At 48.0% G+C, this 280724-nt stretch overlaps 4 protein-coding genes and 3 long non-coding RNA genes across 17 annotated transcripts; 6 read left to right on the top strand and 1 right to left on the bottom strand.

Moving 5' to 3' along the window:
* The first annotated feature begins 861 nt into the window (after positions 1-861).
* UBR4 (ubiquitin protein ligase E3 component n-recognin 4) lies at positions 862-140624 on the top strand. Of its 8 annotated transcripts, none has more exons than XM_082229601.1 (107): positions 862-1097; positions 10459-10556; positions 10818-10921; positions 12145-12274; positions 12620-12756; positions 13249-13351; positions 13823-13964; positions 14162-14286; positions 15024-15148; positions 15320-15379; positions 16076-16266; positions 16385-16484; positions 16579-16716; positions 17162-17276; positions 17413-17600; positions 18285-18444; positions 19227-19315; positions 19994-20163; positions 20539-20821; positions 21043-21175; positions 21682-21761; positions 22758-22886; positions 23576-23758; positions 26498-26620; positions 27384-27613; positions 28999-29123; positions 29385-29482; positions 31211-31368; positions 31953-32162; positions 33548-33649; positions 34987-35087; positions 36077-36275; positions 37096-37284; positions 37807-37870; positions 38635-38826; positions 39391-39461; positions 39666-39813; positions 39945-40175; positions 41433-41603; positions 42400-42582; positions 43795-43953; positions 44676-44828; positions 45278-45505; positions 46958-47115; positions 48155-48326; positions 49448-49649; positions 52296-52459; positions 53455-53671; positions 54648-54864; positions 57457-57489; positions 61680-61743; positions 63259-63393; positions 65258-65432; positions 66366-66506; positions 67334-67455; positions 68489-68600; positions 69778-69908; positions 70946-71123; positions 72023-72127; positions 72642-72779; positions 74454-74628; positions 75808-75904; positions 76774-76881; positions 78220-78336; positions 80605-80814; positions 83171-83320; positions 85377-85604; positions 85781-85859; positions 86535-86777; positions 89562-89733; positions 90838-90982; positions 91615-91700; positions 92233-92320; positions 93648-93841; positions 96430-96669; positions 97418-97556; positions 97646-97771; positions 97998-98126; positions 99927-100270; positions 101317-101407; positions 102722-102806; positions 106235-106362; positions 107587-107716; positions 109173-109330; positions 110042-110151; positions 111129-111270; positions 112028-112109; positions 112261-112434; positions 113109-113230; positions 114097-114294; positions 114635-114715; positions 120208-120295; positions 121357-121484; positions 123749-123856; positions 124113-124232; positions 127596-127786; positions 128643-128816; positions 129451-129550; positions 131141-131359; positions 131977-132090; positions 133241-133383; positions 133689-133814; positions 134074-134268; positions 136831-137055; positions 139024-139114; positions 139749-139911; positions 140440-140624. In XM_082229601.1, exons 1-107 carry the CDS (start codon positions 937-939, stop codon positions 140502-140504), a joined length of 15564 nt encoding a protein of 5187 aa, XP_082085727.1. In that variant the 5' UTR covers positions 862-936; the 3' UTR covers positions 140505-140624. The 8 variants fall into 8 exon arrangements, with proteins under 8 accessions (XP_082085727.1, XP_082085725.1, XP_082085724.1 ...); XM_082229599.1 differs by having other exon boundaries at positions 121339-121484; XM_082229598.1 differs by having other exon boundaries at positions 49448-49664; positions 72648-72779; positions 121339-121484.
* Positions 137062-137353, top strand: LOC309536581. Its single transcript, XR_014221644.1, has 2 exons — positions 137062-137243; positions 137295-137353. It is a non-coding gene; the product is annotated as an uncharacterized lncRNA (long non-coding RNA).
* A 7691-nt stretch (positions 140625-148315) lies between the features above and the next one.
* Positions 148316-151675, top strand: LOC309536572. The gene is made up of 2 exons (XR_014221634.1): positions 148316-149047; positions 149239-151675. It is a non-coding gene; the product is annotated as an uncharacterized lncRNA (long non-coding RNA).
* A 279-nt stretch (positions 151676-151954) lies between these two features.
* LOC309536502 lies at positions 151955-167163 on the bottom strand. 3 transcript variants are annotated; one of them, XR_014221531.1, is made up of 4 exons: positions 166407-167163; positions 155592-155832; positions 153845-154694; positions 151955-153120 (listed from the first exon to the last, which is right to left on the bottom strand). It is a non-coding gene; the product is annotated as an uncharacterized lncRNA (long non-coding RNA). The 3 variants fall into 3 exon arrangements; XR_014221532.1 differs by lacking the exon at positions 151955-153120 and adding an exon at positions 164683-164798 and having other exon boundaries at positions 154544-154694; XR_014221533.1 differs by lacking the exon at positions 151955-153120 and having other exon boundaries at positions 154544-154694; positions 166491-167163.
* A 6-nt stretch (positions 167164-167169) lies between these two features.
* IFFO2 (intermediate filament family orphan 2) lies at positions 167170-206897 on the top strand. Of its 2 annotated transcripts, none has more exons than XM_082230161.1 (9): positions 167170-168068; positions 192124-192184; positions 193286-193381; positions 195700-195840; positions 197191-197333; positions 200969-201089; positions 205042-205134; positions 205837-205967; positions 206462-206897. In XM_082230161.1, the coding sequence occupies exons 1-9, from the start codon at positions 167335-167337 to the stop codon at positions 206565-206567; spliced, it is 1626 nt and encodes a 541-aa protein (XP_082086287.1). In that variant the 5' UTR covers positions 167170-167334; the 3' UTR covers positions 206568-206897. The 2 variants fall into 2 exon arrangements, with proteins under 2 accessions (XP_082086287.1, XP_082086286.1); XM_082230160.1 differs by having other exon boundaries at positions 206459-206897.
* Positions 206898-219773: 12876 nt separating this feature from the next.
* Positions 219774-249377, top strand: ALDH4A1 (aldehyde dehydrogenase 4 family member A1). Its single transcript, XM_082230147.1, has 15 exons — positions 219774-219927; positions 223303-223396; positions 224168-224260; positions 225929-225976; positions 226321-226476; positions 227850-227999; positions 229346-229420; positions 230957-231144; positions 232768-232841; positions 234367-234563; positions 236837-236881; positions 244823-244975; positions 246028-246149; positions 246584-246702; positions 248250-249377. Exons 1-15 carry the CDS (start codon positions 219887-219889, stop codon positions 248360-248362), a joined length of 1668 nt encoding a protein of 555 aa, XP_082086273.1. The 5' UTR covers positions 219774-219886; the 3' UTR covers positions 248363-249377.
* A 9788-nt stretch (positions 249378-259165) lies between these two features.
* TAS1R2 (taste 1 receptor member 2) lies at positions 259166-272533 on the top strand. Its single transcript, XM_082230003.1, has 5 exons — positions 259166-259436; positions 260869-261645; positions 263456-263668; positions 268161-268281; positions 270900-272533. The coding sequence occupies exons 1-5, from the start codon at positions 259176-259178 to the stop codon at positions 271826-271828; spliced, it is 2301 nt and encodes a 766-aa protein (XP_082086129.1). The 5' UTR covers positions 259166-259175; the 3' UTR covers positions 271829-272533.
* The last annotated feature ends 8191 nt before the right edge of the window (positions 272534-280724 follow it).

Below are 280724 nucleotides of genomic sequence, written 5' to 3'. Positions count from 1 at the left end.
TGGAAGCTGTACGCCGGCTCCCTCCCAATAAAGCGAGATGAGTGCCGCAACCCCAGAGTCGGTCACAACTGGACCTAATGGTCAGGGGTCCCTTTACCTTTATGTATTCAATAATTATTAACATTAATATGTAATAAACACAACCATATTTGCAAGTAAGCAATACAGTTCTACCAGATACTGATCCTTACCCCATTATTCTAGTTACTTTATAGTGTAATGCTATCCATGTCTCTTCAAAAATCATTTCCATTAAGTTCTATTGGTAAGAATTGGAGCATTTGTCGAGCCTTTTCAGAGTCCCATCTTAGGCTTTAAAGGCTGCAAACTTATGCATAATCGGCCAGGAATAAGCTGCACTGCACTGCACTCAGCTGGGAACAAAAATAGGAACGTGCTGTCAAGTCACTAGTCCGTACGTAAAGCGTCTTGTACTTGGCGCACGCGCACGCCGCCATCGAGAGCGAAACTCGCTGACTCACGTTTCTGCGCATGCGTCCTTCCCAGGCGCCAGGAAAGCAAAGAGCTAAGAGAAAGCATGTGAATGACCGCGCCTACAGTCACTACCGGTATTCGTTCGGTCAACTTGGAAACCATGCTGTGTTAGATTTGCTCCTCGGAAATAGGAGGAGGGATTTGAAGCAGCTCTAGCGGCTCGGCAATCTCTACAAACAACCGCCACATACTTTGCCTCGCCTGTCAGAAAGCAGAGAACTTCCGTGGGACCTTCTAGCCACTCAGCATCGAAAAGAACGGAAGTTTATTCGAAACACGCCGCAGCGCCTATCTCTAAGGCGAAGCTGCGTCTCTAAGCGGGGATTGGTCGCCGCCGCACCGCTACTCGTCACTTCCGTCCTGGCCCGGAAGCGGTCTCCTTTCCTCGCCTCAGCAACTCAAACGCTTCTGGAACCTGAGCTGAGGAGAGTCGTCGTCAAGATGGCGGCGTCGGGGGGAGGTGGTAGCGCCGGTTCTTCCCCGACGGCAACGGCGGAGCGGGAGCCCGGCTGGGAGGTGGCGGTGCGACCGCTCCTCTCCGCCTCCTACTCGGCCTTCGAGATGCGGGAGTTGCCGCAGCTGTTGGCCTCCGTCATTGAGAGGTAGGCGGGGCGTGGGCGGGGCTTCGGTCGGTGGTGGGCGTGGTCCGGCCAACACCTGTTCCCGCCCCTTTGGCGCTGAGCGGGAGTCATGGCACGTGGAGAGTGACTTGCTGCTATAAAATGGGGTTGAAATTTACAGCTCTGGCAACCGATATTTCCATTTCCAGTTATGTCTCCTACCCATTGATATTGATGGACCCAGGCGGGTTGGTCACGTGCATTGAGATAATAATAATAATAATAATTTATTATTTATACCCCGCCCATCTGGCTGGGCCTCCCCAGCCACTCTGGGCAGCTTCCATAAAAACCAAAAATACAATAAAATATCACACATTAAAAACTTCCCTGAACAGGGCTGCCGTAAGATGTCTCCTGAATGTCAGGTAGTTGTTTATCGCTTTGACATCTGCTGGAAGGGCGTTCCACAGGGCGGGCGCCACTACCAAGAAGGCCCTCTGCCTGGTTCCCTGTAGCTTTGCTTCTCGCAATGAGGGAACCACCAGAAGGCCCTCGGCGCTGGACCTCAGCGTCCGGGCAGAATGATGGGGGTGGAGACGCTCCTTCAGGTATACTGGACCGAGGCCGTTTAGGGCTTTAAAGGTCAGCACCAACACTTTGAATTGTGCTCGGAAACGTACTGGGAGCCAATGCAGGTCTTTCAAGACCGGTGTTATATGGTCTTGGCGGCCGCTCCCAGTCACCAGTCTAGCTGCCGCATTCTGGATTAATTGTAGTTTCCGAGTCACCTTCAAAGGTAGCCCCACGTAGAGTGCATTGCAGTAGTCCAAGCGGGAGATAACCAGAGCATGCACCACTCTGGCGAGACAGTCCGCAGGCAGATAGGGTCTCAGCCTACGTACCAGATGGAGCTGGTAAACAGCTGCCCTGGACACAGATTTGACCTGTGCCTCCATGGACAGCTGTGAGTCCAAAATGACTCCCAGGCTGCGCACCTGGTCCTTCAGGGGCACAGTTACCCCATTCAGGACCAGGGAATCCTCCACACCTGCCCGCCTCCTGTCCCCCAAAAACAGTACTTCTGTCTTGTCAGGATTCAACCTCAATCTGTTAGCCGCCATCCATCCTCCAACCGCCTCCAGACACTCACACAGGATCCACTCAGTGGATCAACTCTGAGCAGGCCTGACACTCGACGATTTGATTCTTTTTTTTGGGGGGGGAGGAGATATTTATTCTATTGGGTTTTTTTAATAAATATCTACCCCTGCAAAGGATTTATTATATTATTACTTTTTATGAGGGACGCTGGTGGCGCTGTGGGTTAAACCACAGAGCCTAGGACTTGCCGATCAGAAGGTTGGCAGTTCGAATCCCTGTGATCAGGTGAGCTCCCGTTGCTCGGTCCCTGTTCCTGCCGACCTAGCAGTTTGAAAGCTTGTCAAAGTGCAAGTAGATAAATAGGTACTGCTCCGCCGGGAATGTAAATGGCGTTTCCGTGCGCTGCTCTGGTTCACCAGAAGCGGCATAGTCATGCTGGCCACATGACCCGGAAGCTGTACGCCGGCTCCCTCGGCCAATAAAGCAAGATGAGCGCCACAACCCCAGATTTGGCCACGACTGGACCGAATGGTCGGCGGTCCCTTTACCTTTACTTTTTTATATACTGTCCTTCAAGAGACAACAGGATAGCTTACCACATAATACCAAAAATGCATGAAGTAATAATAATAAAATAGGGGGGAAAGAAAAAAGGCAAATGCTAGCATAGAATAAATGCTGATTTACTAGCATATATTATACCTGCATTTTTCATTATTGGGTGAGGGGAGAGTCAGCAGGGTGTAGTTGTTAGTGAGTATCTGACTGGGGAGCTGGGAGAGGCAAATTCAGATTATTATTATTATAGCTTATTACCTGCTCTTCACTCTAAGGTCCCATGGGGGGGTTAAAACAATTTAATATTAAAACGTATTTAATTCCCCCACTTATACACATGAAGCTTTCAGTGGCTAGCTTCGGCCAGCACCTGTCTTCACTACTTCACAGGATTGTTGTGTGGCTGAAATGGAGATGGGAGACTGAAGAAAGAAACATAGGATTCACAACTGAGTTCCTCACAGGACAGTTGGCATATACCGTATTTTTTGCTCTATAACACACACTTTTTCCCTCCTAAAAAGTAAGGGGAAATGTGTGTGCGTCTTATGGAGTGAATGCAGGCTGCGCAGCTATCCCAAAAGCCAGAACAGCAAGAAGGATTGCTGCTTTCGCTGCACAGCGATCCCTCTTGTTGTTCTGGCTTCTCAGATTCAGAATATTTTTTTCCTTGTTTTCCTCCTCTAAAAACTAGGTGTGTCTTAATGGTCTGGTGCATCTTATAGAGCGAAAAATACGGTAATTATAAGATATAAGTAAATTTATAATCTATTATTTTGTGGTGCTTGGGGGCTAATTAAATTATGGGAAGCTGATTCCCATCAGCCCCAGCAGTGGTGGTCAAACAATGTGTGAGTTCTAGTCCAACAGCAGCTTTGATGGCTACCTCTCTAGTAAACAATTGTTTTAATACTTTGCTTTATTGTAGGTATTTTAATGGAGGCCTTTAGTTCTGTAATTCCCATGGTGGTTTTACAAGAAAGCTTGTTATCAGAAAGGTAGCTGTGTTTGTGTTTTGTAGCACCAATTCAGGATTGCCCTTCGTGCCTCATAGGCAGAGAGGGGCTGTTGCTCCCCTAAATCAATAAAAATCAATACAAAAACATAGCTAACTGAGGTTCAGCCCCCCCTCAACAAAGGGCCTGTCCCCCAAACCAAAATCTTGGCTATGCCCATTCTCAGAGGGGTTGTGGTACCTGAAGGTTTTACGCCATAATGAGCACCCTTAAAGTGCCTAAGGGGTCTTTTTGTTGTTACTTATGATTGCTTTCAACTCAGTTTTATTCCTGTTAGACCCAGTGAAGTTACTGGACCAAAGTTAGTCATGTCCATTAATTTCAGTGCATTCATCCTGAGTAGGACTAACATTAGATATAACCCTGTTTAATATTAAATATACATTAACAATTGTCTGCCTCCAAAGCACTTGTCAGATTAAAAATGCAGAAGCGCAACAATAGTAAAATAACGTACAATTTACGTTATTAAAGCAGCTTCAGGAGAGGAACATGAAACTGCTTGGTCAATTTCAGAAGAACAGCAAGACGTTAAAATTTTAAAATTCAATGCTTTAGGTTTTTTTGGGTTTTTTGTTTAAGTCTTGGTTGCTTTCCTAAAATATGAGAGAGAATGGGGACCACTTGAACCTCTGTCCAGGGGGAATTCAATAATCTGGGTACTGCTGTTGGATTAGCCTTGTTGTAGATAAATTTGCTGTATGTTTTTAATTTACCGTATTTTTCGCCCTATAGGACGCACTTTTACCCCTCCAAAAATGAAGGGGAAATGTGTGTGCGTCCTATGGGGCGAATGCAGGCTTTCGCTGAAGCCTGGAGAGCGAGAGGGGTCGGTGCGCACCGACCCCTCTTGCTCTCCAGGCTTCAGGAAGCTCTGCGCAGCCCTCGGGAGCCCGGCGCGAAGTCGTGCTGGGCTCCCGACTGCTGTGCGGAGCTGCCTGCAGCCCCGGGCTCCGCGCAGCTCCGCGCAGCCATCCGGAGCCTGGCGCGAAGTCGCGCCGGGCTCCCCACGGCTGCGCGGAGCTGCCTGCATTCCGAATCCTGCCACGCGCTAAAGAGCGCGTCCGGACTTCGTGCACCTCTCCGCAAGCCAGGGGAGACCGGCGCGACTTCCCACCAGGCTCCCTAGGCTTGCGGATAGCAGGCTGTTCTGGGGGCTGGGGTTGGGGGAAGCTCGGGCTTCCCCCGCGCCAGCCCCGCGTCTGGGGGGGAAATTTTTTTTTTTATTTCCCCCCCAAAAAACCTAGGTGTGTCCTATGGGGCGGTGCGCCCTATGGGGTGAAAAATACGGTAGTTGCATGTTACATAAAATAGGATATGCTAACAAAAACAGCAGGACCATAACACAACAGTACATATCAGTTGGTCAAAGATGTGTAAGGAGCTACGTCCAGAGGGTCACACCCTAGACATGTTGGCATTTGTTTCGAGAGAGAATGGAGTGTGCCTTTGGGGGTGAAGTCAAGCCACTAGAGGATCACAGCACACACTGTAGCTGCAGACACCGATAACTCATAACTGCTGCTTCCCATCGTTATTTCTGCTCTGTTAGCAGCACTGAAATGACCTCTCCAGGGCACAAACCTAGGCAATGTATGGAGCAATGTCCAGGGCTGCCCAGATGACAAGATCCCCTCTCTCGACTTCACTGATGTGGTCCAAAGGAAAACAGAGCAGTACATTTGGCACTAGCATAGCTGCAGGAGCCTTGCTATTATTGAGAGGGTGCTTTCCATTCATGAACAGTTAATCAGCAACTGCAGAACAGATGGGGACAATAATAATCTTAATAGGAAGTTCTTTCACTTTTAATGAGCAGTACATCATAGCTCAGTTGGTAGAGCATGAGATCAAGGTTATGGGTTCTAGCCCCATATTGGGTGAAAGATTCCTGCACTGCAGGGGGTTGGACTAGAACGTCCTCGTGGTTCCTTCCAGCTCTTCAGTTCTGTGGTTCAGTGATAATACTGATCCTTCCTGGGATCTAGTGAGATTTAGGGTAGCTGTCACTGTCTTTTTCTGGTAGAGCTGCCATGCAGAAATTCAACCGATACAGCCTTCCCTCCAGCTGAGAGGTTTAGGGAGGTTTTAAAATGTCACAGTTGTTGATCTTCTGTCTTGTGCAACTGTCAGAAGCACCCCAGCTTCTTCAGAATAAAGGTGTCACCTCTGTTCTGATTCGCACAATAGTTCTGAAATAATATTTCATTTATGTGAGTGCTACAAAGCCCTCTAAAACTATCACTGACCACAGTCTTTCCCTTTTCTGTATTTTCTACCATGTTTGTTCTTACAAAGCAGCTTTGAGTTGCGCTGCTTTTGTGTCTGCTGTATGGGTGTCATTTGGTGGTGGTTTTGTTTTGCCACTTAAACTAGTATCTTCCACAGTTGCTCGTGACTGCAGTAATAGGCTTCTTTTTAAGTCAGAGTGGGAAACCTTGGATCCTCAGACCAAATGCAGTAGCAACCCGCAAGTCCTCTCTCTGGTCTTCAGGACTCCTCCCAGGCCTCTCTTTCTCCTTTTCTGATGATTTTGCCTGGTTGGAATGTGTCCTTGAGTTGTGATAATAATGCTTTGTCTTTGCCTGGCTGGAGAGAAGTGGTGTAGAAACCTCTGGTATTTGCATGGCTGGAATGCAGTACAGTATACTGCACAAAATTAAGAGTTGCATCCATTGCTTTGCATACTTTGAGCTTTGGTCCTGCCCACCACTGGCATGTAGTCCCTAGAAGGTACCTGAAAATGAACTTCTACCACTGCTTAAGTAAAGGTTTTTCTAGATCAGCTAGCTGATAAAAACAGAGGTGCTTCAATACAATGGATGTAGCATAAACCATATTAGAACAGTAGCAGGAACAAGCTGAACACCCCCCACTCCGGCAGAAAACAAACTATTCTGAAATGCCCTTCATCTTTCCTTGCATCAGGTTGTTTTCGTGCCTCTGTTGTGCAACTGTCTGCTTTGAACCCTCTGTTTTGCAGAATTGCACAAACTTCATCCAGCTCTGTGTGTGCATTAGTGTGTGTTCATGCTTTCAAAGTTCTGGGGAACTGCTGTGGGGCATTAACAAAGCAAACAGCGTGAAGCTCATTGAAGCAGCAGAGAGGGGAAAACATGTAAGTGCAAAAGGGTGCTTTGACTCTTTTGGCTGTTTCTTTTTGAGGCTCAGCTCCTGAGTTGTTTTGTTGTCCCATCGCCTGGATTCTTCAGAACTTCCCAAAACGTTTTGAAAAGCGATGGAGTCAGTCCGATGGAGCATTCAGAAACTTCCTCTTACAGTTGTAAGAGCTTTTTTGGCCAGTTTTTGTAAGTGTGTGTCAGGTCCATATTATATGTTGGGACCCTTCTACTCAGTAATGGGTATCTGCTTTGGTTGGCCTGATGAGTGAACTCCATCCATTCTTCTCAGTCACTCTGTGGTTTTTGACCATGGTATGTTCCTGAACTTGCTCTGTGAGATGGGTATTGGGGGCACTCTGTTACAGTGGTCCAGGCCCCACCTATGGGACTGTGTGTAGAAAGTAGCAATAATAATAATTCAAACCTGGGTCTCCCATGTCCTATTCTGTTTAACATCTACATGAAGCTGTTGGGAGCTTTATACATAGGGCTGCCTCTGAAGACGGTTCAGAAACTTCAGCTAGTGCAGAACTGCTCACTGGGACAAGATGGTTTGCACATATTACACTGATCCTAGCTCAGTTGCACTGGCTACCAGTTAGTTCCAAGCCCAATTCAAAGTGCTGGTTTTGACCTATGGTGCATTAAATGGCTCAGGACCTCAGTATCTCAAGGACCGCCTCTCTCCATATGAATCTACGTGGATCTCTGAGCACAATTCAAAGTGTTGGTGTTGACCTTTAAAGCCCTAAACGGCCTCGGTCCAGTATACCTGAAGGAGCGTCTCCACCCCCATCGTTCTGCCCGGACACTGAGATCCAGCTCCGAGGGCCTTCTGGTGGTTCCCTCCCTGTGAGAAGCCAAGTTACAGGGAACCAGGCCGAGGGCCTTCTCGGTGGTGGTACCCGCCCTGTGGAATGCCCTCCCAACAGATGTCAAGGAAATAAACAACTATCTGACATATAGAAGACATCTGAAGGTAGCCATTGTTTTAGGGAAGTTTTTAATGGCTGATGTTTTAATGTATTTTTAATCTTTGTTGGAAGCTGTCCAGAGTGGCTGAGGAAACCCAGCCAGATGGGTGGGGTATAAATAATAATAATAAAAAATAATAATTGTTTATTTATTTGTTTATTTATCTGAGACCCTTCTTCATGTGCCTCCTCCTGGAAAAGTGAGCAGTGTTTCCCAAACTTGGGTCTCCAGCTGTTTTTGGATGACAATTCGCATCATCCCTAGTAGCAGGGCGAGTGGTCAGGGATGATGGGAATTGTCGTCCAAACACAGCTGGAGATCCAAGCTTGGGGAACACTTGTCTGGAGGGTGGCCACACAAGAGCAGCCTTTGCTGTAGTGGCTCCCTGTTTGTGGGATGCTCTCCCCAGGGAGGCTCGCCTGGCTAGATGGATCAGTAAGTCTAGCTCAGTCTAAGCAGCTTCCGCTGCTGCTAAGTCAGACCATTGTTCCCTTTAACTCAGTATTGTCTACATTGACCAGCAGTGGATCTCCAGGGTCTGAGGCCAAGGGTCTTTTTTTAGCCCTTCCTGAAGACACCAGGGATTAAACCTGGGACTTTAAGCAGGCAAGGCAGGTGATCCAACACTGAGCTGTGGTCTCTTCCCATAAAATGTTTTCTTTCCAAGGTTTAAGACCTCATAGTCCAGGGACATAGAAAGATGCCTTATACAGAGATAGGCCTAGCTCAGTACTCTCTAGTTTGACTAGCAGTGACTCCTGGGTTTCAGATGGAAGTCTCTCCCAGCCTTACCTGGAGTAGCTACAGTGCTGCCCCAGAGGCAGCTTTCTGTGGGGAGAGGTAATAGCTTGGTGGTAAATTGAAAGCTTTACAATATCTGCAGGAAGTCCAGTGTTCAATCTCCAGCTTTAAAATTATTTTAATTGCATTGTTTTAACCCAGAGCTTTCCAAACTGTGTGTTGTGACAGGTTAATGTGTTGGCTGCAGTGTGTAGGTGTTTTGTGTGAACGCTCCCCACACCACTCCCTGTGCTGGAAAGGGATTGCAGTAGTTTAATCTCCAGTTCGCTAGTAAAACTGTGTCGCAAAAATGATGCATGTCTAAATTTGTGTGTCACCAACATGAAAAGTTTGGAAAGCTCTGTTTTAACCTTTCGATGGGCTCCTTTGCAGGGAAGGGTGGGATAGAAATGTAATAAATAGTTCCAAAAAAGGATCAAGGCTAGCAGGGCTGGAGTGTGTGTGGCGGGGAAACTCTTCTCTCCCTGAGACTGGAGAGCTGATGCCAGCCAGAGCTGGCAGCACTGAGTTAGACGCTCACCTAAGTCCCCTCCAGCTCTCAAAGGGTTAAGTCATAAAATATTGGGGTGGTTGGTGCTGCTGCTGCTGCATCATCAACTTTGGTGCTACTTTTGAATGTGAAATTCTCTGGATATTTTTACTTGACATGCTGGTGGGATTCCCCCACTGGGTTAAAATTTTGATGAACGTTAGAGGAACTGCTAATTACTGTTTTTATGTTGATGTGATAGTTATACTTTTGAGAATACGCTGTTGTTGTATTTACACTGTTAGATTTTTTTACGTGTGAATTGATCCAGTTGTTACTCTTGTTGCAACAATTACATTACCCCCCCCAAAAAAAAACAACCCCTCAATTTTTTCGGAAAGCACATTCTTGTTGATATTGGGTTGGATTCAGGATAAGTAGATTTGCTAGTAGTTCCACTGTTGAGGGCAGTAATGTTTCTGAATCTTCTTCTTTGGCTATCCCTCATAGCAGAGTAAGATTGTCTTCCATGAACACGGTCTTAACAGTGAGTCTGTAAGTGACGGTGGAGACCAATTCTGGATCCACACGTTTTTCCACAGTGGGGACATAGGTTTCCGGGCGGGAGTTGATCACGACGGGGGTTTGCCAAGCATGCCTTCCTCTTAGCACACTTCTCCTTTTCGTCCTAAGTTCGAGCGTCTTCATAGTCCATGACACTTTGGGTAAAGGCTGTCTTCCAATTGGAGCGCTCGCAGGCCAGTGTTTCCCAGTTGTCCGTATTTATCCTACATTTTTAAAGATTTGCCTTGAGAGAGTCTTTAAACTCTCTTGTTGACCACCAGCATTACGCTTTCCATTTTTAAGTTTGGAATGGAGCAGTTCCTTTGGAAGACAGGCATCCGAACAACATGACCAGTCCAACAAAGTTGATGTTGAAAAATAATTGCTTCGACACTGGTGATCACTGCTTTTTCCAGTACACTGGCATTAGTTCACCTGTCTTCCCAAGTGATGTGTAACATTTTTTGGAGACTCTGAAAAAATTTCTAAATACCAGACACTGAGCTGGTTTCTGAATACCAGTTGCTGGAAACCACAGGAGGGGAGACAGTGCTCTTGGGCTCAGGTCCTGTTTGCAAGTTTCCCTTGGGGGCATCTGTTTGACCATAGTGAGAACAGGCTGCTCGACTAGATTGGCCACTGGCCTGATCCAGCAGGCTCTTCATACGTCCTTATGGATACAACCTGTAATCTTTAACATACTCTATGAATATGGTCAAAGTTCAGGGCAGTCCCCGAGAGCATAGAAATAGCTGGTTCATAATCCACTCTCTGTCTTCTTTCTCTCTCTGCAGTGAGTCTGAAATCTTGCACCATGACAAACAGTATGAACCTTTCTACTCGTCCTTTGTCGCCCTTGCGACGCACTACATCACCACAGTGTGTGGACTGGGTGAGTGTCCAGAGTGTGAGTTTTGATGTTCTGCTTGAGCCATCATGCCTTCTCTCCTTCTTCTTACCAACAGATGTCTCTTTTCCTTGATGGCTTGTAATTTATAAGGCAAACGGGGCTAGACAGGGAAGGGGAGGTTTGCAAACCAGAAATGAACTTCCAAGGTGGGGAGACAGATCAGCAAATGGTAAATCGGTTTCTGAGGTTTCTTTGTAGGGAACTAACGCCTCTTTGAATGATCTGGCATCTTTGGCTTTTTAGTACCTAGAAATCAGCTGCAGTCTGTGGCAGCTGCCTGCAAAGTCCTGATTGAATTTTCCCTGCTGCGACTTGAAAACCCAGATGAGGCTTGTGCCGTTTCGCAGGTGAGAGGCCTTTTTCATAGTGTATGAGAACGTGTGTATGCATGGGTATAGTTTAATAGTAGAGCCTATGCTATGCATCCAGAAGTTTCCAAGGCTTGACTTAAACCAGGGGTGCAGAGCTTCTATGCTCCCTTGCCTGCCCTGAATGTTGCTGGACTCGCAGCTCCCATCATCCTCAACCATCAGCCCTAGCCAGTATGGTAAGTAGTCTGGGATGGTGAGAGTTGCAGTCCAAAGCACCTGGAGGGTATCAAGTTGGCAAAGGCTGGTCTAGAGGAACACCTTGTCCACCAACCCCTTTGCATGCTGCATCTCAGCAGCCCAGAAGGAAGGCTCACCAATACGTGAACTGGGATTTTATTTAACGGGAGTTGCCAGGCATTGAACTGTTGGGGAAGGCTGGGGTAGAGAATATATGGGATTAGATGGTCCTGTTTCCTTACAGGGGAGAAAGTATTGCATATTGCAGCATGCCACAGAGTGCGTGCAGATTAGACCACACAGATGGAATCACTGGAAAGACGCAAAGAGTGCTTTGCAGGGTTTAATAACAACTGCTCAAACGTACATCTTACAGTCATCCCTTCTGCATAGTGTCTGTAAACATCCACTCATTACACACAGAGTAAGGTACATACGGCACATTATATACCGTTCACAATTGCTGGTACATGCAATGTGTTTAAAAAAAAAGAAACACTGTAATCACCTTATTCGGCTAATTTTAATGACTTATCAGCACCTGCTACACAGCTGCAAAAACTAGGTCAGGATCTGCACCCTGGCTTTTAAAGTAGTACACATCCTGTGGAACAATATTGAACCCTAATATTTAAACAAGATATTCAACAGAAAGCTTCAGAAGCCTTGCAAACAGCAGCATGATGACAGTCTTACATTTTTGGCATACAGAAAGATAGCCTTGATGACGTGGTACCGCTAGGTCCATTTCCACTTACCTGTTAAGTTAAACTTGTGTTACGCCGGATGAATGTGTCTGTCATGGTTGCCTACTTTGTATTGCTTTTAAAATGCATTTTCTGTTGTTTTCTGTGCGGTTTTTATTATATTGTGTACGTCACCTTGAGATATATGTGGGAGATAATTAATAAATAGTAATAACCAGGGTACCATAACAATTCTGCTACCCGTGTTTACTGAAATACCACCAAAGCATGTCCTCACATCTGCCTTCACCTTTGAAGTTGGCTCTTTCTCTTTAGAAACACCTGATCCTGCTGATCAAGGGCCTGTGTACTGGCTGCAGCCGCCTTGACAGAACCGAAATCATCACATTCACAGCGATGATGAAGTCAGCCAAACTACCCCAGACAGTGAAGACCCTCTCTGATGGTGAGAACTGTGGTATGGTGGAGCAGGTTAGAGTGTTGGACAGTGACCTGTGAGGCTAGGGTTCAAATCCCCACTCAGCCATGTTACGCTACATTAAGCTCACTTTGCCATTTCTCATCCTTTCCTACCTTGCAAGGTTGTTGTGAGGATAAATCAGTTAGGGGCAGAGAGAAGCCTGAATGGTATCTTAAGCTCCTTGGAGGACAGGTGGGATATTAAATGAAAAAAATAGGTAAACTTTGTTGTGAGCTCTCTAGTGCTGAACGTGACCAGACGATCACATTCAGCCTTTCTGTTCCTGAAGCAAGGGCTGAATTAATGTGTTTTCCTCTCTTCCTTCTGCAGTGGAGGATCAGAAAGAGCTGGCATCTCCAGTCAGCCCCGAACTGCGACAGAAGGAAGTGCAAATGAACTTCCTCAACCAGCTGACGTCTGTCTTTAATCCCAGAGTGGCAACCTCTCCAATCCTGCCACAGACTCAGGTGTGTATGAAAGCCTGGAGGCTCCCTCTGCCCAGTGACAACACTTCAAGTGAAAGGAGCTGGGGAAGGGCTGCAGCTTAGTGGTCGGGTACCTGCTTTGCTTGCAGAAAGTGCTTGGTTCACTCCCTGGTAGCATCCCTTGGTAGGGCTGGAAAAGACCGCTGGAGGGTCGCTGCCGGTCATTGGAGACAGGACTGAGCCACTGGTCTGATTCAGTACAAGATAACTTCCTATGTCTTAAGGCTGTGGTTCTCAAACTTTCCTCCTTGCAAGCCGCTTGAAAATTGCTGAAGGTTCTTGGCACACCGTTCTGCCAACTGCAATGTGCTGTGCTAGGTTTTGTCTGATTTTTTTATTGTGTTTTCATTGCTTCTTTTATTTCCTGTATTTCCATTGCATAGAATTCAAATCGTAATACACTAAAATACAAAAGCACTATGTAAATGTGGAGCGGCACCATGGCTGGTGCCCATATCTCCTTTTTCTCCTCAGGGGGAAGGTGAAAGTGACGACCAGGCGTCCACGGACCAAGCCTCTGCAGCCAAGACGAAGAGCATATTCATTGCTCAGAACGTGGCCAGCTTGCAAGAACTTGGTAGGGAAAGGATTTAATGCTTACAACTGCTATCACTTGTTTTCAAGCAAGCAATCTTAAAAGAAAGGAGGGGGGGGAGTAGGAAGTTGGGTTTCCCTAGCTGTATAACATTTCCATCGGCTGAGGCTGACTATTCTTGAACACCAGTTGCTAGAGGGTGGGTAGGGAAAGGGTTATTGCCTTCACACCCTACTAGTATTCCTCCTGAAGCTTTCTGATTGGCCACTGTGGGAAGAAACAGGAGGCAGAACAAGATGGATGGCGGGATGGCTCAGTTGATAGAGCATGAGACTCTTAATCCCAGGTTCATGGGTTTGAGCGCCACTTTGGGTAAAAGATTCCTGTATTGCAGGAGGTGGAACTAGATGAACCTTGTGGTCCCTTCCAACTCTACATTTCTATGAAAAGGAATTGGTCTGATCCAGCAGGGCTCTCTTTTTTTGTCACACTGCTTGCCTTTCTTCTTAACAGGTGGCTCTGAGAAGCTGCTGCGGGTCTGCCTGAACCTCCCTTACTTCCTGCGCTACATAAACCGCTTCCAGGACGCTGTGTCCGCTAATTCCTTTTTCATCATGCCAGCCACTGTAGCTGATGCCACTGCAGTTCGTAACGGGTAAAGAGAGCTCCCCTTTTTATGTTCTCTTCCCCCCCCCAACCTTCCAGTCTATCACCTAGTCTGGGTTGGACGTTGCCAGATGGCCCTGGCTTACATCTGTTCAGTGCTGGGTTTCAGCACCAGCGGGCCACTGATTTCCCTGCCTTGGTGAATCCCAAGCTACCCTTCCAATGCTTCCAACCTTCTTTCTGCAGGTTCCATTCACTGGTGATTGACGTTACCATGGCGTTGGATACTCTCTCCCTCCCTGTTCTGGAGCCTCTTACTCCCACAAGGCTCCAGGACGTCACTGTTCTGGCTCTTAGTTGCCTCTATGCAGGTGAGCACTTGCCTGACAGTAGCATAATGAAACTGAACTTGGCACATATTGTTATTCTGATCTCAAGAGTGAAAGGATGGACCTTTTACTCTTCTCAGCTCTCCTTATGCCCCTCCTGTTCCGATTAAGTTTCCCCTTTGTTGAATTTTAGATTGCAGGCTTCTCTGGGCATGGGCCTACCCTCGTCTGCTTTGTCACGTGATGTGCACGTCAAATGGCATTGCATCAACCGAATAGTAACAATGGGTTGTACCTAGTTAGTTCTACTCAGAGTAGACCCATTGAGTTTACCAAACATGATTAACTTGGGTAGATTAGTTCCATAGGGTAAGTATAATAATCCATTTAAATTAGTGGATGTGACTAACTTAATTCCACTGCATCTAGGCCAGCCTCATACCCTCCAGGTGTTTTGAACCACAAGTTGCAGCAGGGGCTGATGGGAGTTGTAGTCCAAAGCCTCTGGAGGGCAGCGGGCTGCTAAAGTCTGGTTTGTGCCGAGTCTAGTTTAGTAGAATACAGCCCAGTCACGGTGCCTAACTGGTTTGTGCTTTGGAAACTTGTCTCTCAGTAGGAACTCTGTAGAGAAGCACTGACAGTTAAAAAAAGGTTTCCTCAATTTGCCACAGAGGACACTTCTTCTTGCCCCCCTGCCCAGACTTACTATGGGATGTAGCTTACAGCACTAGGCGAGGCTCTGCCTGACACCGAGATCCTCTCTTTCTCTCTCCACCCAGGCGTGAGTGTTGCGACCTGCATGGCCATCCTGCATGTAGGCAGCACCCAGCAGGTCCGAACTGGGTCCACAAGTTCAAAAGAAGAAGACTACGAAAATGATGCAGCCACCATTGTGCAGAAATGTGTAAGTGGGGTGGCTGGATGCTTAGGGGAATCCCTCTTGGTGTGTGTCCAGAAGGGAAGATACGGTGCTGAATTTGCAACCCAAAGGGTGGGTTTTTTTGTATGCATGCATGTATAAATGGCAGCTTTTCATATAAGTCCAGAAATCTCTTGTTTCCATCTATGTCTGCAGCTTGAAATCTACGATATGATTGGGCAGGCCATCAGCAACTCACGCCGTGCAGGTGGGGAGGTAAGGGCGATAACCTCTAAGCAGAACTCCTTTGTCTTGGCAACTTTGCCCCATATGGAAGGGCTGGAATGAAATGTTATTTCTTTCTTCTGCAAGGTTTATTTGTAAGCACTTGATTGTAATAAGGCCTCAAAGCAGTTTACCAAAAGTAGTAGTGGTTTGTTTTTTATTAAACTTATTAGTTGCTTTTTGAAAAAATAACTCAAAGCAACTTACAATATGTAACCTACATCAAAACCAGTGAAAAACACAATGGGGGGGGAATCTTAAAACACATTCAGATTTTTAAAAAGCAGGATTAAAACATCCCACCCCACCCACTGAAAGAAAAGAGTGAAACAAAAGAAGTATCATTTAAAAAGTTGTTTAAAACTATTACTTAAAACTGTAAAAAATAATTAAAATAAATGATAAGCTGAAAACCAGAATAAAGCAACATTCTGCAAGTCTGGGTAGGCTTTGCCCAAACAAAAATGGTTTGGAAGCAGTAGAGTGAAAGCACACGCCTAGTGTCAACAGGCAGGGAGTTCCGAAGTGTAGGTGCTGCTACACTAAAATATTGATTTCTTACAAATGTGGAATGAATATTGTGTGGCATCTGTAACAGTGCTCGTTTTGCAGATCAATGTGGTTGCGGAGTTAAACATGGGTTTGTATGGGTTCTCACTCTTTCCCCCCTCTTTCTTGGGATGGCAGCACTACCAGAACTTCCAGCTGCTTGGCGCCTGGTGTTTGCTGAACAGCCTGTTTCTCATCTTGAACCTCAGCCCCACAGCCCTGGCTGATAAGGGGAAGGAGAAAGATCCCCTGGCTGCCCTCCGGGTACGGGACATCATTGCTCGTTCCAAAGAGGGAGTGGGATCTCCCAAACTGGGGCCTGGGAAAGGGTAAGTTTGGTATCAGTCAAGAGAGTAACGTCAGGGACTCCCCCCCCCCTCACCTTCCTGTATCTTAGATGGAAAAGCTCTTGGATTCTTAAAATGCTTCCTTTTCTCTTCTCCATAGGCACCAGGGTTTTGGTGTCCTGTCTGTTGTCCTTGCCAACCATGCCATTAAGCTGCTCACTTCCCTCTTCCAAGACCTGCAAGTTGAAGCTCTTCACAAGGTGAGAGAGAGAAAGACAACTCGGATCAGGGTTCTGATGGGTTCTTCTTTCCGAACATGACAAAATAACACAGCTTTCACCCTCCGCCCTCCAGGGCTGGGAGACCGATGGCCCCCCGGCTGTGCTGAACATCATGGCCCAGAGCACATCGATCCAGCGAATCCAGCGGTTGATCGACTCCGTGCCCCTCACAAACTTGCTCCTGACTTTGCTGTCGACCTCGTACAGAAAGGTATTTACGGGCCCCTTGGGCTTCCTTCAACCTGGAGGTCTAGAAACTTGCTCAATTTTTTTTACATCATTTGTAAAAGTCATCTTTTACAGTGTGGTGTAGTGGTTAAGAGCAGTGGACTCATAATCTGGTGAACCGGGTTCGCGTCTCCGCTCCTCCACGTTCAGCTGCTGGGTGACCTTGGGCCAGTCACACTTCTTTGAAGTCTCTCAGCCCCACTCACCTCACAGAGTGTTTGTTGTGGGGGAGGAAGGGAAAGGAGATTGTTAGCCGCTTTGAGACTCCTTCGGGTACTGATAAAGCGGGATAACAAATCCAAACTCCCCCCCCCCCACCATCTTTGAAGTCTAAGCTTTCAAGAGCTAAGCTTTGCAGAAAGCAGCTGACCTGGTCTGGTCTTTCTCCTCCCTCCCTCCCACCCCACCCCACCGCCCCAAACTTTCAGGCTTGTGTTCTTCAGCGACAACGAAAGGGCTCCATGAGCAGTGACGTGAGCGCTTCCACAGACTCCAACACTTACTATGAGGATGATTTCAGCAGCACCGAAGACAGCAGCCAGGGTGCGTGCAAAACGGGGGAGGCCTGGGGATTTGTGTTTCATGGTGGCAGCAATAGACACAGTAGAGGACCCTTAATTGTATGTTACGCTCTTGTCTCTTAAACAATCTCTGTGTTTACTTTGGGTTTTTTTCCTAGATGACGACAGCGAGCCCATCCTCGGGCAGTGGTTTGAGGAGACCATTTCTCCCAGCAAAGAGAAAGTGGCCCCTCCTCCGCCACCCCCGCCCCCGCCCCTGGAGAGCTCCCCTCGAGTGAAGAGCCCCAACAAGCAGGCCGCCGGAGAAAACGGGAACATCTTGGCCAGTCGCAAAGATCCAGAACTGGTATGTGGTGGGAACTTCCTAGGGTTGTGTCCAGCTGGTTTTGCTCAGTGTAGACCCATTGAAATCAGTGGCACATAGTTGAACCATGAGACTCGTCCCCACAAGAGGCAGTGATGGCCACCACCTTGGATAGGTTCACGGAGGACCCAAAGATTGTTCTGTTTCTTTGTTTTGAGACAAGTTCACACAAACACTTTTGCAGTATAAAAGGTGCCCTTTACACAATGACTTTCAATAAGGAGTACATGGGGCAGGGAGGTGTGTATGAGGTTGGGGGGACAGTGCTGATGACCATATTCAATACCTGTTGGCCTTTGGAAGCAAAAAACCCTGGGCCTTAATTTTTTAACACAAAAAGTGAATTTTTGGGATGTGACGGATCTGTGGGAAAGCACAGCTGATTACCATATTGGCCTGAATATAAGCCTCACTTTCCCCCACAATTCTGACTGTGAAAAGTTAACGTGTGGCTTATATTCGCGACCATTTGAATACACGACTCTGTATGCAGCCAGGAGCTGTGAGGAATGGAGAGGAGCTTTTATCCCCCCCCCCCCGCCTCTCCAATTTTAAAGGTGTGGCTTATATTCGGGCCAATACGGTATTATCCTCCTGGTTCCATTCCAGTTTCTGTTTGGCTCATGCATCGATCTCTCCTTTCTCCTCTTTTCCTTTGGCTTCTAGTTTTTAAACCTGGCCTCCAATATCCTGAACTTTGTGACTTCCTCCATGCTGGACTCCAGGAACAATTTCATACGCAACTACCTGAGCGTCTCGCTGACAGAGCAGCACATGGCCACGCTGGCCTGCATCATCAAGGAAGTGGACAAGGACGGGATCAAAGGTTGGGGAGCAAGTCCTTTCTCTCTCTACTCCCTGCCATTCTAGTCTAGTGTCTTTGCTTGAGACCCTGGAGGGGAAATTTAGCTAGATCTGGGATGGGCAACCTTAGGCCTTCACAGTCCTGCTTTGCATCCTCCTTCAATGGTTTTTTCCTGGCTGTAATGTCTACTTGAGCTTTGATGATGTTTCTGGCTTGCCTGGACGGAAGGTAGAGGGGTGTGTGTATAAAAACTAGCCATCTCCAGCAAAGTAAAATTTACCTTCATTGCCCCATCCATTTTTGCCTCTGGCCCCGCCCACCACTGGCATGTGGCCCCCCCAGAAAGTTACCCAGAGGGGAATGTGGCCCTTGGGTTGAATAAAAGGTTTCCCCACCCCTGAACTCGATGGATCACTGGTCTTGACATGGTCCAGCCAGCTTCATGTTTTCATAGGGCATGTCCCTAGCTGTCTCTGAACCTGGCAGATGTGATTTGATTATTGTAAGGGCAGAATTGTACACAAGCAGGAGACTTGCAGCTGCCCCTGGCAGTGGCAGCCCCGCGTCTCCTCTACTGCTGGAGAAAGAGGGACACAGAGGGGGTGGCCATCTTTGGTGGCGTCTTTCGTCACTTAAAAGTTCTGGCTGAAGATCAAAGATGGACGAGTGTAATTGTAAGCAAAGTGCAGCCTTCTGACACCACCTCAACCAAGAGGTTCCGTTTAGCTATGTCGGGTTTCTGTTTATTTTGTGTGAAGTGGTGGGATCCTGGGATAACCAGCTGACTCTGCCCTTTGTCATAGGTACCACAGAGGAGGAGGAATTTGCTGCTGCACTGTACCACTTCAACCACTCCTTGGTGACCTCGGATCTACAGTCCCCCACTTTGCAAGTGAGTCTTGCATTGTGTGTGGGGCTAGTAATAAGAAGGATCTAGAAGGCTCCCCACCTCTTAGGAAAGCCAGGGCCAGAAGTTTATAAATTAGCATGGGGGAATGGTGGGGTGGTGTTAATGTCTGAAAATTTGATGGCCAAGTTGAATCTAGAACAGAGTTGTGGAGCCATCTGTGGCCTTCAAGGAACCATTGGACTCCAGCTCACAGCAGCTAGCATGGTCCAGTGGTCAAGGACAATGATAGGAGCTCAGTGGTAGTACATCTGCTTTGCATGCAGAAGGTTACAGGTTCAATCCACAGCATCTTACAGATGCCATATAACACTCACACTGTATTTGTAAGAACTGGATCTTTTAGTGTGGCAGCACCTACGTTTTGGAACTCCCTGCTTCTTGATACTAGGCAGCTGCCTTCATCATACTCTTTTTGGCCCCTGCTAGAAACATTCTTGTTTAGACAAGCCTATCCAGTTGTTTAGAAAGTTGGTGTGAGTTTTTAAATCTGTTTTTAGGTTAATTGCCATTTTGACTTTCTATAGTGTTAAATTGTTGTTAGTTTTTCTTACTGATAGCTTGATTGTGTTACCTTTGGCACCTCCATGCTGACAAAGGCAGCAGTTGTTTAGATTTTATTGAAGGACTTCATGCAGGCACTTATTTTTCCCTTCTTGCCAGAGCACTCTCCTGCAGCAGCTGGGCGTGGCCCCTTTCTCCGAAGGCCCCTGGCCCCTTTACATCCACCCACAGAGCTTGTCTGTCCTCTCTCGGCTCCTCCTCATCTGGCAGCACAAAGCGAGCACCCAAGGAGACCCTGACGTGCCCGAATGCCTGAAGGTTTGGGAGAGGTGAGCAAAGGGGTAAAGGAGAGCTGTAGTCAAGGCCTTGCTGAATGAGAAACAACGGGTCTCATCAACTAGTATCTTCACCGGGATAATCCTCAACTTCCTCCCATGCCGCTGTGTCCCTTATATATGTTAAGATTGGAGTCCTGCTTCTTCAGATGCGTTGGTAGACCTTAAAGCCCCTGCTTGGTAGTTCCACCACCCTCAGACATTCGGGGGTGGCAGTCCAGGGGAGGGCAGCCCCAAAGCGATGGAATCTTCCGAAGTCAGGACCTTCCTTGTATAGCTTTTGTCATATGCCAGAGTTGTACCTGGTGCTGTTGAGCTCCTTGCTTTGCTGTGACCCATTCCCTGCTTCTTCCCTTCCCCCCTTGGCAGGTTTGTGGGCACCCTGAAGCAGAATGCCATGCAGGGGACGCTCCCTGGCGACACCGAGGACCTGAACGTCGAGCACCTCCAGCTGCTCCTGCTGATCTTCCACAGCTTCTCCGAGAAAGGCCGCCGGTCAGTCTTGACTCTCTGCATCCAGACCATCCTGGAGCTGATGGCCAACCTGGATTCGCAGCTGAGCTGCGTCCCTCTTCTCCTGGCCCGCCTCCTCTTGGTCTTCGACTACCTGCTTCACCAATATTCAAAGGTTCCGGTGTACCTGTTCGAACAGGTGAGCACTGTGGATGGGTGTTGCTCTGCTGCTCTGCTGCAGTCCTCAGGCCAGGGATTCTTTAACTGCGATTCCTGCATTGTGGCACACGGGTTGGGCTAGATGACCGTTGGGCGTCCCTTCCAGCTCTATAGTTCTGTGATTCTGTGATGAGCAGCCAACCCAACTGACGTTGTTCTTTGCTCCCCTCACATCTGTCCTCCCTCTGCTTGCCTTTTTAGGTGCAATACAACTTGCTCACCCCACCCATTGTTTGGGCTGGCGGGTCCCAGGATGGCAGTCGGCGAACCTCTTCTCCCCTCTACCACGGGTTCAAGGAAGTGGAAGAGAACTGGGCCAAGCACTGCTCATCAGGTGGGTCTCTTGAGTAAGCTGGTGGAGGTATGGTTTCCCTCGATGGTTAGTGGCATTCAAACAGTTCCAAGCTTATTTTAGGACTTTTCCAAGTGCAGCAAATCTTTTTGTTGTTTTTGTTTTAATTCACCATGGTGATGGAGCTGATGAGTGTATCTTCTCTTCTCTTCAGCTGAAAAGCCTCCACAAGAGTGGCTTTAAATACAATCAGTTTACAATTTAAAAAAAAAACAACCCACATGGGGAAAGGGGGCAGGAAAGAAAGGAACTTGGGCCGCCATTTTTTAAGCAGTTGTTTTGATAAAGATCAGCTAGCACAGTTCAGGAGGTGCCTGATGGAGCTGAGCTTTGGCAAAGCTGACAGTGAGCCCTGCTTCCCATCTCCTATTGAGGCATTTGAAAGCCTAGCTGTCCTGGTTTCAAAGATCACTTACATCTGTGTTTCTGTGTTCCCTTGGAGGAAACGTAAAATAACCCAGTCCTTTGAATTGTTCTGTTTCTCCCAGATGCAGCCCCCCAACCCAGATTCTACTGCATTCTCTCACCGGAAGCACCAGAGGACGATCTGAACCGCCTTGATAACACGGTACCTATAAGCATCTCCCACCCCTGTAGGGCTTGAATTTTGCTACAATGGGCAAGGCTTCCTTGGTGATGTCCAACAGTGTTTGGCAGCTGGCTTGGTACCAACTGCGGGCCCTAGTGGATCATTGCACGTACAGTGTGCGAGTGTGCACGTACAGTGTGCGAGACCTAAAGCTGTGTTTCCCAAACTTAGAATAACTGCTTTTTCTCTTTTGAGGGTGTGGTCTTAACCCACGTTAAGAGGGTTGCAAAGCCAGCTGGCTAGCCCCAGCTGGGTTGTCTCCTTCCAGCTGTCCCGCTGCGAAGACCCATTGGCCTCTGCTCTGACATAAGTCAGTGACCCAGGCTTCAAAACCAGGGCACACTATGCCAGCAGAGTGAACTGTGCACACAGAATAGGCCTGAGGCTTGTGGAAGCACACTACAACTACAGATTTATTAATCATAAATCAGGACAAAGAAACAAGTCATCTCTCTCTTTGTCTTCTCAGAGAGACAGTCAAAAGCAAAAGCTATACACACAATGGACGTTCCCAGCAAGCTGTGCAGGAATGTAAACAGACATGTGACACACAACAGTTCCATGTCTACTCCTTAAGGTGGAATGGAATATTCCCAACACCCTCTTCCCTATAAAAAAGCATTATTCAGTACAGTGGTTTGCATAATCCGCTAAGGAAGATAATAACACAATAAAATTCAAAAGCTTTACAGTTAGTTAACAGTTAATTGCACATTTATTCAAAATCCAGTTAATTCAACAAATAACTTGATCCATCAATACCAGCTTTTCAAAGTCTTTTTATACCTCCTGTCCCTCACTGCCTCCCCCTTGCCTCTCAGCTCTCCCCATTTCCTCCTTTGGGACCCGCTGGCCTAAAGGAAGGCATTTTTCCTGTGGGGGCAAAATTGTACTTTTAGCAGATCCTCTGAACCAGGGTGGCGAGTGGAGCAAAGCCACAGTGAAACAGTTGGGACTCCTCTGCTTCTCTTTCAGGTGTGCGAGGTCTTGTTTGCGAAGGCCACAAAATACGATGACTTGTACTCGGCCCTCACCTCGCTGCTGGCTGCTGGCTCCCAGTTCGACACCCTCCGAAGAAAGGAGAACAAAAATGTCACCGCACTGGTAAGGGCACCCCTGGCTCCTGAGCCAGGCTTTGATGTGGCTGTTCTTCTGCTGCCGTCTCCAGATAAACTTGAATTTGTTTCACTGGATGAATCTGGCAGGGAGCTCAGCTGCCGATCTGTCCTTTGAGTCTCTTGGCAGTGGTGGTTCATCTTTTGCACTGTGCAGCTTACAGGTGGGGCAGGCGGCAGCAATGTGGCTCAGTTGTGGGACCTAGTGCGGCAATAAGCAAAGGTGGTCTTGAGTAGACAGTAGAGCCCTGTTTGAGGCTGGTCATTGAACTGGCATGATGATGTGAGCCATCCTCACAGAAGGTTCTGGGTTCCCTCATTTGCCCAAGACATGAGATTTGTATGAGAGGGAAGGGTCATATACTATGGCTGCACATGTGTTCTGCTTGCAGAAAGTTTCTGGTTCAATCCCTGGCATTTCCGGAAGGTAGGGTTGGGAGAGACCTCTGCCTGTGAAACTTTGTAGAACCGCTGGCAGTCAGTATAGGCAAGGATGCTCTTGGCTGGACCGATGGGCCAACTCAATAGAAGGATGCTTCCTATGTCCCTCTGCAGGGCTTTCTATATCGATTAGGCTTCCTTGCCTTTGGCTTCCCTTTCAGTTTTAGTCCCTGAGGGTTGGACAGCTGTAACAGAACTGCAGCTGGCTAATTCTGTCTTGCTTCTTCTTTTGCTCAGGAGGCCTGTGCGCTTCAATACTACTTCTTGATCCTCTGGCGGATCCTGGGCATCTTGCCACCCTCCAAGAACTACATGAACCAGCTGGCGATGAACAGCCCTGAGATGAGCGAGTGTGACATCCTGCACACCTTGCGCTGGTCTTCCCGTCTGCGTATCCCCACCTATGTCAGCTGGATCAAGGTAGCTGCTCCACATGGCCTGAGAACTTCAGGTTTTGTAGGTCGTCTAGATGGAATCATCCCCATTTATCCCTGCTTGTCCACATCCAGTGATCCACTGTGTAGCATTGTTTTAATGGTTGTGTTCGCCACGTATTGCATTTTCCTTTCATTGTAAGTCTTTGAGACTTTTTTGGTTTATTGGAGTCGACACATATAAATAAATACAGCTAAACCATGGTTTGGGGACGCGGGTGGTGCTGTGGGTAAAACCTCAGCACCTAGGACTTGCCGATCGTATGGTCGGCGATTCGAATCCCCGCGGCGGGGTGAGCTCCCGTCTTTCGGTCCCAGCTCCTGCCCACCTAGCAGTTCGAAAGCACCCCTAAGTGCAAGTAGATAAATAGGTACCGCTTTATAGCGGGAAGGTAAACGGCGTTTCCGTGTGCTGCGCTGGTGCTGGCTCGCCAGACCAGCTTCGTCATGCTGGCCACATGACCCGGAGGTGTCTCTGGACAACGCTGGCCCCCGGCCTCTTAAGTGAGATGGGCGCACAACCCTAGAGTCGGACACGACTGGCCCGTACAGGCAGGGGTACCTTTACCTTTACCCTAAACCATGGTTTACAGTTACACCAAGGCAGACTTGTTCTTCCCTCCTGCAAGTGAGCTGTAAGAAGTCCTACTTTAGGATTATGTACAGCTTAGCTGTTACAGTGGTACCCCGCAAGACGAATGCCTCGCAAGACGGAAAACCCGCAAGACGAAAGGGTTTTCTGTTTTGGAGGCGCTTCGCAAGACGAATTTCCCTATGGGCTTGCATCGCAAGACGAAAGCCCATAGGGAAATGCTGGCGGTCGGGAGCAAAGACTTTCGCCCACAGCCGGCCTTCAGAAGAGGACCTCTTCTGAAGGCCGGCGGGGGGCAAAAGTCTTTGCTCCCCCCGCCTGCCTCCCCCCCCCGCCTGCCCCGGGCGATCTTAAAATGCTGGCGGGCGGGAGCGAAGCGTTCGCTGCCGACCCCCAGCATTTTAAAATCTCCAAGGGACAGCAGAGAAGTCTCTGTCCCGAGGAGATTTTAAAATGCTGGGGGTCGGGAGCGAAGCGTTAGCTGCTGACCCCCAGCATTTTAAAATCTCCCCCTGTCCCGGGGAGATTTTAAAATGCTGGGGGTCGGGAGCGAAGCGCTGCCGACCCCCAGCATTTTAAAATCTCCCCGTGTCCCGGGGAGGTTTTAAAATGCTGGGGGTCGGCAGCGCTTCGCTCCCGACCCCCAGCATTTTAAAACGCTGTTCCGAAGGGGGGGCGGGGACGCCTGCCCCAGCCGCCCCACTTCGGAAAGCTGTTCCGAAGTGGGGCGGGGGGGTGGGGACGCCTGCCCCAGCCGCCCCACTTCGGAAAGCTGTTCCGAAGTGGGGAGGGGGGGTGGGGACACCTGCCCCAGCCGCCCCACTTCGGAAAGCTGTTCCGAAGTGGGGAGGGGGGGCGGGGACACCTTCTGAAGGCGGGCAGGGGGCGAAAGTCTTTGTCCCCCCTGCCTGCCTTCCCAGGGGCTTTTAAATCGCCCCGGACAGCGGAGAAGTCCTCCGCTGTCCGGGGCGATTTTAAAATGCCGCCCGCCAGCATTTTAAGATCGCCCCGGACAGCGGAGATGTCCTCCGCTGTCCCAGGGTATTTTAAAATGCTGGGGGTGGGAAGAAAAGCCCTTCCCCCCCCCCGCAGCCTTCAGAAGAGGTCCGGGGACAGACTGTCCCCGGACCTGGTCTGAAGGCGGTTTCCCTAGGAACGCATTAATTGATTTTCAATGCATTCCTATGGGAAACCGTGCATCGCAAGACGAAAAAACCGCAAGACGAAGAGACTTGCGGAACGAATTAATTTCGTCTTGCGAGGCACCACTGTATCTCCAAAGTCAAAACTGTCATTAATTATAACTATGGTTTGCTGAAACAAGGCAGCTAAATAAACCATGGTTAGAAATAGCCTCCCAGCCTATAGCCTTCCAGAGTGGCTGGGGCAACCCATTCAGATGGGCAGGGAACAAATAAATTGTTGTTGTTTTAGCAAACTATAGTTAAGATTAACCACAGCTTGTTGGATTTTGGTTGTTTCCTCAAGCTACTGTTAAACAACAGCTGTTTAGTTACAAAATAAGAATATCCTCCCTCCCCCAGCAACAGGATGAACACATAAAATAGCCACTGCCCCCATACATGGAACGGCAAAAAAATATATTTCCCTGGTGCTGAAAAGTTGACAATGTTGGCACCAGCCAATCTTACATGTGGGAGAGTGTTCCAGAGATGGAACAATAATAACACAATACAGTGGTACCTCGGGTTACATACGCTTCAGGTTACATACGCTTCAGGTTACAGACTCCGCTAACCCAGAAATAGTACCTCGGGTTAAGAACTTTGCTTCAGGATGAGAACAGAAATTGCGCGGCGGCACGGCAGCAGTGGGAGGCCCCATTAGCTAAAGTGGTGCTTCAGGTTAAGAACAGTTTCAGGTTAAGAACGGACCTCCGGAACGAATTAAGTACGTAACCAGAGGTACCACTGTAATGCTTAAGCGTTGTGGTCAAACACAGCCACTCTCTCTTCTCATGCGCTGCTGAGACCCCGGAAGCTACCTGTTTGATTCACTATGGCATGCACTTTTCATGAAATTACCTTTCAGCGTAAGAGATGCTTCAGGCCTGTTGCAGTTCTCTTTCTCACGGTGTATTGTCTCTTTTTGTTTTCTCCTCCTTTCGCTTAGGATCACCTTGTTAAGCAGGGCATGAAATCTGAACATGCCACTTCTCTCGTTGAGCTGACCTCGGTCAAGTGCAGCTGTGTGAAGTACGACGTGGAAATAGCAGAGGAGTACTTTGCCAGACAGGTGTGTGTTGAGGTGCATAGAACTAGTGGCGGCAGCTGGGTTTTTGTTACCTGCTCTGATGCAGTGCAGAGGGTAGTGAGAGGACTTAGGTACACAAGAACATATTGAACATCCTGGATCAGTGCAATGGCCTGTGTATCCCAGCCTCCTGTTCTCATAGTAGCCAACCAGGTGCCTGTAGCAAACTTGCAAACAGGACCCAAGCGCAAGAGCACTTTTGCCCTCTGTGGTTTTCCAGCAGCATCGAGCTGTGGAGGCAGAACATAGCCACCATACTAGGAGCCACTGATAACCATATCCTCTCTCGTTAATTGGTCCAATCCTCTTTTTTTAAAGCACTCCAAGTTGGCAGCCATCTCTGCCTCCTATGGGAGGGAGTTCTGTTGTTTAACTATGCACTGGGTTGACAAGTCCTTTTGTCTGTCCTGAATCTTCCATGGAGGGTAACAATAATAATAGAACGACCTGGCAATATCCAGATGTTTCAGACATCTTTTTGAATCAAACTTGCCCAGCACAGCTGTTGGCACCCGGTTAGCAAAGACCAAGTTAGAATGTGACCCAGAATCCTGATCCTATCTTGCCTGTGAAACTCATTTGGGTGATTTCAGGCAAATCTCTCTTAACCTAACGTGCTATTGCAGGGTTCGATTTTGAGAATAAAACAAGTTGGCTCCATGCAAGCCACCCCAAGCCTGCTAGGAGGGAAGGTTTGGGATCCAAAAGTTCCCAGTAAAAATAACTGCTGCCATTCTTTCCAAAGATCTCCTCGTTCTGTGGGATCGACTGCACCACCATCCTTAGGCTGCACGAGATCCCCAGCTTGCAGTCGATTTATACCCTGGACGCCGCCATTTCCAAGGTCCAGGTCTCCCTTGACGAGCACTTCTCCAAGCTGGCCGCTGAGACTGACCCCCACAAGTCGTCTGAGATCACGAAGAACTTGCTCCCGGCTACCTTGCAGCTGATTGACACCTATGCCACCTTCACCAGGTAAGTGGGCTGCATCGTATTCCTGGAAGGGTTGTATACCTCAGCCCAGTATACCTGAAGGAGCGTCTCCACCCCCATCGTTCTGCCTGGATGCTGAGGTCCAGCTCCGAGGGCCTTCTGGCGGTTCCCTCATTGTGAGAAGCAAAGCTACAGGGAACCAGGCAGAGGGCCTTCTCGGTAGTGGTGCCCACCCTGTGGAACGCCCTCCCACCAGATGTCAAAGAGATAAACAACTACCTGACATTTAGAAGACATCTGAAGGCAGCCCTCTTCAGGGAAGTTTTTAATGTGTGACATTTTAATGTATTTTTAAACTTTGTTGGAAGCTGCCCAGGGTGGCTGGGGAGACCCAGCCAGATGGGCGGGGTATGTATGTATGTATGTGTGTATGAATGAATGAATAAATAAATAAATAAATAAATAGTCTTAGAACAGGGGATCCCCAACTTGGGTCGCCAGCTGGTTTTGGACTACAGTTCCCATCATCCCTGATCACTGGTCCCACTAGCTAGGGATGATGGGAGTTGTAGTTCAAAAACAGCTAGAGATCCAAGTTGGGGAAAACCTGCCTTAGAACATAAGAAGAGCCCTGCCTAATCGGCCCAAGGGCCCATCTACTCCAGCAACCTGTTCTCACAACAGCTAACCAGATGCCCATTAAGGGAAGCCCTTAAGGAAGTCCTGAATGCAGCAGCCCACTCTTCACACCTGTGATTCCCAGCAGCTGGTATTCAGTAGTGTTACTGCCTCCAACAGTGGAGATGGACCATATCATTAGCCTTCATTTCATTTCATTTTTCATTTCACTTTTAATTTGTTTACCGCCTTTCTATATCGATACACGCGAGGCAGTTTACAAACCGTAGACAAAAGCACAATTCACAACAAAAAGCACATATCCTATGCCACTCTGATCCAGTGCAAATAAGTCATAATAAAAATATGACTTTAAAATAAGCAACTTACATCAAATAAAGTCATGTTCAACGATCAATTTAGAATAAGATATTGCACTATAAAATTAACCCTTGGAATATCAGCAAATAACAGTGAAACAAAAATTCACTTTCAGCTATTACAGGAAATAATTACTAGACGATAATCAACAGCAAAGTCATAATACATAAAAGACAATGTTAAAAGATTGAACTCTTCCATGAATTTATACAATCCTGTCTTAAAACCATCCAAGTTGGAGGTCATCATTGCCTCTTGTGGGAGGGAGTTCCGCAGTTTGACTATGCCTGCTCTGAATCGTCCCGCTTTCAGCTTCTTCAGGTGGCCTGGAGTTCTAGTATTTTGAGAGAGGGAGATATCTTTTCTCAGAGACCCCCAAAAGTCTGAATCTGGAACTCCCAACCTCCCCTCCCCTGTCCCTGGTGCAGGTCTTACTTACTGCAGAGCCTCTCGGAAGAAGGCGCTTCTGAGAACAAGCCCACAGAGGAGAAGCTACAGGGCTACGCCGCCGTCCTGGCTATCGGCTCCAGCCGATGCAAATCCAACACTTTAGGTAAGCTGTTTTTTGCCCTCCTTTCCTGGTGTGGCTGCACCACTGTGATTGCATTCCCAGATGATGTTACTGCTCCTCCGTACGTAGAGCACATGCGTTCAAAATGCCCTGGATTCAATCTCCAGCATCTCCATTTGGTTGGGGGAGGGGGTGAGCGAGCAGCTGAGCTTGGAGCCTCTCCAACTCCATGAAGTTCCTGGGTGGAGTTTGACTTCGTGCCCTGAAAGTGTGTCTCTTGTTTGCCGGTCTTCTGTGGAGCAGGGCCAGCCCTTGTCCAGAACTTGCCTTCAGCTGTGCAGTCTTTGTGCGAATCATGGAACAACATCCACACCAATGAATTCCCAAACATTGGCTCATGGGTAAGTCCAATTTTATAAATATTATTATTATATGGACCTTTATGGTGGTGAGCTCTCCTCTCTGCCCACTAGATGGCAGGCTCATCCATTGGTTTAATCTCCTCTTCTGCTTAACACTGTTGGGATACTGCCGGGGAGACGGGTGCATTTGGCAGGCCCCCAGCTGGCTCCAGCCACCGGCCGGAAGCTGGGCAATCTCCAGTTCCCGGTGCAGCTTCAATCAGCGACACAAGCCTGAGATACGTTTAGAGACTCGGCACGCTCTTATCAGCAGAGTGAATAAATCCTCACAACGGAAGTGGCGGACAGAGACATGTTTGAGCATCATTTACAGCACTTTATTCAGCATAGTTCAGGAACAAAGGAAAAACATGTCTGCTTCCCTTCTTTTCCAAGCAAACAGCAGCAAAGCAAAACCAATATACAAACAGAAGTTCCCAGCAGACTGTGCTGGAAGTAAACAGGCATGTGACACACAACAGTCATGCCTGTTCCCTTTTAAGGTGGAAAGGAACTATATCCTAACAAACACATCTCTCAAGCTAGCTATGAGGTCTCTCTCTTCAAGAAAATCTTTAATAAAAATACATTAAAAAAACAACAACTCAGCAGAGCACTACCACATTATTTTTTTTTAAAAAAGCTAGCTACGAGGTCTCTCTCTCTAGGAGGTGAAGGGGGAAAAGGTGCTTAAAACTTAACTTGACCAGCCCCCCAAAAAGCAGCTGTAGGACAGCTATCCTTAAAGCAAAACCTTGCCTTATGGTGTGATAAGAACCATAAGATGAGCCTGCTGGATCAGGCCAGTGGCCCATTTAGTGAAGCATCCTGTTTCACAGTGGCCAATCAGATGCCTCGATGGGGGAATCCCCCCGCCAGCAGAATCCACACACAAGACCCACCCTCCCTCCTGCAGTTTCCAGCAACTGGTATTCAGAAGCATCACTTTCTCTAATCACGGAGGCAGATTGTAGCCATTGCGGTGGAAGCCTTTTGAGTCTTCTTCATACAGCTGCAGCTGGTGGCCATAAAAGAAGCAGCTTTCTCGCCTGTATTTTCACCCACCCAAATCTGGATTTTGAAACACTCCCTTGGGCTGTTTAGTTTAGGGCTGTAGCCAACTAAGTCCTACTCGGAGTTACACCCATTGAAATGAATGGACATGCCTGACTTAGGACCATTCATTTCAGTGGATCTCCTCTGCGTAGCCCAATCCTGGGTACAACCCCTTAAATTTTATACACCCTGGGAGTCAAGTGTTCCGGGTTACAGACACTTCAGGTTACAGACTCCACTAACGCAGAAATAGTACCTCGGGTTAAGAACTTTGCTTCAGGATGAGAACAGAAATCGTGCGGTGGCGGCCTGGTACCTCAGGTTAAGAACAGTTTCAGGTTAACAACGGACCTCCAGAACGAATTAAGTTATTAACCCGAGGTATCACTGTATTGTGTTTATTTGCTGATTTTTTCAAAAACAACGTTTTCTTGCATATTTTACTCACTCTTAATTGTGCACTCTAAATAGCCCTGGAATAAACATTAAATGAAGAGGGCAGTATAGGAAATGTACCGTATTTAAAAAACAAAAGCAAATGAGTTGGAGCTAACTCAGTTTTACTCCGAGTAGACACTCTGAAATGAATGGACCTGGGAGAGGCGTGTTAATTAACTTAGTGGGCCTACGGTGAGGAGGACTAGCATAGGATGCTCTTTTGCTTGCTTCCAGCGCAACGCTTTTGCCAACGACACGATCCCAGCGGAGAGCTACATCAGCGCGGTGCAAGCCGCCCACCTTGGCACGCTCTGCAGCCAGAGCCTTCCCCTTGCGGCCTCCTTGAAGCGGACCCTCCTCTCCTTGGTCAGGCTCACTGGTGACCTCATTGTGTAAGCTGAAATGTGTTTGGTTCACAGACAGCCCCTCTTTCATCTAGACCAATGGGCATCACTTTGGGGTGGGCCATCTGTCTGTCTATCTGAGTACTGAGTGGCAGCAGCTCCCCAGACGGGACATTTCCTAGCCCTACCTGGAGATACCATTGCAGATCCTCTTCTACTGAGCTAGGGCTCTTCCCTAAGACCAGCGGTTCTCAACCTGTGGGTCGCCAGATGTTGTTGGACTACAACTCCCATCATCCCTGAGCTCTGGCCTTGCTAGCTAGGGGTGATGGGAATTGTAGTTCAACATCTGGGGACCCACAGGTTGAGAAAGGCTGCCTTAGACGAAGGAACACAGAACGCTGCCTTGTACCAAGTAAGACCATTGGTCCCATCTAGTCAGTATTGCTTGCACAGACTAGGAGCAGCTCCCCTGGGTTTTAGACAGGTGGTGTTCCCAGCCCTAGCTAGAGATCCGACTGGGGATTGAACTGGGGACCTTCTGCATTCAAAGCAGGTGCTCCTTTACTGAGCTACGGGCCCCTTCCTCACCAGCCTTTTGAGTGCCCTCTTTTCCCTCCCTCCACCTCCAGCTGGTCAGATGAACTGAACCCGCCCCAGGTCATCCGCACACTGCTTCCCCTTCTCCTGGAGACCAGCACGGAGAGCGTAGCAGAGATCAGCAGCAACTCCCTCGAGAGGATCCTGGGCCCAGCGGAATCGGACGAGTTCCTGTCACGTGTCTATGAAAAATTGATCATGGGCTGTTACAACATCCTGGCCAATCACTCTGACCCCAACAGGTTTGGATTCTTTCACAGCCCTAAATGCCTTGAACAATAAGAAGAGTCTGCTGGATGAGGCCAGTGCCCCGTCTAGTCCAGCATCCTGTTCTCACAGTGCTCAACCAGATGGGCCAGTGGGAAGACGAAAAGCAGGATTTGAGCACAAGAGCACACCCCCTCCTGAGGTTTCCAGCAACTATTACTCAGAAACATTGCTGCCTTTGACTGTGGAAGCAGAGCAGAGCCACCAGGCTAGTAGCTATCAGAAGCCATCTCCTTGGTCTTGTGTGAATTTGATTTGTCCTCTTTTAAAGCCATCTAGGTTGGTGGCAGTTGCTTAAATATATGCCCGGTTCTTTCCCTGGAGGCAATGCAATGTCCTCCGTTGCTTGCATCCTTTTCCAAAGCACTTTTATACTGTTTCAGCAGAGCAAATCCCTTGTGCAGATAAATCTAAATGTGACACGTGTAGCTGTTTCTGTACAGCTGAACCACAGAACTGGTCTTAGCTGGGTCTCTTCTGCAACTCCTTGTTGTTCTGCTGATTCACTAAAAAGGTGGGGCCCTGTTGCCCCTCTCCCCTCAGAGGGAATGCAGCTCATGAGATCAGAAGGCCTCGAAAGGCCTTGAGCATTTCTAAGCAACTAGCATAGAATTGTAGAGTTGGAAAAGGACCCCACGGGTCATCCAGTCCAACCCCCTGAAATAAAACCTGCTGCGGCTTTAATCTAACATGGCTACCACACCCTCCTGTGGGAGCGACTTCCATAGTTTAACTCTGTGCTGTGTGAAGAAGGACCTCTGGGTTTACCACAGGCATTTGATTGACGACTGTGAGAAGATGCTGCTGGACTAGATAGGCCCTTGGCCTAATTACCGTATTTTTCACTCTATAAGACGCACTGCTCTGGAGGTTTCGGGCGGCTATCCCTGAAGCCTGGAGAGTGAGAGGGGTTGCGAAAGCAACGCGAAGCCTCCGGAGCGCAGCGGGCGGCTATCCCTGAAGCCAGGAGAGTCTTGCTCTCCTGGCTTCAGCGAAAGCAACACGAAGCTTGCTGTGCAGCGCTCCTTCAGCAAAGGAGGAGGAGAAATGGAAGGGGCTCCGTTTCTCCTGCCGCTTCGCTGAAGGAGCGCTGCGCAGAGCTGGAGAGAATTTTTTTTTTTCTTGCTCTCCCCCTCTAAAACTAGGTGCGTCTTATGGTCGGGTGCGTCCTATAGAGCGAAAAATATTGTACTTTTTAAAGCTGAACTGCCATGGCTGCAGTGGGTTCCTCCCATTAACACAAGTGGATAACCAATGCTGCCCTCCTCACTGTTAAAAATGTGCCCTGTGCTTGGTAAGACTTAACCTGCCTCTAGATAAAGTTCCCATCTCTGGAAAAAACAATTTCCCCTTCCCTTAGTGGCCTTGATGAATCCATCTTGGAAGAATGTCTGCAGCATCTGGAAAAGCAACTGGAAAGCAGCCAGGCCCGGAAAGCAATGGAAGAGTTTTTTTCCGAGAGGTGAGCAAGGCCATCCACCTTCCTGTTACCTCCGCATTTCTGACATGCCCTTCTGCTCAGGTGCTGCCGAGCTCCTGTCTGCTGTGCAGCTTGGCCAGGTGACCAAGAATGATGGGAGTTGTAGTTCAACAGGGCTCATCACCCCTGGCTGTGTCACCCTCTGCCAACTTGGTGCCCTTCAGATATTTTGAATGATAAGTACCTGTATACACTGGGGTTGATGGGAGTTGTGGTCCCAAAACATCTGGAGCTTTGGAGGCTGGGAGATACGCTAAGAGCCTAAGCAAATGTCCATCTAGTTTTGAAAGAGGCCCAGACAGATGCCTCTAAGCAAAGCATAAGTGGAGGAATGGAGGCCAAAGTCTTTTCCCCTGTTTATTTACGTTTTTACTTACTTATTTATAAAAATAGTTACAGACTGCTTTTCATAAGAGAAAACCAGAGTGGTTTACAAAAACCACATGAAAAACCATATATAAATCCTAAGATCAGAAATAAGCTGTTATGGAAAGATTCATTCTTAATCACCTGCATAGGCCTGACAGAATAGAAAAGTTTTCAGCAGGCATGAAATGAAAGGTGCCTGAACTGAAGGCTCTGTATCATTGTCGTCAAATGAGCCCCTTCAACTCTGATAATGACCCAAGGATGCTCCCTACAGGTGGTCTCAGCGACTGAGCTGGAATTTAAGGGCTCAGGCAGTCCCTGAGGCACTCTGGACCAAAGTTGGTCAGGGCTTTGTAAATTAATAAGGTAAAGGTACCCCTGACCAATAGGTCCAGTCGTGACTGACTCTGGGGTTGTGGCGCTCATCTCGCTCTATGGGCCGAGGGAGCCGGCGTTTGTCCGCAGACAGCTTCCGGGTCATGTGGCCAGCATGACTAAGCTGCTTCTGGTGAACCAGAGCAGTGCACGGAAACGCTGTTTACCTTCCCACCAGAGCAGTACCTATTTATCTACTTGCACTTTGACGTGCTTTCAAACTGCTAGGTTGGCAGGAGCTGGGACCAAGCAACAGGAGCTCACCCTGTTGCGGGGATTCGAACCGCCAACCTTCTGATCAGCAAGTCCTAGGCTCTGTGGTTTAACCCACAGCGCCACCCGCATCCCTTTTGTAAATTAATACAAGGACCTAAATTCCATATATCTGCTATTCCATATATCTGCCATATTATGCTGTCTCCAAACATGGCAGTTCCATTTTGCCATCAATGGGGCTTAATGGCATGTAGCGTGCAAATTCCAACATTTTCTTAGGCTCGTGACACTTAACGTAAATTGTGTGGCTACCAGCCATCTTGTCTAATGCCTTCTATCCAATGTTCCTTTTGAACCAGTGGAGAACTGGTGCAGATCATGATGGCGACAGCCAACGAAAGCCTTTCGGCGAAGTTCTGCAACAGGGTCCTGAAGTTCTTCACCAAGCTCTTCCAGCTGAGTGAGTGGTCCTGCTCAGTCCTGCTTTGTGGCTATAGTTTTGACTTATACAGGAATAAGAAACTGTTCGCTGCATTTAATGCTTGCTACGTTGGGCAGAACGTTGGCAAAGTGCTTGCTTTAACACGGTTGTTGGTGCATGGGCCCAGTTCCATCTGAAACCTTCCCCTTCCCTCAGCTACTACTGAGGCTGTTGGACGGATGGAGGGAAGATACCGCCAGCCCCAGTTGCGTCAGATCATGTGAAAAACCCTTATATCCATTCCTCCTCGGAGGATAGCACAGCCTTCTCTTTTCCTCTCCCCTTTTGTGTCTGCCCAAATTCAAGGAACAAGGCAGCCGCTACCTAATTTCTACAAGCTCTCTTTTATACACACACTGTGGCTTAGCAAAAATCTCTTGAAACACTCAGGGATGGGTTTGCAAAATAAGCTTGCAGACATCTGCAAACTCATCAGATAACTCACTTTCCTTTGTTGCAAAATGCAGGTGATCTTAGCCTGCAGTATTTGGCTAGAGCAGTGCTTCTCAAAATTGGGTCTCCCGCCGTTGCTGAACTACATCTCCCACCATCGCTGAACACTGGTCCTGCTTGCCAGGGATGATAGGAGTTGTAGTCCAACGACAGCTGGCGGCTCTACTGGGATAGATGGTTCTCTCTCTCTCTCTCTCTCTTTCTCTCTCTCCCCCCACCCCTGGTAAAATAAATGCTGGTGAGCCCTTGGGGAAACTGTCTTAGGAGCAGAGGAAGCTGCCTGTTACAGTGAGTCAGACTGCTGGACCACTTGTCTCACTATTGTCTGCAATGGCTGGCAGCAGCTGTCCAGGCCTTCAGGCAGGGAGTCTTTCCCCAGCCTTTTCCCAATGTGACACGGATTGAACCTGGGATCTTATCCATACAATCTCTGCCCCCGAACTGTGACCCCTCTCGGCTTTCCGTGAAGGTTGCTGGTTGCTCAGTTCCACCTTCTTTTTCTCTGCCTCTTCTAGCTGAGAAGAGCCCCAACCCCAGCCTCCTGCGCCTGTGCGGCTCCTTGGCCCAGCTGGCATGCGTAGAGCCAGTGCGCCTCCAGGCCTGGCTGACCCGGATGACCACCTCACCCCCGAAAGAGTCTGACCAGCTGGAGGTGGTGCAGGAGAACAGGCAGCTGCTCCAGCTGCTGACAACCTACATTGTCCGAGAGAACAGGTAGGTGGACCGGCCCCATCCAGGTAGGGAGCTTCTAGTTTTTAGCCACATGGGAAGCTGCTTTATATGGAATCAGACCATTGGTCTATCTAGCTCAGTACTCTCTGCACCAGTGGTTCCCAAAGTGGGCAGTACTGCCCCCTGAGGATGGGGGTGGAATTACCTAGGAGGGCTCTAAGAGGCAGAGGAGTTTGTGATGCAAGACTCCTGCTAAGGGACTTTAAATTGGGAAACTGGTGCCACTTCCTCAGGCTTATCCGCAATTAAGAAGTTACCAACAACGAAGTAGTTAGTAAGCATCATATCGGAGGCTCTTGCACCTAGCAGACTTTGAAAAGCTGGTATCACTGGATCAGGTTCATCAGTTTGCTGGATTGATTAACCTGAATAGCTTTGATTGGATTTGGAATGAATGTGCAGTTAATTGAGTTTCATAGCAGGTCGTTCAAGCCACTATTCTGAATGATGCTTTTTGTAGGGCAAGGGGCGCTGGGGATGACTTCATGGAACCTAGGGGGTGCTGGGGCCCTGAAAACAGTTTGGGAACCAGTGATTCATACACGGACTAGCAGTGGCTCTCCAGGGTTTCAGAGCAGATTTCCAGCTCTACCTGGAGATGCTGCCGGCTATTGGAGCCGGAACTGTTCGCATTCAAAGCAGCTGCTCTGCCATTGAGCAGCTGCCCTCCCCCGTAGCTTCCCAAACCCCTGTTTCGATTCAAGTGGTTACAAGCATTAGCTGTCAGGATGCCTCCCTGCAGTAAGTAAATGGGAATGACTTGATCTCGGTGTGATGGGCCGCTACTGTCTTGCCTTTCCAGCCAAGTCGGCGAAGGCGCCTGCACTGTCCTCCTGAGCACCCTGATCCCGATGGCCACGGAGATGCTGGCAAATGGTGACGGAACTGGCTTTCCCGAGCTGATGGTAGTCATGGCCACTCTGGCCAGCGCTGGTCAAGGGGCAGGGCACCTCCAGCTTCACAGCGCCGCTGTCGATTGGCTGAGCAGATGGTAAGAAGGGTGGTGGGAAGTGTCTTGTTTTGTGTGTCAGCCTCTCCATCTCCTGAACAGAAATGGCTTAAGGTGATTGGATGGTTTGTATTGAGATGCAAAGGCGTTTGCCTGTCCATAACCTGGAACGGTGAACTGTGCCACTGGGGCAGGGCATGCCTTCTTTTCTTTTCTTTCTTTCTTTTACTTGATTTTCAAGATTTAATTATCATTATGAATAACGATCTGGTAGGAAATACGTAAGAAGAAAATGGGGGGGGGGACAGCGGTAACAAAACAACAACCAGGGTTCACAGCCATTGCATCATAAAATAAAGTATGTTCTCAAGAGACTATACATTGAATTAGATGTTACGACAAAATCCTACCTGAAAAAGTACAGAGCTAAAATTACAAATTCCAAATGTTGCCATATTTCATTGGGACTTGTCATTCCTGTGATTAGGTTGGAGATCCAATATTCTAGGCCAATTTTCTGCCATCTTCCCCGCCAACCACTCTTTTTATCTCTCACTGTTCTAGCAAGAAATACTTGTCTCAGAAGAACGTCGTTGAGAAAATGAATGCCAACGTCATGCATGGAAAGGTAACGCCTATCTTTGCTTAAGGGGTATGTGCAGTTAATTCCCTTGTGGTCTTGTAGATCAGGCAGCACCAAGGGGGAGCCAGGGAAGAAAGGATGGAGGACAGGGCAATATTGAGCCTCCTTCCTGAACACAAGGGTGATCCTTCCTTGCATAGAGAATCTTGAGCTCAGTCTGTCATTGTGACTTTTGCCCAACATTTGAGGAAAGCATTGTGGTCTCCGGCAGTCTACTCTGGGAGTCTACCCCGGTGGATGCTGTCCAGAGAAACCCAGCTTTGCTTTGTGCAGTTTAATAGAATCGGCTTGGGAGGTATATCTGAATACTTGCCATGGCAGTGAGCTGCCTTACACTGAGTTAGACTATTGGTCCACCTAGTTCAGTATGGTCCGCACTGACCGGCAGCAGCTCTCCAGGGTGTCAGGCAGGGGACATTTCCAGCCCTACGTGGAGATGCCTTTGTGGATCGAAGCCAGGACCTTCTGCTTGCAAAGAGGTGCTCCACCACTGAGCTACAGCCCATCCACAGTGGGGTGGTGGAGAGAAGACTTCTTCTTGGAACAAGGGACATATTCCAGCCAGGCAAAAGCACTTGGGGAGAACATGCTCGGTGGAGAGTCCCAGGGGGCAGAACAGAGAGGCCCACAGGCCTGAGTCTCTCAGCAGAGTCAATGCTGCAGCCTGACTGTCACGTTGCAGCAGGATTTAGTGGAAAAGGCCTCTATCTGTGTGACTGAATGCCTCTTCCTCCTCTTACCTCTTGCAGCACGTGACTATCCTGGAATGCACCTGCCATATTGTCTCCTACCTGGCTGATGTCACCAATGCCCTGAGCCAGACCGGCGGGCAGGGCCCCAGCCACCTCTCTGTTGATGGGGAGGAGCGGGCCATTGAGGTGGACTCAGACTGGGTGGAGGAGCTGGCCGTGGAGGAGGAGGACTCCCAAGCTGAAGACTCGGTAGGTGGCCTGAGACTCACTTGGCAAACTGGTCTAGCAAAGTGGCGAGCTCACTGTGCTCTATGAAAAGGTGCTCTATGGTCAGTGCTCTATGAAGACAAAACACTAAATTGTAAAAGACCCCTTACATTTAAGGCTTCCTTTTTTGCCTTTGTGTGAGGCTAACTCGGGATTGGTTGAATTTAAATTTAGAAGGGCTCTTAATCTTCCCAAAACAACAGATGTGATGGTAAAACTGTGCCCATACTGTACAATTTTCAAGTACCACATGCATGAGGATTTCCATGAATGAAGGCTGTTTCATATGCAGAAAAGTAGGGCATTTGGGAGAAGGTGGTTCGGGTTTAGCCTTCTCCCCGAGTTTCTACTATTCTACATGCAGAGATTTTATCGCTTTTTTAAAATAAAGGAGCATTCAGCCAAGTGAATTGCCCACAGATCTGATACCTCTTCAGCTGGTTGTGAATACAAAGCCATTGTGTTGACACTGGTCTGAAGAAAGACTGTGTAGCTTTCCAGCTAAAAGTCCCTATCCTCTCCTCTCTGGTGTGTGTATGTGTGTAGGATGAGGACTCGCTCTGCAACAAACTTTGTACGTTTACCATCACTCAGAAAGAATTCATGAACCAACACTGGTGAGTCACCCTTGATTTTGAAATTTTGAGTTGGGGGGCTTCTCTGTGGTCACCCGTTGTCTTGTGGCATTTGTCAGCCTGATAGTCCTGTCCTGGTGACCCAGGGTAGGGGGAAGTGCCCATTACTGTGTTGGTCATCCAGCAGCCATTCATCATGCAAACACAACTGACTGCTTTCAAGAAATAAAAACCTTTGCTCTGCAGGTACCACTGCCACACCTGCAAGATGGTCGACGGCGTCGGGGTCTGCACCGTTTGTGCGAAGGTTTGCCACAAGGACCACGAGATCTCGTATGCCAAGTACGGCTCTTTCTTTTGCGACTGTGGGGCAAAGGAGGACGGCAGCTGCCTGGTACGCTTCTCTGGTGATCGGGGGTGTCTGTGGGGTGTTGTTGGTGGCAGCCCAGGCGGCACGCCGCAGGGGTGAAGCCACATGCCGTGTGTGAGCCTGACCACACGGAAATCCTGCTCCTGATTTTGCAGGCCTTGGTGAAGAGGACGCCCAGCAGCGGCATGAGCTCCACCATGAAGGAGTCTGCCTTCCAGAGCGAGACCCGCGTCCCTGAGAGCGTCGTCCGGCACTCCAGCACCTCCCCCACGGACAAGTCCAAAACCTCCCTCAACGACGGGCGGGGAGGGTCTGACGAGGAAAAGCCCAAGAAGAGCAGCCTGTGCCGGAACGTGGAGGGCTGCCGGGAGCAGCTGCAGTCCCAGGTGGGCTGAAGGCCTCTCTCCTCAAGGGAGGAGCCTGGTGGAACCATGGGGAAGTTGGGGGGCACCTGCCTCTTGAGATCAGGAACATAGGAAACTCCCTTAGGCCAAGTTAGGGTAATTGGTCCAACCAGCTCAGTATTGTCTACACTGGCTGGCAGCAGCTCTCCAGGCTTTCAGGCAGGGAGTGTTTCCCCAGCCCTTCCTGGAGATGTTTCCTGGATTGAACCGTGGGCCTTCTGCATGCAAAGCAGGCACTCTGCCACTGAGCTTCCCCTAAATAAAGTAAGAGTCTAGTCCAGGGGTCTGCAACCTTTAAGACAAAAAGAGCCACTTGGACCCATTTTCGAAGAAAAAAACAACTGAGAGCCGCAAAACCATTGCGACATTTAAAACAAATATATCTCCGGAGCCGCAATCTGACAGCGGGCGGGAAGGTGACGTCGGGACGGTGCGTGACTAACGCACGCACCGCCCCCATGCGACGTCACAGCCAGTACAGCGCCCGCCACAGTGGGGAGTGTCGGGGCGCACAATGCGCCTCCTCCCCTCGCTAGTATCCGCCCCGGAGCCGCGGCAAAGGTGTAAAAGAGCCACATGCGGCTCCAGAGCCGCGGGTTGCAGACCCCTGGTCTAGTCCTCATGGTTCAGAATGAAGTTCTAAGTTAAATTGAAAGCTGTCCGATACTGAGCCGGGCCCTTAGTCCATCTAGCTCGCTGGCAGTGGCTCTCCAAGGTTTCAGCCAGGAGTCATTCCTTATTAGGGTCGGGGATTTAATCTGGGACCTTCAACATCCAAGGCAGACCCCTGACCATTAGGTCCAGTCGTGGCCGACTCTGGGGTTGCGGCGCTCATTTCGCTTTATTGGCCGAGGGAGCCAGCGTACAGCTTCCGGGTCATTTGGTCAGCATGACTAAGCCGCTTCTGGCAAACCAGAGCAGCACATGGAAATGCTGTTTACCTTCCCACCAGAGCGGTACCTATTTATCTACTTGCACTTTGACGTGCTTTCAAACTGCTAGGTTGGCAGGAGCAGGGGCTGAGCAATGGAAGCTCACCCCATCACAGGGATTCAAACTGCTGACCTTCTGATCGGCAAGTCCTAGGCTCTGTGGTTTAACCCACAGTGCCACCTGTGTCCCCCATTGAACCATATCCCTTCCCTATTGTTTACTTGATTTGCTGCCAGAGTCCTTGAGCAAGGAGGCCACTAAGGCTGTTTCCCTTTCTCTCCCCACCCCCCACCAATCTTGCTGCAGGCCAACTTCTCCTTTGCTCCCCTGGTGCTGGACATGCTGAACTTCCTCATGGAAGCCATCCAGGTCAACTTCCAGCAGGCCTCAGCCATGGGCAGCAGCAGCCGAGCCCAGCAGGCCCTCAGTGAGCTCCACACCTTGGACAAGACGGTGGAAATGACAGATCAGCTGATGGTAAGAACCTTGTGGTTTCCTTTGAAGCACACAGGGCAGCAGCTCCTCAATAGTCTTCCCTTCTCCAGAGGGACCCCAGGAGTCCACCCCCAGTGCCCAGCTCACCTCCTTTCACTCCAATAGGCTCCAATCAGCAGGGGCCCTATTGCAGAGATAGTAGCACGCCTTTGATCCTCCCCCCCCGACAGCCCCAGACCACTACACGTGTGAGCACAGGAGGTGGCATTCACTCTCTACTTTCATGCTTTATATAAGAGCTGATCACAAGAGCACTCTTCCCTCTTGAGGTTTCCAGCAACTGGTATTTGAAAGCATTGCTGCCTCCTGCTGTGGAGCAGAGCATAGTCATCATGGCTAGTTGCCATCGGTAGCCCTTCTCTCCATGAATTTTTCCAGTCCTCTTTTGGACCCGCCCAGGTTGGTGGCCATCTCTGCTTCCTATGGCAGCGAGGTTCCACAGTTTTAACTCTGTACCTTGTGAATAAGTCCTATTATTTATCTGTTCCTCATCTCCCAGCGTTCAGCTTCATGGGCTGTTCACAAATTCTAGTGTTCTGAGAGTGGGAGAAAAAACTTTTTGCTATCCACTTACGCCTCGCTGCTTAAGGGCCCCCTCTGAAAGGCTTTGACTTCAGCCTTGGCAGGGCTCCAGACGCACTTCTGCCATAGCTGGGAGGAAGCAGAGTTCATCGTAATGGCTTCTGCCCAGTATTAAGCATGAACGGAGACTCTTCCTTCCTCTGGCGTGGCGCCGCTCACTGGCTTGGCCTCTTCTGTGCTCTGCCCACTTCCTCAGGTGCCAACTCTCGGCTCCCAAGAAGGTGCCTTTGAGAACGTCCGCATGAACTACAGCGGGGACCAGGGCCAGACCATCCGGCAGCTGATCAGCGCCCATGTACTGCGGCGAGTGGCCATGTGCGTGCTTTCCTCGCCTCATGGGCGCCGCCAGCATCTGGCCGTCAGCCATGAGAAGGGCAAGGTGAGTCTAGACGGAGCAGGGAAGCATCTGCATTTGGGGCAGCCACCTGCAGTGTGTGTGTGGGCATTTTAAAAATCAGTACGTTTTATTTCATCTTCCACATATGTGTATTACACTACGAATGACGCTCGTCCTACCCAGAGTAGACCCGCTGAAATGAGGAAAACAAAATTAGTCCTGTCCATCAACTTCAGTGGGTCTGCTGTGAGCAGGACTAGTCTTTGATATGGCCCCATGAGCTTCTTTCATCAAACAGAGAGCCAGCATATGGTATGGTGTTTAAGAGTGTTGGTCTAGGACAGGGGTCAGCAACCTTTTTCAGCCGTGGGCCGGTCCACCGTCCCTCAGACCATATGGTGGGCCGGACTATATTTTGAAGAAAAAAATGAATGAATTCCTATGCCCCACAAATAACCCAGAGATGCATTTTAAATAAAACATTCTACTCATGTAAAAACATGCTGATTCCTGGACTGTCGGTGGGCTGGATTGAGAAGGTGATTGGGCCGCATCCGGCCCACAGGCCTTAGGTTGCCAACCCCTGGTCTAGGACCTGGGAGATCAGGGTTCAAATCCCCAATTAAGCTGAGGCTTTCTGGGTGACCTTGGGCCAGTAATGGTCTCTTAGCTTAAACCTCGCATGGTTGTGGGAATTGAATGAGGAGGTGGAGAACCAGGTACACCACTTTGAGCTCCTGGAGAAAAGGTGAGATATAAATTCAATAAATAAATAACTATTAAGTTCAAAATACGTTAGAGTATTAATAATCTTAGGTTTGATTATATATATGCATAATAAAATAGCTTGTTGGTGCCATATATTTTTACTTAGCAGTTGATCCTTCTACAGAAATAAAGAACTATCTGGTCTGTAAATGCACAAAGTCAGCTCCTTATCTTGAAATTCTCAGTTGTCTCTCTTTTTATTGCGTTACCAGGCTCCCATTTATCAGTAGCGTCTCACAAAAACATACTTTCCCCCTTTAACACAACTGTTTAGCTTAGCTATATTTTGACTGTTCTCATTGTTGCCTTACAAAGCTCTGTGCATTTTACATAGTCTTGTAGTGGGGTCTGGGAAACTTTCATGAACATAATGGTACCGTAGAGATGAAGCTGGCAGCTCTGGGCTGTTCAGTTCCCATTCAAGTGCCAAAGTGCCTCACACACTCTCTGCAACATCTCATGATCGTATTTTGCTCTTAAATGCAGATCACGGTCTTGCAACTCTCTGCGTTGCTGAAGCAAGCCGATTCCAGCAAACGGAAACTGACCCTGACTCGCCTGGCGTCCGCCCCGGTTCCCTTCACTGTGCTGAGCCTGACGGGGAACCCTTGCAAGGAGGACTACCTAGCTGTGTGTGGGCTGAAGGTAAAAAGCATGGCAGCAGCCTCTGGGGCCACAGCACTGCTGCCTCTCTTGACTACATTGGGTCCGTTTATTGCAGTGGGATAAAATATTTTCTCTCTCCAGTTAAAAAAAGCAAAACAAAAAAGCTACCTTGACATAGTAAAAGAGTGTAAACATAGGACAGCCTAGAAGAGATGCCTCATGTGGTGGTTAGAACCTGGGGGGATTTGAACCGGGGAGAGATCTGGGTTCAAATCCCCACTTGGCCCTGAAGTTCACTTCTCAGCCTAACCTACCTCACAGGGTTGTTGTGGGAATTAATTGAGAAGAACAACAACCATGTGCGCCACCTTGAGTTTCTTATAGAAAAAGTGGGATATACATGCAATCCATCAATCATTTTCCAGTTTATGTACTGTATTTTTTGCTCTATAAGACGCACCAGATCACAAGACGCACCTAGTTTTTGGAGGAGGAAACAAGAAAAAAAATATTCTGAATCTCAGAAGCCAGAGCAGCAAGAGGGATTGCTGTGCAGTGAAAGCAGCAATCCCTCTTGCTGTTCTGGCTTCTGGGATAGCTGGGCAGCCTGCATTTGCTCCATAAGACGCACACACATTTCCCCTTACTTTTTAGGAGGGAAAAAGTGAGTCTTATAGAGCAAAAAAAGATGGTATATTAACAACTTATGCATTCTCTCCAGCATTTAATCGGTTTATTTCAATTTCTCTCTCTCTCGACAGGACTGCCATGTGCTCACCTTCAGCAGCTCTGGATCTGTCTCCGACCACCTGGTCCTTCACCCTCAGCTGGCCACGGGCAACTTCATCATCAAAGCTGTGTGGCTGCCAGGCTCGCAGACGGAGCTCGCCATCGTCACCGCGGATTTTGTGAAGGTGCAGTGAAGTTGGGAAACAGGTTGGGGGCAAAGGATGGGACCTTTTAGGGTCTGATCTAGAGAAGTTTGCCATTGTGCTGCTCCTCAGCTGGGTATCCTGGACCCAAGCTGCTAAGGGCCTTGTAAATTAATGCAGTTTTTTTTTTAACCCGGCCCCATAACATGTGGGCAGACACTGCCGACTTTGGAGCAATAGAGTTATGTCCTGGTGGTAGTCTGTCCCCATCGACAGTCTAGCCACATCATTTTGACCCAGCTGGAGTCTGTTCTCGTAGTGGCCAACCAGATGCCCCAAGGGAAACCCAGAAGTTAGACCTGAGCATTGCAGCGCTCTCCCCATTTGAGATTCCCAGCAATTGGCTTTTAGTCCATCAGCATGCATCTAGCTTCTGACTGTAGCCCTTTTTGTTGGCCCCAAACTACTAACTGCCCCTTCTGTTCCAACAGATTTATGACCTCTCGGTGGATGCCTTGAGCCCGACTTTCTACTTCCTGCTGCCCAGCTCCAAGATCAGGGACATTACTTTCCTGTTCAACGAAGAGGGCAAGAACATTGTGGTCATCATGTCATCTGCCGGCTACATCTACACCCAGCTCATGGAGGAAGCCAGCAGCGCTCAACATGGCCCTTTCTATGTCACCAATGTCCTAGAAATCTCACACGATGACCTGAAGGTAACACAGCACTGCATTTTATATTTCTGCTACCTGGATCGATGAAGGTTTCACAATACGACATGACAGCCTTAAACAAGACCCCCTTTCTGTTTGGCTCTTCCCCTTCTGGGACATCACTGCTCACCCCTAACTATGAACAAGTTAAAAAGCACAGGTCCCAGTACCAGTCCTTGCGGGGCGCCATTTTCTACATCTCCCCATTTGGAGAACTGTCCATTTCTTCCTATTTTTTGCTTCCTGCTACTTAACCAGTTCCTGATCCACAAGAAGACCTCTCCTCTTATTCCTTGACTGCTAAGCTTACTCAGGAGTCTTTGGTGAAGCACTTCTTTTTGAAAGTCCAAATACACCGTCTCTACAGCTTGTTAACACTCTCAAAGAACTCTTAATAGGTTTGTGAGTCAGGCTTGTCAGCAAGGCTTGTTTTTCTACATACTTGGTTATTTTATCCTTAACAATACTTTCCGCCAGTTTTTCCAGTTAAGCTAACAGGACTGCAATTCACAGCATTCACCCCCCCCCATGCCCTGATCCTGTTTCAGTCTCTTCCCCTTCTGGAACGTGTCTCCTGGCATCCAGCAAAATGTGGCCGTGTGTTTAAGAGGGTATGTTCAGTACAGCAAGCGCAAATGAAAATTTAGCAGGAAGATCAACAGGTTATTGTGCATTGCTGAGAGGATATTTTCCTGCGTTGTCCCCAACCCAGCCCTACACATAGTAGACCCATTTAAATTACTTGACCCTGTCGCTAAAAACTGCAGGAGGGGAAAGTGCTTTTGTGGTCGGGTCCTGCTTACGGGTTGGGGCATCTGGGTGGCCACTGTGAGAACAGGATGCCGGGCTAGACTGGCCACTGGCCTGATCCAGCAGTCTCCTAAGTTTTGATGCCTCTTCATTTCAGTGGATCTCCTCTTGAGTGGGACTCACATTCATAGAGTCAGAGAATTGTAGAGTTGGAGGGAACCCTGAGGATCATCTAGTCCAGCGATTCGCAACCTGTGGGTCCCCAGATGTTGTTGGACTACAACTCCCATCATCCCTGAGCTCTGGCCTTGCTAGCTAGGGGTGATGGGAGTTGTAGTTCAACAACATTGGGGGACCCACAGGTTGAGAAAGGCTGATCTAGTGTGACTCCCTGCAGTGCAGGGATATAAATCTGTCCCATTGGATTGGCTGCAACCCTGAGACTTTTCCTGGGCACTGCTGGCGCTTGCGGGTACTCCCTTGGCGACCCTTGGTCTTGCCACGGCATCACCCTTGACATCCTTTCCTCCCACAAGCAGTTTGGCCTCAGGAGGGCTTGGCATCACATGAACTTCCTCAAATGCTACAACGAAGCAGCGTTTGGGCCAGGGAAAGCATTTCCCAGTTTGCCTTCTTGGTAGCCTTCACAGTCCCGAGTCGCATCCAGAGGTCCCGACATGCTTCTTTTCTCCCTGTTCCTGGCAGGACAGCAACGGTCAGGTGGCCGGAGGCGGTGTTTCTGTCTACTATTCCCACGTCCTGCAGATGCTGTTCTTCAGCTACTGCCAAGGCAAGTCCTTTGCGGCCACCGTCAGCCGGGCCACGCTGGAAGTGATGCGCCTCTTCCCCATCAACGTCAAAAGGTGAGGTCAGCTCCCCTACCTCCTGCTCCTGTGGCATTTTGTGACGTGGCCGTTAGGAACAACTTTCTATGCAGTAGGCTGTGGAGCATAGGGGCATAAGAAATTGCTTTCTACTGAGCCGGACCATTGGTCCCCCTAGCTCAGTACAGTCTGCACTGACTGGCAGCTGCTCTCCTTAGTTTCGGGCAGGGAACATTCCCAGAGATACCGAAGAGTGAGTCCATGGGGTTTTGAACTTGAGACTTCAGACATTCTTCCACCGAGCTATAAGTCTTCCTTTAGAATGTAGGAAAATGTCCTGCATTGTCTGCACTGATTGGCAGCAGCTCTCAGAGTTTCAGACATGGGACATTCCCAGCTGTACCAGGAGATGCTACGAGATATTGAACCTGGGACTTTCTGCTTGCAAGACAGATGCTCTACCGCTGAGCTAGGACCCTGATACCATAGCTGCCTTATACTGAGGCAGACCATCAAGTTCAGTATGGCCTACACTGACTGGCAGCGGCTCTCCCTAGTTTCAGGCAGGGAACATTCCCTGATACAGTCATACCTTCAGGTTGAACGTTTTCAGGTTATTCTCTGCGGCAACCCGGAAGTAATGGAGCTTGTTACTTCCGGGTTTCGCTGCTCGTGCATGCGCAGATGCTCAAAATGATGTCATGTGCGGAAGCGGCGAAACACTACCCGTGCACACACAGTCGCATGTTACATTCTACTCAGGATGTGAACGGGGCTCCGGAACGGATCCCGTTCGCATCCAGAGGTACCACTGTATACTGAGGAATCATAGAATCATAGAGTTGGAAGAGACCACAAGGGCCATCAAGTCCAACCCCCTGCCAAGCAGGAAACACCATCAGAGCACTCCTGACATATGGTTGTCAAGTCTCTGCTTAAAGACCTCCAAAGAAGGAGACTCCACCACACTCCATGGCAGCAAATTCCACGGTCAAACAGCTCTTACTGTCAGGAGTGAGCCACCAGTCCACGGTTGCCTCTGCTTGTGATGCTAGACTGACTTTACCTACCCTTGCAGCTCCAACGGGGGGAGCAAGACCTCCCCAGCACTCTGCCAGTGGTCAGAGGTAATGAACCACCCTGGCCTGGTGTGCTGTGTGCAGCAGACGACCGGTGTCCCTCTGGTGGTGATGGTGAAGCCAGACACTTTCTTGATCCAGGAAATTAAAACCTTACCGGCTAAAGCAAAGGTCAGTTTGTTTGCTTTTTTGTCTTCAGACTCCTTCTCCCTTTGGGCAGTTTCCATAGGTGACAGGGAAAGCAAAAGGGGAGGGGGTTCTCTCAAGTCAGGGAGGAAGAAAAGAACAAGAGCACCCAGTAAGCCGAGTAGAATTACAATGAATGGAAAATTGCACAGCCTGATAACGTAAAAATGTAACATTAAATCGGCTTGCAGAGTACCACCGTATTCCAAATACTGTGTGTTAGCATAGGATTTTATTTGCCAAAGGATAACTTGCCAGCTTGCTGGTGATTCTGTGAATCACGATTTTCTGGATTGGCTCCGTCACATTGTATTTGACGTTTTTGTAATATTTATACGTTCAGTTGGTTCAGGGAAGTTTTTAACGTGTGATATTTTAGTGTATTTTTGGTTTCTATGGAAGCCGCCCAGAGTGGCTGGGGAGGCCCAGCCAGATGGGCGGGGTATAAATAAATAAATATAATAATAATAATAATAATAATAATAATAATAATAATAATAATAATAATAAAAAAAATAATAAATTATTATTATATTTCTCAATTTCTTGCAATGGGTGGTGGACAGAGAAGCAGATCTAGCTGTATTCTTACCTCCTCATCCCCATGTCTGTCTGTCTGTTTAAAACTTACAGAGTTCCATATTTCATTAAGTAGTTTAAATGCATATGAAGATCTGCGGAATGGTGCCACTTTGACTGATCATTTCCCTCGCCCCTTTTCCAAAGGCATCTCAATGTGTTCAATGGCCCTAGTGAAGGTGCAGTCAATGTGCTGCCCCCCAGAAGTTGCTGGGCTATGACTCCCTTTCATCCCTCACCACTGACCATGATGCCTGGGACTGATGGGGGTTGGAGTCCCAATAACATCTGAAAAGCCACACAGATTCCCCATCCCAGGGATTCCGCATGCCTGAACTAGACCGTCAGTTACCTTTACTGTCTCTAGCTACCTCGTGTCACAGTTCTGACCATCACTTGCCTTTACTGCCCCTACTTACCTTCTGTCGCAATGCTGCCTTGCTTTTCTGCATGTTGCTATACTGGTTTATGCTCACCGTTGGAAATGTAAGGAGCTGCCTACCTTTTGTGTATCTTTGGCCTTCCAGATCCAAGACATGGTGGCCATCCGGCACACGGCCTGCAACGAGCAGCAGCGGACCACCATGATCCTCCTGTGCGAGGATGGCAGCCTGCGGATCTACATGGCCAACGTGGAGAACACGTCCTACTGGCTCCAACCCTCCCTCCAGCCCAGTAGCGTCATCAGCATCATGAAGCCCGTCCGCAAGCGCAAAGCGGCGGCCATCAGTAAGTCGCTGCAAGGTCAGATTGGCTAGGGACTGTGAAGTGGTGCATACACTCTCTGCATTGTGTTGTTTGACTTACTTATCCGAATAATCTGATTTTTATTAATCATTACTACTACTTCTGTTATAATTACTATTGTTCCATACTATGATTATGGGGTTGTTGTTTTTGTTTTCACTGCCATTGATACCCTTGGATTTCATAAGCCTAATATTCTTCAAGAAACTGTATTATTCAGACGGACCGTTTTGAACCTGAGATTCTTTGCACAAGCAGCCTTTATGGATGTGTTTCTGCATCTCATGGTTTGTCTAGCCGTTTTGTGTTTCTAGGTGGTAATACTGCATTGCAATATTTTATATGAAAGTGTGGTTTGAGAATACTCAAAGAAATAAAAGCAAATGAAATAGAGACTTGCCCCTACATTTAAAGGGGCCTGCAGTCTAAAATTAAATTTAGCGTAGAAGATGCAGAGGAGGGAGAGATTAGGGATGAATGTTGGGGAAACGCTGTTACATGTGTAGTTGGATTTGGCTGGAGTTTGAGATGAGGCCCAAGGTTTTGAGCTTGCAATAAAGGGTGTAGAATTATAGGAGTGTAAAGCTGGAAGGTTCCCTGAGGTCATTTATTTATTTATTTATTTGATTTATGTCCTGCTTTTCCTCCAAGGAGCTCGAGGTGGTGTACATAATTTTGCCCCCTCCTTTGTCCTCACAACAGCCCTGTTCAGCTAAGAGGCAGGGACTCTCCCAAGGCTATCCTGTGGGCTTCAGGTAGTTTGAAGTCTGGTCTCCTGTTCTGACACTGCACAACATGGACTTTCGCTGGTGCTCTGAGGAAGGTATCTCAGACAGGCCGAGAGAGGAGAGAGCATCATGTAGATTCAAGCGACTTGTTGCAAGCATTGTTGCTTTACACCCAACACGGTCAGCTATAGCTGGTGGTTAAGGATGATGGGGGTTGGGAAGTCCATTGACATCTGGAGGGCCACAGATGTTCCTCATCTCTCCCTTGGTGCAGTGTCCTGGTCCACTGACTCAAAGGTGGGCTTGTGGGAGTGGTTTGGTGCAGGTATACCAAAGAAGGATGTCAAGAATGCTAGAGGGATCAGTTCTAGTGCTTTATTACAATAAAGAGTAAACTTACAGTAAGTCAGCCTGCCAGGCCTTGCTGTTACAAGCATGGAACAGACACCGCAGCAGTGAGAGGTTGCCATGACTTGTCTGCGCCCAAGCGAACACTCGTCCAGCCTTTATGCACAAAGCAGCATACGTCAGTTTGCCCAGAACCTCCCATCACACCTGGTTGGTGAGATCATAGATGGCATAGAAGCTTCTTCCCACTCTGGGTCTAGAACCCAGCATCCCAACACCTACAAATAAGCACAGCATCAAAGCAAGCCAATGAGGGTATACCAAAGCAAGGGGGAAAATAAACATGTGTGAGCTCAACAACCAATTATTTTCTGGGTTATCTTGACTACCAGGATAGTGTTTGCAGGCCTTCCGGAACATTTCTCTTTTGTTTGAAATATGCATCCTGCTTGATTGATTGATTTTATTAGGTGGGCAGCAAAAATGTTTCTTCTGATGGTTTTTAATATCTGTCTGTCCATCCTCTCTGTATACAATTGGCCTGCTACTTACGCAAAGGTTCAGTTCTAAGGGTCTGCTCCCAAAATGGTGCAAAATTTGGGTACCACCTAAACTGGACTCTGGGTAGCTTGCAGATGGGCCCTTCTCATGATCTTTCCAGAGCCTGGTTAGAGAAAACCCACTGGGTTTGTGGGTTAGATGAAAATAAGTGGGGAGTGGGGAATGACTGTTCTTCATTTATTTCCTCTTCCTGCTCCCCGCCCCCATGTCGTGTTTCGACCACGTATGTAAAGTGAGTGAAAGTTGCGGGCCCAGGATATACAGTGGTACCTCGCAAGACGAATGCCTCGCAAGACGAAAAACGCGCAAGACGAAAGAGTTTTCCGTTTTTTGAGTCGTTCCGCAAGACGAATTTCCCTATGGGCTTGCTTCGCAAGACGAAACGTCTTGCGAGTTCTTGCGAGTTTGTTTCCTTTTTCTTAAAGCCACTAAGCCGTTAATAGCCGCTAAGCCATTAATAGCCGTGCTTCACAAGACGAAAAAACCGCAAGACGAAGAGACTCGCGGAACGGATTAATTTCGTCTTGCGAGGCACCACTGTATTTTAAAATGTATATTTCGCCTTTTGTCAATAAACCATAAGACGGTTTAAATACAGTATAGAACATAACAAACTACACATAAGCACATGCTTAACGTAATACCCATACACCACAAAGCATTGAAGCGGTTATAAATACTAATAATAACAAGCGATAAACAGTAATACATAAGCAACAGTGTCAGATTATAAACAGTGTCAGTCTAGTGATTAACTCCACAACTCAAACCCCTGTAAACTTGCAGAGTCTCACAACAGGCACCCGAAAGTTTGAACTCTGCTCTTTTTGATTTTATATGATTTAGTCTTTTAAGCTTGATTCTGTGATGCAGTTTTGTGGAGCGGGTGGATTTCTTATTGTGAATTTAGAAATTACTTTATAAATGAAGAGTTGTCCTTGACTTTAACTTTTGGTGTTTTTTATCTCTCCCCCCCCCCTTCTTCCTCCAGCAACCCGCACCTCCACCCAGGTGAATTTCCCCATCGACTTCTTTGAGCACAACCAGCAGCTGACGGACGTGGAGTTTGGTGGCAATGACCTCCTGCAGGTCTACAACGCCCAGCAGATCAAGCATCGGCTCAACTCCACCGGCATGTATGTGGCCAACACCAAGGTGAGCATCCTTGCAAGGACCGGCCTTCTGAAAGGAGGAGGAGCTTCTGGGCAGACAGGGAAGATCACTAGTCCAAGGTGCTTGGGGTGGTACTGGCGGTCATCTCTGGCCCATTTATTTACTCATTTCATATAATTTATACACCCCTTGTTTGTAAAATAAATCAATCTCAAAGTGCTTTAGCACTAAGAAATAGAAAGCACAATAATTTAAGGCATTCAAAAAGTTAAAATACCAAAAGCAGGTAAAAACTTCCATCGACTTTGCAAATAAAAATGTTTTTGGGAGATGCCGGGAAGAGTACAGCAAATGTGCCTGCCAGGTGTCAATAGGCAGAGATTTCAAAATTGTAGGTGCTACCACACTCAAAAATTGAGTTCTTACGAATTTGGGACAGTTGTTATGTGACACGTGGAGCAGTGCCAGTGCTGCCGATCGAAGCGTTCGAGTGGGCACATGTGGAGTAATGCAGTCTCATAGGTAAACTGGTCCCAAGTTGTTAAGGGCTTGGCCTGGCAGCAAATCAGCAACCAGTGCAGACCTCTGAGCACAAGATGCTCTATGCCATGGGTAGGCAAGCTAAGGCCCAGGGGCTGGATGCGGCCCAATCACCTTCTAAATCCGGCTCGCGGATGGTCCGAGAATCAAGTGTGTTTTTACATGAGCAGAATGTGTCCTTTTATTTAAAATGCATCTCTGGGTTATTTGTGGGGCATAGGAATTCGTTCACCCCCCCTTCAAAATATAGCCCGGCCCTCCCACAAGGTCTGAGGGGCAGTGGACTGGCCCCCTGCTGAAAAAGTTTGCTGACCCCTGTTCGATGCTGACAAGGTTTCACTCCTGTCGGTGGTCACGCTGCAGCATTCTGCACTGACTGCAGCTTCTGGATCAAGCATGAGGGAAGCCCCATGTAGAGTACACTGCGGTAATATAGGCCTTTCGCACTCTCTATTCCCCCTCCGCCTTCATGCACGGCGCCTTCCCCTCTTCCGCAGCCTGGCGGCTTCACCATCGAAGTGACCAACAACAACAGCACCATGGTGATGACCGGCATGAGGGTCCAGATTGGGACTCAGGCCATCGAGCGAGCCCCCTCCTACCTGGAGATCTTTGGCCGCACCATGCAGCTGAACCTGAACCGGCCACGGTGGTTCGACTTCCCCTTCACCCGAGAGGAGGCCCTGCAGGCAGACAAGAAGCTGACCATCTTTGGTAAGATTCCTGAGGTTCCCCCCGTCCATGTTTCAAACTATTGACTTTTGGTAATTGTCTGTTTGCAGTTTCTCTGGCGGAGAAGATCTCAGTAATTTAGGCCTTTTGCAGCTTTTGATATACAATTTTATGTTAAAATAATGTTTTTACGGTGTGAAGGGAGTTGCCTGTTTTCATTTTTAACCCTGTCTATAAGAAAGCCATACCAAGCAGTTGCCAAAGAGTCTTTATGCTACAAGCGTTGTTCCAGTTTTATTTTATTTGTCAATCCACTCTTACCCCCCCCCCTCGTGTTCTATTTGCCATACTTTTGCTTATTGCATTTATACCTCATCTCCCAAGGGGCTCAAGGTGGCATGTTTGGTTCTCCCTCCCTCCTCATTTAATCCCCACAACAACTCTGTGAGGTTGGCTAGGCTGAGAGGCAGTGATTTGCCCAAGATTACCCCAGCAATTGGGACGTGGGTGGCACTGTGGGTTAAACCACAGAGCCTAGGACTTGCCGATCAGAAGGTCAGTGGTTTGAATCCCCGTGACGGGGTGAGCTCCCGTTGCTCGGTCCCTGCTCCTGCCAACCTAGCAGTTCGAAAGCACGTCAAAGTGCAATTAGATAAATAGGTACCGCTCCGGCGGGAAGGTAAACGGCGTTTCCGTGCGCTGCTCTGGTTCGCCAGAAGTGGCTTAGTCATGCTGGCCACATGACCCGGAAGCTGTACGCTGGCTCCCTTGACCAATAAAGCGAGATGAGCGCCGCAACCCCAGAATCGGTCACAACTGGACCTAATGGTCAGGGGCCCCTTTACCTTTACCTTACCCCAGCAATTACCTCAGCTTCATGGCTGAGGCGGTGGGGGTGGGATTTGAGCCCTGATCTCTCAGCTCCTAGTCTGACATGCTAACTGCCACACCTTGCTGGCTCTCCCTGCCTTGCTTGAGAGGTACGGAAAAAAGCCATGGCTCTTCTCCTCTCTTGAAGTCGGGGCGTCTGTGGATCCCGCCGGCGTCACCATGCTGGACGCCATCAAAATCTACGGCAAGACGAAGGAGCAGTTTGGCTGGCCGGATGAGCCCCCGGAGGATTTCCCGTCAGCCTCAGTCAGCAACGTCTGCCCCCCCAACCTGAATCAGAGCAATGGAACTGGAGACGCAGAATCGGCTACTCCGGCAGCTGCTAGCGGCACTGTTCTCGAGAGGTAAATCTTCAGAACCGTATGTTCCTTTTTTCGACTTACCACCCATCCTGTCTTCCTGCAGGTACGGTTTATAACTCCAGGAACGTAGGAGCAGTTTTGTGGTATAGAACCCCTTTAGATTCTATAATGGGGTGTGTGTCAGGGCAGTGCTTTTGCTCTGAGCAGGCTGGATCCTCATTTCCCCACCCTGCAGGCCAACGTTTGGCAAATGGGTGTGATTACTCTCATAATCAATCCTCTGTTGTCCTAATGATGCCAGGAGATTGATCCCACCCACTGTATTGGGGGGAGAACCTTTTTCTCATCAGCTGATGGGTGTATGTGTGCTTACATCTTTCTTTCTGTAAGGCTGAACTGCATGTAGGAGTTCCTTGCGAGGTTGTGGCGTGAGTGGACCAACCCCCCTCCCCAGCACTCAACAGCTGATGGGGATTAGATCCTGCTTTCTGCAGGAATTGATTGTGTATGCCACTTCACTGCAGGGAACCATGCAGAGTTGAAACCTGCCCTTCACTCTGCCTGTCAGTGACTGACAGGTGGGCGTGACTGACAGGTGGGCGTGGTTTTTTGGTCCTACTGGCCAAATCTGAACTCCTGGCTGGCCCAGATTGGGACATAGGCTGGAGGTTCCCCTCCCTGCTGTAATGGCTGTATTGTTGTGTGTTTGCACGTGCATTGTGCATTGTGAGTGGTGGCAGGGAACTTTACAAGAGCCCCCACCCCAGTGTCAGTTCATCCCTTACAGCGCAGCATGTAAAAATCCTCTCCTGCTCCTCTGCCCTGGCAACCGAGAGGTTGTGGTGCCCAACATTCACCAGGCAAGTTCTGCGCATCACCGCAGAAACATCTCTCCATCTCCTCCTCCCTTTCCTCATTTTTCAGTCAGTCTCTTTCCAGGGAGACCAGAGTCTGCCATGCAGCTTTGAGAGGGAGATGATGGGGATGAAAAGAAAGAGCGAGGAATTAAAACTGTTGTCCCTAGAGGGCAGCAGTGCTCTAGGACAGGGGTTTGGCAACATGGTGTCCTCAAGGCGTTGTTGGACTTCAGCTCCCATCATCCTCCCTGCCTGTTGGCCTGTGCTAGCTGGCTGAGACGGATGGGAGTTGCAGTCCGCCAACCACTAGACAGCACCACTTGCTTTTGAGACTCAACTCCCTTGTTCTTTCTCTCTCTGTGTGATTGGGAGGGTGGAGATGGAAGGAGCAGCCAGTGGCAGGCATGGCAGGAGAGGACAAAGTTGGGGTGGCCATCCAGAGCCAAAAATATATATATTCTGGGAAGAAAAAATTCATCTGTGAGGCGAAACCAGCCTCAATGTGTGCATTTTTCTTATTTTTGCTAGAACCTGTGTGGCCTGCTAGCGTTGTGTGCTAAAAAAAAGCATGGTGGTGTTAGGGAAAAAACAACAGCAGGGTTGACTTTTGCCGCCCAACTCCTCAAGGGCCTCTTGAGTCCCCTAAGTCCATGATTGGACAGAGAAGAATGGAAGGAGGAAACAGTAGAAGGAAAGCACGGAGCTGGACCTCAGTGTGATGGAGTCGGTGGGGGACAGGGGAAAGTAGGTGCGGAGCAAATGGATACCCTTTGTAGTTCCTGGAGAGCAACAGGGCAGCAAACCACCTCTTGGGTTTGGAAAACGTGTGAAGGACTCGTGGCTCAGTGTGTAGGATGGATACACACACTCCGTGACAGACACTGACATCCATTGACTAACTCCCATTCAGTGACTGCTGCCGAGTCACTGACACACAATCACTGACACATGGCTCCTACAGGGTTGTGTATATGTCCCGCAGTTGTTGTATCTTAAATTAAAAATGTGAAATTCTGCTCTAAGGAAAGCTCAGTTCTGTGAACCGCCAAAATAGTTTCAGTCAGTCTGCCGATATTTCCTCTGTTCTTGTGCAACTTTAGTTCAAGCAATCTTTAGCCACTAAAAAAATCTTCTTTAGCGTCCACCCCCCACCCCCACCTCCTAACACAAACATTGCCTCTCAGATTTTAGCAGCCATTAACCTGCTTACGTTCAAGTGCATTTCCACACATATGAGGACTAAACACTTAAAGGAAAACAGCAATATGAAATCTTGAGACTCTGAGGAAGCTGAGTTCTGTGATCTGTTTTGCTTATTGTAGGCACTTCTGCACATCTGCAGAATTGCGGCTTACACATGTCCCATAACTGTTAAACCCCATTGGAAATATGAGCAGTGTGTGAGGTGCTGTAGAATTTACCCTCGCCTTCTATAGCACAGAGCATCACCTTTGGCTGCGGGTCTGGGATGCAGAGGGGAGGCTTGGGGGTGCCTCTCAGACTGGCCATTTCCTGCTCATTCTCTTCTCAGGCCTCCTCTTAATTCTTTCAGCTAGTACAGTGACTGTTGCTTGAAATTGTTTCTGACCTAAGCCCCACTTCTCTCTCAAACACTTTAATTTAATTTGCCTGTTTCTCTTCCCTCCCCCTTTAATTTTTTTGGTATGGTTTGCTTAGGACGTGTTTCTTCGATATTTTTCTGTGAGCTTCATATCTTTTTTTATTTATATGTGTATATACATATATATATTTTCCTTTTCCTTTGCTTCCCCCAAAGTTCTGAAACTGAGTCCTTAACCACCCTGGACCGGTTAGTATACTATCTTTTGTTTTCTCTCTCTCTCTGTGCACGAATGATTTTTTGCTTTATTACTTGTGTGTGTAAGACAATAACAGCACATTGCTTTGATTTCTGTTGGTTGGTGTTTTCTTTTTTGAAAGCGTGTGTGCATAAAGCATAGATAATCTTGAAAAAGTGACCTTCATGCTGCTTTTTTTTTACATTAGGACCTCTTGCATGGCAGATCAGCCAGCCAAGAAACCCAAGCAAAATTGAAACGAGCTGCTTGTCTCTTCTCCCGCTCGGCTTTCCCCCTCAATCTCTCTCCCCCTGCTCCTTTTGACCTGATTGGGAGAGATCTGCTAATCCTTGTCGGCAGCTAAATGCATTTAATTATTCTTTAAAATATTATATGATGCTCCCCTCCCCCCGCCCAGGAATAAAGCCTGTCTGAACCAGCCTTGCAACAGAGGCCTGAGGCACACATAACACCAAGCTATGGTTTGTTGAACAAAACTATGGTTTGTTCAGTTTAAACTATGGTTTGTTCAGCCTACGGTTAAGCTAAACTTTGGTTCATTAATCCATGGCTTGGTGTTACATGTGAAACCAGCTCAGCAGTTTAATTCTGGCTTAACTATGGTTAAAGGTAACTCATTAACCGGGGATTGTAGTTGGTTTACAAGCCTTAGTGAATGTTAACCGTAGCTTTGCATTACAAGCAAACCCCAGACCTCCTACTTAACTGTTGGAAAGGAGTTACAACTTCCACAAAGCTACAGAACCATGAATGAAGAGCAGGGGGCAGGGGACCAAAGTGCTCTCAAGGTTTGGCTTCTCTTGCTGGTGCTTTCTAACTCTTCTGCGACGTGGCAAAACTGATGTTCAAGAGATCTGCCTGATGCCTCAGCTTCAGCTTGTCAACCATGGTTATTCCTAGCCATGGTTTAGCGTTATGGGCAGGGCAAGCCCATAAAAGCTACATTAAAAAATAATAATCAGTATTACATCTCCCCTCCAATAAAACCTGTTCAAACATTCCATAACCCAGCCTCCAATCTCAACAAATGGAACAGAAATTACTTGCAAGAAATCAGTCTTTTAGTGTGACCTGTTCTCTTGCACTCCCTGCCTGTTGATTTTAGGCAGGCACCTTTGTTTCACTGTTTATGATCCTCAAGAAGCTTGGTGTGTGTGACCCAGGAGAGGGCCTTCCTCTGGGGGAACCACTCCCCACTGAGCGGCGCCGGGTGCCTCCCCTGTACAGCTTTCGGCGAATCCCGAGACGCATCCATTTGCCCTTGCCTTTGACACTTGAGACGTGTGTGTTTTCGGGTTTTTCAGTTTCTAATTTTCAGGTGGGTGTGTATCCGCCCTGAGACTTTCAGGTGAAGGGCGGATCATAAATCTTAACAACAACAGCAATAATAGCACCCAGATATACCATTGGGGATCGGGATGCGGGTGGCGCTGTGGGTTAAACCACAGAGCCTAGGACTTGCCGATCAGAAGGTTGGCGGTTCGAATCCCTGTGATGGGGTGAGCTCCCGTTGCTCGGTCCCTGCTCCTGCCAACCTAGCAGTTCGAAAGCACGCCAGTGCAAGTAGATAAATAGGTACCACTCCGAAAGGAAGGTAAACGGCGTTTTCAAGCACTGCTCTGGTTTGCCAGAAGCGGCTTAGTCATGCTGGCCACATGACCCGGAAGCTGTACGCTGGCTCCCTTGGCCAATAAAGCAAGATGAGCGCCACAAGTCCAGAGTCGGTCACGACTGGACCTAATGGTCAGGGGTCCCTTTACCTTATACCATTGGGGATTGGACCTGGGACCTTCTGCATGCAAATGAGGTTCTCTGCCACTGAGCCCCATCTCTGGCCACTTCAGCTAGCAGCTCCCTTGCCTGAACTTCTGGCCTGTCTCATCTTCCCTCTCCCTCCTCCCTCCACCCCTCGCTTATCTCGTGCTGCTTCTGCATGGACCAAAGGAGCATACATCTTCGTGGGCAGGGCGGCCGTTGGGTTTGCAAGCTCTGGAGCAATGCGGCAACATGAAACAGAGCCACTAATGTAATCACTGTTTAAGAGTTTTCCCCATTGTGCAATCGGTGTGCGTAGCACAACGAAGAACAGCAAGGGTCTATGCTTCCAAGGAGCTTACAGTCTGAAAGCAGACACAATGGAGATGGGAGAAGAAGGGGAGGATAATGTTGGCAAGGGGAAGGAGAGGCAGTCATATCAATTACAAGTACTTGGGCTGCCCCAAGGAAGCTGCTTCTCTTGAGGACTAGCATCTTGTCAAATCCTGAAAAGTCTGCTGCAGCGGTATTGGGGTTCGGCATGGGCAGTTCCACAAGAACGCTGAAAGAGTGTTGGTTGGATTAAGGGTTAAACTCAGTGTCAGTCCTGCTCAGAATAGACTCACTAAAATCAATGGGCATTGCCCACTGATTTAAGTGGGTCTGCTATGCATAGGACTTAGTTGGCTTACAATCCAGTCTCTCTCTCGCATTAGGTTATCTCTGCTCATTCATGAAACTCACTGGGTGACCTGGGGCCGGTCGCTGCCTCTCAGCCGAACCTACTTCACAGGGTTGTTGTGGGGATTAAATGAGGGGTGGTGAAAACTGCGTATGCTCTTTGGAGGGAATAGGTGGCATATAAATGCGATAAATAAATGTCCCCATTCTTCCGATAGGAAGACAAAAGAGGGAGGTATTATAATGGTGTATATTATAATTCTAGGGCCCAGGGCTTAAAGAGTATTGTTACTTTCTTAAATGAAGTTGTTGCCCCCCAAAGGTGGGGGGGGGATATGTGTTGAATATTTGTGTGCGACGGCTGCTGGAATCTCAGAAGCCACATTTGGTTTTGTGCATCTCCAGATCACTTCTTCCTCGGGTTTGTCAGAGCTGCAGGAGCTTCCAGGAAGCTTGATTTATTTTTTCTTGGGAAGTGTTTCCGGTCCTCCTTGTCTTCTTGATGAATTCTCATCCATTTTCTTCCCCACAACTAAAAACATCCAGTGGTGCTAGCTTTTCCTTATTGTGGAGTTGCTCCTGGGCCCCCTGATTATTTTAGTTGCCCACTTCTGCACCCTTTCCCCCAGTTCTATGACATCCCCCTTTTTTTCTCTCTTGAGATGGGGCAGCCAGAACCACCCCCATAACTGCATTCTTTATTTGTGTTGCCAGCCTGACGCATGGAAAGTTGCCTTATACTGAGACCCTTGGTCCATCTAGCTCAGTATTGCCTGGCACTGACTGGCAGCAATGGCTCTCCAGGATCTTAAGCAGGATTTTCTCCCAGCCCTACCTGGAAATGCCGTGCAAAGCAGGTGTTCAACCACTGAGCTACCACCCTTCCCATAATGCAATGGGATGCTCTTTTTTCCGAGTTAAAAAATAAATAAATTGTGGAAGTGACGTTTCCTCTCTACAGGCAACCAGGTGGGTGATTGCTTGCATCCTGGAGAGATTTGAGGGTGTGTTTTTTGCCAGAGATGTGCCAAATCTGGGCTTTTTTTGAGTGCTGTTCCTCACTGTCTGCCGTTCAGGTTTGCTGAAAAAGATGTTATAATATTCTGCATTTTTTGACGGGGGAGAGTGACCTCTTTGGGAACAGCAAACGCCCCCTAAAGCCCCTCTGAGCAGCCTCTTTATATGCCTTTCCCTAACCCCCCTTCTCCGCAAAAGTACATGTCACGCCACCCCTTGATCTGCGCCGCACGTGTGTGCGCTTCTCAGAGCAGAAGCGGGGGGAGGCGTGCTGATGAATCAGTCCTGTCAATGCCGTCCAAGTTATCCCTGCTGCAGGCTGTGTAAGGAGAAACGTTCTTATCCTCTTTGGGGAGAGAAAAGCCTCTCTTTCTTGCCCCCCCCCGCCCTCCCCATGGATTTGCAGAAACGGCCCTAAGTTTTTTCTCTGAGCGGGAGCCAGGTTTAACTCTCTGGTCTGCAGCACAATGAATGAGATATGCACGATGCCTGTGGCAGTATTTTTTATTTTATTTTTTTACATTTATCTTGCTGCGATTCCTTTCTCTCTTTTGGTGGCGCCGGCAAGGGACTTGGCATCTCTTAGCGCTCCCTCTCTCCCTCCCTCTCTCTTTCTGAGCCACCCAGAGCTGCTGCTTGCCATGAAGCAAAGAAATAAATAGATCTTAAGGAGTCTTGCCTTTTTTTTCTGAAACCAGCTTTCTCCTTCGTTTTTTACCCCCTCCAGGCTAGTAGTCAGTTCTTTAGAAGCTCTGGAAAGCTGCTTTGCCGTCGGACCAGTCAACGAGAAGGCAAGTAACTTTTCTTGAGGTTTTGGGAACGTTGCGGGTTTAGCTTTGGGGCGGGGAGGGCGGGAGGCGGATGCACAGCAAAGGGGATCAGCCACCCTCTAAGCCCTGATCTCCCCTCCACCCACCCACCCCAAAAGTGTTCTTATTTGCTGATTTGACTTTGATGCCGCTGGAAGCGGAGATCTGTCAGGAAAGCTGCCTAGCCAAAAAAGAGAGAGGGAGAAAAGGGGGTTTTTTTTGGAGCTGGATTTGAAAGCCAGTGTTCTCTGATCATTGCCAGCAGGGATACATTTGTTCCTGCACCAGAGGGGTTTTTTTGTGGGGGACGGTGGGCTAGTAGGAGACCTGGACTTGCTGGGTCAGACTTTACTGCTGCACTCCAAATGTCTGGTCTCCCAGTGGCTCATTTGTGGGTTAAACCACAGAGCCTAGGACTTGCCGATCAGAAAGTCGGCGGTTCGAATCCCCACGACGGGGTGAGCTCCCGTTGCTCGGTCCCTGGTCCTGCCAACCTAGCAGTTTGAAAGCACATCAAAGTGCAAGTAGATAAATAGGTACCGCTCCGGTGGGAAGGTAAACAGCGTTTCCATACACTTCTCTGGTTCGCCAGAAGCGGCTTAGTCCTGCTGGCCACATGACCCGGAAGCTGTATGCCGGCTCCCTCGGCCAATAAAGCGAGATGAGCGCCGTAACCCCAGAGTCGGTCACGACTGGACCTAATGGTCAGGGGTCTCCCTTTACCTTTACCTATAGCAAAGGTGGAGGGCCTTTTTGGCCCTGGGGGCCAGATTTTTATCTTAACACCCTACCGGATAACCTTGACAGCCGTTTGACACCCCCCTCCCCGCCGCTGCCAACTCTGCAGTTCCGGGACAGGCGGGCCGGACCACCCACCTATTGTCTCACTTGACAGCATTATGCCCTTTGGAAGAAGATAGTGACCAAGCAGGATTGAACTCCCCGCCCATCAGCTGGTGTCTTTTGTGCAAAGATCCCATGAAGAACCAGTGTACATACCTGAGCTAAGCAGGATTGGACACCCACCCTCAGCAGATGGACCAGGGGCATAGGCTTTGCTGGGGGGGTAGCTCCCCCCCATCCTCAAAAAGTATTAAAAAGCATTAAAAATACTCCATACCGCAGGGGTTGGTTATGCACACTGGTTCCCCATGGAGAACATGCGCAGCTGCACTAAGCAGAATTTAACTCTCCTTCATGCCTGACCGCTGGGGTTACACCACCCCATTGACAAGTGGATATAGCTTAAGGGAAACTGGAGCCCCCATGGGCCAGAGGCACCCACCCTGCTTTATTTGGTAGTTGACAAACACATTCAGGCCTTCCAGGGTCCCAAAGCAAGCTTCCAAAGAGCTGTGTTGTTGTTGTTGTTTGTCTGCAACCAACTTTATGGGACTGTTTATCCTTGTTTCCTGCCTTTCTGCCTGATGATGCTTTTTGGGGGAAACTCCCAACATCAAAGGCACCGCTAGCCCAGTTTCTGTGCCCTGCTTGCAGGAGAAGAGCAAGGCTGCTGCTCAAGAGTTGGCTACCATGCTTCTGTCGACGCCAGCCCCCTCCAGCGTCCAGCAACAGACCAAGAGCCTCCTGGCCAGTCTCCACACCAGCCGCTCGGCCTACCACAACCACAAGGTAAAGCTACAGAGCCATCTTTTGTTCCCCCACCACACAAACCTTTGGGGTTCCATGTCCCAGGTGCCAATAGCTTCCCTGAGTTCCCCATCCTCGACGGATTTATTTTTGGCTTTCTTGTGTCTCAGATAAACCCTTGCGCCTCCCTGTAGATGCTGCAGAGGGGTCTGGGGTGACTTTCAGGAGCTGTTCCCTTGAGGCCTCCCTGTCTGCAGCTGTGGAGAAGGGAGGGTCTGTATGTTCCAAAACAGAGGTAGCCGCTGCCGTGCTGCTCTCCTGATGCTGCTGAACTTGCATCATCCAAACCAGCGACATCTGGGGCATAGCTGTCAACGTTTCCCTTTTTCTAAGGGAAATTCCCTTATTCCGAATAGGATTCCTCGCAAGAAAAGGGAAAAGTGGACAGCTGTGATCGGAGTGGGTACCACAATTGGCTGTCCCTGCCCTGGAACAACTCCCTGCAGATTCACACAAGTAGTGGTGGCAGGTGTGGAGGAAAACGAAGCCTTCACTTTGTGATTAGGGCAACAGAGTTCAAGACAAGGCAATTGTGTTGGAGAAGAGAGCTTCATCAGCATTACTCCCAGAGTCAGCCATGACTGGACCTAATGGTCAGGGGTCCCTTTACCTTTACCTTTAGCAGCCTCACTGAGGTGCCCTCCAGCAGTTTGTGAGGAACCCCCAGGAATTCCCCCAGAAAACTTCTGCTTATAATACAGTACTGATAATAACCAGAATGAAAGGGACAGAGTGCTCCAGAGTGGATCCTGCTGCTGTGGGGAGGAAGAACTACAGCTGGGGGGGGGGAGTCTCCTCCAGTGGATTCTTGTCTCTGGCCTTCCCTGTGAACTGTCTCGGGTTAACCTCCCCCCGCAGTTCAAGTGTACTGCTCAGAACAAGGTGGATGTTTGGTCTCCTGCTCAGTCTGGTATTTGCTCCTGAGCCTTCCTGTCCTCTGTCCTCTTTCTTTTTTAAAAAAATTGATTAACAAACAAAAGTGCAAGCATAACAGGAATAAAACAAAGAATCAGAGAATTAAACCGTAAAGCATCACAGGCTGGAAGGCTGTGCAAAGTTACAGCTCAGCTCCAAAGGGATGATAAAGTATTAACTCATACAAAGATTCCTTTTGCAGATAATAAAGATTTATAAAAATAGAAGTCCTCTCCACCTGTGTGTTCCTTTATAGAGCCTTTATTCTCAATAATACAGTCTTAAGTGAGCCATACATTCGCATATGCTGGTGACCCTGAATGACCGTGCCTCAAATAGTCATTTGAATGCTTCCTTTTAGATACTTTAAGTTTGTGAGATACCTTTCCAATAAGGGCAAACTGTTTTGTTTAATAATAATAGTAATAGTAATAATAATAATAATAATAATACTTTATTGTTCATTTTCTACATATATACAACACATGGTCATCTTCGTTTTGATAAATCCGGTAATTATATCACAAGAGATACATACAGCTTCAACTATGTGCTTTCTACACGAACCTATGACTTCCCACCCTCTCCATGTTTCCTTTATATTAAACATTTTGCTTTACTTAACCATTGTTAATTTATAAACATTCTCTTTTCTATTTCAATATCATTTTCCATCATATGTATTATTTTCAGAAATCATTCGAAGGCAACTACCATGTTTAAGTTACAGCTACTTTTCAAATAGTTTTTGAAGTTATCCCATTGTAGAATGAACTCCTGTTTGGGTTTATCTCAGATTCTTTCTGAAAGGGAGGCTAATTCTGCATATTCTGTCAATTTGAGTAACCATTCGACTCTGGTAGGGAGTTTATCATTTTTCCAATATGTCACAATAAGCACTCTTCTTGGGCAAACTGTTCTCTCTTTGTAGGATCAGGCTCTGCTGAGCAAAGCCATCCAGTATCTGACGGCTTCAAGCAAAGAGGGGAAGGACCTTGACCCGGAAGTGTTCCAGAGGCTGGTCATCACTGCCCGCTCCATCGCCATCATGAGACCCAATAACTTGGTCCACTTCACAGAGTCAAAGCTGCCTCAGCTGGAAGCAGGTGCATCAAGCTCCCTCTTCTCCCCTTCCTTTTGCCATTTTTGTTCATGCATTGGCTTCTCATTCATATTTCTGACCCTCATGGTAGTAATGAATTGTATTTGTTCGGCTATAAACCATCACAAAGCAAAATTGCATTCAACACCGAACCACAGATTTGGCTCCTAATTTTGTGGCAGAGAAACATGCAAGGTTGCCTAGCTTTCCTCATCCAATAGCGAAAAGCACACTAGCTCATGTAGTGCAACAAAAAATTTCCTGTGGCTAAACTTGGGACAGATATTTTTCACAAGGATCTTGTATAAAGGGTTCTGGGTAACATAGTGAACAATGCTGTTTTACAAAGAGTACAGAAATTCTGTTCCAAGTGTAATTCTTACAGCAGCAATCCAGAAAGGCAGAGGGTATAACAATTTAAGTCTTAATTCATAGCGAATTGGTGAAGACTGTTATTCCAGCAGGCCTTTGACAACTGTTTTTAAGGAAGGGCCTTTCAAATAGTGCTATGCTGTTTTTACTGTTTGTATTTTAGTAGGTTTGTTTTTTACATTGTTTTAATTCCATTATAGTTTAATTACTTTTGAACTATTATCTGTCCTATGTTTTTAGCTTTCTACATTCTATCTGTGTTTGTTTTAGTTTTTGTACTTTGCTTTGAGTCCTGGCGCTGGGAAAAAGGCACGGGATAATGATGATGTTGATGATGATAATGATAATAAAAGCACTTTTTGTCAGAGCCAAAGTAGTTAACTCCAGATGTTTAGCTTTCTGATAGTTTTAATAGAGGGATGCAACATATTTCTGGCTTGCTCCATGGGATGCTTTGGGTGGTCTGTTTTTGACATAGTTAAAACCAAACAAACCTGCAGCTAGCTAACTAACTAACTAACTAACTAACTAACTCTCTTCCCTTTTCTTTTAAAACAACGCTCAGAAGGGGGTGAAGAAGCTCAGGAGACCCAGAAGAACGCCGAAGGAGAAGGGTGCACTTTTATTACTCAACTGGTCAACCATTTCTGGAAACTGCATGCCTCAAAGCCCAAGAACGCCTTCTTGGCCCCTGCTTGCTTGCCAGGTACTCACTTTCTATCTTTAACACTTGCTTGAGTCGCTAGTTCCTGAGCTCACCTACAGGGTGAGCAAACAAGGAACTCAGAAAGAAATGCAGGAAGCTGCCTTACACCAAATCAACCAATTTAGCCTGCCCAGGGGGTGTGGGGAGCCAAGAGGGGCAGCCAAAGAAGAGAAGTCAGGGGAAGGGAAACTGTTTTTGTCCCAAGCGCTGCAGCCCCTTTTGAGGAGGACTTTCTGGAGAGGGATGGGAAATGTCCAGAGGAAAAAAGTAGGTGTAGCAATGAATGTGAATTTTACCTTTGCCCAATAGACTGCCTTCCAGCTGGGCCAAGGCAGAAGTTTCTGCACAGACAGACAGACACACATACACATGTACGTCCTCCATCCATGCAAGCAAAGAGGCATTATCATGGTTGAAGCCAGGCAAAAGCACTTGCAGAGGATGCGGAATGGGGCCAGTGAGTGGGCATGGCCTTGGGAAGAAGCCCAAGGGCCAGATGGAGAAGCCTGGGGGGCCATAGTTTCCTCACTTGCTTCAGGTCCAGCATACAAATGCCCTGGGCTGTTGAAGGAGGCCTTGAGTGCTCCATCCCTCCTCTGCTAGCCCCCAACAGACTAGCAGAACAAAACTGCAGGCTAGTAACTTCCTTTGTGGGCTTTATTAACCAGGTGGAATTGGCTTGTGCCATCAGAGCAGCGACTGCAGCACCTTTCCCCTCTTGTTCCTGTGGGCAAAAAAAGTAAAAGATGCAAAACACCTCAACACATCAATTGTCGAATTCTTAAAAACAAAAACAAAACCCCTCCTCCTTTCTTTCCCCGCCTTAGGCTTGACCCACGTGGAAGCCACTGTCAACGCTCTTGTGGACATAATCCATGGCTATTGCACCTGCGAGCTGGACTGCATCAACACGGCCTCCAAAATCTACATGCAGATGTTGCTGTGCCCGGTACAACTCTGAGCCGCTTTGGTTTGGGGGCAGGGTGGCGGGAGGAAGGGAGAGATACCTGCGTGCAGCCAAATCCGTTCACTCTGGCTCTTCTGAGGCTCCATCGCTCTGCAGAGAGACTGGAGACCCCTGGGCTTGAAAGGCTCCTTCTGGGCTTTCATACGCTGCCTGCTGTTCATCATCTGCATGAGGCTGCTGGGAGCCGTCGTCTGGGGATTTGGGGAACAGCGTCATCTGATGACGCATAGCAGTCTCTCCCCCCTCTCATCTGAATCAGGAGAACCACCACCACCAGAGAAGAACGCAGGAAATGGCCTTATGCAGAGTCAGGCCCTTCGTCCATGTAGCCTAGTGTTGTCTGCACTGACTGGCAGTGGTTTCAGGCTGGGTATCTCTCCCTTCCTTACCTGGATGAATGTGGGAGCTTTTCTCCCTTTCCTTAACAATGAAGCAAGATTGTAGCCCTTGTAGTTGCAAATGAAGGGTAGAATTAAACAGGTGCAAATGAAGCTGCCTTATACTGAGTCAGCCCATTGGCCCATCTAGCTATGTATTGCCTGCACTGGCCGGCAGCAACTCTCCTGGCTTCCAGGCAGGAGTCTCTCCCAGCCCTACCTAAAGATGCTGGTGACTGAACCTGTGACCTTTTGGATGCAAGGCAGGTGCTCTGCCGCTGAGCGACCACTCTATCTATCTATCGAGAGGACATATCCACATAGCCCCTTTGTAGACGTAGCTCACAGGCTAGAGCATATCAAGCTGCTCTTAATGTTGTATTTTAAATGCTGGCGACCTGCCCTGGTACCTTACGGTGAAGGGTGGATAATGAATCAAATTATGATTATTAATAATGGTGGTGGTGCTTTTGGGGGGGACATCAAGCAGCAGGTTTCATCTCCAATCAAAAGAATTTTGGAAACCGGTCTGGGGAAGATCTTAGCCAGAGATCATCGGTGCCATGCCGTTTCAACGGCTGCATGGAACTATGGCAGGGGAATGACACAGGCCAACTTTTGCTTTGCTTGCTATCCAGGATCCGGCCGTGAGCTTCTCCTGCAAGCAAGCTTTGATCCGTGTGTTGAGGCCCAGGAACAAGCGGAGGCACGTGACCCTGCCCTCGTCTCCTCGGAGCAACACCCCGATGGGTAACTAGTACTTGGTTTTTGGCTAACACGGATGTGCTGGAGGAGTTCCCCTCTTGTGGGGCCTGTGCCATATGAAACCCTAGTTTAAAATCCCCCCGCAAGCTGACCCGCAGTCAGAATGTCAGAATTTTGTCACTAGGCAAGATCCCAAGAGAGCAACTGTGCATCCTACAGAGGAGCATGTGGCTGGGATTGGAGCTTCCTAATTTGTACCTCCTTTCCTACACCTGAAATTCCATAGCACAGGTGGAAAACCTTTTTATGCCCAAGGGCCGCTATCTGTTCCAGGCAACCTTCTGAGGGCCACATGACAGTGGTGGGCAGGGTCAGATGCAAAAGTGGTTGGAGCAAAAATGTAAACCATGCATTTGTACAGTAGACTAGTTTCTAAACACACATAGTCCCCTCTCAACCCTCCATCCAGACAAGCAAGGGGAATATTATCAGAGTTCAATGATGCATCTTGGTGTCTTGGTCCCACGGAAACCAGTTTTACAAATTAGTTGACTGATGAATCCCATTGCCTTTCAGTAGTAAAGGTTAAAGGGACCCCTGACCATTAGGTCCAGTCGTGGCCGACTCTGGGGCTGCGGCGCTCATCTCGCTTTACTGGTCGAGGGAGCCGGGGTACAGCTTCCGGGTCATGTGGCCAGCATTACTAAGCTGCTTCTGGCAAACCAGAGCGCATGGAAACGTACCTATTTATCTACTTGCACTTTGCAAGTAGGTGCTTTCAAACTGCTAGGTTGGCAGGAGCAGGGACCAAGCAACAGGCACTCACCCCGTCGCGGGGATTTGAACCGCTGACCTTCCGATCGGCAAGCCCTAGGCTCTGTGGTTTAACCCACAGCGCCACCCACGTCCCTTACTTGGTCACAAATAGCTTTAATTGGATTGGGGCCAATTTGTTTAAAAGGCAGCAGGTAGAAAGTGGTACAGTCATATGCAGAGGGCCACATTCTGCTCTCCCGGCCTGAGGCTGACATGCATAAGACTGTACCACCCAGTGGGTGTCGTGGCTATGCAAGAGTGTCAGCTCACTTGGTGGGGGATCCGATTGCACACCCAAGGCCTCCAATCCCGGCTGCAGCACAACGCAGCAAAGCATTGTGGGATTTCTATGTGCCTGTGCCAGTGTGCATTATATACGTGGCCGACAACACCACTTCTGCCCCAGGAGATAAAGACGATTATGACGATGACGATGCGGAGGATAAGATGCAGAGCTCTGGGATCCCGAATGGCGAAGACATCCGGCAGGAGAGCCAGGAGCAAAGCGAGGTGGACCACGGGGACTTTGAGATGGTGGTGAGTCTCACCGGCTTCATTTCCAAAAGGGACTTGGTGGGTAGGCAATGTGATCCTAGACTTCAGCTCCCATCATTGACAGCCCCATTGGCTGTGCTGGTCAGGGTGGATGGGAGTCGTAGTCTCATCAACATCTAGAGAGCACTCCCTTTCCAACCCCCTAGACCAGACAGATCATAGGAGGAGGCAGTGGTCCATCAGATAAGCACAAAAATTGACCCTCCTTTAGGCTCAGCATCAAAGCTGTGTAGGCAGGAGATCAAGAACCTGTGGCTCTCCAGGGGTTGTTGGACTCCCAGCATCATCCAGTATGATTCAAGGTCAGGGATTAAGGGAGATGGGAGTCTAGCAGCCCCTGGAGGGCCACAGATGGCTTTCGTCTCTGCAGTAGAACCTCCTACCTTCTTCCTCTCTGCTTTAGAATTTCAACAGGCCGCTTGAGTGCATAACATCAGACATTTTGTTGATCTGGTTTGTTATTCATTGTTTAACAAGGGGGGGGGGACACCAAACAGCCAGTAGACTCTCTACAAAAAGCACTGGCGTTTTAAAGAAAACTCTGTGTCCTGGCTGTACCTTGTAAGGTAGGGGTGTGTGTGTGTGTGTGTGTGTGTGTGGCATTTTGGGTGGGCCTGGCTGCCCTTGCATCTATCTGTCTATCTAGCAAAGTGAAGAGGCAGCATACCAGATGCTGCAGACAAATATCTGAAGGTCAGCTCTCATGGAGAAGCTGGAGCAGACTTACTCCCCCTTGGCTCCAGAAGGCAGGATTAAACATAGGACATGCTCAGAATGGGTTGCATCCTGCTAACTTCTATTCAACTTAAGCCCATGATGGAAATTAAAGTTTGCTGTGGCCATAAATTCCAGTGAGTCTGATTTGAGTAGGCCTAGCATTGGGTACTCTTTTGTGCATCTCATGTGCATTTTCAACAGTAATTAACCAGATGGTTATTTTACAGCGCTGCTTTGCAGTGTGCATTGGGCAGAGGGTGCTATGGCATCAACCCCACTTTCTCTTTCTCTTTCTCCCCTAGTCCGAGTCGATGGTGTTGGAGACAGCAGAGAACGTGAACAATGGCAACCCCTCTCCTCTGGAAGCCCTCTTGGCTGGGGCTGAGGGGTTTCCTCCCATGCTGGACATCCCCCCAGATGCCGACGATGAGACGATGGTGGAGCTTGCCATTGCCCTGAGTCTGCAACAAGACCAGCAAGGTGAGAAGCACCTGCGGGGAGGCGGCATGGAGGGAGAGGGTCAGGTTGCCCCCAGATCAATAAAGCTGTGCTCTGCCTCCACTGTCAGAGGCAGTAACACTGAACACCACTTGCTGGGAATCAGAAGTGGGGAGAGCACTGCTATTGTACTCATGTCCTGCTTCTTGGTTTCCCTTTGTGGCATCTGATTGGCTACTGAGAGAGCAGGATGCTGCACTAGGTGGGCCACTGGCCTGATTTTGTAAGCTTTTATGTATGTGGCTTAGGATGTTCCCAGTCTGGTTTTGTAATTTTAATATTGAAATTTGTTTTATACTTAGTTGCGGATTGCTGCGAGCCCTTTTTTTTAAATTCCGTGGGAAGAATTATAAATTTAATTAACCTAAGTAAAAGTAAAGGGACCCCTGACCATTAGGTCCAGTCGCGGACAACTCTGGGGTTGCGGCGCTCATCTCGCTTTATTGGCCGGCGTACAGCTGCTTCTGGCAAACCAGCTCAGCACATGGAAACGCCGTTTATCTTCCCGCTGGAGCGGTACCTATTTATCTACTTGCACTTTGACGTGCTTTCAAACTTCTAGGTTGGCAGGAGCAGGGACCGAGCAACGGGAGCTCACCCCATCGCGGGGATTCGAACCGCCGACCTTCTGATCGGCAAGCCCTAGGCTCTGTGGTTTAACCCACAGCGCCACCCGCATCCCTTCTTAACCTAGTCTCTTCCAAATTTGCTGCTTGATGAAGGGTTATTTGGAGGTGACATTTGGGGAGAGCAGCATTCTTCCTCAAGGCCAAAGCATTTTCACTTGCTGTGTGAATGAAGGCACATCTCTGGGCGTTTGCTTTTCTGGGGATGAGGATCTCCACCTTTTCAGAGGCATTTTTCTTCCTTCCCTCGCACAGGGAGCAGCAGCAGTGCACTTGGTCTGCAGAGCCTGGGGCTGTCTGGCCAAGCCCCCAGCTCTTCATCTCTCGATGCCGGGACCCTTTCGGACACGACGGCATCAGGTAACTGTTCACAGCGTAAAACCCCAAATGATACCTCCTGTTTCAGAGCGCAGGCAATACCACTTGGAATTCCGTATGTGTCTTTTAGCGGCTGGGGTGGTGTAGACATGCAGCAGCCTTATATCAAGTCAGACGATCTTTCCATCTAGCCTGGAATTGCCTTCTCTTACAGGCAGCGACTCTCTGGGTTCTTTGGCAGAGAAGGGTCTTTCCTGGTACCTGATAAACGGGGATTGACCTTCTTCCTGCATAGCAGATGCCATTGCCACAGAGTTACAGCCCCTGTGCATGTATCTTATACGCTTGTATCAAAAATAATAAATATGTTAACAATCTGCTAATTGATCAATCAAGACCACTTTTTGAAAGCTGTTTTAAAAAATCCAGTTGATTATTCTGCAGCCATAATGGTTGAAATCTACTAAGAGCTTTAAAAATCCTTATTGCAAGCTTTTGTGTTGGAGTTGCTCAAAGACGGTGTTTTTACTTGTAACAGCCCTCCTTACTCTTTTAGCTCCAGCTTCTGACGACGAAGGCAGCACGGCAGCAACAGACGGGTCCACCTTGCGGACCTCCCCGGCTGACCACGGTGGCAGCGTGGGCTCCGAGAGCGGCGGCAGCGCGGTGGATTCGGTGGCCGGAGAGCACAGTGGTAATGCCCACGATTAACTTGGCTTGGGCCTCGCCCCTCCCTCCACCTGGCAGCATATGATGGAGTAAAGATAGGAACCCGGGAAGCTGTCTTAACGCTGAGTCAGAGCATTGTTCCATCTTGGATTTAGTTTTGTTGGCACTGACTGGCAGCAGCCCTCCAGGGTTTGGGGCAGGGCACCTCTCTCAGCCCTGTCTGGAGATCCCAGTGGGGATTGAACCCACATGCAAAGCAGATTCTCTTCCACTGAGCTAGGGCCATTCCCCAATGCAATCCCTATGTTAGATGGAGTGCTTTCCTGGCCCATTTTGAATGTGTTTACTTCATTTTAGAATTTTAATACTTTTAACTAGAGGTGTTTTGCTCTGTTGTCACCTGCTCTGGGACCTTGTGGTGAAGGGCAGGTGAGGCATAAATAAATAAGCAACAGCTCTGCTGGATTGATCCACCCAGTCCAGCATCTTGCAACCAAGACTGGGCTGTTCACTGGGGCAGCCTATCATACCCTCTTAAAGGAGTTGCACTGGCTGCCAGCCACCTGCCAGTTTTGAAGCTTAGCTATTAACCTGTAACAGCCTTTGGCCAGCCTGGCTCCCTCTTCAGATGTTTTGCACTACAACTCCCATCAGCCCCATCAGGGGACCAGGTTGGCCAGAGTCTCACCTGTAAAGCTGTTAAGCAGCTTGGGCGTAAACTCCCTCAAGGAGCCCCTTTTCTTCCTGTTACCCAGCAAAGAAAGCCCTACTTTTCTGGAAGTTCTGTCAGTGGCCACTAGGGGGAGAACCTTTTCTGGCAGTGGTGCCTATACTGTGAAGCTGCCTCCTCTCTCAGCCTCCTATGAACATGAACAACAGTTAGGCATCTCTTAAAAAACACATCAGTTCTTTGCTGGTGGTGGATCTTGGTGTGTGCCCCCCCCCCCGATTTTAACTCTGCCCTAGTGTTTCCAGTTGCCTTATCTTCCTGTGTGCGAAAGCTTTGGTATATATCTGGTAATACAGTGGTACCTTGCAAGACAAATGCCTCGCAAGACGAAAAACGCGCAAGACGAAAGAGTTTTCCGTTTTTTGAGTCGTTCCGCAAGATGAATTTACCTATGGGCTTGCTTCGCAAGACGAAATGTCTTGCGAGTTCTTGCGAGTTTGTTTCCTTTTTCTTAAAGCCGCTAAGCCGTTAGTAGCCGCTAAGCCGCTAATAGCCGTGCTTCTCAAGACGAAAAAACTGCAAGACGAAAAAACTGCAAGACGAAGAGACTCGCGGAACGGATTAATTTCGTCTTGCGAGGCACCACTTAATTCTTGTGCGCCAGCCTTCAGACGGGAAGCAAGAAACAATGGGCTGTGCCCAACATTAGCCTCAAGCAGAGCAGATCCTTTGAAGTGAACAGACGCAACTAACTTAGGCTTCCGGTAGACTTTCTCTATGTCATTGGGTGCAACCCCTTTTTGCTGAATTGGAACATTGTACAAAGTCACAGCTTGAGTCCCAGGGTACCAGACAGGGAGTCCTTCCCAGCCCTCCCTGGAGATGATGTCAAGGACTGAACCTGGGCCCTTCTGCATGCAGAATAGGGCTCCACCGCTGAGCTGCGCCACTCCCCCAACAAATGTGTCTGTCTCAGTGTTCGGAGTCCTGGGAGTGTTTAACGCCCTTGCCCTGCCCCTCTCTTTCCAGTGTCCGGCCGCAGCAGCGCCTACGGAGACACGACCGCCGAGGGCCACCCTGCTGGGCCAGGGAGCGTCAGCTCCAGCACAGGTGCCATCAGCACCACCACCGGGCAGCAGGAGGGCGAAGGGTCCGAAGGAGAAGGAGAAGGAGAGGCGGAAGGAGACGTCCACGCCAGCAACAGGTAAGGCCTCCCTCCTTTCTGGCTTATGGGGGAGTCTTGGGTCCCTGAGGCTAGAATGGGACACCCTGCCCTCACCCTGCTCCACATTTTGAGGCCTCTCTTCTCCCCCCCCCCACCCCTGGCAGCGCATGCCATTAAATAGATCCCTGCCAGATGAACCCGCCGTTAACCTAGAAACTGTTGTGAGATGCAAATGAGAGTCGATTCAGAAGCTGCAGGTGATGTGAGCCAAAGGAAGTCTTGTATGTGGGGGTTGGACTCGATGGCCCTTGTGGTCTCTTCCAACTCTATGATTCTATGTGTAGCGGGGAACCAGATCATCAGCTGGTCAGCCTGGGAAACGGTCTCTCCCTCTCCCAAATGATGGAAACTGGCTCAGCAGCCCTTTAGAGATTGGTGGCACCCACCCATTTTTCATAGTCGTTGACTGTGCTGCCCGTAGAGCTGATAAGGAGGCCATCAGGTTGGGAAAGGCCTGTCCCAAAGCACCGCAGTGACGCCCTTCCTCCCAGCTGCAGCAGCACCTGACATGCAAGAAAGCCATGCTTCCCTCCCATTTTTATGCGGGAAAGATACCTGTGGTCCCATTGAGCTTACAGGATAAACGTTGCAAGACTGCAATGTCCAATCAGGGAGGCTCCCAAGGATTTGTGGGAAGTGGTGGGGGCAGCTCAGGATGCTGCCCTTTTGTTTTTATGGCCCGTGTCCTTCTGCAAGAATCCGCTTCACCACTGCCTTTCTGGGAAAAGTTGTTGATGTGGGCAGTGAACCAGTTCCTGGTTTGTTTCTCACTAGTTTGCTGCTTTTGGGGGGGGGTGTGTGTGTGTGTTACATTTGGCTCTTTGCCAGCATGTGATACTGCACTCGTACCGCATTGCTCTTATTTGGAGCAGGCTGATTTAAATCAGGGTTTCCCACGCTTGGATCTCCAGTTGTTTTTTGACTACAGTTCCCATCATCCCTGACCACTGGTCCTCCCTGATGGGAGTTGTAGTCGTAGAACAGCTGGAGCCCCACGTTTGGGAAACCCTGATTTAAATGAATGAACGTGACTTAAGTCCTTCCACTTCATTGGGTCCACCCTTGAGTTAAAACTGAGTTGGCTACAACCCTGTGGGATATTGCTTGGCCACACCTGCTGCTCTCAAATGCCTTCTCCTCTCCCCCTCTGATGTTCAGGCTGCACATGGTCCGTCTGATGCTGCTGGAGAGGCTGCTGCAGACCCTTCCCCAGCTGAGGAATGTGGGCGGGGTCCGTGCCATCCCTTACATGCAGGTAACGTACAAAGCAGTCTCCCTCCTCGCTGTTTGGATGAGAGTCATTGCTTAGGAATCTTTGCCATATTCCCTGGGTGGGGAACATCAGGCCCAGGGGTGAAATGTGGCCCTCCAAGACTCTCTGTCTGCCCTTGGGATCTCTCTAGAGGGGACACAGAGGCCCTGCCTTGAACCCTCCCGGGATGTGCTTGCCTGGGTGGAAATGTGTCTTTGGACTTCAATCATGCCTCTTGTTTGCCTGGATGGGAAGATTAGAGAGGGGGTGAGAGCATATAGAAGCCTAGCCTATTATAGTCATTGCTGTGTCTGCTCTTGCCTCTGGCCCTGCCCAGCATGTGTCCCTTAGAAGCTTTCCCAGAACTGAGTAACCCTGGCCTAGAACCTGGAGTGTCCCGTCATCTGCCAGGGGCCAGAAGGGGCTGCCCCCCCTTAATAAAATACAACAATGCTTCCTTAGGGATACTGTAGTTTTCTCTGGTTACAGCTGGCTGCTGGAGTTGCTTTACCGTGTTGCTTGAAATGGAAAGTACAGGTGAATTACATTGTTAACAGCCATTTTGAAACTGTGGTTTGTTCCAACCCCATTTTAAACGCTGGTTTGTCGCTCACTACACAGCTAGTGTTAGATGCCACACTGCACTATGGTTAGCTCCAGGAAGGGAGATAAAGGATTTGGAGAGGATGGGGTAGGGGACGAACCACAGCTGTGAGTTGGCAGCATCGCTGTCTGTCTGAGCTTCTCAGCAGCTGTCCAGTGTGGATACCCAGTTTGTGTACTCCCAAGGAATGTTAATAGCGGAAGAACCTCTGTCCCGGATGCCCGCGAGGTCCTCCTTCTTTGTGCCTTATGAGCTTCTTTGTGCCCAGGTGATCCTGATGCTTACGACAGACCTGGACGGCGACGACGAGAAGGACAAGGGTGCCCTGGATAACCTCCTTGCCCAGCTCATCGCAGAACTGTGCATGGATAAAAAGGTACAGGGAGCTGAGTTGCCCTCCTCTCCCTCTCCTGATCTCCTTTCGGCCAGGAGGAAAGGAATATTGGGTTACTACTTCTACTTCTGGTCGAGGCAGGAAGACAGATGCTTTAGGAATTAGGCTATTGCCCCCATGAGCCTCTCTTTGCTGCCTTTCTTTGAACACAGCTGCAATCGCCTTAGGCTGCCTGTGTGTGTTTTTTTTGCTGCCCTATTATCTTACTGGTAGTGAGTTTTTGTATTTTTCTTCACAGCTGATGGGAGTGGAAGTCCAAAATATCAGGAGGTGTGAAGGCTTGTATAAAGTGGGACTGGGCTTCCCTCCCAGCAGCTGAGCAGGGAATGTAGCAGCAGCAGCACTTTCATCGGCAGGCAGTCCCAAGCAGAGTATTATGGCAACGTGGTGGTTTTTTTTAGGGGGGGTTGCCAAGCAACCTCCCGCCCAGCCATCTCCTCCCGTCCCTTGAAGCTTTTAAAAACACAGACAGCACAAAGCAGGCTTGACAACCTGAGTCGCCCATGCCTGGCTTCTTTGGGTGGTGTTGGAGACCGGCTGGTTTTGGCCCATGGGGCAGGGTGCCTAACTACTAGGAGATCTTCTGCTTTGCAGCCATAAAGCTGGGATTTATTTGAAGATTTCCCCTCCCCACTTCCTCCTCCCCCCCCGCAAAAAAACCCATTGATGTAAGAAGGTCACCTCTTTCTGAGCCGCAGAGTAGCCCCTCCACTAGTGAAACCATTTCAGGCCACTGACTGCATGGGCCACCACCAGCGCAGGGCAGCATCAAGTGGGCCTCCCTGCAGTGGAGGTGTGCGTATTGTGGACACAAGGCAGGATGTGAACCAATCTGATAATTTATGTGAACCACCCTGAGACCTTCGGGTATAGAAATTAAATAAATAATAAGAATAATAGATAATAATGTGTATGGGACAGTCAGCCTTTGGTCCAAATTGATGGCTGTTTAATTGGAATCTCTGGTAGTGCCCTGAGATACGCACTGTGGAGGGATGTCACATAGCAAGCTGCCTTATACTGAGTCAGAACGTTGGCTCATGCAGCTCAGTATTGTCTACACTGACCGGCAGCAGCCCTCCAGGGTTTCGGGCAGGAGGCGTTCCCAGCCGTACCTGGAGATGCTGCCGGGCATTGAACCTGGCACATTCTGCCTGAAAAGCAAATCATGGGGCAATTTGAGGCTTTCTGCATAATCTGTTTTATTTCACCCTGCAGTTCTTGAGATTTGGGCTGGATGGGGTGGGCTTGAGGTCTACTCCTGTGCATCTTCAGGGGCAACCAGTTCCTCTCACCTTCTCCCTTCCCCACCCTTCCCAGGATGTCTCCAAGAAAAACGAGCGCACTGCCCTGAATGAAGTCCACCTGGTGATCATGCGGCTGCTAAGCGTCTTCATGTCGCGAACGAAGTCAGGGTCCAAATCTTCCATTTGCGAGGTACCAAATCCCTTCCGCAGTTCTGGTCTTGCAAAAGACTTTGTTACGTGAGGTTGGTAGAGGGAGAATGTCTGCGTGTGGCTGATAGAACGGCTGGACCACCTCCGGAGGTCAGCTCCCAAGCTCCCTTTTGCCCTTGAAACCCCAGTTGGCAAAGAAGTGGTTAAAAGTGGGGATGGGGGACAGGGATTTGCAGATGTGATTATAGGGGAGCAGAGATGTTGCAGCACCAACGTTTCAAAGTCGCTAAGAGGATTCCATCCCTGTTTTGTTGTTAAAAGGTGCAGTAATAAGGCTTTTTTTCTGAAAAAGAGGGGGGAAAGCTGGGGGGCTTGGTGGGGGGAGAGCCGGCAAGCGTGCAGGCAGAGGGAAGAAGATTAATAACAAAAGCGTAGAGGTTAAAAACGGAGACCGAAGTGCGTCGGATTTTAATGAGCTTATGAGCTGTGGGGTTTGTTTGGATTTAACCAGAGTTTCTGTAATGGTTTTATTTACACTTGCGTTTTCGCCGGTCTTTGTTTTGCCTGTGGTTCATCTGACCCAACAAAAAGAGGTGGGCTATATATATATCTATTTAGTGCAAATGTTTGCTGTTTAAGGACATGGGTGCAAGAGATTTCCCTTCTGCATACGGGAGGCTAAAACTCTCCTCGTCGAGGCCTTTACCTTCCTCCCACAACTGGCCAGATTCCAGAGAAATGGATCGGAATTCCAACTTCTTTTTTTAAAAAAAGAAATTGTATGTGTGTGTGTCTGAGAAGTATCTCGCTCCTCCTCCTAATCCTCAGCTCATTGCCCTCTGGCATGTGTGTCGAGGGGAGATTAGACTTAAGAACTGATTGCCTTTTTTTTGGTCCTCTCCTCTCCCCCCCATCCCTTTTGCTAAGCACTTGTTCAAAAGACCCCCCCCCCGCCTCTCTCCATAAACACATTATCAATTGATGCTTTCTTTAAGAAATGATATCAATAAATCACACCACCGAAACTTGAAATCTAGCTGTCAAGTCTTCAGCAGCCCCAGGTGTCTCCCGACCTTCTTCCTTTTGAGCGATCCTAAGCCCCCATCCTAAGCCTGCTGAAATGAGTCTTCTCAAGCAGATGTATCTCTGCACTGGCAACCATCTGGTCTCTAACAATTTTCTGGATCCTCCAACATTTACTTTGTCCTAGTTTCCATTGTTTCTACCCTACAACTTACTCTACTGTTGCTGTTTTTAACAAAGATACTACTTGCTGCCCAACTCCTCTTCACTTCCCCCCGCTCTGAGCTATGGCCCTTGTGGGGAAAGGGTGGTCAGCCAAGACCAGGGGACGAGGTAGCCAACGTGGTGCCCTTCCTAGACTTTGCCGGGTTCCCGTCATCCCTGACCATTGGCCGTGCTTGCTGCTGGGGCTTCTGGGAGTTGTAGTCCAGCAAGTTCCATAGGGGAACCCCATTAGGGTTGCGATGCATTCCTCGGGATCACCCTCACTTGGGAGGAAACAGTGATCTGCCAGGAACGATACCCCTGTTGGGAAGCTATCTGTGATCCGATCCCTCTTTTGGAAAGGGCTGTAGCTCAGTGGTAGAGCATCTGCCTTGCACGCAGAAGGTCCCACCTTCAAGCCTCGGCATCCCAAGGTAGGGCTAGCAGAGAAGCCTGGAGAGCCACTGCCAGTCAGTGAAGGCATGCCTACAGTATAAAGGCAGCTTCCTAAGTTCCTAAGATAGTTAGGGAGCTGCTTTGTATGGAGTCAGGCCCTTGATCCATGCAGCCCAGCATGGTCTACACAAGGGGTCAGCAACCTTTTTCTGCCGTGGGCCGGTCCACCGTCCCTCAGACCATGTGGTGGGCCGGGCTATATTTTGGGGGTGGGGGGTGGAAATGAATGAATTCCTATGCCCCACAAATAACCCAGAGATGCATTTTAAATAAAAGCACACATTCTACTCATGTAAAAACACGCTGATTCCCGGACCGTCCGCGCTCCGAATTGAGAAGGTGATTGGGCCGCATCTGGCCCCTAGGTTACCTACCCCTGGTCTACACTGACTGGCAGAGGCTCTCCAGAATTTCAAGCAGAGAGGACATTCCTGGCCCTGCCTGGAGATGTTGGCAATTAAAGCTGGGATCTCAGTGGGCTGTACCACTGAGCTGCGGCCAGCGGTCAGTAATCAGACTACTAAAGTGGGCTCACTCAACCCCAAATTTGTCAGTCGGGTCTGCAAACACCTACGAGGAAATAAGCTGTGAAGATTCAACTCTCTCTCTCTCTCTCTCTTCTCAGTCCTCTTCCCTGATCTCCAGTGCCACCGCAGCTGCCCTGCTGAGCTCTGGTGCGGTGGACTACTGCCTGCATGTCTTGAAATCCCTCCTGGAGTACTGGAAGAACCAACAGAATGACGAGGAGCCTGTGGCCACCAGCCAGCTGCTGAAACCTCACACCACCTCCTCCCCACCAGACATGAGCCCCTTTTTCCTGCGCCAGTATGTCAAGGTGAGTTGCGGATCGAACTGGTGGGTCCAGCACCAGCAGCCACTGCAGATTGGACACATCTGTCCAAGCCTGTCCCATTTCCACAGGGGAGCAGAATAAAGTCTTAACCGTGTTCCCGGGCATATTTTCCCCCAAGGATAATTCTGGGGAATTCCACCCTCCACCTAAAAAAACACCAGGCAGAAAAATGGAAATCAAATACAGTGGTACCTCAGGTTACATACGCTTCAGGTTACAGAATCTGCTAATCCAGAAATATTACCTTGGGTTAAGAACTTTGCTTCAGGATAAGAACAGAAATTGTGCTCCAGCGGCATGGCAGCAGCAGGAGGCCCCATTAGCTAAAGTGGTGCTTCAGGTTAAGAACAGTTTCAGGTTAAGAACAGATCTCCAGAACGAATAAAGTTCTTAACCTGAGGTACCACTGTAACTTAAATCTTCAACCCGACACCCTTTTGTTTTATTTTTTTCTAACTGTTGCAACGCTGTCAGTTGTACAGAAGCAGAAAGATGTACAATGACTGAATAGGTATTTACGGTTTAAAATATACAAAAGCTGTTTGCTCGATGCTGCGGGCCCAAACCTGTTGAGCTCCCTCCCAACTGAGATTTCACACACAGATGTGTTGAAAACCTGACTAAGACCTTCTTATTGGTGTTCAGAGTCCTAAGGAAGTGTGGGAAGCGTATCACCCACAGTCCCCTGCCTTGTCCCAACATCCCCCCTCACACTGAATGGGCGTGGCATGGTCTTAAGGTGAGCTCTGAAGGAAGGGGGGGCTTATTTCCAATAACTGACTGGCGAGGGCCCCTCCTGGCTCCCGGCAGCCCTTATGAACGATGTGGATTTGCCGGCTTAGTTCCTCGGCCACTGCAGCCGCCGTGGTGCCTCCTTTTATACTCAGCGCCTGGTGGTGGAGCTTTATTTTTTATTTCCTGCCCTGGCAAAGTATAATGGAATAAGCCGCATTAAACGTTAGGATGCTCTTTGCTGGAAGAATAGAAGCTGTTGGAATTCTGAAGGCCTGTGGTGATGGTTGGTGCAGTTTTAAGCTCTCGCCTTTTCTTTCCTTTCTCTCAAAGGGGACCTGCTGTTTTCACATTACTCTTGTCAGTCAAGAGGTGTTCTTTTCTTTAAAAAAAAAAAATTAGCCAGAGAAAGAGGCTGTGCTAAGGATTGGGGAGGATATAACGTGCAACAGCTCTCTTGATTACCTGGCGATGCCACGTTGAACACAGTTTAGAACTCTGATCTGCGGAGGTGGGCAGCAGATGTAAAACGAAGGGGTGGCTTCCTCCAGCTAACAGCTTTAGTTCTGCCTCGAGAGATCTCTCTCCATTACCCATATTCGGACGAAAATATTATAAGGAAGGGAGAGTTGTGTACTCTCCCCACCAGCTCCCAGCTTGGGTACTTGATGTCTTGCAAATAGATTTGCTTTTGCTTCTTCTCAAGAGTTCCAAACAGCTGGTGAAGGATGTAAAGCAATTGTTTATTTGAAAGCAAGACAGTGATGGGAGGTAAATTATCTATGTTCTGCCTCCACTAATAATAATAATAATAATAATAATAATAATAATAATAATAATAATAATAATTTATCTGGCTGGGTTTCCCCAGCCACTCTGGGTGGCTTCCAACAAGGATTAAAAATACATTAAAATGTCACATATTAAAAACTTCCCTGAACAGGGTTGCCTTCAGATGTCTTCTAAATGTCAGGTAGTTGTTTATTTCCTTGACATCTGGTGGGAGGGCGTTCCACAGGGTGGGCGCCACTACCAAGAAGGCCCTCTGCCTGGTTCCCTGTAACCTCACTTCTCTTAGGGAGGGAACTGCCAAAAGACACTCAGCGCTGGACCTCAGCGTCTGGGCAGAACGTTGGGGGTGGAGACGCTCCTTCAGGTATACTGGGCTGAGGCCATTTAGGGCTGTAAAGGTCAGCACCAACACTTTGAGTTGTGCTCGGAAACGTACTGGGAGCCAATGTAGGTCTTTCAAGACCGGTGTTATGTGGTCTCGGCGGCTGCCCCCAGTCACCATCAGAGACAGTAATGCTTCTGAGTAACAGTTGCTGGAAACTTCTGCAGGGGAGAGGCCAGAGGGGGGCAGGCCGGGCAGCCAAGCAACGCAGTTGGAGCCTCCCTCCTCCCTAGCCTGCAGGGAGGGAGGGAGAGGAGCTGCTTCCTTTGAAACCCGGGAAATTTTAGGGACATCATCAATAAGGGACAGCAGCAGGACACGGCGCTGGGATAAGGGAGTTTCCCACCAAATAAGGGATGCTTGACAGCTATGCTAAGCAGCATGTGGCAGCTTCATAAATTAACTTCTGTTCCAAACATTTCTCCCTTTCAGGGCCACGCTGCTGACGTCTTCGAAGCTTACACCCAACTCTTGACGGAGATGGTGCTGCGGTTGCCGTACCAAATCAAGAAGATCGCCGACACAAACTCCCGCATCCCGCCACCGGTCTTTGACCATTCCTGGTTCTACTTCCTCTCGGAGGTAGGTTGGCAGGAGATTGCAGGCCTAAGGTTGAATCCTTGGCGGAGGAAGCAGCCTTGAATCTTCACCTTTTGAGAAACACCTCCCAGCTACCCTTAGGATGCTGTCTCTTACCCTGGCGTGTCCTCCTCATGTTGAGAGAGGTCATGTTTTGTAGCCTTATTGGAGTTCACCGATTGGGTCTGCGTTGCTCCCGGACAGGAGGAAGGAAGTCAAATGACACCGAGGGGTGGTTCAGAGAAAGAGTTCTTTATTTCTGCTCTCCGGAACTGCAGAAAGGCACCTGCATGGTGTGTCCACAGCAAGTCCAAAGAAATGAGAAATTTCATGCAGTACATATATCCTGCAGGCACCCTCTCCCTCCTTCCCCAGGAATCCAACCACATTAGCCTATACACGCAGGTTGACATCACATATGTTCCTGCTCCGGTATTCTTAACCATAAAAGGGTATTCCTTCCTGTACTTCTGACCATAAAAGGGTATTCCTTCCTGTACTTCTGACCATAAAAGGATATTCCTGTTCCTACTTTTATCTTGGAGCAAGAGGTCGCCAACTGCAAGAACACACTCTGGCGCTGTTCCCGGACTAGGTCTGTGCGTCAGGACATAAGATAAGACCTAGACATGTCATCCCTACTCCACTGAAACAGCCAAGGTCATCCTTGCCGTCACGAACTGATAAAGGAGAGGGCTCTGAGCACTTGTTTATACAGCCGGGTTTTTGTTTATACATTGACTCAGAGCTCAAGTTAATGGATTTTAGCTAAGGAAAAATAGGGATTTTGGTGCTTGTTTCAAACTGCCTGCACAGTCAGTTTTGGGTTTGGGAAACCCATTCCTTCAGTTTGAGCCGGTGATCTGGAATGCAGACAGGTGCAAAAAGGGTTTCAGAAACCAAGTGCATTTCCGCTAGAAGATGCTGAGCTACAACTCAGATCAGCCCTCTCTGATCATGATGGCTCTGAGTGGAGCTGATGGGAGTTGGAGTCCTGGTCTGTGTTTATATGCTAAAAGCAGGGCTTGACTTCACTAAACATGATCCTCCTGTGAGGAAGTAAGTGCAGGTGCAGGTGCAGTGGGGTAGATTGGTGAGAGCAGGTTGTCTAAGAGAGCCTGCGTTGTGATGGTTAAGAATGTCTGACTAGAACCTGAGAGACCAGGATTCAAATCTCCAATTGGGCATCAAGCTCCCTTTGGGCCATTCTAACCTACCTCAGCTGATAATGATGAATGGAGAGAAGGGAACCATGGACACCACCTGATTTCATATAAATTAATTTCATGAAATGTATACATTGCTTGATTGTAAAAACTTCAAAGGTAGTTTTAAAAAAGTTTCTTGGAGTAAAGATGGTATCTTCTTCTTCTTCTTTTTTAAATTTATATACCATCCTTCATCAAAAGATCTCCGGACAGTTCACAGGATAAAAACACAAGACAAAAACACAAATAAATAGTTTGTTGTTATTTATCAGATAAAATAATAATAATACAGTGGTACCTCGGGACGCGAACGGGATCTGTTCCGGAGCCCCATTCGCATCCCAAACGGAACGCAAGATGCGACGGCGCGTCTGTGCAGGTCGCGTTTCGCCGCTTCCGTGCATGCGTGTGGCATCATTTTGAGCGTCTGCGCATGTGCGAGTGGCGAAACCCGGAAGTAACGTGCTCCGTTACTTCCTGGTTGCCGCGGAGCGCAACTCGAACGCGCCCAACCCGAAGTGCATTCAACTCGAGGGATGACTGTAATAGTAATAATAATCTAGCCAAATGAGAGTGAAGATGCTTTAGGTGATGCCTGTTTGCTTCCATTGGAAAGCAAGTTTCTAGGCCTCTGTGTTGCCCAGTAAGATGCTTGGATGGGAGGTCGGTGAATTCTACAGGTGCTGGACTTCTCTGCTGTGTTATCAACAGGCAGCACGGTGCTGTTACTGTTATTACAGAAGGGCCCTGAGAACCTCACTCTTCTCTTTGTGCCTGTGCAATTGCAGCACTTTCAACTATATAGATTTTCTTACGGAAACACTGCACCCTTTTCTCTCTCCCCTGCCCAGTACCTGATGATCCAGCAGACGCCCTTTGTGAGGCGCCAGGTCCGCAAGCTCCTGCTCTTCATCTGTGGCTCCAAGGAGAAGTACCGCCAGCTGCGCGACCTACACACACTAGATTCCCACGTCCGGGGGATCAAGAAGCTGCTAGAGGAGCAAGGGATCTTCCTGAGGGCCAGCGTGGTCACGGCCAGCTCGGGATCTGCTCTGCAGTACGACACGCTGATCAATTTGGTAAGGAAGCCTGTGTGTGTCCTTTTGAGCATGGATCAATGCAAAGGCCCAGTAGAGCGGAGGTGCAAAGCCAGAGCAGTGAATCATGCAGAGACACCACAGAAGACTCCCCCTCCCCCCCCCCCCGGTTATGGTGTTCAGCTGTCACAAATGAGCTTCCTTCCGTTCCGTTTTAGATGGAGCACTTGAAAGCCTGTGCGGAAATCGCCACCCAGCGGACAGTGAACTGGCAGAAGTTCTGCATCAAGGATGACTGTGAGTTGCTTTCCTGTGAGGGTGTGGGGTGGCACAAGGCGATTTGGGTGGAATTGTGTGGGGATGGGGGTGGTAGTGCTGGAAAAGACCTACCAATCTAATCAACTGGATTCCTCCCCTTTTGAATAGTGAGTTTTGATTGAAGAGGAAGGAAGGCTGAGATATTTTTAAAAATTCTTTCATAAAATTTATACAGTGCTTGATTGTAAGAAAACAAAAAACAACACCCAAAGCAGTTTACAAAACAGATAAAACAATAAGATTATCAGTAAGAATTAAGAATAAATTAAGACTATTTAAAATAACAAGAGAATAGGATAAAATCACGTCACTAAATATCTGGGTAGGCTTTGTTTTTAGTTTTAGACGTATCAGGGAGAATCGCAGAGGGTTTTAGTCTTGCAGGAGACAATGATCTCTGCTGCCTGCTTGCCACCCAACAGACAAATCTACTGTCTGAAGAATATGCCACCCCCTTATCCCAAGTTTTTTTTCTCTTTGCCAATGAGGTCTAGAAACTTGTTCTGCCACGAAAGAGAATGAGTTGGTGCTCAAAGGTCCCGTGATCCCATTCGGCTAGATTTTGCTGCCTGTTTTCTTTTTAAAAGGGAGCTCTGATAGGGAAAGCCGAGAGGACTTGTTTGTTGAGACAGTCCCTTTTTCTTCCTCCTCTAGCCGTCCTCTACTTCCTCCTGCAAGTCAGCTTCCTGGTCGACGAGGGCGTGTCCCCTGTCCTGCTGCAGCTCCTTTCCTGCGCCCTGTGTGGCAGCAAAGTCCTCTCGGCGGCATCTTCCTCCGGATCATCTGGTGCGTCAACCTCGACGCCTGCGGGCTCCGGGACCTCTGGGCAGCCAGCCGGGCAGAGCAAATCCTCCACTAAGAAGAGCAAGAAGGAAGAGAAAGAGAAAGACCGAGAGGGTGAGAGGAGTTGTGTGATGGAGGCTGTCAGATGCTGTGCGGTGGTTGCTCGTGAGTAACCAGGCAGGACTCCGACCTGTTTTTTACAGGTTATATTGTGCAAACTATTTACAGTGCAGATACACAAGTTTCATGTCCGTCTAAGTCGCTTGCAGAATCTGGGAGTGGCCTCTTCCGGCTTTCCCCCCAACGTAAGAACTTGGTTGTTGTTGTTGTTTAGTCGTGTCTGACTCTTTGTGACCCCATGGACTAGAGCACGCCAGGCACTCCTGTCTTCCACTGCCTCCCACAGTTTGGTCAAACTCATGCTGGTAGATTCGAGAACACTGCCCAACCATCTTGTCCTCTGTCGTCCCCTTCTCCTTGTGCCCTCCATCTTTCCCAACATCAGGGTCTTTTCCAGGGAGTCTTCTCTTCTCATGAGGTGGCCAAAGTATTGGAGCCTCAGCTTCAGGATCTGTCCTTCCAGTGAGCACTCAGGGCTGATTTCCTTAAGAATGGAGAGTCTCCTCCAGCACCATAATTCAAAAGCATCAATTCTTCAGCGATCAGCCTTCTTTATGGTCCAGCTCTCACTTCCATACATCACTACTGGGAAAACCATAGCTTTAACTATACGGACCTTCTAAGAACTTAGACACCCCAAATCTCCGCCTCCCCTCTTTGCTTTTCACCCCTCTGTGCAAGCTGAGCGACAGAAGTGGCATGCATTCCTCCTGGCCAGCCCGGCTAGGTGAGGCGCTGGGGCTCTTAGTAGCATCTTCGAGCCCTTTCCCACCTTGGCTGGCCCCTTCCCTCTCTTCTCCATTGGAGGTGTGGCTTTTCCCCTTGCTGGAAGAGAAACTGCTCCTCAGAAGAGTTGGAGGCTTTCTGTATCCCAAACTCCTCCCTGCCTCCCTCCTCTGTTCCGATGGCAGTCCCCTGACAGAGGCAGGTCTTTAGGCCTGCTGCCAACTTTATAAAAAAATTAATATGCTCATTCATAAAAAAATCAGAGCAGGTTTTTTTTTTTTACAACAATTATATCAGTTCACAACAATTATTCACAAAACTGTACAACAAAAACTATACGAAAACCTGAAAACCAGAAACCAGCTATCTGTTATGGAAAGATAGATTCTTAGTTGCCTACCTTCCTGCCTGCGTTTTTCCATTTGTATCCCATTTTTCCTCCAAAGAGCTCAGGTGTGGTGTATGTACATGGTTCTGTTCCTGTGCATTTTATTTATTTATTATTTTTATTTATTGAATTTAGATACCACCCTATGGGGACGCAGGTGGCGCTGTGGGTAAAAGCCTCAGCGCCTAGGGCTTGCCGATCGAAAGGTCGGCGGTTCGAATCCCCGCGGCGGGGTGCGCTCCCGCTGCTCGGTCCCAGCGCCTGCCAACCTAGCAGTTCGAAAGCACCCCCGGGTGCAAGTAGATAAATAGGTACCGCTTACCAAGCGGGAAGGTAAACGGCGTTCCGTGTGCTGCGCTGGCTCGCCAGATGCAGCTTTGTCACGCTGGCCACGTGACCCGGAAGTGTCTCCGGACAGCGCTGGCCCCCGGCCTATAGATGTGAGATGGGCGCACAAACCCCAGAGTCTGTCAAGACTGGCCCGCTCGGGCAGGGGTACCTTTACCTTTACCTTTACCTTTACCACCCTATACCCGGTGGTCTCAGGGCAGTGCACAGAACAAAATCAGAATATAAAACTACATAACATAATCAAAATAAAAACAACAACCCAATAACCCACCCACCCCCAACCACATTTTAAAAGGGCATGGGAAGTCATAGGATTTTATCCTCACAACAACACTGTTAGGCATGGCTTAGGCTGAAACACTGTGAGTCTCCCGAGGTCGCTAACTACTGCACTATGCTGGCTCTTTAAATTATCTTTAAATTATCACCAGGGGGTTAAATGTTGGTACAGAAGATGGTGACAATGACACCAAAGGCTCAATTTCTCGTTGCTATCTAATGATCCTTGCCAGCTCTGGGAACAACCAGTAACATTCCTACAGATATGGGGGGTGAGGGGGAGGGTGGACTAATGCTTCTAGAACTGCCAGTCAAGAAACTGGTACAATTCACAGGGTCAGGGCAAAAATCTGATCTGCCCAGTCCTCTGTCTCCGCTAACAGTGGCTTTTGCGCACAAGGCAGGGTGTTGCTAGCTAGCCTCTGTCTCCGGTATTGTGTAATTGGAGGAGTCCTGCCTTCTGAACAGGGAGCTTCCATTCAGTATAGATCCATGTTTGTTAGCCGGTAGCCTCGTCTGTTCATTCAACTAGACTATGCAGGCAGCAGAGGAACTGGACTGGTCACCTGCTGCCAAGAGCTGTACACACAATCATAGGAACATAGGAAGCTGTCTTCTACTGACCTGAACTGTTGGCCCATCTAGTTTTAGTATTGTCTACTCTACACTGACTGGCATCAGCCCTCCAGGATTTCAAATAGGGTTTTCTCCCAGCCCTGCCTGCAGATGACTTTGGGGGTTGAACCTCGGATCTTCTGCATGCAAACCAGGTGCTCTGCCACTGAGCTGTGGCCACAGGAATGCATGAAGCTGCCTTATACCAAGTAAGACCACTGGTCCATTTAGCTCTATATTGTCTACACAGACTGGCAGCAGCACCTCAAGGTTTCAGACGGGACATTTCTATCCCTACTTGGATGCAAAGCAGCAGGTGCTCTACATTCACTCCCCCGCCCCGAACTGTAGCCTAACGATACACCTGCCTAAGCAATCTCTACCTTCTTTTTTTTTAATTCCTCTGCCCCATCTTCCAGGAGAGGGTTCATCGGGCAGCCAGGAAGACCAGCTGTGCACAGCCCTGGTGAACCAGCTGAATAAGTTTGCTGACAAGGAGACCCTGATTCAGTTCCTGCGTTGCTTCCTGCTGGAGTCCAACTCGTCCTCCGTCCGCTGGCAGGCCCACTGCCTGACGCTCCACATCTACAGGTGAGTCGTGAAACTGGCAGCTTACATAAAAACCAACAACGCAGTAATAAAAGCAAACTGGTTGAAAACCGCAGTATCCTGCTTGTGGGTTTCCCTTTGTGGCATCTCGCTGGCCACTTTGAGAACAGAATGCAGTTGAAATGCACTTTGCCCTGACGGCAGCCCCGTGATCAGCATCGTTTCTGAACCTTACGTTTCCTTTTTTAAAAATAAATATTTATTAAAGTTTTCACAGTATTACATAATGAAAAACAAAAAAAAAAAAAACAGTTAAAAATAATTCCATCTTTTCGTCACTTATCTTTCATTTACTTGTTTCCCGGACCTCCTCATACCTCCCTTTTTTGTATTCCAGTTCAATTTATTAGTTCAGCAATTCCTTTCCCTCCTTATTATCCTGATCTTTAATCTTAATATATTGTAACATTAAATTTTTACCTATTAAAAATCCAATTTTTCCATATTCTTTTGTACCATTACAGCTAGAAACCACTTAACTTCAATCAAACATCATTCTAACATTCATTAATTTTGCAATATTTCTCTATATAGTCTTTAAATTTCTTCCAATCTTCTTCCACCGACTCTTCTCCCTGGTCTCGGATTCTGCCAGTCATTTCCGCCAATTCCATGTAGTCCATCACTGAACCTTACGTTTCCAAAGGCCTCCCTGAGCAGGAAGGAATGATAACAAGGAGGGAGCCTGTCTGACCTCTGTTGGGAGGGATTCCCAGAATATGGGAGCAGCCCCAGAAAAGAGTCTCTCTCTCGTGCCTCCACCAGCCATGGCTCTGATGCTGGCGAGACTGAGAAAAGGTGCTCACCCAAGGATCTTGGCACCCGGGTGGGGTTGTTCTAGACTTCAAGACAGGTGGCAGCATTTACCTATTTGTTTGCTTATTTTTTGAAATACTGGACCAGGTAGAGAATGAGCAGTCTGAAATGGTTGAAGGGCTTCTAAGAAGGGCACAAGAGGGAGGGAAGGGCACAAGGGGGAGGGTCTGCATAAACAGCCCGGGGGGGGGGGAGATCTTCAGCCGTGTGCGCAGTGGGGAGCGGGCCCCTTGGTTAACCCCCTCCTCCTCGCCCCCCCTTTCTCTTTAGAAACTCAAACAAGTCCCAGCAGGAGCTGCTGCTAGATCTCATGTGGTCCATATGGCCGGAGCTGCCGGCTTACGGACGGAAGGCTGCCCAGTTTGTGGACCTCCTGGGCTACTTCTCCCTGAAGACGCAGCAGACAGAGAAGAAGGTAGGGGGTGTCTCATTGGGATGCCCAAAAGGACATTCTCTCACCGTTGTCCTCCTTTATTCCTTAAGGATGTGAAAGAACAGCCGCTGCATCTGTTGTGTGTGTGTGTGGGGGGGTGCTTCTCAGTGTGCAAAGGAAGGACTCCTGAAGAAAGGAAATCCCAGTTCTAGCCTCCATCTTGACCAGGCAGGCTTTAGAACAGAAACCTGTCTCTCCGTAGGGCAGGGGGCTCCTCAGGCCTGGGGGCTAAATACAGCCTTCCAGGACCCTCGTATTTGGCCCTCGCGACTCTGCCTAGGCCACATTCTGGATGACGCCTGCTCTCCCTGGGTGCTATTGTCTGGCTGGAATGTGTCTTTGGACTTTAATGATGGTGCTCCTTGCTTACAAGGATGGGGAGAGAGGGGTGTGTAAATCTCTTGACTTTTGTGTGGTTGGAATGCAGGCCCCTATATGTTTAAAGGCATATGTGGTATGTACAAAGGATCGTCATCATTCTCGGGAGAATAAATATTAAAATGGCAAAGAGTGAGAGTGGATAATTGGGAGCTCTCTATAACCAACTCTGGTTTTGGTCTTCGTATTCACTCCTGAATCCCCTTTGTGAGCTGTTTGTTAAACCTTTCTTTCAGTTAAAGGAATATTCCCAAAAAGCTGTTGAGATCCTACGGATGCAAAACCACATCCTGACCAACCACCCCAACTCAAATATTTATAAGTGAGTGTCTCTGGTGTAAAATAAATACATATATTTCTTAATGTGTACAGGGCTGTGGTGCAACCCATCTCAGGAGTGGAGGGCAGCTGGAACTGGGGGGGGGGGAGGTGCTATTTCTTGGTCACTGAGCCATTTTCATTTCCTGCAGAAGAACAGTCTTGTTCTCCACCCACCTGCTTGTTTTCCTGTCGCATCACACTGCTTAAGGCCCACCTCGTACAAGAGTCCTTTGTGCAGCTCGGGGTTTTCAAAAAGGGCTATCAAGGGATAAGACTTGTCAGTGACTGTCAGCCAGCTCAGTGGATCTGCCAGAATCAAGAGCAGTGTACCTTCGTATACCAGATGCTTGGAACAAACAGGAAGTGGGGGTGGGACTGTTGCTTTCACGTACTACTCGAGGGCTTCCTGAAGGCATCTGATTGGCCACTGCACCAAACAGGGCTGTTTGGCTTGACAGGTCATTTCCCAGTCCAGTAGGGCTCCTCTTTTGCCTGGGCAAATTTCTCAGATGTCCTTATCCCTCCTCTTCCAGCACTCTGTCTGGTCTGGTGGAATTTGACGGCTACTATTTGGAGAGCGACCCCTGCCTTGTTTGCAACAACCCAGAAGTTCCATTCTGTGTAAGTAGCTGCTCCTCACCATCAGTCCTGCCTTGAGGGTATCAGTGCGTCAATTCTGCCCAGCTTTGCTCAGTCTCCTACGCACTTCCCTTTATGTTCTTTATTTATCACATACAGAAAGATAAATGGAAGTAACTGCTTTGCAAAACTTGAGTGCAGCATAACAGAGTCAAAACTGACTGATAGCACAAAGCACATAATAAACAAATGGAAATAAAAGGGATGAGCATGTTCCTTCTTATATTTTTTTTATCTGCACCAGGGTTCATGTTTAATTTACAAAGCCTGAACAACTTAGGTCCAGGCTACCTCAGGGTTCACCTGATCCCTCATATCCCAGCTCAGTCACTGACATCATCTACAGGAGTGTCCCAGGCTCTTTCCTGAGTTGGTGAGGCTCATTTGACAGCAACAAGAAACCAATCCCTTGACTGAGTCCTGTCCAACGCTCTGCCAATAGAGATTCAGCAGGCGCCTTCTGTCTCAACTCTTAAACGCCTCCTGAAAACTCTTCTATTCCATTTGTCCTATGCAGGGAATCCACAAGGGTTTAGTTGATGTCTGTTTTTCAACCTGTATAGCTTCTGAAAAGAAGTACAATCAAACCTCATTTTGCGGACGGGATCTGTTCCGGAGGCCTATTGGCAAGCCAAAACTGACGCACGTCAAAACGCCGCATCTGCGCATGTGTGAAGCGCGATTTAACGCTTCTGCGCATGCGTGAGCGGTGAACCCAGATGAAACCCGTTCCAGTACTACTGGGTTTGCAACGGACGTTTGCCCAAGTGGATACAAGCGGAGGTGGACGCAGAACAAGATTTGACTGTATTCTGTACCGTTTCCAGTACTTCATTATAGTTCAAATCAGAGTCCCAGATTTCAGTGCCATAGTAGAGCTTTTGATTAATCACATTGCTGCCAAAAACCTTTAGGGAAGGTTCAATCAGCTGCCCTCCCTTACTGTAACAGAACTTAATCAATGCCCCTGTGGTTTTCTGTGCTTTGACTTTCACTGCCTCCAAGACAAGGTTTCACTAAAGCGTTCGCCCAGGTATTTAACTGAGGGAGTTTGTTCCATAGCTTCCTGATGTTGCTTTTATTCTTTTATTTCTGTTGTGTTTCGTCTTTGCGTTTTTATTGCTGTAAACCGCTTTGATGTGTTTTTATGTGACGGAGCAGCATACAGATACTTTTGGAGATGAATAAGTGAAATAAATAAGATAATCCATTCCTGTTAACGTGTAACTGGCTGGAGTGTGGGGGGTTTCTCCATTTTGTTTATAGGTAAGTGATGCTTCTCTGCTTCTCTCCTCCTCCTATTCCGCAGTACATCAAGCTTTCTTCCATCAAAGTGGACACTCGGTATACCACCACCCAGCAGGTGGTGAAGCTCATTGGCAGCCACACTATCAGCAAAGTGACCGTGAAGATCGGGGACCTGAAACGCACCAAGATGGTCCGGACTATCAACCTCTATTACAACAACCGAACAGTGCAGGCCATTGTGGAGCTCAAAAACAAGTAATTTCATTTTTTTTTTAATTTAAAGGACTTGTGCCCTTCTGGATTCCCCCCCCCCCCCAGTTCCCAGAATGGCTTGCAGAATGATTTTAAAAGAAAAGATAAAAGATGCCCCTCTGCCCTCAGGCATGCAGTCTAAGAAACATGACACAAAAGGGGGAGGGAGGAGCAAGGAGGAAATAAGTGAGCCCCCAAAGGCGCTGACCGTTAATCAACAGGTTACAGTGGTACCTTGGGTTAAGAACTTAATTAGTTCTGGAGGTCTGTTCTTCTCCTGAAACTGCTCTTAACCTGAGACACCACTTTAGCTAATGGGGCCTCCCACTGCTGCCGTGCCACCACCGCATGATTTCTGTTCTCATCCTGAAGCAAAGTTCTTAACCCGAGATAATATTTCTGGGTTAGCAGAGTCTGTAACCTGAAGCGTATGTAACCTGAAGCATCTGTAACCCGAGGTACCACTGTATTTTGTTGACCAGCTGGGTTAGAAAGCTGAGTTGTGATTGCCCATATGCGGGCAGCAATTAAGTTTCATGTATTTCATATGTCACAAAGAGAAGAGGATGCAGATTCTTCTTGACTTTCCATGTGGATTAGCGGGCATCTAAGGAATCCTCCTTGTTCCTTGCCCCCACTCCCCACCCCTTGCGAAAAAAGCACACTTGCCAATAAGAAAAAGGACTATGTTCAAATTCCAGGGTGGTGGTGTATATATATTTATGTATAAATAGAACTAAGTGTTACATTTTGTTCCGTCCCATAAGGCATGAACATCTCTTTAATCCTAAACAGCCTTGCTGTGGATGGGGATAATGGCTTAGTCTCTGGCTCTGACTCCCTATCATGTTGACACAGGCGGAGAAGAAGCGAATCCAAAGAGCCCAGTCCCTCAGTTCATCCTCTTTTAAAGGAGATTTTCAACGGAGGCCGCCACGCTTAGCTTTGGCGTGGGATGGAGGATGCTGAACCTACTTGCCTTCCTTTAAATCAGTGGCTCCCAAAGTGGGTGGTAGCGCTCCCCGGGGGGCAGGTAGTGACATCACCTGGGGTGGGGGGGGTGCTGAATGTGCAGAGGACGACCGGGCTTTGAAAAGCTGGTATCCGTGGATCAAGTTAATCCATTTTGTTGAATTAACAAAGCTTAATAGTTTTGATTGGATTTTGAATAACTGTACAACTACAGTGGTACCTCGGGTTACATACGTTTCAGGTTATAGATGCTTCAGGTTACAGACTCCGGCAACCCAGAAATAGTACCTCGAGTTAAGAACTTTGCTTCAGGATCAGAACAGAAATCGTGCTCTGGCGGTGCAGCGGCAGCGGAAGGCCCCATTAGCTAAAGTGGTGCTTTAGGTTAAGAACAGTTTCAGGTTAAGAACGGACCTCCGGAACAAATTAAGTACAGTGGTACCTCAGGTTAAGTACTTAATTCTAAAGCACCACTTTAGCCAATGGGGCTTCCTCCTGCTGCTGCGCCGCCGGAGCACGATTTCTGTTCTCATCCTGAAGCAAAGTTCTTAACCCGAGGTACTATTTCTGGGTTAGCGGAGTCTGTAACCTGAAGCATATGTAACCCGAGGTACCACTGTAATTGTGCTCTTACCTTCCTTTTTGTGTCATGTGAACTGCTCTTATGACTAACACTTTTTTATAGGGAAGGGCAGGGGGAACTGGGGGCGAGTTTATGGAAACCGGGAGGGCGGTTGTCAGGGGTTCAGGAGCAGAGGCGAGGGCAAGGGAGGAAACAGAGAGCGAGGGGGAGGAGTCCGAAGGAAAGATGAGCGATGACGACGACCCGAGATCTCCGAGTCTTTCCAGTGAATCGGAAGATTCACAGAAAGGAGCGCCAGTGACCAGAGCAAGGGGGGAGCTTAGGGGGACACCCCAGGAGGAAGGGACAAAAGGGGGTTCAGAGAGCAGCAGTTGGAAATCGGGGCCAACGTCCCCAACAGAGCGCAGTGGGGAGGAAGGGCGCCAGGCATCGGGATCCGGCGGCTCGCCGCAGGGGGGAGGGCATGAGTCAGGAGTGGCCACACCTCCATCGGAGAGCGAAGCAACGGTCAAGCGGAAAGTGGGAGGTTGGGCGCGCGCGCCAAGTTCAAATGCACAGGAAGGCGGCACAGTAAGCAGCCCGGAAAGGGAGCCAGGTCCTAAAGCCCGCCGCAAGGAGACAGAAGGGTCTGGGGGGTCAGCGTCAGAAGAGTCCCGGAAGGAAGAGACCACGGGGGGCAGAGGGACCCAGAGAAGAACGGTCAGGCGGAAAAGGTGGAGTAAGGCTAGGATATTAAGTTGGTGTACAGGAGGCGGGGACTCAGACAGAGCTTCGCCGGTATAACCCATAAGACGTAGAGCTGCACGCAGCAGCTTGAGAATGGAAACTGTAACTCAATAAAGACTTTTACAAAGTGACCGCTGGCTAGCGTGATCCTCTGTGAGCTAGGATCTTGAAGCAGCTCTGACAGCGGTGAACAAATGAAAAGTTTGGGAACCACTGCTTTAAATGATTTTCCTCTTCCTTCTCCCCCCCCTCTTGCCCCCCCCCCTTGTTCGTTCACTTGGTTTATTCCCCCCTCCTCCCACTTTCATAGGCCAGCCCGCTGGCATAAGGCTAAGAAGGTGCAGCTCACCCCGGGCCAGACGGAGGTGAAGATCGACCTACCACTGCCCATCGTGGCTTCCAACCTGATGATTGAGTTTGCAGACTTCTATGAGAACTACCAGGCATCTACAGAGACCCTCCAGTGCCCCCGGTGCAGTGCTTCCGTCCCCGCCAACCCCGGGGTGTGCGGGAACTGCGGGGAGAACGTCTACCAGTGCCACAAGTGCAGGTGTGTAAAATTCCTCAGGGATGCGGATGCGATGCAGGGCTCAGAAGCAGTCTTCTTCTGTATGCAAAACCCACTTTCTTTTTTTAAAAAAATGATATTTATTAAAATTTCAGAGAAAAAAAAGAATTACACAAAAACGAAAAATAAAAATACAAGGAAAATACAAAATACAGAAAAAAAGGAATAAAAGACACTTAAAAAGAAGAAAAGGAAAATGAATCAATCTTTCTAAAGCTTACATTCATATCCTTGTTTCCCTGACCTCCTCATACCTCCCTTTTTTGTATTCCAGTTCAGTTATTTAAGTCAGCAATTTCTTTCCCTCTTTGTTTTCTCATGATCCTTTAATATACTATAACTTTAAATTTTCATCTGTTATCAATCGTTTTTAACATACACCTTTATAGCATTACTGCTTAAACCACCTAGCTTCATTCCAACATCATTCTAACATTCATTAATTTTGCAATATTTCTGTAAATAGTCTTTAAATTTCTTCCAATCTTCTTCCACCGACTCTTCTCCCTGGTCTCAGATTCTGCCAGTGCAAAACCCACTTTCACTTAGATACTGAGCTACAGTTTTCTCTCCCCACCCGAAAACTGCACCAGCGTCCCTCCTGCCTGAATATCCTCCCTTGCGGGCCCCTCCTCACCTGGTGAGGAGGTGAGCCTGTCGTGGAGCAGCGGTTGAGTTCCTGCCACGTCAAAAGCCCTGCCAACTCGCCTTTTCCGCCCTTCCTTCCCAGGTCCATCAATTACGACGAGAAGGACCCCTTCCTCTGCAACGCCTGCGGGTTCTGCAAGTACGCTCGCTTTGACTTCATGCTGTATGCAAAGCCCTGCTGCGCAGTGGATCCAATTGAGAATGAGGAGGACAGGAAAAAGGTCAGGCGCACAAACGCTCACACGCACGCATGCCCTCTGAGCTACCCTGGTCAGAAATTATAACATAAATCCCATGTCTTGATTTGAAGGCCGTAACCAACATCAACAGCCTTCTGGACAAGGCGGACCGAGTGTACCACCAGCTCATGGGTCACAGGCCACAGCTGGAAAACCTCCTCTGCAAAGTGAACGAGGCAGCGCCCGAAAAGCCACAGGTACTCATCTTCTCTCTCTCTCTCCTTCCAGTGCTTTTATTTACCATTGCTCTAAAAACTGAGACCCTGCCCCTGTGGGGAAATCTCTAAATGGAAAGGTTGTGATTGTGGAGCATTGCCTGGCCAGTTCAGTGGTGGGGGTGCTGCTTTCTCCCACCATTCCTTCGCCGTTTCCTTCCTCCATCGCGACCGGTTTTGAAATCCCTCCCTCTTGTGGCATTTTCAGGATGACGCCGGTGGGAGCGGAGGAATCGGCTCCACCTCGGCCAGCGTCAACAGGTACATCCTGCAGCTGGCCCAGGAGTATTGCGGAGACTGCAAAAACTCTTTCGACGAGCTCTCCAAGATCATCCAGGTAAACAACCTCCGTGCTGCTGGCAGTGCCAGCATATGAGTCAGGTCTGTCTGTGCCTGGGAAACCACCATTGAAAACAGAGGCTCCACACCCCCAAGATAGGCTCTCCTCTCCTGTGAGGTGCCGTTACCTGGTCTGTCTTCCAGTTTGGCACAGCCCAAGATGGCAGAGTCCGTCTTAGTGCCAAGTTTGGGACTCCCTTCCTTGAAGGATTGCTCACGCCCCACCTGTGCTCACTGAACCACACTACAATCTGCAGAACTGGCACTTTCACCACTTTTGTACAGTATTCATTCTACACTTGCAAAGAATCAGTTCTTCGGTATGACAGCGCCTGCACTGTTGGAACTCCCTGCCCATTGATAACCACACAAAGTGCCTTTGCTGTACTGCTTTTGTCATCTGCTTATATAAGCCATCCTACCCAGACATGTATACTGGACACGTATTTTAGAGTGCCGTTTTATTTTATAATGTGCATTTTCTAACTGTTTAGTTTTGTTTCAGAATTTCTTTTGGCTAACTTGCTTTTATTGGTAATTTTTGTATGCTTTTATGCGAACCATTTAGACTATTAAGCAGTATATAAATACATGTAAAAAATGAACTAGAGGTTAGACATATTAGTGCTTTTAACACTATTTTTTTCCTGTAGAAGTGGAGTTTCCAAAGGGAAGGTTTTTTGAGCATGGAAGGGAATGCTGCTTCCCAATCTGCCCCTTTTCTGCTCATAGTTGACCCTTCCTGAAGGTTTTCCCCCCTCTATAAAAGATGGCCTTTTTGGAGTTGCTTTTTAAAAACAAAAACAAAACCTTGCATTTCTTACCTAGCTTGGCATCCAGTGTTCTTTCTATGAAGTAGCTGATGTGGCTCAATGTGGCCACTAGGGGGCTAGTTGTGGCAGCAGTATAGTCTTCTGTAAGCATAATTTTGGGGCAGACTTAGCTAGGGAAAAGGTCTGAACTTCAAGCTTGCCCGTATTCTCCCACTCAGCCACTTTGATCTGCGGAACTGGCACTGTTAACAGGCGCCACACCATACCCGTTTGCAATGGTAAGAAACCAATATTTCCATGTGGCAGCACCCGCACTTGGGAATTCCCTGCTTATTGATATCAGGCAGGTGCCTTCGTGGTACTCCTTTCAGTGCCTGCTAAAAATATATATCCATCTATCCAGAAGCCTAAAGCATGTGCTTTCCTCTGGTTTTTAGCTTAATCGTTGATTCTAATTATCTCTTTGTAAGCCCTTTTTAACGGGACGTAAAAAACCACAGAGCCTAGGACTTGCCGATCGGAAGGTTGGCGATTCGAATTCCCACAACGGGGTGAGCTCCCGTTGCTCGGTCCCTTTTCCTGCCAACCTAGCAGTTCGAAAGCACCTCAAAGTGCAAGTAGATAAATAGGTACCGCTCCGGCGGGAAGGTAAACGGCGTTTCTGTGCGTTGCTCTGGTTCGCCAGAAGCGGCTTAGTCATGCTGGCCACATGACCCGGAAGCTGTGCGCCGGCTCCCTCGACCAATAAAGCGAGATGAACGCCACAACCCCAGAGTCAGTCATGACTGGACCTAACGGTCAGGGGTCCCTTTACCTTTACCTTTAAGTCCTTTTTACTGATGATTTCATTGTTTTATTCTTTTTTGTAAACCATTTAGAGGTGTGGAAATTTTATGAAATAAAAGGGGGAAAGGAAAAGATAGGTGCCTATCTAGCCCTGCCTGCAGGTCCTGATCAGCAACAAAGGCAGCAGGGTTGGGGCCCCCGTCCTCCCTCTTACCCTCCCCTCCTTTGTCCACCCACAGAAAGTCTTTGCCTCCAGGAAGGAGCTCCTGGAGTATGACCTCCAGCAGAGAGAAGCGGCCAGCAAGTCCTCCTGCTCTGCCGTGCAGCCCACTTTCACCGCCAGCCAGTACCGGGCGCTCTCCGTCTTGGGCTGCGGCCACACCTCCTCCACCAAGTGCTATGGCTGCGCCTCGGCCGTCACCGAACACTGCATCACGCTGCTCCGTGCCCTGGCCACCAACGCCGCCATCCGCCACATCCTCGTCTCCCAGGGGCTCATCCGGGAGCTCTTTGACTACAACCTGCGCCGTGGTGCAGCCACCATGCGTGAAGAAGTCCGGCAGCTCATGTGCCTCCTCACCAGGTGCGGAGGAGCGTTGGTGGCCTTTCTGAATGTCCTGAAGGGGAAAAAAAAAGCTTTGGGCTTTTAAAGTGTATTGATTTTTTTTTTTAATGCAACTGGGTCTCCTGCTTCAACCTATGTGAACTTTTTTTTAAAAAAAAATACTTTTTGATCAAATAATATTTATTGTTTATACCCCACTCATCTGGCTCGGTTTCTCCAGCCACTCTGGGCGGCTCCCAACAGAACATTAAAAACACGATAAAACATAAAACATTAAAAACTTCCCTAAAAAGGGCTGCCTTCAGATGTCTTCTAAAAGTCAGATAGTTAAAGAGGTGCCCCAATTTATCAGGCAGGATTCATGGGTTGTCTCCAACTAAGTCCTGATCAAGAGTAGGCCCACTGAAATGAATGGACCAGTTAGTAATGTTCCTTAATTTTGGCAGTTCTGTTGTTAGTAGAACTAAAATATATATGCCTGCCTTCATAATGTTGGTAATTCCTTGGTAATTTTTCTTACGGATGGGACCCCACACACTTCCTTTAGTGAACCAGCACTGGATTTCACAGTATATACACAAGCACACAGACACACATGTAATGTTGACACAGACGCTTGCAAAAATAAGTGGGGTTTTTAGCATACACTTAGCTACATAGGTGTGTCCTTTCCCCTGGAAGCAAGGAAACCAACAACTCCTATTGACCCTCGGCCCTTTGCAAGGTCCCTCTGCAGCCTGTCCGAGCACCAAAGCATTCCCAGATGCCTGACCTGAACAAGGAATTTGAGACTCGATTTCCGCCTTGGAAGTGCAGGCTAAGCAGACCTGCTACAACTTATTTTATTGTTGTTGGCCGCCCTGAGCCTGGCTTCGGCTGGGGAGGGCGGGATATAAATATATTATTATTATTATTATTATTATTATTATTATTATTATTATTATTATTATTGAATGACCCAGACAGTACAGGGAGGTCTTGACGACATGTTGAGGGAGTTGGCTCAGTGTGGAGCTTTTTAACTCTGTCTTTTCTTTTTATTCTGTGCCCGTCTTGAAAACAAGGGACAATCCGGAAGCCACCCAGCAGATGAACGACCTCATCATCAGCAAGGTGTCTGCGGCTCTGAAGGGTCACTGGGCAAACCCTGACCTGGTGAGGAGGGGGTTAGGGCTTTGGGTATTTGACCTGCCTTCCGTCCGTCCCTGGCTGCATCCAAATTGGTTATCATGGAATTGTAGAGTTGGAAGGGACTTTCAGGGATCACCGAATCCAACCCCCTGCTCTGCAATGCAGGAATCGCAGCTGAAGAATCCCTGTCAGATGGCCTTCCAACCATTTCTTTTCTTACCTTGCCGCTCCTTGCTATCTACGGGACCGCCTCTCTTGGCAGAGGACCTTAAGGTCCATGAATAACCATAGTTTAGAGGTCTTGGCCCTAAGAAAGTCAGGCTATCCTCCACCAGGGCCAGGGCCTTTTCAGTGATGGCTCTGACCTGGTGGAATGCTCTGTCCCATGAGACTAGGGCCCTTCAGGATTTAACCTCCTTCCGTCGGGCCTGGAAGACAGAGCTATTCCACCTTGCCTTTAATTTGAATTCAGCCTCATCTTTTATTTCCCTTCCCTTCTCTTCCCTCGCCCTCCCCTTTTATGAAGATCACCCGCTCTGAGACCCCACAGCTAATTCTCCCCTGGCCGCCTCGCAACTGGCCCAAGTAGGACCAATTCAGCCAGCTAGCCCTGGGGATTATCTAATTGATTTTTGATTTTTGAATTTTAATGTTATTCATGTCTTATACTGTATTTTATGCTGCTTTTATAATTAAGTATTTTCAAGTGTTTTAAATTTGTTGTTAGCCGCCCTGAGCCTGGTTTTTGAACTGGGAAGGGCGGGGTATAAATAAAACATTATTATTATTATTATTTCTTATAAGAAGGGTTGTGTCCAGTGTCAGTCCTCTCCAGAGTTCGCCCGTTGAAATTCAAGGACAGGACTAACTTGGACCCATGTATTTCAATGGGAGTAACAACCCTAGTAGCTTAGGGTTGCACATGTACACAGCCCAGCCCTCTAACTATCCTCAGAACAGCCTTGCGGGGTAAGCAAGGCTGACAAGAGCTCCAGGGCCAAGCAGGGTTTGAAAGCCAGCTGCATCCTGCTACCCAATAGTAGCTTAGCACTCTTGTATACCTCGTTTGTGCTCACATTAAGAAATGTTCCTGCAGTCCTCGGTTGCAACTTGAGACCTCTTAGCTGTGATTCCTACATTGCAGGGGATTGGACTGGACGATCTTTTCCGTCCCTTCCAGCTCCACGGTTCTGTGGTTCCTCTTTGCTCCAATCCTTGTTTTCAAGTTCTGCCGAATTTCTTTTGTGGGGGAGGAGAGAACCAAAGTGGGACGGGGCAGCGATATTCTGGTCTGGCTCACCTCTCAGCCCTGCCTTACTCCTTCTTCCCCATCTCCAGGCCAGCAGCCTTCAGTATGAGATGCTGCTGCTGACAGACTCCATCTCCAAGGAAGACAGCTGCTGGGAGCTGAGGCTGCGCTGTGGTGAGTCTCTGCATTTGGCAAGCAAGATGTGGAGTATGCGCAATCAATGGTGTTCTATGGGTATTCCCTTAAGCGGGTTCCCTTTCGTTAGGAGAAAACAACAGAGGCCAACCAGAATATATTGAGAAGCAAAGCAGCTAGTAAGCCTGATCTTTACTCAAGGAACTGTTGCAACAGGGTCCCCACTCATCACACGCAGGAGGGAAGAGAACCCTGAACAATGGTGCACAAGCCCTTATATAGATTTTTGAAATTGCCTACTCTGTAGCCCAAGACCACCCCCAAAACATCATGCGTACATCACAGAAGGAGGCGGTCTCCAGCAGAACTCCTGTCTGCCAGGATACCCATTAATGGTCACTGATAGCTTTACCTGGGCAGTCTGGCCATTCTTTTGTGATGGTTAATACTTTAGTTCCTGACTCCAGGTCACAGGCTCACCCTATCCATACACAAATACGTCCTTAAGACAGGATTTGCAAGCAAAAAGACAATGGGAAGGCTTTCCCCATTTGCCTCCCAGAGGAATATTTGAGGTCATTGGGAGAGTCAAAATGGCTTCAGGATTGCTCTTCCATACTCTTTCAGACACATGGTTCATATATTTAGATATGTGTGCATTTATGAATACAGTGGTGCCTCGCAAGATGAAATTAATTCGTTCCGCAAGTTTTTTCTTCTTGCGAGTTTTTCGTCTTGTGATGCACGGTTTCCCATAGGAATGCATTGAAAATCAATTAATGCGTTCCTAGGGAAACCGCCTTCAGACCAGGTCTGGGGACAGTCTGTCCCCCGACCTCTTCTGAAGGCTGCGGGGGGGGGGAAGGGCTTTTCTTCCCACCCCCAGCATTTTAAAAAACCCCGGGACAGCGGAGGACTTCTCCGCTGTCCGGGGCAATCTTAAAATGCTGGCGGGCGGCATTTTAAAATTGCCCGGGACAGCGGAGGACTTCTCTGCTGTCCGGGGCGATGTAAAAGCCCCTGGGAAGGCAGGCAGGGGGGCCAAAGACTTTTGCCCCCCGCCCGCCTTCAGAAGAGGTCCTGGACCTCTTCTGAAGGTGGGCGGGGGGCGAAAGTCTTTGCCCCCCACGCCTGCCTTCAAAAGCCGTCCGGGAAGGCAGGCAGGGGGGCGAAAGTCTTTGCCCTCGCCTGCCTTCAAAAGCCGTCCGGCGCTGCCTTTCTCCGCTCTCCCGGGAAGGCAGGCAGGGGGGAGCAAAGACTTTCGCCCCCCGCCCGCCTTCAGAAGAGGTCCTGGACCTCTTCTGAAGGCGGGCGGGGGGCGAAAGTCTTTGCTCCCCCCCGCCCGCCTTCAAAAGCCGTCCGCGATAGCGGGAAGCGCTTCCCTGCTGTCCCGGACTGCTTTTAAAATGCTGGCGGTGGGGAGCAAAGCCTTTCGGCCCCCGCCGGCCTTCCTGGACCTCTTCTGAAGGCCGGAGGGGGGGAAAGGCTTTGCTCCCCACCACCAGCATTTAAAAGAGGTCCCCGGAGATTTCCCTATGGGCTTTCGTCTTGCGAAGCAAGCCCATAGGGAAATTCGTCTTGCAAAGCGCCTCCAAAACAGAAAACCCTTTCGTCTTGCGGGTTTTCCGTCTTGCGTGGCATTCGTCTTGCGGGGTACCACTGTAATTTATTCTATATTTGATACCTTAAAATTCTTATAACAGTGGCAAGGGTGGTCAACTCCATCTTTGGAAAGAGGGTTGACTGGTTAAGAAAAGAGGTGTCTTGCATCTCCTGGCCACCCTAACAAACAGTCCCCACTGCTGTGGAGTCATGAGGACATAAGAACCCATTGGATCAGGCCAGGAACCTATCTAGTCTGGCATCCTCTTCTCACAGTGGCCAATCGGGTGCCTCTTCTGGGAAGCCCAAAATCAGGACCCAAGAGCAACAGTAACACTCCCTTCCTGTGGTTTTCAGTAGCTGGGATTCAGAAGTGTTCCTGCCTCCGACTAGCCATTATGGCTAGTAGCCATTAATAGAGCCATGAATTTGTCCAGTCCTCTTTTAAAGGCATCCAAGCTGATGGCCATCGATGCCTCTTGTGGGAGGGAGTTCCACAGTTTGACTACGCACCGTGTGAAGAAATCCAGCTGCTTGGAGTTCTTAACCTGGACAGAAGAACCATTTGTTTTCTTCGCATGGGATTGCATTCATTGTCAGTCCTGCTTAGAGCAAACCCATTGAAATCCATGGACGCAAGTTAGCCATGTCCATTTAGGGGTCTGCTCTGAATAGGATTAATACTGGATACAGCTCATTGTTTATATCCTGTACCTTCAAACCTAGTGTTGTTTCCACGACAGCCTACTAAGAATTAGAAGTACTAATCAGGGCGATGATTAAGACTAACGCATACAAACGTGGGTAGCAAACTATAAACAACAAACTATAAAACAGCAACAGACAAGTTCAAAGCTGCTCCGGCTTAATACAGTGGTACCTTGGTTTAAGAACTTAATCCGTTCCGGAAGTCCGTTCTTAAACCAAAGTGTTCTTAAACCAAGGCGTGCTTTCCCATAGCAGCGGGGGGCTCAATTTACAAATGGAACACACCCAACAGGAAGCGAAACATGTTCTGCTTCCAAGGCGAAGTTCACAAACCAAAACACCTACTTCCGGGTTTTCATGGTTCTTAATCCAAGTTGTTCATAAACTTAAGCTGTTCTTAAACCAAGGTACCACCATATTATTGACATTCGTTCTTCCTAAAAGCCTCAGGGAAGAGCAGGGTTTTTGCCTGGGCCTGAATGACAGCAGCAAGGTCTCTAGGCTTTGGGAGGGCATTTCACCAAAGACAAGGAGCCACCACAGGAAAGTCTCTGTTTCTCCAGTGGCCACCTGCCACACTTCAGACAGCAAGTGGCACCTGGAGGAAAGCTGCAGATCATGACGGGCAGCTGAAGAGCAGTTTGATACAAGAGAACGTGATCCAGTGGCATATCTGAGCCCTGGATCTGACCGTCCTCATCTCCAGGCATCTAAATGCCTCCAAGATGCTTTGTCTCCCCCTTTTGATGGGCAATGACAAGCAGAAGCAGACTGGATATGTGGGAAGGCTTTTGCTTTAACAGTTTACCCCAGGGGTCAGCAGGGGGCCAATCCACTGTCCCTCAGACTTGGGCGGGGGACTATATTTTGAAGGGAAAAAATGAGCGAATTTCTGTGCCCCACAAATAACCCAGAGATGCATTTTAAATAAAAGGGCACATTCTACTCATGTAAAAACGCTCTGATTCCTGGACCGTCCGCAGGCTGGATTGAAGGCGAATGGGCCGCATCCGGGCCCCAGGCCTTAGTTTGTCCACCCATGGTTTACCCCGTAGCCGGTGGGCGTTCGAGAATGTGTCTATATCCTTGCCTTGCTGTTTGGTGCTGCCTTCTGTGATGCCTTTGCTTCTCCCCCTCCCGCTTGGCTCCCCCTCCAGCTTTCAGTCTCTTCCTGATGGCCGTGAACATCAAGACGCCGGTGGTGGTGGAGAACATCACACTCATGTGCCTGCGCATCCTGCAGAAGCTGATCAAGCCCCCGGCTCCAACCAGCAAGAAGAACAAGGTAGCCTTCCCCCTGCAGCCCTTTTTGGGATTCTTGAGCCGTCTGGTTCATCGCTGGAATCCTGTTTCCACTTGAGCAAATCCTCCTAGGCAGAATGTGCTTGGGGAGACTCGTGGGGAAAACTTTTGTACATATTTTCTGATTTTGGATGTATGGGAGCATGTAGGGGTGGCAGAATGGGGGAACCAGAAGACTCCAAGGTGTTTTGAGCACAGCTTTTATGAATCGCTGTGTTTGTTAATTAACTGATTTTGGTGTGTGTTTTCTATATTATTTGCTCCATTTTATGCTGTAAGCCAACTTGATTATTGGGCTTTTGTTGTTGTTTCTTTTTGCAATAGGGTGGGGTATATGCTTCTTTAAAAAGGACTCAGAAGGAAATCTTCCTTTAGCTTGGTGGAAAAGCACATGCTTTGTGGGAAAGGTTTGGGCCCTAGAATTTCCAGAGAACTAGTGTGGTGTATTGATAAGAGTGTCAGACTAGAACCTGGGAGACCAGGGTTTAAATCCCCCCACTTGGCCACATGAGGTTCACTGGGGGGCCTCGGCCCAGTCGCCACTTCTCACAGCCTAGCCTACCGCACAGGGATGTTGTGAGGATAAAATGGGATGCTCCCCCCCCCCCGGCACCAGCTGCTACTGGGCAAGATAAATGGACTTGGCATAACATCAAAATATAAAATCTGGCCAAACTTCACTTTGGTTCTGCACTGCATGTGGGTATGAAGCAGTTGCTAAAACCCATTAGTAATTTAATTATCCTGTGCAGTAGGAAACGGCCTTACACAGAGTCAGGCCATTGGTCTGTCTAGCTTAGTAAAATCTACGATGGCTGGCATTGTCTCTCTAGGGCAGCGGTTCTCAACCTGTGAGTCCCCGGATGTTGTTGGACTACAACTTCCATCATCCCTGAGCTCTGGCCTTGCTAGCTATGGGTGATGGGAGTTGCAGTTCAACAACACCTGGGGACCCACAGGTTGAGAAAGGTTGTGCTAGGGTTTCAGGCAGGATCTGTTCTAGCCCCACCTGGGGTGGAACCCAGGACCTTCTGCATGCGAAACACAGAGCTTTTGTGATGAAAGCATCTGTATCAACACAGTGATGCAAAGTCCTACTTTACATGGGGATGACCCCACTCTAGATGCAAGAAGTTCTCTGAATATCTCGCCTGTAGGTGACTGGTTCTGCTTCAGGCTGTCACAGCCTTTCCTTGTTCTTCTTTAGGACACCCCTGTGGACTCCTTGACCACCGTCAAGCCCTACAGCAATGAAATCCATGCTCAGGCCCAACTCTGGCTCAAGAGGGACCCCAAAGCTTCGTACGAGGCTTGGAAGAAATGCCTCCCTGCCAGAGGTACGTACTGTGCCCTGCAGAAGTAAGTGTGTGTGTGAGAGAGAGAGAGAGCGCGCAAAGCATTGGAAGACTCAAGATCTACCCACCCTGGAAGAATGGCAGATGAAGGTGATAGACTATATGGCATTGGCTGAAATGACCGGCAGAATCCGTGATCAGGGGAAAGAGACGGTGGGTGAAGATTGGAAAAAATTTAAAATTTATCTCAAGAAATATTACAAAATTGATGAATGCTAAAATGTTGAGGTTTTTAGAAAAAAAGGAGATTACAGCGGCAAAAGATTAAGTAAAAGAAAAGAATAAATAAGGGACAAATTTGATAAAAATAAGTTTAGGATTTGCTGAAATAACTGGAAATTGGGATGTAGAAAGGGGAGGTTTGGGGGAGACGGAGAAGTGAGGTTTATGAAAAAAGGATACGAAATTATACATGTTTGTTTGTTTCTTTATTTGTTTGTATTGTCTATAAAATTTTTTGTAAAACCAATAAAAAATATTTAAAAAGAGAGAGAGAGAGAGATCACACTCTTCTGCCCTTTGCACTCAAAGCATCATAGCATTGGAGAAAAGGTCCAGGGTCATGTTAGCCCCCCCCCCCGCACTGATGCAGAAAGCCCACAACTTTTAGGACCCTCACCTTGGTTGCCACCCTTTTATGGACATATTTGTGTCAGCATCCGGGGGTCGAAAGCCAGCTGGCTAGCCCCCAGCTGGATCGTCTCCTTCCAGTCGTGCCGCTCCGAAGATCCATCGACCTCTGGCTCCGACATAAATTAGTGACCCAAGCCTCCCACACTTGGGCACACTATACTTAGCAGTGTAAACTGCACAACAGAAAAGGCTGAGGCTTGTGAATACATACTATGAGCTACGGATTTACTAAACATAAATCAAGACAAAGAAACACGTTGTCTCTTCTTGCCGTCTCCTCGGAGGGAGAGTCAAAGCAAAAGCAATACAGCGGAATTTCCGCTTACGCCAGCAAACTGTGCTGGAATGTAAACAGATATGTGACACATAACAATCCCATGCCTGCAACGAAAGGTGGGATGGAAAGTCCCAACAACTTGTTCTGCTCCTTAGGCGTTGGGAGCATTTGGCCCTCCAGATGTTACCAAACTACAACTCCCATCAGCCCCAGAAAGCATGGCCTGTGGCCAGGGATGATGGGAGTTGCAGTTCAGCAACAACTGAAGGGCCATAAAGTTCCCCACACCTCCTGCACCTGTTGCTGCTTAATCCAGACTAATTTCCTTCACAACGGAACTTCAGTTTGAGATCGGTTCCTACACCCTCGCGCTGCATTTACCAACCATTTACGGCCATCCCCGTGGAAAGATTCCCAGTCCTCGGGAAAGTGAAGTTCTTCCCCTGCCCCTGCGTAACAGAGGTAGCTCTTGGTGCCTGGTTAGGGGACAGCTCTGCTAACCTCCTCGAATCCTCGCCCTCGCTTTAGGCCTCGACGCCAATGGAAAGTCTCCCAGCAGGACGGAGCTTCGCTACCTTTACCTGACGGAAAAGTACACCTGGAAGTGGAAGCAGTTCATGAGCAGGCGGGGGAAGAGGACCTGCTCCCTGGATCTCAAGCTGGGACACAACAATTGGCTGCGGCAGGTATGGAGACCCTCCCCAGAGGCTCTAGCTTTCGCCATCTGATTAGAGCTGTTTCGCATCTGTCCCTTGGGAATGGCGTGACTTTCCTCTGCACTGGATGCAGGCTTTTTATCTCATGGGTATCTTGGGTCGTCGTAAGCTGCCTTCAGACCTAGGTAGTGAAATGTAGGGTAGGTAAAGGTAAGGGGACCCCAGGTCCAGTCATGGCTGACTCTGGGGTTGCGGTGCTCATCTCGCTTTATTGGCCAAGGGAGCCCGCTTACAGCTTCCGGGTCATGTGGCCAGCATGACTAAGCCGCTTCTGGCGAACCAGAGCAGAGCACGGAAACACTGTTTATCTTCCCACCGGAGCGGTACTTATTTATCTACTTGCACTTTGACGTGCTTTTGAACTGCTAGGCTGGCAGGAGCAGGGACCGAGCAACGGGAGCTCACCCCGTTGTGGGGATTCGAACTGCCAGCCTTCTGATCGGCAAGCCCTAGGCTCAGTGGTTTAGATTACAGCGCCACCCGCGTAGGGTATACAATCTTATAAATGTAGGGTATACACTCTTAAAATAGAGAAACCCAAATGTTTTTTACAGGTCTTCCATGTACACTGGGGTGGGGTTACCTCGGGCTCTGGGGCCAAATGTGGGTCATTGCAGCCAGATGTCTCAACCCTACATGAGATGAGTCTCACGAGTGCCCCAATTTTCCTCTCCCCGGTAGGTCTTGTTCACGCCTGCAACCCAGGCTGCCCGGCAGGCCGCCTGCACCATCGTCGAAGCTCTGGCCACCATCCCCAGCCGGAAGCAGCAAGTCCTCGACCTGCTCACCAGGTACAGTGGTGCAAGCTCCCTCTTCTTGGGGGACCATAAATGTAAAGGGACCCCTGACCATTAGGTCCAGTCGCAGATGACTCTGGGGTTGCGGTGCTCATCTCGCTTTATTGGCCGAGGGAGCCAGCATACAGCTTCTGGGTCATGTGGCCAGTATGGCTAAGCCGCTTCTGGCGAACCAGAGCAGCGCACGGAAACACCATTTACCTTCCCGCTGGAGCGTTACCTATTTATCTGCTTGCACTTTGACGTGCTTTTGAACTGCTAGGTTGGCAGGAGCAAGCAGGGACCGAGCAACGGGAGCTCACCCCATCGCAGGGATTCGAACCTCCGATCTCCTGATCGGCAAGTCCTAGGCTCTGTGGTTTAACCCACAGCGCCACCCACATCCCAGCCCACAACTTACGTGGGGGCATTAAGCCAAAATTGTATATAGTAAAAAGTTCAATGATGGGTAGGATTGCCAAAGTCACACCCCCCCCAGAACCCCTTCCCCTTTCCATATGCGCAAAGCTGAATACGCACAACAAGTTAAATGTGCATACGTTACGGGCATCCCGCACCCTGAGCTCCCCGAGCAACGGGAGCTCACCCCGTCATGGGGATTTGAACCGCCGACCTTCTGATCGGCAAGCCCTAGGCTCTGTGGTTTAACCCGCAGCAGCACCCAAGTCCCACTTGGGGGACCATAGGATCATAGAATTGTAGAGTTGGAAGGGGCCATGAGGGCCATCTACTCCAACCGCCTGCTATGCAGGGATATTTGACTCAAAGCAGGGCTTGAACCCACAATGCTGAGATTAAGAGTCTCGTGCTCTAAGGACTTGAGAAGCCCTGCAGGTCCAAGGATCTCCCCACTGCCAGTTAAATAATTTCCACTCACTTTTGTATCAGTGTTTTGCTTCTCTATTTACAAAGAAGTCAGTTCTCTTTTTTCTATTTCCAACTCGCCAGTGTTTTCTCTGCCTCTCTCTTAGTTACCTGGATGAGTTGAGCATGGCTGGGGAATGTGCAGCAGAGTACCTGGCGCTCTACCAGAAACTCATCAAGCCTGCCCGCTGGAAGGTCTACCTGGCGGCCAGAGGGGTCCTGCCTTATGTTGGAAACCTCATTACAAAGGTAAAGAAAGGTTTTCTAGCTGGAGCTTGTTGCCAAGAAGTCTGAGAACTGAGAGGTGGGAGGGAAAGCAGTTTGCATCTGCCCAGTGAATTCATGACAGGTGTGGGGTTTGAACGGGGCATTTGGAACTTCCTGATCTAAGCTATGCTCTGTTACACAAGTGACCTGTGTCAATTCCCTTCCCTCCCTCCAGTGACAAAACTTACCATCAGTATCTAATACCTTGCTTTCAGGATTTGTGCTGGCTGCCAATCTGCTTCTGGGCCAAGGTCAAGAAGTTGGCACTAACATTTAAGTAGCTCTGTAGCTCAGGACCAGTTCCTTAAGAGATCACCTTATCTCTTATACACCCATCAGATCCTTGCAGTCTGTAGGAGAGTTTCTCCTGCAAGTTCCAAAGATCTCAGAAGCCCACACTGTCGTAATTCGGAGCAGGGCTTTTAGTGTGGCTGCCCCTGTTCTGTGGAACAGCATCCCTGCCAAGAGACAACACACACCCCAATCTATTTTCCCTTTCCAGAAATAATAGAATACATTTTTGTTCTGACAGGCTTTTCCAGCTGAATCAATAAATGGGTCTTTTACTATGAGTGTCCACTTCTTGTCGTTTAAGTCTTTGTTGTTTGTCATCATTTTATATGTGAATCTCCTTGCAATAGTGGTTTTAAAAGTGATTAATAATCCAGTATCAATAGTAGGAATGATACACCCCCCCCACACATGGTACCTTCACAACCTGCGCCTCTCTGCTTTTTAGGAAATTGCCCGCCTACTCGCCCTGGAGGAGGCCACGCTCAGCACTGACCTGCAGCAGGGATACGCTTTGAAGAGCATCACAGGTGATGTTTGTTGCTCCTCCTTCCATCACCTCCTTTCTTGACTTGACGTGCCATTTTTGTCTGTATTCTGGAGTTTTGTCCCATTCTCTCTCTCTCTCTTTTCTCGGCGTCCCCACTTTGTAAACTGAGCCTTAATTCCTTTCTCCCCCAGGCCTCCTTTCCTCCTTTGTGGAGGTCGAGTCCATCAAACGACACTTCAAGAGCCGCCTGGTGGGGACTGTGCTGAATGGCTACCTGTGCCTGAGGAAGTTGGTGGTGCAGCGGACCAAGCTGATCGACGAGACCCAGGACATGCTGCTGGAGATGCTGGAGGACATGACGACAGGTGGGGAGAGCGCCAGTGGGGTGGGGGGAGCTTGCAAAACTCCTGGGACCAGAGGCTTTTTGGGGTGTGTTTGTTGTTTTGTTTTTATAAAAATATTTGCGCAAATTCATGAAAAATATCAGAGGGCTTTAAAACAGTTGTGCATAGAAGTTGAAAAATCAGAAACCATGTAAAGAGGTATTCTGCATTGCCTTCATAGACCTGGTTCAATAGAAAAGTTTTCAGCAGATGTTTAAAGGTCAGCACAGAAGCTGAATCTCCAGTGGCAGAGCATTCCACAGAACAGGGCTGATGGACCCTAAAGGCTCTGTTCTAGTTGCTACCAAGTGACCCTTGCCAACTCAGGGAATGGCCAGCGATGCTCCTGCAAATAATCTCAGTGGCTGAGGTGGGATATAAACGTTCAGGGCTTTGTCAGTTAATACAAGGACCCTGGACCTGGATGAGCAGCCAGTGCAGATGATTTAACGAGGGCGTCGCAGGCTGTCAGCCAGATTCCCCGTCAGCAGTCTGGCTGCCGCATTCTGCACCAGCTGGAGCTTCTGAACCAAGAGCAGCCCCACACCCGGCCCATTGCAGTAATCCAGCCTCAAGATGAACAATGCATGGATTTACACTAAGGAGATGATTCAGGAAGTCCCCGTGAGACTTGACTCCATTGCTTTTCTCTGCAGGCACAGAATCGGAAACGAAGGCCTTCATGGCAGTGTGCATTGAAACGGCCAAGCGTTACAGCCTTGTTGACTACCGGACACCCGTCTTCATTTTCGAGAGGCTCTGCAGCATTATCTATCCGGTAGGGGAGCTGACCTGTTTCTAGTCACTAAGGAGGGGCAGCTGGACCCAGCCAAAATCCCAGGGGTGCCTCCCTCAGCTACGCAAACATCTACCCTACATTTTTTGGGTGGCGCATGGATGTGGCTGGGAGCCTCCCACTGCCACAGTAGCGAAGCACACAGTAGCGATATTGGCACAACTGCAATGGACAATGATGCAGTTTCTAGAAATGTAGATTTGCGTATGGTACCCAGGACAGTCTGTTTCCATAGCTGTCAACCTTCCCCTTTTTTGCGGGAAGTTCCCTTATTCCAGCGCCATTTCCCGCTGCTATCCTGGATTGTTAGGTATCCCGTAGACTGTCCCCAGGACGGGTGAGGCTGCTGATCCCTTATCTTCAAATCTGAAAGTTTGACAGTTATGTGTTTCCCTAACTCCAGAGAGCTGATGCACAATATTCCTGCAGTGGAAACTTAAATTCCCTGCCCCCCAATATAAATAGGAGGCTTTATTTTTGGGAAATGTCTAAAAAGCAATGTCTCATGCAGAGGTGCAACAGGCAGGCAGCTCCAAGAGTAATTCTGTCCTGTAGCCCACAACTGCACCTATATAGAATGATCAATTCCCACCCAATGCACTCAATGAATGATCAATTCCCACCCAATGCAGGAACTGTGCTGAGGCAGGACCAGAATGGCAAGTCAAACAGAGATGCAACGGGCAGCCTCTCCTGTGGGTTTCAATACTTAGACACTTCCTTTAGGCACAGAGTTTGGGCCATGCTATCGCTTGCCCTACTTTGCATTTTGTCCACTGCCAGCTGTGCAGAAGGGACCAGCCAAGTTTCAGGGCGGGCTCATTTCCCACCCCTTGCCATTGTTTCAGGAGGAGAACGAGGTGACGGAGTTCTTTGTCACCCTGGAGAAGGACCCGCAGCAGGAAGACTTCCTCCAGGGGCGGATGCCCGGCAACCCCTACAGCAGCAACGAGCCAGGCATTGGGCCCCTGATGAGGGACATCAAGAACAAGATCTGCCAGGACTGCGACTTGGTGGCTCTGCTGGAGGACGACAGTGGGATGGAGGTGAGGATCGTTGCGGGGGGGGGGGCAGAGCACAGATAAGGAGCCCCTCCAGATGTTGCCAGGGAGCTCTGAGGGCCGCATAAGAGCTGAAAGGCCTCATTCAACTCTTGGACCTGACGCTCCCCACTTTGTGTGTCCGCTGATCCTTTTTAAACTGGAGTTGCCAGTTTTGAACCGGGGGACCTTCTGCATCCAAAGCATGTGTTTTTCCGCTGAGCAATGGGCCCTCAAATGTTCCAGATGTCTAGGCACAAGCACACTTCAAAAGGAGTGATGGAAGGACCACTCGTATGCATTTTACCCATGAGTGAGCTGCTGTTTCCTGTTTTCTTTCTTTCAGCTCTTGGTGAACAACAAGATCATCAGCCTTGACCTCCCAGTGGCCGAGGTGTACAAGAAAGTCTGGTGCCCAACCAATGAGGTACAGCTCTCCACACACACACACACACACACACACAATGCACAATCCTGTGGGGCTTTGATTGTGTCTTACGACCTCTTCTGGCTGCAAGTTGTTCGTTGCCTCTGAAAAATAGTGACTTGGGATACAAAGCTCCAACCTCTGTCAACAGCCCCAAAGGCTTTGCTGGTTCCATGTGTTCAGGGATCCTTTTGCTGGGGGCCCCTTCTCAAAAGGCTTCTCTCTCTCTCTCTCTCTCTCTCTCTCTCTCCTTGAGGAATGGGTCGTGAAATCTGTGTGTTTGCCTGCTAATCTCCTTCCCTCTCTGCTTTAGGCCAGTGTGTACAGCCCCTGGGCCACTGTGGCAGCCAGAATTATTATTTAACTCTTCTCACCACCCCTGGTTCTCCATTATCTTCATCCTGATGAGCAGGCCTCATTCCTCTTTACAACTGAAGCCTGGTCTGGCATTGAGGCTACTTGCCCCCACCCAGATGCCAGGCAGACTTCGTTTCCAGACAGAAATTAACCGCTGCCAGGATGCACCTTATATGTCTAGAAGGATTTGTGGATCTGTGGGACAGTTGCATTGCAGCGGGGAAGGGCTGGGGAGGCTGCGTCCAGCCAAAAGAATACCTAGCAGGTGATTGCTGGTGTCTAAGAGGGCTGATAATATTTTGATGATCACAAATCAAAATTAGCAAGCAAACAAGTCAGTATTTCCAGTTGACAGGTCAGCTGAGTGGACCTGGCTTTGCCCAGCCAGGTCAGAATTGCAGCATGAAATGACGAAGCGATGGAACTTCTTTATGTAGTATATGAGAACGGTGATGCATCGAGACGGAAAAGGGCCATGGGTTTATATATATGCTCGCAGAAATGCAAAATGCTCAGGACATTTTTGAAGGGAAGGAAACTTGATTCCCTCCCCCTGCAAAAGGGGAGTTGGGGGTTGGGGTGGAAATCAAGCATTTGATGTCTTTGCTTCGACTATCAGTGCCAAACTTTGGGTATTATCCTCCAGAAAGCCTCTAGGAATGAATATGTTAAAATACCCCTGCCTTGTCATCCGAGTTCAAAAGAATCTCATGTTTGTCGAGAAGCAGTTGGGAGATTAATGCATTCAGATGCATGGATCCGAATGGCCCTGTGTTTCCAACAGACTGACAGTTCCTGAATAGAGAGACCTGCATTTCAGAATTTAATATGAGTCTAGGTTTTTCACCGTGTGTGTATGTGTGTGTGATGAATATTTCACAGATTGCTCTTAGCATTTCCCTCTCTCCAGCCTTTCATCCTCTCTTCCTTATGGGGCCTTATGTCAAGTTCCACTTCGTGTATTTGTGTATTGTGTATCCCCCCCGGTCATTATTACAAATTAATGCATTAATATGCCCCTTCCATGGCAAAATGGCAACTGATTTGTTTGTTGGGTGAAAGTCGATGACCTTTTCAAAGTAAAATTATGCTGGATGCAGAAAAGTCAATGAGAACTTGCTTTCACCCTGTTGGTTTCATGTATTTGGCTATTGAGTCTTTGGTGACACCCCACCCCCTGGTCCTTGCCATGTGCCAAAATTTAAGCTGCAATGTCCCCCCAAGTCAGTAGATAATGGAGAAATGCTGTAATTCTGTGTTTTAAGAATATGGCTTTCGGCAATGCTGGTAACCGGCTCTTACCATCCCGCAAGCATGTTTAAGGCTTGTCCTGAAAGTTGCCGTGAGAAGAAAACAAACCTGATCCTTACTCAGAGGCCGAACAGAGACGAGGGTCCGTTAAAGACATGGCTCTGGGAGCTTCGTTTGAAAAATGCATTTCATTTAATTAATATATACAGTGCCTCATAATGTGAAAGTAGCTTCTCTGGTAGGGTTGCCATATTCCCCAAAGTGAATATCTGGACAAAGTTGTTGAGCTCTCCCCAAAAAATTCATTTTAGGGCTTTTATTGGATTTTTTAATGATTTTTTTTTTTTAAAAAAATAAAAATCTCCCTACTTTCCCTGGACATTTTGCCGATTCAGCAAAAATGAGCCCACACTCCATTTTGCTGCCCGATTCCCGGATGTGCGCGGGAAAACCCGGACGTATGACAGCCCTATTCTCTGGGCCTCTCCCGAGCGCTTAGCACCTTAAAGCATTTGGCCACCCAGCAAGCAGAGTGGAGCTTGCCCTCGCTTGAAGGTGCGAGAGTGAGAAATTTTATTTGTGTCTTGGTGCAGGTGAAAACTATACCAAAGTGTGTACAGAGACCCTCTTCGTTTTTCTCTCCTCTTCCCTCCCCCCCAAATGCACCTTGGATCTAAGGGTTCCTAGCTGTGATATGGGAGCCAATGATGTAGTGGTTAGAATATCGGCCCAGGGCCTGGGAGAGACCAGGGTTCGAATCCCTGCTTGGCCGTGAAGCTCACTGGGTGTGACTTTTGGGGGCCAGGCACTGCCTTCTCTGGGTCTAACCCACCTCACAGGGTTGATGTGGGGATTAACGGATAAGAGGGGGAGAAGAACGCACTCCTTGGAGAAAAAGGCACGCTGTAAATGCAGTCAGTCACTCAATAATAAATATACAACCATCCTAGCAAGGCTCTTGGGGAGTCTGAGAGTTTGGACCCTGGTCGAGAACCTGAAAGCTGTGTCAAAAGGAAAATGAATTGGTACTGATTTATGTTGTTGTTGTTTAGTCGTTTAGTCGTGTCCGACTCTTCGTGACTCCATGGACCAGAGCACGCCAGGCACTCCTGTCTTCCACTGCCTCCCACAGTTTTGTCAAACTCATGCTGGTAGCTTCGAGAACACTGTCCAACCATCTCGTCCTCTGTCCTCCCCTTCTCCTTGTGCCCTCCATCTTTCCCAACATCAGGGTCGTTTCCAGGGAGTCTTCTCTTCTCATGAGGTGGCCAAAGTATTGGACCCTCAGGACCTTCAGTGAGCACTCATGGCTGATTTCATTCAGAATGGAGAGGTTTGATCTTCTTGCAGTCCATGGGACTCTCAAGAGTCTCCTCCAGCACCATAATTCATGAGCATCAATTCTTTGGTGTTCAGCCTTCTTTATGGTCCAGCTCTCACTTCCATACATCACTACTGGGAAAACCATGGCTTTAACTATACGGACCTACATTTTATTAAAACTTCATATTAACGGCAATGTTTCCATATGTAACTGCATTTGCGTAATATTTCGGTTGCACTGCCTCTTGTTGCTTCGGGTTTTTCGTACGTTGCTCGGAGATAATTTTTCAATATATTAACCAGTCTAGAAATCAAATAGCCAGTCATTCATGCAACGAAGGCTTGGGAGCCAGCCCCTCTCCAGATCCCTTTTCCAGGCTGTGCGTGACCGTCGCCTGTTGCATCTCTGCCTGCGTGGCTTCCCAGGATGCCCGGCTGCCCTGCTGAAAAGGCCGGGGAGAGTTTTTGTCAGCGTTGCTGTCAGCGCCTGAGTAGCTTTCATCTTCTTCCCCTTTGTGACGGCCTCCCCCCCCCCCCGCTTTCCTCCTCCTGCAGCTCCTTCTCTGGTTCCCTAGGAAATAGACAGGCTCACAAGGAGCTAACCTCGGGGCTGCATTTGTTTCCCTTGTCTCTCTTTCACCCGCTTTCCCTTTGTTCGTCTGCCATTTTACCAGAGCCCCCCGCGGTGCTAATTGCGGGTCTCTGGCACGGCCTTTGAGCCGATCTTCCCCCGAGGGTTTTCCCCGGCGCTTTCCGGAATCTTCTCTGACATTAAGCGCTGCTTATTCCACATTAGGCTTAGCTGCAGACTTCTTGACAGGTCCTCTTCTCTCCCTCTCTGCACCCCCCAGTATCCCCCCACCCCAAATAAGGCCTCCTTCTCCCAAAGCTGGGATCCCAAATATACAACCCCCCCTTCCCTTTCTTCCCTGCTCTGTATTCAAACTTAAAACAGCATTAAAGTTCAGAAAGGGAGAGAGAGAGAGGGAGGCTTCTGGCACGAAACAAGCTTCCTCCCCACAGGGAAAGTTGTAACAAGTCCCTTCTCTGCTTAGCCACTCTCCTAATACCCTGTTCAACTTAAAAGCTTATTAAACTGTCACTCTTTCTTCCTCCCTCTCTCACCCCCCCTTCCATCCTCTTCACGTCAGCGAGGGAGATTTGCGTCTATTTAAGAAAAAGAAAAGCCAATCAAATTAACATATCTTCTCATTCCGTATATTTTATTTCAGTCTCCCTGTTCTCGAGCATGTATCCCGAATGTTATATAGATACTGGTTTTAAGGGCAAAATATGGTTGAGTTAAAGGCCGGTTACGGTAGGGACTTCCAGGGCAGCTGCTGAAAAGCTACACCTGTACATGTGAAGCTCCTTTTATTCTTCCAACATGATGGTACCTACACCTTAGGAACTCGCTGCCTGTTGATGCCACCGAGGTGCCTTCACTGAGCCCTTTCCAGTGCCAGCCAAAAATATTTTTCCTTGGGCAAACACTCAGGCATGAAGCATGTTGACGTGCATTCTAATGTAGCTTTTAGCTTATTGTTAATTATTTTGTGACGGTTTACAGTAACTGCTTTTACTGATAATTTCATTGTTTGGGTCTGCTTGTAAATTGCTTTGAGTTTCGTTTTGCTTTTTACAAGCAAGTGGTACATCCATTTTATGAAATACAGTCGTACCTTGGAAGTTGAACGGAATTGGTTCTGGAAGTCTGTTTGACTTCCAAAAACGTTCGGAAACCAAAGAGCAGCTTCTGATTGGCTGCAGGAAGCTCCTGCAGCCAATCAGAAGCCCCGTCAGATGTTCGGCTTCCAAGAATGGTTCGCAAATCAGAACACTCACTTCCGGGTTTGCAGCGTTCAGGAGCCAAAACCTTCGGGAACTAAGCTGTTTGAAACCCAAGGTACAACTGTAAATTTGTTTCTTGGGAGTCGGGCCTTTGACCCGTCAAGATGAGTACTGTCTACCCTGACTGTCAGCAGCCCTCTAAGGAAGCGTTTCTCCTGCTTTCTCTGCCCCTGCAGCTCTCTCTAGCTAACTAGATATGCCAGGGATTGGTCTGAGGCTGTAAAGAGGCAAGACGACTCAGGCTTCCCTAGGCATGAATTAACCCTGCTGCCGCCCTGCATCTTGTTTCATTGCGGAGTGGGTCATAATCCTGCTTTTCCTCTGCCGTGCCCCTTTCCCCTCACCGAGAGCGAGCAGGAGGAGGGGAAGGAGCTGCACTTTCGTTCCTCTGCATTTATTCATTCAGAGGACTGCTGGATCAAAGAGCTCTCTAAGGCATGTACATAATAAAATTGTAGGCGCCTCCTGGCAGAGACCCTAAAAAGGTCTGCATTAGGGAAGCTCACAGCTGGCCGCTGGCTCCCTTCGGAGACTCTTCAGAGTGAAGCCCAGAACCTCCTGACTATCCTGACACTACTAACAGACCCCCCCCCCTCTTTTCCTGTGGGGTTAGCTCAGCCCTGGTTGGTTAAAAGGGGCTGTCCATTTAAGGCTTCTCTGGGGCTCGGCAAAGACTCCACTCTGATTCTTTCTGGCTTCTTTCTCCGCAGGGGGAGCCCATGAGGATCATTTACCGCATGCGAGGCTTACTGGGCGACGCGACAGAAGAGTTCATTGAGTCGTTGGACTCCACTACAGGTACGGCGCTTGCTTCTCCCTCGACAGAAGGGACCACCCGGAAGTCTTCAGCTGTGGGACCACAGCAGTTTGGCCAAAGGACCTACTGGCAGTGGGAGCTCTGTGGGGTTGAGGTTGCCTCCCTTGGAGAAAGTCACTTTTGCAGTCCAACTGCTTTGAACACCTCTGACCTGGCGCTGGTCTCGACAATCCTGGGTTGCATCCAGCCAAGTTCTACTCAGAACAGATCCATTGACGTGGATGGAACCATAAGTTAAGTCATGTCTGTTAGCCTCAATGGATCTACTCTGAGCAGGACTTACATTGGATAGAATGCAGCGAACCTTTGGGGGAATTGAGTGGTAAACAATCTGTGCATTGGCCACCCCTCCCTGGGAGGGAATTACCTGTGCAGAAGATCCATTGACTTCAGGTGTGGGGAACCTTTCTCCCCCACCCCCAATGTTCCTGAGCTCCAAACTCAGCCAGTGAAGCTGAATGGCGGAAGATTTAGGTTGGATAAATGAAAGTACATCTTCATTCAGTGCCTGGTTAAACTATGGAACTCACTTCCACAGGAGGCAGTGATGGGCAACCAACTTGGATAGCTTTAGAAGAGGATGGGGCAAATTCACGGGAGGATAAGGCTTATCAGTGGCTTCTGGGCACTGTGAAGGCTTTGCTTTCAAATACCAATTGCTGGAAACCGCAGAAGGAGAGAATTGCTCTTGCACTCAGGTCCTGCCTGCGGGTTTCCCATAATGGACATCTGGACGGCTACTGTGAAAACAGGATTCTGGGCTAGGTGGGCCCCATTGGGCCTTATCCAGCAAGCCTTGTGATATTCATTTGCATCAGTCCTGGCAAGCATCCCTGGCCAGGGATGATGGGAGTTGCAGCTCAGCCACCTCCAAATGGTTCCCCCCCCACACACCTGTTTAGCTGCTCTTTGGCGGAAGGGGGGAAACGTGGCCTGGCGCTGTCCCCCTTTGAGTCCTCCCCCCGCAGTGGCTGGCGTGTGCTTCCTCCCAGCTTTGTTGATGCCATTGCCTCTCTCCTGTCAGCCTCTTTCTTTTCCACAGATGAAGAGGAGGATGAGGAAGAAGTGTACAAAATGGCGGGCGTGATGGCACAGTGCGGGGGGCTGGGCTGCATGCTGAACCGCTTGACCGGCATCAAGGATTTCAAGCAAGGCCGACACCTCCTGACGGTGAGTCTCTCTCTCTCTCCCCCCCCCCCAATCGCTCCCTCTTTCTGTGTGTGTTTGTGGCCCTTTTCGGATTCATCGACAAAGGACTGAATGGGAGAACCATTTGACAAGCCTTCCCAAGGTCATCTGTTAGGTCATGGTGAGAACAGGACGCTGGACCAGATGGGCAATTGGCGTGATTCACCAGGCTCTTCTGAGGTCCTTGTGTTCTTTTGCTCACAAGAGCGCTCCCCCTAATTTTCTTTATTATTTTCTTATTTGTAACAATTACAAAAAAAGGGACGCGGGTGGCGCTGTGGGTTAAACCACAGAGCCTAGGACTTGCCGATCAGAAGGTTGGTGGTTTGAATCCCCGCGACGGGGTGAACTCCCGTTGCTCGGTCCCTGCTCCTGCCAACCTAGCAGTTCGAAAGGACGTCAAAGTGCAAGTAGATAAATAGGTACCACTCCGGCGGGAAGGTAAACGGCGTTTCCGTGAGCTGCTCTGGTTCGCCAGAAGCGGCTTAGTCATGCTGGTCACATGACCCGGAAGCTGTACGCCGGCTCCCTCAGCCAATAAAGCAAGATGAGCACTGCAACCCCAGAGTCGGCCACGACTAGACCTAATGGTCAGGGGTCCCTTTACCTTTACCTTTAACAATTACATACCACCCTTCATCCATAGATCTCAAGGCGGTTCACAGAATAAAAAAAAAGAAGAAACACCAGCCATCTTACCTGCCGCCTGCCTGTCGTTCATTAGAGCCAGTGCTCTAGTGGTTCGCGTGTTTGTTGGACTGTGACCTGGGAGACCAGAGTTTGAATCAGTCATGAAGTTCATTGGGGTGACCTGGAGCTGGTCCCCATCTCTTGGCTTCACCTATCTCACAGGGTTGTAGTGAAAACAGCTCAGTGGCAGAGCCCCTCTTTTGCATGCAGAGCTTCCCAGCAGCATCTCCAGGGAGGGGCTCCCTGCCTGAAACCCTGTGGAGCTGCTGCCAGTCTAGACACAATACTGAGCTAGATGGGCCAGTGGTCTGACTCTGTATAAGGCAGCTTCCTATGTCTTCGCATAGAACTGTAGTGTTGGAATGGACCCTAAGGGTCATCTGGTCCAATTCCCTGCAATGCAAGAATCTTGCCCACACCCGTCCCTGGGGCCATCTTGAGAACTTCAGCATCAGGCCCCCCTCCCCCTATAAAATCTTTAAACAGCTCAGGACTGCAATACCTCAAGGCCCACCTCTTTCCATATGAACCTACTTGAGATCATTTTCTTCTGAGGCCCTCCTTCGTGTGCCTCCTCAAAAGGTCTGGAGGGTGGCAACATGAGAACGGGGCCTTCTCTGCAGTGGCTCCCCATCTGCGGAATGCTCTCCCCAGGGAAGTTCACCTGGTGCCTTCATTACACACCTTTAGGCGCCAGGCAAAAAGGTTCCTTTTTCATCAGGCCTTTGGTTGATCCAATTTACATCCTATTCCCTTTTAAAATGTTTTTCGGGGGGTGGTGGAGGCAAATGGGTGGTTGTTTTTATTTTTATTAGGCATTTTGTGGTTTTATATCTTGATTTTATTCTGTGAACCACCCTGAGACCCCCCGGGTATAGGATGGTAAAAAAGGTAAAGGTAAAGGGACCCCTGACCATCAGGTCCAGTCGTGGCCTACTCTGGGGTTGCAGCGCTCATCTCGCTTTATTGGCTGAGGGAGCCAGTGTACAGCTTCTGGGTCATGTGGCCAGCATGGCTAAGCCGCTTCTGGTGAACCAGAGCAGTGCACGGAAACGCTGTTTACCTTCCCGCCGGAGCGGTACCTATTTATCTACTTACACTTTGACGTGCTTTCGAACTGCTAGGTGGGCAGGAGCAGGGACTGAGCAACGGGAGCTCACCCCGACGCGGGGATTTGAACCGCCGACCTTCTGATTGGCAAGTCCTAGGCTCTGTGGTTTAACCCACAGCGCCACCCGCGTCCCATAGGATGGTATATAAATTCAATAAATAATAATAATAACAACAACAATCACCTGATGCCACAAGCCAGGACGGTGATGATGAGGGGCACGACTTTGCCTTGGCTTGCATTGCCTGCAGTTCCTCCCCTTGACCAGAAGGTGGTGCAGGGAGCCAGTGCCTGATCTGCAGGGCTCCCAGCAGGGAGAACCCAGAGCACTCAAGAGATGCAAGCGAGCTAGGGGGGCACAAAGTGAGGAGCAGTTTCCTCATTGGGGTTGACGCTGGTCCTAAAATTTGTGAAGGCGACTTCTCACGTCTCCCCCTCCACACAGGTGCTGCTGAAACTCTTCAGCTACTGTGTCAAAGTGAAGGTTAACCGTCAGCAGCTGGTGAAGCTGGAGATGAACACTCTCAACGTCATGCTGGGGACCCTCAACCTGGTAAGGCAGAGCCTCCTGCCATCGGGAGATGGGGGGAAATACGGGGTGGCTGGGCTCCCTCTCTGTTCCCGGAGCCGCCTTCCCACTCCCTGGCCACATCAAGAGCGGTTTCCGTAATTGTTCAGCCACGCTGCCCTCCCTTACCTGTGTGTTACGCCACGCTGGCCTGGGAGGGGGAGGCTGGCACCAGTTGGGCGGCTTCTTGGAGGGTCGGGGCACGGGCTGCTGTGACGCTTCTCGCCACCCTTCTCGTCAGGCTCTCGTGGCCGAGCAGGAGAGCAAAGACAGCGGAGGGGCAGCTGTGGCCGAGCAGGTGCTCAGCATCATGGAGATCATCCTGGATGAGTCCAACGCAGAGCCACTAAGTGAGGACAAGGTGAGTGTTTGCACGTGGGAGGAGTGGGGGCGAGGGGGAGCTTTGCGGTTTCTGCATCCAGGGAGCGGATTTCATTCCTCCCCTCCCTTGATCCTCTTCACTGTTGTTCCGATTTTGTATGCTCCTTGGTGGCAGAGGCCTGCCTGCGTAGCAGTACAGTGGTGCCTCGCAAGACGAAATTAATCCGTTCCGCGAGTCTCTTCGTCTTGCGGGTTTTTTCGTCTTGCGATGCACGGCTATTAGCGGCTTAGCGGCTATTAGCGGCTTTAAGAAAAAGGAAACAAACTCGCAAGACATTTCGTCTTGCGAAGCAAGCCCATAGGGAAATTCGTCTTGCGGAACGACTCAAAAAACGGAAAACTCTTTCGTCTTGCAAGGCATTCGTCTTGCGAGGTACCACTGTATTTGCTTGTATTTTGCCCATCTCTCTTTAGGAACTCTTGATTCGCCAGAGACACAGGCAGCATTGCCCAAATCAGGGATAGAGAGCCAGTGGTCCTCCAGATGTTTTTGGGATGCAGTTCTCATCGTCCCTGGGCTGCTGGGATTTGGGGTCCCAGGAACATCTGGAGGGTCACAGCTGGCTCCTCACTCCTGGTCTAAATAACAATTTCTTCATGGCTCTGTTGAGCAGCATACAGAGACAGGTGGAATTAGCATTGTTGTGGGCAGCTGTGGGTTGGAGTCGAGGGAAATTCCAGCAGGTGCCCAGGGCCCCCACAGTCCACAGGATCCAGAAAGCTGTTCCAGGACAAGCAGGAGGTGCAAATTACAAATACAATTGCAAGACGTGTCTGTGCCAGGACCCTTCCAAGGCAATCTCTCGTGCCCTCCCTGCCCCACCTCTCCATTCCAAAAGCTCTTATTATTCCACTATCAGTTCCATTATTATTATTCCTCTGTTGGGGATCACTAATAGCTGAGAGCTGCTCCTGTCTTTCTGGGCTGGGGGTTAAGAAGGGATCTGACCCTGAGGGGGTTTTAATGGCAGTCGCAGGAAGTCTGGCATCCGTCGGCCTTCGGGTAGATTGACAGAACTGCTCTGTTATTGGCCTCCTGGGAAAGAGCTTAAGAGTGCCATTTCTCCAATGCCTTTGTGGTGCCAGAAAACTGCTTGTGTTCCTCCCACGAGGACGTATGTTTAGGAAACGATGGCAGGATCTGCAGTGGACAGCTTTTTCATTGACCCTGCGTGAGTGCCTGCTCTCAGGGTTCCTTCCAAAGGGGGTCCTGTTGTGTCTCTGCATCATCTGTAATCGGACCCTATAGTCACTCCCTTGAAGAGGCTATGCAGCTGCCTCTCTGTGTTGCCCTTCAAAGGGGAGTCTGGAAATACACTGGTTCTTCTAGCCAAATAAAAACGTACAGCATCATGCAAAGTGATAAGATTTATTGCAGTCTGCAGAAAGCATAAAATGGCCCAGAAGAATTCTCCAAATCCTGGACCCAGGGCTTAGGTTACAAAGACACTTTATAATGTTTTCCCATCCATGATTCCCGTGTGCCCAGTCCTTTCCAAGGCTCCAATTGGTCATCTGAGCACATGGACAGGTCATGAACACCTCATGCTTACTTTTCATTGGTCTAAGAAATATGCTTCTACCTACTATACAATATCATAACCGCACATTGCTTTAAAACAAAGGTATAAATCCACCCATTCTTCTGTCTCCTGCAAAATGTTGCATTTTTAGTACTCTATTACATGGAGCATCTAGTCTTTTCAAAGCCACCTTGCCTCTCTGTTATGCAAAATTGATTAAGACTGAGAGGCCCAGCAGAGGCAGAAATACAGTTTATAATTCATTTAATGGGGCTGCAGGAAGGAAAAAAGAAAATAGTTTTTCCTTTGGAGGTGAGAAACAACTGAAACTTATTTCTCAGTTCTACACAAGGACATTTTGATAAGTGTGAGGAGCAATTACATTAGACCTAAGTATAAAAGGGACGTGGGTGGTGCTGTGGACTAGGACTTGCCGATCAGAAGGTTCGAATCCCCGCAACGGGGTGAGCTCCTGTTGCTCAGTCCCTGCTCCTGTCAACCTAGCAGTTCGAAAGCATGTCAAAGTGCAAGTAGATAAATAGGTACCGCTCCGGCGGAAAGGTAAACTATGTTTCCGTGCGCTGCTCTGGTTCGCCAGAAGCGGCTTAGTCATGCTGGCCACATGACTCGGAAGCTGTACGCTGGCTCCCTCGGCCAATAAAGCAAGATGAGCGCTGCAACCCCAGAGTCGGTCACGACTGGACCTAATGGTCAGGGGTCCCTTTACCTTTACCTAAATATAAAAACAAACACATCTCTGCCAGATAGTGTGTCTGCTTTCTTTCACTATTAATTAGCGAGCGAACGTGGCTTCAGGCTAGTTGACCTTCTTGCAATCTTTCAACACCTGGCAATATTAGAATCATTTTGCAAAGCAAGCCAGCTTCTTATATGTGGGAAGAAACATAGGGCTTATATTTTCAATAAAAACTAAAAAAGCATGAAGAAACAAGGGGTCATTGGGGCTACACTGGAAGGAGGCTAGCCAACCTTTAGATAAATGAGAGCGATTGGAAGACGTGTTCAGAACACAGAGGTCCAATAGTTCTTGACCTTCCCTTTGACCATACTAGCATGGTCAGTAGCAGGGGTTAGAAACTAGAAGTTCCCTGGGTCGGAGCTGACCCTCTGGAGCAGGCACACTTATGGCATAGTAGGGTTGAGCCATGGGCCCACCCCTCCCTTCTCAGAGTTAGCCCCCAGGGGATATTGCTGGCTGACCAGGGTCTTGAGGTCACAATAGCTGGGCCTGACCAGCCTCTGACCCTCTTCAGCAGCACTCAGGACTGTTGAACTGTATCTTGCCATGAGCTGAAGGACATCCAGGAACTCCCTAGTGAGGCTGGAGGTTTGGCTCTTCCCTCCCCCCCCCAAAAAAAAAAATGATGCCAGGCCTTCCCTTGTTGCCTGCCTAAATGGGATTTTTTTTCTTTTCAGCCTGCTGTGTTCATTGGGACACTTGTTTTGTCACTAATAAATTGGTTTCAGGGAGCGTTTCTTACAGAGACTTGATGGTGAATCATCCGAATGAATCCAGGACAGGACAAAAATCCTAAGAGAGTTGGCTTTGCCGGATCAGGGAGTGGTCAGGGGGGTTATCGGAGGGGGAAGCTAGGTGTTGTCCTGAAGGCGTTGAGAATAGAGGGAGAGCAGCAGAAACGGAGGAAGAGGGAATTTCCAGGGAGCAGGGAGGTTGAGCGATTGCGGGGGGCGGATTTGAGAAGCTGCGCTGTAAATGAGGTGTGGGGCAGGGAGAAGCGTGTCTCAAGGCAGATAGACTCCGGGTGTCTTGACTGACGGGCCATTTCCCCCCTCCGCAGGGCAACCTCCTCCTCACGGGAGACAAGGTCCAGCTGGTGATGCTGCTGGACCAGATCAACAGCACCTTCGTCCGCTCCAACCCTAGCGTCCTGCAGGGCCTGCTCCGCATCATCCCTTACCTGTCCTTTGGGGAGATGGAGAAGATGCAGATCCTGGTCGATCGCTTCAAGCCCTACTGCAGCTTCGACAAGTATGCCTCCCTGGGAACCCTGAACCAAACTCTCCTGCCCTCTCCTGTTCTTTGAGTTTTTTAAGTGTGCAAAATAAATTAGGGTGCTGCTGGTTTGCAAGGGCTCTGCTTGTCAGAGGTGCAGCTCTGCTTAATCTCTGCTTCCAGGCTGGCCTCAAAGCTCCCAAGACTCTGCGCAGCCTAGCACAGAATCCCCCCAACTGGGTGCCCTTCAGATATTTTGGACCATGCCATCCAGGCTGGGGTGGGGGCATTGTAGCCCCAAACTCTGAAGGGGCACCAGGCTGGTCTTAAACAGTTGGGTTGTGTACAGGAGTCTCTGTATGTTACACAAGAAAAGGTATGTTTTATGCATTGTACAAAGATGTGCTTAATTTTGACTTCCTCTACTTGCCGTTGAGGGTGGGAAAGGACAGAAGCCCCTCCCCACGACTGCTGGATATCTTTGTATAATTTCAAGCATAGCTTCACCCTCTTGAGAACTAGAAACTTGGCACCACTCTTTCCTTTTTGACAAAAGATCTTCAGTGTCCTTTTGTTGTGCTTTTAATGCGCATTTCGTGGGTGTTGCAGCAATTAATGCTAGAAAACAGTGAGCAAAAGACTATTTCAATTTCCTATTAATATTTTACTCACTTTGAGTTGCTTTGGGTTGCCTCTCGGACCAACAAGTGGCATAGAAATAAAAAGGGACCAGAGTTCTTTTTACAAGCTCAGCTCTGCAAAAAGCAGCCCCAGAGGCTAGAATCAGAGGGTGCAGATGGTTTGTGACTTAGCTTTATTTAGAGCGGAGAATCTGAGCTCGGATTGGCCCCCTGACAGCCTTTGTGAGTCTCTTGCCTCTTTTCTCCTCCAGGTATGATGAGGAACATAGTGGGGATGACAAGGTCTTCCTGGACTGTTTCTGCAAAATAGCAGCTGGCATCAAGAACAACACTAATGGGCATCTCCTGAAAGACCTCATCCTCCAGAGCGGGATCACGCAGAACGCCCTCGACTACATGAAGAAGCACATCCCCAGTGCCAAGAAGTGAGAGTCGTGCGGGAGGATGGAGGCGATTTGTGGGTGGCAGTTCACTGGGACGAGCCCCTTCTGTGTTGGGGCATTGCCCTTTCCCTGAGTGTGCCCAGTTTGCTGCTGCCTTGCAGAGCTAATGTGAAGATAGAAAATCCCAAGCTTTGCCTTCCTTTAAGAAAACAAAATATTGGGGTTTAGGTGGCAGGGAAATATCTCAGCCTTGAGGCCATTGGGAGCTGCTGCTGCCAGTCAGAGCAGAGAACACTGGGCTAGGTGGACCCAGTTCTGGATAAGGCAGCACTGAAGGTTACCTGGACCCTTGACACTGTGCTAGCTCCCAGGGAAGCAACTGCAGGTCTCTGTCTCACCCGCCACCCCTGGCCAAGTCATTTTCTCGGGGTGTTTGGAGCTCAGCCACATGAAGCATGATTTCAGGCAAAAGGACCCCACTGTGGAAATTGAGGTGGTTCATTCTTTTTGAGAGTGTCTGAATTGCCTTAATTTGGGGAGCGGGTGGGGAGAGCCGCCTTTGCAGCATGAGTGTGTGAGCCACGCAGCGGGGCTGGGGTGGAGTAATCCAGGTCTTGGTGCTGATATTGACAGCTGCTTTTCAAACGCTTTCTCTTTTCCAATCTTCTCTCGGCAGTTTGGATGCCGATGTGTGGAAGAAATTCCTCTCCCGGCCGGCCCTTCCTTTCATACTCCGGCTGCTCCGAGGTCTCGCCACGCAGCACCCCCCAACACAGGTGAAAGAGATGTCTTCTACTCACCCACCCCCCTGGCCCATGAGTCTAATCTGGTCTCCATGTACATCAGGTTTAGGCATATACATGGTGCCTGAACCTAGGGGCTGATTCCAGGCACAGCTGCCTTCTCCTAAGTGTGAGACAAAGGCAAAGGGCTCTTTAAGCCCAGCCCTTACGGAGGCATTTTGGGCCTCAGGTGTGGGTGTGGGAGTGTTGCTTGCGTCTAGAGTGGGAATGATCCAGCAATAATGGAGCTACATCAGTTCACCAAAGGAAAACATCCCAAAGTGTGCTACAGAACAGTGGATCCCAAATGGTGGTCCACAAGTGTCATTCGGATGCATTGCAGTGTGTCTTGGAATTCTAATTGTAATACAGTAAGATTGTACAGTGGTACCTCGGGTTAAGTACAGTGATGCCTCGCAAGATGAAAAGAATCCGTTCTGTGATTCTCTTTGTCTAGCGGTTTTTTCGTCTTGCAAAGCAAGCCCATTGACGGATTAGCAGATTAGTGCTATTAGTGGCTTTTAGCGGCTTATCTGCTGATCGGATCAGCTGATAAGCGGCTTAGCGGCTTAGAAAAAGGGGGGAGGGGGGAAAAACCAGCAGGAACTCGCAAGACATTGTCGTCTTGCGAAGCAAGCCCATAGGAAATTCGTTTTGCGAAGCACCTCCAAAACAGAAAACTCTTTCGTCTAGCGAGCTTTCTGTCTTGTGAGGCATTCGTCTTGCGGGGCACCACTGTACTTAATTCGTTCCGGAGGTCTGTACTTAACCTGAAACTGCTCTTAACCTGAAGCACCACTTTAGCTAATGGGGCCTCCTGCTGCCGCTGCACCGCCAGAGCACAATTTCTGTTCTCATCCTGAAGCAAAGTTCTTAATCTGAAGCACTATTTCTGGGTTAGCGGAGTCTGTAACCTGAAGTGTATGTAACCCAGGTACCACTGTATTGCAGGGGGTTGGTCTCCGGGACCCTTCCAATTCTGTGATTCTAGCAATACAATATATATGAAATAAAAGCAGCAACAGTACATCACACAGCTGCTAGTGCAGCACATTGCAGTTACTACAACAGGCAGAAGAAAACAATTGTCTGGTCCGCCAAGATCCTCAGCAGTTTTCATGTGGTCTGGGGCTGGGGGTGGGGAGAACAAGTTTGGGAACTTCTGCCTTAGAATGGTCTTCTTCCAGTAAACGAGATGCTCTTGAAGAAGAGCGATACGGTTTTGAAAGGGGAAAATTTGAAGTGTTCCATTGGTGCTCCTCCAATGTGCTCCTCCAAGGTGTTGCAGGGGCTTCTGCCACATCCCTCTCTCTCTTGGCTGGTGTAACTGGAACGCTCTGTATGTCATACGCAAACTTACGCCAATTTAATCGATCCATTACTCAGTTGCTTAAAATTCACTTTGCTCTTAATTAGGTGGCATCCCTGGAGGTCTGGGTGCCTTTTTGTACTATACTGTGCTCGAAAGACGGACAATTTTTTAAGAGCAAAGCTGTATCTGGTGTAGAGGGGGAAAGAGCATAGGAGGTTTCCTCACCCTCCTGTCCTCTTTGCCCACTGTGTTAACGTCTGCTCCCTGAACAGGTGCTCATTGGGACCGACTCGATCACGACCCTGCACAAGCTGGAGCAAGTCTCCAGTGACGAAGGGATTGGGACGCTGGCCGAGAATCTCCTGGAGGCCCTGCGGGAGCATCCAGAGGTGAACAAGAAGATTGACGCTGCCCGGAGAGAGACGCGAGCGGAGAAGAAGCGCATGGCCATGGCGATGCGCCAGAAAGCGTTGGGCACCCTTGGCATGACGGTAAGAGCAGAAGCAGAGCCAGCTGCATCTAGCAGAGCATCCTGTTCTCACAATGACCAGCCAGATGCCACGATCGGGAGCTGGTATTCAGAAACATTACTGCTTCCAGCTTTGGAGGCCAAGCATAGCCATTGTGGCAGCCATCCGAAGCCTTTTGTCTAATCCTCTCTTGAAGCCTTTTAAGTTGGTGGCCATCACTGTCTCCTGTGGGAGAGAGTTCCGCAGTTTAACTCTGCACAGCATGAAGAAGTCCTTTAATCTCTCCTGAGTCTTCCAATGTTCAGCTCCATTGGATGTCTACGAGTTCTAGCAATGGCTGGCTCTTTGGGTGCTGCCATTTAATCCGGCCGGACCAGTGGCTGTTCAGGTCCCACTTGTTAGGGGAGATTTAAGCGGAGAGGCAGGAGGGCAACCCAGTCCTAGCCAAGGGAAACCGCGGCTGTTTTATCACGGCCATAGCAGCAACCATAAGGTCAAGGACACATTTTCAAATGCGAAACTTTCCATGCCTTGTGATGGCCCTCTTCCTCCAACCCACACGACCATTTTTAATTCCCCCGCCCCCCCCCCAAACCCGGCTTTTCTCCTCGATAACCTTGCTGTGCTGGATCTTTCAGACCAACGAGAAGGGCCAGGTGGTGACAAAGACAGCGCTGCTGAAGCAGATGGAGGAGCTGATTGAGGAGCCGGGCCTCACCTGTTGCATCTGCAGGGAGGGCTACAAGTTCCAGGTAGGCCTTGGGGGTGAAGTGGGGAGTCGGAGCCTGGCAGTTTCACCCAGTCACGCTGTTTCATGCATATGCATATGTCTGCATATGCACATTTCATTGCAGCCGTATTTCCAAGGTGCTGGGCAGCTGAGCGACATCCATAGTCGTGCAGGTCTACACTGAATTGCTGGGTGTTGGACCAGATGACCCTTTGGGGCCACTCCAAGTCTACAATTCTGTGACTCTCTACCAGAGGTTCCCAAACTCACTTGTCCATCTCAGTGCCCCCCTAGAAATCTGCCTTCTTTAAGTGAACAAACATAAAGATGCGGTGACAAATTTTGCGTTCTTTTATGTATCTCTATTTCTACCTATGTCCGACAACATAGTAAAGAAAGATGTTGTTGTAGATAAGACATGCTGAAGCTTGAAATTATAAAATTGTTTATTAAAATCAACTATGGCGACATTCACATCACACACAGAATATTTAGATAACAAAGTATAATAATAAAATGAAAATTACAAATAACCTTTAAAACGATCCTAGTGAGAAAGATGAACCGGGGGTGGCTCTAGACACAGGTTAAAAACACTATAAATAAGTCAGAAATTAAATCATTACAACGAAAGAAAAATAAAGCCTATGTAAAAATCCATATAAATTCCTATTTGCTCTCTGGTGTTGCATGCTTATAACGCATTCAAAAGGTATTATTGTGATGAATGTGGCTGAGTCCCTGGTGCGCCAAATAGGCAGGCAAGCTGCGACCCACTTCCTGGGCCTGAGTGAAGCTGAAAAGGGTTCACCCATGCCCTGGAAAACCCCTCTCTTCCAGCACAATTGTCAGATCCAGGGGAAGTGTTGTCAATCCGCAGCAGTGCCCGGCCTAGTGGTAAATGCCATTGCAGAGCAGATGAAACATGTACAAATGGTTTTTCAAAACGTTCTTCTTTTTATGTTTCTACTGCCCTCTTATTTTTATTCACTGCCCCCTGATTGCACCCGAGGCTACTACTGCCCCCCCCGATTGTTCCAGCTCCCCCGGGGGGATGTATCGCCCACTTTGGAAGGCCAAAGAGAAAACGGCAGCTGTTTCTGTGCAGCTTTTCCACATTCGAAGCTTGGTGCCTTGGGTTTTCCGTCACAGCTTCTGTTTTCTCCCCACAGCCAACAAAGGTCCTGGGCATCTACACCTTCACCAAGCGAGTCGCCCTGGAGGAGTTTGAGAACAAGCCTCGGAAGCAGCAGGGCTACAGCACTGTTTCGCACTTTAACATTGTCCACTACGACTGTCACCTGGCAGCTGTGAGGTGGGTCTGAGTTTCCCTCTGGGCCTGAGAGCTCCTTTGCATCTTGGCCGCAAAGCCATGCCTGATCTGCTGGGGGTTCGGTTTAGCCTGGGGAAGAATCCCATCAGCTGCAGCTTTGGTAATGAGCTAACCAACAATACTTTAATGTATGCCCTAGTTGGTAAGCTGCAGGGTTTGTGGTCTCTGTGTGTGTAATATTTAAGGCTTCGGGACTGAGGCAGTCACCAGCTTTGCTCTACAGGGAAGAGGTTTGCAGGGAAAGGGACTTTCCCTGACTGATAATGACCTTGCTTTTACTCCTGCAGGTTGGCACGTGGGCGCGAGGAATGGGAGAGTGCAGCCCTGCAGAATGCCAACACCAAATGCAACGGCCTCTTGCCGGTGTGGGGGCCCCATGTCCCGGAATCGGCCTTTGCCACCTGCTTAGCCAGGTGAGTCTGAGGAGCTGCCCTTTTGCCGGCTGTTCTGTCGGGGTCAGCAGTCTCTTGCTTCAAGTGCCTTCTTCCCACCAGCTTGTAGGGGAAGAGGGCCTGATTTCTTGGACTGTACCATCCTAACACAACCTTTTCAGAACTGTATCTGTATTTTGCCCTTTCCTTAACCCTCCAGCTTCTCTTGGAAAGCCAAGAGGCTTTCCTGGGCCTCTTGTGAGATCTGCAGCTTAACCTGGTGTTGGTTTCCTTCCCGTAGGCACAACACCTACCTTCAAGAATGCACAGGGCAGCGGGAGCCCACCTACCAGCTCAATGTGCACGACACCAAGCTGCTGTTCCTCCGGTTCGCCATGGAGCAGTCATTCAGCATGGACACGGGTGGCGGAGGGCGGGAGAGCAACGTCCACCTCATCCCCTACATCATTCACACGGTGCTTTATGTCCTTAACACGTCAGTACCTTTTATCTGTCTTGTCTGTGTGTGTGTGTGTGTGCATTTGTTCCCTGAGCCATTCTCCCTTGGTGGAGCAGGGCGTTGTGAGACGGGTTGCTGCTTTGAATTGCTCTGCAGATGGAGCGATAGATTTCAAGGTTTTGTTGCTCACCCCTCCCAAAGGAAGTAGGGACGTGGGTGGCGCTGTGTTCTAAACCACAGAGCCTAGGGCTTGTCGATCAGAAGGTCGGCGGTTTGAATCCCCGTGACGGAGTGAGCTCCCGTTGCTCGGTCCCATCTCCTGCCAGCCTAGCAGTTTGAAAGCGTGCTAGTGCAAGTAGATAAATAGGTAGCGCTCCAGCGGGAAGGTAAAAGGCATTTCCATGCGCTGCTCTGGTTCATCAGAAGCGGCTTAGTCATGCTGGCCACATGACCTGGAAGCTGTACGCCAGCTCCCTCGGCCAATAAAGCAAGAGGAGCACCGCAACCCCAGAGTCGGCCACGACTGGACCTAATGGTCAGGGCTACCTTTACCTTTTAGGTAAAGGTACCTTTTAGGTACCTTTTAGGGACGCGGGTGGCGCTGTGGGCTAAAGCCTCAACGCCTAGGGCTTGCCGATCGAAAGGTCGGCGGTTCGAATCCCCGCGGCGGGGTGCGCTCCCGCTGCTCGGTCCCAGCGCCTGCCCACCTAGCAGTTCGAAAGCACCCCCGGGGGCAAGTAGATAAATAGGTACCGCTTACCAGCGGGAAGGTAAACGGCGTTCCGTGTGCGGCTCTGGCTCGCCAGAGCAGCGATGTCACGCTGGCCACGTGACCCGGAAGTGTCCCCGGACAGCGCTGGCCCCCGGCCAATAGATGTGAGATGGGCGCACAAACCCCACAGTCTGTCAAGACTGGCCCGTTCGGGCAGGGGTACCTTTACCTTTACCTTTACCTCCCGAAGCAAGCTTAGCGGCCTGCACTGGCATGAGCCCTGTCTGTGGATCAGGCTGGAAGGAGTGACCCATCCGGGAATACCGTCCATCCGCTGAGGAGAAGACACCTTCAGATTAAATCCTGTGGTCCTTCCTGTAGTGTGATCCTTGTGTAGTTTGGGTATATAGGCTTCTCTACAAAGGGTAGGACTCGAATCTGGTGCCCTGTTTCTGGCCCCACCCCATGCCACTGGCACGTAGCCTCTGCGAGTTTGCCCAGAAAGGAATGTGGCTGTGAGGTCGAAAACAGTTTGCCACCCCTGTTCTTTGGTGCGATGTTGATGTATGTGCCTAAACTCCTTTGGGGAGGAGGGTCCAGAGCTCACTGTGAGAATGCCTGCTTTGTGTGCCTGAGATCCCAGTCATTCAGGGCTTGGGAATGGAGAGGTCTTGGGAGAGCTGCTGGTCAGGAGCAGGGCCAGCCCAAGACATGCTGGCACCCGAGGCAAACCCAAAAAAGGCAGGTGTCCCATCAGGAAAGAAAGGGCGAGTGAATGAAGATCTGCTTCTGGAACAAGGGGGTGCGCGGGGGGAGACCAATAGTGCCTTCTATTGGCAGAGAGGTCGCTGTGGAGGTGCTGCAACTATTGCTGCCACTGCAGCAGCAGCGAGTAATGCATTCATTGGAGGCTGGATCTGTTGCCCCTGTGGATCTTGCTGCCCACTTCAATTTGCCTTAGCGGTGGATCAGCCCTGGGGAAGAGAATCATAGAATCATAGAGTTGGAAGAGACCACAAGGGCCATCGAGTCCAACCCCCTGCCAAGCAGGAAACACCATCAGAGCACTCCTGACATATGGTTGTCAAGCCTCTGCTTAAAGACCTCCAAAGAAGGAGACTCCACCACACTCCTTGGCAGCAAATTCCACTGTCGAACAGCTCTTACTGTCAGGAAGTTCTTCCTAATGTTTAGGTGGAATCTTCTTTCTTGTAGTTTGGATCCATTGCTCCGTGTCTGCTTCTCTGGAAGCGGACACTATGCCAAGAGTCGGCAAGGTTTACCTCGGCCGGGCCAGTTCGCTCCAGCGGAGATCCCTCCATGGGCCGGATTGCGTGCGATTTCTGGCGTCTGCGCAGATGCGATTTCGGTGCCGCAGAAGCACATCCCTGCACCGCGCTGGCTTAGCGCAGTGCGCAGGGACTTGCTGAGCAGTTCAGTGGCTCAGTTCAGTGGCGGCTTGTGGGCTGGTTAAACAACCCCTGTGGGCCGCTTGTGACCCATGGGCCTTAGGTTGCGACCCCTGGAGTATGCTAAGGGGACCTATGTTCAGGTTTGATACATATGAAGGCGGATCTAGGCTTAGCCTGTGAAATGAAATGATATCTGGTTGGATGGGGGCAGGCAGGCATGGGGGCATTTTGTTCTGCTTTTTGTCTCATTAGCTTGGCGTATCTCAGCCCTGGTTCTTGACACTGGAGGGAAAGCCTCAATGATATATTGTTGGGTAGTGTAGCCCTTATAGGAGGCCGCTGCAGGCTTCTGATAGACCAATGTGAGAACGGGATGCTGGACAGACTGATCTGGCAAGCTCTTCTTATGTTGAAGGGTTTCTTCTTCCCCCTGCTGTTCAAAGTGCATCGCTTCTGTCTCTGCTTGACTTCCAGAACACGAGCAACTTCTCGAGAAGAGAAGAACCTGCAGAGCTTCCTGGAGCACCCCAAGGAGAAGTGGGTGGAGAGTGCCTTCGAGGTGGACGGGCCTCATTATTACATCGTCATGGCGCTTCACATCCTGCCCCCGGAGAGGTGGAAGGCGATGCGCATCGACATTCTCAAGCGGCTGCTGGTGATCTCTCACGCTCGGGTGGTGTCGCCAGGGGGAGCGAGCAGGTATGGGGCTGTCCACACCCATCCACCCACCCCTTTCCCTCTCCTCTCTCTGTGCTGCAGAGAAAACAGCCGGTTCCTTCCCTTCCCACCCCCAGAGAATGGTCCTATAGGGTAACAAAGGCAGGCTCGTTGGATTGGGACCCTTGGACATGACTTGGCTACGCAGCCTTTGCCTTCTGCATTAGAGGGTGATGTGGAGTTACAGTCTGAAACATCTGGAGGGTCCCTGGCTGGCAAAGGATGGTTTTGATGATCAAACAAAATTTTCTTCTCCTTAAAAATCAGCATCTTTTTTTTTTTTTTTTTAAAGCTGAATTTCCAATAGTTTCTGGAAGAGTCGAGAACAACACGCAAGGTTTTGATGGATGCTGTTGGATACTCTCTTTCCCTATGTTGGTTCAGGTCTTGGCGCCCCCTTCAGGCACACAGGAGAATTAGTTGTAGTTGACATTGACTCTAAGTGAGCTGGGCCTGCTGTAAATCCCGGGAGGAGCCTGACCTCTTCTCCTTCCTCCTCTCTTTGTCTGGGCCACAGAGCTGTGTCTGTTTTGCCTGCATTAAGTCTGTGGCTCAGTGCCTCCCCACACCTGGTTGCATTCTGATATATATATAAAAGGCATCAGTAAAAGAAAAGGAACTCTATATATCATGAATAAACCCGAGTAGCATACAAAACAATTTAAAATGCTAGACCTACTCAGAGTAGACCCATTGAACTTGATTGGATACAACTTTCAGAGCCTAGGAAAACTTGGCTAAACATAATAGGGTGGTCTACAGCTAAGTTCTACTCGAGTAGATGCAATGAAATTAATTACTCTAAATTAGTCATGTCCATTGATTTCAGCAGGTTGGCTCTGAGTAGGCTTAGCACTAGATAGATTTTGAGGGGCATGTAAAGGTCACTGCTGTCCCTGTCTCACAAATTACTCAAGGGAGGACACTGCAGGGGACGGGTGCTGTCACCAAGAAGGCCCAAGGGGTGGCCCTCTGGTCATTTGAAATGGCTCCAGGCTTTCTGTGTCCTCTGCCTCTGATCTCTTGTCTGTAAGAAGGAGAAAATATGTGCTGTGTATGCCTTGATCCCAGGGTCTAACCCTTTGGACCATGCCATGGCTGGATCAGCTATGTTACAGGAGAGTAAATTGAGGTGTGGGTCTTTGGAGGAGTCTCTGCCGGCCCCTTCGCTTGCTTCCTGAGAGCAGGTGCTCAGGGGTCATGATGGAAAAGCGTGCATTTTGGATGCTCTGTAATATGCGCCCAAGTGGTCTTGTAACCTTCGGGGAGGGGCTGCAGACTCCGGCATCGATTGGCTCTGCACATTTCCTGCTGCTGTAAGGGAAATCTGGCGTTTGATTCATGCCCGTTCTGGGGAAGTAGCTTTAGCCTCCCAGGGGAAGCACTTTCCTCAGGGACCGGCAGCCTGCAGTTCTCCAGCAGCCCAAGGCCTTGGAGCCCTGACATAAGCAGAGGCAGTTTGATGGCACCTCTTGCTTTGTAGCATTGACCTGCCCTTAACAAACGTTCTGAGAGTGGAGCCGGGAATCCCCTTGCAACATGACTATGGTGATTTAGGGGGCAGGGGATGCTTAACTACATGGTCTTAAGTCCTGGAGAAAATGCTTCCCCCCCCCTTTTGGGGGGGGGGGGTGGAAACGAAATTGCAGGAATTTCAGCAACAGTGCCAGGCCCCACGTTGCACAACACTTTGCAGTTGTGCCTGCGGCCGTAGTTGTAAATCGCTTTGCTGGGGAGAACAGTGGAGCGTCCCCGTCTCTCTGTGTGTTCCTTCCCTCCCTCCCTTCCTCCCTCCAGCGCCTGGCTGAGCTTGCCCCATGCATTTTCCCACATGTATTATGGATGGGCTTCTGGCTGTCGCCGCAGCCGGAGCTATTCATCAGCTGAGCTTCAGGCAGCAAAGAAAAGTGTAGCAATTAACTGCAAGGCTTGATCTTATTTTTCTAACAGGCTAACGGATAAAGCGGTGAAGGACTACTCTGCCTATCGCTCCGGCCTCCTCTTCTGGGCCCTCGTTGATCTCATTTACAACATGTTCAAAGTAAGCGAGCTTGGAACGAACTTGGTACATTTCTTCTTTTAGCAATGCTCCTCAAACCAGTGGCCTGCTTTTTCTAGGAGGCCGGCACCATCTGTCGTGCGCAGCTCCCAGGCTGAGGAATGTTGGGGGAATCCTAGTTCAGGGTGATCTAAAAGCTGAACTAAGACATTTTACATCAGTGTTCCAGGTTCTTTCGCTCTCCCCATCCCCCAGTGTCCACAATTTTTATCAGTTCTGGAGAGGTGCAGCATGTACCACTCATCTTCTTAAAAGCCTCAAAAGCCTCAGTAGACAAGATTATTGGCATCCTCTGAATAAGAATAAAAGAAGACCACAGCATAGGGACTCCCAGTTCAGTCTACTGTTGCCAACGGCAGATGGCCAGATGCTCCCTGGAAGATCCCACAAGACAACAGCCTTTCTCCAGGAGCTGGCATTCAAAGGAATACTGCTCTTGAAGCTGGAGGATCTATCTAGGCATTATTGGCTTATAACTTCTTGATAGGCCCTTCTATCAAAAGGGTTTTCCCCCTTAGGTCTGATTTCCCATTTTAAAGCCATGTTTGCCTGCTTCCTCCTTTGTCCTCCATGCTCAAGCTTCTAACCCTTCCTTCTCCTCCTCTTTCCCATCCAGAAGGTGCCTACGAGTAACACAGAGGGGGGCTGGTCCTACTCTCTGGCAGAATACATCCGCCACAATGACATGCCCATCTACGAGGCCGCAGACAAGGCTCTGAAGACTTTCCAGGAGGAGTTTATGCCTGTGGAGACCTTTTCAGAATTTCTGGATGTGGCTGGTTAGTTGCTCCAGAAAGCTCTACGTGTGTTTTATAATAACCCTGTATACTGACATGCTGCCTTTGAGTGATGGGAACCGATTCAGATGAAACCGAGATGTTTCCCACAGGGATAAAAACTCCAATGAACGTGTTCATGTGGGTAGCAGGGTTGGGAAAGGCTTGGGTAGCCTCTGCCAGTCAAGAATACAATTTGCTGGGTTAGATGGGTCATCACTGACTTGGTATAAAACAGCTTCCTGTGTATTTTGCATCTTGTGAACCAAAAGTGATTTGGATAATATAGGAGTGGGTACGTGAGCAGACAGTGAACTGCAGACCTTCCTGTGGCTACCAGCTTTTCCTGCCTCCTTGGTTTTTTGGGGACTGAAGCTGTTAAAGTGTGTGGGGGAGGCACCAATCTTCTCCATTAGTTCCTCTCCTCCCCTGGCCTCTTCACTTGCTTGCCTGAATTGGTGGCAAAGGAAGATGCTTCTAGGAATTGGTTTGCTGAATGTGCGCAGCTGATGTGCCCTTTCCTGGTTTCAGGACTGTTGTCAGAAATCAGCGATCCCGATGGCTTCCTCAAGGATCTCCTCAACTCCATCCCCTGAGCGGCTACATGAAGAGACCACAATCAGCTTGCCTCCCTGCTGTTCCTCTGTACACTGCCCGACCAGCCCACAAAGAATGTTGCAGTTACTTTATCTCCAAGCCCCTTGTCTCCCCCCTTTTCAGCTTGTTTTCTCCCGTTCACCACCGCCGGTCCACCCCTGTGCTTCTCAATGTTCTGCCTTGCGTGTTCTGCTCCGAGCCAGTGAAGGAACGTGCAAGGACTTGAATAACCCAAGCCGGCCCCAGTTAGTTCTACTGCTTCTTTGTGTGTGTGACCATTTTACCAGTCAATAAATAAGTTAAATACAACCCTGGTGGGAATGAGTTCTGCCTGCTTTGTGTTTACCACTTCCTAAGGGTTGGCTTGCCTGACATCTGTTCACTGGAAATCTTGATGTACTGACCCTTAGAAAAGTGTCTGTGCACAAAATACTTTTGCTTTACGCAAACTGTAGCTCTTGTGGTTTAACATTTTTAGTGCATGCTTGTGCAGAGGAGTGTTCTGTCGTCGCCCCCTGGGACGTCCTCACGGTCCCCTGCCAGACCCCTGGAAGTCGCCAGGTCAGATGTTGTGACTACTGAAATCAGACTTCCCTTAAAAGTCCTAACAGAACCTACAGCCTGCACCTACTAAGTATTATCAAGAACAAAAGAACTTTCCTTCTATATCCTTGTTTGAGTATATCCCCACAGGAATAACCTAGACCAGAACACAGATAGTTAATTCTTGGAACAAGTTAATGCTTTTACGCAGGAAAAAATTTCCAAGAGTTTGACTGTTGTGACAACATAATTGTCTCTCCTCCTTAATATCCATCCTACGCTTTCCCTCATTATCATCTCATTTTCTGTCTCTCAGCTGTCCTACTCAGCCAGATGCACTTCACCTGTCACTCACTTGTAACTCCGCCCAGCGTTCCACCACACTTCCCAGCCGTCCAGCATTCTTCCTCCCTCTTCCAAGTTCCACATATGAGCAGAGTTTGGAGTGCATGATCCCCACTGGCTTTCCCCCTTCCTGCTCCCCTAAGAGACATGAATAGTCTTCTGGAAGTGGACCATGAGCTGCAAGCTTTTGAACCGAGGTGTTCTTCACAAGTACACAAATAACCATTCGGAGAAATCTCATTATGTGATTTGCCAATGATAATGTTGGGTGCGGGCAGATAAGGGTAGGCGGAGGTGCCCTTTCCTGACTCACTGCTCCCTGGAAGGTTTCTGGAGGCGCCCGTTCCAGTTCTAGTTTCCTCATCCCACCCCCAAATGAAATTAATTAGCTGCCCTGCAAGGCTCTACCTTGGCCTGAAGGAAAGCATGGCATGGAGAATGAGAGTTGGGATTTTGATAACAGTTCATTGTGAGGAAGCGGGGATGTGGTGAGCTCCGATCCTGGCAAGGGCAGCTGTTTTGAAGCCCATTTTACCTGAACTGGTTAGCACCAGGCATACAACCACGTGCTGTTTTGCACTGTAATCAGCAAAAGATGAGCCCTGTGTGACGCAAGGAGCTTTCATTCTAGATTCAGCCACTGGAAGAGGAAGGGACAGCCAGGAGGATCTCTGGATCAATAAATGCACAGCCCTACAGCCTACCTTGGAGATTCAGGTGTTCTGGACCATGACTCCCATCATGCTTTGTTCTACAACATGCTGCTACATTACATGCTGGAGGTGGAGGGAAGGCATTGCCCCTTTGCTTCTACCTCTTGACCTGACTCGGCCTTCCCCAACTTGGTGCCCTCCCATCAGCCCCAGCATCCTGCGGCCATGTTGGCTGGGGTTAATGGGAGTCATAGTCAAAAACATCTGGAGGGCAGCGGGTTGACAAAAGCTGCTCTACAGGTACATTGGGCTGGGTTGCTATGGGAGGGTGAGAACTAAGGAATGAAGCCCAAAGGCTTAATGGAAGAGAGGGATTTGAAAGAATGGGTGCTGGAAAGAAGTTTCAAGCATAAGGGGCAGTGGAGACTTTGAGCCTACAGAAACAACATCCAGGGCAGGGCCACTTCTTTGCTAGTCCTACTCAGAGCAGGAAATTAATGAACCCTAGTCATGTCTATTAACTTCAGTGGGTCTACTCTGAGTAGAACTAGCACTGGATACAGCCTGGAATCTGTCCCCACCCCTGCTGGCCAACTTTGACTAGCAGGTGGGTTGTCCTGCCCACCTATTGCCTGACATCATGACCTAAAACCCCCAGGCTGCCGCTTTGTATCCTTCACAACATGTTGAGTGGATCCCCCCCTCACAGCCAGAGACAACCCCATCTACTCCTCACGGGACAGAGAGCATGCATGACTTTGTCCCAAAGGTATCCTGGAAAGAACCCTCGTCTGCTTTCATTTTGGGGTGCCCAACTTTTTGTTGATGCTGAATTGGTTTGACCTGGAGCAAGGGGAAATCCTGGCCAACGTCAGCCTTGCTCAGCTGCCCTCAACCACCGTCCTACTACGGTGCTTTTGACAGGATGTTTTCTATCTCTTACTTGCACAGGCAGATCTCTGTCTAATATCCCGTGACCCTTTCTACCAGTGGAGGAGAGCAGCTCTGTTCAGCCAGCCACTGTGGGAATGTTGGAGCCCTTCCCTGAGCACGGGGCCTGGCACTCGCTTTCCTCGGCTGCCTGCAAACTCCTTGGCAGGTCTGCAGGGATGGATCCTTGATGTGGTTTTGGCAGAGCCGGCAGGGAGATCTTAAGAGCGCTCTCCTGGCTTGTTAAACAAACTTTCACATGGCTGTGTGGCATACCAGTCACGTTTCTATCTTGCCCCGTGCGCAGGATTGCCTCACCTGGTGCAATGGATCACCCCAGGAGCAGGGCAGGCTCTTCTCTTGCAACTGATCCATGCTGGTTGGCGCCTGTGGGTTTTGCTGGGATCTGCTGCTAGTTAGCCATCAGGGTGGAGGTCGACATCTCTCTCTAAATACAAGGTGCAGGCGGGTGTGTGAATCAGATTAGCCTTTCCTCTCTTTCTCTCCTGCTTGTTCCAGGAGGAGGGAAGACTGCAAGGACCACCCGTCTCTGCTCTGCTGTCTAGATGTGCGGGGGGGGGGGATTGTTGAGCAACTACACATTGTCTTTGTCGGTTTCCTCTTCCTGAGTTGTTTCTGCATAGGAACGCAGGAAGCTGCATTATATAGCGAGTCAGACCATTGGTCTGTCTAGCTCAGTATTGTTCAGAACGGCACCTGGGACTGTCTGTGTGCAAAGCATGTGCTCTGCTACTGAGCTATGGCCCTTTACCTAAAAATAAAGATTCTTGTTCTCATTGTTCTGAATAAAGGGCTGAATTAAATGACATAAGAAGCTGTCTTATACACAGCTTCAGTGTGTGTGTGGTGTTGGGGGGGGGGCTATTGCCAGCATGGTGCTGAGGGCCTGCTGAGGTCTGGCCCTGCACAAGCAAGTTCTTTTTTTGGGGGGGGGCAGTTAAAGACATAAGGGGCAGGAAGAGAGAAAGGGTGGGTGTTGATGTGTTTCATAGTGAAGCAGGAAAAGCCAGGTCACAAAATGTTTTTCCCCTGGAAATGGGGAAGGGGCTTTGACTGCACATCAAATGGTTTGGGCCAAACCTTGCTGGGAACATTTTCTCATACGTAGTGCAGTGTCTATTCTGGGAACAGGACGGTCCTTTTCTCCCAAGTCCATTCTGAAGAGAGTGTATAGAATAGGCACTCACTTGCTAGACCCACCAAACACATGGTGTATTCCTGGATGTTTTTCTGAATGGTGCCTTCATAGGCACTTAATTAACTAACGCTGCCTTGGGGCTCTTGGAAGTTTTTCCGCCCCCACTGTTGACCATGAGATGGCTGCTTTTGGAGCAAAAACCCAGGCCAAGGTTGTGTTTCTGCAACTGTAGCAAAGGGTACCCTTGATGTTGTAGTGGCTGTAAGATAAATTGGCCCAGACCTTGAGGCGCCTCTTTCAAAAGGCCTAGTGGTGAAGGCTTTTGGTGGCAAACTATGTACCCCGTTTGTGTGTGGTGGTAAGGAGTACTTTTAATAGCCTCTATTAACAATTTTAAGAGCAGTCCCAGTTTGTAAACTTGCCTGTCATTGTCTTAATCCAGGGATTTAAAGAAAAACAAGCTCTGCGAGCCAAGCAGTTAAAACAGGGGAAAAACAGAGATTCACGGCAGGACTGAATATAACAAGTTGTAAAACAGTTTCGCCTGCTTGGTCAATATTTGCAGTGACAAAGTGCTTCGCCCATTTATATTTCAACTGGTATGATAAGCGCAGGACTGTGTGTCTGCACACGTAATGAAGGGCTTACAGCAGATGTGTATTGCCAGCTGTGTAGGTTGTTCCCAATTGGAGAATAATTGGCAGTGCCATCCATGTACAAATGTCAGCAGAGTTGTTTATTCTCCAGTCGTGTCCCCTTTGCTCTTAGAAACGCTGTCTCGAGTCATCCCCTATTTCTTTGCCTCCAGCAACTTCTCCTTTTCCATCAGATGCCTGTTTGGGATCATCTCTCCAAACCCTCGGAAATGTTGTTGTTGCCTGAAAACAGTGCCATCTGCACCAACGCAAACGCCTCAAAGGAATCAAGCTCTTTCTGGCTCAGATCACATTTGAGGAACGCCTGGCACGGTCAGGAGGATTTTAGACACAGGTCTTGCTGCAGATGATATTGGATTTAGACCCTCAGCAGCCAGCATGGCCCGTGAAGAGGACGAGTTGGGATCTAACAGGATCTGGTCGGCCTCACAGGTTCCACATCCCTGCTCTACCACCTTTGGCCCAGCCAGCAGTGCGGCAAATGCAGAAGTACACCCCTTCCGACATTATGCAACAAACTTATCATGATAAATAATAGCATTGGGCGTACATTGCAGCAATCACTGCAGAGTTCTATGTGTTGCCTCCTCAGCTAGATCAACTATTTTCTGGACATGTAAGTGGGCAAATGATTTCGAGTGCTCCAATATCTTCCTTCGGAGTGGCTTAAAACGTGTTTCCCTTGACGTTCCACTGTTTTTAACAGAAATTGTGCACCACTCTCTTGTGTTTTCAGTGTTACGAAATGCTTAGCTTTGGATGATACAGAACAATTCCTCAATGTTCTTCTCCAGCGTGATCCTAAGAGCTGAACCTCAGTGGCTGATTTACCTCATTTCACTCTGGCTCAAGTCGGGGAATCCAGGAGGAGATTCCTTCTCAATGACTAAAAAGCTGCCCTTTCATATCTTCTGCTGATAAGAGCTGCTGATTCATAACCTCTAGGATGCAGGAGACAGGGACCTTTCCGCAGAAATTGTAATGGGTCGTGGATCCCCCACAACCCATGACCACTACGCCACCGGGCCCAATCCAAACGTAATATGTCTGTGCTGCCTTGTTCTGGATACGCTCATGAGTTAACAGAATATTCAGACAGCAGTGTTGGTAAGGGGTAGGAAAAGTCTGGTAAGAACACAAAAGCCTGTTGGGTCAGATCAAAGCTCCATCTAGTTCAGCATCCTTTTCCTAACAGTAAAGGTAAAGGGACCCCTGACCGTTAGGTCCAGTTGTGACCGACTCTGGGGTTGCAACGCTCATCTCACTTTATTGGCTGAGGGAGCCGGCGTACAGCTTCTGGGTCACGTGGCCAGCATGACTAAGCCGCTTCTGGCAAACCAGAGCAGTGCACCGAAACGCCGTTTACCTTCCCACCAGAGTGGTACCTATTTATCTACTTGCACTTTGACGTGCTTTTGAACTGCTAGGTTGGCAGGAGCAGGGACCGAGCAACGGGAGCTCACCCCGTCGTGGGGATTCGAACCGCCGACCTTCTGATCGGCAAGCCCTAGGCTCTGTGGATCAGACCACAGCACCACCCGTGTCCCTTCTTTCCTAACAGTAGCCACTTTAAATGCTTTTTTAAAATTGAAAGTTATATATATATATATATATATATATATATATATATATGCAGGTTTTGGTGTCTTCGGGTGTCTTCCCGTGTAAGAGTCGGGGTGTCTGTGCGACGTTTCGACGAGGTCTCACTCGTCATCTTCAGGCTGGTGCTTTCGGCTTCTTGTTACTGGAACAGAGCAGAATCTGGTGTTTGAGTTTCTATAAATACTGTTGAGGGGTGTGGTGTATAGCCTCCAACGTTCTGGGAAGAGAGGAAGTTCCTAGATTAGTGTGCCTTTTCTTCTTTTGTTCCTTAATTACTTGAGGGATATCTTGAGTGATTTCATGAGTGATATTCTGAATACCACTGGGTGGTATCTAGTTTTTCTTTGGCTCAGATATGTTGACGACACCTTTGTAATTTGGCCACACGGGAAAGAAAAACTAGATAGCTTCCTCACACATCTCAACAGCCTACACCCCAAAATACAATTCACTATGGAAATAGAAGACAACAACCAACTCCCCTTTCTTGACGTCCTAATCTACAAAAAACCTGATGGCTCCCTAGGACACACTATCTACCGGAAAAAAACACACACCAACCGCTACTTACATGCACAATCACACCACCACCCTGCACAAATAAACTCCGTAGCCAAGACTCTCATCTCCAGAACCAAACGCCTGGCTGACAAAGACCACTTGACAACTGAGTTACAGAATCTCTCAAATGTGTTAATCGCCAATGGATACCAGAAAAACAGGGTTACGAAGCTAATCCAAAAAGAAACACCCCCCAAAAACCAAGACACAGAAGAAAACAATGGCATGGCCCTCCTTCCTTATATCAAGGGCACTACAGACAAAATCAGCAAAATCCTCCATAAACACAATATCAAAACAGCCTTCTGCACCAACCAAAAAATAGCCAATATCCTCAGAAACCCAAAAGACAAAATCCAGCTGGAAAACCAAGGGGTCTATGAAATACCCTGCAAAGTCTGCCCAGCCACGTACATTGGACAAACAAACAGACGAATAAATGCACGTATCGCAGAACACAAGAATGCCGTCAAAAAAGAAGAAAAAACTTCCTCTCTTTTCCAACACATGAAAGAAACAGGACACGAAATTAATTTTGCAGATTCCAAATTGCTCTTTAACATGGAACATCACCACAAGAGAATAATCATGGAAGCCATCGAGATAGAGAAACACCCTCACAACATGAACAAGCGTGACGACACGTCCCGCCTGCCAGACATCTGGAAATTAGCCCTCCCCACAAAAACCGACACCAGAACCAGAGGCACACAGAACGCCGTCACCAATCAACCACACCAGACCCAAACCCAGACCCTCTCCACAGACATATTACAGACTCCATCCAGTAGCCAAACTATAGTGGCACCTCCGGATGCTGCACCCCCCTGCAATCCCTACACAGATCTGGCTGGCACAAGGCACAAAACCACAGCTCGCCCCTATACACGAAGCCAAGCCAGAGCACAACTAAATGCAGCACAGCCATCTTCTCAGAAAAACTCTTCACAAGCTCAAGAGGTCAAGACACGAAAGCTTTAGCAACTAATCTACACTTAATGACCCACCCAGTGGTATTCAGAATATCACTCATGAAATCACCCAAGATATCCCTCAAGTAATTAAGGAACAAAAGAAGAAAAGGCACACTAATCTAGGAACTTCCTCTCTGCCCAGAACGTTGGAGGCTATACACCACACCCCTCAACAGTATTTATAGGAACTTAAACACCAGACTCTGCTCTGTTCCAGTAACAAGAAGCCGAAAGCACCAGCCTGAAGATGACGAGTGAGACCTCGTCGAAACGTCGCACAGACACCCCGACTCTTACACGGGAAGACACCCGAAGACACCAAAACCTGCATTCCTGTACCCGTGAAAATCTACGAAAGCATATATATATATATATATATATATAGCGCAAGATAAAAAGAAATTGGGGGCGGGGAGAAAGGAAAAGAAAAGAAAGAGGGCTTCTGATTCTCTGCCTGTCAGTTACATAAAATGAACCGTTCAAAATATTTGCTCCACAACAACATCCAACTGTTCCACTTTCCATAAACCAGTATTTTTCCAACCAACAGTAGCCAATCAGATGCCTCCAGGAGGCCCACAAGCAGGGCACAAAGGCAGCTGCTTCTGTTCCCTGGCAACTGGCACTCAGGGACAAGTTGCCTCTGAATCTTGAACAATGGAACCAATGCTATCTATTAGTGTATTCCGAAATAGGCTCAGCACCATCCTGCTGTATCAGGTCAAGGCTCCTACTTAATCCAGTGTTCCAATGACTGCCTGCCTGGGGCTGGTGGGAGTTGTAGGGGGAGAGAATCAGACCTGGCTTAGAAGATCCAGTTGGTACCCACACAGAGAATGGATGTTGGGGAAATGAGACTTTTGGGAGGTGATGTTGGACCAGAACAAGTGAAGGGAGGTGGATATTGAGAGAAACTAGGAAATGTTACTGGAAAGGGCCACTGTAGAGGTGGAGAGTAGGACACAGTGTGATTTGAGTCAAGGAGAATCTGGATCCAGATGCACAGCACAGCCACGTGAGGTTCATTCATTACTGGGTGTTGTCTAGGGTAGGGGTTGCTTTCTCTTTGCCAGGATTTACTCCATGGGCTTGCTGGATGGAACTCCCTGTTGGCATCTTGTGAATGAGGCTGAGATATAAAGATGATTACTGCAAATAGCCCATCTGGCTTTAGGTAGGGTAGAAAGCAGGGCCGGCCCGACCATGAGGCAGACTGAGGCAACTGCCTCAGGTGGTGAAATCCAAGGGTGCGCCCCTGCTGCTGGAGAAGTGAGGAGAAGCAGCTGCGTTGTCTTCTGGGTTCTAGTGAGATCTTGCAAGAGCCCCATTAAATTGTGCAGAGGCCTCAGGTGACCTTCCTGAGACCCTGGCGAGTGAGCCTTCAGCAGGTGGGGCACATGCAGGTTGGGAGCCTCAGATGGCGAAATGGGACGGGTTGTCCCTGGTAGAGTGGGTGACAGAGCGCCACTAAAAAGCAACCGCCACGATTCCTGGAGGAATGTTTTGAGGAGTATATGGAAAAACATTGCTCTAAAAAGAGTATGTTGATATGAATGGATTAAGTATGTAAAGTGTAAGCGAGAACAATAATTAGAAATGGCTATAAGAGATGTATTATCTAAAGAATGCAAGGTTAGTATTTAAATTTGAGCTAAAGGAAGTTGAGCCGGGTTGGAGGGAAGTCACAGGGGTATGTAGGGTTTATGTTTGCAGGGCAGAGGGTACATGTATTTTCTTTAGTTTAATTTTGTATTAGTATTTGTTTACTTTACTTTGATTTTCTGTGTCATTTATTAAGAAAGAAAGAAGCAAGCAACAGCCACAATTCCTTTCTACAAATAAATTATTATTATTATTATTATTATTATTATTATTATTATTATTATTATTATTATTTATTGGTGTCCTATGCAGAATTCACAATGTGAAAGAACTGCAGCTGTCTTTTCCCCCAGTCTTTAGGGCCCAGATTCAGTTTGTGCAGTTGGACGGCGCCTTTTACCCCACTCAGTGTTTACCATCTAGAACCACTTTGTTGCCAGGTGGGAGCGGCAGTTCTGGCAATTCACGTGGCCTTTGCACCAACCTGGATGAGAGAAGGCACCTTGATCTGCCTTCCCATCCAAGCCAAGCGATGTCGTTCCCCCTGCTTTCTGACTCTTGCTTTTGGGCACGTGAGCAGTTGCTTCATTCTTGCCCCCGGCACTAATGTGCAGAGTAAGAACGTTTCAACTCCTGGAGAGACTCCTGGATAAACATGTAGAATGTTGACCAAGATGGATCAAAGATAGTGGATTGAAGACTGAAAACAGGAAGCCACCTTACACCAAGCCAGACCATTGGTCCATCTAATTCAGTACTGCTGATACTGACGGACAGCAGCTCTCCAGGGTTTTCAACAAAGGTGCTTCCCAGCCCTACCATTAGATGCCAATGGGGATAGAAACTGGAACCTTCTGCATGCAAAACAAGTGCTCCACTACTGAACTATGGCCCTTGTCAGGATACTGAAGGATGCAGCCCCAGCTAGAGCTGCCAGCTCCCAAATTTTGGAGGAGTTCAAGAAGAAACAATCAAGCAGCCTCTCCCCCAGTTGCAAAATGAGTCTTTTTTCTCTCTCCAGGCCTTACAAGATGAGCTGTTCACTCTTCCTGGATGCATTGGGGGAAGCCAACTCTTTGCTGACAGGTAATGGCCACAGATGGTGACAGCAGCCACGAAAGATGCCTGCTTCTTGGGAGAAAAGCAATGACAAACCTAGCCAGCATCTTAAAAAGCAGAGACATCACCTTGCCGACAAAGGTCCGTATAGTTAAAGCTATGGTTTTCCCAGTAGTGATGTATAGAAGTGAGAGCTGGACCATAAAGAAGGCTGATCGCCAAAGAATTGATGCTTTTAAATTCTGGTGCTGGAGGAGACTCGTGAGAGTCCCATGGTCTGCAAGAAGATCAAACCTCTCCATTCTGAAGGAAATCAGCCCTGAGTGCTCTCTGGAAGGACAGATCCTGAAGCTGAGGCTCCAATACTTTGGCCACCTCATGAGAAGAGAAGCCTCTCTGGACAAGACCCTGATGTTGGGAAAGATGGAGGGCACAAGGAGAAGGGGAATACAGAGGACGAGATGGTTGGACAGTGTTCTTGAAGCTACCAACATGAGTTTGACCAAACTGCGGGCAGTGGAAGACAGGAGTGCCTGGCGTGCTCTGGTCCATGGGATCACGAAGCGTCGGACACAGCTAAACAACTAAACAACAAATACCCACAGATCCTGTCCCACTTCGAGGCAGTGTTTGTTGCAGACCTTCATGCTATCATTCAGCAGTGCCCTGTTGACAGATTGGATGCCAGACCACATTATTTCCCCGCTATGTATGCCACCTTCAGCTTCTTGGAGGAAAGGTGGGGTATATAAATGAATGAATTCTGACTGCTGTTGTTTCTGAACATCACATTTCAGGTGTCTCTGAATGCTGTCTGGAGTCATTCTGTTTCCTAGTGGGCATGTATTCAATCTGTCCCCGGCCTGATGTTGGGAGAAGAGCTCTCTCACTCACCATACACACACACACACACATTAGCCATCCTCTGCGATGGAACTGTGATGTAAGGATACCGTATTTTTCCGTCTATAAGACGCCCCCATGGATAAGATGCCCCCTATTTTGGGGGACTACAATTTAAGAAAATGGGGGCAGATGGCCCCCATGTATAAGATGCCCACAAATTCTGGACATTATTTTTTAGGGGGGAAACCTAGTCTTATCCCACCTAAGCTTTTGTTGTTGCCATCTGTCTATGTCAAGAGGCAATGGAGTGTGCCTCTGGGGGGTGAAGTCAAACCACTGTGTTAACAGCACCAAAGTGACCTCCTCGAGGTGCAAGCCTGGGCAGTGGGTATGGAAATCCTGAGCTGCCCAGAAGACAAGACACCCTTCCCTCAGCCCTGTCATTGGTCAGCTAATTAACATGGGGGGATTTATTAAGACGAATGTTGAAGTCACACGTATTCGCATGGAACCGCTTGATTAATCTACGTACACTTTGCATTTTATTTCATACGCGGCCTGCTGTAAGAGAAGCAGGGCACAGGAGTGAGATGGGCAAGCCTTCCACCTCCAGCAGCAAGAGCCAACACAGAGGTGTTGTCTGGATCTCTCTTCAGGAGTGTATGAAATTTTTTGCATATACAAGTGCTTGTGGTCAGGAAAGGTGTGTCGTGGGCGAGGAGGTGGTGGTGGAAGGGCTTGGTGCTAAACTCCTAAGAGGGGTGCTTTCCGTCGATGCAGCAAAGTTCTGCGTCAGTTTTCTTGTATCATCATCGCAGCTGTGCCTGGGAGTGATCCTCCTGAGGTGCAAGCAGCCAACGGCTGGGAAACCGGGTTTTGCTCCAGCTCATTAAGCTCTTTGCGGAAGGCGCCATGGAGACAGCCTTGAAGTGAGGCTTCAACACCCAGTTGCTCTAATGACATCTGCCCTTGACTGAACTGAGAAAGAGGGAGGGAAGAGACTAGTCCCCTGTGAACTGATGTACATCAGGCTGAAAGATTGGGCCGAGGTCATTCTTGCTTGTATGCTTTTCTGTTCCTCTTTTCTCAAATTATAAACTCTGTTCTGTTTCCTCAGTAAAGTCTGACCAGGATCTTCTCTCTCTCTGGACTCCCATTCGCATTATTCAACTGACTTTGCTAACAACCCCAACTACGGACATCTTATGGGGCTGCCATCTCTGGCTTCTGAGGTTTCAACAACAACGGCTCACATGCTTTCAAGCCGATTTTCACAGGTGTGTCGCCCAGACCAGAATCTTTGGGTTTAAAAAGTTTTCAGAAGCTGAATTCTGTGTCCAACACCCCTTTCTGCGAACTTTCTGCACTACTATGGAATCGCAGAGTTACACAAGCTGGGCTGCTCGTTAACTTGACCCCAAAGTATTCCCCCCCCCCAAATAGCGGCCAAGGCCTATCCTTCATGCTGCTGCAATTGTGTTGCCTCCACTTTCTGTGCTTCTGTGGGCATGATTCTGACACAGCACGTCTCTTCTTGAAGTTTGAGCTGCAGAGAGTCACATCAGTTCTGTTCTGGGTGAGGCAATGCCCACAGATGCTGAAAATCAGCCAATGGAGGTGGTGGAGCGTCTCTCTCTCATTCTGAAACCTTGTAGTCGTCCCTAAGATTTCTTATTAGCTCACTCCTATAAAAAATTAACAAGATGGCCTTTTATCTGTTTGGAGCCTCTGTTTGTGCAAGTTCCCAGGTGCATGCCCGGAACTGTAACAGTGGTGTGCGGTGAAATTTTTCACAGGGGAACAGTTAGGGCCTGAGGCGCAAACCTGCGAGGGTGATTGGGGAGGGGGGATGCCGCACATGTCCCGATGTCACACATGTGAGCATTGCACCTCCTTCCCTAAGCCAGGCAGAAGCTGCCCAGGCTTTGGGAAGGAGGCGTCAGGGAAACGTTTAGGGGGCTAGCCTAGTCCCCTTAGTCCACTGACCGCACACCACTGAACTGTCATCTGGTGTGATTTTTCTAAAGAGGTTCTTCATAGTTGTTCCTCTCTGGACCACCTCGTCCTCCCATCTCCTGGCGAGGCTCTGATTTCTGCAGAAATTCTGCTAAACCAACAGCAACTGGAAACACACACACAAACACACATACGAATGTGTTACAGTCTATACAACTCTCGTGCCTAATAATGTGGAATCCTCCCCTCCCCTCTTAGGAAGCCCCAAGGGGTGGGTGTGGTGGAGGGTTGCTGAATGATTTATCTGAGGATTTCCATGTGGCTTTAAATGTTCTCCCACTATCCCAAGAGGTGTGGGAGATGAAAGAATGGTTATGTAAGAGCCCATTTTGCCCTCCATTAGTTTCTTAAGGAATTTAAGTCTGCTTCTCCCCTCCAGGCCCAGATTCCTACCTGAAGTAGTTAAGTAAAATTTGCTACAAATCAATATCCTCTTCCTTCTGACACAGGCTTTGCAAACCCAGCGCCCTCCAGATGTTTCAGACCACAACTCCTGCCAGTCCATGATGCTGGGGCTGATGGGTGTCATAGTCCAACAGCTGGCAAGGCAAGAACCAGTTTGGTAGAGGCTGTTCTCAAAAGTTCTCCTCCCTTTCTCCTAACACTAGAATTCATGGACAGCCAACAAAGTTGCATGTTGGGACAGAGAAAAGAAAGGATGACTTCATGAAGCAGACAGCTGATCTGCCGATGGGTCACCAACTTGGATGGCTTTAAGAGAGTAATGGACAAATTCATGGAGGAGAGACCTTTTGATGGCTGCTAAGCATGATGGCTCTGCTCTGCCTCCACTGTTAGAAGGGGAGAGCGCTGTGGTTTCCCACAAGTATCTGGTTGGTCGCAGTGAGAACAGGATGTGGGGCTAGATGGGCCACTGGCCTGATTCAGCTGTCTCTTCTAATGTTCCTAAACACGAAGGAGACGGTGGAGATTTCTGGCAGAAACCAGTTTTTGAAACCCCCAAACATGGAGATTTTTTAGGGGCACACAACAAGCGCTGTTGAGAGTGAATGGGAGCTCCACAACAGCACAATGTGCCAATTTCACTCCGAGGTTTCACCCTTGGCTTTCAAAATCTCAGTGAGGACTCAGTAACACTAGATGGTGTTTTATTTTTCACAAATCTTGTTCTCCGATTCAGACTGCAGTTCCAAATCCGTGAAGTATTCTCAATGGTTCATGTTGTTGCCTTTCTAGTCTGGTGGGATGTTCTGATCTGTGCTTGTTGATCTGCCGAGCTTTGCTAGCAAAAGAGATAATGAGGAGCTGAATAGACACCAGAGAAGCCGCATTGCTCACATCTAAGGTGTGTAGGCAGATAGGATTGTAGTCAGGAGCCGTGTAGCCGGTGAGATCCAGCACAGTTCCCTTGGTGACCTTTGCAAATGAGTTGCTGCTCCAACAAGCTTTGATTGAGCCAGCTCAGCTCCTGGGCAGTATAACAGATGATAACTTGACTCGACAGCTTACTTGGGAGGTCTGTTTGTGAGTCCTTAGAGGTGAGCTATGTTGCTGCTCTGGTTTGATACAATTCTTCAGTGTCTTGGCAGTGTCTGGAACATAGGAAGCTGCCTTATACTGGAACATTAGTCCATCTAGTTCAGTACTGTCTGCTTTGACTGGCAGCAGCTCTCCAGGGTCTCAGGCAGGGGTCTCTTCCAGTTCTACTTGGAGATGCTGCCTGGATGTGCCAAGCATGTGCTCTGAGCTATGGCCCTCCCCCCACCCCCCGCTTTTATCTAGGTAGCTCAGCTCCTGTGCAATTTGCCTGAACTTGACAACTCAGCTTTGGAAACCGCAAAATAAAACTGAGTCAGAACAGATGCGAAACTTTTGGGAGATCAGCTTTAAGATCAGACGGGTCTCAGGCTCTAGTTGGAATAGTTAGCAGAACTGAATTAGTACTTTAAATTGGGAAAATTTAGAGGCACGGTTTATCATAGAATTGTAGAGTTGGAAGGGACATTAAGGATGATCTAGTCCAATGCTGTGCAATGAAGGAACCACAGCTAAATAATCCCTGAAGAGGGCCATCCAAATATTCTAGTACAAGACCTGTTGAAGCAACTGGGAGCCGGACAAAATAACGTGGGTGGTGGCCTCCAATGGACAAACCATATATAAAGCTGGCTGTGCTTACCTAGGCATTTTAATGTTCCAGGAGAATTTGTTTTCCTCTGTGGCCTTCCAGGATTGGATTTAGCCCCACATCTGTTAGTTAATCCACCCCAAGCCTAGGGTGGGGCAGTGTCTTTTTCTGGATTACTACAGCAAAATCTCTGGACTTGTGTCAGCTGTTTTCCCCAGTTCTTTTTCTTCCCTTTATTTGCATCTGGGCATATCAAAGGGATGGGGTTGCTTCCAAAGATGTCTTTTGATGCCTGCAAAAAAAAAAAAAAAGTAATTAAGATCTCAGCCTTATTGGGGCAGGTGAGGTTGCAACACGCCTCTGACAAAAACATGCTGAAGGAGGCCTAATAGGGTGCTCCTGTTTAATAGGATGAACCACAGACACATGTGGGAAAATTGCACCAACTTGTTCAATGGGCATCTGTGCTTGTGTTTTGGTTAACCAGACAGCACAGTTGGGCAGCTAGAAATTGCCCTCCCCACCCACTGCCCACTGCCTTTTCCAAATTTGCTTTGCAACGAAACAGAGACAGAAGCACAGGGGCTTCAGAGGGGAGCCACAGAGGGGAACACAGCTACAGCCCCTGCTTTGCATGCAGATGTTCCCAAGTTCAACCCTCAGTGGCATCACCCTGCCTATAATCCCTCAAACCTGCAGGTGGTCTGTGTGGATAGGGCTGAGCTAGATTGACCCTATGGCCTGGCTCCGTATAAGGCAGCTTCCCATGCTTTTGGTTAAATCATCCATTTACTGAGAACCATGAGGACTAGGATCTTGCTTTATTTTTAGGGCATGGACCACAGCTCAGTAGTAGAGCACCTGTCTTGCACACAGAAAGTCCTAGGTTTGGTCCCAAGCACGTAGGGCTGGAAGACAACCCTGACTTTAACCTTAGTGTGCTGCTGTGAGTTGGCATACACAATACTGAGCTAGATGGACACAAGGGAAGGGCTGTAGCTCCGATGCAGAATGCCTGCTCTCTGTCCAAAAAGGGAAAGACTCCTGTCTGAAATCCTGAAGAGCTGTTGCGGTCTCACCCTCACGATTCTCTCCCCTCCAACCATTAATCTTCATTGGAATCTTTTGGGAAGAGGGGTGCCACTTGGCTCCCCGCTGCCTCAAAAAGTTTATTTTGTGTGTCTGCATACATTGAGGTTTCTCCAAGCATGAACATACCTCTCTCCGATGAGCAAGCCTGACTGCTCTGGCTAAATGAGGCCAAGGATCTGGAGAATTAGGATTGCTATTTGTATATGGGGCATCTGCATTCTTGCAGCTTAACGTATATTGTTTTAATCCTTACAGTGAGCCTTTAACATAGGGAAATATTACCACTCCATTGCTGAGACAATGACAGCATGGTTTCCCTGAGGTCCACTTGATAAGGGGTGGTTTGAACTGGGTATTGGCTGGTTTGCGGCTCAGCTTCTCGGCTGCTAGGCTACAACAGCTCACACCAAATTCAGGTTTCCACACCTGCCCCAAACTTAAGAGAATAAGGACAGCCTGCTGCATCAGGCCAATGGCCCATCTAGTCTAGCATCCTCTTCTTACAGGGCCCAACCAGATGCCCCAAAGGAAAACCAGCAAGCAAGATTCAAGCACCAAAGCCCTCTCTCCTCCTGTGGCTTCCAGCAACTGGTATTCAGAAGCATTCTTGCCTCTGACCATGGAGGCAAAGCACAGCCATCATAGCTTGGGTCAGGAGTAAATCACACAGAATAAGTGAAGTTACTGTATTTTTCACTCCATAGCTTTGTGCGGCTCTTGCAGACTTTTCCCCAGGAGGGAGAAGGGACTGACGTGGCCCGTCAGTCCCTTCTCCCTCCTTGTAGAAAAGCTCCTTAAAGGGTGTGCGGCTCCTGTGGGCTTTTGCGGGAGGTCGGGGAATTGCCATAGCCGCGTGCAGCCTCTCCAGCCGGGAGAGGCTGCGCAAGGCTAAAGAGGAAGCCAAGGCAGCGAGCGGAAGAGGTTTAGCTTCCGGCTGGAGAGGTTGTGCGGCTATGGCAGAAGCCAAGACAGCCAGCGGGATGGATCCCGCTCACTGTCTTGGCCTCTTTGCTCTTTGGGGCGGGGGGGGGGACCCGGGCTTCCCCCGCAGCCCCGAGAAGCTCTGGGAGAAGCGGACAGGCTGTGCGCAATAATATTTTTTTTCTTGATTTCCCCCTCTAAAAACTAGGTGCGTCTTGTGGTCCGTTGCGTCCTATAGAGCGAAAAATACGGTAACTCTTTATTAGAAGAAACAGAGTCAGCTCAGGAGTGCCAGGTCTAATGGACACAACAACTCTTCTTGGTAGGTCTTGACCCTGTGACGCAGTTGTGAAGGCTTCCTGCAGCCGCCTAAATCTCCTCCTCTCCTGGGTCATTCCCAAGCAATCTGAGATTCCACCATGCTCCTGCCTCTCCTCCTCCCTCTTCATACCTCTCCTGGTTCTGGGAGACCAGTGGGGAAGAGAGCTTGTTGCAGCAAGACAGGGGGGAATGCCCTGGCTTCTTCTCCAGTTGGGCTCATCTCTGCCCCTTGGCCTCCCTCCTCTTCTGCTTTCGCCTCTTCTTCTGCTTCCGGACTTCTCTGTGCCACAGACTCTACCTGCTCACTAAACTCTGTTGCCTCTTCAGTTTCTGACACCTCCTCCCCCCAGGCTTCTCCCTCTGTCTACTCAACAGGATGGGGGTGTGGTGTGGCAGTACTTCAGATTTCTTCAGATAGGTTTGAGCTGTAGGGCTGTCAGGCCCGATGAGGACAGCCTTCCCTTCTCCAGATGTTTTAGACCCACAACTCCCATCAGCCTCCAGCCAGCACAACTAAATTTTTGGTCCAAAACATCTAGAGGTCACCAGGTTGGGGAAGACTGCAGTGGTGCAATGAAGAAGATCCCTATCTTAATCATGACTCTTCCTGTGGAATGGGAATGGGAAGAAATGGGGTGCTGGGTGTGGGATGGCATTTCTTACTCCACCCTTGGCCATCGCCCTAAAAGCACACTTGAGATCTTAGGAAATGCTGTTATGAAGGAGACACCCCAGAATTTAGCTGACTCAACTTTTGCTGATGTAGCGCCTTTTTTAAAAAACACGTTTGCTTTGGGTTATTCTGGATCATGGTGTCTCCCTCTGGCCTGACGTAGAGCAATTTTTTCAGATGATGATGAGTGGGCGAGGTTTGCCTTAGACATCAAGCTGTCCATCAACCTGTCCAGTAAAGTTAGTGAGGAAATGGCTGCTGTCCTTGTCTCAGTCTGTACCTGTTCTGACATATCTGTATAGCTGTGGTATAAGGGATAACACCTTCTGCCACCACCCATCTAGTTGTTGGTTTATGAATTTCAGAGGAAGCATCCAAGCATGTCTCACCCATTCCTAATTAGAGCACAGTCTTCTAAGGATCTAGAAGAGTCGTCTAGTTCTTTTACCATTTATTGTTATGGTACTGCTGCTGTTGTGTCCCAGCTTAGATCAGGTCGCAACTTGGTAGTGGGTCATGTCTCACCACTTAGGCACCAGGAACCTTGAAGATCCCTATACACTGCCTGGCTAAAACTCTGGAGGTCTGGAGTCTGATAAGTGTTTGGATGGGTGCCTGCCTCTGAACCACATGTACATCATCTTGGGTTCCAAGGTTAGGATAGGAAACAAATGTAATAAAGACCTAGTTGAAATGTAAGAGAACCAAGGTGACCCAGAAGCTTTCTGGACACCCTTGGGTCAAGTTGCTAGCTCTGGCTGGCAGATCGGGTATCACTTGCACAGTCAGCCCCTTCGTCCATCCAACTCTGCCATACAACCACAGCCACCAACCTAAAATGAACCCTGGAAACTGCTTGATATTTAAATGCATTGGCCCACCTAGCTCAGTATTGTCTGTGTTGAGTGGCAGTGGTGATTCAGGCAGGAGATCTCTCCCAGGTACCTGGAGGTGCTGCCATGAATTGAACCTGGGACCTTCTGAATGCAAGGCAGATGCTCTACCACTGAGCTATGGCTCTCCCCTTAAATACATAGGCATATAGGGAGGTGCCTTTGACCATATCATACCTTGTTTCATCTAGCTCAGTATTGTCTACACTGGGGGTAAAATACTGGTGCCCTAGGAGCTGTTGGACTCATCTCTGCTGTTGGACTCCAATTCCCATCATTTAGGCACCAGTCTAATAAATGAATGAGGCAAAAAACATTCATCTTCCCCTTTTGGCTAATGAAACAATCTATGGCCTTTTAAACTGGCGGGGGTTGGGTATTGTTTCCGTTTCCTTTGGGGGGGGGAGCTGTCTTTATTAAAGCTTTAAAAAAAACAAAGAAAAAGCAATATAGAAATGTTAACATCAAATACCAAGCATTTTAAACATTAAAACCAAAAGAAAGAAAATAAGGAAAAAGAAAATACTTCTTTTTTAAAAAGTAATATTTATTAGAGTTTCGAATAATACAAAAAAACAAAAAGAAAAAAAAAGGGGGGGGAGAATTCATCCTTTACAATCCCATTTTCAATAACTTTTTTCCGCGACTTCCCCTCACCTCCCCTTCTTGTATTCCAAGTCCAAATATTTATCCAACAAGTTATTATCTCTAATTTCTTAACCTTAATTTGTTATTATATTTATTTATATTAAGTTTTTAGCCTTAATTCATTATTATATTTAATTCAATTTATATATCAACTTTTAACTTATGTACCTCAATCATTTATATAAAAAAAAATTTCTAAGGTCGACCCTATTTCCCTTCCACGAATTCCCCATTCTTATACTAATAGCAACACAGAATTAAACACCGAATAAAGAAGATCAAGCCCCCTTTGGATTTCCAAACCCCACCCTCCCTTCCCCGGTTTCAATCCCAAAACCATAGTCCATTAGTCTATCTATTATCAGCCTGGCAACCTCACGTCCGAGGCCCTTAAATCTCTCTCAGTCCCTTTCTGCTGGCTTCTTTGAAAGTCCCTTGTATTTAACACCCAGTCTCGAAGGGGCACTCTCTCTATAATATCCATGTTCCTTCCAGCAAGGCCTCCTTGTTTAAAGGTGGAGCTCAAATCCTGTTTCTTAGATCCAAATGTCCCAAAAGCTCCAGCTTCCACCTTGATCAATTTAATAGTCCCTAGATCTTCAGATCCCCACAAAAGAAGATCTTTCCATTCGAAAAAGAAAATACTTCTTATTCACCATCAACTTTATAGATTTATGCAAACTGCTTGCTCCATAATAGCATTCAACTCTTCTACTTTCCATAAACCAGGGGTCTGCAACCTTTAAGACAAAAAGAGCCACTTGGACCCGTTTTCGAAGAAAACAACAACTGGGAGCCGCAAAACCATTGCGACATTTAAAACAAATATATCTCCGGAGCCGCGATCTGACAGCGGGCGGGAAGGTGACGTTGGGACGGTGCGTGACTAACGCATGCACCGCCCCCATGCGACATCACAGCCAGTACAGCGCCCGCCACAGTGGGGAGTGTCGGGGCGCACAATGCGCCTCCTCCCCTCGCTAGTATCCGCCCCGGAGCCGCGGCAAAGGTGTAAAAGAGCCACATGCGGCTCCGGAGCCGCGGGTTGCAGACCCCTGCCATAAACCAACCCTTTTCAGTCTTCAAACCCAGATATCACAAGCTCATTTCCCTTTCCATAAGGGGTTTCCAATCAATAATAAATGTCAACAATGATTTTTCTCTACCTAAACATGTCAGCTGTGCCATCTCAGCCAAATTCATTAATTTCAATAACCAACCTTCCATAGTAGGTAATAACCATTTTGAACAATTAAAGCACACTATAGAAATAAAACACATCTTTGGCCCTCCAGATGTTACTGGACTGCAACTCCCATCATCCCTGACCAGCTGGAGCTCATGGGGAATCTTAACTGCATCCACAGGGGCATCCTGCTCTACTGCCTATGCATGGGCATAGCCAAGGGGGCAGGGAGGGGCAGCTGCCCCCATCAATAAAAATCCATAGCAAACTAAGGTTCTGCCCCCCCAACAAAAGGTCTGCCCCCCCCAACAAAAATCCTGGCTACGCCCATATGCTTATGAGAGAAGTAGAAGCCTTTCCAAGATTACGTTTTGCCATCTGTAGTAGCTTTAACTGTTCTTCATGCAAGCGATCTGAGGCCAGTTAATCAGGTGGACTTTTTTAGTTGCTGAAAAGGTTAAAAAAACCATTAGCCAATAAACCAGCTCTCAGCATTGCATTCCTGGTTATCACTCTCAGCATTTGCTTTCTCTAGAGTCTTAAATTTTATCTTTGCAAGTCCTGGCCAAATCCTGTACAGCTTGCTCACATATTGTTTGTTGTGTTGGTAGCCAGATTATCCGTGAGTCAAGCTGCCGGTGATGTCATTTGCTCTTTTGTTATCTCTGCATCTGTGAAAGAGCCAGGTACAGTCCCACCAGCAAATTCTCTTGTTCTTGGTCCTGAATTATGGGCGATGCTTCCAGGAAATACCAAAGCCCTATCCCTTATATGGTGAGGCTGGATCACCTGTGTGACTCATCCACCTTTCCTTCTTCCCACCTTGACAGTTTGAAAAAAGGCTCTGAGAAGAACACAAGAGGCGCCGCCTTTTAGAATTGATGTTATAAAGTCACCGCTTTTGAGGCTGTGGGCTCTGAGTCACCACAACTGATGAAGTCATAGTGGTGCTCTTCCTCAGAACATGCAAGTTCTTGTCCATTGCCCAGGCTGGACCGCTCCTGTCTGGGCACTGCATTCCTTCTTGCTTTGCCACACATTTTTTCTCCAAGTAAGGTCACAGGAGTTGCTGGGCCCGGATCGTTAGGAACCCCTGAACCGTTTGCTTTTGACAAATTAGACACAAGAGGTGTAGCCTGGAATTAATGGCTGAAATGAATCCATTATCCTCTTGTTCTGGAACCTGATTTACCACGCCCTGACTCTGCTTCTCGTGGAAGAGCGTTCCTGTATTATTGATATTCCTATGCAATCTGAACTGATTTCACGACAATTAAAATCCAACACAAATAATTTGAGTGCAACAGAAATGTTGTTGGATGCATGGATGTTCCAGTGTGCAAGCATGACAGACCTCTCCTCCCTCTAATGGGCTCAGTAAATGTCATTTGTGAAGTGGCATTCAGCTGGAACTAGCTTCTCGCACAATGGACCTCACCCGTGACTGTCGTCAGGCTACATCACTGCAGCTTACGTCAAATTTTACAGTACAGTTAGATGCAATAATTGCCATGATGTGGGGGAACCACACAAATCCCTTGAGCACAGCACTCTCCAGTACCCCAGGGAAACTCACACATAGTATTAGGTCACTGGAAGTGTCCTGCCTCTCAATGCAGAGATTCCACTCTTACCTTTCAATGCTAATTACCAGACCTTGGTACACTTACCAAATGTATTTCTGAAACGTACTTATTGCACTGGCCACCCCAGCAACAATTAACACCCATCAATTATATGTTAAAGATCATACCTCCTACAGTTGGAGTTTGGAAGTCAGTCTCTTGGTATTTTACCAAGTCTTTGTGGGCACAGTGAATGGAATCAGCCTGTTTTATTTCTTAATTAGAGAGTTTATTACTTGAACATGAGGGTTACTTAGTCCTTGAAAACCAGGAAGGAAAAGGTAACAACAGGGAACATCATTATTACTATCTGTGATTGGTGAGGATCAGCAGTTCTCAGCCACAAAAGTATAATGGAATTGCTTTAGGGACATCCTGAATAATTATGGGGGCAGTTCATGAGGCAGCAACTCCATAGAAGTCAAAGACTGAAAAAGTCCCTTCTAACCTCTATAAGCTCAACAACAGCAAATCTGATCTACGACCGGATGGATCCTTTCGCAAGACAAAGCTTTTAGTTTCTCCAAAGTCACTCGGACTTCAGTGGAAGGAATTGTTTCCGAGAGTTATTAATTGAAATTCAATCACTTCGTCAGGGGATGAAATGAGACCATAATGCAATTAGGCAGTGGTTTAAAACGCTAACCAGATGAAAGGTCTCTATTGTCTCCTACTCTGTGTCATCCTTTTGAATTGAACCTGCCAACTGAGAGCTTGGCTGAGGCAATCTTGATCCATTTGGTTTCTGTACTTTTTCACATAAAAAGGACTCATAGATGGGAGATGGAGACAAAAAAGCCAGGCCTCAGCCTCCAAACCTGTTTGCAGTTCCAGGATTTTGGCTGCCTGTGGATTTGCTTCTCTTCTCATTGTCTGGGATTAACTTTCCTCATGCGGAGATGTAGCAGGCAGCCTCCTTTGAGGGCAGATGACTCTAGCCTGTCTGGGTGTTTGATGGATAAAACAATTTCATCCAACACAGATATGTGGTCAAAACTACCTCCTTCCACAGTGGCTGACTGGATTGAGACATCATGCAGAGATGCAACCGGTGGCCTGTTCTCTGGGCGGGTGATTTGGGTTTCCCAAGAACTTTTAATTCTTTAACACTTTCCAGAAGTTCTCTAAAGGCAACTCTAGGATGGAAGGTCACATGTTAAATCCTCGCATTTAACTGCCAGCAGTTCAGTGCACAAGAAGGATACTGCCCCCACCCTGGCCCCCGGCCTACTGTCAAACCACAAAACACGGCATTGCTGTAGCAAACAGGGCACCCTAATTTCTCCATACAGGAAGAACGTACGCCTCTATGTAATACCTCTTTCTCTCATCTGGATTAACACACCCACCCAGTGCAATTATTTCAGCAAGCAGACAGAACAACAATGATGGAAGCTTCCTTGCCTGAGGTATGCTGAGAACGCACAAGGCACACACTGCCTCTCCACCTGAAAAAGTGCTACGCCTTAAAGTAGCCAAACCCCAAATGCCTCCCAGACAATTCATGCTCTGCTTCTTCAAACCAATGACCAAAATAAGGCCCCAAGTTCAAGTGGAAGATCACAGACTTCGTTAGTGTGAGATGGCGAACCCTTAAAGGAATGGGGAAATGGGGCCTAGCATGAAAGTCACCTGTGCTTCAATTTCTCTTGGCTTCCTGGCCAATAGCTCCTGCCACTTCCCCAAGCTCTTTTGCCTTTCCATGGCACAGAAAACTTCCCGAAACAAGATCCTGCTTCGTTTTTCTTTTCTTTCACTCAAACTGATCTTCCACTTTTCTTACTTCTGTACGCTGCTTGTCATTGGTTGCATCTTCACCAAATGGGCATTGCTGAGCATTCCATGGCATCAGAGACACTCAACCAATGGCTGCAGATGGCGCAGGGGCTGTTACAGTGCCTAGATGAGAAGCAAAGGGTTGATTGACAAGTTCATGCTGCCGGGATGGCCTCTTCCCTAAGAATTAAGGATTGCAGTGGTGTTTTCCAAAACTTCGTTTATGAGTTGTATTGGCATTTATTAACTCCATAGAAATTGAGGCAAATGAGGCTACTATGACAGGAGCTGCAACCAAATAACGTTGGTGAGGAAACATACTTGTGTGTTTGCTGCAGGAAAAATGAACCGTGTGGATTTTAATTAGAATTAAAGCCTGTTAATGGTCAGATAAACTCTGCCAGTGCCTCTGCAGTGAACCATACAAGCTCTGATGTGCTTTTAAGCAGAAGCAAAACAAGTGCCTTCTTCAGAGCCCCCCTTTTTAATGTCCCATGTGAACTTCACAATGCCCAAGTTGTCCAGCTCCCTAGTACGTCAGCAGTGGCGGCTGCGGGAGGCTTTGGTGAAGCCAGCAAAGAAAGGCAGCCTCTCCATTTGAACACAATGCTCCTTCTGTGCAGCTGGAGGGAGAGAGGAGAGGGGGGGCAACAAATGTGGTGACGAACAGCCTGGAGGCTGGGTGGTGAATCTCCACTCTGATGAAAGCAGACTTCTTCTTTTTGTACTGTAGTCCAGGCCTTCGAGCGCAGCCTGCCCACAGTCACCTGGTCGTGTTTGGTGACTTGCAGGGGCTTGGGATAAAATGGAAAACAGCACCCTTGATTTGCTGCCTCCCTGCTATGCAAAAACAGGGGCTTCTCATAACATCTAGCATGTCCCAATGCATACCTGGTGTCTGTATTTGACTCAGAGAGTACTTAGCTAACCCATATCAGTGTTAACATCTAAAGCACAGGAGCTGCCTCAAAGAGGCATCATGTCTCTAAATATCAGTTGCTGGGAATCACGGGTGGGCAGAGTGCTGTTGTGCTTATATCCTGATTGCAGGCTTCCCAAAGGCATCTAGTTGGCCAATGTGAGAACAGGATGCTGGACTAGATGGGTCAATGGCCTGATCCAGCAGGCTCTTAGTTCTTTTCCAGTTCAAAAATTTATTGTTGTTAGCTGCTCTGAGCCCGGCTCCAGCTGGGGAGGGCGGGATATAAATAAAAATTTATTATTATTATTCCAGGGTACAGCTACAACAGCTTGTGACCCAAGAGAGCTCCACCTCTCCTCCCCAGTGCCCCCTCCAACACTACAAAGCATTCTGAGACTGCAAGCCACTTTCGCAGCATGACCTCTCTTAGCAGTCTGCTGCATTAAAAGAGAGAACTTTACCCAGCTTCAAGGTCACGCTAGCTCCTGATATAGTGTGCTGGTGTAGATCAGCGTGGGGAATGTTGGTGGACTACAATACCCACCAGCCACATGACGAATGGCTAGGGATGATGGAAGTTGCAGTTCAGCACCACGTGGAAGACCCCAGGTTCCCCATACTGAGTGTCGCTGAACAGTAAGCCTGCAACTTATGCACATTTAACTAGTGTGCATTCAGCTTTATGCTGAGGGTATATATATATATGTAAAAGGGGGAGGAAAGAGGGCAAAGTTCCAGGAAAAATGACCTTGGCAATCCAGCCGGCCATTGAACCCAATGGGTTTTAACTATATGTGGTTTTGGCTTACCTTGAACTGGAGGGAAGCATGAGTCAAGGGGCCATGCGCAGCTAAAACCAAAAATGTCCCCGAGCATACTCAGAGTTCATGCACCTCAGCACCACTGAGCAGCCACGATGTGAATCCCGGACGAACCTGACCCCCTTTTAACTCAACGTAGAAACCCACCGCACGCAGCACGTGTTCAACACACGCAGATTCGTGGGCGTGGTTAGAGAGGGCGACGCCGGCGACGACGTGGGCGTGGCCCACGTGGAGCAACGCCTGAGCTCAAGCCGCGCAAGGAGGGGGCGTGGCCAGCAGGAGCACGCCGGAGGACCGCAACGCGGAGGGAAGGGGGTGGGCGGGGTCTGAGGCGCGGCTCAATGCTGAGAGGGAGGAATGCTGCATAAAAGAATGAGAGGCGTGGCCAAGACAGGCGTATAGAAAAGAGAACGGGAGGAGAGGGCGTGGCTAAGAGACAGAAGGGGCGTGCTCAAGCTATAGGAAAGGGACTAGAGAAAAAAAGGAGGCGTTGCGGAGTGGGCGGGTCCTTTTCCGCGCAGTCCCCACCCCACCAGCCAACCCCAAGCCGCTCAGTGGCCGCCTTTTGGGTTAGTTAGCCGGCGAGCACTGCAGAGGCGGCAGCAGCATTGGCGGCGCCGGCGCATCTTCCTCTTCTTCTTCCCCCCTCCCCCCTATCGAGTCCATTTTCACCTCGGCGCGAGGAGGAAGCTGCGAGGATGGCCATTTCGAACGTTCGGGCGTTTGAATTCCACGGCGGCGGCGGCCGAATAATTCCAACGATAAGAATGAAATAACTTCTATTTTTTTTCATTTGCATATTAAAAATATCAGGGAAGGCGACGTCCCGTGTGGTAAGAGGAATAGATATAGATATTTAAAAGAAACATTTTTTAACTCAGTGAAGGATAAAGGGAGGGCGAAGCCGCTTAAAATGATGCTCAACTCGATGCTGTTCGGCGAGATGGCGGCGCGGGCTTTCCCGGCGTCGGCGGGGCCGGCCTCCTCGTCGGGGGTCGGGGGCGAGATGGACGACGGCGTCGGCGGGGCCCCGCCGGTGACGGCGGCGCTGCGGAACGACCTGGGCTCCAACATCCACCTCCTGAAGGGGCTCAACGTGCGCTTCCGCTGCTTCCTGGCCAAGGTGCACGAGCTGGAGCGGCGGAACCGGCTGCTGGAGAAGCAGCTGCAGGCGCAGCAGCTGAGCGAGCGCGAGCGGCGCCTCCACTACAAGCGCTTCCCGAGGCACCAGGCCGTGCAGACGGACCCCGTGCCGCCCTCCATGCCCCCTTACGTGCCGTCCGCGGCGGCGGCGGCGGCCGGGCCTCCTCCTCCTCACCCGCCTCCTCCGTCGTCGGCTTCATTCTCCTCGTTCCCGCCGGCATCGGCTCCCGCCTCGCAGCTGCCTCACTCGCACTCGCACCCGCCGTCGCACCACTCCTCCTCCTCCTCGCAGCAGCACTACAGCCGGCTGCCCGGCACCATCTGGAGCTACACGCAGGTGAGGCGGACGGGCGGAGGCGGCCTGGAGACCCTGCAAGGGCCCGGCGTCTCCTGGGTGCACCCGGACGGCGTCGGCGTCCAGATCGACACCATCACGCCCGAGATCCGCGCCCTCTACAACGTCCTGGCCAAAGTCAAGCGGGAGAGGGACGACTACAAGAGGAGGTGGGTGGAAGGCCGCCACAGGAATGGGCTGGGGGGGAGTGACACGTGGATATGGGGGGGCGGGGCCGGAGAGGACCCCGACTCGCGAGTTGGCAATGTGTGTGTGTATGGGATTGACACGTGAATCATAGGGTAGCTGCGGCACGTGAATGGTCTGTTTGTGGGTATGGAAATGACGCGTGGATTATGGGGTGAGTGGGACATGTTAATGGTTTGGGGGGGAATAACACGTTAATTGTGTCTGTATGTATGGGAATGATGTGTGTGGGAATGGTCTGTGCTTGTGTGGGAGTGGATTATTCAATCAGTGGGACATGTATGTGGTTGGGGTGTGGGGGATGACCAGTAAGTATTATAATAAATAACAAGATGAAAGATGAAAAAATATTTTTTAATAATTCCAGTGGCACCTTAAAGATCAACTACCGGTATATAGAAGCTTTCAAGGTATGAGCTTTTGTGTGTAATACACACGTCTTCAGAATTTACACACCAAAGCTCATACCTTGAAAACTTATATTTAGTTGATCCTTAAGGTGCCACTGAAATTATTAAAAAATATTTTTTCATCTTTCATATTGTTATTTATTATGACTATGACCGATCAACACGGCTATCCACCTGAATCTGTAAGTGTTGTGTGTGAGAGGGGGGATGACACGTGGATTATGGGGGATGGTTGGGACATGAGGATTGTGGGAAGTTGGTTGGAATAGGACTCTTGATTTAGCGTGGGGGAGAGTGTCCTAAGCAGTCTTTCTTATGGGGAGCACTTCTGGCACCTGAGGAAACTGGGCACATATGGGAGAGAGTGTGGTGTTAGTGGAGATATTTGGGCTATATTCCAGCTAAGTCTTAAGAGTAGACCCACCAAGATTAATGGATCTAAGCTTTGGTTATTTAGAAGAATTTAGAAATTGCCTAGAATAATTTAAGAGGCATAACAGTCTTTAAAACCCCCACTACTTTTCATCATTTAATCAGAAACAAAACTAGACACCTAAAACAGAGGCCAGTTTCATTGGAAAGCTCTGGCAAGTCTTCACAAGACATCTGAAGCAGCTGTTGGTTGTTTCTTTATGGATGCTAGTTAATCATGTCCATTAATTTCAATGATTCTGCTATGGGTATGACCAGTGCTGCATACAATCTTTTACTGTATTTCTGACAGAGAGATGGGTAATTTGTAGCTAGACCACAGCTATCAGGATCCCTGACTATTAGGCTTGCTGGCTGCTGAGAGGTGGAGTCCAGCAACATCTGGAGGGCAGAAGGTTGGCTAATATCCATCCTTTTACATTTCCATCTTATGATTTAGTTGTACTTTGCATTAGAAAAAAATGCATTTCCCTTTTATGTCTATTGGCTCACTCATTTACTTTTTGTATGATTGGAAATGGTTGCATGTGTACATTTCCTGTAGATCAGAGATGGAAAATCTATGCCCTTCCAGATGTGGAATTTCAGCTCCCATAGTCATCCCTAAACTCTGGCCATGTTGGCTGGGACTGATGGAAGTTGGAATCCAACAGTATCTAGAGGACCACATGGGTTCCACATCACTCATAAGCTCCACTTATGGCATTTTCTGTAGTATGAAAACTCAACAGAACTTCAAAAACATAAAGCAGCAACATTAACAATCATTTAAAAATATAGGCTACTTAAAGCAGTATCATAAAGTTCCTGTACTCATAGAAAACCTATCCATCTTAAAATAGCTCTCTCTCTCTCTTGTTAAAGAGAAGGCCACATAAAATAAATGGGGTTTTAACTCTCAAAGGTTCTTTTTAAAGGGATGTTTGCTTGCAGTTCTAGTAAAATGTCAGCTGGATGGATGGAGTTTAGGAAGAAATAGCTCCTTTGGCCTTCCTAAACAATTGTAGTTCATCCGGAAGGTTAATTTCATCTGTATTATTAGAAGCACAATTCTATGCACGTTTACTCAGAGCTAAGTCCTGCTGTATGCTGTATGCATAGGATTGGGACTTTGATATAGTTAACCTTTCCTTTGGTACATTTATAGTGAAAGTACTAGAGAAGGCCTCTTGCCCCCCTGACCAATGGATCTAGCTCTCTGGAGTCTTTGGAGGGGGTTTGGATAATATATTTCTTTCTTTACTTAGCTTCCTACTCTGCCTTTCCTCTGATAGGCCCAAGACTGTTTAGCAAATTAGCATTGGATGGGTTTAGGTGGTGGTGGGGATAATGATGTAGGAATATTAACCTTCCTTTTGCCCCCCCCCCCACCTGTCCCAGACGTTGGAAGCTTTTTTGCAGGGGGAGAAGGGCTCAAGGTGAAATGCAGTGGAGGAGATAGGAGAGAAGAGAAAAGGTGGGTGGGTGGGTGGAAGAGGGATAGAAAGATACAGCTGGGAATGGAATGAATGAAACTGAAGGGCTGAATAAGAGTGGGAGTAGAGGGATGTGGAGAAGAGGAAGTGAAGAAAGGGAAACACTGAGTAAGAAGGGGAGGAGAAAATGGATGGAGGATGACAGAGGAAGTGAAGATACTGGAAGGGTAGTGGGAATTGGGGAAGAGAGGGAAATAAGTCAGGGATGAAAGATGTAGGAGAGAAGTGTAGGAGAGAAGAAGTGGGGGGTGGAGAGCAGGGCAGTAGGGACATGGGGATGAATGAAAAGGGGGGAGGGAACAGAGACTGTAAGGAATGCATGGGGGGAGGGAGAGGACTGAAATATGCTGGAAAGGAGTACACAAATAGAGTAGGGAGGCCAGCTTGGAATGGAGCAGAAAGAGAGGGGGTGGTAAAGAAAGAAAAGGACATTGAAATAAAGGTGCAGTCACAAAGATTGCCAGAAGTTCACTTAGTCTATTTCTGTCTTAAGACTGAGCCACCAGATGCTTCTGGATAACTTCAACCCATTGTCTATCCCAGTACCTGATATTCAGAAGAATGTTTGCAGAGTAGGAATTGGATATTCAAATTAATAAATAAGGAGGATTTCTGGGGAGAGAGATGAGGGAATCTGCAATTGGGAAAGAGGATAAGGGGGAGGGGAAGATATGCCACTATCAGGCAATTACAAAATTTGGGATGGGGGCAGGAGTAAGAGAGAGCAGGATATAAGTAATAAATAGTACATCAGTTCTTACTCTCCAGAGCTCAAAGAGTTAGGCAAAGATTCACTGTTTACCATAGATAACAGTGAAGGGGGGAATCCTGGTCCTTCTGGCAGAAAGTCATATTTATAATGCAGTGCTTAAAGACTTATCCTTGTCAGGGCTTTGTGTTTCTTAGCTTATCTTGGTAGAGTTGAGGGGTATGGGGAGAGTTGATAATGGGCTGGAGGGGAGGGGGTTTGATGCGACATAGAATGAGGGCCTCTGAGATGACAGATGGCAGCCGGGATTTTGGTATGTAAATCTCAACTCCTTCCCAACCCAGTAGGGAAGTGGGGGCAGCACATCAGGTGGGGGAAGGGGATCTAAAGGGGGAGATGATGTACATGGGTGGGAACAGCACTTCCCATTCTACCCACGCATTCCAATAGAGCAGAAAGTGAGTTCTTGGGGGAACTGGAGAGGGAGGGTGTGAGTTTTGAATAAAGTGAGATAAAAAAGGAAGTGGTTGTTGGAATACAATTTTTACTTTCTTTTAGACAATAGACAGTGGTGACAGATGGGCCCTGGGGTAGACTTCATGATGATAAGTGGTGGGATGAGGTGCTGTATTTCACATGAATAAGGCAAAACAGTTGGTTGATTAGTTCAGTGGGCTCCCTAGTTGTGGAAGAAATAAACAGTGGTTTGTGTCTTACACTTTCCTCCGTCAGTATAAAGTCTGAGACCGATGGAGGATGAAGAGGAGTGAAAGGGATTGTGAGGTGGCTTCATGGGGAGCATATGGTGGTACTGTGCAGAGCAGGATACTGTATTCAAATTTAAATACTGTGATACTGCATGTTCCAGTGCAGAGTGGGAGTTGAGTTTATGACCCTTGACAGAGGAGTAATTTTCATTAGGTGGGTACTTTGCATGATGTGTCAATTAGTGCATTGGAAAAGGCCTATGTTCGGTACAAGATGGCAGCATGAATGGTCAGGGACTCTCTCTGTGCAGGGGGTGGAGAGAGAGAGAGAGAGAACTGCAGCAGATGAAATGGGTATTTTAGGTTATGGGATAGAGGGAAAAAGTGATGCCTTGCCTGTTGAGCTGAGTGGCTGCAATGTCACCTCAAAAAAAAATTGGATAATGAGTACCTGTGTCCTCATGTCAAAGAAAGAGGGCTTAAAATTATTTGTAAGATGACATACCATAGAATTGGGGTTTGGGTTGTAGAAAAGGAAACATATACAAAAGACTCTGCCTAATCTACTCAAGGGAAAAGATGAAATCGAGCAAATCGAGCATTTCTTGAACTCTGGTAGTCAGGGTTGTGGGTGGGTTCCTGCCCGATTAAGAAGATACCTCTGGCAAGGACATTATAGAGACATCTGTTTTTTTTTTGCTCTGTGTTTACAATTTGGTAGCAAAAGCTGGTTGGGGATTTCTCCTTGATGAGCCTGCTTTTTGGCTCCTGTGAATGAGCTCAGTGGTGCAGTATTTAGACTGAGAACACTGCAGAGGAAGGGATTGCATCCAAACAAAGCTGTTTGAATATAATGCTTGCCTTAAAAAAAAAGAAAAAAGCACCTGTGCAGCCTCATTTCCTATAAACTCAAAGTAGATTTGAGCATATTGAGTTGCCTCTTTAGTATGCTGTCTTTCTCCCCTGTTATATGGTATGTGTGTTGTGTAGGTGTAAATAGGAATGTAGGAAGATGGCTATATGAATAGGTAACTGCCTTGAGAAAGCTGCAGGAAGCAACCTTCCTTAAGCTAGACCTTCTGTTTCCTTTATAAACTGGGTGTAAGCGTTCTCTTTTTAATTGGTAGGCACCCACTCTTTTTTAGGGCCCGGCTATTCTGCCGGTCCATGTCGTCATACTTCATGTTGGACTGGAACATGTGATTTTCCTCATAATACTTGCTTTTGAAATATTCTGTAGATATAGTGTAATCATGACTTTAAAAATTGAGAAGGAAATGTTATAGTCAGTCTTGGCTGCCACTTCCACACTGTATTGTTTCTAGGTACAGTCAGCAGACAGGCTTCCTCTTGGTCCCTGTTCTGTATATTTCATATGAAATTTACTCTATAATGTGGAGTAATGGTGGCATACATTACCTTTAAAAGTTGGCTGGAACTCTTAACTCTATCAAATACTTTTGAGATACATTAATGCTGAGTTTAGAGAAGAATGAATATTTGAAGATGTTGACCTTTGGGTTTGTAAACAGCAATAAAAAGATTTTTGTCATTATTAAGGCTTTTATTTATAGATGATAACAAAATAATTAAAAAGAACATAATAATCTTTTCTGTTTTTCGTTATTTTAAGGGCTCAGTCTCCAGCACTATTTTTTAAAATAACGCTCATAGTTTTTGCTACTTTTAAAGAAACTGTGTCCTTGCTCTTTATGCTCTGACTTTATTTTGAAGTTGCTTACCCAAGTCCTGTTTGGGTATTTAAACTCTTTACTGTTATTATGCGAAGCAGATGGCATTGTAAATCTATGTTATTTATTCATGGTTTTGGTAGCTTACTGTGGATGTTCTAAAAGGTATTGCAACACATAAGTGATCCTGATGGTGCTGTTGTGGGTAAGAGCCCATGGAAATGTCATAAGGCGGTACAGCATATATTGACTGTCTTTTTACAGCAGAACAAATAATCTAACATAGGACTGTTTCTGAAGCTGGTCCTACTCTGAGCAAACCCATTGAAGTTGATAGAAATGTCCTACTAAGCTCCATTAGTTTCAGTGGATCTTCTCTGAGTAGAACTTGCTGGATACAACCCAAAAAGTGAAAAGTCCTGAATTTCCTCTGTCGTCAATTGGAGGATTCAACTGTAGATACAATTGCTGGCGCTCCCCTCCCCCTGGTGTGTAATTCTATAAGCTGTATATGGTCCCTCTTTTAAGTAGCAAATTCACAGAGGTTTGTTACCGATCACTTCTCTTAAAACATTTCAATTACATTTTTATTGTGTTCTTTCTCCATGGCACTAAGGGCAGTGTGCGCGCCCTCTTTTGTTCACAGCAACCCTGTGGACTAGACTAGGCTAAGAGATGGTGAGTTTCATGCCTGAGTGGAGGCTGAATATGGGTCAACACTAATATTATTATTATTATTTGTAGTAGTAGTAGTAGTAGGACCACCCTGCCCGACTGACTGGGTTGCCCTAGGCTACTCCATACTGCCTCTCAGTGGTGGGTAAGAATGATCATCAGACACTGAATTTTTAAAAATGTGCTAGAGAAATGATTCCTTCTCTTCCTTCCCTTCTTCAGTGTGTATGCGGGTGTCCACAGGATACACAGTTTTTGTGGACTCACTTTGCATTGCTGGCTGCTTGTGTGTGTTTGGGCATAAGGAAACATGGCTGGCATGGTATTAGGGGATAGGAGAGCAATAAACGCATTGTAACTCAAGGCCCAGAACAAATACATGGATATTACAATAATTTATTTCTGTGGGAAGTCTGACATCCCACTCTAATCTAAGACTTCAGTTGTTTTAAGTGAAAAACCACTGAAATCTCAAAGAGAATGTATGAGTTCAGTTTCATAGTTGTTGGTTTTTTAAGCAGAAGTTGACAAATGAGAATACAAGTTATTATTGTAACTTGTATCCTCCCATTTTCTTGTTCCTGCAAAATAGTATCCTCCACAAATAAATCCATGAGGTGGCACACTGATACATGAAAGTTGTAAGTGAGGCTATGGTGGATTAAGAATCTATGTGACTGCAGTTCTCAACTGAAAAAGGAGAAATAAAGACATTACAGTCTTTGCAAGTGGTTTGAAAGAAAACTGGCATCCCAATCCATACACATGTGCAACTGATCCAGGGAACCAGTCCTGTAATCACACTTGGTTGTCAGCTGGTGTATGCATGTTTACTCATAAGTAAGCCAGTTGAAACTTGCTTAGGATTGCAGCTCTTGGTCCACATTAGGTTTTTTGCTGTGGTATCTACTAACTTGTAGAAGAACCATTAGCTGATCTGTTTTTCATGGGCTTCATATCATAAAGATTGTACTGACTGTATGGTGTTAGGAATACCATGTGCTTTGAACAAAAGGCAAATAAGACATTTCTTGGACCACGTTAAGCTTAAACTTTCATGTTTTTGGTTCAGAGTAATGCTCTGTGAGGTCTAATAGTAAAAATAAAAAACCTACACTCCCCCCATATTACTATCATCTCATGACTTGTTTTCTTTCTTTTTGATGCTTATGACAACCATACTTGCTCTAAAATCTGATATTTATTTTTTGCATTACAGAAGTCAGTCTTCGCTCAGACTTCTTGTTTCTATCGTGGCATTTGGTCTGAAATGTTTAAGGTGTGTCTGTTTAAAGATGCTTAGATTTTTATCTCTGGTGGTGCAGTATATGTTGATAAATATTGCAATAAGATCTTGGTGTGTGGTTTGAATTAATAACTCTGTGTGGCCAGCTAAAGACTGCCTAGTTAGTGAAAATCCCTCATAGAGTCTTCAGTATTCTCATTTCTGAAGAGGTCTTTTCTTTGCAGAAAGCCTATTGATCAGTCTGTCTGGAACTTTAGTTCCAGCACTTGAATGGATTTGTATATTATGGTTCCAAAATTGTCTTTAATTGGTCCAGACATTGAGTGTTTATCAGGCAGTTGGGTCCTCTTGTGACTGTGGAGAGAAAACTAACTTGTTAATATTGGTTGAGCTGGAAATAATTGCTTTTCCTCAGGTTGCACTTTGATTTGGCAGATTAATAAAGTCCAGTTGAGGATAGGGATTATTCCAAATTTTCTGCAGCTGGGGAGGGGAAGGGTTATCATTGCCAAAGGGAAAGCGTGACAAAACTAACAAACTTTTGTTTTCCAAATCTAAGGAACTTAAGCACATTTTTATTAAAAGCAATCTGTGAGGAATGTCTAAATCAACTTTTAAGTTAAAATATCACTGTAACAAGATGCAAATGTTATACTAGCAAAGGCCAATCAAAAACAAATGATTTTTGATATGGGAAGGAATTCCAGTGAAATTATAATTCTCTTCTGACAATGTTCCTTGTGCTACCTTGCTATGGCTTCATTGCATTTCTGATGTTTTTTGGTGTGGGTTTTTCTTAATGAGAAAATGTCTAATCAGTATAGTTTCCAAGAGTTCTTTTTTGTTTTCTTTTTCATTAGGAGTTTGTACTAATGAATAGCTTTGATGCAGAAAGTTGGTATTGCCAACTGATTGGTGTCAGTTTTTAAATGCAGGGCAGAGCCAATTCTAAAGTTTTAAGTGCAAGTTTCCTAACAGTAGAGCTATAAATACCACAATCTTGGATGCATTTTGTTTTTTTCACTGGGAATCTCCGCACATGTGTGTGCCAGCCATTTTGCTGGTATACACACAATTCTATCTTTGAATTATTAAGGTGATATCCAGTGCAAGTAATCAAAGTAGACCCATTGAAATCAATGGACTTAATTTCAGTGGGAATATTGTTGGTTGTTACCCATAGCATTTTTATGTTTAAGATTCATCCTGATTTAGAGATGGGAAGGGGGAGCAAATGCAGTGAATACGGGCCTTTAAAATGAGGTAGCTCACTCTTCTCATTTGGTTGTGGTATTTCCATCACAGTCAATGCTAGGTGAGCTGCTGCCTTGCGAGCCATAGGCTACGGCTTAAATACTGATGCTGAATCAATAGAATTGAGAATAAATGGGCAATAAATCTCATGCGGTAAAACTGCTTCTGATAATTCTTTGGCTGTTTTCACTGAGTCAGTCTAATTTCTCCTTATCTAACATTCTTCTGCTTATCTCTGCTAGGGTTGTAATCAGAAGTCATAAACGTATTGCTGTTAATTATGTGAAAGTGTGTTGAGGTGATCACCAAGGCCAGCTTTCCTCAGCCTGTTGCTCTCCTGGTGTTTTGAACTACAGCTCACATCAGTTCCAACCAGCATGGCCAGTGGTTAGAGTTGATGGGGGTTGTAGTTCAAAACATCTGGAGGGAATTAGTTTGGAGAAGGCTAAGCAAGACTCTCTAAGGGTTATGAAAAGAATTGTGCCACTTAACCATGTAGATAAGATTTGGGGTTGTATCCAGAATTCACCATACTCTGAATAGATTCACGGAAAATAATGGACATTCCCACTGATTTCAGTGAGTCTTCTCTGACTTTGTTGTTGGCCTCCATCCGCTTTGGGAAACAATGCAGTGGAATCGGAACTGTTGGAGCAGGCTTCCTCAACCTCGGCCTTCCAGATGTTTTTGGCCTACAACTCCCATGATCCCTAGCTAGCAGGACCAGTGGTCAGGGATGATGGGAATTGTAGTCTCAAAAACATCTGAAAGGCTGAGGTTGAGGAAGCCTGTGTTGGAGGGTCGCAGTGCCTACTGTGACTGTAGAAACTGATGCGGGAGAGATATGTTTTGTTTTGTTGCAGATTAGGGCATCTGGTTGTGCTGCTGCAGAATTTAGCTAAATAAAAAACTTGGTTTTTCTCCCCCATACAAAATCCTCATAATACATACTAGTTAGTAGTTTAAGCTTTCATGGAGTCTTTACATTTCTGAAGTGTCTGGTATATCTTGCCATTTGAGTGTTTTGACTACTAATCTTCAAGGAAGTTCTACTTTATATTTCCTTTTCTTTTAAGTAGTTCTGCAGCACCAGCCTCTTAAATCCAACTCAAATAGTATCTGAAGACATGAGCAGGGACGACTTGGGTGAAAATAGAAACCTAGACACAAGATATTTCTAGCTCTTCATTATGTGTAATCATAGGCTTAAATGGCTGTAGAAAGCAGTCCAAGTGCTGGACTGTCTGTAGCTAAAGTAAGAATGAGGCTGATGTAAAGCTCAGCAGCTGCTTTTTTAAAAAACTGCAGTTCAGGCTTTGTGGGGACACTGCCAGGATTTTGCCTTTTGACTCCTGTGCAGCTTTTATTTTTCCCCAGGGCTGTTGACTAATCTTAGGGCTGTGCTTTTAAAAGTTGAGAATGTGAAGATTTGTAATTTGGATTGTGTTTAATATATGGCAAAGCTACAGATCTGTGAAAAGGAATGAAGATGGCTGTTGCCATTGCTTAAAATCTGAATGCAAGACATTTTGAAAAATGATCAATATTTTTGTATTTTTCCATAGGATCTAGTGTAGAGTGCTCCATCAAACATTTTTCTAGTGTGGGTAGCTGCCCAGCCAGTAAATAAAATGAGGAATATTTTAATGCTCTTGAAAGGTTTGACTCATTGGCCACACAACCAGTAGAGCTCAGTGTTAAACAAAACTCCAGCTATAACAGGTTTCAGATTTCTTTTGTCTTTAGTTGCCTTACTAAAGTCCTACTGAGTGCTGTTTCCACTAGCCTAGTTTCCATTGCTGTTTTTTAACCTCTCTTTCAGTGTTTAATATTTGAAATGTGTGTGCAGGTAGATCTGCAGCATAGTAATGTACCAATTATTTCTTAGGTTCTGTTAATGGCAGATGGATGCTGGCTTCTAGAGGCTTTTATCCCCTGTCAGAAGATCTACGAGCTGTGCCACCAAACTGGAAGAAATTATATAGAAGTGTTTCTTTATTATGATTCATATTTTTATTTCCTTGATCCTCATTGAGCACAAAATTATTTAGATATCAAAGGCTGCAATCTTATACAGGATTACCTGGAAGTAAGTCCTATTCAACACAGTAGGATTTGCTTCTGAGTAAGCAAATGTGTGATTGCACTGTAAATATTAATTGAGGTGTGGGGGTGTAAATATATATCGTTTCTTCTGTCTAAACGGGATGGTGATCCAGAAGACGGATATGTGCATGCTCTGGAGAGAATAGCACATACAACCAGTCAATGCTATGGAGTTCAGGTTTTGCTGTGCAGGTTCCAAGGACCGAGTGACCAGTCACTCAAACCTTACAGCAGCTTCTCCAGTATTGGAACTGCTGAAATGAAATAAAGATGTGAAGTTCCAATTCCACATGTTTTGATGGGTGAGTGGGTAGATTTTTCAGTCTCTTGCAGCCTTGTGGCACCTTAAGCACATTTCTTTGGATCCTGACCACAAAATGCTCAGCAAAATCCAGTAACTGGCAAGCTTTATCTCCATAGGTGTCACTTGACTGTTGTTCTTCATTTTAAAGTATGTGAGAAGACTTCCATTTTAATCTCAGAGGAGAAGAATAATTCTATGCCATGGATGTAGAGTTGTTTCATCTACAGCCTATTACATCAGCCCCGTCCCTAAATCTCCTTTGCAAACAAGAACGTTAGAGCAGCAGAGAGAATGGTATTCTGTCTGTATTAATGATGTGCTTTGCTTGTTAATAACACAGATCTGCACTCTGGTTGCGTTATTGTGTGAAACTGAATCATAGATGGTGCATTTTAAGTATGGGCATGTCTGGCAAAGGGTAATCTGCACTCATGTGGCAAATATTCATTCACTGGCTGCTGTAATCCTGCCAGGATTCACATAGTCTGCTTTATCCAGCCATAATTACTTGGAATACAATATTAACCCACACTAGTGATAGAAATGTAATCTTATCTTGAATGTTTCTTAGTATTTTTTCCTTTGAAAAGTCGCTCAGAATCAGCTACCACAGTTCAGGAGCAAAGCACAGAGATATAATGTTGATATAATATTCCTCTTGCCTCCATATTGGAAGTCTATGGTTCGTTGGAAATGAACATCGATGTATGGGGCTGTGCTATAAGTTTATTTAATGTCTAACACTGTGTGAACGAAATAATGATTTCTATGTGTTCAATAATTGTCATGAGGGGCAGAAAAATTAGTAGCTACTAGGAACTGCACACTTAGATGAATTTAGATGTAGGCTTAGAGGGAGACATTGGAGTGGGTATATTGTTATATAGATGCTGCAAATGATAGGCTGGGATAACTGTTGTGCACTACAAATGCTCTTTTTATAATATTTTGTGAAGGGTTTTGTTTACCTGCAGCATGTGGGGCTGGTTAGAATTTTTCTAAAAAATGAAAATAAAAACCTTTATCAGTGTAGAAATAAATTTGTGGAATTGGCTGTTTGAAAATCTGAATTGCCATTTGCTACTGCAGTTTTCTCACGCACATTGCTGGTTTCAGGTGTTTCAACTGGCTTTATTTCCAGTGTGCTTTCCGTCTGCTCTCAACTTCGTATTGCATAGATGCTTTAGGAGGCTGGATAGATTTATAACTTCTCTTGATTGCTTTACTTCCTGTTGACTTTGCCTTGCATGTGATTTAAAGAGGATGCAAACGCATGACCCAGTCTAGTACTCTAGTAATTGCGCATTGCTCTATTGAGGAGTGAATGATGAAGTTATAGCATCTGCCAGTGTGTTCCATGCAACCAGTTCTTTTTATTAAAGTGAACATGGGGCTGTAATACTTCCAATGCTATAACTCTTGCCACTCCATGCACTTGCAGAGATTACTAAATAGCTACTGCACTGGCTGACATAAAGCCACCAACAGTGGAACTGGTACAGAGAATAAGGCTGTAATACTGCACCTACTTACCTGAGAGTTAGCTCCACTGAACAAACATATATAGGATTCTGCTATATGTATGGGAGAGGAGGAATCTTAGCATTAGTGTGGGTCCCATTTCAACTGCCTCCCCATTGGTGGTTCATATGTTCAAATCCTTCTAATCCTTGTCCAATATATTGGGGCAGGAATATGAAAGAACTGCTTTCTTATTATACAGATTCAAGAGAATACACTGCCCTGGAGATCTAAGTTAGGACAAATCTATCAATAATAACTTGAAGAGAGTGCTCAAGACCATGCACATCCAGTCATCCTGCTTGGAGGGAAATCCAGTGTAGGAAAGTTTATTTGAGTAGATAAAGGTTTTTGAGCCTGTGCCACTTAGGGAGGTGAACTCCCAGCATCCTGGAAACCAGATTGCAACCATCTTCTCCCACAAAAGCTTATGGCATTGGTACCCTGGCACTTCTGTGATGTACCAAAATAAATTCATTCAGTAAGTATGTCATTGCTGTTTGTAAAGCTTCTGATCAAATTGTGATACACCTGAAATTCTTCTTTGAGGAAACTATATTTCATTAAACATGGCTGTGTCAATTAGAATGATACTCTAGTCCTGATTCTTATCTGAAATGTTGCTTGCAAAATTATGTGGTGGAGAATAACAGTACATTTACTTGAAATACAACAGCCTTATGGTTATCTTATTGCAGTGTATCAATATCAGATTGGTTGCTAGAATGAAGAATGAAAGAAACACCAGTAATAGTTGTGCAGCTTCACTCTCTAAAACACCACCAAGTATAAAGGCCTAAATCTGAAGTTCTTAAAATGTACAATATTCAACTTGAGTAGTATTCTGCTTGTGGCTGTTCAAAAACCAAAATGCACCAGTGTTAATGTTTAGGTGCTTGTAAGCTCCTTGTATTGCTAGCCACTTTTATTTAAAGGAAGTAGACTTTTTTTCTGAACTGAAAATTAGCAGTTTTAGTGCAAATATATCCTGTAATCTTTTTTTAAAAAATCCTGTAATGTTTACAAGGGTAATGCAGTATACTTTGCTTTTTGTTCAAACAAATATCCAAGTTGCATTTGGTGAGTTGATCAAAAAGTTTTTAAATGTGCCTTCACCATGCATATACCTACATTGTTTCTTAGCCTTCATGATCATTTTGTGTGTGTGTGTGTGTGTAAAAATTTCATCATATTTCTTTCACCATAGTAAAATGTTGCTTAAAATTCAGTAGACATTTGAGTATTAATGTAATGCAGCTAGTCTGACAGGTAGTTTACAATGTGGCGATATAGATATTGCTTAGGCAAGAAAATGCTCTCCAAAATATGAGTTCTGTATTTAATTATCTTGCACCCTGGAGCTCTTTTCAGCAAGCTAATCCTCTGCTCTTCAGATTGCCAAAATAATTACCTCTTTCAAAAGTGAGCCAAAAGAATTCTGTTTTTACCTCCAGTTATAATAACTGCAGTTACTACAAAAAGCAAAGAATGACTTTCTCTTTTTTTTTACCACAGATGTTTCATAAGCCTTGCTGCTAATTGTTTTTCCAGTAGGACTTAGATCATATGAAAGCAGTTAACATTCAGTTTGCTAAGGGATATTTTTGGAATAAAAATTTACCACATAAATTAGTCTGCAGAAAGGAGAGCTTACTGCAACTTTTGAACTAGTTTTGGACAGATAGAGAATGGCATTCCTTTCGACGTATCCATGTAGGGTAGACTGACTCTGTAGAAGGAGGCTCTTGCAGAAGAGCTGGCACACTGGCTGACATGGGCATCACACTGTTCAGTGGGGAGGAATGTGATATATGCACAAGAATAGTCTTCTCTAGAAACTTGTTTACTCCCCTGTAAGCATATTTGAGTTGTAATTGAATCATTCTTGTGACTGGTGTCTTAAGCAGATGGACATTATTGTCTGGCACTGAGGAACTCTTAATATACAATAAGACGTTTCAATGTGTGATAGTTAAAACAAACAAGAATGAAATAAGAAATACAATGTATCTGTAACTCTAGCTGAAATCTGTGATATGATGAATTTCTTCTTAAATGTGAGCAGAGCAGTTTATGGCTTTTTACTATTATTCCCTATAATGATTCTAGGTAAACCCCTCATATTTTTACTGACTAGGAATAGCTGCTACAATACAGCAGCTATGTACTGCAGGATGTGGTTTTGAATAATTCCCCAAGCTGCTGTGGAGCTGGTTTCCCTGTTGTCTTTTATTTTCCTCTCTGAATTGGTTTCTTTCTGCTGAATCTGGAGATCAGTAATACAAAGGCCTTTGTGGCTTTCATCCCAGTTATAAACTGCTACAGTCTGCCCTTCAGAAAACGTCAGGAAGGTGATTCAGAAGCATTTGTTCAGTCTTGGCAACTTGAAAGAAAACGTATTGTAGAAAACTTGCTACATTCACTTTTCCTTTTTCAAGCTACTAACTTTCCTGTTGCTTCATCTAAGCCTACAAAACATGTGTCCTATTTACCAAGGCATGTTTCAGTGTAATTTTAAGGAGTTGCTCTTTTGAAGGGTTCCCCTATTTTTTAGGATGGCCTTAAAAATAAGATTGTTTCTGATCCATCCTTTGAGGTGGCTCTCTTTAGTACAGTTTTATGTCTGGAGAGTGCTATAAATAGTTCATGATGCCTAGAGAAATGTTCTGCAACCTTAGCTCCCCAGATGTTGCTAAACCACAGCTCCCACCATCCCTGACAGTTGACTAAATTGTCATGGGAATCTCCATATATCACCTAAATCATGGGTAGGCAAACTAAGGCTTGGGGGCCGGATCCGGCCCAATTGCCTTCTAAATCCGGCCCGCGGACAGTCCAGGAATCAGCGCATTTTTACATGAGTAGAATGTGGCCTTTTATTTAAAATGCATTTCTGGGTTATTTGTGGGGCCTGCCTGGTGTTCTTACATGAGTAGAATGTGTGCTATTATTTAAAATGTATCTCTGGGTTATTTGTGAGGCATAGGAATTCATTCATCCCCCCCCCCAAAAAAATATAGTCTGCCCCCCCACAAAGTCTGAGGGACAGTGGACCAGCCCCCTGCTGAAAAAGTTTGCTGACCCCTGACCTAAATTATATGGATGCCATGCCATCAGAGCTGTATGGCAGGGATGAGGACCCTGTCATACTCTAGATGACGGTGGACTCCCATCAACCCCAGCCAACATGGTCAGTGTTCAGTGATTATGGAATCTGTGGTCCAAAAATATTTAGAGTGTCACTAGTTCTCAATCCCTGCTATTCAGGTAAGGCTGAAAAATTGTGGCATTGATTAATATTCAGAATACTAATTTTAAAATTCTACAGTTTACAATGTGTGTTGCAAATAGCATGTGATCAGGCTGCTTGGTTAGAAGGACTCTGAGCTGTTGAGCACGTGGAACAGGCTAGGACAGAGATATCCCAGCTCTTATTTCAGTGAAGTTCCTTTGCTTTAAGCAAAGAAAATCTTTGCAATGGTAGCTGGAGCATAGCATGCATACAGATCTTACCACAATGTATTTATTTGCAAGTTCTGCACAAGAGCTGCTTGAGGAGGTGTTGCCCTGCTGAAATTAACAACAGAACTTTGAAGAATGCGGTCAAAACCACAACCCAACGCATTCCTCTCAGCTCTTCGTAAACTTAAGCATGGAGGAGTTTTGCTGTTACAAAGCTTGGAACAAATACAACTTTGCTCTTTGTTACAGTGCAGAGTGTTTATTGTGGCTCCAACAACAAGTTGTTGCTTCCCCCCCTTCAGGTGAATTTAATCACCATGCATAATTGTTCAGTGCTTACAAGGTACTAGCTCACCAGGCATTATCATTGTTCTGACATGTGCATACCAGACCTATGAAATCTCTTGCTAACATTTTCCACCCTCAGGAGAAATAGTATTACCATTTTGGGGCATAATTAATGAGAACAGGTACAGAAGCCAACTTGATGGGGCTGTTTGCTCAAGTCTCCTGCATATAGAAACTTGGTACCTGGTAGCATCATATTGAAAACTAAGAGAAGAGAGGGTGTAGTTCACAGGTAGATTAGTTAATTCTGTGCAGAATGTCTGAGGGTCTGTCATTGGCAGCATCATTCTCCAAGTAGAGCTGGGAAGGACAGGGAACGCTGGAGAGCAGCTGCCTGCCAGTGTTGACAGTATAGAATGTTGTTTTTGTTACAATTAGTATACTGAACTTCATCCATGGTTTGAGGAAATGAAGCTCTAAGTCACAACCCCTGAGCAGCTTCAGCCAGCTTTTAATGGAATTGGATATTCCCATTAAATTAAAACATTTTGCACAGAGCTGTTCAGTATCCATTCAATTTTGTGTTTCAGTAAGCATCTTACTAGAAATATAAACACGGAATTGCTAAAATGCATGCAGTTATTCTGGTTACTTACAGCTATTTGTCATCTTCTTGTTCCCTCCTCAGCATCGCCTACCAAGTGCTGACTATCATCAATGATTTGAAAAGCTCTTGTCTGTGGTATACTTGTCTCTGCTGTTAATGGTTTAAAGGAGCACCTAATGGCATACAGTATAGAGAAGCTAACTCAAAATGCTGCATCTTTATTAGTTGAATTCTGCACCAAGGCAAGCTGGTATAAACTTCAAAAATTACCTAGATGGAGGGTACTACTTTTCCACAATTTTGTTTTATCTTAGTTATAAGCGTCATTTTTGCATCGTATTAATTCGTGGAACTAGTACATCAAATGTTGCCTTTTGACATTTTTTTTATTAGCATTGACGTGGATGAGAGATGTAGCTCCCCTCGAATGATGATTTCCAATCAGACATCCTTGGCAGTTGCCACAGTGATGTAACCAGCAACTAAAAAACCATTAATGCCAGCCCTGGTGATTGGGAAATGACTCTTTAGATGGATATAGGGAGAAAGAGATTAGTATGCATGTTGCTACAGACCCACACATGAGTAATTTCAAAGTAAACTGATTGTGTTTGAGCATGAGGAACATAAAATCTCTTGCCAGTATTAGCAAACAGTACGGCACACCCTGCCAGTCAGGTGCACCTTGGGAAAACATGGCCATCAAGAGATCTGAAGCGATTTAAGACAAGCAGCGTTGCCATGGGGCAGCAAGTGGAAAAACGTGTCTCCAGCCCGTGACTGTGGGGCAAGGGGGTACCACCCAGGGTGCAATTACCTGGGCCTGGCACTCGCTGTTCTTTGTTCTTCATCCTTTTGTCTAATGCTGGCGGGGCTCATGACAGAATACCTTAGATGCTTCTCATCGAAGAGATGAGCAAACTAGGTGTAACCCTCATGCCCAGATGAAAAGCTGACATCTGTTATTACACTCTCTCATCCTTGGCTCTCACCAAATGAAGAATCCCTTTCAACACCTGAGTGTGCATGTATGTTCGATCATCCCTTGAAATTATCACTTGACATTGGAACTGTGGAATTCTGCCACTAGTATGTTAATTAAAGCATGCACCTGATAATCACAATTATTTCCATGGAAGCTTGAGAACCAACCTCTCTATTGGTTCATATTAGGAGCAAACATGGCCTGCCCTCCTTTCTTCACAATGTTCTTTAGCGCTCCATGTGCAGTTAAGAGGCATTTTAAAATTGTACCCAATAATTGTTTAATGGTTTGTCTCCCTGGGAGGGGTGATTTTCAGTCTGTGACTGTGACATAATCCTCATCCTATCAAGCTTGTTGGTTTGGTGTCTGTTTGGTTTGGCAGCAAAATGGGATCACTCTCTGGGAAGGTCATGGTTTCCCCACATACTGCCTAGGTATGCAGGATTTGGGGGGGGGGGAGAGGAGATTTTCTTTAACACCTCCCCCCTCATAGAATCAAAGAATTTTATTGTTGGAAGAGACCCCCAAGGGTCTTCCAGTCTAGCCCCCTGCGATGCAGGAATCACACATTGCTCACCTGCTCTTTGCATGAAGAAGATCTCAAGTTCAGTCCCCAGCAACATGTCCAATTGGGGCTGGGAAGATCCTCTAGCTGAAATCCTGGGCAGCCTCTGCTGCCAGTCAGTGTAGACAGTACTGGACTAGATGGACCAATGGTTTGACTTAGTACAAAGCAGCTTGTGATGGTCCTATATGAGACAACCTGGAGTTATTTGTTCTATTCTTTAAAAAACACACACACTAAAAACAACACTTTCCTTTAGTATAGAAATAAGTTCAGTGCAAATGTTCAGGCCAATGCAACTTCTTCCCCATCTGTACAGTTTGCATCACTAGCAACATTTGACTCTCCACCACTTATCAGTCAGGTACAGGTCTCACTCATCACTGTGGATCCACTTGGCATTGCCAATCCTGAGTGTGTTGCTCCTCTCCAGCTCTGCCACCACACTGCCCTTGAAGGTCAGTTCTGCCACCAGGAAAAAGAACTCGCCACACGTTCTCATCTGTGAGTGAGGAGACAGTCCAGTATTCAACCTCCATTTCTTTTGTCACCTTGAGGGTATCCCTCTTGATGAAGCTGTATTTCACTGCAGAGCTAAGATCCTTCCTGAGAATGACGTTGGAAGGGTTTTTCTCCTTCAGGGCATCAACCAGTGACTGCCTGGTATGGCCCAGGGAGGCCATGTCATTCAGGTCGAAGATGATGATTATAGGTTGAGCCCCGTGGTAGTAGGTGGAGACGATGCATTTGAAGCACTCCTGGCAATCTGTGTCCCACAGCTGCAGGCACCTCAAAATGCTCCATCTCTTAAGTCCACCCCAAAGGTGACTTTGTAGTTATTGTCAATAGTGTCTCTGCAGACTGATTGAACAAGCGGTTCTTCCCCACAGAGGTCGCCAACCACAATGATCTTGGAAACTAAACCCCACGGTCCCTGTCCACTGGGCCTAGCACATCCCAACCACTTTGGAATGGAAGGAGGTCAGCTCCCTTGGTGAAGCACCGTGGCAGTTCAGCAATGATGTGGTTTCTTCTGATGGGGGCAAGGATGTTCTTCATTGGGACATGAGGTTTGTCTGCAGAGCTCTCCAGTATTCCCACCTGGACTGATCTTTGTGCCTTCTGAATGCAAAGCAGCTGCTCTGTCAGAGCTACTCCCAAAATATCAAAGCTTGTTTTTCAAATCCTCCATCAGACAGGGAGGGAGCAGATATCCCAGCAGACCTCAACACCTCTCCTGGATGGGGGCAAGAGGAGGAGGGAAGGGTGCCTTTTTTCAGAGGGTAGAGGGCAATTGAAATTTCCTGGGGCTCAACAGGAAAGGAAGGCATGGACCCAGAATCATTGTAGGCATTGGTATCCCCCACTGTAATGCAAGAGTTAAACCAAATGGTTCAAACTAATGCAAAAGGAAGTGAGTATTTATGGAAACTCCCGATCAAGATAAACATTTACATAATGGCCACCTTTTAAAATTCCTTCTGTCACTGTTCATATTTCTTTAGAAGTCAGTTCAATTCATGAATAATATTTCTAAGGCTGAAGTACGTAGTTAAACTCTTGACTCTTCTCTATAGTCAACACTGCTTTCATCAGTTTGGTGTGGTTTGCCTTGCTGTGTAATACTGTAACTGTTTTTATGCTACCTCTAGAAAGTATTTCCCTCCTCCCAGCCTGTCAAAGAAGCATATGACATTGGAGGTAGTTTGAGGTCTGGGGCTGCAGTGATGGAATAAGTGAGGAATGCCCTATTGCCTATGGAAACAGAGGGCTGGATTCCTAGCTTCAGCTTGACTGGTCCATCATTTCCCAGTAACTATAACAATGAGCCATGTGAATGTTGAGAGTAGTCAAAACACACAGCTGCCCTTAGAGAGAGGAAGGAGCTTAGATCATGCTCGGCGTTTAAATGTTTTGGAATTGATACCTTATTTAAAAATAATCCCAGTAGCCTGTGACGTGGCTGCTAATGGCATTTTTGCAGTCTGTAAATTCTGGCTGGCAAAATTTGCTCCAGCGCTGAATGTCCTGCCTTGATTGCAGCTGGACATTGTGGGAACTGAGGTCTGAGCCAAGAAAATTTTGAACCTAGGAAGAGCAGCTGTCTGCAGCATAAGTGTGAGAACTGCTGTCCTTTGGGCTGCCTTCCCAGACACCTTGCAGTCTCACCGGCTGGAAGTGGGCCTACCAATAGAAGGACAGGCTCCTATGTTCTTTACTGCCAGAGGGATGTTAATGAAGCAGTCAGGCGTTTTCCTCTGCTTTGTTGGAAGGGGGAAGGTGACGTGTGTGATCAAGAATGGCTGCCTCAGCATCTCCTTAGGCTACTTCACAGCAGCCCCACTTATATGCTGGCCTCTCAGGTTGCTTCAGAGCTTTGAGCATATCTTAAGGACAGCTGAAACATGCTGCACCAGCATCTTAAAGCTCTCTTGGCAATGAATGAGGCCTTATAGGAATGGCTAAAGAACATAGCAGTCAGCTGCAAGCATTTCCTCCATCACTACCTCTATATTGCTTGTGATTGTTCTAGCAGCAACAGTGGTGGATTGTTTCAGAATCCTTTTTAACAATATTTGTTTGTGAATAGGATCTGTATGTCATGACTCTAGCCTTGCCTATTTTAACATATTAATCTGAAAGGAGCAAGGCTGGTGGGTTGCTTTAATTTGTGTTCTTGTGTCAGACTCAAGACTGCAGGAGTTGGTTTACACCAGGGAGACGAGACACTTTGGTTTTTAAATGTGTTCACACAGGGCTGGTATGAAATTAATCAGTGTCATGGGAGAAACAGTCAAAGCCAAGAACAAAAAGGGATTTTGGTTATGACTTCCATTGGGGAAACCTTATGTGCCATTAGTGAAATGTAGCGGCTAGCTCTTCTTCAGAGAGAGTCATTGGCAGATAAAAATTGCCTATCTGGCTCAGCTAGCCTTGCAACTGAAAGCAGGGGGTGGGCTTGGATTGTTCTTTATATGTGTACATTCACATAGCATGCATATGACTCCATCACTATATGCCAGGGGTGCAGAACCTTTTTCAGCCCATTCTCTCCTGGAAAACCTTTTGGGGGGCCACATGAGAGGGTTTGGCAAAGGCAACGTATTTCTTCACCCTTACATTTCCCTCTCTATCCTCCATTCAAGCAAGCCAGAGGCAGCATCAGAGTTTAAGGACATACTCCAGCCAGGCAAAAACATTCAAGGAGGGTACAAGGACAGTCTGGCAATGGGTGCAGCTTGGGAGGGTGTGGGGCCTTGGGACCAGACAGAGGCCTGGAGGGTTGCATCCAGCCCCTGGGCCTGAGGTTCCTCTGTGTCACCAGGAAAGCATGTTGTTAAGTCAGTTAAACTGGGATTGGGTTCTTCCACCGCATGAAGCAAATTAACTAGGTTTAAACAAAGATAATGAAACTTTTCACAGCTCCACTTGTGTGATTGTGGTTAGCAAACACCCTGCAGACTATGAGAGGACAGTGATTTGTCATAACTTTATGACACTTGTTTAGAATGACTCATGTACTGGGGAAGGACCCACCTAACATTTTGCTTTTGCTTTTTATTTATTTTTTTAAATACCAGTTTGTCTGTCTCTTGCTCTGCCTTGTAGTTCAAGAAGTTGAAATCAAGGAAGATAAGCCTTTGAGAGCAGCAACTGATACTATCAGTTTAAGTACTGGAGGTACAACATCCTACCTGGCACGTAAAATTGTAATGATCTCATCAATATTCCTTGTGTAAACGATTTGGAAAAATAACTCAACTATTTATTTCTAAATCTGTTGTCTAGAATGGCAACTTTTTTTTTTACCTCCAAGTATATTTCCTGCGTTCCGTGTGCTGCGCTGGCTCGCCAGATGCAGCTTTGTCACACTGGCCATGTGACCCGGAAGTGTCTCCGGACAGCGCTGGCCCCCGGCCTCTTGAGTGAGATGGGCGCACAAACCCCAGAGTCTGTCAAGACTGGCCCGTTCGGGCAGGGGTACCTTTACCTTTACTATATTTCCTGCAGGTCAGAAGATGTATGCAGATTTGGAAAAGCATCATTGCTTCTTGTATATAAATACCCTGGTAACCAGTAACTTGTGTGCAAGCAGGGTCACTAGAGTTGAAGTCTAAAAACACATGTGTTAAAAACAAACCCCAGCACCAATATTTTAAATGGCTGGTGTTGAAAAGCAAGGTTAGAAATATCTTTCTGCTCAAGTGTGCAGTTGCTTATTAGGGAGACTTCACCTCATGCCAGTAGATCTGCCCTGCAGACACAAAAGTAAAGATGGCCATTGTGGGTTGCACATAATGTTTGTGGTTCACAAGAGTTCCTCCTCCCGCTTCAGGAAAACGACACGTTCAGGTGCAGTTTGTCAAGGATTAGTGCGGAAAATGACAGCCTAACAGCTGCCTTTGTTGTCCCCTTCTGAAATGATCCCCTTGGCATGTGGCTGTGTTCTAAATGCAGCCCTTAAGGGTGTGTGTGTTACGACTTGTAAAATGTTGGTTCTGCACAGAAGCTGCTTTTGGAAAGAGTTCAGTGGGATGTGGTTGAATGGTAAACACAAACATCACCAGATTGTTTTGGAAATAGGAATGCTGGCAAATCATTGTATGAATCTGTCAGCAAATGACACAGGAACAGTTCTCAAACTTTTGTAGTTTTGATGAAGTGTTGTGGGTAGATCTTGTGTTTTCTGTTCTTTTACCAATGTAACCTTGTTAATGTTAGCCAATTGGATAAGTAAACAAGTGTAATTTCATACTGTGCTTTTAATTAGACTGTTGGGAGTATTTTAATCATCCTTGCGTTGATGCTTTTTTCCAGACGTCTAATGGCAGTCGTCAATCATAGTTTCGTAACCAAGCTTTCAAGTTCTCCAGCACTTCTGCTGAGGGATTTGTGGAGCGAAAGGTCTCTGCAAACGTGACCTGATGCATTCCTGAGGCTTACTTAAGGGAAGCTTTCTGCAGAATGTTTTATCTGATGGAGTCAGCAGTAACTCCTAGTGCCTTGGGCTGCCACTGTGCTTGAAGGAGGAGGCAGGCTTTGGCTTCACCTATGAAGTTGTAGTTGTTAAAAGAGTGTCCTTTATTATGAGATATGATCATTTGGAGGTTAACATGTTTTTACTGAACCAAAGTATTCCTGGCAAGTTTTTCCAATAAGTGAGGTTTAGTACTGTATTATAATTCTGGGGTAGGGCATGCATTCGCCCTAACCTAGGCCAGCCTTCTCCAACTTTGTGCCCTCCAGATGGTTGGATCACAGCTTCCATCAGTCCCAGCATCTTATGGCCATGCTGACTAGGGCTTATGGAAGGGTTTATGGAAGTTGTGGACCAAAACATCTAAAGGGCCTCAAGTTGGAGAAGGCTGGCTTTAGGCAGTATGTAACAATCTGTGACCAGCAAGGAAAACTGGATCCCGTACAGGACTATCCAAGGCCAGGACAACTGCTTGTCAGATCTTTCAGTTTGAAATTGGGTTCAGAGCTCGTAAGGCTCTCTCCAACTTGGGCTGTGCTGTTTAAGAGTGCCATTGTCACATACTTCTCTCTTATCTCTAATTCACAACTCTTCTTTTTTCAGATGGGAGGAGGAACTGGCAAAGCGAATGAATCTGGAATCAATGGTAGAGACTCTCCAAGAGGTAGGTTTCGGAGAGCACCTAAATGTATGTTTCTTCAAAGGTCGATAGGGGCCAATTCTTATTTTTATTGGTGCCCAGCTGGCTTCATGAGCTGCCTGTGGCCTGGGGTTAGGGACTGCCTGGGATTAATGACCAGGTGTGCGTATCACTTCATTTGTAAAAAATCAGACCCTAAATGGGGTACTAGTTCACAGCTGCTCTTCTGTAAATTGTACTACAGGATAATAAAGAACTCTGATTTTATTTTTTTATAAAGAGGGCTTTGATTCCTGGCATCCAGTGGCACTTCACCAATAGAAGAACAACTTCATTGTTCTAAAGGATGTAGGCTCCAAATATCTAAAAAACTGTCTTCATCTCTACTAGCCTTCTCAGGTGTTAATAACAGTGTGGTGTGACAGGGGTTCTTGATAATTCCACCATCCTCAGTTGTAGCCTGAGATAGGGCTTTCTCTGTGGTGGCCCCTAAATTGTAGAACTCCTTCCCCACAGAGGTGCATCTAAGCATCTTAATTGTACAGCTTTTGTCATATGCTGAAGATGCATATCATAATCCAAGTATTTGATCGTTAAGACATTTTGTTTTGTGAGACCCACCTCTTTCACTGAATTTATATTGTCTTGTTGCATTTTGAACAGTTTTATAATTATAATAATTTGATTTCTATTTCTGATTGTATTTTTAATTGTTGTAACTCACTCTAGGGTGTTATGGTGAAGGATGCATTGGAAATCTGATAAATCAATAAAGCTGGCAGTCCAGAGGTGTGGGTTGCATAATGGCATAGCTTTTCATTAGCAGCTAAGATGGTCACAGCTACTTATGTGAATCTAATTCACATTGTTGACCTTCCAACATCCAGAGATAATGTTTATTACAGTATTTGAGTCATCTGGGATAGCACTGTGGGGACCCAGAGGACCACATGTCGTTTCCCACTCCATGGCTTACCTGATAGTGAGATAGTGAGGCTGTTCCACAAGATAGGAGCAAACTGAAATTAGCTGCCGGATCTGTATTTGATTATTTCTTTGAGCTTTGTGTCTGAAGCTTGTGCCCTTCCTTCTGCACCACAATTCTGTGTACCATTTGTCCTCTAGGAGGCACAAGAAGCCGAAGCCCTCCAAGAAGAGCTAAATGAGAAGATTGAGAGACTGAAAGCTGAACTTGTTGTCTTCAAGGGTCTGATGAGTGATGTAAGTACCCTGGCAGGCTGAGTTGCACCAGGTTTAAAGGGGGGGGGGAGTCATCTTCATAGCTTCATTAATGAAAAAGTTATGATTTCAGTAAGTGCTGCTTGCAGTTAGTATTATGGCTGCCTTGTATGATCTAATGCATCAGACCAATTCCCTTGTCCTCTCCCTGCTTCCTGTCTGGTCTGTGTAGATGCATTTAACTTGCTGCTTATCACACAACCCTGAGTGTTCCCCGATGGCTTCACACCAGCTAGCAGTGCTGGGTACTTCCCCCCCAACCCTCCAGTGCTGCAACCTCTGGAAAGAATTTTCTTTAAAGGGTTTAGGCTTTCCCATTAATTGCAGGTTTGAAGAAGCACCATGCAGGTGCCATCAGTTAGAAAAATGCTAAAAATACTCCTTTCAGTTTCATCTAACCAAAATGATTTCAGAAACTCCAGTTCAGATTTACTTTGCTGGGTCACTTAGTTTCAAGCCTGCCATTTGAGCATATTGAGTAAACTGTGTGCATATTTAGAACTGTGAATGCCATTTTAGGGAGTCGTTTCAGGGAGCAGCTTCGTGCTTTGGAAACTTGAATTGTCAAAAGTGTGGCCTGCCAATCAGAACTGGTAGAAAGCCTGACAAACCTTGTTTATGTGACAACTATTTAGCTGATGTAGGGAACTTGAGTGCTCAAAGATTCTAGTTCACATGAAGAAAAGCCACTCCTGATTTTCCACACACTTCGCTTTAAGGCCTTGCTCACATTTATCTCCTGGCTCAACAGCAGAGCTACCCCAGCCCTCCTCTTTTCTCTCTCTCTCTCCACCCCCCTCTGTAGTATTGTTTTCAGTGGGGAACTTCAAACATTGCTCTGGGACATATCAGATGCATGTTGCCCTGGCTCCTTATAAAAACCGTGGGCGGGTGGTGGGGTGGGTGGAGAGAGAGAGAACCTGTTGGTGCATATTGTGGTTCTGAAAGTCAGACTCCAAAGAAAATATCAATGGACACAAGTATTTGGACTCTCCTATTTATGAGGGAAATCCATTCTTTCAGCCAAGTGTGGATGTGTCATTGTGCTCCACAAAGTGGCTCTAGGGCAGCAGAACTGTAAAAAGGTTGGCAGGATCTCAATTGAGTTTACATACCTTGTAACTTTCATGATGTAAACATGCAGGGCATAATTCTTTTATCTTTGTAATTTATAGGTGGCGCAGTTATGGACTGTTAAAACTTAATAGTTTTAAATAAATACCCTTAGTGTGTGCAGAGAGCAGCAGCCCAATCAGAGCACAGTCTAACTAAGGGTGAGGGAATACAGAAAAATGTACATCTTGTGTAGATAGCAGAAGCTGCAGAATTTCATGGAGAGTAGTGCAAGGTTTTTTGGATAAGAAATGATTGCTTAAGAGACATTTTTATAGTGGAAGGGTATGAGGTATAAAACATTGTCCTTATCAGTATTGTATGTGGAATAAATATTTGGCTTTGGTCAGATTTGGATTTTTTATTTTTTTTAAGAAACTAGATGCTTTTCTCTAGAAAGACTTGTGTGTGTGGATTTTTACGGTTTAAGTAGTGCAAAAAGCACGGTTACAGAATATTTGGGATATGCTCCTCCATTTATAACCACTGAATTTCTTACATTTCTGTGCTGCTCTTCCTCCTAAAGGAGCTCAGAACTGCAAATAATGAGCAGCAAAACAATATATACACACAAACAAACCTAGGAAGTGAAAATCTGAACAAGGTTAGAAAATTCGGAAGGTCCCTTTTCTCCTAGAATTAAATATTTTAGGTTGTAGATTTTTTTAAACGCTCATTACTTTCTGGAGGTGTATATCATGTGACAGGTTTCATCTTGTAAGTTCTTGAAAGATGTTGGAATTCAATAATATCATTGCCTGTAAGAGAAACTATTTTTAGTGTGAAGTAGCTAGGTGAATTTTCTGACATGAAGTACTATCTACCTTTCTACATAAAACAGAACCTGCATCCCACTCATAATGTGGGGGACTTCTGGAATAGGTTTTTCCATGTACATTCCATAAAATAAATAGCATTGCAAATGTAAGGCTTTGGGTTGAGAGTTTGTTTAAACCGTAACCTTCCTTGAACATTTGCCTTTGTTAGAAATCAGTGTTCAACTTGCAGTGACTTGACTACCTACCCCAAATGCTCCTGTCCCTTGGATGTTTAGCATGCCTGGAAACCAGGCAGCATTTAATATGGAGGCTGGCGTGATCTGCGTTGATGGAGATACTGTAGGTCATCTCCTTCTTATCTTCTGAACTGTATTAATGGAAGATAATCCACTGCTGTCCTTCCTGCAGCCTATGACAGACCTGGACACAAAGATCCAAGAAAAAGCCATGAAGGTGGACATGGACATCTGCCGACGAATCGATATCACAGCCAAACTGTGTGATGTAGCGCAGCAGCGCAACTCTGAAGACGTTTCCAAGATATTCCAGGTGATTAGGCTCCGTCCTGTCCTGTGGAGAACATGGCTCTGCTAGAGAGAGATGGAGCTGTGTTTTGGATTTGGAGTTGCTGTTCAGGATTCCCACTATAAATCATGGGGCCAGCTGACAAGCCTCTGTAGAGAACATCCCAGTTTCATGTGCTCTGTTCCCATGTTGGGAATAATCTTAACTGAAGCAGGGAGTTTTGTTCTTGCATCAACAAAGGTCTGCACAGGTGTCACCAGGCCTTGGGTCTCACACAGCAACATTAAGACCTAAATCTCTTTAGAAGTCTTCAGATAAATCATAAGAGCAAGCCTGTGTCTCCTGGTCCTCTTGAGACACCACAAAAATGCATTACGATGTCCCACTTGGTTTTTATGTTCCTTATAAAATAAAAATCAGATTTTTTTTTCTGACCCTGGGAGAACTCTAGGAGAAAACAGTTAGCTGTCATGAAGGAGAACATTGCAAGTGTATAGGCAGCTGTGAAAACCTCCATCCACAAGTAGGTTTTGGTGCAGTCCAGGGAGTAGGAGACAGGCCATCACCACAGGGCACCCTGCCCCTCCTCTTAGTATTTATGCCCCTGATTATTCTGCTATCCATTATTAAATCCCAAGAAGCACACTGTCCCATACAACCTTAAACCAATAAAACAAAATTCATAAAAACCATCCCTGAGTCGTACTAAGGAATCAGTTCACTCATATATGCTTACCAATTATAACTCTGTTTGTTAGCTGTGATCCACTTTTGTTTATGGTGGATGGATATTTGAAATGAAATTTCTTTGTGTTTCCAAACTCCTTCCTCCAATTTCATTCTGCTTTCCTGTCAAAACTGGTGCCTGACTAGCTCTGCTTCTAGGTGGAAAATGGTGCAGGACTCGGGGTTCTTCTTCCTGGCTGTATGGCACAGCTGAGCCCCCCCCCCCCTTTGTCACTGTTAGCTGAGGCCAGGCAAGGGACCGCCAAGGGGTGCCTGTTGCTCTCCAGCTTGTCACCTTGAGCATCCCCAACCGCTTGTGCGTCATCCTCCTAGCCTTCGCATGGCCGACTGTAGCCCAAATGGCTGTGCCACTGAGGCATGGCCCATTGAAGCGCTAGCAGCTTGCTTTTTTGCCGCGTGCTGTCTCAATTTGCTTCCCTGTGCTGTGTGTTCTGCCACCTGTAACACTTGTGATTTAAGGAATCTGTGTCAGCTGTCACTTGCTCACTCAAACCATTGGAAGTGGGATGGGGGTGGCTGATGGCTCACAATCTTTCCCCCCACCTCATACCTCTCCTTTATCTCTGCCCCTTCTTGGCGCAGCAGCTCACCTGAACCTTCTAGTCACTGCCCTTCTCTCCAATTCAGGTGGCTTCCAAGAAGAAAGAGCGGAAACTCGTGTCGGATGATGACCTCTCTGAGCAGGATCCAGACAATGCCCGATTTTCGGATGATGAAGTCAGTTGTTCTCTGAACATAACAGATGAAATGAAGAGGATGTTTAATCAGCTGTGAGTATTTCAGAGGCTGGGGAATGTCTTGGCATCCTTTTGGCTGTGGCCCTTGGAAGGGGGGAGATGACACCAAAATATGGCTTCGAGGTAGTTTCTGTTCTTCACTGAGGCAAGTAGGATTTTGTAGCATTTAATCATGCAAATCAGAGAACTCGCATAGATCTGCTTGTTTTGCATAATTCTGCTTCTGCTGGAAGAACATAAGAGTAACCTTGCTAGAGCAGACCAAGTGCCCATCTATTCCAGCATCCTGCTTCTCTTGTTGGCTAGCCAGGTGCCTCTGGGAAAATCCACAAGCAATACTCAAAGCCAGGAATCCTTGGCCAATTTGTCCCCCAGGAACTGGTAACTAGAGGGCCACTGCTTCCAGAACCTGGAGGTTCCAGATAGCTGCCCTAGCTAATAACTATTGCTAGACCTATCCTCCATGAATATGTCTATTTAAAGCACAGATGGGAAACCATGTGCTTTCCAGATGTTGGACTCCAGCTCTCATCAGCCCCAGTCATAGAAAGATGGAGTGGTAGTTCAACCACATCTGGAGGGCATCAGGTTCCCTAGCTCTGTTCTAAATACAGCTAAGATGGAGTCTTCATATCACAGGGATACCACAGGGCACTCAAGCCTGTCCGCTGGAAATATTAGCTTTTCACTCCCTGCCACCTCTTGAGATCTCGGTGGTAATTGCCTACACACTTCCAGTTGTATGCTTTGCAGTCATCATGGCCAGAAACAACTTGGTTTTCAAAAAGAAAATGAAAAGGGTGGGGATCTATATGCAGAATTTCAGATACCTGAAAATACAGGTATCTGAAATTCTGCATGTAGATCCCCTGAGCAAGACTTGCTGACAAGAGGGCCAGCAGCCTTTTGCTGTAAGTGCAACCCTAACGCAGGGGCATCACAACACACACTTTGGGACAGCCTACATTGCACTGCATGCCCTGCTGTCTAAGCAACCCTTCTTATCCAGTGGGAGGGAAGCTTGCTGAAAATGAGTTAGGCAGGATTGGCTAGCTTATACATACCGTTACTGGAATCCATCATGACTTCACCCAGCAGTCCTCTTCTTAAATGCCAATAAAAGATAAGAGTCTTCGTCACTCAGAAATTATGTCCCCAAGTGAAACTCTTGCTTAGTAATCATAATGCTGGTCTTTATGACTGTTTTTATAGAGCCAATGCTTTTAAACACTTTGCCTCTTTCAATAAGCAGAATTTCCAGGCCATTGTGCATATGCACTCTCCCTCAGAAGGATCTGCAGTTAGCAGCTCTCATTCATGCCATGCGCCTTACGTAGGAGCCCCACCCCTGTGGCATGTTTTCGGGACATGGGATTTGTTCCAGCTCTTATTTTGAATGGCATGTGCCAACATCACCTTTTGCTGCGTACCTTTACTCTTAAAATGCTACATGCTTAGACTACGGCAGTGATGGAGTACAACCCCAGTGTCTGCAAGCCCACCCAGGAATCCTGCAGTTTATTTTGAATGTGGCTTACTGTGGGCTGATTCTTTGGGACACTCTGCAAGTAATGTTTTGGGTTTAAACACTGTGGACAGGGTTGACAGTTCTGACTATACAATTAATAGGCCAGTCCATTGCATTGTTGGAAGTGAAAAGAAATCCCTTCTAAAACCCCTAAGGAACAACAACTGCGTTAGTGCTGTGTCTTTTCGTAAGAGGGTTCAAATTATTCAGATTATACAAATAGCCATGGTTGCAAAATAAATGCAGCTGAAGGAAAGCAGTAGTTTTAAACTGGGAGGCTTGGCCGATTTTAGAAGCTGGCATGTGCTCCCACGCTGCCTCTTCCAGTCCACTGCCAAGTTTTGAATTCATTCGTCATAAGATGAAGTGTTGACCTCGACTTCCTGCTTTATATATGCTCTGCTCGGAAGGAAATGAACTCAGGAGACAAAAATGTCTGCCATTGTGGAGCTCAGCAGAGTAGCCGCAAGATTCTTGGAGGATGGGATCAAGCAGTCCCCTCTCAGGCAATTCTTTAAAAGAAGCTAGTGTAAAATCTTTTCAAAGTTTCATCCTGGTAGTTTTTAGCTGAAAATTCAGGCATCACTGCCTTGTGACCTTGACTAGATGTAACTTCTCAAGCCTGATTGTGTTCCTTCAGCTAGCCCAAATTGGTCCCATAAAAGGCATCAGTTTTGATGTGATGTGTTCCCTGGAACTGCCTTAGTAATGTTTGCTTACTTAATGATCAGAGCTGTTGCATTACTTCATTTGTACGGCATTTAACTGCTTACAGGTCTGTAGTCTAAAGGTCCTTGCAAAGCACCTGCTTTACCTGCAGAAGTCACTACATTCACTTCTTGGCATCCCCAGGTAGAACTGGGAAAAGAGTCTTGCTTGGTATGGTGTAGAACTCCTGCCACCCATCTATTCAGACAATACTGATCTAAGTGGATCAACAGTCAGACTGTGTATAAAACCGCTTCCAATTTAGACATCAGAGCTAAATGAGCTTCTGGGACTCCTCATTCGCTGTGCACCTCCCACATGCAGCTCTGTCCCCTGGAGATTTCAAAATTGGGTCAGAGAATCTGGGGAGGGGGCAGGATTAGTGATGAAACCATCAGGGGCCCCCAGTTTCTAGTAATGCTTGTACATCAGGGGTTGGCAAGCTAAGGTTTGCGGGCCGGATCAGGCCCAATTGCCTTCAGGATCCGGCCCGCAGACTGTCCGTGGATCGGTGTGGGGATTCCGTTTGTTCTGGCTGCGCTATTCCCCCCCCCCTACGCCATTCCATTTTCCCACACACACACACACACTGCGGCGCCGCCTCCTCCCTCCCTCCCTCCCTCCTCCTGGCTTCTTCTCGCCCTGCCTAGAGGAGGAAGGGGGCTGGGCTGAGCTGGCTGAGCACCATTTTAAGCAGCCCCTCTCTGGCGCCAGCCCTTTTGCGCCACTCATCTTCCCTCCGCTACCGCCGCCCTGGTGCTCCTGTGGGCCAGAGAGCGGAGCAGACGAGCTCACTCTGCCTACCCATGAGAAGCAGCAGCGGCCAGGGAAGGTAAGCGCAGCGGCTGTGGGTGGAGGTGGAGGTGGGGGGTGAGGAGGAGGACTACTTGCCCCCCCAGTGCCACTTCTCCAGTCCTCCACAAGGTCTGAGGGACAGTGGACCGGCCTGCGGCTAAAAAATTTTGCCGACCCCTGTTGTACGGCATATGAAACTAAAGCAGCACAGAGCAATGATCATAGGTGGTTAGTGAAACTGCCCATCCTTTCACTGCTTTAAAGCATGACTTTTTAATTACATGTGTACGTCTTGGGCATTTTGTATCTTTTGTTGGTGATGGGCAGAAATCTTTTTAATTCGGACACTAGAACCTTTGTGTAAAGCTCTGGACTGTTGTTTTGATGTGCAGCACCACCTGGAGGGAAACAGCTGAATTGTCACACTAAGATTAGCTTGGAATTTCAAGTCTGTCTATCCTGCAGCAGAATAAAAGGCAGATGTGGAGCCTCTTTTCAGCAGAGGGCGAGATAGCCACATCAAAATCCTATGCCTTTATGTGTGTGTTCTAGCGCTAATACCGTCTCCTAAGCTTGTTTTGAAGAAGGATTACAAGGATTTTTAATGAAAATATATGTATATATATTTCCCTGTCAGGCGTGAAACCTTCGATTTTGATGATGACTGTGACAGTTTGACGTGGGAGGAGAATGAGGATACTTTGCTCCTCTGGGAAGACTTCACCAACTGTAACCCATCAATCGAGCTCCAGGGAGAGGTGAGTTTTGGATCTGGGCTCTTTGTGGGATGGCTCTCTAGCTTCTTCAGAAGTAAAGTTGTGACTGATTTCTGGAAGGGTTTTAAAAAGTAATGATTTTTTATTATCAACAACATAAATCCAAATTTTCAAAAGCCTCCATTGTGTTAGAATTTGGCACATCTTCTCTGCTGGAGAATAAAAATGGCTACTTTTGCAAAGATTGGTTTACTTGCTGCTGTATAATTGACAGGCGATTGTTTTTGATCTGCACCTGAAGTTGTGTTGTTGAGGCTCCTTTGGTTGTGCAGGAAAAAACCAACATGGAGTTTAAAGCTTTGTCATGGTGTTGGCTACATTTTTATATTTTCTCCACCCGCCTTCAGCTCCCCACCATCTCAACACACATGTATTTCTTATGATACAACTTAATTGTTCCTTATGGTGTATTTTGTCTAATATTAGCATACATATGTTTTTTATACATTAAAATTTTTGTATCCCACCTTTTTATTAAAGTATCTTAGTGGCACACAATTTTAAAGCAATCTATTTTTTAAATTGTTGGCAATATAAAACTGCTGCAGAAGAGAAGAAAATTAAAATGCCAAAGGGGGGGGGACTATTCCAAGCCCAGGGGTTTCAGTGTAGTTTCTCTCTAAAAGACAGGCAGTGAGATGGTTGGAGTGTTTCATGGTCTTTAGCACTGCAGTAAAAAAAACCCCAAAACATTAGACATATGTAATACTCTGATTAGATGCATTGAAATCAGTATACTTAAGTTAGTTTTGAATCCTCCTCCATTGATTTTGGTCGGCCTGCTCTGAGTATGACAATCAGAATTCTCTTACTGTTTTTATATGACTATTATGGGTTATAGCCAACATTATTTTTTATTACTCATATTTTTTTTCCTGCATTTATATCCCACCTTTTTCTCCAAGGAGGTCAAAGGGACATACATGATTCTCCCCCCTTCTCATTTAATCCCCACAGCAACACTGTGAGATAGCTTAGGCTGAGAGGCGCAGTGACTAGACCAAGGTGAGACCCAGCGAGATTCATGAGCAAGTGGGAATATGAGCCCTAGTCTCCCAGGTCCCAGTCCAGAGCTTTCCAAACTTTTCATGTTGGTGACACACTTTTTAGACATGCATTATTTCATGACACAGTATACAGCTTTACTAGCAAACCAGGGGTTAAGCTAACCCTTTTCCAGCCCCGGCAGGAGCGTGGGGAGCATTCGCTAACACTCCTACACATTGCAGAAGACACACTAATGTGTCACAACACACAGTTTGGAAAGCTCTGTCTTAGTCTAACACTCTACTGCACCACACAGGCCTATTATATTGTATTTTTATGTTGTGAACCTGCCCTGAGGTCTGTGTACAAGGGGCAGTATACAAATTTAATTAATTAATTAATAATACTCATTACATTGGGCCTACTCAGAGTAGACCCTTGGAAGTTAATGGAACCTAGGTTTGTCATGGCTACCAAGTTAAATGGGTCTAGCATGGGCTACAACTCCAGAAACTAGTGTGGTTTTCTGCTGGGGATTCTTAAGTTTTGTGCTGTGTTTCTGGAATCACATGGCAGTTCTTTTTCATGTGGAGCCTCCTGTTGCCGCATGATCCGATGGCTTGAACCTTCCATCACATGGTCTTCTGCAGGCAGTGGCTGTTTATAAATGATGTTTGTGACTGGTTGCCAGGCACTCAAGGTCTCGTTAAATGATAGTGGTGGTGTTTGTAAAAAAGAAAATGGGGAGGAGGGGAAGCAACTCTTATCTCCCTTCAACTATAGTAACATGGGGCTATGAGATCATATAGGACTCAAGAGCACTGGTTGTGAATTTGAGAATCTTTATTTTTACTATGTTAAATTATCCTTTTATCAACAACTTACAAGTGGTTGACAACTTCTGGAACATAGCATAAATTTCTTAAACTGATAGGCACTTGGTGATTCTGTAGAAATTGATTTTGATTTGTCCCATATTGGAGAAATAAAGCTGAAGTCACTTAAACATTGGAGCAAAGTGAGAAGGGACTTCACAGGAAGCTGGCTAAGCTTTGGTATTAAAAATGTAGGCTTGTTGTATATCCGATAATATTTTAACAATTTTTTTTAAGCCAACAACAGAGAGATTGAAACACAGGAAACACAGCAGCACAGGAAGTTAGTCACAAAGGAAGCAGGCTAGGCACAGTTAACAAAGTCTTACTAGTTTTTAATGAATGGGACTTTGATTTAGCTGACATATATCAGAAACACTGAGCTAAAATGAGAGGGCGGGAATGATGGAGTGGCCTAGACATCTTTCTCCAAGGGCATCAAGTCAACTGGTTTGCAAATTCTCTTTTTAGGATGCCTGGTTCAGAAGAGCCTTGAGCTGCTTATTACATTGGTGCTTGCTGAACTGTTTGGGTAGAGCAACAGAATCCTGTCCCTGTTGCCCAATAAAGTCTGTAGGGAAAAGTTTCTGTGTCTAATGGGTGTGTAATAATAATAATAATAATAATAATAATAATAATAATAATAATAATAATTAATTATTATTATTTATACCCCGCCCATCTGGCTGGGCTTCCCCAGCCACTCTGGGCGGCTTCCAAAAAAATATTAAAATACTGTAATACATCAAACATTAAAAGCTTCCCTAAGCAGGGCTGCCTTCAGATGTCTTCTAAAAGTCTGGTAGTAGTTGTTCTCTTTGACATCTGGTGGGAGGGCGTTCCACAGGGCGGGTGCCAATACCGAGAAGGCCCTCTGTCTGGTTCCCTGTAACTTAGCTTCTCGCAGTGAGGGAACCGCCAGAAGGCCCTTGGCACTGGACCTCAGTGTCCGGGTAGAACGATGGGGGTGGAGACGCTCCTTCAGATATACTGGACCGAGGCCGTTTAGGGCTTTAAAGATCAGCACCAACACTTTGAATTGTGCTTGGAAACGTATTCGGAGACGTACTGCTCGGAAACCTTTCTGATGTCCCTTTCTGATGATGCATTTGAGCCTTGAGTGCCTTGACACTGGGAGAGCTCTGACCTTTCATGGTCAAATTCTCAGTGTACCTCCATTCCTCCCTTTCTCAGTAACATGATAGAGGGTGGTGATGGTGGGAGGTAGGAAGCTTTGTCTCCTTGGCTAGAAAGCCACTGCAGCAGCCACATCTCCTCAACAATCCACTTTATACTGACTGCCAGGAGCTCATGTTAAGTTGTTCCTTTCCATTTTGTGAACTGTGGTGGTGTGCACTGCAAAACGGTGAGAGATTACACCAAAGTGCTACAGTTGCAAAATGTGGCATACGTTTGTGAAGGCGCCTTTCTAGTGAGCTGCAACTGCCAGGGCGATAAAGCAGTTTTAGTGATGGGCTGGAATTAAGTGACAGATTATTTGCATATAACCATGTGCCTCTGCGTTAGAAGTATAGCTATCAGTGGAGTATTACAGAGTTCAGGCCTAGCATGCTGCAGCTCTAAAGGTTTTAAGAGGCTTAAATCCCTTCTAACTGAAAATTACACAACGAAAGGGTAGATTTGCCTTGTAGATCGAGATCGGGAATAAAAGGCTAATTGACTCAGGGAGCTGAGCACAGAGTGCTGCAACTCCCTCTCTCCAGGCCTCTAGCTCCCCAGACGGAGCCAGAACTGAACCATTTTTCTGCACTGCAGGCTTCTGTCTGTAAAGCTCTGCTAGGCTGAATTCTGTCAAGTGGACATTATCTTAGAACAGATGATCTTGAATGTTACCATAATACACTAAATGCATGGAGAAGGTCCTAGGTTCAATCTGGAGCATCTCCAGGTAGGGCCTGGGAGAGATCCTGGCCTGAAATCTTGGAGAGCCACTGCAAGTCATTGTAGACAATACTGAGCTGGATAGGATCTACAGTATTGCCTGGCTCTTTGGCTGGTTCTGGGTGACAGAATTCCTTGCTCACCTTTTCCTGATTTTCTTTATTTTATAGCAAGAGGAGAACTTGGGCAACCTGATCCATGAAACAGAATCTTTCTTCAAAACGAGGGACAAGGAATACCAAGAAACGATAGGACAGATTGAGGTAAGGAACGAGGAGCCTAAGAATTGTTTGTCTGTGTGGCCTGGTTGTGTTTAATGAAGGGCAGCAAATGATTAAATCTGATGAGCAGCCACAGGCTGGTCATGGATCAAAATGGTCAGGCTTTTGCCTTATTGCTGAGGGGTAACTTTCGAGGCAGTTACCTTCTCCATCTCTTTTTGCTAATGAGGGCTGTGTGTGGTTGAATTGGACATGAGAAGAGAAACAAGGTGGGCAAAGTTTTCTGGGGTGGGCAGAATGACAGAAGGTAATAGGAAATAAAGGTTCTAGTTACAGTTAGGTAGCCGTGTTGGTCTGCCGTAGTCAAAACAAAATAAAAAAATTCCTTCCAGTAGCACCTTAGAGACCAACTAAATTAGTTATTGTTATGAGCTTTCGTGTGCAAACTTCAGATAGGCAAATCAGGGAAGAGTTCGGTGCAACTTGAGAGGGCTTGTGTATGTTATTGGTGAAGGGATACTTCTTTGCCTTGAATCTTTTAGAATTTATGTATATCATAAGCTCAGACCTTTGTCAAGAAAAATGAGGAGGTAGCTTATAAATATAAATAGCGATGCTCACTTCTGTTAGCAGCCTTTAGGCCAGCAGGTGGTAATAGACATTCCATCAAAATGTGCAGGAGGGCAGGGAGGGCACAAGGTGGTTCTCATGCTTTGCTTGACTTGGCCCTCTCCTTCTGTGCAGCTTGAGCTTGCCACGGCCAAGAGTGACATGAATCGCCACCTCCACGAGTACATGGAAATGTGCAGCATGAAACGGGGCCTGGATGTGCAAATGGAGACTTGCCGGCGGCTCATTAAAGGCTCTGCTGAAAGGTAACACAGAATCCACACCTGAGAACTTTTATTTGCCCAAGTGGGATGGTGATGGAGAGCTTTCATTCAGAGGGACTCAATAATCTGAAGACTAACTGTTCTGAGATGTCTGGTTTCGCTGAAAGTACCAAACACAGTAGGCCCCAAGATGTAACTGTTTACCTTGAAAATCCAGTTTAACAGCAATACTGTTTAAGAGCGGCAAATACTTTATGGCACCGAGTGGTCCAGAGCACTATGGTGCTGTCTTCTCCGATTTGTCATCTCACTTTTTGCAATGTCTGCGAAGGGTTTTACATGTCGCTATAAAACTGTTGATGCCTGAAATGCAGCAAACATATTGCCCTTTGAATTCTGGGGAGCCAGTACTTCCCTACTTTACATCCATGCAACTTAAAAATGCTTTTGCCACTGTTTAACATGGAAAGACGTCTTATTTAAGAGGATGGACCTAACCACACTCTTCCTCTCTCTCCCATTTTCTTTGTCAGCAGAAATTCCCCGTCTCCCAGTTCGGTAGCCAGCAGCGACTCAGGAAACACGGATGAAATTCAGGATGAGTTTGACAGAGAAGCAGACGTTGAGCCCATGGTCAGCTGATAAATAACCAGAACGTTCTGGCGCAAGGAGAGAAGAAAAAGAAAACCCAGAAAAAGAAGAGATTTCACAAATGCAGAGAGATCAGAGACCTCAAAGCCCCTAGCCTTGGGGGTGCCAAGGACTTGATCTAGTATTTTTTCCCACCCCATCCAAGGATTTGGTGCTGTAAAAAAACATTTATACTGTTCTACAAATGACAGATGTGGAGTTCTGTAAGAAAAAGTATGTGTATATGGTATTTTAATTGTGCCTTTGCCCCAAGCTGAGCCACTTTGAGCTCCACTGGAATATCATAGTGCTTTTTATATAAAAATGATGATTCTAAATAAGCTTCTGGTAGCAGAAGAATGAATTGCTATGGAAGTTTAGCACTGGACTAAAGTGCTGGGCAAATTGGCAGAGCAGGCCCCGTGGCAACTAAGTAGCAAATATCATACCATTGAGCAGCAATATCATACCATTGAGCAGCAAATATCATACCATTGAGCAGCAGTCCTCCCCTCCCAATCTTAGCCCTTTAATGACACCTGCTCTTGGCTCATGCAGTTAGAAGGGATGTGAATTGTGGCTTGAGAGAATCCTTTCAGAGACCTGCACAACACCTTTTCTGCTGAGGTCCAGAACTCTATTAGAAGCTTGGTGGCAAGGCAAGAATAGCAAAAGTCTGATGGGGTGGGAATAACACTGTTTTTTAATTACTATGCAAAAACAAGCAAGCAAAGCGTTCGCCTTATTTGTATGGAATGTTAGGTCACTGCTGGGCTTCTCTGTCTCCTGTTGGGAAGGAAGCTGAGCATTCACTTTGCACACCTTTACTTGTTTGTGGAGCTTGTTTTGGCCAAGGGAGCTTCCTACTGCTGCATCTGCTCCCAGTGATCCTTTGGTTCCAAACTTTTCTCCCTTCCCTTCCTCTTTTCTTCACCCTCCCCCTTCATTTGTACTTTAGCCATCAAATGATTTCCTCTCAAAAAGTTACTGTTGAGGAAGGACTGCATTTTTGTGCTGCTCTCGGAAGCTTGGAGCGTGATAGCTTTCCACACCATCCTCAGAATCAGTGTTAACTAAATTATAGGGTGAGCGGCATTACCTTTCCCAAGACCCCTCAGCAAAGAACACAGCTTTAGATGTCTTGAAGCATGTTAGGTCCTGCACCTGTACAGTGGTACCTCGGGTTAAGTACTTAATTCGTTCCGGAGTTCCGTTCTTAACCTGAAACTGTTCTTAACCGGAAGCACCACTTTAGCTAATGGGGCCTCCTGCTGCCACCGCAGCACGATTTCTGTTCTCATCCTGAAGCAAAGTTCTTAACCCGAGGTACTATTTCTGGGTTAGAGGAGTCTGTAACCTGAAGCATATGTAACCTGAGGTACCACTGTATTTCAGGTACACTGAAAATAAGTATTACAAGATGTGGATTTTTTTTTAAAAAAGCAAGAGTACAGTATTGTATTGTCTGGCACTAAGGTATAACTGTCACGTGCTTTGCTTTTCTGAAAAGCAAGTGAGACTAGCTCCCTCACTCCATCCTTTGGTGGCTTAAACACAAACATCTGATGTTTATTTGCCAGATAGTCAGCTGGTGTTGGTGCCATGAACCAGCATCTTCTTGGTCCAGATCACTTGCTGTTATCCAGAACAAAAGAGTAGCTCTTTGCCAACATGTTATCATTTTATGCTGCCCAGATTTGGAGGTACAATCACACTTCTGGCAAAGCTGCTATGTGTGGGTGGGTGTCAGATATTTATCTCTCCTGCAAAACGCTTCTTAATGACACGAAATGCCTAGAAGAAGAAACCTCTCCCCTCATGCCTACAGATCAACCCCTAGTAAAAGCTGTTGTGTGGCTGATGGGCTCCTTCCACCACTGTCTCCGGAGTGCTTTCTTGTCCCATTGGCTGCTGCTTTGGGTTGCTGAAGGTGATGGCTGGTGCCTAGGCAGATGAACACGTCTGTCCTGTGAAGGAGACACTTCTGGGTGGGGAAGTATTTGGCTTCAGAAGGGGAGCTTTACTATATTCCCATCCATGCAAAAAAAAAAAGGGGGGGAGTGGGAGATGCAATATAAAAAGGGACACTTTGTGTTCGTCCTGATTTGCTGCTTTGAAACTCAAGTTTGCTGCTTCTGGTTAGTAGCTTTATGCCCCATTGCTTAGCGACCCTTAAAAAGCTTGTTTTTGCAACTTTTGGTCAAGCGCTTCATCGCTTTCTCTCTCTGCTTTGGAAAAGGAATCTCATTCCTAAGCCCTTATTCTTTTCACCCCATTTCTATCCAAAGCTGTACCCTTTTCTGACTGTGAGTTTTGCAGCTTTTTTGGGGGGTGGAGGAGACCAGCAGCCCTGCCCTTTCCAAAGGGTTGGGCATTGGCACTTTCATAAATAGCATCTCAGGGTCCCGAAGCCAGCATTGAATGTTGGCTCTTTCGCTCTGCAGTTTCTCCAGACACTGGGAGACCCGTCTACCCAATCTGGCAGCTCCTGAGTGCAGGTTGTATGTGTACCTGCTAAACTTCAGTTGCCCAGAAATTGTAGGATTTACTATTTCTGAAACTGAGAATTTGAGCGGTTTTTACTTAAGGCCATCCAACTTCATTGCTGCTAATCTTCTTTGGGGGGAGGGGTGTGTTTTAAACTTTAAGAGCATGTGTCAATGTGTTTGCTTTTAATGGCTGGCATGCTCAAGGTAGAGTGTAGTGGGTAGGCATGGGCAGGGGGAACTGGTTCTTGTATGGTTGTATAAGTGGGTAGGGGGATGAGGTTTCACTGGTCAACACAGAGGGCATCAACAAAATGGTTCATTTTGTAATGACTAGGTGGGTACTCAAGTAAGCAATTATTATTATTTGTATGTGTTAGAGGTAGGTGGGGATTACCTGTGTAAGAATAATGGTAGAACAGAATAGTAGTGGTTAAGGTGGTGGTTGGTATCTCTTTTATCATATGCAACCTGAATTTAAAAATTTCTCTTCACATTTTGAATATGAGGTTTTATTATATCTGAGGGAGCATCAGGGTGAGTTCGTGAATGGATCAGTCCCTTAACAGTACAGTTTCCTTCATATTGCATTTCTTTCAGTCAATGCTGCTGGCTTTAGTAGACAGTGGCACCGCTAGATTTGCATTTAGTCTAGTCCGTCCATAGCAACCAGATTTAAAGCTTGTCAGGAAAAAAAATGTGAAAATGCTGGACGTGAATTGTGATGACTTCGTCCATCCCCCCCCCTTCTGTAAAGCTGTAAATACTTTATTTTCTATTCTTGAGGCAGTGTCATATTGACACTTTTTAAAAAAATGAATTACAATTGGGTGGGAGTGGGGGTGGGAATCTTATTTTCTTGTGGGTTTTTAAGGGATTTTTTAAGCCGGCTAATTTCCTTTACTTGTTAGTGAGAGGATGAAGATCTGTCAAGATTCCTAAGCAAACTGGGTTTGTAAAAAAAAAAAAAAAAGAATAGGCGAATTCAATAGACGGGCCTTGTGCCTGCTTTATGGATGCATGTTGTTGTTGTTGTTTTAGAAAAAAATTGTCCAAAGAACAATAATGTTGAATTATTCCCAGTGTTTTATTACTACATCTTGGCTCAGGCAGTGTGCAAGTATGCAAAGCTGCTTTGAAGATGAATGCCAAGGACAAAAAGGAAAACCACCCCCTAATGAAATTCACTTAGCTTAAATGTGTACTCTTCAAAGGGGATGGCTGTATTTTTAAAGGTGTTAAGTTCAGACATCATAACTGTTGTTTGGCAGCATTTGGGGGAAGCCGTGTAACAAACTGCAATAGCTGAAAAACATGCTCACCATCCTTCAGTCAGGACTCTCCAAGGTTTTTGCCTCTCACTAGAGGGAAAACAGAGAGCAAACCTCCTGTCCTGTCAGTCACTCCACATGTATTATTCAAGAAACAAACCCTTCTAGATTTCCCCATGTGGGAACTGAAATGGAGGTAAGGATGTGGCATTATTATTATTATTATTATTATTATTATTATTATTCAGTCTGAATTATTTGTGTGCATGTGTGTACACAAACACACATACACAAAGAAATGGGTCAAAATCAGTTTTCTGCATAACAAGAAGTAACGCTCAAATCTCAAGAGGGTTTATCTAATGTTAGTTCTGCATGAAGATAATGGGACATGAACTGTTGATTTGAGTGGGTCTACTCTGAGTAAAGCTGATTTGGCTCCAACCCAAAGGATTCCTGTACTCAACACCATTCCTGGCTAGCTCCCATACTCAAAATGTATCAGAGGGGGAAGGATGGTTGTAGCAAACTAGAATCTGAATGATGGGAACCTGTGCGGTGGGTGGGTGGCTGCTTATCCTCTCATCACTTCATTTTTGAGTTGGCCCAGGACAATGGTGCTCACAAAAAGAATTCAGTGTTTTAGGAAGGTTGTACCTGACTTAGCACTTTGCTACCTATTGCAGCTTGGCTTGGCGGTCAAAAACAGCAAAGTTCAATGTCCCAAATTTTCACTGTATCAAAAATATAACTAGCTGATTTGCCCAGCCAGTACTCTGGATGGAAGATTAATAATAGCAAAGATGTTGTCTGCCTTTGTTTCCAACAATATCTGCAGCAACAAGCAGATAGTTTCTGGAAGGTGCTTCCACCTGCAAAAATGACTGTATGGATTTCCCTCCAGAGCCCTAGGCATGCTCTGGTGTATGCAGGAGTCTCTCTGCCTTGCATTGGCTCCTCCATCCCTTCAAACACATGGAGCATAAATTGATGAGAGAGCCATTCTAGCCTTGCAACATTCATGTCATGTGTCAGTGCCAGAGTTTCCACAACAGATTACTTGATTGTTGTGTCTCTCGGAAGCAGACTGGAAGAGGATGCAGGTTTCAAAACACAGTCATGCTGCTCTATAAAACTTGCTGCTCCAGATGGTCAATAGCACAAACTCAACTTTTCCCTCCTGGTAGGTTTTCAGACCAGTTTTCCAGATAATTCACAGAGGTGAACTTGAAAGCTTCTGTCTGCCAAGCTCTGTGCCTCCATCCTTTGCTGACTCTGACTCTTTGTGAGAGATGTAGAAAAGGAAGGGCCTTGATCCATCTTGGCAGGAGAGCCAAAACAAGACCACTTTTTAAGCAGCCTGCTTTGAAAATGGCGATTCTCAGCATTTGTGTCTGGTTTGGAGATTTCAGCCGTCCTTTGTTATATAGCCTCTCCTGTTCTGAAAAAGTGGAGACACAAAAGTTTTGGTTGATGTTTTTGCTATTTTCAAAGAGCTTATTAGCATTTCACACCCTTCATAGCTCCAACAGGCTTGTAGGTAACCTGTCATGTGTATAATTAGTTGCAGATAAAAAGCTGTACCAAAGCAGAGGCCTTATTTTTTTCCACCTTAGGCCCCTAAATGACTGACATAGGGGATGTGTTGTGAGAAGGCAGGCGGACTACTAAAATCTTCTGTGAGCTGGTAACTTTTTTGTGAATGTATCTTGCAGAGCTGCTTTTAGAAATCCACAAACTGCACTTTATTAGGCAAGGTAAGTTCTAAAATAGAGGCCCTGTTGTTCTTGCCAGGTGGTGTCATAGGAATTGCATGGTGCAAAATAGCTGCTCGGCTGGCTGTCTTGCAGAAACTTGGGTACAAGGGCTTGGGTGTTGTCTGCTGTTGGTTTGTTTGTTGGTTTTTTGTTTGCAACTGATGGCTGATGTTCCTCCAGCAAAGGGACCACAAGGCCCCTCTGTCCCCTTGCAAATTCTGAATTTGCACTGTTGCCTAAAAAATAATAATGCAGCAGAGAAGTTTGTGAGCAGTAATGTGGGCATAGATTGTTTTATGACTTTCGCTATAAGGAATGTATAAGCTATAAGAAATTTATAACGTCCTCCAAATGCTGGTATCCTGTGGTTTTTTTAATTATTTTTTTTAAGGTGGCTCTATTTTGGGGCCAAAAGGGTAATCTGGATTAACCCCGCTGCCGCCGCCTTTCTCTTTATGACTGAAGTTGCTGAAGTATTTCCTTTCCAACCGCAAAAAAACCTGACTACTTAACGAGTGTGGGATGGGGAAAGAAACTGTTTACTGTGTTGTTGTACATATTGTGCTTTATATTCTGTATATTAGCATTTTAAGGGAGTGGGGATAACCAGATGTAATGTATTTGTGCTCTAATTGGGAGAAAGGTCCAAGGGTTAACCATTTCTTAAGCTTACTCCAGAAGCACATGCCTCCCATCCCCCATCAAAGTGGGATTTCCCTGTTCCTCATTTGTAGCACAGCCTCACATGAGCCTGTGTTTTATTGATGGTTCAGAAACTTTCATTTTGGATAGGGCACCCAGAAATTGTGTGAGCAATCCTGGCACTTCCATGCTCCAAGTGGATTGCTGCCATGCATTCATGAGTGCCAAAAAGCTCCCACCTTACACATCCAATCTGATGTCCCAAAGCATTGTGGGGACTTTTCCTCTTTTGGAAAAGGAAGCACACCCACGAATCCCATCCATCTCTGCTTGAACTGCCCTGTGCTGCTGGTCCTGCTTCTAGGAGAGGAGCTCTGAAACATGGTTCATCCTTCAGTCCTCAAGTTCTTTCTAGCAAATGTTTTGGTTTTGAATAATCTCTCTCCTCCCCTTCCCTTCCTTTCCCTTTCTTTCACATACCAAACGGGCTTCTCTGTGAATCAGGGATGTACCTGAAGCTTGTTGGTGGGGAAAACGGGTTCTGGTAATTCTTTGTTTAAAAGGAAAAAAAACCCTTACAATAAACGCCAAACTTCCTGGTTATTGAAAGTTTCGTGTGTGTCTATCTTTTTCTGCAGGGCTGGGCAGCACAGCAATGGTGGGCGGAACCAGTAGCAGAATGGGTGGGGCAGTGGGTGTGACTGCCCCCTTTTGTTACGTACATTTCATCCAGGCAGAAATCAGGTTTGCATGTCCCTCTCATACACACACCCTCCTTTTTCCAGGCAAAAGCTCTCAGGTAAAGGTAAAAAGGTAAAGGGACCCCGACCATTTGGTCCAGTCGTGGCCGACTCTGGGGTTGCGGCACTCATCTCGCTTTATTAGCCGAGGGAGCTGGCGTACAGCTTCTGGGTCATGTGGCCAGCAGGACTAAGCCGCTTCTGGCAAACCAGAGCAGCGCATGGGATCATAGAATCATAGAGTTGGAAGAGACCACAAGGGCCATCGAGTCCAACCCCCTGCCAAGCAGGAAACACCATCAGAGCACTCCTGACATATGGTTTTCAAGCCTCTTCTTAAAGACCTCCAAAGGAGACACCACCACACTCCTTGGCAGCAAATTCCACTGTCGAACAGCTCTTACTGTCAGGAAGTTCTTCCTAATGTTTAGGTGGAATCTTCTTTCTTGTAGTTTGGATCCATTGCTCCGTGTCCGCTTCTCTGGAGCAGCAGAAAACAACCTTACTCCCTCCTCTATGTGACATCCTTTTATATATTTGAACATGGCTATCATATCACCCCTTAACCTCCTCTTCTCCAGGCTAAACATGCCCAGCTCCCTTAGCTGTTCCTCATAAGGCATCGTTTCCAGGCCTTTGACCATTTTGGTTGCCCTCCTCTGGACACGTTCCAGTTTGTCAGTGTCCTTCTTGAACTGTGGTGCCCAGAACTGGACACAGTACTCCAGGTGAGGTCTGACCAGAGCAGAATACAGTGGCACTATTACTTCCCTTGATCTAGAAAACACCGTTTACCTTCCTGCCGGAGCGGTACCTATTTATCTACTTGCACTTTGACGTGCTTTCGAACTGCTAGGTTGGCAGGAACAGGGACCAAGCAACGGGAGCTCACCCTGTCACAAGGATTTGAACCACCGACCTTCTGATCGGCAAGTCCTAGGCTCTGTGGTTAAATCCACAGCGCCACCCGCATCCAAAAGCTCTCAAGGAAGTGGCTATAGAGAAGGTTTGGAGTTGGGGGATGGTTTGGCTTGAGGCTTGGATCTCATTCAGCTCCTGGACTTGAGGTTCCCCACCCTTAATTTAGTCCAGTGAAGACTGAGCATGCTCAGTGGTCACAGACCACTGAGTGCCTGTCTGGGGAGTAGGGATCAGAAAGTTGGGGGATGGAATGGAGTGTCCTGGAAGAGCGTAAGGCTGGCAAGAACCTGGAATGGAGTGTTCCACGCTGCAAATAGTAGCAAGCCCATGTTGCTACTACAGAACAAGGCTGTAGTTAATCCTCTGTGTCGCACAACCTGGTGCCTTGTAAGTGTTTTGGACTAAATCTCCTATCAGCCTCAGCCAGTGCTGATGGGAATTACAGTTCAAAGCACCTGGAGCGCACCAGCTTGGTAGTGACTGATCTGCACCAACTCTTTCCAACTTAGGTGAAGCCTGTGAAGACCTGCCCCTTATGAGCTCAGGATCCTGCAAAACTGGACAATTCTTCCTCAAGCCTCTTGTAAGGTAAAAAGGTAAAGGACCCCTGGATGGTTAAGTCCAGTCAAAGGAGACTAAGGGGTTGTGGCACTCATCTCACTTTCAGGCCGAGGGAGCTGGCGTTTGTCCACAGACAGGTTTCCCGGTCACGAAACACCATGATGGAAGCCAGAGCACATGGAAACGACATTTACCTTCCCGCTGCAGCGGTACCTATTTATCTACTTGCACTAGTGTGCTTTCAAACTGCTAGATTGGCAGAAGCTGGGACAGAGGAACGGGAGCTCACCTTGTTGCACAGATTTGAACTGCGACCTTCCGATCAGCAAGCCCAAGAGGCCACAGTGCCACCTGCGTCAAGCCTCTTGTATTCAGTCACTGTGGCATTAGGCTTTCTTCTTTTGTTTAAGTGAAACTTGCATATAACTTTCTCCTGGTACTTCCAGCAGGCCCATTGATCATGTGGTGTTCTGTTACCCCTGTTTTCTACTTATAGCCTTAGAATGCTAATAATAGCTCACTTCAAGGTAATGCTGATAATGGTCTGTCTGGATAGATCTGTGTGCCGAGAGCACCTTTCCTTGTTGCTCAGCCTCCACTACCTCATTTAAAACAGAATTAGTTTTTTAAAAAAACAACAACACATTTATTGAAAATATTATTTCATTTATTACCTGCCCTTTGCCAACAGGTCCCCAGGGTGGGCTAGAACAACCTTAAAATTCAGCATTAAAGGTAAAGGGACCCCTGACCGTTAGGTCCAGTCGCGGATGACTCTGGGGTTACGCGCTCATCTCGCTTTATTGGCCGAGGGAGCCAGTGTACAACTTCCGGATCATGTGGCCAGCATGACTAAGTCGCTTCTGGCTAACCAAAGCAGCGCATGGAAATGCCATTTTCCTTCCTGCTGCAGCGGTACCTATTTATCTACTTGCACTTGATGTGCTTTCAAACTGCTTGGTTGGCGAGCAATGGGAGTTCACCCCGTCGGGGAATTTGAACCACCGACCTTCTGATCGGCAAGCCCTAGGCTCTGTAGTTTAGACCACAGTGCCACCCGCATCCCTAATTCAGCATTAACAATGGTTAAAACAAATAACGGGCTGCATTCCGAAAACACATCTCATGTGTCAAAAGGCCAGGGCAAAGAAATGTGTCTTCAGAGTACAACAAAAGCTGCATAATGAAAGAACCTGATGGACCTCTGCAGGGTGGGAGTTCCACAATTCAGAAGGTGCCACTGAGAATGCCCTCTCCTGGGCTGGCCACCGCCCTGAGCTTCTGAGGGCAGAGGAACTACCAAGAGAGGCCCCCTCTGCTGATTTCAGCACACAGAAGGCTCTGTAGAGCAGTGTTTCCCAACCTTTGTGGGCAAAGGCACACTTGTTTCATGAAAAAAATCTCTAGGCACACCACCATGCCAGATGGGGAAAGGTCACTTTTTACTTATGTAAAAAAAAAAAAAAAAATAGTAACAGCATAGAAGGTAATGGTTAGGCTAGCATCCCTCTTCCAAATATGCTAGGTTTTTATTTGCAGGGACTGTTCTACATGGGAAAGCATTCAGCACTGTCATTCTCCCATCTGCCATCTGAATTGGTACTATTCTGGGTCAACTTACTCTGCTGCATGTGTAGATGAAAATGGCACCAAGTGTGGGGGAGGGGGCAGAACAGGTTTCAGATACAGGATATTAAGCATACACGTACTTCAGATTGAACTGGTTGCTTGCTTTGCAAGTTTTCATTTCCCAAATGACTGCCTTGGCAAGCACAATACCTACCAGGCTCAACGCCGGTCTCGCGCTGCCGCTTCCCGCGCTCTCAAGGACCCGGGAGGAGGAAGGCGTGAAGGGAATCCCGAAGGCGCGAAAACCTCGCACATGCGCAGGCCTTCCGCCTGCGACAGCCCAGTAGGCCGGCCGAAGCGAGCGGCGATGGGATGTGGGAGCTCGCTCGCTCGCCGCCCCGCGTGTGCCTATGTGGGGCACGTTACAGCCCCGTGACGTCAGCGCCACGCAGGCAGCCAGGCAGGCAGACGGCGAGAGCCCCACGCTGGGCGGCCTCTCCTTCCCGCCGCCGCCCCGCCTCTCGCCGCCCGACTCGCCCGCCTCCCTCCCACGGCACACCAGGCAACGTCTCGCGGCACACTAGTGTGCCGCGGAACACCGGTTGGGAAACACTGCTGTAGAGAAGGAGATGGCCATTTAGGTGTTTGGAATTTTCAACATTCTTTTGTTCTGGGCTCCTTGCCTTCTTGCAAGCGAGGGGGGCGGGGGACACTGTTGCAAGAGGCCAATAAAGATCAGCAGCTTTCCTTGCTTCCTCCATTTGTATCTCTGACTGATAGCAGAACTCAGGGGACCCGAAGTCCCTTGATGGGGAATTGGGTTGCAAAAGCCAACCCCAGTTTTCTTGCAAGAGGCACGCTGCCACCAATGGCAGAGATGGTAGAACATGGCCATCACCACTAGCAGTCCTGCTTGTGATTCCCAGCGACTAATATTTCAAGGCCCCTGGCACCTTTCTTAACAGAAGGTAGAACCTGCCCATGACGACTCAAGAGCTCTTGACTCAACTGCACTGTAGTTGCTGGAGATCACAGGAGGAGAGAGGGCTCTTGGGCTCAGATCCTGCTCTCAGACTTCCCTTTGGGCATCTATCTGGTTGGCCACAGTGAGAACAGGATGCTGGACTGGATGGGCCTTTGCCCTGATCCCAGTGGCGTAGCGTGGGGGGTGCAGGGGGGGCCGGCCGCACCGGGCGCAACATCTCGCACTCGCAGCTCTCTGCCCCTACCTGGCTCACTCACTCTCTCTCACTGCAGTGCTGGCTGTGCAAATCCGATCCGAGCCGCTGGGTCGCCGCCCACTGTGGAGGGGGTGGGTGCCAGGTGTGCGGTGCGGAGAGAGAGCGAGGGACTATCTGGGGGAGGGACAGTGCAGCGGCCGCCTAGCGCAGCGCTGAGCGCGGGAGAGAACCACACCAGACCAGCCCAGGCAGCAGCAAGAAGAAGCTGGCAGCGGCGGCAGGTTAGGGGTTAGGGGGCGCAAATTACTTGCCTTGCCCCGGGTGCTGACAACCCACGCTACGCTGCTGCCTGATCCAGCAGGGCTCTTTTTATGTTCTCCACCAATACCTGGCAGATATCCCACAGAGAAAGCTCTTCCCTCTATCAGTGGTTCTCAACCCCAGATGTTTTTGGCCTACAACTCCCATGATCCCTAGCTCACAGGACCAGTGGTCAGGGATGATGGGAGTTGTAGGCCAAAAACATCTGAGGACTCAAGGTTGAGAAAGGCTGCATGGGTAGTGAAATAAAAAATTTAAGGTCTTATATCTATAATAAATGTTCATAAATGTACCAACCAAGCGCATACATGGATGTGTAGACCACATGTCTGGAGCAGCACAGGAGGACCACCCTGAAACAATTTTCAAATGTTTTCTCTGCAAGGAGGGAGGAGGTGGTGGAGCCTCCCCATTGTCTTTTTGTTCACAAATCCTGTCTTAAGAGTATGTTTGTGTATGAATAGGGTGAGCCTATGTCCTGGCTCAGGAACTAAGCATTTGTCATTACAAAAGACTGGCCAGGCTCCCCAGAGTATCCAATCAAGTAAGCATTAATAGGTAACCTGCCAAACAGGAGGTAAACAACGCACTCAGATTTCTGCTGTAGACCACCCTTTCTGTGATGTAGGTCTGATGTATCTGGGGTGGTGTTCTTGAGCTACACTCCTTCTGTGATGTAGGTATGATGTTTCTGGGGGTGGTCTTGGACTCCAAGGGGGGCAATTTAAAATGTCTATATAAGGGCGGACACACCTTTGTTCTGGGTCCTCCTCCTTTTCCGGCGTGTGAAGAGGGCACCCTGTTGCAACAGTTCAATAAAGATCAGGCTTACGAGCTGCTTTACTTCTCAGTATTCTCTGGTTGGCCTCTGTTATTTTCTCCGACCTATGAAGAACCTGCAAAGGACTCTATAAGGGCTCTTGTGTCCCCCATAAGGGAATAAGGGCAGATTTACGTTTTTTACAGTAGGCAAACTAAGGACCGGGGGCCGGATCCGGGCCAATCGTCTTCTAAATCTGGCCTGTGGACAGTCCAGGAATCAGTGTGTTTTTACATGAGTAGAATGTGGCCTTTTATTTAAAATGCATCTCTGGGTTATTTGTGGGCCATAGGAATTCGTTCATCCCGCCCCCCCAAAATATAGTCCAGCCCCCCCACAAGGTCTGAGGGCCGGTGGACCGGCCCCCTGCTGAAAAGTTTTGCTGACCCCTGCTCTAGGTGCATCTTCATAGCACGGACAGCTGCACCAGTTGCATTTCTGCCTGTGGTCCAGCTGCCGCAGACTAAGGGAAAATGCTTGCCTGGGTCTGGGGCCGATATCCAACCCTTTGTTGGAAATGCTGCAGGATTCCTTAGTTTGCCCCCCACAATTCCACACCCGCTTTCTTAGCTGATTCCCCCTTTAAGAGAGCTTTGCTGCGTTTCCCCTTTTCCCCTCTCATTTAAAGGTTGCAACTTGAAGCCGGCGTCTGATTGGTCGGAACTCTGCGGTGCCGCCTTCTGGTTGGTTCCCGCGGCTCCCTCCCCGTTTTCCGAAGAGCATTGGGTTAGCCTACTTTGCCTTTCTTTTGGGGGGGCAAAGGAAGAATCTAAATATAGATACTTTCAGCTAGGGATATTTGGGGCTGAACTCTGCTGAGAAAATACATATAACAATAAATGCTTTCGGAGCTATGTTCTGTAGCAATGCGTAATGGGTTGTAATTCTCTGGGGTGTGTGTGTGTAGATATCACCCCCGCATTGCTAAGAGAATGGTCCATTCCAAATTAAGGAACAGGGAGGGGTTACCCCTTTCCATGCGTGCTTTGCTCCCAGTTTGGGATTCCTTTTTGCAAAGCCTCTAAAGAGAGAGAGATATACAGTGTACTGTATATACGTAGGATGCTGCTTCCTCTGTTACAGAGAACGCTACCCAGGGTGGGGTGAGTTTGGATTATTGGGGGCGAAGGGGAGACTATTTGGGGAGGGGGGCAAATCTTCTCTTTCCTGTCTTGAATCCCAATTTTCCAAGTGTGGGGCAGTCAGGCTGAAAACACCCCATGTGCTCCTGTATATAATAATAATAATAATAATAATAATAATAATAATAATAATAATAGTAGTAGTAGTAGTTTATTATTTATACCCCGCTCATCTGGCTGAGTTTCCCCAGCCACCCTGGGCGGCTTCCAACAGAATATTAAAATACAATAACCTATTAAACATTAAAAGCTTCCCTAAACAGGGCTGCCTTCAGATGTCTTCTAGAAGTCTGGTAGTTGTTTTTCTCTTTGACATCTGGTGGGAGAGCGTTCCACAGGGCAGGTGCCACTACTGCGAAGGCCCTCTGTCTGGTTCCCTGTAACTTGGCTTCTCGCAGCGAGGGAACTGCCAGAAGGCCCTCGGCGCTGGACTTCAGTGTCCGGGTAGAACGATGGAGGTGGAGACGCTCCTTCAGGTATACTGGACTGAGGCCGTTTAGGGCTTTAAAGGTCAGCACCAACACTTTGAATTGTGCTTGGAAATGTACTGGGAGCCAGTGTAGGTCTTTCAAGACTGGTGTTATATGGTATCAGCGGCTGCTCCCAGTCACCAGTCTAGCTGTCACATTCTGGATTAGTTGTAGTTTCCTGGCTGGCTTAAATTAGATATTGGAAAGTCTGAAAGTGACCCACCCCCATTTTGAAAGGAAGGTCTTCTTGCCACTATCTGATCATCCTTTGGGATGGTGGTGGGGAGCCTGGAGCCCTTAGTTCTAGGGGTATCTCTGGAGTAACCTCCTTCCTTGCCTGCAAAAGTACCCCTCCAGTAAACGAAGATCAAAACTGGGCAGTCCCTTCTACTTTTGGGGGGAAGGTAGGGAACCTCCTAGTAGCCTCCCCAGGAATTACTTTTCTATTCATTCCTCAATGAATAGTCCCCTTCTACTGATTCCTGACGTAAGGGCCCCTTCCAGAGTTTGTCTGCAAGCCTAACTTCACTTAACCTGTGAGTTACGCTCCATTCAATTCAATGGGACGTTTATGTATACATGGTTAGGATTTCAGCCACGATCTCTTTCTGTCTCCTGGATCTTACTCTCTTGTGCTGTTTTAAGGATTTGCAATTTCAAACTGTCAGTAAACATTCTATTGGTGGGTGGTAGCAGGGGATCGAGAGCTGTATTTATTGAGCTGTATCTAACATTAACCCTCCTTTGAGTAAACTCATTAAACTTAATGGACATTGGCAAACTTGAGACCATTCATTTCAGTAGGTCAAATCTGGATAAAACTAACCCATAGTATTTCTTTCCCGGGACAGGCACCCGTTTCCCTCTCTTTTTATCTCCAGAAGCCTTTCGCTTTTCTGAGACTTTGACCATGCCCGAAAAGAGCAATTTCCCCAAATTCAGATAACCTGGAAAAAAACAGACCTGGGGGAGGGGTTCTTAGGTGTCTTTCCCTCTCTCCCTAGGCAGTCAAAGATTTTGCAAGGAGCTTCAAGGCAAGAACTTTGACAAAGGTTGGGTGGCTGCTCTGATGAAATTTTCTGGCCTGTCGTCAGCAAGTGGAATTTTTTCTTTCTCCCCCCCACCAGCAAAAGAACTTCAGTGGGAGGTTAAAAGATGATTCGAGCTCTTAAAAATTAAACTGCAGGAGGAGAACTTCTGCATTTTTACCCTTCAGAGTGCTTGCCTTAACTTTATTTGGAAAAGAATTATTTATAGGCTTTAAATGAAAATGCTGATCCCAGGCTTTACTGCTAAATTCATTATTATTTTTAATTACCCAGCCTTCACCCTAAGGCGATCAGGTCCTTGAGGTGGTAAAACCAACACGTGATTTTTAAAAAGACGCACTTGTGCTGTTGTTTTTTAAAATTCAGACTGAAATAAAAATGAAATAAAATATTTAAAAAGATAGCAACAGGGCGATAGTTCCCATTCAGCTTTGGCAGACTTGGCCAAATGGAAACATCACAATTTTGGTGTGGTCTTACCAACTCAAATCATTTGTCCATTTAGTTCAGTGCTGTCTACTCTGACTGGCAGCCGCTCTCCAGGGTTTCAGGCAGGGGGAATCCCAGCCCTAGCTAGAGATGCTAGTTATTGAATCTGGGACCTTCTACTATTCCCCTTTCAGATGCAGCTGAACTAGAACTCCCACCGCTGCTGGCTATGCTTGCTGGGTCTGCTGGGAGTTATAGTTCAGCAACATCCAGAGGGCCTTAATTCTGAAGTCTATCTCTTGCCTCCCGTTGACATAGATTCCTGGTAATTCCAACAGTCCCACAGTCCTGTTATCTCTATCTGCCTCGCACCTTTCCTTTCCTTATCACAGCTAATGAGGGCTTGGATTTTATCAGCACTTGCATGAGATAACAGACCAGCAAAGCCACCATCTTAGGAAAGCAAACACACACAGCCGGTCTGCTTTCCCCATGTCTCTCCAACTGCACTTGCCCTAAAGTTCTTAAAGAAAATTCGAGCTGGCTTGCCGGCCCGGTGCGGAGAGGAATGTCAAACTTTGCACCAAGACGCACAGGTCCAGCTACAGTATGCTGAGCAAACTGTTGAACTTTGGACTGAAGGCCAAAACATTGGGCAGGCTGTGTTGGCAATGGCAGCGTCCCTGTAACAAGATCTTTTGCTAGCGCTGTTCATAGCTGTCAACTGTCCTTTATTTGGCGGGAAAGTCCCTTATCCAGGCGCTCTGTCCCGCTGAGCGCCTGAGCTTATTGATGATGCCCCTTAAATATCCCGGGTTTCAAAGGAAGCATTCCTCTCCTTCCCTGCCTGCCGGCCAGGGAGGAGGGAGGCGCCAGCTGTGTTGCTTGGCTGCGTTGCTCACCCAATAAGGAGTCTAAGAACGACTGGGGGGTGGAGCTTGCATGCCTTGTGCTGATCAAATCGGCCGCGTTGCCTGGAGACTCACCTTTGCTCAGCGCTTCCCAGCGAAGAGGTGACAGTGGTTTTCCTTGCTGCATCCCCTTTGCCGGGTTGCTGCGCTGTGGGAACCACTACTTGAGGCTTCGTTTGGCTGCTGGCTGGGCTTTCTGCATTTGGCTCGGAGGGGCTCAGAAGTTGAACATACCTGTGTTCGGAAAATCCCTTATTTTGGCTGCTGATCCCGTATTTTCGAGGCTGCTGGTCCCTTATTTTCAAATCTGTAAGTTGACAGCTATGGCGCTGTTGTGGATGTCATTCTGTAGCCGTCATCCGCCACGGCCTTTCTGTAAAAGGACCCAGCAGCTTAATAGGGGGTAATTCCCAAAGGGACCCAGAACTAACATTTCTCCATTTTCTTTCTCCCTTCTCCCACCTGCCCCCCTACCAGGCTACGATGGCAGCACCGAGCCACTGCAGAGGTGGCCAACGAACCCATTTTGGCATTCAAATCCGGCAGCCCCGAACGAGCAGCTCTGCAGAAGGTACTGCATAGAGATATACGCACTTTGGGCATTGTTGAACTTGACCATCACTTGCCTTTACTGCCCCTCACTGCCTCCGTCACAACTCTGCCTTCTTTTAATGCCAGAATGGGGAAGCCTTGGCCCTCCAGATGTTGCTGCCACGGCTGATGGGAATTGAGAGTCTAGCAACATCTGGAAGGCCCACAGTTCCCCCATCCCTAAATGAGACCATCACTTGCTTTTACTGCCCCAGCTACCGTATTTTTCCATGTATAACACGCCCCTGTGTATAACACACCCTCTCCTTTTCGGGACTAAAAATTGAGAAAATGGGGGGAGATTGCCCAGAGTTGCCGAGCTTTTTTGGGGAGGGGATTGCCTACAGTTGCTGAACTTTTTCGGGGAGAATTGCCTAGACTTGTTGAAAATTGCTCACCCATAGGACTGCTACAACCAATCGCGCACACATCCACAAAGCCACCAATCATCTGCACACTCGCCGAAAGCAAGCGCCGAGCACCCGCCCAATTGCCACAGCAGCCAATAGCCAGCGGACCTTGACGCACCCACCAATAACACGCAAAAATGCCGCTGGCAATCTCCTACTTGCGACAGCCAACATATAGAAATTTAATTAATAATTGTAGTTGTAATAATAATAATAATTTTAATGCAGAGATGGGGAATGAACCCGTGGCTTCCAGATATTGCTTAACTACAGTTCCCATCCGGTGTTAGAAACTCAGATATATAAGCTGGGCACCAAATGGCTCTTAACTCTTTCTATAGGCTCTAAATGATTTGAAAGGCAAGACCGAATCCATCCCTTGTGTCGTCGGAGGAGAGGAGGTGTGGACGGCCAATGTGAGGTATCAAGTCTCGGTGAGTTCTGCCGGCAAACCTCCGCTTATATTTCTATTTTGTTAGTGGCCCGACATAGCCCTGTGATGAATTTTCCCTCCACTTCCCCAAATTAATAAGCTGTCGAGATTTTGTTTTTAGATTTTGTTTGGGAAGGATAACCTCTCTGTCGCTGGAGCCTGTGGCGATGTAGTGGTTTGAGTGTCAGGCTAGGACCTGGGAGACCCGGGTTCAAATCCTGACTCAGCTGTAAAGCTCTCTGTGGGGACCTTGGGGGCCAGTTGCTGCTTTTGCTACCTCACAGGGTTGTTGCTGGGATTAAGTGAGGGCAGGAAGGAACTATGTACACCCCTTGAGCTCCCTGGAGAAAAAGGCGGGATATAAATCTAATGAAAGAAAATCTTGTTGGGATTAGTTGCTACCTGGTTAGCCCTTGATATGAGCTTGAAATATTCCTTGAAATATCTTCTGGAATGCCAATGGGCTTTATTCCTAGCTAAGACTACTGCTATCCTATATAAACTTACCTGGGAGTAAATCCCATCGAACCTTGGGAGACGGGGCTGGCTTCTGAGTAGACGAGCAGAACATTACTATAGTAAGGTAAAGGTACCCCTGCCCGTACGGGCCAGTCTTGACAGACTCTAGGGTTGTGCGCCCATCTCACTTAAGAGGCCGGGGGCCAGTGCTGTCCGAGGACACTTCCGGGTCACGTGGCCAGCGTGACATCACTGCATCTGGCGAGCCAGCGCAGCACACGGAAACGCCGTTTACCTTCCCGCCACAGAGGTACCTATTTATCTACTTGCACCCAGGGGTGCTTTCGAACTGCTAGGTTGGCAGGCGCTGGGACCGAGCAACGGGAGCGCACCCCGCTGCGGGGATTTGAACCGCCGACCTTTCGATCGGCAAGCCCTAGGCGCTGAGGCTTTAACTCACAGCGCCACCCGTGTCCCTAGAACGTTACTATAAAAACCACCAATAATAATAATAATAATAATAATAATAATAATAATAAATTTTATATATACCCCACCCTCCCCAGCCAAGGCTGGGCTCAGGATGGCTAACAACCAATAATAAAAACAAGTTGAATGAATACAACCTAAAAACAAGCTTAAAATACAACATTAAAATATTAAAATGCAGCCTCATCACAGGAGGAGAAAGGAAAAAAGAAAGAGGGGGAGGGAATCAAATTGGCTCCAAGCCAAAGGCTGGCAGAACAACTCTGTCTTACAGGCCCTGCGGAAAGAAATCAGATCCTACAGGGCCCTGGTCTTATGAGGCAGAGCGTTCCACCAGGCCGGAGCCAGTGTTGAAAAGGCCCTGGCTCTGGTTGAAGCTAATCTAACTTCCTTAGGGCCCGGGACCACTAGGGTGTGGCTGTTTATGGACCTTAAGGTCCTCCGTGGGGCATACCGGGAGAGGCGGTCCTGTGGGTACGAGGGTCTGAGGCCGTGAAGGGCTTTAAAGGTTAAAACCAGCACCTTAAATCTGACCCTGTACTCCACTGGGTGAATATGCTCCCATGGCAGAGACCCTGTGAGGAGCCTCGCTGCAGCATTCTGCACCCGCTGGAGTTTCTGGGACAGCTTCAAGGGCAGCCCCGCGTAGAGTGAATTACAGTAGTCAGGCCTGGAGGTGACCGTCGCATGGATCACTGTGACCTTTCTTTTTCTTTTTCAGCCTTTCAACCATTCCCACAAAGTGGCCAAATACTGCTATGCAGATAAGGTGAGCAGTGCCTGCGTCGGAAGCTGTGTCTAGAGGCAGATGTGCTGCTTGGGCACGAATAGTTTCCTGGTAGCAGAAATGGGATTTCCTGCATGCTCTACCCATTGAGCTACAGTCCCTCTCTTATTTCCCACGACGGCCAATCAGATGCCTCTGGTTGGCCCACCAGCAGGGTGCAAAACTCCCCACCATCCAGTACTCAGATGAATGCTGCTGTCCTGTGGCAGGGAGTGCCGCCGGTGCTGTGTGCATCGCACAGCCGAGGGAGTTATTATCTCTTTCTGTTCTCTCCAAACTGCATTTAATTCTTATAAACCTCCCCTGTTATCTTCCCTGCCAACCAGGACTTGCTGAACAAGGCCATCCACGCCGCTGTGGCTGCCCGAAGGGAATGGGACCTGCGGCCTGTCCAGGACCGTGCAGAGATATTTTTCAAAGCGGCTGACCTGCTGAGCGGTCCCAGGAGGGCGGAAATCTTGGCCAAGACCATGGTGGGACAGGTGTGTGGTGTGTCACGGGTCTAAAACCCCAGCAGGCTGTGCAAGGGATTATGGGAGATGTTTCTGTGGTTGGGACCCTCCTCTGCCTTCCTGCGTGCTGTGTTGAGTTAGAAACAAAAATCTGAAAGAAGAAGCAATATCATTTATTTATTTATTTTTACTAAAATAACCCTTCAGGTTACAAACGCTTCAGGTTACAGACTCCGCTAATCCAGAAATAGTACCTTGGGTTAAGTACTTTGCTTCAGGATGAGAACAGAAATTGTTCTCCAGTAGCGCGGAGGCAGCAGGAGGCCCCATTATCTGAAGTGGTGCTTCAGGTTAAGAACAGTTTCAGGTTAAGAATGGACCTCCGGAACGAATTAAGTACTTAACTTGAGGTACCACTGTACATTCTCTCTCTCTTTCTCTCTCTCTGGCAATTAGAAATTAACTTGTTTCCTACATAGGAAAGGGTTGATCGCACAGAACAGACTAATTAAAAACAAACAAACCACTGCCTTTTGCCATCCCCCCCTTTTTCTTTAGAAAGCTTTTGATGGCTACTAGCCATGGTGGCGGGACGCAGGTGGCGCTGTGGGTTAAACCACAGAGCCTAGGACTTGCCAATCAAAAGGTCGGTGGTTCAAATCCCTGCGACGGGGTGAGCTCCTGTTGCTCGGTCCCTGCTCCTGCCAACCAGAAATCGTGCTCCGGTGGCGCGGCGGCAGCAGGAGGCCCCATTAGCTAAAGGGGTGCTTCAGGTTAAGAACCGTTTCAGGTTAAGAACAGACCTCCAGAGTGAATTAAGTTCTTAACTTGAGGTACCACTGTACTGCTTGATTGCAGGGGGTTGACCCTTGGCAGCCCCTTCCAACTCTACAGTCCTTGGATTGTATGATTGCAAAAGAAAAGAAACTCAATCTTTTAGCCCAGAGTGGTTGGGGAAACCCAGCCAGATGGGCGGGGTATAAATAATAAATTATTATAAATAATAAATAATAAATTATTATTTAGCACCTAGACTTTGGAACTCTCTGCCCCTTGACACTGGGCAAGCATCTTCACCGTACACTTTCTGGTGCCTGCTGAAAATGTTTTTTGATTAGGCAAAGCCGATCCAGACACGTAGAATGCTTGCGAGGGTTTTGATCCGATTTTCAACACCTTGTTGATTTTTGCAATTTTTTCCCAGCGTTTCAAATGTTTGATTTTAACTTTTTTTTTTAAAAAAGTGATAATATCATTGTTCTGCTCCTTTTTTACGAACGCTGAACGTGTATTATGTGGTTGCTCTGCATTAAGGGGAGGGAAGCAGAGGCCCGTGTGGATAAGGGACCGAGCATGAACTTGGGAGAATGGCAGCTTTGGAAAGTTTTGTTTCTTTAAACCAGGCAAAGACCGTCATCCAGGCGGAGATTGACGCGGCCGCGGAGCTCATCGACTTCTTCCGTTTCAATGCCAAATACGCCGTGGAGCTGGAGCAACAGCAGCCGCTCAGCGTTCCCCCCAGTACCAACAGCATGATCTATCGGGGGCTGGAGGTGGGGCACAAAGGTTGTTCCCCCCTGGGGTGGGGTACCCTCTATGCGACAGTCAGGATAGAGACAATTGTGACTGTGGGGAGGGGGGAGGGGCGGGTTGGACCAGAAAATCCTTGAGGGTTCCTTCCAACTCTGTACTTCTATGGTCATAAAGACAACAATCCATGGAGAATCCTGGACAATTCTGTGCCCAGGGCAGCTGTTTACCAGCTCCATCTGGTACGCAGGCTGAGACCCTACCTGCCTGCAGACCGTCTTGCTAGAGTGGTGCATGATCTAGTTATCTCCCACTTGGACTACTGTGCGCTCTATGCGCTCTACGTGGGGCTACCTTTGAAGGTGACCCGGAAACTACAACTAATCCAGAATGCGGCAGCTAGACTGGTGACTGGGAGCAGCCGCTGAGACCACATAACACCGGTCCTGAAAGATCTACACTATAAGAGACTATCTACAGACTATCTACAGACTTCTATAAGAGGGGCTTTGCAATATCCAATTTAAGCCAGCCAGGAAACTCTAACTAATCCAGAATGCGACAGCTAGACTGGTGACTGGGAGCAGCCGCTGATACCATATAACACCAGTCTTGAAAGACCTACACTGGCTCCCAGTACGTTTCCGAGCACAATTCAAAGTGTTGGTGCTGACCTTTAAAGCCCTAAATGGCCTCAGCCCAGTATACCTGAAGGAGCGTCTCCACCCCCATCATTCTGCCTGGACACTGAGATCCAGCGCCAAGGGCCTTCTGGCGGTTCCCTCGCTGTGAGAAGCCAGGTTACAGGGAACCAGGCAAGGAGCCTTCTCGGTAGTGGCACCTGCCCTGTGGAATGCCCTCCCACTAGATGTCAAAGAGAAGAACAACTACCAGACTTTTAGAAGACATCTGAAGGCAGCCCTGTTTAGGGAAGCGTTTAATGTTTAACAGACCACTGTATTTTAATCTTTTGTTGGAAGCCACCCGGGGTAGCTGGGAAAACCCAGCCAGATGGGCGGGGTATAAATAATAAATTATTATTATTATGTGCTTTGCTAAATGGCGTTCGCCCCCCCCCCCAACTTCTGATCATCTTATTAGTCCCGCCCACCCACCTTTTCTGACTTCTGCATGGTTTCAAGGTCGCCTGTGCACAATGAGGGCTAGAAGCTTTGCAGGGTTGTGTGTTTTTTAAAAAAATGAAAACGAAGTTTCTCAGGGAGCTGCAGCCCTGTGCATATTTTAAAAAACAGATGCTACAGATGCTTTGTGGGCTCATTCGCTCGCTCGCGCCTGCCCCCCCCGAGAAACTCTTCCGTGGCTGCTTATTCCATGGTCCTAATTCATCCTTTTTTCCCTACTCCTGCAGGGTTTCGTTGCTGCCGTCTCCCCCTTCAACTTCACCGCCATCGGAGGGAACCTGGCAGGAGCTCCCGCTTTGATGGTGAGTAATCGGGGGGGGGGGGGCTGGGCGGCTCTTTGGTGTTCCGTCCTCCCCCCACCAGCCAGTGGCAAGGGGAGTTTTGGGGAGAAGTGTTTCTCCCCCCTCCCCACGTATTTCTACACCCGGCCCTGTGCTTTTTGAACACCAGGGGGGGTCCCTCCTGCTGCCTGCTGAGCTGAGCATCTCACGGGGAAAGCGTTCCAGTTCTTAAACATCGCCCTCCCTCCCCTCGCCATCCTCCGGACATTTTAAAAAAAGATCTTTTTTTAAAACTAGGAAACTTCCTCAAAGTTTGCTAGGCAATCCTGAGACGGGGAGGAGAGTGGGTTAGGGACAAAAGCACCTATCCAAATCTCTCAAATTCAAGAACGTAAGAATTTAGGAATAATCGGGCCACTGTCCCAACTAGTCCCTCAAGTGCAAGGGCCTTCTCCCCTCCTGTAGTTTTCTGCAAAAAGAGAGGTTGGGAGCCAGCACTGCCTCCTGTGGCAGGCAGTTCCATAGTTTATACGCTGCATGAAGAAGTTATTTCTTTTATCTTCCAATGTTCGGCTGCGTTGGAGGAGTTCTAGTGTTACGAGAGAGGGAGAAAATATTTTCTCTCTCTGCTTTCTCCATGCCACGCCCAAATTTGTAAACGTCTATCATGCCCCCTCTTCCTTGCTTTTTCTCAAAGCCAGAGTTTCCCAAACTTGGGTCTCTAGCTGTTTTTGGACTACAATTCCCATCATCCATGACCACTGGTCCTGCTAGACATGGATGATGGGAGTTGTAGTCCAAAAACAGACCCAAGTTTGGGAAACCCTTCTCTCAACTAAAAAGTCCCAAATGCTGCAACCTTTTGTCGCAGGGGAGTCTCTCCACCCCCTCGATTGCTTTGCTCTGTTCAGAACCTTTTGAAACTCGACAGTGTCCTTTTTGAGGCGAGGCTCAACTTGGGAAAGTCTTTTGTAGCTGCAGGGCTTATCCCTGCCATCTCCAGATAGGCTTGAGATGTCCTCTTTGTGAAGCCCTGGGAGCTGCTGCCAGTCAGTGTAGACAATACTGAGCTATATGTACCAATTGGTCTGATAAGGCAGCTTCCTGTTCAGTGTTCAGCCTGCTGAGTGAGACCACAGCGAGCCCACCTATTCTTGTCTCTCTTACTGCTTGTCCCCGAGCGACTGGCATTTTGGAGATAGACTGCCCCCGTACACGAAGGCTCCATTCCATGCCACAGTGGCTATTTAAGGACATCCAAAGGCCCAAAGTCAAGCCAGCCTCCTGCTTCCCACGCCAGCTGATCAGACGCATCTGGGAAGTCCATAATCAGGGCAGGAAGGCAACAGCCCTCTGCCCTTGTTTCTGCAAAGCAGCTGGCATTCTCAGGTACACTGCCCCTGAACTTGGAGGTTCCATTTAACTGTCCTAACGAAATACCAGTTGCATTGCAGATGGGTGGATTAGATGACCCTTCAAATCCTTTCCAGCTCTACAATTTTATGATTCTGTGACAAACCTGATTTGCTTTGTGGTCTTTGCTTTCTCCCCTTCCAGGGGAACGTGGTCCTCTGGAAGCCTAGCGACACAGCCATGCTGTCCAGCTATGCCGTCTACAAGATCCTTTTGGAAGCCGGGCTCCCGCCCAATGTCATCCAGTTCGTCCCGGCCGATGGCCCCGTTTTTGGCGATACAGTGACCGCCTCGGAGCACTTTTGTGGGCTCAACTTTACCGGCAGTGTACCGTGAGTTAGGAGGGGTGGGAGACCTCCTGTTTGTAGGCTGCCACCGATTTGAAGTTGTCTTTGTTCAATTTCCTGTTCATAGGCTGCCACTTCCTGGAAGACCTGTTTACAGGATGCTCAGCTTCCACTTCCTGGAGGTCATATCTGTGGGCAGCTCAGCTTCCTATTTATAGGCTGCTACTTTCTGGAAGACATTTATAGGCTGCCACTTCCTGGAAGAGTTGTTTACTTCCTGCTTACATACTGACACTTCCTGCAAGTTGTATTTGCAAGTTTCTCAACTTCCTGTTTATAGACTGATACTTCCTGCAAGATGAATTTGCAGCATGCTTGACTTCCTGTTTATAGGTACCACTTCCTGGAAGAGTTGTTTACGTGTAAACAGTTTCCTGCTTACATACTGACACTTCCTGGAAGTTGTATTTGCAAGTTTCTCAACTTCCTGTTTATAGACTGATACTTCCTGCAAGGTGAATTTGCAGCATGCTTGACTTCCTGTTTATAGGCACCACTTCCTGGAAGAGTTGTTTACGGGATGCTCAGCTTCCTGCTTACACACTGACACTTCCTGGAAGTTGTATTTGCAAGTTGCTCAACTTCCTGTTTATTGGCTGATACTTCCTGGAAGGTGTGTTTACGGGTTGCTCAACTTCCTGTTTATAGGTTGACACTTCCTGTCCGTGGCAGAGTGCAGGAGAGGCAAAGCCAGAAGTACTTCATTTTGTTCTCTCTCTCTCTCCCCCCTCTTTTTTTTTCCTTTTTGATTTCAAGTGTGACCAAACTCTTGCTTTTCAAAACAATAAAAATGCTAATGCTGTCACACCAGGAGTCCCACACTCCGGCGCTAATTTATGAGCTCCCCACCTTTTAAGGAGCAGGGGCGCATCCGAGCGTGGCGCTCGTTCAGAGGTTTAGAGGAGGCTGGCGCTTTTAATAGCCTCGCAGTCTTCTGAGAGCCAGAGATTGCAGGAGAGGGGGGGTCAGGCCGGGGTGGAAATGGCAACTCCCGCTCGCCCCAGAAAACAGCAAATTGTAATGGGAGGGAGAGAGAGAATCTGCTGATGCAGCCTCTGCCAGAAATTAAGCGGCTGGCTGGTGGCAAACAGAGAATTTGGTGCCCTGTGAATTGTAGAACTGTTAGAGCTGGAAGGGACTCCACAGGGACATCTAGTCCAACCCCCTAGAGATTGAACCCAGGATCACATACAATATGTTTAGGGGCAGGCTTGACAGATCGAAACAGAAATTATAATCTATAATTATGTGTTTATAATTATTATATAATTATGTGTGTGTGCAACATCACTGTTCATACAAACATCGGAAGAGCCTGAATTCTGAAATTCTGCCTCATGAGAGCCAGTGTGGTGTAGTGGTTAAGAGCGGTGGACTCGTAATCTGGTGAACTGGGTTCGATTTCCCGCTCCTCCACATGCAGCTGCTGGGTGACCTTGGGCCAGTCACACTGCTCTGAAGTCTCTCAGCCCCACTCACCTCACAGAGTGTTTGTTGTGGGGGAGGAAGGGAAAAGGAGAATGTTAGCCGCTTTGAGACTCCTTCGGGTACTGATAAAGCAGGATATCAAATCCAAACTCCTTCTTCTTTTCGTCCCCTCCTTTCCAGAACCTTCAAACGCCTCTGGAAGCAGGTCTCCGAGAACCTGGATCGGTACCGCACCTTCCCACGGCTTGCTGGGGGTAAGCGTCTGATGTGGGTGATGCCGCCCCAATTCTCCACGGAGGCTAGAAAGACTTGAATTGTCCCTTGCATGAGTTGCTGTTATTACTCCTTTCCCCCAAGGAACTAAGAACATAACAACAGCCTGCTAGATCAGGACACATGGCTCATCTCGCCCAGAATCCTGCCCTCACAGTGGCCAAGCTTGATGCCTCACTGGGAAGCCCAGAAGCAGGATCTGAACCCCAGAGCCCTCTCCCCATCCTGCCACATTCAGCAACTGGTATTCAGAAGCATAGCTGCTTCCAGCTGTAGCCATTGTGGTTGTTAGTCACTCAGTGACTGCATGAAGTGCTCAGGCAGGCTAGAAATAAACAGATCTGCGCTGTGCGATGTGCAGCAAACCTTTGGAACTGGCTGCTGCAGGACCTGAGCGGAACAGCAACTCTCCCCACCCCTCAAGGCTCTTAGGAGAGAACACCCCTGTGCTTGAGCTTTGCTTGTGGGCTTCCTGTAATGGGCATTTGTTCGGCCGCTGTGAGTAAAGGATGCTGAAATAGATGGCTTGATCCAGCTGGGGTCTTCTTATATTCCTCTAGGTGGCATGTGGAGTGAAAGGCTGAAATTCAGGTGATGGTTTGCCCGGAGACTCCGACTTGCCTTCTGCCATGTTTCATTCATTCATTATACAACTGTACAGTGGACGCTCGGGTTGCGAACGTGATCCGTGCGGGATGCACGTTCGCAACCTGCAGCAGCGCGCCTGTGCACACATGGGTTGCAATTTGGCGCTTCGCATGCGCAAAGCGCGATTTAGCACTTCTGCGCATGTGTGACCACCGAAACCCAGAAGTCACCCCTTCCGGTACTTCTGGGTTTCGGCAGCCTGTAACCCAAAAAACCGCAACCTGAAGCATCTGTAACCCGAGGTATGACTGTACCTTGGTTTTCGAACAGCTTAGTTCTTGAATGTTTTGGCTCCCGAACGCCGCAAACCCAGAAGTGACAGTTCCGGTTTGCGAACTATTTTTGGAAGCCGAATGTCCGGCTTGGCTTCCGATTGGCTGCAGCAGCTTCCTGCAGCCAATCGGAAGCTGTGCTTTGGTTTCTGAACATTTTGGAAGTTGAATGGACTTCTGGAATGGATTCCGTCCGACTTCCAAGGTATGACTGTATTTCAGTGCTGCTTTTCACTCGCCTGTGCCGCAAAGCGGTTTTGCTTACAGTAATGACATAGCAGAGTGTCATGATCGCAATATAAAATTATATAAAAAACAAGCAACAATTCAGTGTTTGATTGGGGTGTGTGTGTGTGTGTGTGTGTGTGTGTGGATTTTGGCTCCCAGAAACTGCAGGAGAGTGTCACCGCTGGACTCGGGTTGTGCTCAGGGTACCTGGCTGGCTGCTCTGAGTAGAGGACGCTGGGCCAGGGTCCTGATCCAGCCACAGGGCTCTTCCGACGTTCTCACGATGCACGGAAGTGGACACCATGTTGCCGCTCAACTCCCGTGCCAAAGTCTCCCTTCTCTCTCCCCCTCTGCGCAGAGTGCGGCGGCAAGAACTTCCACTTTGTCCACTCCTCGGCGGACGTGCCAAGCGTGGTGAGCGGGACCCTGCGCTCGGCCTTCGAGTACGGCGGGCAGAAGTGCTCTGCCTGCTCCCGCCTCTACGCCCCCGACTCTCTGTGGCCCCGCATCAAAGCCGCGCTCCTGCAAGAGCACCGGAAGATCAAAGTGGGCGATGTGAGTGGGAAGACTCCTCTCCCGCTGAAGGGGCTTTGCGGCTCAGCGGGTGGCTGATGGGATTAGAGGCTGCACTTGGCTGGCTGCTAATTCCCATTGAAGGCACCTCTTTATCCCCTGCTTTCCCCCTCCCCGCTTTCGGGACCATCCCTGTCCCCTCCCCGCAAAGCCTGACACCCCCTTTCCCTACAGGGCTCTCTCCTTCGTCCTTAGTACAGTGGTACTTCGGGTTACATATGCTTCAGGTTGCATACGCTTCAGGTTACAGACTCCGCTAACCCAGAAATAATACCTCGGGTTAAGTACTTTGCTTCAGGATGAAAACAGAAATTGTTCTCCAGTAGTGCAGCAGCAGCAGGAGGCCCCATTAGCTAAAGTGGTGCTTCAGGTTAAGAACGGACGTCCGGAATGAATTAAGTACTTAACCCGAGGTACCACTGTACTGCGTCCCTCTCTCTCTCTCTCTCTCTCTCTCTCTCTCTCTCTGGCAATTAGAAATTAACTCGTTGCCTAAACAGGCAAGGGTTGGTTGCACGGAACAGACTAATTAAAAAAAAAACCAAACAACTTTCTTTTGCCGCCACCCCCTTTTTTCTTCAGAAAGCTATTGATTGCTACTAGCCATGGTGGCGGGACATGGGTAGCGCTGTGGGTTAAACCACAGAGCCTAGGGCTTGCCGATCAGAAGGTTGGCGGTTTGAATCCCTGCGACGGGGTGAGCTCCCGTTGCTCAGTTCCTGCTCCTGCCAACCTAGCAGTTCGAAAGCACGTCAAAGTGCAAGTAGATAAATAGGTACCGCTCTGGTGGGAAGTTAAACGGCATTTCCGTGCGCTTCTCTGTTTTCGCCAGAAGCAGCTTAGTTATGCTGGCCACATGACCTGGAAGCTGTACGCCGGCTCCCTCGGCCAATAAAGCGAGATGAGCGTCGCAACCCCAGAGTTGGCCACAACTGGACCTAACGGTCAGGGCTCCCTTTACTAGCCATGGTGGCAGTTCTCTGGCTCCACAGTCAGAGGCCGAGATGCTTCCGAGTCCCAGTTTCTGGAAACCACAGGAGGAGAGAGAGGGCCCTTGCTCCTAGATCGCACTTGCAGGTTTCCCCTTTGGGGCAGGTGGGCTACTGGGCACTGCGAGGCTGGGCTACTTTGGCCATTGGCCTGGGTCAAGGCCGCAGGGTGGATCGCAACATCAGAGCACAATATTGCAAGCGGTTGCAGTCACAAAAACAGGAGGGGTCCCCAAAACATGCAGTGGCTCCCCTTTCTGCCATAGATGGCGAGGGTTGAACCTAGATCCCTTCCCCATCCAAATCTCGTGCTCTGTGATTCGTGTCCTCATTGAGCACATTCACAGAGTGCCTTAACAGTCCGTCCTTTTTGCTGAGGTACTCTGGGAATCGTAGCTCTGTGTGGGGAAGAACAACTCTCAGCACCCATAAGAAGAAGAAGAGTAGTTTGGATTTGATATCCCGCCTTTCACTCCCTTTAAGGAGTCTCAAAGCGGCTAACATTCTCCTTTCCCTTCCTCCCCCACAACAAACACTCTGTGAGGTGAGTGGGGCTGAGAGACATCAGAGAAGTGTGACTGGCCCAAGGTCACCCAGCAGCTGCATGTGGAGGAGCGGAGACGCGAACCCGGTTCACCAGATTACAAGACTACTGCTCTTAACCACTACACCATAACAGTCTACAGCTCCCTGAATTCTTTGGGGAAAGCATTGATGATAGTAGCTTCTCTACCTAAAGACACTGAAGTTCGTTTGGCCATTAATTACGTTAGTTTCGGCCGTTGCAGATAGTGAGATTAATGGTTTTTAGTGCGACTCGGAACTGTAGCGCGACGGAAACAGGGCTGATCGCAACAAAAAACCCCATCTACACTGAAAATTTGAAGCAGTATCATGTCACTTTAAACTTCCATGGCTTCCTCCAAAGGATTCTGGGAACTGTAGTTTGTTAAGGCTGCTGAGAGTTGTTAGGAGGTTCCTCCATTCCCCGCCCAGAGTTACAGTTTCCAAAGCAGTTTAGCAATCAGTCCCTCTTCCCAGGGAATAACTCGGGAGGGGAAGTGGGATCTCAGACAACCTTCAGCACCTTTAACAAACTACAGTTCCCAGAATCCTCAGAGGAAGCCAAAGCGGCATTGAAATGGTATCAAATGGTATACCTTCAACGTAAGACATGAATGCAGCCCTCATTTTGGTGGGAGATGGGCAGAACAGAAACCAAGTGGCATCTCACATTTTTTCTCCCTCGTTTGGTTTTCTCCCCAGCCGACAGATTTCGAGACGTTCTTCTCTGCTGTCATCGACCACAAGGTAATGGGCTTCATTCGTATCTCTTTTCTGGTCGCTCCAGTAATTCTGTACGGTGAAATCAGGATTTCTCTATGGAAATTCCGTCCCTCTGCACCTCTGACTGCCCCCTACGCTGGTTTTGTTCATTTATCCTTACAGGCTTTTGGGGTGCTGTAGGGTTGTGAGCCAGTGTGGTGTAGTGGTTAAGAGCGGTAGTCTTGTAATCTGGGGAACCGGGTTCGAGTCTCCGCTCCTCCACATGCAGCTGCTGGGTGACCTTGGGCCAGTCACACTTCTCTGAAGTCTCTCAGCCCCACTCACCTCACAGAGTGTTTGTTGTGGGGGAGGAAGGGAAAGGAGAATGTTAGCCGCTTTGAGACTCCTGAAGGGGAGTGAAAGGCGGGATATCAAATCCAAACTCTTCTTCTTCTTCTTCTTCTTGATCTCATTGGCTCAGTAGACTCTGTCCTAAGCTAGTGATTCCCTGCCTGGCTTTTGTATTGCAACCAGACCAGGGGTTGGCCCTGCCTGTCTTTTGCTCTAGCGCCACCTGCTGTTTGGCTCCCTGCCTTCTGCCCTACTGGGCCCAGTGGGCGCCAACCGCCATCACTAATGGAGAATTGTATGGCCAAGCTGGGGTTTTTGGTTATTTGTAGATTATGGTTTCTGTAAAATCCATTTTGTGTGTTAGCTGCTGGTAGCTGCTACCCCAGGGCTTTTTTTGAGAAAGATTGGGAGGCAACAAATTTAGCAGCAAGATTGGGATGCAACAAATTTAGCAGCAGCAACAACGACACATGTCCACACTCCTTATCCTTTGGCCACTGCTTGCCCAGCCTTTTGCAGACCGAGGGCCACATTCCATTCTAGGCAGGCTTCCGGGGGCCATGTGTCATGGTGGGTGGGGGCAGAGGCAAAAGTGGGAGGGGCAGTAAAGGTAAATTTTGCCTTTGTGCAATAGGGTACTTTCAGGGCCGGATTTAGGTCTGATGAGGCCCTAAGCTGCTGAAGGTAATGGGGCCTTTTATGTGTCCAGCTGTCAACAACAAATTGTTGCTGGTTTTTGTGTTGAATATATGCTATATTGTAATTTATGGACCTACACAACTGTTGCTGTATATAGGTTTTATTTTATTTATTTTTTATCTTATATTTTGGAAATGTACATCCAGTTTTCCCCCCTTTAAACTTTTTTGGGGTCCCCAAGAGAGTGGGGCCCTAAGCTATAGCTTGTTTAGCTTATACGTAAATCCAGCACCGGGTACTTTAATAAAACAGTCACGTGTCCTTCTCTATGCCCCCATCCAAGGAAGGAAGAGGCATTTTCAGAGTTCAAGGGAAGCAGTTCCCAGCCAGGCTAAAACACTCAAGTGGGGTGCAAAGCAGGGGCAGTGAGGAGTGTGGCCTCAGAGGAGGGGGTGTGGCCTGGTGAGAGTCTTAGGGGCTGAAAAGAGAGGCTTTGAGGACCTCAAATCAGCCCCTGAGCCTGAGACTCCCCATTTATTTACTAATTAACTTTGCTAGTTGCTTTATCTTGCCCAAGGCAACCCAGAGCAATTTACAACTACACCCCTGCAACATAGATGCATTAAAATCAAGGTGGGCGTGGGGAAATGTGTCTCACCCACTTCTCAAAAGCCACAGATAGAGGTGGAAGGCCTGGTTGAAGAGGAATGTTTTTGCCTGGTGTCTAAAGGTGTATAATGCAGGTGCCAGGTGAGCCTCCCTGGGGTGAGCATTCCACAGACGGGGAGCCACTGCAGAGAAGGCCCCGTTCTTGTGTCACCACCCTCCGGACTTCTCACAGAAGAGGCACATGAAGAAGGGTCCAGGGTCCAGGTCGCTTTTATGGGGAGAGTCTGTCCTTGAGGTATTGCGGTCCTGAGCCGTTTAAGGCTTTATATGTCAAAAGCAGCACTTTGAATTGGGCCCAGAAACAAATTGAAAACTAGCACAGTCGGGCAGGATCGGTGCAATATGCTCATGCCATCTTGCTCCAGTGAGCAACCTGGCCACCAAATTCTGGACCATCTTGAAGCCTCCGAACCATCCTCAGAGGCCACCCTATGTATAATACAACTGCTGTAATCTAACTTAGAGGTCTTTGTCCATGGAGTTATCTTGGCAGGGATACTGGAGTGGCTTGCCGGTTCCTGCTCCAGGTAGATCACGTTTGGTCAAAACTCTCCACTATGACCTTCCATCTTGGGTGGCCCTGCACGGCATAGCTCATAGCTTCTCTGAGTTATTCAAGCTCCTTCGCCACGGCAAGGCAGTGATCTATGAAGGGGCAGTGACGAAATGAAAAGACGCTTGCTTCTTGGGAGAAAAGCAATGATAAACCTAAACAGCATCTTAAAAAGCAGAGACATCACCTTGCCGGCAAAGGTCCATATAGTTAAAGCTATGGTTTTCCCAGTAGTGATGTATGGAAGTGAGAGCTGGACCATAAAGAAGGCTGATCGCTGAAGAATTGATGCTTTTGAATTATGGTGCTGGAGGAGACTCTTGAGAGTCCCATGGGCTGCAAGAAGATCAAACCTATCCATTCTGAAGGAAATCAGTCCTGAGTGCTCACTGGAAGGACAGATCCTGAAGCTGAGGCTCCAATACTTTGGCCACCTCATGAGAAGAGAAGACTCCCTGGAAAAGACCCTGATGTTGGGAAAGATGGAGGGCACAAGGAGAAGGGGATGACAGAGGAAGAGATGGTTAGACAGCGTTCTCGAGGCTACAGACATGAGTCTGACCAAACTGCGGGAGGCAGTGGAAGACAGGAGTGCCTGGCGTGCTCTGATCCATGGGGTCACGAAGAGTCGGACACGACTAAATGACTAAACAGTAACAACAACCTAGAGGTTGCCAGAGCATAGACTACAGAGGTCTGTCTATATAGGGGTTCAAAAGACGTTCATGGCTATGGCAGATTTTTGCCCTTCTGCAATGCAGGTTGCTGCTTAGTCCTGGAAAACCTGGCAGAAAACTAGTTCACACTTGTGCATAGATTCATGGCTTAATTCCCACAGCAACTAGCTGGGCTTTTAGCGTTTCCACAGGCCCACATATAGAACCTTTTTGTTTCATTGTGTAGTGTTCTTTGGGTGGTGTCGGTTGATGTAAACCAGCCCCTAAAAATTGCAGGGTCCCAGCTGGAAGGAGTGAGCAGGCTCAATGAGTAGGGCACCTGCTCTGCAACTCTTGCCTGAAACCCTTGAAAGCGATTGCTGCCAGTCAGTGTAGACAATACCAAGCTACCGTATTTTTCGCTCTATAGGACGTATTTCCCCCCCTCCAAAAATGAAGGGGAAATGTGTGTGCGTCCTATGGAGTGAATGCAGGTTTTCGCTGAAGCCTGGAGAGCGAGAGGGGTCGGTGCGCACTGACCCCTCTCGCTCTCCAGGCTTCAGGCAGCTATCCACAAGCCTTCAGAGCACGGTGGGAGTTCCCACCGGGCTCCGAAGGCTTGCGGATAGCAGCCTGAAGCCCGGGGAGCACAGCACCAACTCCTGGTGCACTCCCCGGGCTTCAGGCAGCTATCCGCAAGCCTTCGGAGTGCGCCCCCAGCCCCGCCGCTCCCGGACCTGTTCTGGGGTCGGGGGAAGCTCAGGCTTCCCCCGCCCCAGCCCCATGGCTGAAAACGAAGCCAAGACAGCAAGCGGGATGGATCCTGCTTGCTGTCTTGGCTTCTGCCAAAGCCCTGCGCAGCCTCTCCCAGCTGGAGAGGTTGCGTGTGGCTAAAGAGGAAGCCACCCTAAAAACTAGGTGCACCCTATGGAGTGAAAAATACGGTAGATGGACCAACAGCTTTCCCCCCGATGTGTGTCTATGTGTGCGCACAAAACTGAGATAGACACAGTGGCGTAGCGTGGGGGGTGCAGGGGGGCCGTCCGCACCGGGCGCAACATCTGGGGGTTAGGGTTAGGGGGCGCAAATCCACGGGTTCGGGGGCGCAAATTACTTGCCTTGCCCCGGGTGCTGACAACCCACGCTACGCCACTGGATAGACAGACCAGTTTGGGGGGGGTCTTCCTTCCAGCCTAGACGTTGCTCTCTCTTCCTCCCCACCAGTCTTTACCTGTGCAGTTTCCCCGAGAAGGCGAGGAAAACCTGGCCTCAGTTTTCTCTGGCATAAAGAGTGATCAATCGTTTTCCATGTTAAGGCGAAGGAAGGAATTGAAAACGAAATTGCCAGTATCAGGATGCCATTATCGAAATCTTTGCTCTGGACACATTTGGAATGCAAAGTATGGTGCTGATAACGGGACAGCTGCATATTCCTGCATTGCAGGGGGTTGGTCTAGAATGACCGTCAGGGTCCCTTCCAACTGTAGAATTCTATGAATGTTCTGTGTCCAGTTCTGGGAGCCTCCCCTCAAAAAGGATACTGTTGAGTCGGGAAAGGTGCAGAGGCCGAAATGATCAAGGTGGGAATGGAATGACTCTGTTATGAAGAAAAGTTGGAGTCCTTGGGACTTTTTAGTTTAGGGAAAAGGCAAGTATTAGAAGCGACCTGGCAGAAGTTTATAAATTTCTGCATGGCGGAGGTGGACAGAGTTTTTCTTCCTCATCAACTTGTGAACCTCCACTGAAGCTGAATGTTGGAACATTGAGGAAAAAAGGAAGTCTTCTTTTGTGCAGCGCGTGGTTAGGCTGTGGAACTCCCCCCCCCCACTGGATACAGTGATGGCAATCGCTGTGGATTGGACAAATTCACAGAGGAGAGGGTTCTTGATGGCTACTAGCCACAGCGGCTCTGCTCTGCCCTCCACAGTCGGAGGCAGTGATGCTTCTGTGGACATCAGTTGCTGGAAACCACCAGAGGGGACAATGCCCTTGTGCTCCGACACTGCTTGTGGGTTTCCTTTTGAGGCCTCTGGTCAGCCACTGTGAGAACAGGACGCTGGACTAGATGGGCCATTGGTCTGATCCAGCAGGGGGTTCTTATGATCCTGAAGGAAGCAAGGCCCTTAATGAAACTCACAAAGCCCCCACCCTCTTGACTCCCTCCAACTGCAGCCAAATTGGGGTCCTCCCTCTCTTTGGCCACCTCCTGACTCAACCCTATTTGTTCTGCATCATATCTCTGTCAGTTGCCCTTCAGCCGAACGTCTCCCAGGATGATCCTCAACGAAACTCTGGAGTGCATCAGTTGCATTGCAGGCAGTGTGGTATAGCGGTTATGGCGTTGGGCTAGGACCCCAGAGACCAGCGTTCGAATTCAGCCACACCCCACTTGGCCATGAAACTCGCTTGGGGGTCTTGGGACAGCCTAAATTACCTCACAGGTTTGCTGAAGGGATTAGAGGAGGAGAACAACGTCGGCTGCCTTTATCGGGAGATAAAGGTGGGATAGAAAGGAAACAGAAAAAGGCCCAAATTGGCCCGGCAAACCCATTTCCTCCTTCCACCTAGGGATGTAGGTCTGGCCTCCCGATCCTTCTCAGACCCACAGCCAGCGATCCCACAGCTACCTGTCCTTTCCTGTCCTGCTTTCCATGGCTCCCTGTCCCACCCCCCTCCCCAGTCTCTGGGTCCTGCGTGGCGTTACCCCCACCTCGGTTCCTTCCTCGCCCCCCCCCTCGCTCTGCTATCTCCACCTCCCAGGAGCTGAGCTTCCTCCATTCCTGCCTTTTCTGCTGAGCGAATCCCTGCTGAGATTACGGCTGAGCCGGCAAATGCTTTCTTTAAAGACGTATTTTCACAGCTTAGGAGCAGGCATCTGTCAATAATGATAACCCCACCGCTGCCATCGCCTCCTCCTCCTCCTCCTCCTTTTCGCTCCCCGCCCTCACGTTCCCCTGCTTCGCTCCGTCTAGGCACATTTCCCCCTTCCCGTAGCCAAAGACTTTCCCTTTGAAGTCCTTTGCTTCTCCTGTTGAATCGGGCTAATCTCTCGTCACACCCAATGGGGTTGGGAAGAGGCGCCACTGACCACGGGGATCTATCTTTGGGGCAAGTTTCTCATTTCCCAGAATCCTCCTCTTCTTTCCTTTGCTTGGCCCTCCTAGGAAAGTCAGGGGCGGCCTCCGTCCCTTCCATCTAGCTCAACCGCCCCCCCCCCAAGATGAGCCAGCCCACCTTGGCCAAGGGAGTGGAGCCACCACTTGAGGGCATTACAGTGGTACCTCGGGTTCCATACGCTTCAGGTTACATACGCTTCAGGTTACAGACTCCGCTAACCCAGAAATAGTACCTCAGGTTAAGAACTTTGCTTTAGGATGAGAACAGAAATCATGCAGCCACTGCACAACAGCAGCAGGAGGCCCCATTAGCTAAAGTGGTACCTCAGGTTAAGAACAGTTTCAGGTTAAGAATGGACCTCCCAAACGAATTAAGATCTTAACCCGAGGTACCACTGTATAACCTCTGAGTGCTTTACGGAAACAAACAAAACGATGAAATTGGCAGGTATCTGAAAACTTCCAAAAGAATTAAGACTAGCAGTCAGCCAAAGAACGCGTGGATAGGCAAAAAAATATGTTTCTGGTGGGCGCTGAAAAGGGCGCTGTGAGTTTTGGCACGTTCTGGATTTCAAGAGGCGGGGAGTTCCAAAGTGTAGGTGCCGCCTTCATGAAAAAGATCCTTTGTGTAGTGTACAGCAGGCACCTGTAACAGTGGCAGTTTTGCAGAATTTGGAAGTCAAGTGGGTGTCTATTAAGGCGACCCTGCAAGCAAACGAGTCCCAAGCTGTTAAGGGCTTGATATGGTGTTGCTCGATTTTCAGCTGAGAACAATTCTGAAGTCGACACAGTAGAGTGCTGTCGGAGTGCTTGTACCGATCACCCAAATGCAGGCGGTTGTGTGAATGTGATCTGGGTGGGTGGAGGGCTTGGGCCTTCCTTCACAAACCCTCCATTCTGGTGGTCGCACCCAAATTTTGTAGGGCGGGGATGGAAACGGAAACAGCCTGTGTCATAATGCCATTATACAAACCTGTGGTGCAACTGCGTCTGGAATATTGTCTGTTGTTCTGGTTGCCTCCCTTCAAAAGGGATATTATAGAGTTGGAAAAGATTCAGAAAAGGACAAGCAAAATAAACAAAGGGGTGTGTGCGTGTGTGGAGTGACCCCTATGAAGAAAGGTTGCAGTGTTTGGGACTTTTTGATTTAGAGTGGTGTTTTCCCAAACTTGGGTCTCCGGCTGTTTTTGGACTACAATTCCCATCATCCATGACCGCTGGTCCGGCTAACTAGGGATGATGGGAGTTGTAGTCCAAAACAAACAGCTGGAGGCCCAACTGGTTTAGAGAAATGGTGAATAAGAGGCGACCTGATAGAAGCTTATAAATTTATGGGTGGCACGGAGAAAGGGTTTTTTTCTCCCTCTCAAAATAACACTAGAACTTGCTAGGCATCCGATGAAGCTGAACCAAGGAAATGGTAATTCAGAACAGATAAAAGAACTCCTTTATGCAGCACATTGTTAAACTACGGAACTCCCTGCCACAGGAGGCAGTGATGGCCACCAGCTTATGTGGCTTTAAAAGATGATTGGACAGATTCATGGAGGAGGAGAAGACTATTGATGGCTGCTAGCCACGCTTCTGAATGCAAGTTTCTGGAAACAGTGAGAAGAGTTTGAAGAGTTTGGATTTGATATCCCGCTTTATCACTACCCGAAGGGGTCTCAAAGCGGCTAATATTCTCCTTTCCCTTCCTCCCCCACAACAAACACTCTGTGAGGTGAGTGGGGCTGAGAGACTTCAGAGAAGTGTGACTGGCCCAAGGTCACCCAGCAGCTGCATGTGGAGGAGCGGAGACGCGAACCCGGTTCCCCAGATTACGAGTCTACCGCTCTTAACCACTACACCACACTGGCTCTCTGAAGGGGAAGAGGGCTCTTGTGACCAGATCCTTGCTTGCTGGTTTCCTGTTCTGCCACTGTGAGATGGTGGACTTGATGGGTCGTTGGCCTGATCCGGAAGCTTCTCTTTATGTTCTTATATCCTTCTTCTCTTCCAGTCTTTCGAGCGCATCAAGAAGTGGCTCGGCCACGCCGAGACGTCGTCGAACCTCAGCATCCTGGCCGGAGGCGGGTGCGACGATAAGGTTGGGTATTTCGTCCAGCCGTGTATTATTGAGACGAAGGATCCGAAAGACCCCATCATGCAAGAGGTGAGTCTTCGAAGGGGACAGCGTTTCTTCCCAGGGGAACGTTGACCGTCCTCCGTGGCTCACACACACATTTCGTGTGAAGCCAGAAAGCGAGGCCTGGTGTGGCTAGGAAGTCACAAGATCCAACTTGTTGCTGAAAATTGCAAGAAGGGATTGTATTTTAATACTTTGTTGGAAGCCGCCCAGGGTGGCTGGGGAGACCCAGCCAGATGGGGGGTGGGTATAAATAATAAATTATTATTATTGGGAATTGGGTTTGGGTCTTCCTTGTGGGTTTCATCAGGCTGGCCACTGAGAGAACAGGACGCTGGACTAGATGAGGCATGGACCTGATCCAGCTGGCTGCTAAAGCAAAAATTGCCAACAGTATTTGTGTGCCCCCCCCCCAAACACAGCTTCCAAGGTGGGTACGATGGATGAAGGCATTTACCCTACTCTAGAAAGGAAAAGGGACGCAGGTGGCGCTGTGGGTTAAACCACAGAGCCTAGGGCTTGCTGATCAGAAGGTTGGCAGTTTGAATCCCTGTGACAGGGTGAGCTCCCGTTGCTCGGTCCCTGCTCCTGCCAACCTAGCAGTTCGAAAGCACGCCAGTGCAAGTAGATAAATAGGTACCGCTCCAGCGGGAAGGTAAACGGTGTTTCCGTGCGCTGCTCTGGTTTGCCAGAAGCGGCTTAGTCATGCTGGCCACATGACCCAGAAGCTGTACGCCGGCTCCTTCGGCCAATAAAGCGAGATGAGCGCCGCAACCCCAGAGTTGGCCACGACTTGCAACTCTCTTTGTGTTGTTGGGGCTCCAACTCCCATCACCTTTAGCCAAGCTTGGCCAGTGGTCTGGGGCAACCCTGGGAGTTGGGGTCCTACTCAGAGTAGACCCATTATGTGGCATCCAGCTAAGTTCGACTCTAGGTGTTATCTAAGCTGAATGTTGGAAGGTTCGGGACAGATCCCGAAGATTTGCAGAGGCTTAGACACTCACACCAATGCTGTTCTCTGAGATGCATCTCTTGTCTCTTATCTCCACCCCCCCCACCTTCTCCCCCCCTCCATTCAGGAAATTTTCGGGCCCGTTCTGACTGTGTATGTTTACCCGGAGAGTCAGTACAAAGACATCCTTCAGCTGATTGACAACACTTCTCCGTATGGCCTCACGGGGGCAGTGTTTGCCCAAGATAAGTAAGCATTGGAGTCCACCCCCCACCCCCCACAGGGTCTCATCCTGACCACATTTGCCAGCATAGTACAAATGACGTGGTGCGAGCAAGTCAAGAGAGGAGGAACTAATTTTATATAGGTATGGGTTTTGATTCTGAGCTGTCTTTCCAAGACAAGGACCCACTTTTATTATTTCATTGGGTTGGTACCCCACTTTTTCCCCTCCGAAGAGCTCAGCGCGGTGTGCATGGTTTTGTCCGTGCTCCTCATTACACCCCCACAACGACCCTGCGAGGTAGATTAGGCTGAGAGAGGCACTGACTGCCCCCCGCCAAGGGCACGTCCATTGATTCCATCCCGGGTCTTCTGGGTTGTCTGTGTGACCTGTTGCGCAGGTGTGGCCTCGTTCTGTCTTAACATGATTCCCTCCACCCCTGTTTCTATGTCTCTTGCAGAGCCGTCATTGACGAAGCGTCAAAGGTCCTGAGGAACGCAGCTGGCAACTTCTACATCAACGACAAGTCAACTGGCTCCGTCGTGGCGCAGCAGCCGTTTGGCGGATCCCGGGCCTCAGGTGTGTGAGTGAAAGTTGGGTGGGGTTTTACACTGGGTGGGGCAGCGCAGCACCTTCTGCCTCCCTCCTCTGCTTTAGTCACCTTTAAAGCCCTAAACGGCCTCAGTCCAGTATACCTGAAGGAGCGCCTCCACCCCCATCGTTCTGCCCGGACACTGAGGTCCAGCGCCGAGGGCCTTCTGGCGGTTCCCTCGCTGCGAGAAGCCAAGTTACAGGGAACCAGAGAAAGGGCCTTCTCAGTAGTGCCGCCCGCCCTGTGGAATGCCCTCCCACCAGATGTCAAAGAGATAAACAACTACCAGACTTTTAGAAGACATCTGAAGGCAGCCCTGTTTAGGGAAGCTTTTAATGTTTAATAGGTTATTGTATTTTAATATTCTGTTGGAAGCCGCCCAGGGTGGCTGGGGAAACCCAGCCAGATGGGTGGGGTAATAATAATAATAATAATAATAATAATAATAATAATAATAATAATAATAATTGCATTTAAGCAGAGATTGGATGGCCATCTGTCATGGAATTGGCCTAGGTGAGCCTTTGGAATCCCTTGCAATTCTACGATCATCTTCTTTCCTAAAAGGAGCTCAAAGTGGCATGTCAAGTGCTCCCCCTCATTTTATCCTCACAACAACGACCCTGTGGGGTAGGCCAGGCTGAGGGACAGCGGCTGTCCCCCAAGGTCTCCTGGGGGGGGGGGGCTTCGTGTGGCCAAATGGTGTGATTTGAACCTTGGTCTCTCCTCCCAGGTCTGACACTCTACACGAGGAGTGGCCAACTCCCGAGAGACTGTGATCTACTTTCAGAATTAAAATCTGGCAGTGATCTACCCCCGCTTTTGTGGGAGTTCAGGTCAAAGTTGTTGAACTTTTCTTAGGGAGCTTTTTCCGTTTTTTGGGGGGTGTTAGAGGCAAGGGTCAAAGGGGAAAAGTCACTCACAATAATATTGCTTTGAGTGATAACAGCCACAGAGGGAAAGCTCTGTCTTCCCTTCCTCTGATCAGACAACAATGGAGGGCAGGGCAGGAGTCAGTTTCAGTGATGCTGAGGAAAGGTAGCCAGAGATCAAACAGCGATCTACCAAGACCTTGCAGGGATCTACCAGTAGATCACGATCGAGCTGTTGGACATCCCTGCTCTACACCATGTTGGCTGCCCAATTAACAGGGAGCGCCGAGAGGAAATGTAATATTACATTTCCTTATAATAGAGCACACTTCCAAATCCCAAGATTTATTTATTGAATATCTTGGTGTTTTTTTTTAAATTAGCATTTCAAAAATGCACGTCAAAGCGGTTTACAGCAATGAAAACAGAACCGTGCAAGAAAACCATAGAAAAAGTTAAAAATGCAAAAGAGGTAAAGACCAGTGAAAAGGCAGGTGAAAGAAGAAGAAAACGGTGTTAGCAATAGAAAGTCCCTAACGTGAAATAAGTAGCTGGAGGCGCAATGAGGTCTAGCAGCTTGCTTTGCTTGTTTTGTGTTTTGAAAAAAAAAAGGAAATTGTTGTTCTCAGATTGCCATTTGCATTTCCCCCCTTTGGAAACAGGAACGAACGACAAGCCAGGGAGCCCCCACTACATCCTGCGCTGGACATCCCCCCAAGCCGTCAAAGAAACCCACGCACCCCTGGGGGACTGGAAGTATCCCTACATGCAGTGATGCAGCTCTCAACGGTGCCTTAATCTTGGAGCCGCAGTTGGGTTACCGACCCACCGCACTGTGGATCTGCTAAAATAGTGGCAATCTCTCATAATGCACAGCTGTATTTAGGAACTGATGCCCCCTCCCCAAATCCCTTGGGGAACCTTATTTCCTGTTTTGGAGGAAACATTGAGGCTCAGTGCAATGTTAGCCTTTGGAATAACCTTTCATTATTAATATTATTTTAATCTTTAAAAAGCTCTCTAATTTAAACACATTTTAAACCTTGGTAAGATTCCAGATATGCTGAGCTAAGCCCTCTTGATTCGAGTCTCTAAAAAGTTTGCACCATGCTATTTTTCCACCTTAAACTGTGCCCTGCTCCCACCCGGGCAGAGGAATACGGGTTCTCTGCCAAGCGCAGCTTTGTTAAAACGCTGGTTTGTAAGGGCATTTGCTTGTCTGAGCTGACCCTCTGAACTCAGAGTCATGGGTTGGAAAAAGAGGGTTCAATCCCCCAAAAGACCTCTGGGTTTCAGACTGAGCATGGATCGTATCAGCAGCGAGCATTGCAAGCTTGCTGACCTCTGTGACCTGTTACTTCCAACCCCTGTGGGGTTTTGTGGTTTTTTTGGACAAAATCTTCAAAACCCAAGTTCCCATTGGCCAATATTATTTGGACAAAAAATGCCTCTTTCTTTATAAACCTCACCTGCTGTAGATTTGATCACTCAAGTGGGGCTAGGCAAAGGTGTTTTTTTATTATTTTTTTTTAAGGATGCCTATTTTCGCAGCCCAGATATTTTTATCCAGATTCTGGCATCAACTTTCCAAATGAAATAAAACCAGGTCAAAAGAAGGTTACTTTGGAGGGGAAAGTTAAAATGGAATGATTGGTTTGTGGGCGGCTAACATGCAATATGTTTAACAGCTCAATGCGGCTGTTAAATTCAGTGTTAATAATAATGTAATAGGGTGCATATTTTGATGTGCCTTTGGAACAAAGAGAGCTTAGTAAATCTGATTAAGATTTTATGCGTTTTCGGACTTGGTTTATTAAAATATGTTTACTTAGGGAAGGGGTGGGGAAGTTGCCTGATGGGAAGTTTTATGGTTTGAGATCCTGAGGGCCAGATACAGAGGTCTGGAGGGCCACATCTTGCCATTGGACTTGAGGATTACAATTCATGTGACATGCACACACTTGAGTTTGCTCAGGTTATCTGGAGCAGGGGGTTAGAGGCAACTTTCCTCCGGTGTAGGAACCCAGCTCTTGGGGATACCACAAGTGGGAATCTGTGGGTGAAAACCTTTTAGCGTTGGGTTGAATGAGACCACGTGTCGTACAAAATGCCGTGTGACTTTGTGGACTCTTGTGTGACGTCAGCAGCTGCAGAGGTGAGCTAAGCGCATTTGCTCGAGAAATAGAGGTCCTATGTGCTGTGATCCTGCCACCGGGACACCATTTTGTTCCACTAAAGTCTCGAAGACGCAACCAGAACCACTTAATGAATTCTACAGGCATCCCGTCGATTAACGGTGTATATAGGCCTCTTCATCTTCAGACAAGGCGCACATCACTTATGCTTAAAATTAGGTAAAGGTAAAGGGACCCCTGACCATTAGGTCCAGTCGTGACCGACTCTGGGGTAGTGGCGCTCATCTCGCTTTATTGGCCAAGGGAGCTGGCGTACAGCTTCCGAGTCATGTGGCCAGCAGGACTAAGCCGCATCTGGCGAACCAGAGCAGCACATGGAAACGCCATTTACCTTCCCGCTGGAGTGGTACCTATTTATCTATTTGCACTTTGACGTGCTTTCAAACTGCTAGGTTGGCAAGAGCAGGGACCGAGGAATGGGAGCTCACCCCGTTGCGGGGATTCGAACCTCTAACCTTCTGATTGGCAAGTCCTAGGCTCTGTGGTTTAACCCACAGCGCCACCCGTGTCCCTTTCATTAAAATTAAAGGTAAAGGTAAAGGTACCCCTGCCCGAACGGGCCAGTCTTGACAGACTCTGGGGTTTGTGCGCCCATCTCACATCTAGAGGCCGGGGGCCAGCGCTGTCCGGAGACACTTCCGGGTCACGTGGCCAGCGTGACAACGCTGCTCTGGCGAGCCAGAGCCGCACACGGAACGCCGTTTACCTTCCCGCTGGTAAGCGGTACCTATTTATCTACTTGCCCCCGGGGGTGCTTTCGAACTGCTAGGTTGGCAGGCGCTGGGACCGAGCAGCGGGAGCGCACCCCGCCGCGGGGATTCGAACCGCCGACCTTTCGATCGGCAAGCCCTAGGCGCTGAGGCTTTTAGCCCACAGCGCCACCCGCGTCCCTAATTTCATTAAAATTAATTTCACATAAATTGCAACAGCAGCATTAGCTTGCTTGGGCATGCTCTGCCACAGGACCCTCAGGTTCTAGTCCAGTTTGTGTCCTGGAAATCCAGTTGGTAACTACGCAGTTGCGAAGATGTGTAGCAAGCTACTTTGAGTTTACTTTTCATGAAACAAAACAAGACTAAGAATGCAAATAACAACAACAACAACACAGTGGTCCCTCGGGTTACAAACACCTCAGGTTACAGATGCTTCAGCTTACAAACTCCGCTAACCCGGAAGTAGTACCTTGGGTTAAGAACTTCGCCCCAGGATGAGAACAGAAATTGCGCAGCGGCAGCGGCAGCAGGAGGCTCCATTAGCTAAAGTGGTACCTCAGATTAAGAACGGTTCCAGGTTAAGAATGGACCTCTGGAACAAATCAAGTTTGTAACCCGATGTACCACAGTAAATGATAAAAATTAGCCTGTACTGACTGGTAACAACTTTTTAGGGGTTCAGACTGAAACATATACAAACTGTTTGATTTACCACTGAGCTACAGCCCATTTGCTGAGCTGGGCCGTTGGTCCATCTCACTCTGTACTGCCTACTCTGACTGGCAGCAGCTCTCCCGAAACCCTGCTTCCCAAGATTCTTTTCTTCAGGCAGTGCCTGGGTGGGGTTTCTGCCTTAGGTGTGTCTGTCGGCTGCATCTTTTGGACTCCTCTGTTCCAGGTTTGAGGCCAGATACTTCAGGGCAGGGAAATGTATGCAAACCAGCCAGATTGCTGAGCCCTCTGTAACATCAGATGGAAATATCCACCAACTGACTCATCTTATGCGGCATGACTTTTCATCAGGTGTCCTTCCTGCCCCCAGAGGACGGTAGACTGAATCGTAATTGGGATGCTGGGAAAATCAGGTGTTCACGTTCTGTAAGCAAGTTTCCGGGCAAGGGGGGTAATCTAGATTACTGTATTTTTCACTCTATAGGACATACTTTCCCCCCTCCAAAAATGAAGGGGAAATGTGTGTGCGTCCTATGGAGCGAATGCAGAAGAAGAAGAAGAGTTTGGATTTGATATCCCGCCTTTCACTCCCTTTAAGGAGTCTCAAAGCGGCTAACATTCTCCTTTCCATTCCTCCCCCACAACAACAAACACTCTGTGAGGTGAGTGGGGCTGAGAGACTTGAAAGAAGTGTGACTGGCCCAAGGTCACCCAGCAGCTGCAGGTGGAGGAGCAGAGACGCGAACCCGGTTCCCCAGATTACGAGGCTACTGCTCTTAACCACTACACTACACAGGCTCCTTGGCTTCAGCGATAGCAACGTGAAGCCTCCAAAGCGCAGAGGGAGCGCTCCCTCTGCGCTCCGGAGGCTTTGCGTTGCTTTCGCTGAAGCCTGGAGAGCAAGAGGGGTCGGTGCACAGGCTCTCGCTCTCCAGGCTTCAGGACTAGCTGCCTGAAACCTTCGGAGCACAGCGCGAGGTCCTGCTGTGTTCCACAGGCTTCAGACTCTCTTGGCTTCAGCAAAAGGAACCCGAAGCCTGCGGAGCGCAGTGGGAACTCGCACTGCGCTCCGCAGGCTTCAGGGATCTTTGAGGCTGGCGGTGGGGGAAAGCAGTGCTTCCCCCCACTGCCAGCCCCACAAGCTCGGGGGGGGGGGTCAGCGGGAAGGCTGCTTGCCACCTTTGCGCTGCTCCCCAACCTGGATGCACAGAACACACCTTGTTTTAGAGGGGGAGAACAAGAGAAAAAAAAATCTCCCCCTCTTTGTGCAGTGCCCCTTCAGCGAAGCGGGCAGAGAAATGGAAGGGGCTCCGTTTCTCCTCTGCTTCGCTGAAGGGGCACTGAGCAGATAGGGGGAGATTCCCCCCCCTTGTTCTCCCCCTCTAAAACAAGGTGTGTCCTATGGTCCGGTGCGTCCTATTGTGTCCTATAGAACGAAAAATACGGTATCTCTTCTATTTCGCCAGGCTGGTGAAAGGCCAAGCACCCTGCAGTCTTGGGCAAAAAGGTTGATGAGTCTTTGTAGAGCAGGGTTTCCCAAACTTGGGCCTCCAGCTGTTTTGGGACTACAATTCCCATCATCCCTGACCACTGGTCCTGCTAGCTAGGGATGATGGGATTTGTAGTCCACAACAGCTGGAGACCTAAGTCGGGGACTCCCTGGGCTAGATGGCCATTCCAACTCTACAGTTTTATGACAATGCACCTTAACACATAGCAATTGAGGATTGTAGCCACAAATGGGTCTTTCCTCCATGAATTTGTCCCAATCCTCTCTTTATAAGCCAATCACTGCCTCCTAATCCCTGCTGTAGGAGTTGCAATTCTGTCCCACCTTTCTTCCTCCAATGAGTTTAAATTTGGATTTTATATCCCGCTTTATCACTACCCTAAGGAGTCTCAAAGCGGCTAACAATCTCCTTTCCCTTCCTCCCCCACAACAAACACTCTGTGAGGTGAGTGAGGCTGAGAGACTTCAGAGAAGTGTGACTGGCCCAAGGTCACCCAGCAGCTGTATGTGGAGGAGCGGGGAATCAAACCCGGTTCACCAGATTACGAGTCCACCGCTCTTAACCACTACACCACACTGGCTCTCAAGGAGCTCAAGGTGGCTTTTGCTCCCCCCTCATTTCATCCCACGACAACCCTGCGAGGGTTGGTTACACCAAGAAGCAGTGATGTGGCAGAAATCTAGTGTCCAGGGTTGGAGGCAGCGATACTTCTGAATACCAGTTGCTGGAAACCTCAGGAGAGGGGGCGGTCTTCTGCTTGAATCCTGCTTGCAGACTGTCCATTGGGAGGCATCTGGGCAGCCACTGTGAAAGGACAGTACTGGACTAGATGGTCCATTGGCCTGATCCAGCAGACTCTTCTTATGTTCTTATGATGATCTGGACAGTCTCTCGCTTGGACTACTGCAATGCGCTGAGGTGACTCAGAAACTGCAATTAATCCAGAATGCGGCAGCAAGACTGGTGACTGGGAGCGACCGCCGAGACCATATACAGTGGTACCTCAGGTTACATACGCTTCAGGTTACAGACTCTGCTAACCCAGAAATATTACCTCAGGTTAAGAACTTTGCTTCGGGATGAGAACAGAAATCATGCTCTGGTGGCGCGGCAGCAGCAGGAGGCCCCATTAGCTAAAGTGGTGCTTCAGGTTAAGAACAGTTTCAGGTTAAGAACGGTCCTCCGGAACGAATTAAGTACTTAACCCAAGGTACCACTGTAGTAGTTATTGATTGCATGTCCAAAACACATCCAACTCTCAAGCTGGCTAGCTTTTGGAATAATGGCTATTATTATTATTATCCTGAAAGACCTACATTGGCTCTCAGTACGTTTCCGAGCACAACTCAAAGTGTTGGTGCTGACCTTGAAAGCCCTAAACGGCCTTGGCCCAGTATACCTGAAGGAGCGTCTCCACCCCCATCATCGAGCCCAGACACTGAGGTCCAGCGCCAAGGGCCTTCTGGTGGTTCCCTTGTAGCTAGAAGTGTAGTTACAGGGAACCAAGCAGAGGGCCTTCTTGGTAGTGGCACCCACCCCGTGGAACGCCCTCCCATCAGACGTCAAGGAAATATGCAACTATCATACTTTTAGAAGACATCTGAAGGCAGCCCTGTTTAGGGAAGTTTTTAATGTTTGATTATGACGCTGTATTATGTTTTTAATATTGGAAGCCGCCCAGAGTGGCTGAGGAAACCCAGCCAGATGGGCGGGGTATAAATAAATAAATAAATTAACAACCACCACCAACAGCAGAAAGTTGCCCCTGCCCTTGTCCTCCAAAGAACACCGGGGTCTCCGGATCAAGACTGGTGTCATGCTCTCAAAATGCAACCCTCCACAGCTTTGACAGAGCAGTTGGCCTGTTCTTGTAAGGTTAAATGCAAACAGGCTACTTATGCAAATCCAAAGCACAGGGTTATTTGCCTGAGCGAACCCTGAGCTTTGCATGGAAAAGGGGGAGAGGAGTTTTCTAGCATGGTGCAAATCTGGGAGGTAAGAGGGCTGAGGGGTTTTTTGGGGGTTTATGTTCCCCCGACATAACCCATTTTTTAGGCAGCTTTGTCTTTAAATGTGAACAGAAGTCCATTTCTTTCTTTCTTTTAATTTTATTGACTTGTTAAGCCCCCTCCCCTCCAAAGTACAGACGACAAAGAGGAAGAAAACAAAGAATCTGATATTTAAACCACAAAGAAGGACATCCCGGAAGGGCAAAAATGTGAAGATACAGCAAGGCTCCAAAGGGATCATGAAGTATTAACTCATACAAAGATTCCGCTTACAAATAATAAAGAAATAAAAGTATTCTCCACCTGTGTGTTCCTTTATTACTGAGAATAAAGGCTCTCTATAGTCTTAAAAAAAATGTTAGTGCTTATAGAAAAAAATACAAAACTTAATCTTCCCCTCCTTTTTTTTGTCCAAACTAAGACTTTGATCTAAATACAATAAAAACATAAAGGGGGGGGGGAATCAAGAAAGAGCGCTGGAGAAATAAGGAAATATAATTGTTAAAGGAGAGAGAGAAATAAAATTCAGAAGGTAAGACTTTGAATTCTTCGTTTGCCATATGCAAACAACATTCACTTCATTCACTCAATACCTAACAAAGCCACTTTCTACAAAAAACATCTTCAGTCTTCAAATCCAAAGTCATTATTTTTCTTTTCCATTCAAAGTCTACGGGAGGCTTCCAGTCGTCAAAAAATGTGAACACTGACTTTTCTCTGGTTAAACATGTCATTTCGCCATCTCGGCTAAGTCCTGAACCGGACCATCTCTTGCCTTCACTGTCCCTAGCTTTTAAGGCAGGGCTGGGGGAACTCTGTCCCTCCTGCTGTTGAAGGACTCTGACTCCCATCATCCTGGACCATTGGTTGAGCTGCCAGGGGCTGATGGGAACTGGAGTCCAGTAACATCTGCAGGTGGCACTGTGGGTTAAACCACAGAACCTAGGACTTGCCAATCAGAAGGTTGGCGGTTCGAATCCCCGTGACGGGGTGAGCTCCTGTTGCTCGGTCCCTGCTCCTGCCAGCCTAGCAGTTCAAAAGCACGTCAACGTGCAAGTAGATAAACAGGTACCGCTCCGGCGGGAAGGTAAACGGCGTTTCCTTGCGCTGCTTTGGTTCGCCAGAAGTGGCTTAGTCATGCTGGCCACATGACCTGGAAGCTGTACGGTGGCTCCCTCGGCCAATAAAGTGAGATGAGCGCCGCAACCCCAGAGTCGGTCACGACTGGACCTAATGGTCAGCGGTCCCTTTACCTTTAACATCTGCAGGGGGCCACGTTGGCCAAACCTGAAAAATATAAAGCGGTCAGCACATTGCAGCGAAACGACTGAGGCCTATGTTTTCACTTGATCCATTGAGTCCAATGCCCAGGTCACGGTTCCCCACACCATTCATAAAGGTAAAGGGACTCCTAACCGTTAGGTCCAGTCGCGGACAACTCTAGGGTTGTGGCGCTCATCTTGCTTTACTGGCCGAGGGAGCTGGCGTACAACTTCAGGGTCATGTGGCCAGCATGACTAAGCCGCTTCTGGCGAACCAGAGCAGCGCACGGAAACGCCGTTTACCTTCCCGCCGGAGTGGTACCTATTTATCTACTTGCACTTTGACGTCCTTTCGAACTGCTAGGTTGGCAGGAGCAGGGACCGAGCAATGGGAATTCACCCCGTCGCGGGGATTCGAACCGCCAACCTTCTGATCGGCAAGCCCTAGGCTCTGTGGTTTAGACCACAGCACCACCCACGTCTGGCCCACCCCATGCATAAATGCATGCAAATGAGCTGGTCCTTACCTGCCTCCTATGCAAAGGAGCTAGCGAAAGGCTCTGGCATGTGGCAAGGGGAAGGTCAGAGACATCTTATCCATCTTCTGGCTGGACAGCTGCCGATATGAGGGTGCCATAAAAAAGTGCCCCACCATGCGCTTCACCGGACTGGTGGCAGCCTGCGTCGGTGCCTTGGTGGCTGCCGCGGCCTCAGTAACCACACCCGCTTCCCATTTCCACCTGGCAGGAGATTACATCCTAGGGGGCCTCTTCTCCTTGCACGCAGAAGCTGTGGGCAGGCCCCACCTCAGCCCCGCGCAGGAGGTCCCCATCTGCAAAAAGTATGTACCGGGTATCAGAAATGGGGGAAGGCCAGGGCCGGATTTAGGTCTGATGAGACCTAAAGCTAGTGAAGGTAATTGGGTCCTTTATATGTCCAGCTGTCCTTTGTCAGCAACAAATGGTTGCTGTTTTTGTGTGTTGAATTTATGAATATGAAAGTGTGGTGTAGTGGTTAGAGTGTCGGTCTAGGATCAGGGAGACCAGGGTGCGAATCCCCACCTGGGCATGGAGTTCACTGGGTGACCAGGGCGGGGGGCAGTCACTGTCATCACCTCGCAGGGTGGTTGTGGAGATTAAATTGGGGGAACCATGAGCTTCTTGCAGAAGAGGTGAGATATGCATGCAAATATAATAATAATTCTGAATATCCAGTGCTCAGTCCAGTATACCTGAAGGAGCGTCTCCACCTCCATCGTTCTGCCCGGACAATGAGGTCCAGCACTGAGGGCCTTCTGGCGGTTCCCTCACTGCGAGAAGCCAGGTTACAGGGAACCAGGCAGAGGGCCTTCTCTGTAGTGGCGCCCACCCTGTGGAACGCCCTCCCATCAGATGTCAAAGAGAAAAACAACTACCAGACTTTTAGAAGACATCTGAAGGCAGCCCCGTTTAGGGAAGCTTTTAATGTTTAATAGGTTATTGTATTTTAGTGTCTTGTTGAAAGCCGCCCAGAGTGGCTGGGGAAACCCAGCCAGATGGGCGGAGTATAAATAATAAATAATAAATTATTATTATTATTATTATTATTATTATTATTATTATTAGACCAAATAGGTATCTCAAGCCATTTGCACATGTGGTCATGTAACCACTCCATGTAGGCACCTTATATATAGAAATGAGCAAACCCGTGATATTTGAGGGAGCAGGCTAGCAGGCGGGGCCCATTACTTACATCATAGGAGCCTACATAACAGAAAACACTTGCTGTATGTAGGCTTTATTTATTTTTTATCTTATATTTTGGAAATGTACACCCAGGTTTTTCCCCTTTAATTCCCACCACCCCCAAGAGAGTAGGGCCCTAAGCTATAGCTTGTTTAGCTTATATGTAAATCCGGCACTGGGGAGGGCAGGTCATTTTAGGAATGAAATGAGATTTCGGGTGTGGATTCATAGAAGTGTCTGGGGTACACCCAAGAGCTATATAGTCCAAACCTCTGCAATTCAGGATCCATAGCTAAACAATCTCTGGCAGGTGGCTATCCAATCTCTGCTTAAAAACCACTGGTGAAAAAGAGTCCACCACCTTCCAAGGGAGTCCATTCTACTGTTGGAACAACAACAACAACAACAACAACAACAACAACAACAACAACAACAACAATTTTATTTATATCCCGCCCACCCCAGCCAAAGCTGGGCTCAGAGTGGCTAACAACAATAAAAGTAACACAGCATTCTAAAATCAATTCATTTAAAATCAATTCAAAATCAAATTAATGGAACAGCTCTTTCTACCATATATTTTTCTTCCTGGTCTTTTGTTGGAATCTCCTTCCTTGTGAAGCTGTCGGTTCGGGCCCTGCTCTCCAGAGCAGGAGGAAACAAGCTTGTTCCATCTTCCATGCGGCTTATCCTTTAGATATTTGAAGATATCTCCTCTCAGCTTCCTCTTTCCCATGCTAAACATACCCAGCTCCTTCGACTGTTCCTCATCAGGCTTGGCTTCCCTTGATCATACTGGCCATTCTCCTCTGCACACGTTCCAGCTCGTCAATTTCCTTCTTAAATTGTGGTGCCCAGAACTGGACACAGGACTCCAGGTGTGGAATATGCATCTGGACAGGCTTGCCTGAAGGACAGGAGAGCTGCTGCCAGTCAGTGCAGGCAGCTAGACCATGGGTCTGATGGCTTCTGATCATAGCTGTCAACTTATAGATTTGAAAATAAGGGACCAGCGGCCTCAGAAATAAAGGATCAGCAGCCAAAATAAGGGATCAACAATTACTTTGATAAAATACATATTTTGTTGCGTGCAAATGGCTTTAGATACCTATTAGGTCCTATAAATTACCATATAGCATATATTCAACACAAAAAACAGCAAAAAATTGTTGTTGACAAAGCACAGCTGGACATAGAAAGGGCCCCATTACCTTCAGTAGCTTATTTAAGGGACATCATCAATAAGGGGCAGCAGTGGGACATGGCCCTGGGATAAGGGACTGTCCCGCCAAATAAGGGACACTTGACAGCTATGCTTCTGATGTTCTTGTGTTTCACATTTTTTAACGATGCTTGCTGGAATCCTTTTAAAGAAGAGCAGGCAACTCAACCGGAGCTTTGCCCGGCCTCCCCGGTCCAGAGCTGGCCCTCAGTGCATCGCCTCTCACTCCTCTCCCAGGTACAATCTGAAAGTCGTGAGCTACAGCTACCTCCAAGCTATGCGCTACGCGGTAGAAGAGATCAACAAAGCCAGCGCCCTCCTGCCACGGGTGCGGCTGGGCTACGAGATGGTGGACGTCTGCTACCTCACCAACACCATCCATCCGATCTTATACTTCCTCTCCAACAACCGCTCCCTGCTGGATATCAAGACCAACTACACGCAGTACCGCCCGAGGGTGATAGCCGTCATCGGGCCAGACTCCTCTCAGGCAGCGGTGACAGCCGCTTTCCTCTTGAGCCAGTTCCTCGTCCCACAGGTAAAGTTGGTGGCCCTCCTTGGCAGGAGCAGGGAACCGCGGGCCCCAGGGGTGGAATGTGGCCCCTCACACCTCAACCTCAGGCCCTTGGAAGCCTCCCAAGGCCACGCCTCCTCTCCACAAGCCACGCCTCTGGCTGGCCCGGAGTCATTCTCTCAGTATTTTCACCTGGCTGGAATTATGTATATCCTCTAAAAGTTCACTGATGAAAATAGGGATGTCCTGTTTAATAATAATAATAATAATAATAATAATAATAATAATACCCACCCATGTGACTGGGTTTCCCCAGCCACTCTAATTTGCACATATTACCAGCTTACTTAGCTTTGACTTCCCTCCCACCCTGCTATGGTTCATTTCATTTTTCCTTTACTGCTGCATATTCTAACTACCGTATTTTTTGCTCCATAAGACTCACTTTTTCCCTCCTAAAAAGTAAGGGGAAATGTGTGTGCGTCTTATGGAGCGAATGTAGGCTGCGCAGCTATCCCAGAAGCCAGAACAGCAAGAGGAATTGCTGCATTCACTGCACAGCGATCCCTCTTGCTGTTCTGGCTTCTGAGATTCAGAATATTTTTTTTCTTGTTTTCCTCCTCCAAAAACTAGGTGTGTCTTATGGTCTGGTGCGTCTTATAGAGCGAAAAATACGGTACTTCTTGTTCTTTCTTTTCCAGTTTTCTCCTCCACCTGCAGTCCAACTGCTCAGTTTATTCCAACCTTGCTAACATTTTGTTATTTACAATAATTTTTCAAGTATTCCACAATTCCCCCCCTCCACTCTTCTTTAAAAACTCTTTCTTCCTAACCTCTCATTCTGCTAGTTTAAGATAGCAGTTTCTACATATTCCATCAGTTTCATCTGCTAGTCCTGCTTTGCTGGTGCTGTTCCCTCCTATGCCGTTCTCTTCTTTGGTTGCCCTGAGGGTGACTCAGCTCTCCTTCATAGCTGTCAACCGTCTCTTATTTGGTGGGAAAGTCCCTTATCCCAGCGCCGTGTCCCGCTGCTGTCCCTTATTGATGATGTCCCTTAAATTCCCCGGGTTTCCAAGGAAGCAGCTCCTCTCCCTCCCTCCCTGCCTTCCAGGGAGGAGGGAGGTTCCAACTGTGTTGCTTGGCTGCGTTGCTCACCCAATAAGGAGTCTAAGAACGACTGGGGGGTGAAGCTTGCATGCCTTGTGCCAATCAAATTGGCTGCGTTGCCTGGGGACTCGCCTTTGCTCAGCGCTTCCCAGCAGAGAGGTGACGGTGGTTTCCCTTGTTGCATCCCCTTTCCCGGGTTGCTGCGCTGTGGGAACCACCGCTTGAGGCTTTGTTTGGCTGCTGGTTGACTAAAATCCCTTATTTTGGCTGCTGATCTCTTATTTTCGAGGCTGCTGGTCCCTTATTTTCAAATCCGTAAGTTGACAGCTATGCTCTCCTTCCACTCCAGATCACCTACAGCGCCACCACCGAGTTCCTGGGCAACCCCAAGATCTTCCCGGTGGCTTTCCGCACCATCCCAAGCGCCGAGCAGCAGATCGCTGTCATGCTCCAGCTCCTGAAACACTTCAAGTGGAACTGGTTCATTGTCCTTGCCAGCGACGACGACTACGGCCAACAAAACCTGCAGCTGTTGCGAGCCCAGGCCACCCAAGGCTGCATTGCCTTCCAGGAGACCATCCCGGTCCAGGGAAAGGATCCTCACGATTCAGGCAACAGCACAGAGGAGTGGATCAGCAGTATTGTGACCAAAATCAGCAGGAGCACGGCCAAAGTGGTGATCATCCTCAGCCTGGAACTGCCTCTCCCCACGTTCTTCAGGGAGGTCATCCGCCAGGAGATGACGGACGTCGTGTGGATCGGCGCAGAGGCCTGGTCCATTGACCCGACCACCCATGGCGTCGCCAACATCTCGAGTGTGGGCACCATCTTTGGCGTGGCCGTGCAGGATGTGCCCGTCCCTGGGATGGACGACTTCCGCGTCAGGGGTCCGTCCCACCCGGGGGAAGGCGGTGAAGGCCAGGCCGCCTCCGGCGCGGCAACGTGCAACCAGGAATGCGATGACTGTCTGGCGGAGGCTTGCTCCTACGACAAGAGCCTCCGGGGCACAGGGGACCGCATCAACTTCAACGTCTACTCGGCCGTTTACGTGGTCGCGCACGCCTTGCACCTGCTGCTAAGATGCAGCGCCACGAGATGCGACCGGCGGGAGATTTATCCATGGGAGGTGAACTCCCGCATCAATGCCACATGGCTGGGGAGGGAGGGAATGTACCGTATTTTTTGCTCCCTCCTAAAAAGTAAGGAAGGGATGCAGGTGGCGCTGTGGGTAAAACCTCAGTGCGTAGGACTTGCCAATCGTATGGTCGGCGGTTCGAATCCCCATGGCGGGGTGAGCTCCCGTCTTTCTCCCGTCTTTCGGTCCCAGCTCCTGCCCACCTAGCAGTTCGAAAGCACCCCTAAGTGCAAGTAGATAAATAGGTACCGCTTTATAGTGGGAAGGTAAAAGGCATTTCCGTGTGCTGCGCTGGTGCTGGCTCGCCAGAGCAGCTTCGTCACGCTGGCCACGTGACCCCGAAGTGTCTTCGAACAGTGCTGGCTCCCGGCCTCTTAAGTGAGATGAGCGCACAACCCTAGAGTCGGACACGACTGGCCCGTACGGGCAGGGGTACCTTAAAAAGTAAGGGGAAATGTGTGTGCGCCTTATGGAGCGAATGCAGGCTGCGTAGCTTTCCCAGAAGCCAGAACAGGAAGAGGGATCGCTGCTTTCGCGGGGCAGCAATCCCTTTTGCTGTTCTGGCTTTTGAGATTCAGAATATTTCCCCCCCTGTTTTCCTCCTCCAAAACCTAGGTGTGTCTTATGGTCTGGTACGTCTTATAGAGCAAAAAGTACGGTATTCATGGAGGCCTGACCAAAGGCGGGAGGCTGCAAGACACGGTTGTTTAGGGTTGGATGGAGAAAATGAGGCCAGGGAGCCAGCTGAGGCCATCCAGACCTCTTTATCTGGCCTCTGGGGGTCCTTACAGGCTGTGCCCCGTCCCAAAACCACCCCCCCGCCCCAGGGCCCTACCCCCTCACTGGCCCTGACTTGCCCAGTGGACGGAGGATAGAGAGGGATGATGAACGTGAGTGTAGAAATTTGCCTACCAAAGAAAAATTTGAACCAAATTTTGCCTCTGGTTCCGCAAGTGACTACGGCTGGGCGATTATCTGGTTTTCAACAATGCAATATGTCACCAGGTAAACATTGCGACATAACCAATGTATCACGGTGTCTGAAATAAGGATGGAGCTATGTACTGTAGAGGCATTGGCTGGCTTCACGGTTTCCCCCCATGCTGTGATTTTTTGCACACAAACACAAAGACGCATCATGATTCACAATATATTCCCAGGTTAAAGATTACAAAACTGGTATCATGATATGGAGTTGAAACCAATTTTGGACGATATACCTTGCCCAACCCTAACACATGCCGTGAGTCACAATATATTCCCAGGTCAAAAATTACAAAGCTGATATCATGATAATGGACTTGAAACCAGTTTTGGACGATATATCGCCCAGCCCTACCAATGACCCCAGTAAGGAGACCCAGGAGGAAATGCAGCCTTCCAGCTACAAATAAAAAAAACCCCTTTCCAACAGTCTGCCATCATTCCAGGGCCACTGGGCACAATCAGTTGGGTCAACTACTGGAATGACCCCATGTGGGTGGTGCTGTTTTGGCTACCTAAGCGACAGCACTCAATGCTGAACATTGAAACTAGAGGGAGAGGTAGAGCCTGGGCAGGGACTGGCCCTTTGGGGTCAGCTGACAGAATGCTAAGTGGGCGCCCCTGGTACTGCAGCACAGGGGGCACCCTTGAGGTAACAAAAAAATGACATAGGGTGCTTCTATGGGGGTCACTCGCTTGCTGCATCTGCAAAAGTAGATTCAGGGAGGGCGGTGGTGGTTGTAGTGTGGTTTTGAGGCCTGAGCTCAAAATGGCTTGCCATCACCGCACAAACAATGCCTCTCTCCTCGTGTCGTAGCTGCTGAAGGAGATGCACAAGGTAAACTTCACCCTGCTGAAGACCGTGATCAACTTTGACCAGAAAGGAGACCCACCGAACGGTTTCGAGGTCATACAGTGGCAATGGAACGTTCCCGGCCAGCCTTTCAAGAAGATTGCTTCCTATAATTCGTTGCAGGGAAGGCTCGAAGTCAACGAGAAAATCATCACCTGGCACACCGCAAACAACACAGTGAGTAGCGTCTCAAGGGACTCCCATGGCTGCCCTGCGCCGGACAGTCCGTTCCACCTCCGAGGTCTTCTTCCTGTTGTGGAATGAACTCAGTGGGTACTTCCTAGATACAAGGGTCTTCTTAGTGGTGGTGGGAACTTCCATCGAGACCTGGCATTGTATCTCAAGGTTGGGGGGTGGGACATCTGTGGCTAGGTGTTGTTGGGCTCCAACTCCCACCAGTCCCAGCCAGTATGGTCAATGGTTACGGAAGATGATGGGACCTAGAGTCCAGCAACCCATGGGAGGGAGGCAGCAGCAGGCAGAGTTGTGGTGGAGGTAGTCTGGGGCAATAAAGACAAGGGATTGCCTAATACAGAGATGGGCAACTTGTGGTCCTTCAGACGTCCTTAGACTACAACTCCCATCAATCCCAGTGTGGATGGCCAGTAGTCAGGGATGATGCTGGGAGCTGTGGTTGAACAACCTTTGGAGGGCCACAGGCTCCACCCACCTCTGATTGAGAACTTCAAATGTCCAAAATGGGGATTTCAGGGAGTTTTGGTAAGCTGGCGGAGGTTTTGTTCTAACTGAAGCTTCTGGACAATTTTCAAGGACTGCACCCACTGACCCCTGACCCCCAAAATTGCAACAGTCTAATCTGGAAGGGTCCAGGCCACAAATGACCATGGACTAGGGTTGCCATATTTCAAAGTCTCAAAAAAATTGAGGTTTTAAAAAAGGAAGTTTGCAAAAATCTACACTTCCAACATAGGTTGACGTGCGTCTGGGTTTTCCAAGACATTATAGCGATTTCCGCCTGGATACTATTTCCGACTGGCTATGTCCAGGAAATTCTGGATGTATGGACAATATTGACCATCACTTTCTAGGGAAGGTCTACAGCTTGATATCTGCTTGGAGATCTGAGGTGTTAATGGAAAAATCCGAGGGCTCTCTTGGACAAAACAAAGACACCAACCAGGATAACTTGGAGCAAAACAGCAGCCTGTAGGCTTGGCCTTTATTGAACTGTTGCAACAGGGTATTCCCCTCACTCGCAGGAGAGAGGAAAAGACCCAGAACAATGGGCTGCAAGACCTTATAAAAACTTCTGAAATTCCCCTCCTCTAGCTCAAGCCCACCCCCAGAAACATCATGCATACATTACAGAAAGGAGGGGTTGAGGGAGGAGTTGTGGTGGTAACCTGAGTGTCCTGTCGCCCAGCTGGTTCCTCCTTTCCCCCTCCCCATGAGTACTTTCCAGGTGACAATGGGGAGTTTGCAGTTTCCTGCCCCCAGAGGGAAGATCTGATCATTGTCCTTTGTTTCAGCCTGTGGTGAATCCACTGTTCTTTGTGATTTTGATTGTCTTCTGTCTGGGATTATCAGGGTTGACATAGCAACTGGGCAGGGCTCCTGTGGATGTGCTGGGATGGTGTAGGGATTATGGCTGACCAGAAACCAAACCACCCCCCTTTGATAGTCCTTGTCACATGGAGTAAAAAAATGGAACAGTGCAAATCCGATGTATGGTTGATTTTCTATGAATTTATAACAGAAATGTGGCATATGTAGTGTGTGAGTGTGAGTGTGTGTGAAGTTTGTGCAAACAGAATGATTGGGGTGGGGGGGTTCCTGCTACAGAGGCTCAACCCCCAACAGAGCTATCAGAATTGTCTCCTACCCAAAACCCTGAGGAAGCTGCCTGAAGATCATTGCTCCACTCAGCTCAACACTTCCTGCACTGACCGGCAACAGTTCTCCTGGGTTCCAGGCAGAGAGTCCTTCCTGGCCCTACTTGGAGGTGCCAGCGATTGATGCAGGCTTTCTGCATGAAAGGCAGGAGCTCTGCAACTCAGCTCCGGTCCTTCCCTATAATTTGCTAACTTACCAATATGCTTTAGGGTAATGCAAACAAGTCCATAGAAATCTCAGTTCGCCCCTTCTGATAGATATCTGCACCAGGCGGGTCCCACAACTTGTTTACATTGGCTCAAGACTGCCACCTTGTGCCTGTTTGGAGGTTAACTCCTTGAGGCGTCCCTGCATAGAGCTTTGTCTTTGATAGACAGATATAATAATCACCCCGGCTTTTTGTTTTTTGTCATTTTGAAAATGTCTACAGTGCATGTAAAGGGGATGAAATTGGGCACAGAGCTAACGAAGGATACCAGGGCTGATGAGAGCTGTAGTTGCAAGTATTTTGAGGGTACCAGGTGGATGAAGGCTGTTTCAAGACATAGAATTGTAGATTTGGAAGGGCCATCTAGGGCCATCTAGTCCAACCCCCTGCAATACAGGAATCTTTTGCCCAACGTGGGACTTGAACTCACAACCCTGAGATTAAGAGTCTTATGCTTTACCTGCTGAGCTATCGGGAAAAGGGTCCTTACAAACAGGTGGAGGTGTTCTGTTAGGTACCGATGTCCGAATCCCCACAGAGCTTTGTAAGTGAAGAAACACCTTGGATCGGGCCTAGAGATGAACTGGAAGCCAGGGGAAGATTGCCTGGCCTAATGTGACGTTCCAAACATTAGATAAAGGTAAAGGACCCCTGGAAGGTTAAGTCCAGTCAAAGGCGACTATGGGGTTGCGGTGCTCATCTTGCTTTCAGGCTGGGGGAGCTGGCATTTGTCCAGAGACAGCTTTCCGGGGCATGTGGCCAGCAGGACTAAACTGCTTCTGGTGCAACGGAACACCGTGATGGAAGCCATAGTGCACGGAAACACCGTTTACCTTCCCGCCACAGTGGTACCTATTTATCTACTTGCACTGGTGTGCCTTCAAACTGCTAGGTTGGCAGGAACTAGGACAGAGCAACGGGAGTTCACCCCATCACAGGGATTCGAACCTCCAACCTTCTGATCGGCAAGCCCAAGAGGCTCGGTGGTTTAGACCACAGCGCCAGCCGCATCTGTTTTTGGTTTGTTCCTGATTTTTATCTTTCGATTATATCCAAGAATTGTGGTTTTTTTGCTGTTATTAATTCTTTGTAAATTGTTTTAAGGGTGGTTGTTTTGTTTTTTGTTTTTTGTTTTACAATCGCGGGGATTTGAACCGCATCAATTTGACACTATACAAAGGAAAGCGCACAGCTAAACTACTCCAGGATCACTGCCAGAGAGGCAGTTATCCCGTTGCTCGGTCTCTGCTACTGCCAACCTAGCAGTTCGAAAGCACGTCAAAGTGCAAATAGATAAATAGGTACCGCTCCGGCGGGAAGGTAAACGGCGTTTCCGTGTGCTGCTCTGGTTCGCCAGAAGCAGCTTAGTCATGCTGGCCACATGACCCAGAAACTGTACGCCGGCTCCCTCGGCCAATAAAGCGAGATGAGCGCCGCAACCCCAGAGTCGGCCATGACTGGACCTAATGTCAGGGGTCCCTTTACCTTTACCTTTAAACTATCTGGAGATGCCGTTAAGACCCTGCACTTCTCGAGCCGTGTCTTAAACACATCACTGGGAATGAAATTCCAAGGAACTCAACAAATAAATGTAACTGACTGAAATTGACAATTTTCCTGGTGGCAACCCTTGGCATCATGGACGGGCTTACAAACAGAAGACCCTCTGCTCTGGAAGATGTTAGAGGGTCTTCCTGTAGGAAGGAAGATTCCGATTTATCACCATGATAAAATAAATAATAAAAATTGTGTGTGTGTGTGTGGGGGGGGGGGGATGAACAGCAAAAGGGGAGCAAAAGTTTGAGCTGGCTAATTTGCGCGATTGACATTCAAAGGTCTTGGCATTAGCCTTGTTAGAAATCCCCCCCCCCCGGCCACAAAAACTGAAAGCCTTTGGAGTGTCTAGCAAAAAAGACAGTTTTTTGGGTTTTTTGGCAGTACGCTTTGTTTATGAATAAGGTGGCATATAAACAGTTTCTCCTATTTATGCTATAGTATGGTTTAGAAGAACATACAATAGTTAAGATACAACACACCCAAGAATTTTATATATTTATCAGATTTATATACCGCCTTTTGTCACCTGATCTCAGGGCTGTTCACAGGATAAACAGACAAGATAAAAAACACAAGTCAATAGTTAAAATAAAAACAAAAACACACAATAACCGCCCCTTCCAAAAACACATTTAAAATGCTGTAAAATATTAATCAGCCTTATAAGACAAAGAAACAAAAATACAAATACAAAATACAAATTAATATATAACACTTAAGAATTTTATTTTATTTTATTGCTATAATTGTATCCGTAGTCATATGGTGTGCACATGATAAGAAAGCAAGGGAATTAAGATTAACATTTTTGTTTGTTTCATTTTTGTTTATTTCACCCCACACACTGCAGTGTTTCCTTTTGCAAGCATGCTGTGCAACGCCCTTCTATTTTCTCTCTCCTTCCTATCTTTCTTACTTCTGTAAATCCTCACTTTCCTCATAATGTTAAAATGTCAACACACACACACACACACACACACACACACACACAGAGTATGTATATAAATGGTGAGCAAATCACGTATAATTCTCACGCTCTCTCCTTTGCAGGCTCCTCAGTCCATCTGCTCAGAGCAATGCGAGGCGGGACATAAGAAAAAATTGATCGGGATGCTCACCTGCTGTTTTGAGTGTGTGCAGTGTAAGGCCGGGACCTTTCTCAACAGCAGCAGTAAGTTTCTGAATACCACTTGCTGGAAACCACAGGAAGCAAGAGCTGCTGTTGTGTGCAGGTCCTATTTGTAGGTTTCCTTTTGGCAGCGCATCTGGGTGGCTGCTGTGAAAACAGGATGCTAGAGTGTAGGAATCCCCATCTAACAATAGCAATAGCAATAGCAATAGCAATAGCAATAGCAATAGCAATAGCAATAGCAATAGCAATAGCAATAGCAATAGCAATAACAATTTATTATTTGTACCCCGCCCGTCTGGCTGGGTTTCCCCAGCCACTCTGGGCAGCTTCCAGCAAAATATTAAAATACAATAATTTATCAAATATTAAAGGCTTCCCCAAACAGGGCTGCCTTCAGATGTCTTCTAAAAGTCAGATTGTTGTTTATTTCCTTGACATCTGATGGGAGGGCATTCCACAGGGCAGGTGCCACTACCGAGAAGGCCCTCTGCCTGGTCCCCTGTAACTTCGCTTCTCCCAGTGAGGGGACTGTTAGAAGGCCCTTGGCGCTGGACCCAGGAGTGTACAAAAGGGGGGGGAGGGGGGTCACCCTGGGCACCACTCAGGGGTATGTGTGACAAGATGGCCCGCTGCCCCCCCAGCTGTAGAGCGGCCAAGGGCATGCACGCAGTTAGTATGGGCGCCGCCCGGACAGCGTCCGTACGGACTGCCGCTCTTGTGCACCGTCAATATGGGTATCCGTATGGGCTGCTGCTCGCACGATGACCGTATGGGCTGCAGCGTATGCGCAGTCCGTGTGGATGTTGCACGTGCGCTGCCAAGTGGTTCGCCCCGCCCCTCGGCGTCCCGCCCCGGGTGCTAGAGAAGGTTCTTCCTCCACCACTGGCTGGACATCAGTGTCTGGGCTGAACGATGGGGGTGGAGACGCTCCTTCAGGTATACTGGATCGAGGCCGTTTAGGGCTTTAAAGGTCAGCACCAACACTTTGAACTGTGCTCAGAAACGTACTGGGAGCCAATGTAGGTCTTTCAGGACCGGCATTATGTGGTCTCAGTGGCTGCTCCCAGTCACCAGTCTAGCTGCTGCATTCTGGATTAGTTGTAGTTTCTGGGTCATCTTCATCCGGCCTGATCCAGGAGGGCTCTTCTTATGATCTTATGTCTACCATCAGAGTTTGTGTGGGTGGTAGATATGGGGAAAAGCCTGCCACCCACTCTGCTTTTAGCTTAGAGAAAAGGCAAGTCAGTGATGTTAGTGGTCTATAAAATGATGCGTGGCCTGGGAAAAGCAGGTGGAAAAAATGGTTTCCCTCCCTCTCTCATAACACTAGACGGCAGTGCCAACTTGGCCCCACAAATGTGTGTGCCCGGGGCCACAGGTGCTATGCAGCATACATGGCCCTGGCACTGAAATTTGTGGGTGCCTGGCCCTTTTGTGGGTAATTTTGTGGGTGCTCAGGCACTCAGGACCCCAGGGAGTTGGCGCCTATGACACTTGAAACTGTGACTTGTAAGAAACCCAGGGCATTTTGGGAAATGATATATGGTGAGATAAAAAAGATGTTCAAAGTGATAATACAAAACAACAGCAACCCTGAAGCTTTTCTCTTAGGGATTATAGGGTCCAGGGCTGCATTAAAGTCTTTGTAGACCATTGGCACTCTTATAATCGTAACGCCCCCTGCCCATCCCTCCAATATTAGATCTACAGATAAATATGTACATTGTATAGGCACCATAGTCATAGATCCAAGTACACGAGAATTCTGCTACAACCTGCCCAGTAGCAGTTGTGAGAGAAGGAGACCCATGGCTTTTCAGCTCTGTGAGCAAGTCAGAAGATCTCTCCTGGTGGAGCTCTAAACATTTAGCATGCCTAATGGAAAAACCAGACCCAGCCAGAGGATCTACAACGGAAGCTAAAGCTTCTTAAACAGGGGTCAGCAAACTTTTTCAGCAGGGGGCCGGTCCACTGTCCCTCAGACCATGTGGTGGGCCGGACTATATTTTTTTGGGGAGAAATGAACAAATTCCTATGCCCCACAAGTACAGTAACCCAGAGCTGCATTTTAAATAAAAGCACACATTCTACTCATGTAAAAACAGCAGGCAGGCCCCACAAATAACCCAGAGATGGATTTTAAATAAAAGGACACATTCCACGCATGTAAAAACATGTTGAATCCTGGACCGTCCACAGGCTGGATTGAGAAGGTGATAGGGCCACATCTGGCTCACGGGCCTTAGGTTGCCTACCCCTGTCTTAACAAACAAATGCAAATGCAGAATAATAATAATAATCAGGGAATTTCTGCGTTCAGAGAGCATCCTCTTTAGTATTGAAACATACATGACACAACATAAATCTGCAGCAAGACTGAGAGAAAAATTCACTGCAAACAACTAAACAGAATATCCGCCCAACGCCACAGAGTGAAATATGACAAAGGAAGGTCAGCTAGATAAATTCCACCTTTTAAAATGGTTTATAATTGGGCCGAAGATGGTCAGTTCACTTTTCCCAGTCACCACCCATCCATCAACCAACCTTTTTGTTGGACAAAGCAATCCAATTAAATTTCCAGCCCCTGATACAGTGACAACTTAACTTTGACTGACTATGTGTGTCTGTGGTGTGTGTCCTTTTTTGGTCGGCAGACAGTTTCACCTGCCAGAAATGTCCGCTGGACATGTGGTCGGAACCCGGCAAAGAAGAGTGCTTCACGAAACAGCTGCTCTACATCCACTGGGGCGACGCCACCTCCATCGTCCTCCTTTCTCTCTCGACCCTTGGCCTCCTGGCGACCTTGTGGACCTTGGCCCTCTTCACCCGCCACTCTGCCACGCCGGTGGTGAAGTCTGCTGGGGGCCGCCTCTGCTTTCTGATGATCGCCTCCCTGGCCGCTGGTTTCTGCAGTGCCCTCTTCTTCGTGGGCCGGCCGACGGAGCTGGTTTGCTTCGGCCGCCAAACGGTCTTCAGCCTCTGCTTCACCACCTGCATTGCCTGCATCACTGTCCGCTCCTTCCAGATCATCTGCGTCTTCAAGATGGCCGCCCAGCTGCCTCGGGCCTACGATGCCTGGCGGAAGTACGATGGGCAGAGGGTCTTTGTCGCCGTCGTCTTGGTCATCAAGATCTTCATTGTAGCGCTCAATATCTACTTCAACAAGCCGGTACCCTTCCGAACCCGGGTGAGCGACGACCCGGCCATACTCATCTTGATGTGCAACCAGGACTACCGCGCCACCATGGTCTTCAACAATGCCTTTGACATGAGTTTGTGTTTCCTTTGCTTTTGCTTTGCCTACATGGGGAAGGCCTTGCCGAAGAGCTACAATGAAGCCAAATACATCACCTTGTGCATGACGGGCTATTTTGGTTCCTGGGTGGCTCTCTTCCTTGTCATGTCCATTTTCGAAGGGTTCGTGGTGATTGTCTTTGAAGCGGCCACCGTCCTGTCCAACTTGTTCAGTATCTGCGTGGGCTACTTTGGCCCCAAATGTTACATCCTTTTCTTTCACCCGGAGCGCAATACGACCGCCTTCTTCCAGGATGCCATTCAAAGCTACACCATGAGGCAGGAGTAATTCCAGAGCCTCGTGGAATGAAATGGACACCTGTTGATTTGTACATTGCTGCTCGGAGAGAAGGTTGTGTGGCGAGTTCCCACCCCCACCCCAGTGGAAATAAAGACACATGACACAATTATTAAGGTTAATGGGCTAAATAAGGCCACAACTTTATTGGTTACAGGTGATGAGCGGTATTGCCTTAGGCATTGGTCCTAACCGACTATCCGGCTTCAGCCTGTCTGCTTGAAGTCCGGGAAGGGTTAACCACCAGTAGGGGGAGTCCTGCTGATGCACATCAACTAGGAACTCCCCCGGGGTCACCGTTCAGGGGTGTGCCTTAGGCCCTCACCTCCATAGGCTTCGGACAGGACCACGCCCCCCGGAATCCTTTATCGGACTATCCTTCAATATACGGGGCAGGTGATGGCGTTACCTCTCCTCTTCCATCTATAGAACTATACCAATGCCTAACTGCCAATACCCAGAAAGTTGTGATGATTTGCTATGAGGTAGGCGAAAACCAAGTGGCTGGTGCCAATTTGACAAGTTGAAAAATTCCTACCAGGCCCCTCAACGGCGACCAACCAAGGTCCATAGCAAGGTCAAGGAACGAAAACCTTAAAGGGCGGGAGGGTGGGAAACAGGAACAGCTGATAGGTGGGAAAAGAGGGAGATCCCCGGCCACGCCTGCGTTAAACAGGGCAGGCCATGCCCCCAGAGCTGGCCGATTGGCTGGCCAGGGGGTGACACGGCTGGGGATTCTCTCAATCGCGTGGGGGCTGGGGCTGTGACGCCCGCAATCTGCAGGGCAGAAGTGGCTTTTGTTCACTCTTCCTTCCTTGTCACTTGTTCTTTGGTGAAGCTGATTCTAGATGAGCAAATGGAAAGGACTTCTTCACACAGAGTAGGGTTAAACCTGTGGAACTCACTGCTGTAAGATGCGGCTATCAATTCGGGGTTATAGAATAATAGAAGCATGGAATTGTAGGGACCCCAAGGGCTGTCTAGTCCAACTCCCTGCAATGCAGGAAACTCAACTGAAGCATCCATGACCGATGGAGTGGACTTTGATGAAGGAGATGTGCATGTTGTGTAGGTTTGCATATGTATAAAGTGCTTCACCACCTGAGGCCATCGAAGCAGTGAACCAGATATAAAATATAACACCAATTCTAAAAACAATCAAATCTGTTTCTGCAAACTGTAAAAACAATAACCACATTCCCATGTGCCCCAACTGCTCCACCTCCCAAATAAAGCAATTCCTACAGATACTACAACTAATCCAGAATGTGGCAGCTAGACTGGTGACTGGGAGCGGCCACTGAGACCATATAACACTGGTCCTGAAAGGCCTACGTTGGCTCCCAGTACATTTCCGAGCACCTTGAAAGCCCTAAATGGCCTTGGCCCAGTATACCTGAAGGAGCATCTTCACCCCCGTCGTTCAGCCCGGACACTGAGGTCCAGCTCACCTGAGTGACTATACCATCTCTAGACGACATCTGAAGGCAGCCCTGTAGATCAGGCACCCCCAAACGCGGCCCTCCAGATGTTTTGGAACTACAATTCCCATCATCCCTGACCACTGGTCCTGTTAGCTAGGGATGATGGGAGTTGTAGTCCCAAAAACATCTGGAGGGCCGCGTTTGGGGATGCCTGCTGTAGATGGAATCCTTTAAATGTTTCATTATGTTTTTATATACGTTGGAAGACTCCCAGGGCGGCTGGGACAAAACAGTCAGATGGGTGGGATGTAGATAAAAAAATTATTCTTATTCTTAATATGGAATAGGATGTCCCTATTTTCATCAGAGAAAAGTTGGAGGGTATGTTTGGCCCCTGTGAGAGCAGGATGCTGGCCCGGATGGGCCATTGGCCTGATCCCGTATCCAGTTTCTCCTCCTCTCCCTAACCACAGCACCACGTCCTGCCAGGTTTTAGAATCATGAAAACACCACCATACACTGCTTTATTACCAAAGTTCACGGCGAATAAAGTCCAATCCCTATGTGGAATCTGAGTCTTTTATAAAGCCGGCCTACTTACTGTTTGATTCTCTTGAAAAGCTCTGATTTTTCCCCTCTTTTTTCTGCCAACTCCTTCCTCTCCGGGTCTCCTCTATCTTCAGACCAGTCTAAGCCAACCAGCTCAGAGACAGAGAGGCCCATAGCAAACGTTCTCAGATGCTCTTTCTGTAAGTTGGGGCAAAGCATGAAGAGGATTTCCCCCCCTCCCTCTCTCTCTCAGCCCGAACTCTGAATTTTCATGGCTTCAGTACCTTCAAATCAGCTCTTTAATGCTATTGAAACACCTCTTTTTTCTTCTTCTTGAAGATGATAAATGCAACTCTGAGTGTGTGAAAGTTGGAGGGGGAAGTTAGCGGGAGAGAAGAGACGAGAAGAGAAGAGAGAAAAGGGATTTTGAGTGTTCCCTGCTAGCACATTGGCAAGCTTTCAACTCTCTCGTCCACCTGTTTCAATTTGTCTTGTTCAGGACAGTAGGACCACCAGAGCTGGTCTTTCAGGCGAGAAGACCAGGACTCCACCCAGTAAAACAACTCACACAACAAATTTGGGATCCTTCTGGGGTATGATTACCAGATTTTTTTCAACGAATCCGGGGACACTTTTTTTTTAAGCTGAGTAGCAACAGGGAGTCAGTATAGTCATAACTCTTGTTATGTTTGCTTCAGGTTAAATCTTTTCAGGTTGTGTCCTGCGGTGACCCAGAAGTACCGGAAAGGGTTACTTGCGCATTCGCAGATGCTCAAAATGATGTCACGAGCATGCACGGAAGCAACAAATCGCGACCCACGCAGATGCGCAGATGTGGGTTGCGTTCTGCTCATGTTGTGAACGGGACTCCGGAACGGATCCTGTTCGCAACCAGAGGTACCAGTGGTACCTTGGGTTAAGAACTTAATTCGTTCTGGAGGTCTGTTCTTAACCTGAAACCGTTCTTAACCTGAAGCACCACTTTAGCTAATGGAGGGGAGGCTCGGGAGTCATGGGTGGGCGAACATTGCCCAGGAGGGGCCAGCCTGGTAGTGCAGTTGGCTCTGGCTGGCTTCAGGAGCTGCTCGCTGCCGTGGCGCAGGAAAAATGGAGGGCGCCGCGGCAACGGGCAGCGAGCAGCTCCTGAAGCCAGCCAGAGCCAACTGCGCTAACAGACTGGCTCCGGGCTGCTGAGGCTGCCACTGCCACATTTCCCAGGGACAGATTTGCAAATCTGGGGACATTCCGGGGACGGAATTTGTCCGGGGACAGATCTGCAAATCCAGGGACTGTCCCCAGGAACCGGGGACGTCTGGTAACCCTATTCTGGGGTCCTTTCTGCGCCAAGCTTTTATAGTACTATAGTTGCTGTTTATAGTACAGTGGTACCTCGGGTTAAGTACTTAATTCGTTCCGGAGGTCCGTTCTTAACCTGAAACTGTTCTTAACCTGAAGCACCACTTTAGTTAATGGGGCCTCCCACTGCTGCTGTGCGGCTGGAGCACAATTTCTGTTCTCATCCTGAAGCAAAGTTCTTAACATAAGGTACTATTTCTGGGTTCGCAGAGTCTGTAACCTGAAGCGTATGTAACCCAAGGTACCACTGTACTATAGTTGCTGGATTATTTTTTTGCATGCTTCCATACGTGTTCGTCATCATTCAGCTGATTTTCTGGAATAATGTAATGGGGCTGGGGGACAGGATACTGTTTTCCCTATTGCAACCCATCTCCCACCCCCAATATTTGTGGCAGATCCAGATTGGTTCCTAAATATTTTCATTTGTATGGGATGGGTTAGAGCAGGTGAGGGGAAGCTTTGGCTCCCCAGAGGGTGCGGAACTACGTTTCCCATGAACCCCAGCAAGCAATGGCTTGGGATGATGGGAGCTGTAGTTAGGCCATATCTGGCAGGCCACTGGTTCCCCACATCTGTGTTTAAGCATCCTTGAGGGGTTGTTTTGGAAGACAACTGTTTTGCACCCCACTTCCCTCTGATCGGTGCAAGCTGCCCGTTTGGACTGGGTGGCGTTCAAAGGGAAATGAAAGTGGGAGGTCCAGGACAAGTCGTATTTCAGACAGAGACACATCATTCCTCTCATCTAATCTCTTCTTATCTCCTATACCCCCATAAGGTACCAGGACACCCCCCCCCAAAAAATTGAGCTTTTTTAAAAGTATTGGCCATCATAAATAAATCATATATAAAATTTTAAAATTTACAAAAACGTGATTTTTTTTTATTGACTTGCCTAAGATCCAGGACAAAGCGCTGCCTTTCAGAAACCCTCCCCCGGACATCAATTCTGCCTTTGAAATCCCAGTAAAGTCTGGGGAAATCTGGATGTACGGCAGCCCTATTATTCCCCCAATCTACCGTATTTTTCGCCCTATAGGACGCACTTTTTCCCCTCCAAAAATGAAGGGGAAATGTGTGTGCGTCCTATGGGGCGAATGCAGGCTTTCGCTAAAGCCTGGAGAGCGAGAGGGGTCGGTGCGCACCGACCCCTCTCGCTCTCCAGGCTTCAGGAAGCTATCCGCAAGTCTTGCAAGCCCGGAGGGATGTCCCGTGGGCTCGCAAGGCTTGTGGGCAGCAGCTTGCAGCCCCACAAGCTCGGGGGATAGGGGGGTGGCGGAGCGCCGCCACCCCGCTATTCCCCGACCTGATCTGGAGGCTGGCGGGGGGGGGGAGAAGCAAGCTTGCTTCTCCCCCCCGCCAGCCCCACAAGCTCAGGGGATAGGGGGGTGGCGGAGTGCCGCCATCCCGCTATTCCCCGACCTGATCTGGAGGCGGGGGGGGGGGGAGAAGCAAGCTTGCTTCTCCCCCCGCTAGCCCCACAAACTCGGGGGACAGCGGGGCAAGCTGTCCCTGAAGGCAGAAGAGGGAGACAGAGCGCTCCGTCTCCCTCTTCTAGCTTGGGGATGGCTGCGCAAACCTGGGGGGGGGGGGAAATAAAAAAATTTCCCTTGATTTCCCCCCCAAAAAACTAGGTGCGTCCTATGGGCCGGTGCGTCCTATAGGGCGAAAAATACGGTACTTCCACCTCGGCCACGGTGAACAGGACATTTGGGCTGGTTGCGGAAGCTCATCTGTTTTAATCATCTTTGAGAGGTTTGACCCTTGCTCCAGATGGCAGCCTTACCTGGAAGCATCATCCCGTTGCTTCTGGGTCCCACCAGAACACCCCAGCTGTAACAGGTGGAGGAGGGTGCCTGTCACATCTCTGGATGAGTTGCTGAGAACGGTGACTCGCACAGAGACAAACGAGGGAGGACCCTTTGCCCAGCTCTAGCAGTCCCCCTTTAATTTTTGGGTGTTAAGAACAGAGTGTGCCTCCTGTTTCAGCCCAGGCAAAAGCGTCTTGCCTCTCTCTCCCTCTCCCTTTTTGTCGGGGAAACACTGAGATAACGTATCAGTCCATCTGCTTTTGGTTAGCAGCTCAGTGTGAGGCTAATTGGCAAATCAAACTGTCTGACGTCCCCCCTTGTTAGATAAGTAGTTATTATTACAGGCCGGATGATGATGTGTGACACTTCTTGGACGGAACCCAAAGTTGGGGTTTCTACTTCTCTTCACCCCTCCACTCCCACCAACCTTCCGCTCTCCTGTCTGTGTTGCTCAAGGTGGTAACTCAAACCACATGGGATGCCTGCCGGAGAAAGTGGATGGATCAGCGGGTGGGTGTCCATGGTGCCAGTGTGCGTCAAAGCACCTTGAAGCACTCAGGGTTCACAGCCGGCGCTCCTGTCATGCGTTTGACGCCACACAGGCTTTTTACAGGTGGTCTGAAGCTGAGATGGACAAATTTGCCCATTCCACTTTCCTGTCTCCCCTTCCCAAATCCTACTCAGGGGAATCTCATTGAAATCAATGGCCCTCAGTCGGGATAATTAACTTCGGCGGGTCTACTCTTGAGTAAAGGTAAAGGGACTCCTGACCATTAGGTTCAGTCGTGACCGACTCTGGTGTTGTGGCGCTCATCTCCCTTTATTGGCCGAGGGAGTTGGCATACAGCTTCCGGGTCATGTGGCCAGCCTGACTAAGCCGCTTCTGGCGAACCAGAGCAGCACACAGAAACGCCGTTTACCTTCCCGCTGGAGTGGTACCTATTTATCTACTTGCACTTTGACTTTCTTTCAAACTGCTAGGTTGGCAGGAGAGGGACCGAGCAATGGGAGCTCACCCCGTCGCAGGGATTCAAACTGACGACTTTCTGATTGGCAAGTCCTAGGCTCTGTGGTTTAACCCACAGCGCCACTTTTGTCCCCTACTCTTGAGTAGCATTGCATATAATCCTTAAGTTTTATTTTTTTGCCTTGATACCCTTTTCTCCACGAAGCTCGAGGTAGCATACACAATTCTCCCCGTCCTCATTTAATCACCACAACAACGCTGTGAGGTAGGTTAGGGAGGCAGTGACTGGAGCAAGGTCATCAAATGAGCTTTGTGGCCAAGTGGGGAATTTGAACCCTGGACTCCCAGGTCTTGGTCTGATGCTCTAACCACTGCACAATATTGTCTCTCCTTGCCATTTTCCTCCTCCTTAATATCAATATTGCTAATAATAGGCAAATTTTCCAGACATGTAGACGCTGACAGATGTTTTAATCTGCTTTTTATCTGAACTGTTGATGTATTTGAATTTTTAACCAACTTACTCAGGGTATGTCCATTGAGATGAATGGACCTAATGGACCATTGAGATGAAAGGGCCAACTTGGATGGCTTCCGAAAGGATTCGAGAAATTCATGGAGGGCAAGGCTATTCTAAACCACTGAACCTGTTGAGCTTGCTGATCAGAAGGTCGGCGGTTCGAATCCCCGCGATGGGGTGAGCTCCCGTTGCTCTGTCCCAGCTCCTGCCAACCTAGCAGTTCGAAAGCACACCAGTGCAAGTAAATAAATAGGTACCACTGCAGCGGGAAGGTAAACAGCATCTCCGTGTGTGCTGGTTTCCGTCACGGTGTTCCGATGCACCAGAAGCGGTTTAGTCCTTCTGGCCACATGACTCGGAAAGCTGTCTGTGGACAAACGCTGTCTCCCTCAGCCTGAAAGAGAGATGAGCGCCGCATCGCCATAGCTGCCTGGGTGGCCACTATGAGAACGGGGTTTGGGGCTGGATGGCTGGGGCCAATGTCCTGATCCTGCAAACTGTTCTTAGGTTCTTATTCTCCTGCAGAACCCAGAGACCTACTGGGTATATAAGGTTTAAAGTGCTCTCTCAAATAACCTGCCCCCGCCCCCTCCCCCCGCATTGAGACAATGCGCCATCCTCACATGGCAGGAGCCCCACTCAATCATCTAATAAATAGTCCAGTGCAATTATTCATACAGTACACAGTTCAATGGGCTTTTAGATTTGTCTTACTGTGTTTTTAACTTCTGTTGTTTTTTTAAAAAAATTGGTTGCCTCCACTGAGAACTTTAATATTCTGTGAAATGTCGGGCATGCCCCGCCCCCTCAAGCAGACCCTGGAATGTGCTTGCTTTGAACACCCCACCCCCCCAGCCTCAATCTTCCCCCTTTGCTCCAGGTGGGGGGAAAAATACCCTGGAATGGAAGATTGTTTTGGATGCAATGTGTAATTACGGCCATCTGACAGTAGATGGTGCTCTTTCCACTCCTCCTCCTCCTCCTCCTCCAGGTTGGTTTCTAAATCTTCACTTGCGTTAGAGAGGCTCCATTGCGGTGACTACAGGGACAAAGGATGTTTTGGGGGCCCTCTGCAAAGAAAACCCCCAACAGCCATATGATGAGGAGTGCCACAGTGCTCAAAGCAAAAATAGAAGGTCAGATAAAAAAAATTCTCCCCTCTCTCCGACTCTGGCCATAGAGCGACACTCAGTGCTATTTTTCCTAGAACAAGAGGTGCCAGAGAATTTTTCCCTTGTTCTCTTAGAATGGCAACGGCGCCCACCTGAGAGGCGCTGGAGCTGCGCTCCGGTGAACTCCAGCTGAAAAGCACCACCCTTAGTGACACTTGGGTATTACTAGATTATTCATGACAGGCAACCTTCTGGCAACCATTACAACAGCCCTGAAGTGTAGGACACTGCCATTATTCTTGTTTTACAGGCGAGAGAGAATTGCGTGGTTAGACCCCACAAATGAGTTCATGTGCTGAATTCAGTGTAAAAAAACCACACAAAAAACTCCCCTCCATTTGCAGGCTGACTAATTGGGCAATTCCACCCAATCTTCTCCAGAAAAGACTAAACACTGCCAAGGAGTGTGGTGGAGTCTCCTTCTTTGAAGGTCTTTAAGCAGAGGCTTGACAACCATATGTCAGGAGTGCTCTGATGGTGTTTCCTGCTTGGCAGGGGGTTGGACTCGATGGTCCTTGTGGTCTCTTCCAACTCTATGATTCTATGATTCTATGATTCTAAATTCTCCAACTGTTTTGGGAAGGGCAGGGGGAAAGAGTCTCAATTCTTATTTTTATTTATTTTTAACTGTTTTGGGAAGGGTATGGGGAAAGAGTCTCAATTCTTACTTTTATTTATTTTAAACTGTTTTGGGAAGAGCAGGGGGAAAGAGTCTCAATTCTTATTTTTTTTTTAAGTGCAATTGGTTTGACAGCTATGACCATTCTTGGATCAGGAAAGCGTGGTCACAGTAGTTTTTTATTTTTATTTTATTTTATTTTTATTTTACTATTTTATTTTATTTAATTTATATACTGCCCTTCATTTTAGGATCTCGGGCCGATTCACAGAATACAATGCTGGATTAAAACAAGTAAATAAGTAAAGCAAAAACAAGAAGTAAAACAAAACAGGCAAAACAATACTCGTCCCCCACTTCATGCACTAGATTGCTGCAGTGTGTTCTGTGTGGGGCTTCCCTTGCTGTTGACCCAGAAGATGCAGCACAATTGCTGATGGGATTGAAACCGTCTCCATCCCCACTCCCC

This window comes from Podarcis vaucheri, assembly GCF_965113315.1.
Source record: "Podarcis vaucheri genome assembly, chromosome: 7".
In the NCBI taxonomy this organism is placed as follows: domain Eukaryota; kingdom Metazoa; phylum Chordata; class Lepidosauria; order Squamata; family Lacertidae; genus Podarcis; species Podarcis vaucheri.
Note: the sequence above shows the minus strand (reverse complement) of the source record. Positions and strands in the feature narration are given on the sequence as shown.

Excerpts from the sequence above, each read along its gene's own strand:
- TAS1R2 (XM_082230003.1), top strand. The coding sequence starts at position 259,176 with ATGCGCTACGCGGTAGAAGAGATCAACAAAGCCAGCGCCCTCCTGCCA. Across the intron at positions 259,437-260,868 it reads GCCAGTTCCTCGTCCCACAG|ATCACCTACAGCGCCACCAC; the intron begins GTAAAGTTGGTG and ends CTTCCACTCCAG. Across the intron at positions 263,669-268,160 it reads GGCACACCGCAAACAACACA|GCTCCTCAGTCCATCTGCTC; the intron begins GTGAGTAGCGTC and ends TCTCCTTTGCAG.
- IFFO2 (XM_082230160.1), top strand. The coding sequence starts at position 167,335 with ATGATGCTCAACTCGATGCTGTTCGGCGAGATGGCGGCGCGGGCTTTC. Across the intron at positions 205,135-205,836 it reads AAACGATAGGACAGATTGAG|CTTGAGCTTGCCACGGCCAA; the intron begins GTAAGGAACGAG and ends CCTTCTGTGCAG. Across the intron at positions 205,968-206,458 it reads ATTAAAGGCTCTGCTGAAAG|CAGAAATTCCCCGTCTCCCA; the intron begins GTAACACAGAAT and ends TTTCTTTGTCAG.
- UBR4 (XM_082229597.1), top strand. The coding sequence starts at position 937 with ATGGCGGCGTCGGGGGGAGGTGGTAGCGCCGGTTCTTCCCCGACGGCA. Across the intron at positions 20,822-21,042 it reads CGGTGTACCTGTTCGAACAG|GTGCAATACAACTTGCTCAC; the intron begins GTGAGCACTGTG and ends TTGCCTTTTTAG. Across the intron at positions 40,176-41,432 it reads GGGAGCAGCTGCAGTCCCAG|GCCAACTTCTCCTTTGCTCC; the intron begins GTGGGCTGAAGG and ends ATCTTGCTGCAG.
- ALDH4A1 (XM_082230147.1), top strand. The coding sequence starts at position 219,887 with ATGCTGCTTCCTCTGTTACAGAGAACGCTACCCAGGGTGGG. Across the intron at positions 219,928-223,302 it reads AGAACGCTACCCAGGGTGGG|GCTACGATGGCAGCACCGAG; the intron begins GTGAGTTTGGAT and ends CCCCCCTACCAG. Across the intron at positions 244,976-246,027 it reads AAGACCCCATCATGCAAGAG|GAAATTTTCGGGCCCGTTCT; the intron begins GTGAGTCTTCGA and ends CCCTCCATTCAG.